General features: G+C 45.3%; 1 protein-coding gene across 1 annotated transcript; it reads right to left on the bottom strand.

The window, feature by feature from the left end:
* Window positions 1-58,779: 58,779 nt before the first annotated feature.
* On the bottom strand, window positions 58,780-215,650 carry COG6 (component of oligomeric golgi complex 6). Its single transcript, XM_073583272.1, has 19 exons — window positions 215,368-215,650; window positions 213,906-214,049; window positions 210,710-210,781; window positions 172,331-172,389; window positions 150,346-150,457; window positions 135,567-135,649; window positions 133,717-133,787; window positions 131,569-131,662; window positions 123,770-123,898; window positions 123,021-123,112; window positions 114,660-114,724; window positions 111,632-111,723; window positions 110,571-110,688; window positions 90,221-90,352; window positions 88,925-89,092; window positions 87,418-87,525; window positions 86,550-86,603; window positions 83,097-83,176; window positions 58,780-58,996 (listed from the first exon to the last, which is right to left on the bottom strand). Exons 1-19 carry the CDS (start codon window positions 215,482-215,484, stop codon window positions 58,849-58,851), a joined length of 1,938 nt encoding a protein of 645 aa, XP_073439373.1. The 5' UTR covers window positions 215,485-215,650; the 3' UTR covers window positions 58,780-58,848.
* Between the last annotated feature and the right edge of the window lie 72,708 nt (window positions 215,651-288,358).

Genomic DNA, 288,358 nt, shown 5'->3' with positions numbered 1-288,358 from the left:
TCCCCGTCCCCCTGGGTTCATTCTCATTCTCCTCCCCATTCCTCTGGGCTCATTTTCATCCTCCCCCCGTCCCCCTGGGCTCAATCTCATCCTCCCCATCCCCCTGGGCTCATTCTCATCCTCCTCCCCGTCCCCCTGGGCTCATTCTCATCCTTCTCCCCGTCCCCCTGGGCTCATTCTCATTCTCCTCCCCATTCCTCTGGGCTCATTTTCATCCTCCTCCCCGTCCCCCTGGGCTCATTCTCATCCTCTTCCCCATCCCCCTGGGCTCATTCTCATCCTCCTCCCCATCCCCCGGGCTCATTCTCATCCTCCTCCCCATCCCCCTGGGCTCATTCTCATCCTCCTCCCTATCCCCCTGGGCTCATTCTCATCCTCCCCCTCTCCCCCTGGGCTCATTGTCATCCTCCTCCCCGTCCCCTTGGGTTCATTCTCATCCTCCTCCCCATCCCTCTGGGCTCATTCTCATCCTCCTCCCCATCCCCCTGGGCTCATTCTCATCCTCCTCCCCGTCCCCCTGGGCTCATTCTCATCCTCCTCCCTGTCCCGCTGGGCTCTTTCTCATCCTCCCCATCCCCTGGGCTCATTCTCATCCTCCTCCCCATCCCCCAGAGCTCATTCTCATCCTCCTCTCCGTCCCCCATAGCTCAATCTCATCCTCCTCCCCGTCCCACTGGGCTTATTCTCATCCTCCTCCCTGTCCCCCGGGCTCATTCTCATCCTCCTCCCCGTCCACCTGGGCTCATTCTCATCCTCCTCCCCGTCCCCCTGGGCTCATTCTCATCCTCCTCACCGTCCCCCTGGGCTCATTCTCATCCTCCTCCCCATCCCCCTGGGCTCATTCTCATCCTCCTCCCCGTCCCCAGAGCTCATTCTCATCCTCCTCGCCGTCCCCCTGGGCTCATTGTCATCCTCCTCCCCATCTCGCTCATTCTCATCCTCCTCCCCATCTCCCTGGGCTCATTCTCATCCTCCTCCCCGTCCCCCTGGGCTCATTCTCATTCTCCTCCCCATTCCTCTGGGCTCATTTTCATCCTCCCCCCGTCCCCCTGGGCTCAATCTCATCCTCCCCATCCCCCTGGGCTCATTCTCATCCTCCTCCCCGTCCCCCTGGGCTCATTCTCATCCTCCTCCCCATCCCCCTGGGCTCATTCTCATCCTCCTCCCCATCCCCCTGGGCTCATTCTCATCCTCCTCCCCATCCCCCTGGGCTCATTCTCATCCTCCTCCCCATCCCCCTGGGCTCATTCTCATCCTCCTCCCCATCCCCCTGGGCTCATTCTCATCCTCCTCCCTATCCCCCTGGGCTCATTCTCATCCTCCCCCTCTCCCTCTGGGCTCATTCTCATCCTCCTCCCCGTCCCCCTGGGTTCATTCTCATCCTCCTCCCCATCCCTCTGGGCTCATTCTCATCCTCCTCCCCATCCCCCTGGGCTCACTCTCATCCTCCTCCCCATCCCCCTGGGCTCACTCTCATCCTCTTCCCCATCCCCCTGGGCTCATTCTCATCCTCCTCCCCATCCCCCTGGGCTCATTCTCACCCTCCTCCCCATCCCCCTGGGCTCATTCTCACCCTCCTCCCCATCCCCCTGGGCTCATTCTCATCCTCCCCCTCTCCCCCTGGGCTCATTCTCATCCTCCTCCCCGTCCCCCTGGGCTCATTCTCATCCTCCTCCCCATCCCCCTGGGCTCATTCTCATCCTCATCCCAGTCCCCCTGGGCTCATTCTCATCCTCCTCACCGTCCCCCTTGGCTCATTCTCATCCTCCTCCCCGTCCCCCTGGGCTCATTCTCATCCTCCTCCCCGTCCCCCAGAGCTCATTCTCATCCTCCTCGCAGTCCCCCTGGGTTCATTGTCATCCTCCTCCCCATCTCCCTGGGCTCATTGTCATCCTCCTCCCCATCTCCCTGGGCTCATTTTCATCCTCCTCCCCATCTCCCTGGGCTCATTCTCATCCTCCTCCCCATCCCCCTGGGCTCATTCTCATCCTCCTCCCCGTCCCCCTGGGCTCATTCTCATTCTCCTCCCCATTCCTCTGGGCTCATTTTCATCCTACCCCCGTCCCCCTGGGCTCAATCTCATCCTCCCCATCCCCCTGGGCTCATTCTCATCCTCCTCCCCGTCCCCCTGGGCTCATTCTCATCCTCCTCCCTGTCCCCCTGGGCTCATTCTCATTCTCCTCCTCATTCCTCTGGGCTCATTTTCATCCTCCTCCCCGTCCCCCTGGGATCATTCTCATCCTCTTCCCCATCCCCCTGGGCTCATTCTCATCCTCCTCCCCATCCCCCTGGGCTCATTCTCATCCTCCTCCCTATCCCCCTGGGCTCATTCTCATCCTCCCCCCGTCCCCCTGGGTTCATTCTCATCCTCCTCCCCATCCCTCTGGGCTCATTCTCATCCTCCTCCCCATCCCCCTGGGCTCATTCTCATCCTCCTCCCCATCCCCCTGGGCTCACTCTCATCCTCTTCCCCATCCCCCTGGGCTCATTCTCATCCTCCTCCCCATCCCCCTGGGCTCATTCTCACCCTCCTCCCCATCCCCCTGGGCTCATTCTCACCCTCCTCCCCATCCCCCTGGACTCATTCTCATCCTCCTCCCCATCCCCCTGGGCTCATTCTCATCCTCCCCCTCTCCCCCTGGGCTCATTCTCATCCTCCTCCCCGTCCCCCTGGGTTCATTCTCATCCTCCTCCCCATCCCTCTGGGTTCATTCTCATCCTCCTCTCCGTCCCCCTGGGCTCATTCTCATCCTCTTCCTCATCCCCCTGGGCTCATTCTCATCCTCCTCCCCATCCCCCTGGGCTCATTCTCATCCTCCTCCCCATCCCCCTGGGCTCATTCTCATCCTCCTCCCCATCCCCCTGGGTTCATTCTCATCCTCCCCCCGTCCCCCTGGGCTCATTCTTATCCTCCTCCCCTTCCCCCTGGCTCATTCTCATCCTCCCTCCATACCCCGGGGCTCATTCTTATCCTCCCCCATACCCCTGGGTTCATTCTCATCCTCCTCCCCCTTGTGTGCATGGCTGGGCTCACCTGAGTACTCCAGCGGTCCATGCATGTAAATCCAGGTGCTTGTATCCTCTTCCTGTATGAGCGGTCACCTGGTACCACTCATTAAGGTCATGAATATGGACACCACGCCTATGGGAGTGGAGTGGCGTCCATATTCATTATTGTAATCAGTGGTACCACGTGCCCGCTCACACAGGAAGAGGATACCAGCATACGGAGCTGCAAGCACCGCTGGAGGAGATGAGTATGATATCTTCAGGAGGGGGAGGAGGGGACTTATATTAAAAAAAAAAAAACTTGCCCCTCTGCCACCCGGCCCAGCCCCCCCCCCTGGTGGCAGTACCGGATCGTGGCTCTGAATCTCACCGGTTCGGGGAACTGGCTGCTTTTTTAACAAGCGGTTCCATTGAACCGGGGAGAACCGTCTGAATCCCACCCCTGACTTCACCCAACCTCTAACCATGCGTGGAGAAAAAGTTTTGGTGTTATCATTCATATTCTCTGAAAAAAAGGCTAAGAAAGCAAAAATTCTGCCTGGGTATGTAAACTTTTGAGCACAACTGTATCTCCTCCCTATCTTTCAGATTTTGAAGCGGTCACTGGACAACATTGAGTTTCAGCTCACTCCAAAGACTTTCTATTTGGTTCAGGTCTGGAGACTGCTAAGGCCACGCCTCTCCATGACCTTGAAATGCTTCTTACGGAGCCACACAGTAACCCTGGCTGTGTGTTTTAGGTCAATGCCATGCTGGGAGACCTAGCCACAAAGTGATTTTCTCAAATTTTTTTTTTTTAAGATTCTGTCTCTCCCAGTTTCAGTGTACCTACAATAAAAATTACAGACCTCTTCATTCTTTGAAGGTGGGAAAACTTGCAAAATCGTCAGTGTATCAAATACTTATTTTCCCCACTGTATATATATTTTTCATGCATTGGAATCAGAGGTGTATATATCATAAGCTAACTGTTAGTTCTCCAATAACCGGCCTAGTAGTGGGAACAGATGCAGCCTCATCCATTATTCGTCAGTCACTTTTGTAATTATCCCGATGATAGGGTACAGCAGAGGGCTGTTCGTGACAAAATACTGAACATGTGAACGTGGCTTTAGGCTTTAATCACACATCAGTATTTTTATGCCAAAACCAGGAGTGTCTCCAAACACACAGAATAGGTGTCAAGATTTCAATTATAGTTTTTCTCGGTAAGTTTGACTTCTGGTTTTGGCATACAAACAATGATGCAAAATACTGACCAAATACGGATGTGCTGTACATAGAAGACGTCACAGCAGTTAGTTTCCATCCACTAGCTCAGAGACAACTGAAAATTAGTGATAGATCCTGCAGTGGTGAAAAATGCAGGTAACCAGTCATAAAATGACTGTAAATAGTCTTATTCCTCAGGTATCAACATTTGAAAGCTTATTCTAGAAAAGTTTTTTAAACTGTGGTATTTTATTCATCCATATAAAATGGATAACTTCCACATATTTAGAAACAGGACATGTTTGGAAAAATAGCAATAGCTATGTATTTCGGACAAGCAAATTTGAACAGTTCTTAATCATAAGCAGCTACAGCTACTAAAAAGTTTCACAATTGCTCCAAGAAAGTAGTCAAGTTCTATTGCGAACATCACCAGCACATTCCACAGGTCGAAGAATACCTTGTCTTAGTAAGAGCAATCTTTTTTTTTTTTTATCTGTTAGAAGGGCTCAGACTGGGATTCTTACCTAAAGTAAAATAAACTATTTTGCTCAGGCATTGTTCACACCGAAGCGAAATTAGTTAGTGATCCCACTACTTATTTGTGGCAAGAATAGTGTCGTTAAAAAGCAGATGCCCTAAGGAAACCTGATAGACTTATAGTTAATAAGACCTGAAGATTTGTAGGACATTTTAAAGCCTTCACGACTTCATCGGGAACTACAACACGATCGTGACCACAGACCTTTGGATGAATATTGTAAAAATGTATTTCTTTCCTTGGGACTGTGGAGGAGAGATGATGTCCAGCGATATATAGCTATTGTGACGACTCCTGAAGAAGAAGTGTTTTCCACTTCGAAACACGTTGGGATAAAATGGGAATAAATGATTGATCTTTTAATATAACTGGATTGTGTATTATGTCAAGCAGCGCATGAATGTCCAAAAAATAAGTTCCATAAGAAGCAATATAGGAGGCACAACTGAGTATGAGACAAGGCACAGGGTCCGTGTGTGTGCCAGGAGGCACAACTGAGTGTAAGACAGAGCACAGGATCAGAGTGTGTGCCAGGAGGCACAACTAAGTACAAGACAGAGTACAGGGTCACAGCGTGTGCCAGGAGGCACAACCGAGTACAAGGCAGAGTGCAGGTTCAGAGCGTGTGCCAAGAGGCACAACAGAGTGCAAGGCAGGGGACCTGAATACAGCGCACAGCCAGGCAGGGACACGGCAGATCAAGCCAGGAAGCACAACAATAATCAGGCACCTCCCCTAGGAAGAGCCTAATAGAACACATGATCAGGAGAGCTTCCGGGTCAAGTCCTCCAGTACCATAGAGAGGACTGACCTAGAGACTGAACTGAGAAAAGCGCGCAAGCGCAGACATAACATGGAGGAGACAGGGACCTAGGTACGAGAGGTGCGCGTGCGCACCCGGCGGGACCCCCGGAGTGACCGCGGCTCCGGAAGAGATAATGTCGGGACCAAGGTCCCACCCCCAGGTGAGCGCGGCATTACAGTTATCAAGTTTATCATGAATATATTGGACGGTTTTACTTGTGACTCGTAGACCCCTTATTCCTAAATATCCAAAGCTCTCTCCATGGTTTCCTTGCTGGTATAATAACTGTCATAATCCAAGTTGGATCTGACAGTTTAAATGCACAAAGTGAACTTTTTTTCCTTTGGCTTGGTGCCAAAGTGGGTTGATTGCCCCCGGTGGCCATTAGAATTATTACACGTGGTGTCGTTCATTCTAAGTTGCCCCGGTGGTGGTGAGTGGTAGTGCACTTTAGTTTCTTTAGTTTAATGTGCATTTAATTGCAAATCAGGTGTTAGGCTCTATAAAAGGGAGCCAGGTGTGTTCAATCACTGTTGGTGATATTGTGTTCGTCATTTGGGAAGCAAGCCTGGGTGATGAAGGAGCTGAACATGAGTCCTGCGCAGCCCAGCCAGAGGGGACGAGTGGCAGCTATGTGGTCTGCAAGAAGGGCTGGCATGGCGTGGTGGAGTCACAGTTTATGGTGTTGGCAGGAAGTGTTTGCATGGCTTGGTGGAGTGACTATGGAGAGAGTTGCACTCAGCATGCGGGACTTGGTTGCTGAGAGCTGGACTCAAGCATGCTTGACTTTTTGGGCAGGAGCTGAACTCATCTTTGAGACTCTGTTTACTGGGCAGCTGCAACTGGTGGTGGACTCTGCTCCAAGGCTGCACTATGGTGAAGGATCCAGTTATGGTGATGGATCTGGGTGGAGGAGAAGATGCACACAGGTGGTGGGCTCTGTTGTGATAGGAACTGAAGGAGTTAAATTGAGTTCTGTCTATGTTGTATTTTCTTGTTTAGACTCATCTTACCTGTTCCCTTGAGAACTAAAACCAGATAACAGATGAATTCCTGTTTTTCAGCCTACGTGGCTTCCTCTGTCTTGTTGAAACCAGTTGTGAAATTGTTTTATACTGCGCATGTCTGTAAATGTTTAACTTCTTTGCTATAAAGAATGGAAACCTAACTGATAAGCCAGAGGCGTCTCAGCAGGCTTCCCGAGTTGTACAATACAGCGTAAGTCTGTGTTATTCTTCTCGACGGAGCAATCAATTAGAGACATATGGTGTCTCACACCCAAGAACATCGGTCCTTCAGGTGAAAGAGGTACTCTGAGGGATCCCGACAGTTTCCTGATGCCCGAAACAGGGACCTGATATAGGCACCTCTCCAAGACTACCCGATCTACAGACCATTCCAGTTACTGATGAAATTGTGAACAGCAGACCTAAACACCTGGCCAGGTAAGAGATCAATTCTTCTCTTCTCTGCTCTTCATAATCTATCATTGTAACTAAGGTCCGTATAAAGGGGAATCTAGTAGAGGAGGGGGCCGTAGGATCAGGTCTATATAAGAACTCTGAGGAAATCGGGTGTGATACGCATATGTAATTTTTGCTCGAATGAGAGGTCAATGCAGATTCTGTCTGTGTACTGCTATCTTCAGGAGAAGAACTGATGCAAATCATAACGGGTATGGTGATTGGACATTTGCAGGAGCAACCCCAGACACCAATATAAGAAAGTTTCATTATGCCAAAAAGGGAGATCAGTGGTGGATACTGTTAGCATTGAATACACATATCCCATTGAGTAATACGTTGAGAAGTCAGACATTACGGAATATAAGGCTAGGTGAACAGTTCATATTACAAAGCCCAGACGGACAAGTTTTCCACAATAGAAGATTCCGTGTTAGGAATCAGGGAGGTTGTTGAGTGGCTGCTCTGAGTTGAAGGATTGTGGAAAGTAGAAAATAAGCTGCACAGCAGGTATTCGTTCAAAGAGTGGTGATATTGCCTAACTGGGTCATGTGACAGCGTCCTTTAGGGGAGGTCACCGCCTAAGCTTAAATCAACACCCTTTACGAATAAACCTTGTGACAGATAAGAGTGTGATTGAATGAGCACAGGATAACAATATAAGCCTGTGACAAGATATGACTGAAGAAACCCAGTGAATGGATGTCCTGTTCACATCCCTGTGTATCGTGGGAGTGCTTCTGTTTGCAGTGTATATAGCGTATAAGTATACGAAACATATAATACAAAGAGGAACAGAAACTCCATTCAGTCTGTTAGCACCTTAGGAAGAAGGTAACGAGGTATAGTAGAGCTGAGTCTTGAGCTTACCCAATACACCACCTAAGGCAGGGGACTAACAGAAGGGATAAGTGATACGGGACAAGAAAATGGGAAACAGTCAGGGGAAAACAGTGGTAGAAGGAAAATTGTTAAGTGAGATAATAAAGGACAGATGTGGAAGTAGTGCAGCAAAGGACCTAAAAGCAGTATTAAGAGAGTTTAAGTTAAAAGGTAAAGAAGCTCTAGATGAAGAAAAGTGGAAGGAGATAAAAGACATAAAATCAGGAAGAATTGCAGACAATGAGTGGGGGGAACAAGTGGAGGCATGCATTAAAGTATCACAGGTTGCTAAGCGAGAGAACTGGGCATATAATGAGAAAACAAAACGATGGATTCGTCCCAAAGAATTTAGCCCTGTGTCAGAGAAGCAGGAACCACCACCATATCCTGCCCCAGCCCGTATAACAACCCCACCTGCAGCACCGGTTATATCACTGCCCACCGGACTGTGCCCTGATGTACAATCACCATTACCTAGCAATGGCAATCTAGGATGGACTTGTAATAATTGTGGTCAACAAAATCCAGACTGGAGAGAGACGTGTCTAGCCTGTGGAGCACCCCGTTACCATCACCCTAGCAGATTAGCCCCCGTTAGGACCCAAACACGCCCTTTCAGGGAAACAGATGAACAGGGTGTTACCCGCACCAGACAGATTCAGACTACCCATTATACTCCATGGTCCGCTCCAGAATGTATGGCATTATTGTCTAATGCTCCAGATCCCACTACCTTTCCTATGGGGTTTGCCCGGTACATAAGACAAGTACTGACTGTACACAGAGGGACCTGGTTGGATGGGGAAGACTTATGCAGATTAAAACTACCAATAACTACCCAAGGGGAGTTTTCACAGATTGTTGGACCAAATAGACCCGCTGATAATGATCAAGAAGGTAATCCTCGAACTCAGGCTTCGAGAGAGCCCTTTTTAACTGCCCTTGACAATTTTATGCAGATGAAGCAGAGACAGAGAGGTAACATGACAGCCATACCGAAGAAACCGGGACAGTCAGTGACCGATTTCTTTCGGATATTGGAAACGGCGTTCCAAGATGAGGCTCTTGATACAAATAATGAGGGGGTATCACGACTATTGGCAAAAGCCTTTATGGAAGGGTTGCTCAAAGAAATACGAGATCCCCTGAAAATAAGCACCCCTGATTGGAGATCAGTACCTGATGTCCATGGATTAAGACAAAAAGCTATGGGCATTGAATTAGATTTGCAGGAAAGGAAGAATGCACCACCGGCCAAAACAAGAGTAGCGGTGACCCAATTTGACAACTAAGGACATCCAATCAATGAGGTTAGGAGGAGAACTTTTACATGTCATTACTGTAAAAAGCCAGGTCATTTCCAGAGAGATTGCCGTAAACGAAAAGCGGATAGAGAATCTCAGCCTAGGAGAGAGGAACCTACTAACTGACTAGGTGCAGTTAGAATGCAACTTGATTCTAGGGAACCAGTAGTTAAAATCAAAGTAAATGGAAAAAAGGTACCCTTTCTAGTAGATACCGGAGCAACCTCTTCAGTGGTTAATGACAAAGTAATAACTCCAGATCTCCTTTCAGAAAACTCGACCTTTGTTTCAGGATTTAGTGGACAATCTAGCTTAATCCCTTTTAGCAAACCTCTGCCAGTTAAAGTAGGACCTAAAATGTTTCTGAATAAATTTTTGTTTGTCAAAAAAGCACCAATTTGCCTATTGGGAGTAGATGTACTAAAGAAACTGCAGGCAGACATCAAATTTACTGAAGATGGTACAGTACACCTTACCATTCCAGATGAGGAAGGGGATGCTATTGAGGCTTGCATGATAATTCAAGCTCTCGAGTCACAAAATCATGATGACACCACATCACAACCATGGGACTCAGCCCTAGACGAATTACCTGATACCTTATGGGCAAAAGGGAATGCGGATATTGGCTTACTTCCCATATCCCCAGTTGTGGTAGAGGTGCCCGCAGACACAAGATTGCCACAGCTGCGGCAGTACCCTATCAGTGCCCAACAAGAGGCTGCTATTGAGGCACAAGTCACTGATCTTGTAAACAATGGAGCATTGGTGTCAATTAAATCACAAGCTAATACGCCATTGTTTCCTGTCAAAAAGAAAGGAGGACCAGGTGATGCCCCGAAATATCGCATGGTACATGATCTGAGAGAGATAAATAAGGTCCTTGTTCCTTTGACACCAGTAGTACCTAACCCACACACGCTATTGGCAAAAATCCCTAGTCAATCGAAATGTTTTTCAGTGATTGATTTGTCAAACGCATTTTTCTCAGTGCCCCTCCACAAAAGCTGTTGGCATCTGTTCGCTTTTACATTTAAGGGCAAACAATATGCCTGGACCAGACTGCCACAGGGCATGCAGCATTCACCCACACTGTACACGCAGGCATTGCAGTCTGTGTTGGCCGGCTGGCCACATCCACCTGATATTGTGCTCTTACAATATGTGGATGACCTGTTGCTTTGTGCACCTGATGAGGCTAACTGTAGAATCCATACACTTTCACTACTGATGTTTTTATCAGACAATGGATGTAAGGTCAACAGAGAAAAGTTACAGTTTTGCCAACCAAAAGTCGTATTCTTAGGACATTGTCTATCACACGGTACCCGACACTTAACCAATGACAGAATCACAATTGTACAACAAATGAAGGAACCGACAACCCACAAGCAGTTGAGAGCATTTTTGGGTTTAGTTTCGTCTTGCCGCCAATGGGTCATACATGCTAGTGAACATATGCAGCCACTGTATGATTGCATCAACACAATACCTTTTCAACTGACTGACATTGCACGAGACTCATTCCAGTATCTGAAGAAGGCCATAGTGTCAGCCCCAGCAATAGGTATACCTAACTATGATATACCCTTTCAACTGATGGCCGCTGAAATCAGAGGGCATGCTACTGGCATTTTGACACAGAAACATGACAAAAAGAATAGACCCCTTGCATACTATTCTGCCAGACTAGACTCTGTAGCACAGGGAACACCATCCTGTGTTAGAGCAGTCTCTGCAATCGCATTGCTACTTGACAAAGTTTCTGATATTGTACTGGATAACCCACTAACTGTCTGTACCACACATGATATATACGGTATCCTGAATCAGGTTTCTGCTAAACATATTTCTATGGCAAGACAACTCAGATTGCAATGTGCCTTGCTTATGCCTCCTAATGTTACATTTACTAAAACTCAGAATCTGAATCTGGCTACATTGTTGCCAATTGCAGATTCTGAAAGGGGGGATATAGATGAGAACACATTATCGCTTTCTTTTGAGCCCCCACACGAGGTTGAACATGATTGCATAGAACTGATGCAGCAAGAAGTTGTTGGCTTGCCCAATGTCACAGACACACCATTGTCAAATCCAGACTTTATATTTTTTGTGGATGGCAGCAGATATGCCGATGAAAGTGGAAAATTCCACACAGGATATGCTGTGGTGTCACCACATGAGACTATTGTAGCAAAGGCACTTCCACCCCACATGTCCGCACAAGAGGCTGAGCTGACAGCTCTGAATGAGGCATTAAAACTTTCCAAAGGACAAACAGCAAATATCTACACTGACTCAAGATATGCCTTTGGGATAGTACATGATTTTGGGGTTTTGTGGCGCACAAGGGGTTTCATGACAGCAGCAGGAACACCCATAAAACATGCCACACTGATCAGAGACATCCTCGAGAATGTGGCCCAGACACAGGGGGTGGCCGTTATGAGGGTGCCAGCACACACCAGAAAAGACAACATGGAAGCAAAAGGCAACGAAAAAGCAGACCAGGCGGCGAAGCAAGCTGCCTTGGGGACTCCAGAAAAAGTAAACATATTGCACAAGGATGCATCAGAATTGTTTACAGACTTACAAAGGTTCCAAGAAGACTCCGCTCAGACGGACAAGGAAACTTGGGAAAAGATGGGAGCTGAGAAGACGAACGGAATGTGGAAGAAAGATCAGAAGTACTGCTTGCCTAGGGTTTTGTACCCAAGGATGGCAGAAGCAGTTCACCTTCCAACTCACATGTCCGCCAATGGAATGACGCGCCTAGTCACGAAGGTTTGGATTGCTCCTGGGTTTGGGAAGGTGGCGCAGCTACACTGTACCTCCTGTCCCATATGCCTAGCACACAATCCCGGACAGGTAGTGAAAACTCCACGGAAACACAGTCCTAGGCCGTTATATCCCTTCCAGAGACTACAGATCGACTACATTCAACTCCCCAGAAGTGGACCATATGAATATGTTCTGGTGTGTGTTGACATGTTCTCTGGATGGCCAGAGGCCTACCCGGTGAAAACGGCTACAGCTCGAGCCACTGCAAAGAAACTAGTGATGGAACTAGTACCACGATTCGGTGTTCCTGAAACAATTGAATCAGACAGAGGCACACATTTCACTGCTGAGGTAATGCAAAATGTAATGCAAATGATAGGTGTAGAACAAACATTTCATACACCCTACCACCCACAGAGTTCAGGGAAGGTAGAAAGAATGAATGGGACACTAAAATTAAAAATACAGAAAACCATGGAACAGACCCATAGACCATGGCCAGAGTGTCTTCCGTTAGCATTATTCTCAGTAAGGTACACACCCACGGGGAAAACTAAACTGTCACCCTTCGAGATATTGTTTGGAAGACCACCAAACACAGGGTTGTACTACCCACAGGTCTTAACACTCAATGTGGATAATTTGACAAGTTATGTAATCCAGTTGCAAAAGCATTTAACTCAAATGCATTCTCTAGTTTTCTCTTCCATTCCAGATCCAGATAGTGTGGAAGGAACTCACTGTCTACAACCCGGTGATTACGTATATGTCAAGAAACACTCCAGAAAGACCCTTGAACCCCGATATCAAGGACCTTACCAAGTACTCCTAACAACGCCTACTTCTGTTAAGTTGGAAGGAAGACCAACCTGGATCCACGCATCGCATTGCAAACTAGCCACAGGAGTTAACAAAGCATAAGAGTGCATAATGTTTTGGTTTGGTTTTGTTGCATTATCTGTAATAATGGTAGCTGCGTGGGACAGTCTAAATTCTCCAATGTCCTTGAATAATAAGTTTATACAACATCATAAAAAATTACTGAATGATTGGTCAAATGACACTCAGTCTCCAGCAGATTGCTGGATCTGCACACATTCACCAGTATCAGCCACTAGTATTCCGTTCCTTGTTATTCCTGTGCCACCCAAGGAATTATTTGCCTGGACCAGTTGTTCTGATACACTTGCTAATAATGCCACAAATAATGTGAAGTTATGGAACACAACGGTTGGTATACCCATTGCGGGATGGGTAGGATATCCCTGGTGGCAAGGTAACCTTTCAGGAAGTAGTACTCACCTTCAATATCTGGCATATAAGGGGGGGGGCTTGGGTACCTAGGAATAGAACCCGGTTAACCTACTTGGGACAAGTTCCAACGTATGGTTTACAAGTTAGCTTTAATGTAACTTCCCATTCTACTGATGCCTTCAAACCAATGTTGCTAGAAAGAAAGTTACATAATATGTCATGGGAGTACTCCAATTTATTTCCCCAGGGCAAAAACGAAACTTGTATTAATATTCCTGGTAATATGCCTTGTAACGAGTCCTCGGAATATAAGAAGGGAACCTCCCCTTGTGGAAACCCTGATGCAGGTTATTGTAGTCCTTTAGGACAATTTTCACCTTGGTGCATGCTCCAGAATGCATCTGCGTTCATAGATTTAGTTCATAGACTGGTACTACAACATTCAGCCCTATGGGACCTACCTAGTGACATGTACTGGGTATGTGGAGACAATGCATATAAATGGTTGCCAGTAGGGGTAAAAGGTGCTTGTACTCTGGGTCGTTTGACTCCAGCTACCTTTGTTATTTCGAATGACCAGTTGAGTACTCAGAGCATACCTAAACACACGTTGTACAAAAGAGCTGCTGATAATACACCTCGCCTCTCTGGAAGACCACACATAGTGCAGATGAGTGTGGCCAATAAAATTGTTAGCTCTATTTTTATCTACCCTATGATCACTCAAATGTGGGATAAATTAGTTAGAGCTACAGATTATTAAGATGACCAAATATGGGATATATTGGATATACTGAACACCACTGTTGCTGTTCAAAATCAGCTTATCATAGTCACTAATCAGCATACCATAGTATTAGATTATTTAACTGCAGCACAAGGAGGTATGTGTCAAGTCATCGGACCCGCTTGCTGTCATTATATAGATCCTGACAAAACTTTAAGATTAAAACTAAAATTAGAGGATGTTCAAAGACTCAGAGATCAGTATGATAAAGACAATGATCGCAATAAAGATAGTTGGTGGTCAGATACCTTCTCCTTTTTGAATCCAGCCAATTGGTTTAAAGGTATAGGGGGTTGGATAGCTGGAATTATATTAAGCCTACTACGTATCTTTGTTTGTCTTTTCGTAATATATGTATTTTTAAAATTCGTTTTTTGGTGTTTAACTGTGTGTAAGAAAAGATATAGAAACAGATGAGAAAGATGAATTAATGACAGAACCCTTACCAAAGTTGATAATTGTTTCCTTTAAGTCTTAGGTTGACATCTCATTTCTGACATGAAGGAGCGTACTCTTGTGATGACAGACGTGGCCTTAGTAACTGGGGGATGGAGAGGGTAAAAGAAGATATCTGTCTCCCTCGGGCAACCCGTCGGCCTAGTATAGTACCTGGTGAATAGGACACTATCAGCTGTCATTACAGGATCCAGTGTTCCAGATTGTGAAGAATGAAGATGTCAAAGGGGGGACTGATAGGAACTGAAGGAGTTAAATTGAGTTCTGTCTATGTTGTATTTTCTTGTTTAGACTCATCTTACCTGTTCCCTTGAGAACTAAAACCAGATAACAGATGAATTCCTGTTTTTCAGCCTACGTGGCTTCCTCTGTCTTGTTGAAACCAGTTGTGAAATTGTTTTATACTGCGCATGTCTGTAAATGTTTAACTTCTTTGCTATAAAGAATGGAAACCTAACTGATAAGCCAGAGGCGTCTCAGCAGGCTTCCCGAGTTGTACAATACAGCGTAAGTCTGTGTTATTCTTCTCGACGGAGCAATCAATTAGAGACATATGGTGTCTCACACCCAAGAACATCGGTCCTTCAGGTGAAAGAGGTACTCTGAGGGATCCCGACAGTTGCTAGGAGCGTACGCAACAGAGCAAAGCTAAGTAGTGCTTCCCCTGTATTGTCATTTTTCCTCATGTGTGTTTACTGCAGTGGTGGGATTAGTTTCCGCACCGACCAATTCCCTAGTGAGGGTTTAGGTTCAGGGCGAGCTAGGGTTTTTAGGTTCCTGTGCGTCGCCCGGTGAGGAACCGGCATAGGGAACGTTAGGAGTGCAGGGACACTGGCTCAGGGGAGTACAGGAGGTCTCCACTTCCCCATTCCCTATTGCAGGGCCCACCATTGTTAATGTTACCCAGGTTCCCCCTTTATTATTTAAATTCGCCTTACTGGAGGCGGGGTTTCCAGATTTACGTGTAATACCTAAATTCACCTGTTGGAGGCGGCGTATCCAGCTGCACGTCTTATTATTTAAATTCGCCCCACTGGAGGCGGTGTATCCAGGGTCAAGTGTGTCATATGGGTTCGCCTTGCGGTACTCGCTGCGTCCAGACACACGTGATCGTGACAATACCCATCAAGGATTTGCCATTCTGTCCCGATTCCCATACATGAAAGAAATAGGCTTTTGATGAAGCAGTCATGCAATGAAAAAAAATGCATTGTAGAAGTAAAAAGAAGCAATAATAACGGTCAACGCTAGAGATCAGCTACTGATAGGTGGGGAGCCCTTATCAGGAAGGTAGTTGTGCTTGATGGCATAGCTAAAGGCCCCGTCACACACAGCGAGATCGCTGATTTTGTGACGCATCAGCGATCTCTCCAGCGATATCGCGGTGTGTGACGAGGATCAGCGACCGGCCCCCCTGCCGGGTATCACTGATCGTGCAGGATCGTCCTGGGCCATTTTTTGAATTTTTTGATTGTTGGTCTCCCGCTGGCCAGCACGCATCGATGCGTGTGGCAGCGAGAGACCAGCGATCAGCGACGCTGGTCGCTGGTTTCCAACGTAAACATCAGTTAACTAAGAGCCGCGCGGCTGTTAGTTACCCGATGTTTATGTTGGATACCAGCGTGCTCACTGGTCCTGATCGCTGGAGGGGCTGTCTATGTGACAGCTCACCAGCGATCAGCCTAACGATCCCAGCGATCCCATCCATGTCGGATCATTGGTGGGATCACTGGAACATCGATATGTGTAACGGGGCCTTAAGAGTAAAAAAAGGCAAAAGATTAAAATCATGAAACTAAACATGATAAATCTGATTATTTCCTGATACTATTATATATATTTTCTGATATTTGGACGCATAATATAGGTCCCAGCCTGCTAGTAATAAATGAAGAATTATAATAAAAAGTTATTTCAGAATTTAAACTACAGATACTGTTAAAAAAGGCTCCTCTGGCCTTTTACAAATGGCAGCAACCGGGGAATGAGAATTCTTTACTAGATGTATAAGAATACATAGTACTTTTTATTTTTAGATATTTTATAAAAGCCTATGACTCCTACAACAGGCATAAAAATAACTCAAGTCTGATGCAATCTGGCATACAGTATTTCTGGCATGCCATTATTATACGGTACATTTATAGCCATTCCCATTAGTCCAGAATTTCTACCATAGTTTAGTAAGAAATGGAAAGATAGGGAGAGTGCATACACCATTGATGGAAAAGGTACTAATCACCCTCTCTATAGTGCAGCTCACCTACTATATGATGCACGTAATATGGAGGACTGGAGGCAAGTGAAGCCGGGAAGTATGATCCTGAGGGGCGTCAAGTGCTCTACAAGAGAGATGTATAGCAGTGCAAGATACTCTAATAGGGGGACTGATCCAACGAAGCAACGAAGCAATTTATTACCTTGGCTTACGCAATCTCTGAGCTGCATAGCACAAGAGACTAGGGAATCTTATTTAACATGTCAAAGAGCTGCAAAAAAGGACAAAATTACATGCCCATTTTACATTAGATCAGGAGCTAAAAGCAAGTGGTATGGGGAAGAGAGGTAGATACTGCGCCGCAGGTGTTTGTGAGGGATGACGTGGGAACAATGAAAATCCTCATTTGCACATCGAAACACAAGAAGCAATGGAATGAAACTGAAAGGGAGAAGATACAAATTAGATATTAGAAAATACTTTTTGACAGTTAGAGTGATCAATGAGTGGAACAGGCTGCCACGAGAGGTGCTGAGTTCTCCTTCAATGGAAGTCTTCAAACAGAGGCTGGACAGACATCTGTCTGAGATGGTTTAGTGAATCCTGCATTGAGCAGGGGGTTGGACACTATGTCCCTGGAGGTCCTTTCCAACTCTAACATTATAGGATTCTTTGAAAAATCACATGGTTTAGAGATGAGGTGTGGTTCCATTTATTGAGTTATAGTAACTAGCAAAACACCCTAATATGGGTCACTGAGAATTGATTTGCCACTCAGAAAGAAACTACTTCATGATCAATACAGCAAAGTCAGGTGTCACAAACGTCTGTGAACTCTGATGGTGTGAGAAGCCAGCTCTTCAGCCATTTTTACACACACACAGAAGTAATTAGTGTAAGGGCTATTGTGTATTGTGCCCCTGGGATTGAGTGGTGCTGGAGATCAAGGAGGCCAGCTTGTGCCATTGCTGTGGTCACTGTTGGGACTCCACCGAAATCTGTGCAGCCGCATGGGATATTGCGTTCTGTGCAGTTCAAGAAGTGCCCAACTACCAGACGTCAGTGAGCTATCAGAGGAGAGATGTCTATCCATGATCCTTAGTAGTCAGCGGTGGGAAATAAGCTGAGATACTTTCCTGTTAAGTCTGAGGTGCAGTAGATGCCAAGGTCCAGGCTGAGTAGAGGTTTTAGTGCAACGTATAGGGCTATGTGGCGCCCCCAGGAGTATGGTTGCCACAATGGCATTGCCTTCCTCCAGGGAGGGTGATGTCATGATTGGAGGCAATGAAGGGTCTCTCTAGCAGTTATCCATGTCATGCAACACAGTTCCCACTCTAGGCCAGCAGAGGGAGCTCTGACCCAGGATTGAGGGAGGAGCGCACTCTGAGGGCCAGGAGGGGAAATTAGTTAGTTAGTGTGAGGAGGGCAACGAGTGTAGATGTGTGGAGAGAAGCTAGAAGTTGAGCTGAGGAAAGAGAGCTCCCTCCCAGTGAAGAGCGCATGATCTGGAGCCTAGTCTCAACGGTTGTATGGATACTGAAGGTCCTGCAACAGAAACCAGAGGAATAGGAAGCTGTAAATGCTCTATTCCCAACTAAGACTCAGAGGAACAACAGCGACGGGTGAGCCAAGAGAGATAGAAGGCTACAGCTGTCTTCCATACGAGGTAGTTTTAAGAGACGATAAGAAGGAGCAACTTCAGTGTAACACTGTACTGCATGTACCTCAAGCCAGCGCTGGGACGGAGACTACACAACCCATCTGATAGAGAGATCCCTGAGTTGCTTCCAGGCTAGCCTGCTCCTGTGCCATCTGTAACCAGGACCCTGGACTGCGTTTGCCAAGTAAAGGTAAAGAAACTGCACCCCGTTGTGTCCTTGCCTCCTTCCTGCAACATCCTCAGCACTGCTACATCTCTGCGCCAAACACTGCACCCTCTTCCTAAACATTCTGCTACACTGCCCTGGGACCAACAGCCCTACCTGTGGAGGGCTACAACATCATTGCTGCACTACACCATCTGTCCCAGAGGTTCTTCTTCCAGCGTCGGCTTACATCTACATTGCCGAACACCACAGGTGGCGTCACGAATCACTTATAAACTTTATTCCCAACTCAACCCTGTCATGATCTCAGTGCGGGTTTGACTCGCACACGTGGGGTTAATGTCTGGAACCAGTGCTGATGACTGGCATTTCTGGGGTTAAAGGTTGTGATCCCGGTGCAGGCTTACCTGCACACCTGGGGCTATGATTGTGGCCTCTCCCTGGTTCTGGGAGAGGCTTCTTATAGCCTCAGGATGCTCCCATCCCTGTCAGTTATACTCTTGCCCTTGGCATAGTGTGGTGACCCCTGAGTGTGTTTTTGCTGTTTTCTGGTTGCTTGATAATCTGTGTATGACTCGGCCTGTTCTCTGGATATTGCTTTGGATTCTGCTTGGTACCTTCTATGTCTGTTTGGTTTTTGACTGCTGCTTGGCCCTGACTATCCGTTCTGTCTCATCCCTGGTACGTTACTGCTATCTCTGTGTATGAACCCCGTTTTGCCTGACTCTGAGTAATTCTGTATAGTGTCTTTCCATCTCACTAAGCAGGACACTAAGCCACGCCCCCTTGCAGTCACATGACTGTGGGTCCCGTGTCTGCTTGCTAAACTTCAGCATCCACAGGTCCTGTGCATCGGTACTTTCTGGCTGTACCTGACCCCGATACCCCTACAGTGCGGGTGAGTCCCTGCTCAGCGGAGGCTGCACGCCGGCGCTGACAGGATCCTGACACTCAGGACACGCGCACTGGCTCAGTGAGCAAGTACAGTGCGGTGTTCCTGATATTATAACTGACCATTAAGTTTGTGGGGTTTTTTTTTTCTCTGCTGAGAAATATGGATCCCATACAATCTCTTGCTGAGCAAATAAAAATCTGAGTCAGATGTTTCAGGGTGTCTCTGGAGCAGCAAGCTCTGGCTCGTTCTCAGACAGTGCGGGGGGCTTTAGCTGCTGGGTCTCTGGGGGCTGGGGCGAGTGATGTTGTTTTGGTGTCCCCAGAACCACCTGTTAAACTGCCCGATTTTTTTTCTGGGAACAAAAAGTTCAGGGTCTTCATGGAGGGGTGCAAACTCTTCTTCTGTTTGAGGCCACGTTCCTCTGGGGACGAAAGTCAGAAGGTGGGGGTCATTATGTCTCTGTTAAGAGGGTCCCCACAAGCTTGGGCTTTCTCCCTTCCTCCCACTGCCCCTGAGAGAGTGTCTGTGAATGCATTTTTTGAGGCCCTCAGGCACATATATGATGAGCCGGACAGAGTGCGATTGGCAGAGGACATGGTGATGAGTGTCTGTCAGGGGAAACACTCGGCTGAGTGGTTTTGCACAGAATTCCACCGCTGGGCCACAGAAGTCTCTTGGGACGACGCCGCACTCCGAGGACTCTTTCGCAGAGGCTTGTCCAAGCGGTTACAGGATGCCTTGGCATTACATCCCCCACCTAACTCTCTCGAGGACGCCATGACCCAGGCCGCCGGATGGACCGCAGGCTGCGGGCCAGGGGGGTGATGCAGGCGGAGACTCCATTTTTCCCTAGTGGAAAAGAGACTGTTTCTGTACCCATGGACGTAGGGGCTCTCTCCCTGAAGGAAAAGGAGAGACAACACCAAAGAGAAAAGCAGTTATGCTTCTACTGTGGTAAAACGGGACATTGGAAAAGGGAGTGTCCGGATTGTCCATCCTCAACCCGGTCGATGGGAAACAACTAGGTCTGGGTAGTCAGCGGGGAGACTACTCAGACGCTCAGGTACCCTTTTCCTCGTTTTCTAAGGTGTTGCTTCATGTGGAACTGTTAGTGGACGATTGTTGTTTTCCCTCTACAGCTTTCGTGGACTGCGGATCATCCATCAATCTCATTGACTCCCAATTGGTCACACGCTGTATGATAGGGACAGTTAGACTTAAGGTTCCGATCAAAGTGGTGGCCATTGACTCCTCCCCCTCACTAAAGAGGGAATTCTCTTTAAGTCTGACTTGTTTTCACTCAAAGTGGGCGCTACCCATGTGGAAAAATTAAGTTGTTTGGTTCTGGACAATCTACCAGCAGGATTGGTGTTGGGCATGCCCTGGTTACAACGCCATAACCCAGTCATTAACTGGAAAACGGGGGAGATTGTTCAGTGGGGGTTTAATGATTCGATGTTATGTGATAAGTCTGCACTATTGGTTGAACCTGTTAAATTTGTATCTGTGTCATCTGTCGAGCTGGAAGGTATTCCGGAGTACCTGAAAGAATTCGAAGATGTGTTCTCTGAAAGCGAGGCCGAGACGTTGCCGCCACAGAGACCCTTTGACTGTGCTATCGAGTTAGTCCCGGGGGCTAAATTGCCTAAAGCCCGTGTTTAATTTATCTGGACGTGAGCGCCTGGCCATGAAAGATTACATTGCTGAGAGTCTTCGCAAAGGACACATACGTCCCTCAGTCTCACTGGTGGTGGCAGGGTTTTTTTTTGTTAAGAAAAAAGATGGTGGTTTACGTCCCAGCCTCGATTTTCGTGAGCTGAACAAGATTCCTGTACGAAATACGTACCCCCTTCCATTGATTCCCGACTTGTGTAACCAACTTTCAGGGGCAAAATGGTTCTCCAAACTCGATCTTCGGGGGGCATATAATTTAATAAGGGTCCGGGAGGGGGATGAATACAAAACCGCGTTCCTCACGACCGAGGGACTGTTTGAAAATGTAGTCATGCCGTTTGGTCTTACCAATGCCCCAGCCATATTTCAGAATTTCATCAACATGATATTCTCGGATCTCATTGGTCGTTTTGTTGTCATTTACTTAGACGATATTCTGATATACTCACACGACAGTCAATCTCATCTGAATCATGTATGAACCGTTCTACAAAGACTGAGGGAAAATCATCTGTATGCCAAATTGGAGAAATGTGTGTTTTTTGTTCAAGAATTGTCTTTTTTGGGATTAATTGTGTCCTGTGAGGATTTTCGCATGGACCCCAAGAAGGTGCAGGCCATTGCGGACTGGGTGCAACCCCCAGACCTTAAGGGTCTTCAGCGCTTCTTGGGGTTCGCCAATTATTACTGCAAATTTATTTGGGGGTTTTCACAGGTGGTCAAACCACTCACAGATCTTACTTGTAAAGGTGCGGATGTCAGAAACTGGTCCTCGCTCGCAAAAGAGGCCTTTGCGACCCTGAAAAGAAGCTTTATGTCTGCTCCTGTGTTAGTACAGCCAGATCCGTCCAAACCATTCGTCGTGGAAGTGGACGCCTCTGAGGTGGGGGTAGGGGCGGTGTTGTCCCAAGGGCCTGCCACTCTAACCAACCTCAGGCCATGTGCTTTCTTTTCCAAGAAGTTCTCTGCTGCGGAAAAAAATTACGACGTAGGCAATAGAGAGCTTCTTGTGGTCAAATTGGCTTTTGAAGAATGGAGGCACTTTTTGGAGGGGGCCAGTCACCCGGTTATGGTGATCACGGATCACAAAAATTTGTCATACATTGAGTCTGCTAAAAGACTAACGCCCAGACAGGCCCGTTGGTAACTTTTTTTTCCCGTTTTCAGTTTACGATTACATTTCGTCCAGGGTCTAAGAATGTCAAGGCTGACGCCTTATCGCGCAGTTTTCAGCCGGTGTCGCCCCCTGAGCAGAGGTCTCATCTGAATTGGAACGGGAGATTCAGGGGGCCCAGTCGCGGGCCCCGGCGGCCAAGCCAGAGGGAAAGTTGTTTGTCCCAGAGCAACTTCGCCTGAAACTCTGGCAGGAGTTCCATGAATCCAAGCTGAGTGCTCACCCTGGTATTTCAGCCACACGTCTGGTGGTGGCTAGGATCTTTTGGTGGCCTACCCTTGGTTCGGACATAAAAAAATTCATTGCTGGTTGTGGGGTCTGCGCTCGTTCTAAAAGCTCTCATAGCCAGCCGGCAGGGGAGCTGATGCCCTTGGCAGTGCCCGAAAGACCATGGACTCACTTATCCATGGATTTTGTTACCAATCTCCCTCCATCTAAGGGTAATACAGTGGTATGGGTAGTGGTGGACAGGTTTTCTAAGCAGGCTCATTTTGTACCCCTGTCCGCATTACCGTCAGCTGAGACGTTGTCCAGGTTGTTTGTGCAGCATGTGATCCGGTTGCATGGGGTACCCCTGAATGTGGTGTCTGATCGTGGTGTGCAGTTTGTGGCTAAGTTTTGGCGTGCTTTCTGCAAAAAATTAGGGATGTCTCTGTCCTCTTCGTCTGCATACCATCCTGAGAGCAATGGTCAGACAGAGCGCACTAACCAGTCCCTGGAACAGATCCTCAGGTGTCTAACCTCTGCTAGACAGAATGACTGGTGCGATGCACTGCCGTTGGCTGAATTTGCCTTCAGTAGTTGGGTGAGTCAATCCACGGGTATGACTCCTTTTTTGATCAATTATGGGTTCAGTCCTCATTTTGGTGCGTTTTCTTGTCTGGACACGGGGTGTCCCGGGGCTGAGGGCTGTTCAGCGATTACAGAATACGTGGGCAGAAGTTCAGCAGAGTATATCTAGGTCTCAGGGCAGGTATAAGTTTTTCGCGGACAGGAAGCGAACACTAGGGCCCACGTTTCAGGTTGGAGACAAGGTTTGGCTCTCCACTCGAAACATTAAGTTGAAGGTTCCTTCAGCCAAGTTGGGGCCCAAATTCATTGGCCCATACAAGATTGTGGAAAAAATCAATCCAGTGGCGTATAGGCTGTGCCTTCCACCCTCTTTCAAGATCCCTAACGTCTTCCACAAATCTCTACTGAAACCTTTTGAAGCAGTCCGGGGAGACTCCGAGTCTGCTGCTTCTCCTGTTTTGGTCGAGGGGCAGGTGGAGTACGAGGTTGGTCATATCGTAGATTCCAGGTTGGTACGGCGGTCGGTACAGTACCTGGTTCATTGGAAGGGGTATGGACCGGAAGACAGGTCCTGCATACCGGCCCGGTTGATGCATGCTGATCGCCTGGTGCGGGCTTTCCATGCTAAGTACCCAGGCAAGCCTGGGGGTCCAGAGGTCCCCCGTTGAGAGGCGGGTACTGTCATGATCTCAGTGCGGATTTGACTCGCACAAGTGGGGTTAATGTCTGGAACCAGTGCTGATGACTGGCATTTCTGGGGTTAAAGGTTGTGATCCTGGTGCAGGCTTATCTGCACACCTGGGGCTATGATTGTGGCCTCTCCCTGGTTCTGGGAGAGGATTCTTATAGCCTCAGGATGCTCCCATCCCTGTCAGTTATACTCTTGCCCTTGGCATAGTGTGGTGACCCCTGAGTGTGTTTTTGCTGTGTTCTGGTTGCTTGATAATCTGTGTATGACTCGGCCTGTTCTCTGGATATTGCTTTGGATTCTGCTTGGTACCTTCTATGTCTGTTTGGTTTTTGACTGCTGCTTGGCCCTGACTATCCGCTCTCTCATCCTTGGTACGTTACGGCTATCTCTGTGTATGAACCCCGTTTTGCCTGACTCTGAGTAATTCTGTATAGTGTCTTTCCATCTCACTAAGCAGGACACTAAGCCCTGCCCCCTTGCAGTCACATGACCGTAGGTGCCGTGTCTGCTTGCTAAACTTCAGCATCCACAGGTCCTGTGCATCGGTACTTTCTGGCTGTACCTGACCCCGGTACCCCTACAGTGCGGGTGAGTCCCTGCTCAGCGGAGGCTGCACGCTGGCGCTGACAGGATCCTGACACTCAGGACACGCGCACTGGCTCAGTGAGCAAGTACAGTGCGGTGTTCCTGACAAACCCCTTTTACATGGGCGTCCAGGGCCACGGACCGGGTCACCGCTGCTGTGACAATCCCCTCTGAGAGACCGGTCCGGTACCGAGTACCCCACCGTCATGGAGCGAGAGCTCCTACACATTGGCGGAAAAGAGCTGGGTTCATCACACCATGAGGGTCTGTTGGCTCAGTGTACTGAGGAACTGTGGAGAGCTGTAATCATCATCATCATCAACTGCTCCGTAAAAGCTAGTTTTTCTTCCTATTGCACCTGAGGTCTGGACATTGCTTATTGAGATGTGCTTATCCTTCATCCCTTACACAACTTCTCCCTTTTCATTCTGCTGAGGACGGCGTGAGTGCCGGCGAAAACACCATGGCCGTTGACTGCCATTACACCCCGGCTCGGTGGAGGACGACCAAGACATATGATCATAATCTCAGTTGTACATCAGAGGCCCCATTTTCTTTGTCAACACCGATATCTACCTAGACATTTTTGAACAATATGTGAATTAACTGGATGATCATGAGCTAATGGAAGGCAAGATAGAGCAATGCGTCACACATTGACTGGGAGCATGGCAGAAATTGAGTCCTTTTTCAGCAATAAGATCATTTCAAAGGGGCTTTGGTCACCACTGTTGCTGGATTTTACACAATCAGACTTCTGTTGGGGCAAGCTCAAAGGAAAAGTATATCCGAACGAGCCTCGCAATGTGGAAGATTTGAAGGAAAACAAACATGTAACGTTAAATCTCTGCTATTTCCTCCAGTAACCTTGCCAATACATTCAGGAACATGGAGCGCTGCATCGAAATATGTCTGGCAGAAAATGGAGATCATTTCCAGCTGCACGTGTAATGAAATTGATTACACATATGTCAAGTTATGTAGCATATTTTTGGGGTTCAGATTGCTTCAACCTAACAGGAAATACAGCAGAATATTCAGGGCCTTTTTCGAGTGAATCTCCCTGTAGGTTATTTTATCATTTAATAAAATGTAAAGTGAATGAACAAAAGAGAAATCAAAATCTAATTTCACACAAAACAGGTTAAACTGTATGGATGACCCCTCACATTTTTGTATATATTTAATTATATCTTTTGTAGGACAACATTGAAGGTATGACACTTAGATACAACGTAAAGTAGTCAGTGAACAGATGGAATAACAGTGTGGCATGGAGGTGATCAGCCTGTGTTACTGCTGAGGTGTTATGGAAGCCCAGGTTGCTTTGATAGCAGCCTTCAGCACATCTGCATTGTTGGGTCTGGAGTCTGTCATCTTCCTTTTGACAATACCCCATAGATTATAGGGTTATGGTCAGGCGAGTTTGCTGGCCAATCAAGCACAGTGATACTGTTGGTTTTAAGCCAGGTATTGGTACTTTTGGCAGTGTGGACCGGTGCCAAGTACTGCTGGAGAATGACATTTCCAACTCCAAAAAGCTTGGCGCATGGAAGCATGAAGTGCTCTAAAGTTTCCTGGTAGACAGCTGCACTGACTGGCGTAGATAAAACACAGTGGACCTACACCAGAAGATGACATGGCTCCCCAAACCATCACGGATAGTGGAAACTTCACACTAGACCTCAAGCAGCTTGGATTGTGGCCTCTCCACTCTTCCTCCAGACTCTAGGACCTTGGTTTCCAATTGAAATGCAAAACAACACCTTGGACCACTGAGCAACAGTCCAGTTCTTTTTCTCCTTGGCCCATGTAAAATGCTTCTGGCATTGTCTATTGGTCATGAGTGGCTTCACACAAGGAATGCGACACTTGTAGCCCATGTCCTGGATACGTCTGTGTGTGGTGGCTCTTGAAGCAATGACTCCAACAGCAGTCCACTCCTTGTGAATCTCGCCCAAGTTTTTGAATGTCCTTTTCTTAACAATCCTATCAAAGCTGCGGTTATCTCGGTTGCTTTTCCCCCTTTTTCTACCATACTTTTTCCTCCCACTCAACTTTCCATTAATATGCTTGGATATAGCACTCTGAACAGCCACCTTCGTTAGCAATGATCTTTTGTGGCTTACCCTCTTTGTGGAGTGTGTCAATGACTGTCTTCTGGACATCAAGTCAGCAGTCTTCCCCATGATTGTGGAGCCTACTGAAACAGACTAAGGGACATTTTTAAATGCTTAGGAAGGCTTTGCGGGAGTTTTTTGCTAATTATTCTAATTTACGGAGAAAATGACTTTTGGGTTTTCATTGGCTGCAAGCCATAATCATCAACATTCACAGAAATAAACACTTTAAATAGATAACTCTGTTCGTAATGACTCTGTATAATATATGAGTTTCACTTTTTGTATTGAAGAACTGAAACAAATTAACTTTTTGATGATATTATAATTTTGTGAGAAGCACTTATAGATACAAAAAATATATACTGTAAATATGCGAGTGAGATATTTAGTCAGTGCTTTGCATGTGTGGTTTGCTGTACATATTACTAAATTAATTCCTTTTGGAAAAAAAAAGGCTTGGAATCCCCGGATATTTTATTAACAAGCAGAGGGAAAGAGGACAGCTAGGCACAGATGTTTATAGCCTGGGAAAGGGGTAATACCTATGGAACTTCCCAGGCTATTAATATCAGCTTACAGCTGTATACTTAGCCTTTCCTGGTTATTAAAGGCTAATAAATGACACAGGCTCCCCTCTATAATTAATTACCAGCAAAGGCCAGGCAGACAGCTGATATTAATAGACTAGGAAGGGGCATGGATATTGGACCCCTTTCAGACCCAAAACATCAGCTCATACAATACAAAATCCCAGTAACAGATAGCATCATATCAGACAATAGTCATAGGTGATATCCATGGCTAGTGCTATCTGATGGTTTGGGTAACTCCCCCCAAGCTTATAAACATGCAAGAAATAATGGAGTGCCAATCCATGGATAAAATCAGATCACTATTTTTATTAGTAGAAATATCACACAAATTTTAACAAACAGAAAGTATTATGGCAGAATGACACCTCACTTGGAGATTGACTATGTCTCTGCTGATCTGATCTCTGGGGCCCTGTGTATTCACTTTTGATCTTTGCACTGGCATGGTATATATAATTGAGAGTATATCTGAGCCCTGCTGCCATACTATTGGTGCTGTATTTGTGTTGCACCGATGTCTCTTGTCATTTATTCTGCCATACTTTCTGTATGTTAAAATTTGTACTATTAAAAACAGTGATCTGATTTTATCAGTGGATTGGCACTCCGTTTTTTCTTGCATGTTTAAAAACATCAGTTCTCAGCCACCCCAGAAAACACTCACCCATTAGATGTGCCAATTCTGGCATTTAGCTTCGCTCTTCCCACTTGCCCTGATGGCAAGTGAGGTAATCATATTGGGGTTGATGTCATGTCACCTTTGTATTGTCATGTGCCATCAAGTCCAGAAGTCAGTAATGGAGATAAGACGCCCCATTACTAACCCCATAGTGATATTGTATAAAAAAAAACACACACGCAGAATAAAGTTGTTGATTTGAAATAATGACAGATTCCTTTAATAAATCTAAATTAAACCATACTCGCGTCATCGTCCGGTCCACAGAAGCCAATATCTCCCGTAACAGAATTAAAATAGTAAACCACAATATTCTTCACCAGTCCGCAGAGAATATAATAATCCATTTGTCCCGTGACGCATCTAGCTTTGCTACATCTAGATGGCAGGCTGCATTGTTGCATGATGCGATTATACAGCCTGTCATTTACATTTACCCAAAACACATATACTCACGTGAACTCCCAATCCACTGAAGCCAATATCTCCTGTAACAGAATTACTCACGTCAATGCCCAATCTACTGAAGCTAATGTCTTTATTCAGGGTGTGTGTTTTTCTATACAATATCGCTATGGGGTTCATAATGAGGGCATCCATTACTAACCTCTGGGCTTGTTGTCAACTGACAATACAAATGTGACATCAACCCCAATACTTTCATCTCACTTGCCACCACACCAGGGCAAGTGGGAAGAGCAAGGTTAAGTGCCAGAATTGGTGCATCTTATGACAGTGCCTTTTCTGGGGTGGCTGAGAGCTAATGTTTATATTCTGGGAGGGGGCCACTATCCATGGCCCTTTCATAGGCAATTAATATCAACCCACAGCTGTCTGCCTAGCCTTTGCTGGTTATTAATTATAGGGGGATCATATGTCATTTTTTGGGGGTCCTCCATATTAATAACCAGGAAAGGCTAAGTATACAGCTGTTTGCTGATATTAATAGCCTGGGAGGTTCTATGGGTATTACCCCCTTCCCAGGCTATAAACATCTTCATCAAGCTGTCTTCTTTCCTTCTGCTGGTTAATAAAATGTCGGGGGATCCCACTTTTTTTTAGAAAACAATTTAGTAAGTAAAAAAATACATGTACAGTAAGCTACAAAAGCAGTGTACTAATTCTATATGTGTGACATCTTTATACCTATCTATTCTATGTGTATATACTGTATGTAATCTATTCTATTTTGTTGGGTCTCGCTGTGTTTTTATTGTACGTGGCAGATTAATTGCTGGCTTTTGAAAGGACATGTGAATTCTATTGGTGAATGCGATCTGATTTCCGACTACAACTGCAGAATGCTGCGATTTTTTTTCCAGTCCGATTGCGATCTAGTCCAAGCTGGAAAAAAAAAATTGCAGATGAACACATAATGATAGAAAAACATTGGTCTGAATGCAATCTGATTTTTAAACGGAATGCATTCGTCCGATTTAATCACAAGTGGGGATGAGCACTAACTCTGAGGATCAGCTGCTGCAGGAGACTGTTCTAATGCATAGTCAGATGGCCGTATAACATGGATGACAATCACATCGTAATGCTCCTAACCCAAGTGGGACAACATGTATTTCTATGCAGCCGTCAATCTCGGATCAGGACAGCCGCCGTTTAATCAGTGCACCATGATGCGCTCTTCATCCATGCTATACAGCCGTCTGACTGCACCTTAATTCTCAGAGGGGAAAACTGTTGCGGATCGAACCCTTTCACTGCCATCACCTGTACTCCAAATACGAACATTCGGATACCAATACAGCTAATAGTAGGAAAACCCTGGAGAAAGTAGGAGTTTAGAAGCCTCTTACATGCAATTTTCTTTTACAGGAATCAAGACAAATCTCCTAATAAAGTGATTTAAAAACTTTCAGAACTTTCCATGCCGAACAAAATTATTAAAAAATGAAAGTCCAGTTACTGTTTAAATGATGTGTTGCAAACATGTTAACTAGAAAAATCACATGAGATCATCAGCTGATTCTGCCAAAATGAACGTCTGTAGATGACTTTTATCTAATGTGCGTGGCCCGCTTTACTCTTGAGGAGTCATTTAGTCATAAATGATAATGAGTTAATCTAATGATGTTCTTGGTTAAGTCACTGCTCGTGATGAGAATGAGTAGGCTGAGGAAACAGACATTGCGGATCATTCATAACCCTTTCATATAGAACTTCTTTACTCTCTCAGAAAAGCTTCTGCCATGTGTAATGTCACTAGTATTCATGATATACTCCGATGATGATATCGCTGTAGAACAACAGAGACCATTGTGGTAAATCACGCACAACTCTGGCACCCAGGTCCTTCAGGATAATTCATGTGGATTGCATTATTAGCGGCTAGTGATGAGCGAGCATGCTCGCCTGAGCATCTCACTCTTCGCGATGCTCGGTGATCGCCGAGCATTTCCGGGGGTTGCTCGGCGGGAGCTCAGGTCCCCGTCCTGCATGTTTGACACTCTTTAGAGCAGTGGTCCCCAACCTTTTTTGCACCAGGGACCGGTTTCAAGCAAGACCATTCTTCCATGGCCCGGCAGGGCGGGGATGGAGGTGTGGCAGGGGCGGGGCTTTGGTCACAAGGGGGCGGGGCTATGGACACGGTTGTAGTGTAGCAGTGCATACTTATAATTAAATAACATTTATAATGTGACTCAACTCACCATAGGTTTTGAATGAGTGCTCCATCACCCCCTTCTCCCCATCATTGCCTTCACCCCATCACTCCCCTCTCCCCATCATTGCCTTCACCCCATCACTCCCCTCTCCCCATCATTGCCTTCACCCCATCATTGCCTTCACCCCATCACTCCCTTCTCCCCATCATTGCCTTCACCCCATCACTCCCTTCTCCCCATCATTGCCTTCACCCCATCACTCCCTTCTCCCCATCATTGCCTTCACCCCATCACTCCCTTCTCCCCATCATTGCCTTCACCCCATCACTGCCGTCTCCCCATCATTGCCTTCACCCCATCACTCCCTTCTCCACATCATTGCCTTCAGCCCATCACTCCCCTCTCCCCATCATTGCCTTCACCCCATCACTCCCCTCTCCCCATCATTACCTTCACCCCATCACTCCCTTCTCCCCATCATTGCCTTCAGCCCATCACTCCCCTCTCCCCATCATTGCCTTCACCCCATCACTGCTGTCTCTCCATCACTTCCCTCATGGCCTTCTCCTCATGTCCCCATCTCCTCCAGGGCCAGGCTACACAAACACAGACCAACACACACATACATACACACACACACACACACACACATACATATTATACGTACACACACACAGACACCACCTCTCTCCTCTCACCTGCCCGCCGCCCGCGCTTCCTTGCTCTGACACAGCAGCGGCCGCGCTCTCCTCTCTGTGTCAGTCAGAGACAGGAAGCGCGGGCGGCGGGCAGGAAGCTGGACGGGTCCTTGCAGCTCCGCTCCTGCTATTCCCTCTTGCAGGCAGCGGAGCTGCTTGGATCGCTCCCTGCCGCCGCTACACACGCCGCCCCAGCCCCCGCTACGCCACTGACCGCCCCTGGCTCCCCTTGTGTCCGCGGACTGGCAAGGGCACTGCAGCGGCCCGGTGCTGGGCCGCGGACCGGCGGTTGGGGACCCCTGCTTTAGAGCGCCAATCAACATGCAGGGATTGTCTGCCATGCACTGCAATGCCGCAGCCATGTTGGTTGTGGCATTACAGTGATAGGCTTGCCGCACAGCGTCATCAGGTCTATATCAGAACTGGTGATGCCCTGCTGTCACAGTCACTTCTGGATTTAGGCAGTGTAGGGAGAGTTGCTGCAGAGATAGGGACATATTTGGTGGTGTATAAGTGTTAGTGTGGGTATAGCATATTGAATACACAAATTCAGCTAAACCAGCAGTCCTTCTGAGGACTAATTACGGTGTATATAGATATTAGGGCTTATTAGGCAGGAGAGTGTATGTGGCTATATAAATATCAGCGCAAGGCATGCAGGCACTGTATATGTGTATATAGATATCATTGTATACATCAAGAGGGTCAATTCCATTACTGTCTGCTGCTGCCTATTACAGATATTTACTGTATATACAGTGGGGCAAAAAAGTATTTAGTCAGTCAGCAATAGTGCAAATTCCACCACTTAAAAAGATGAGAGGCGTCTGTAATTTACATCATAGGTAGACCTCAACTATGGGAGACAAACTGAGAAAAAAAAATCCAGAAAATCACATTGTCTGTTTTTTTTTCATTTTATTTGCATATTATGGTGGAAAATAAGTATTTGGTCAGAAACAAAATTTCATCTCAATAATTTGTGATATATCCTTTGTTGGCAATGACAGAGGTCAAACGTTTTCTGTAAGTCTTCACAAGGTTGCCACACACTGTTGTTGGTATGTTGGCCCATTCCTCCATGCAGATCTCCTCTAGAGCAGTGATGTTTTTGGCTTTTCGCTTGGCAACACGGACTTTCAACTCCCTCCAAAGGTTTTCTATAGGGTTGAGATCTGGAGACTGGCTAGGCCACTCCAGGACCTTGAAATGCTTCTTACGAAGCCACTCCTTCGTTGCCCTGGCGGTGTGCTTTGGATCATTGTCATGTTGAAAGACCCAGCCACGTTTCATCTTCAATGCCCTTGCTGATGGAAGGAGGTTTGCACTCAAAATCTCACGATACATGGCCCCATTCATTCTTTCATGTACCCGGATCAGTCGTCCTGGCCCCTTTGCAGAGAAACAGCCCCAAAGCATGATGTTTCCACCACCATGCTTTACAGTAGGTATGGTGTTTGATGGATGCATCTCAGTATTCTTTTTCCTCCAAACACGACAAGTTGTGTTTCTACCAAACAGTTCCAGTTTGGTTTCATCAGACCATAGGACATTCTCCCAAAACTCCTCTGGATCATCCAAATGCTCTCTAGCAAACTTCAGATGGGCCCGGACATGTACAGGCTTAAGCAGTGGGACACGTCTGGCACTGCATGATCTGAGTCCATGGTGGCGTAGTGTGTTACTTATGGTAGGCCTTGTTACATTGGTCCCAGCTCTCTGCAGTTCATTCACTAGGTCCCCCCGTGTGGTTCTGGGATTTTTGCTCACCGTTCTTGTGATCATTCTGACCCCACGGGGTGGGATTTTGCGTGGAGCACCAGATCGAGGGAGATTATCAGTGGTCTTGTATGTCTTCCATTTTCTAATTATTGCTCCCACAGTTGATTTCTTCACTCCAAGCTGGTTGGCTATTGCAGATTCAGTCTTCCCAGCCTGGTGCAGGGCTACAATTTTGTTTCTGGTGTCCTTTGACAGCTCTTTGGTCTTCACCATAGTGGAGTTTGGAGTCAGACTGTTTGAGGGTGTGCACAGGTGTCTTTTTATACTGATAACAAGTTTAAACAGGTGCCATTACTACAGGTAATGAGTGGAGGAAAGAGGAGACTCTTAAAGAAGAAGTTACAGGTCTGTGAGAGCCAGAAATCTTGATTGCTTGTTTCTGACCAAATACTTATTTTCCACCATAATATGCAAATAAAATGAAAAAAAAACAGACAATGTGATTTTCTGCATTTTTTTTTCTCAGTTTGTCTCCCATAGTTGAGGTCTACCTATGATGTAAATTACAGACGCCTCTCATCTTTTGAAGTGGTGGAACTTGCACTATTGCTGACTGACTAAATACTTTTTTGCCCCACTGTAAATAGCCCCAGGTATCAGTCGTCAGGAATAATTTTTTTTGCATCTTTATCCTGATTATTTTCTTCAAAAGCAATCCACAGCACATGGTTCTTTTTCTCCATTTGTTTGTTGGCACTGCAGAATACAGCTAGATCTTTTCCATGGTACATCTGAAAATCCAGCTATTATAAACAGGGGTTTAGCCGTCATAGCGATCACATCTGAGTGCGCAGAAAATTCTGCCATTTCTGTGCTACTATAAAATTTTGTTGGAGTGTCTTATACAATTTATTGACACCAGTTTGCTGAAAAAAAAATAGTTACCTACAGGGCAGATATTTTACAATGGGTTTTGTCCGCCACACGGGTCTCATATCAGTGCGCTCAAAATTGTGCCATTTCAGGCTTCCATTGCATTTTTTTGCTGTGTCTTAGCCTAGTTATTGACACCCGTTTGATGCAAAAAAAAAAAATACAGGCCAGATATTTGACAGTGGGGTATCTCCATCACAGGCATCACATATCAGTGTGCTCAAAATTGTGCCATTTCAGGCCTGCATTGCATTTTTTTTGCTGTCTTAGCCTAGTTTGCTAGCCATGACACCAGTTTGCTGCAAAATAAAAATTGAATACTTACAAGCCAGATATTTCAAACTGTGGTTTTCCCGCACATGGATCACATGTAAGTTCCCTCCAAATTCAGCCATTTGTAGTGAATGTGGAAAATATAGTACTCCATTTAAGATGGGCAAGGCGCATGGCAAGGGACAGGGAAGTGGCCGTGATGGTACATGCAGAGGCCGAGGCCTTGGGGAAGCTGAAATTGTGCCACAACAAACACCCACATCTTCTCGCTCAACCTTCTTGTACCAATTACTAGGGGACCGCAGCAGCACACCACTATTGAACCCAGAGCAGTGTCAAAAGGTTGTTGGCTGGATAGCGGATAATGCTTCCAGTCACTTTGCTGCCTCCACCACCATGGTCTTCCACACGGTCAAGTCTGAGTAGCCTTGAGTCTGTACCACATATTCCTCACCCTGATCCTCCTTCCTCCCACCATGCCGAGTGCCCGGAGAGAACTGATCCCACACTTGGACACTCCGAAGAGCTGTTCACTTTTCCATTTATAGATTCTGGCCTTTCGCCCGGTCCACTTGAAGCGGGGCAAGAGGAGATTTCATGTAGCGATGCCAAAATATTTGAGCAGCCACAGGCACACAAAGGTGACGGTGGGAAAGTGTTAGAAGAGGTGGACGATGTTGAGACACAATTGCCAAAAAGTCAGGAGGACCAGGGTGTGGAAGGGGAGGACGAGGTGATGGATGATATAGTATCTGACCTAAGCTGGCAGGAGGACATGCAGAGAGAGGACAGCAGCACATGGGGGGGTAGCGTAGCACCCCAACAGGCAGGAAGAAGCAGTTTGGTAGCCATAGACAGAAAGCAGGCAACCGTTCCCCAAAACACCAACACAACGGAAGTTTCCAGGCCAACTATTTGGTCTTCCCGAGTCTGGTTGTTTTTTAAAGACTCTGCCGATAACCCCCAAAAAGCCATTTGCACTACCTGCCATGCCCGCATCAGCAGGAGTAGCAATAATTACCAGCCTCACCACCACCAGCATGATCAGGCACATGGCAGCAAAGCACCCGACTTTGTGGGCCGAACCCCAGGGTCTATGGTGTCTGCGGGTGACACCACTGCTTCTTCCACTGTTGTGCATGAAAGCCAATCGCCTGTCCTTGGTGCATGCAAAGATGCCTCCTGCCCTACACCTGTTATTGCACACACTCAACTACCACCATCATCAAGCATGTCCATGTCCTTGTCCCAGCGCAGCCTTCAGTTGTCCATACCTCAGTCCTTGGAACGCAAGCGCAAATACGCAGCCAACAACCCACAGGCCTCACTACTAAATTCACACATTTCTCATCTGTTTGCGCTTGAAATGTTGCCTTTTAGGCTCGTGGAGATGGAAGCTTTCCACAACCTGATGCCGGCGGCCGTCCCTTGGTACTCGGTCCCCAGCCGCCACTTTCTCCGGGTGTGCCGTCCCCGCATTACACAAGCACGTGTCCCACATTAGCCGTGCCCTCAACAATGCAATTACTGGGAAAGTCCACCTAGCCACGGACACGTGAACAAGTGCTTGTGGGCAGGGAGAGTACATCTCGCTGACAGCACACTGAGTTAACATAGTGGAAGCCGTGACCCAGTCGGATCTTGGGATGAAACACGTCCTCCCAATGCCGAGGACTGTGGGCCCTACGTCAATCAGGGTTGCCCCCACAGTCTGCAACTCCTGCACCTCCTCCTTTTCAGCCTCCATCTCCAAAATGGCCACATCAGCCACAAGCTGGAAGCACTGCAGCACTGCCTCAGCCAAGCGGCAACAGAATGTACTGAAGCTAATATGCTTAGGTGACAAACCATACAATCCTGAAGAGCACCATACAATCCTGGACAGCTTTGAAAGAGCAGGCAGATCTGTGGCTGACACCGCTGAAGCTACAGCCAGGCATGGTCATGTGTGACAATGGCCAGAACCTGGTGGCAGCTTTGAAGCGAGGCGAGCTCACACACGTACCATGCCTGGCCCATGTGCTTAACCTCGTTGTTCAACGGTTTCTCAAAAGCTACCTGGAGCTGCCGGATCTGCTTGTGAAAGTACGCCGCCTGTGTGCCCATTTTAGAAAGTCAGCTACAGCTTCCGCAGCCCTTGTGGTGCTTCGGCAGCGTTTGCAGCTTCCGGATCACTGACTGTTGTGTGATGTCCCCACGCATTGGAACTCTAGACTGCATATTTTGGAAAGGATTTGAGAGCAGAAGAGGGCAGTTCTTGACTAATAGCATCAACAAGGCCGTCAGTATTCAGTTCAGCCTCCACACATAAGACCTCAGGAGTGGACATGGATGTCAGACATATGTACCATCCTCCAAAACTTTGAGGACTTCACCAAGATGGTGAGCGGCGATGAAGCCAAAATTAGCATCACCATCCCGCTTCTCTGTGTTCTGAAATGCTCTCTGCTCACAATCAAAGAGGATGCATTGCAGGCGGAGCATGATGAGACGTAGCAAGGAACCATACAGGGCAATTACACACAGCCCAGCCTCATCTCATCCCAATGTGGATTGGGATTGGAATGAGGAAGAGGAGGAGGAAGAACAGGAACTAGTTTCATGCGCTATAGACGATACTACAAGCACAACGGTCATATCGTCTGTTCAGAGTGGATGGCCTGAGGACAGTGGGGAGGAGGAGAACATGGTCAGTCGTCCTCTTGGTGCGGACATGGAAGTCTTGCCTGTTAGCAGTCTGGCACTCGTGGCTGAGTTTATGTTACGGTGCCTTTCCCATGACCCTCGCATTCTCAAAATTTTGGGTGACAGTCATTACTGGTTGGTGACACTTCTAGAACCACGCTACAAGGAGGGCTTTCTATCTCTTATTCCAGAGGCAGACAGGTGTACTAAAATGGTGCAGTACCAGAGGGCCCTTGTTGCGGAATTATTAAAAAAATTCTTATCTGAAAACGCTAACGGCAGAGTTTACAGTTCGTTGGAAAATCAAGGAGTATAGGCGAGAGAGACACAACTCCAATTCATCAGAGGCAGGGGAACACTGGCAAAGTTCTGGGAGACTTTTCTCAGACTTTACCATCGCACTGGCCCTGAGGTGCGGAGTACTCTCACAAGGAGTGAAAAGTTTTGAAAGATACTGAGGGAGTACATTGCTGACCATACCAACGTCCTCTGTGATTCCTCTGTGCCTTATAATTATTGAGTATCCAAGCTAGACATGTGGCATGAACTGGCTCTCTATACCTTGGAGGTCCTGGCCTGCCTTGCCACTAGCGTTTTGTCAGAGCGGGTTTTTTAGTGCCGCTGGTGGAATTATAACTGATAAGCGCATCCGCCTGTCAACTGAAAATGCTGACAGGCTGACTCTTAGAAGAATGAACAAGGGCTGGATTGGGCCAAATTTCTATCTACACCATCAAATGATAGCAGCGTAACAAACTCAAATCCATTATCTTTTTTTGAGAGGTACATTCCCATGCACCTCTTCACACCCACACATGGGTATACTCTTCCTGATTTTGACTATTTGCTGTTGTCCTCCTTCTCATCATACACCACCCCATTAGATCACCAAGGTGACCGAGGTCTGTGATGCAACACCCACATTATTGCTGTAAAGGGTGTTTATGATGCCCGTAAACACATTTTTTAGACAGTATGCTGATGTACACCTCCCAGGGGGAAATGTTTATCATCCCATATACTTACTGTATGGGCATTACAAGTATAGGAGACCCGCTCCTGTGTAATGGGAACAGATTTTTAGGAGGCCCTCCTCCACGTCACTTCCAAGGAGTTTTGGGGTTCGTCCAAATTTGTGGAAGGCCTTGCATTCACTGCATAGGCAAACACTATGGGAGACCCACTTCCTAATAATGTGAGCTTTGTTATTTGGCCAGCTTCAACAATGCAATTCTCCACTGCCAGTTATTCAGCCTCAACACTGCAATGCTCTACCTATGATGTAATTTACATCATAGGTAGACCTCAACTATGGGAGACAAACTGAGAAAAAAAAATCCAGAAAATCACATTGTCTGTTTTTTTTTCATTTTATTTGCATATTATGGTGGAACATACAGTCATGGCCAAAAGTATTGACACCCCTGCAATTCTGTAAGATAATATTCAGTTTCTTCCTGAAAATGATTGCAAACACAAATTCTTTGGTATTATTATCTTCATTTAATTTGTCTTAAATGAAAAAACACAAAAGAGAATGAAGCAAAAAGCAAAACATTGATCATTTCACACAAAACTCCAAAAATGGGCCGGACAAAAGTATTGGCACCCTCAGCCTAATACTTGGTTGCACAACCTTTAGCCAAAATAACTGCGACCAACCGCTTCCGGTAACCATCAATGAGTTTCTTACAATGCTCTGCTGGAATTTTAGACCATTCTTCTTTGGCAAACTACTCCAGGTCTCTGATATTTTAAGGGTGCCTTCTCCAAACTGCCATTTTTAGATCTCTCCACAGGTGTTCTATGGGATTCAGGTCTGGACTCATAGCTGGCCACCTTAGAAGTCTCCAGTGCTTTCTCTCAAACCATTTTCTAGTGCTTTTTGAAGTGTGTTTTGGGTTATTGTCCTGCTGGAAGACCAATGACCTCTGAGGTAGACCCAGCTTTCTCACACTGGGCCCTAAATTATGCTGCAAAATTTGTTGGTAGTCTTCTGACTTCATAATGCCATGCACACGGTCAAGCAGTCCAGTGCCAGAGGCAGCAAAGTAACCCCAAAACATCAGGGAACCTCCGCCATGTTTGACTGTAGGGACCGTGTACTTTTCTTTGAATGCCTCTTTTTTCTCCTGTAAACTCTATGTTGATGCTTTTGCCCTAAAAGCTCTACTTTTGTCTCATCTGACCAGAAAACATTCTTCCAAAATGTTTTAGGCTTTTTCAGGTAAGTTTTGGCAAACTCCAGCCTGGCTTTTTTATGTCTCGGGGTAAGAAGTGGAGTCTTCCTGGGTCTCCTACCCTACAGTCCCTTTTCATTCAGATGCCGACGGATAGTACGGGTTGACACTGTTGTACCCTCGGACTGCAGGGCAGCTTGAACTTGTTTGGATGTTAGTGGAGGTTCTTTATCCAACATCCGCACAATCTTGCGTTGAAATCTCTTGTCAATTTTTCTTTTCCGGCCACATCTAAGGAGGTTAGCCACAGTGCCATGGGCTTTAAACTTCTTGATGACACTGCGCACGGTAGACACAGGAACATTCAGGTCTTTGGAGATGGAGTTGTAGCCTTGAGATTGCTCATGCTTCCTCACAATTTGGTTTCTCAAGTCCTCAGACAGTTCTTTGGTCTTCTTTCTTTTCTCCATGCTCAATGTGGTACACTCAAGGACACAGGACAGAGGTTGAGTCAACTTTAATCCATGTCAACTGGCTGCAAGTGTGATTTAATTATTGCCAACACCTGTTAGGTGCCACAGGTAAGTTATAGGTGCTGTTAATTACACAAATTAGAGAAGCATCACATGATTTTTCGAACAGTGCCAATACTTTTGTCCACCCTCTTTGTTATGTTTGGTGTGGAATTATATCCAATTTGGCTTTAGGACAATTCTTTTTGTGTTTTTTCATTTAAGACAAATTAAATGAAGATAATAATACCAAAGAATTTGTGTTTGCAATCATTTTCAGGAAGAAACTGAGTATTATCTGACAGAATTTCAGGGGTGTCAATACTTTTGGCCATGACTGTAAGTATTTGGTCAGAAACAAAATTTCATCTCAATACTTTGTGATATATCCTTTGTTGGCAATGACAGAGGTCAAACGTTTTCTGTAAGTCTTCACAAGGTTGCCACACACTGTTGTTGGTATGTTGGCCCATTCCTCCATGCAGATTTCCTCTAGAGCAGTGATGTTTTTGGCTTTTCGCTTGGCAACACGGACTTTCAACTCCCTCCAAAGGTTTTCTATAGGGTTGAGATCTGGAGACTGGCTAGGCCACTCCAGGACCTTGAAATGCTTCTTACGAAGCCACTCCTTCGTTGCCCTGGCGGTGTGCTTTGGATCATTGTCATGTTGAAAGACCCAGCCACGTTTCATATTCAATGCCCTTGATGATGGAAGGAGGTTTGCACTCAAAATCTCACGATACATGGCCCCATTCAATCTTTCATGTACCCGGATCAGTCGTCCTGGCCCGGACATGTACAGGCTTAAGCAGTGGGACACGTCTGGCACTGCAGGATCTGAGTCCATGGTGGCGTAGTGTGTTACTTATGGTAGGCCTTGTTACATTGGTCCCAGCTCTCTGCAGTTCATTCACTAGGTCCCCCCGCGTGGTTCTGGGATTTTTGCTCACCGTTCTTGTGATCATTCTGACCCCACGGGGTGGGATTTTGCGTGGAGCACCAGATCGAGGGAGATTATCAGTGGTCTTGTATGTCTTCCATTTTCTAATTATTGCTCCCACAGTTGATTTCTTCACTCCAAGCTGGTTGGCTATTGCAGATTCAGTCTTCCCAGCCTGGTGCAGGGCTACAATTTTGTTTCTGGTGTCCTTTGACAGCTCTTTGGTCTTCACCATAGTGGAGTTTGGAGTCAGACTGTTTGAGGGTGTGCACAGGTGTCTTTTTATACTGATAACAAGTTTAAACAGGTGCCATTACTACAGGTAATGAGTGGAGGAAAGAGGAGACTCTTAAAGAAGAAGTTACAGGTCTGTGAGAGCCAGAAATCTTGATTGCTTGTTTCTGACCAAATACTTATTTTCCACCATAATATGCAAATAAAATGAAAAAAAAACAGACAATGTGATTTTCTGGATTTTTTTTCCTCAGTTTGTCTCCCATAGTTGAGGTCTACCTATGATGTAAATTACAGACGCCTCTCATCTTTTTAAGTGGTGGAACTTGCACTATTGCTGACTGACTAAATACTTTTTTGCCCCACTGTACGTAAGGTATTGGCTGATATTCTGGCCATAATACGTAAGCTGGAAAACTACGTCAAGGTTCCTTACACTTGCCAGTCTCACTCAAACATTTTATGTTAAGAGTAGGATTGGCAAGTGTAAGGAACCTTGACACGGTTTGCCAGCTTACGTATTATGCAATTCACCAATGCAGGTTCTTGAGCCTCAACACTGCAATTCTCCACTGCTAGTTTTTCAGGCTCAATACTGAAATGCTCCACTGCCAGGTGTTCTTCCTCAACACTGCAATGCTACAATGCAGGTTCTTCGGGCTCAACACTGCAATGCTCCACTGCCGGGTCTTAATCCTCAACACTGCAATTGTCCACTGCTGGGTCTTCAGCCTCATCACTGCAACTGTCCACTGCAGGTTCTTCAGGCTCACCACTGCAATTCACAAATGCAGGTTCTTCAGCCTCAACACTGAAATTCTCCACTGCTGGTTCTTCAGCATCAACACTGCAATTCACCAGTGCAGGTTCTTCATCCTCAACACTGCAATTCTCCACTGCCAGGTCTTCAGCCTCAACACTAAAATCCTCCAATGTAGGTTCTTCAGCCTCAACACTGCAATTGTCCACTGCCGGGTCTTCTGGCTCACCACTGCAATTCACCAATGCAAGTTCTTCAGCCTCAACACTGCAATTCTCCACTGCTGGTTCTTCAGGTTCAACATTAAAATGCTCCACTGCCAGGTGTTCCTCCTCAACACTGCAATGCTACAATACAGGTTCCTCGGGCTCAACACTGCAATGCTCCACTGCCGAGTGTTCAGCATCAACACTGACATTCTCCAATGCAGGTTCTTCAGGCTGAACACTGCAATTCACTGCATAGGCAAACAGTATGGAAGTACCAAATTAATAATAAAGGGAACTTTGGTTTCATGTGGCCATCCAGAACATCTGGATGGATTGTGACAAGCACATTCTCCTGTGTACACGTGTGATGAGAACACTGGTTTTCTATGTGCACAGGACAATCATGTTAATGATCGTTCTGTGCACATGAAAGTGAGGTCACTGTGTCTCTAAACAGGTTATTAAATGGCTGCTGACCTGTGGTTGTTTAAAGGCTTCAAGTGACCAATGTAAATTCATCTTAGATCGAGTGACCTTATAGGTCCTGACTCAATGATTACTTTTCACAACCCCAGCTCATCTCTGCAGACTTCTCTCTTATCTGGTCTTCTGCAACAAATCCCAACAGGGTCCTTAAAAATAACATTGTCATAATGTCACCTGAATAAAAATAACCACCCGTGCCTGTGCCATAAATGAGCCCTACACTGGGCCCCTGAATGAAAACTTGTTCCTCACTGTCCCGCTTAAAGTTGATGGCCTCCACACTATACTATCCTAAAAAATGTGCCCACCACACCATGTCCTCTTTTTACTATGATCATCACATTGCTCATCCTTGTGTACTGTGACAGTTACTCTGCCCCCTTATAAACTAAAACCCCCACACTGTCTTCCCTCATGATTTATAACCACGTTCTTCAGTTATTATTATTATGCATTTATATTTATAAACCAGGAGAAGAGTCTTGAGGAGATCATTTGCATATTCCCAGTGCCTTCTGGGATAAGTGAAGAGTCTCCGCGAGCTCAACGATCACTGGGTTTTGGCCGTTGCAGCTGAAAAGAGGAAATCGGAAAACCAGGGGAAGAGTCTTGAGGTCATTTGCATATTCCCAGTGCCTTCTGGGATAAGTGAAGAGTCTCCGCGAGCTCAACGATCACTGGGTTTTGGCTGTTGCAGCTGAAAAGAGGAAATCGGAAAAACCGCGCGCCGAATTTTGGCTCGTCTTACATCGTTTTTAAGAAATCTCAAGATGGAAGAGGCCAGGAGCCATTTGGTGAGCTGCATTTCTTGCTACATGTTCACAGATTTACCTGTGGAAAAGCCAAACTTCACATGCCACAAATGCAAGCTTGTGTCCCTGTTGGAGGAAAAGTTGCAAAATCTCGAAGAGAGGTTAGCTACGTTGAAGATCATTAAGGAAGGTGAAGAGTTCTTGGACAGAGCAGAATTATCTCTTCATGTTACAGAAAGAGAAGAAATTCAAAGTGCACCTGAAGAAACAGAGGAATGGAGACATGTGACCCAGAGAAGCAGGAGGATCAGGAGGCAGTCAGCACCCATACTGCTCAGAAACCAGTACCAGGCTCTCACGCAGGAAAACGATGAAGAAATACATCAGGATAAGACTTTGCCAACAAACAGCAACCTTGTACGCCTTCAGAGTCCTCCTGGATGGAGAAAGAAAAATGTTGTGAAGAAGAAACGGAGAGTGGTGGTCATGGGGGATTCCCTGTTGAGAGGAACAGAGGCCGCTATCTGCAGACCGGATATAACTTCAAGAGAAATGTGCTGTCTTCCAGGTGCAAAAATTAAAGATGTGTCTGACAGGATATCAGGACTCTTCAGACCTACAGATGACTACCCATTCCTGCTACTACATGTGGGGACAAATGACACCGCAAGAAACGACCTGGAAACCATCTGCAGAGACTTTGAAGACTTAGGCAAGAAAGTGAAAGAACTGGGAGCGCAGGTGGTCTTCTCTTCCATCCTCCCAGTGGATGGCCATGGAACAAGGAGGTGGAATAAGATTCTGCAGGTGAACAATTGGCTACGTCGATGGTGCCGTCAGCAACTATTTGGATTTCTGGATCACGGAATGAACTACTTATACGATGGACTACTTGCTAGAGATGGGGTGCACCTTACGAAGACTGGAAAGCATGTATTTGGAAGTCGCCTTGCTACACTTGTAAGGAGAGCTTTAAACTAGAACAACATGGGAAGGGACGCAAAAGACCAGAAAAAGCCATACACCTGACAAATGCTATTGAGAACTCTGCTATTAGAAGTGGAAAGGAAGAACAAAGACGAAAGAATCTAATTAATAAAAATATTGGAGAAAGAGAAACCAATCACAAACTAAAATGTTTCTATACTAATGCACAAAGCATGGGCAACAAACAAGGAGAATTGGAACTACTAACACAGGAAAAGAAATATGATGTCATTGGAATCACTGAAACTTGGTGGGACAATACACATGATTGGAATACAAGACTAGAAGGCTACAACTTATTTGCAAGAAACAGACTTGATAAACGAGGAGGAGGTGTCGCATTGTATGTTAGAAACGCGTATATCTGCACAGAGATTGAAGCTTCAGAGACTGGGAGTTCTGTGGAAACTGTTTGGGTATGAATACAAGGAAAGAACAATGGAAAGGACACCATTGTAGGCATTTACTACAGGCCGCCTGTGCAAGCTGAAGATATGGATGAACTCTTTATGCATCAAATGGCCAAGTTCTCCAAAAAATATGACATAGTTGTCATGGGAGATTTCAACTATCCAGACATTTGTTGGGAATCTCTCTCAGGCAAAACTAACAGGTCAAGGAAATTCTTATCCTCTCTTGCTGACAACTTTATCTTCCAAAAGGTAAGGGAGAAAACAAGGGGAACTGCTACCTTGGATCTAATCCTTATAAACAGGGAGGAAATGGTTGAGGAGGTAAAAGTGGCTGGGACCCTAGGAGGTAGCGACCATGCTATTTTAGAATTTTGGATAACTAGAGGCGGAAGACCTGTGAAGACTCAGACGTCAAGATTAGATTTCAGAAAGGCAGATTTTAAGGGATTCAGAAAGAGAATTGGAGGGATCCAATGGCTGAATATCCTTAAAGACAAAAATGTCCAGGAAGGATGGGAAATCTTGAAAAATGAAATTCTCAAAGCACAGTTGTTAACAATTCCAAAAAGAGGGAAGAATAGGAAGCATTTAAGGAAACCAGGATGGATGAACACAGAACTTAAGCACATGCTAAAAAGGAAGAAAAAAATGTTTATAAAATGGAAAGAGGGAGGCATATCTAAAGAAGAATATAATGCTGTCTGCAGAACCTGCAGGGCACAAATCAGATTATCTAAAGCTGAAAATGAATTGAGGCTTGCAAGAGATGTCAAAAGCAATAATAAAGGATTTTGGGGATATGTCAAAAGTAAAAGAAATGTCAAAGATGCTATAGGATTTTTACAGGATGAAAATGATGAAATGGTAAGACAGGATGTTGAGAAGGCTGAACTTTTAAATTCCTATTTTGCATCTGTTTTCTCTCAGAAAGGAAATGTAATATCAACTGTTATTCACTGTCCTATTAAGGGAATAGAAGAATCCAGGATATCTATAAACAGAAAGACAGTGAGGAAACACTTAGCTAACCTAAATGAATTCAAGTCTCCAGGTCCAGATGAATTACACCCCAGAGTACTGAAGGAGATAGCAGAAGAAATTTTTGAACCCCTCTCCATAATCTTTGAAAATTCTTGGAGAACAGGAGAAGTGCCAGAAGACTGGAGAAGAGCAAATGTTGTTCCTATCTTCAAAAAGGGGAAGAAGGTGGACCCAGGCAACTATAGGCCGGTGAGTCTGACTTCTATACCAGGAAAGATCTTTGAACAAATTATTAAACAACATGTATGTCAATACCTGGATAAGAATGAAGTGATTAAACAGAGTCAGCATGGGTTTGTAGCTAATAAGTCATGTCATACTAACTTAATTTCCTTCTATGACGGTGTCACTGATTGGGTGGATCAAGGAAATGCTGTAGATATAGTATATCTTGACTTCAGCAAAGCATTTGACAAAGTCTCTCATACAATCCTTATTGAAAAATGACTAAGTATGGAATGGACAAGGCAACTGTTAGGTGGATTCATAACTGGCTTAGTGATCGGATCCAAAGAGTGGTCGTAAATGGCTGCACATCCAGTTGGAAGAATGTCTCAAGTGGGGTACCACAGGGCTCTGTCCTGGGCCCTGTATTGTTCAACATCTTTATCAACGATTTAGATGAAGGAATTGAGGGTAAACTGATTAAATTTGCTGATGACACAAAGCTAGGAGGGATAGCTAATACTAGAGAAGAGAGAGAGAGGATTCAAAAAGATTTAAATAAACTGGAGAAGTGGGCAGCAACTAACAGAATGGTTTTTAACAGGGAGAAATGCAAAGTACTACATCTGGGCAATAAAAATGAAAAAAGCATATATAGAATGGGAGGAATAGGGCTAAGTGACAGCACATGTGAAAAAGACTTGGGTATACTAATAGATCACAGACTGAATATGAGTCAACAGTGTGATGCAGCAGCAAAAAAGGCAAATGCAATTCTAGGATGTATTAACAGAAGCATACAGTCTAGATCACGTGAAGTCATTATTTCCCTCTACTCCTCTTTGGTCAGACCTCATCTGGAATATTGTGTCCAGTTTTGGGCGCCACATTTTTAAAAAGACATCAACAAACTGGAGCAAGTTCAGAAAAGAGCGACCAGAATGGTGACCGGTCTGCAAACCCTGTCTTATGAGGAAAGGTTGCAGGATTTGGGAATGTTTAGTTTGCAAAAGAGAAGACTGAGAGGAGACTTAATAGCTGTCTACAAATATCTAAAGGGCTGTCACATTGTAGAAGGATCAACTTTATTCTCATTTGCACAAGGAAAGACTAGAAGCAATGGGATGAAACTGAATGGGAGGAGACACAGATTAGATATTAGAAAAAACTTTTTGACAGTTAGAGTGATCAATGAGTGGAACAGGCTGCCACGCGAAGTGGTGAGTTCTCCTTCAATGGAAGTCTTCAAACAGAGGCTGGACAGATATCTGACTGGGATGATTTAGCGAATCCTGCTTTGAGCAGGGGGTTGGACCAGATGGCCCAGGAGGTCCCTTCCAACTCTACGATTCTATGATTCTATGATTCTATATAGCACCATATATACCATGGCCCTTTACATGTGAAAAGGGGAAAACAAGTATAATAAACATGTGCAAGACAAGGGACACACAAGTACATAAGGAGAGGAGACCCTGCCCCCAAGGGCTCAGTCTACAGGGATGGGTGAGGATACAGTAGGAGAGGGTAGAGCAGGTTGTGCGGTGGTTCAGTAGAACGAGGATCATTGCAGGCTGCAGGCTTGTCGGAACAGGTGGGTCATCAGGTTCTTCTTGAAGGTTTCCGTTGATGGTGAGAGTCTGATGTGTTGCGGCAGAGAGTTCCAGAGTATGGAGGAAGCACAGGAGTCTTGTATGCGGTTGTGGGAAGAAGAGATAAGGGAAGAGTAGATATCTTGAGATGATCGAAGGTTGCGTGCGGGTAGGTACCTAGAGACCATGTCACAAATGTATGGAGGAGACAGATTGTAGATTCTTTGTATGTCATGGTTAGGGTTTTGATTTGGAGCCTCTGGGCAATAGGAAGCCAGTGAAGGGTCTGGCATAGGGGGGAGGCTGAGGAATAGCGGGGAGACAGGTGGATTAGTCGGGCAGCAGAGTGTGGGAATGACTGGAGTGGTGCCAGAGTGCTAGAGGGGAGGCCAGAGAGTAGGACATTGCAGTAGTCGAGGCGGGAGATGAGCATGCACTAGTGTTTTTGTGGTTTCGTGGTTGAGGAATGAGCAGATCCGGGAAATATTTTTGAGTTTGAGGCAGCAGGAGGAGGCGAGGGCTTGGATATGTGGTTTGAAAGAGAGCGCAGAGTCAAGGATCACCCCAAGGCACCGAGCGTGCAGGACTGGGGAAAGAGAGCAGCCATTGACATTGATGGATAGGTCTTGTGGAGAGGTAGAGTGAGATGGGGGAAAGATGATGAATTCTGTTTTGTCCATGTTCAGTTTGAGAAAGTGAGAAGAAAAGAAGGCTGAGATAGCAGACAGACATTGTGGGATTTCAGTCAGGAAGGAGGCGAGGTCGGGTTCCAGATAGGTAGATCTGCGTGTCATCGGCGTAGAGGTGATACTGCAAACTGTGGGATTCTATGAGCTGTCCCAAGCCGAAGGTGTAGATGGAGAATAGTAGGGGTCCTAGGACAGAGCCTTGAGGAACACCGACAGACAGGGGGCGAGGTGAGGAGGTGGTGTGTGAGGGAGACACTAAATCTTCAGTCTGTTAGTTATGATGAGATCCAGGATAGGGCCAAGTCTGTGATGCCAAGAGATGAGAGAGTCTGTAGCAGGAGGGAATGGCCTACGGCATGGGTCCTCAAACTACGGCCCGCGGGCCACATGCGGCCCGCCAAGGACTTTTATTTGGCCCCCCGCCAGGCCGACAATGAACTCATGAACTGCACTGCAGTTCAATGCCGGCAGGCCCTGTAATCGCGGGCGGGACGAGGCGCTGAGGAAAGGCGTTACGCAGCCCTCCGTATGCAGCAGAGCACAGTGCACACAGATGGCATGATGACTGTCATCACGTCGCCTGCGCCGCCTGTGTGCCTGTGCAGGAAGAAGACTGAGATGAGTGGGCGCCTCTTCAGAGCAGCGGGGGACATAGGTGAGTACTTTTTTTTTTTTTTTTAACGCCGGGTCCTATTGGGGTCATTTACCTGCCTAATGGGGACATTTACCTGCCAATTGGGGACCTGTGCTGCCTAATGGGAACCCGTGCTACCTAATGGGGACATATACCTGCCTATTGGGGACCTGTGCTGCCTAATGGGGACCTGTGCCGCCTAATGGGGACATTTACCTGCCTAATGGGGACATTTACCTGCCTAATGGGGACCTGTGCTGCATAATGGGGACATTTACCTGCCTAATGGGGTCATTTACCTGCCTAATGGAGACATTTACCTGCCTAATGGGGACATTTACCTGCCAATTGAGGACCTGTGCTGCCTAATGGGGACCTGTGCTGCCTAATGGGGACATTTACCTGCCTATTGGGGACCTGTGCTGCCTAATAGGGACCTGTGCCGCCTAATGGGGACATTTACCTGCCTAATGGGGACATTTACCTGCCTAATGGGGACATTTAACTGCCTAATGGGGACATTTACCTGCCTATTGGGGACCTGTGCTCCCTAATGGGGACCTGTGCTGCCTAATGGGGACATTTACCTGCCTATTGGGGACCTGTGCTGCCTAATGGGGACATTTACCTGCCTATTGGGGACATTTACCTGCCTAATGGAGACCTGTGCTGGCTATTGGGGACATTTACCTGCCTAGTGGGGACCTATACCTGTCTATTGGGGACCTGTGGTGCCTATTGGGGACATTTACTTGCCTATTGGAGACGTATGCTGCCTAATGGGGACCTGTGCTGCCTATTGGGGACATTTACCTGCCTAATGGGGACCTGTGCTGCCTATTGGGGACATTTATCTGCCTAATGGGGACATCTACCTGCCTATTGGGGACTTGTGCTGCCTAATGGGGACCTGTGCTGCCTATTGTGTGCACAGGAATTTATTCATAAATTTTTTTTAAACTATATTCCGGCCCTCCAAGGGTCCGAGGGACCGTAATCTGGCCCCGTTTAAAAAGTTTGAGGACCCCTGGTCTACGGTATCGAAGGCAGAGGACAGGTCCAGGAGGAGGACAGAGTAGTGTTGCTTGCTCTTGGCGGTTAGTAAGTCGTTAGTGACTTTAGTTAGGGCAGTTTCAGTTGAGTGATGAGGTCGGAATGCGGTGGTCAGTTAAGAACTATGTTATCTCTACACTGTCCCCACCTCATTCTGCCCTCTTTTCACACTGTATCCTCCAGGATGACTCTTACATACTGACCCCCACATGCTCTATACCGTGCCTCACACGCTGCCGCTTTCTCCAGACTCTGACCCCTCATGCTGCTCTACCCTCCGAACAGAGGCCTCACATGCTGCCTCATTCTCCATACGGAGCCCTGTTGTGAGTTCATTCTCTGGTTCACCAGTTGTGAGTTCTCCTTCCAGACTCCCTCTGGTGGTAACAGGAGGTAGTGAGGCTGATTTGATCGGGGGAGATTTGCCACCTGAGAATGAGGATGACGATTGGATCTCAGGAGTCTCAGATTGGATTTAAGACAGCCGACGCCCTATGCAGTTGCTGGTGATTCCTTCTGCTTGTCAGGTCTTGGTTCTCAGCTCTGTTCCAGACAGCTCAAGCTAAGTTCCTCTGCTAATGTTCACACTTGATTTTGTTGTTCTATTCAGTTTTTTGTGTGGTCAGCCAGCCCCGGCTTGGGCTGTGCTGAATTTCCACTCTTATTTATCTGTATTTGCCAATTTGCTTTTTGTCCCTTATTAGATTGGCCTCTTTTTGCTCTGTCTCAGAATATTTCAGAGTGCTGATATAGTGGGAGAAGTCTAGTGACTTCAGGGTTAATTTTGCTATCAGAAGTGTTGGACATTATTTTTGTAGGGTTTTTGGCAGATTGCAGACAGTGTCTTTCCTTTCCTATCCTATCTAGGTAGTTTGGGCCCCATCGTTTGCTCAGCCTATTTTCCTACCTGTGTTTGTGTTTTCATCTTGTTTCACCGTCAATACATGTGTGGGGGCTGTCTATTCCTTTGGGGTCTGCTCTGGGGCAGTTAGTTTTCGCTTTTCTTGCTTTAGGCTTATTTAGTCCTCCGGCTATGACGAGGCATCTAGGTTCATCGTAGGCACGCTCCACGGCTGCTGCTAGTTGTGGTGGTTGGATCTGGGATCTGCAATCTGCATAGTTACCAACCTCTCTGGTTTTTCTGGGCTTAGCATGTTTAGGTTTTTTCCTCCTCGGTGACCTATTCATAACAGAATCACCAGCCATACCGCAGATTCTAAGGTACTCAAAAGCAGGAAAAAGTTGTTAAAAAAAAGAAAAAAGTGTCAGAATGTTTTTTTTTAATATTTTTTCCTCTTTTTTCTCTGGGGCCGTAGGAGGATTTTTTTTTCCTTTTTCCTAATGGAGATTAAGCAATTGTCTGATCGCGTGGAGCAGCTGGCTGCTGAAGTACAGGGAATTTCCACCTACCTCATTCAGTCACATGCTGCTGAACCTGATGTGTTTTCTGGGGATCGGTCTAAATTTCTGAATTTTAAGAATAATTGTAAATTATTTCTGGCCTTGAAGCTTAACTCATCGGGGACCTCTGTGCAGCAGGTTAAAATTGTCATTTCCTTGCTGCGCGGCGATCTCCAGGATTGGGCTTTTTCTCTGACACCTGAAAATCCTATTCTGACTAATGTGGATGCATTTTTTCAAGTCTTGGGGATGTTGTATGATGAACCTAATGCTGTTGATCAAGCTGAGAGAACCCTGTTGGCATTAAACCAGGGTCCGGATTCTGCAGTTATACTGTCAAAAATTCCAAAAGTGGGCGGTCCTTACTACATGGAATGATAGTGCATTGGCAGCTCTCTTTCGGAAGGGTTTATCAGAGACCGTAAAAGATGTTATGGTGGGATTTCCTGTTCCCTCTGGTCTGGATGATTCTATGTCATTAGCCATTCAAGTTGATCGGGGTTTACGTGAACGTAAAACTACACGGGAGGCGCTGCCATCTTTTGAACAAATGTCTGAACCTATGCAATGTGATGGGGTTTTGTCTAGGGCACAACGTCAGGAGTTTAGAAGGCGCAATAAGCTGTGTTTTTTCTGTGGAGACGTCTCTCATACTATTTCTGTCTGCCCAAAACGAGAGAAACGTTTTGCACACACATTTGCTGTGGGCAGTATACAACCTAAGTTTCTTTTGGCAATTACTCTGATCTGCTCCTTATCCACGTTTTCCACGAAGGCTTTTGTGGATTCATGAGCAGCGTTGAATCTGACGGATTTGGACTTTGCTAAATGTTGTGGTTTTTCCATGATGCCTCTGCGGACACCTATTCCTTTGAGGGGTATTGATTCTCCTTTGGTGGAGAATAAACCTCAGTTTTGGACCCAGGTGACAATGCGAGTTGCCCCAGACCACCAAGAAAATTGTAAATTTTTGGTGCTGCATAATTTGCATGATACTATTGTTCTGGGTTTTCCTTGGTTGCAAACTCATAATCCAGTTTTGGATTGGAAATCTGGGTCTGTGGTGAGTTGGGGTTGTCAGTGTGTTCTTAGGGACGCTCCGGTTTTCTCCACCTCTCCTCAGTCTCATGATATTCCTGATTATCTAGCTGAATTCTCTGATGTATTTAGTGAGAGTATGTCTGCATTTTTGCCTCCTTATAGGAGTTATGACTGTGCAATTGAGTTGATGCCTGGGTGTAAATTTCCCAAGGGTCGGCTTTTCAACTTATCTGTACCTGAACATGATGCTATGCGATCCTATATTAAGGAGTTATTGGAGAAGGGTCATATTAGACCATCCTCGTCACCTTTAGGTGCTGGGGGTTTTTTTGTGGCCAAGAAAGATGGTTCATTAAGACCGTGTATTGATTATCGTTCCCTTAACAAGATTACGGTTAAATATCAGTACCCGTTACCTCTGATGTCTGATTTATTCTCCAGAGTTAAGAGTGCCTGCTGGTTTACTAAGCTTGACCTCAGGGGGGAGTATAATCTTATTCGCATCAAGCACAGGGATGAATGGAAGACGGCGTTTAATACTCCGGAGGGACATTTTGAGTACCTGGTGATGCCTTTTGGGCTCACTAATGCCCCCCTTCTGTCTTCCAGTCCTTTATGAATATTTTCCGTGACTTTGTGGATAAGTTTTTGATCATCTATCTGGATAATATTTTGATCTTTTCTAGTGATTGGGATTCTCATGTGGAACACATCCGGACTGTGTTTCGGATTTTGAGGGAGAATTCCCTGTTTGTTAAGGGATCGAAATGCCTCTTTGGTGTACAGAGGTTTTAATTTTTGGGATTTATCTTATCTCCATCGACTATTGAAATGCACCCAGCCAAAGTACAGGCCATTTATGATTGGGTTCAGCCTACTTCTTTGAAGGCCCTCGAGAAGTTTTTGGGTTTTGCTAATTTCTATCATAAATTTATAGGTAATATTTCTGGTATTGTCAAACCACTGACTGATCTGACCAAGACGGGTGCTGATGTGCTGAATTGGTCTCCTGAGTTTATCTCAGCATTTCAGGAGCTTAAGCAGAGATTTACTTCAGCTCCAGTTTTACGGCAACCTGATGTCTCACTTCCATTTCAGGTGGAGGTAGATGCTTCTGAGATTGGTGCAGGAGCTGTTTTGTCCCAAAAAGACCCTGTGACTTCTAAGATGAATCCCTGTGCCTTCTTTTCTCGAAAGTTCTCCCCATCGGAACGCAACTATGACATGGGGAATCGGGAATTGTTGGCCATGAAGTGGGTATTTGAGGAGTGGAGACATTGGTTGGAGGGAGCTAGACATCAAGTTGTGGTCCTCACCGATCACAAGAATTTGATTTATCTGGAGTCGGCCAAACACTTGAATCCTAGACAGGCTAGATGGGCCTTGCTTTTCACGCGTTTTAATTTTTTGGCCTCTTTTCTTCCGGGCACTAAGAATGTTAAGGCAGATGCCCTTTCTAGGAGTTTATTTGCCAATTCTCTTAATGTGACCGAGCCTACTACTATCCTAGGTGAGGGGGTAGTTCTTTCTGCCATTTCGCCTGATTTGAGACGCCCTGGAGGAATTTCAGGAGGATAAACCTGAGCGTTGCCCTATGGGAAAATTGTATGTTCCTGACCAGTGGAGAAAGAGTGATGTCTGAAATTCATTGCTCCGCATTGGCTGGTCATCCAGGCATTTTTGGTACCAGAGATTTGGTGAGTTAGTCCTTTTGGTGGCCTGCCTTATCTCGTGACGTCAGGAATGTTGTACAGTCCTGTGGGACTTGTTCTCGGTCTAAACCCTGTTCTCGTTCTAGTGGGTTGCTGATGCCATTGCCGGTGCCCAGGAGGCCATGGACCCATATTTCAATGGATTTTATTTCTGATCTTCCTGTCTCTCAGAGAATGACTTATCTGGGTGATTTGTGATAGATTTTCGAAGATGGTCCATCTTGTACCACTCCCAAAGTTGCCATCTTCCGCTGAGTTGGTGCCCTTGTTTTTACAACAGGTGGTTCGGTTACATGGGATTCCTGAGAACATTGTGTCCGACAGAGGAGTCCAGTTTGTTTCCAGATTCAGGAAAGCCTTTTGTTCCAATCTTGGAATTCAGTTATCCTTCTCCTCCACGTTTCATCCCCAGACCAATGGACAGACTGAGAGAACAAACCAGATCTTGGAGTCTTATTTAAGATGGTTTATATCTGCTGATCAGGATGATTGGGTCTCATTTTTGCCCTTGGCCAAATTCGCACTGAACAATAGAGCTAGTTCTGCCACTTTGATGTCACCCTTTTTCTGTAATTTTGGGTTTCATCCTCGATTCTCTTCACGGCAAGTGGAATCTTCGTCCTGCCCAGGTGTGGACACTGTGGTTGAGAATGCAGCAGATATGGGACCAAGTGGTGGATAAGTTGTCACTCTCTCAGGAAAAGGCCCAGCGATTTTCCAACCGGCATAGGACCATTGGTCCCCGGTTTAAAGTGGGTGATATGGTTTGGTTGTTGTCTAAGAATATTCCTATGAAGGCTGCATCTCCTAAATTTAAGCCAAGATTTATTGGTCCTTATAAGATTTTGGAAATTCTTAATCGTTTCGTTTCGATTGGCTCTTCCAGTTACGTTCAAGAACCATAACGTATTTCACAAATCTCTGTTGAAGAGGTTTGTTGAGCCAGTGGTTCCTATGGCAGCACCTCCTGACCCTGTGTTGGTTGAAGGCAATGTGGAATATGAGGTAGAGAAAAAGATTCTCGTTTGACTAGACGGAGACTCCAGTATTTGATCAAATGGAAGGGTTATGGTCAGGAGGATAATTCTTGGGTCTCTGCCTCCGATATTCATGCCAATAGATTGGCTCGTGCTTTTCACTGGGCCCATCCTGATCGGCCTGGTGGCATGGATGAGGGTTCGGTGACCCCTCCTCAAGGGGGGGTACTGTTGTGAGTTCATTCTCTGGTTCACTAGTTGTTAGTTTTCCTTCCAGACTCCCTCTGGTGGTAACAGGAGGTAGTGAGGCTGATTTGATTGGGGGAAATCTGCCACCTGAGAATGAGGATGACAATTGGATCTCAGTAGTCTCAGATTGGATTTAAGACAGCCAACGCCCTATGCAGTTGCTGGTGATTCCTTCTGCTTGTCAGGTCTTGGTTCTCAGCTCTGTTCCAGTCAGCTCAAGCTAAGTTCCTCTGCTAATGTTCACACTTGATTTTGTTGTTCTATTCAGTTTTTTGTGTGGTCAGCCAGCCCCGGCTTGGGCTGTGCTGAATTTCCACTCTTATTTATCTGTATTTGCCAATTTGCTTTTTGTCCCTTATTAGATTGGCCTCTTTTTGCTCTGTCTCAGAGTATTTCAGAGTGCTGATATAGTGGGAGAAGTCTAGTGACTTCAGGGTTAATTTTGCTATCAGAAGTGTTGGACATTATTTTTGTAGGGTTTTTGGCAGATTGCAGTGTCTTTCATTTCCTATCCTATCTAGGTAGTTTGCGCCCCATCATTTGCTCAGCCTATTTTCCTACCTGTTTGTGTTTTCATCTTGTTTCACCATCAATACATGTGTGGGGGCTGTCTATTCCTTTGGGGTCTGCTCTGGGGCAGTTAGTTTAACCTTTTCTTGCTTTAGGCTTATTTAGTCCTCCGGCTGTGACGAGGCATCTAGGTTCATCGTAGGCAAGCTCCACGGCTGCTGCTAGTTGTGGTGGTAGGATCAGGGATCTGCAATCTGCATAGTTACCAACCTCTCTGGTTTTTCTGGGCTTAGCATGTTTAGGTTTTTTCCTCCTCGGTGACCCATTCATAACAGAGCCCCCTATGGTGCCCCAATCTTCATACTGAGACTCCACGCTGCCCAGCTCTTCATCTCTTCATACTGAGCCACCCACACTGCCCAACTTTGCATACTGAGTGCTCAGTGATGCCTCACTCCACGCCATTCTCCATAGTGAGCCCCAATGCTGCCCTACTCCATATACTAAGCCCACTACTGTCCCACACATTGTCAGTCAATATGTTTATACTGAGCCCCATCACACTACTTACTCTGTAAGCACCCTAATACTCATTCTATAGTAATAGCCCCTCTAAACCCATATCTACAGTAATCGCCCCTCTAGTAAGATCTCCCCTCACCCCCTAGTCTACAGAAATAGCCCCCTTGAAACTTCAGCAATATGAGTGCTTGCCTGCTCCCATCTCCAGCATCTCTTCTCCCCTGTGGCAATGTACTCTGACTTCAGTTCCCTGATCTGATGTGCAGCAGAGTTCTAACGCTGCTGCTGTGACTGCAGTGCCATGATGTCTGGGGTCAATTAGCTTCCTGTTTTGGTGGTTCATTCGTATTCCCGTCTTAAAGACGCAAATGCAAATCATTGGAGGCGCTCCCCCTTCTAAAAATAATACTAGTTTTAATACATTGTCATTTTTTACTCCATCTTGGCGCTGCCGTCTGCAACCCGCCACTCTAGGCACCGGACCTCAGCTGCCTAGCAGCAAATATGGTCCTGCTCACCAGTGACCAATGTCAGATTGGTTTGTGATGCCTCCAGTTGTTACAGATGACGATAATGCTTCCAGTAGGATTGCACATATTTCATCTTGTGCTGTTGGATGATCTGTGCATTTCTTCTGACCTCATAGATGTATTTTGGAATTGGGAAGTGCAATAAAATCTTATTTTATGACTCACTGCATGATTTATCCAAGGAGTCAAGATAGTATCAGACATTGTCCACCACTACATGTGACCTCTAGTTACTGATTACAAGCAGCCTGTATGCAGTTACTTCATGTCTGCAGCACTCATCCCATCTTTTCACATACAAAACCTTAGATGAACCAGTAATGGAGCAATGTTCAGGTCCTACGATTCGGCTGCCGGCAATATCACGACTCCTCCACACACAGGACCAGGTGGTGCGGCCCAGCGCTTCCGTACACTGTTAGAGAGCTGCTATCAGACTCCTCCGGCAACATCTTATGTCGTGGAGAGCAAACAGATCGGCAATCTGAAATCTGATGTGCCGGAGCATTCTTTCCCCCAACCTTATTTTTTGGGGGGTTGAAAGGATGGCTCCATAAACATTATGACAAAGGGCAAAGAAACACCAATCAGAAAAATCCTCAATGAAATAAAAACCATGTTGATAATAAAATAAGTATACATGAAACTTACGCGTTTCAGGCTAATGTAAGCAGTCATTCCCACGATTCATCTATGAATAAGGATTAGTAGAGCTCTTGCTCTGCATCTACTGGGGAGGCACAACCTACCATGATCTGCAAGGCAGCTTTTTCTGTGCAGATGATCGGTGCAGCAGCTGTCCAAGGGTCTTCATTAATTATCTGACAAAGTGTGTCACTTTGTAACGTTGAGTGGAATACACCGGATTCCTATACCTCTGCTCTCCTGCTCATCACCGATCCTCTAGGAACAGACACCCTGATTCCAGATATGTGTCACTTACTGTACTGCTCGCTTTAATTTTGTTAAAAAAAAATCACTTAGTGATAATCTCTTGCTACAACAGTGATTTTTTTTTAACAAAATTAAAGCGAGCAGTACAGTAAGTGACACATATCTGGAATCAGGGTCTCTGTTCCTAGAGGATCGGTGATGAGGAGAGCAGAGGTGTAGGAATCCGGTGTATTCCACTCACCGTTTCAAAGTGACACACTTTGCCAGATTATATTAATGAAGACCCTTGGACAGCTGCTCCGATCTGTCTTGAATACTGCAGCCAGGATCATATTCCTCACCAATCGTTACACCGATGCCTCTACCTTGTGCCAGTCATTACACTGGCTACCCATCCACTCCAGAATTCAGTATAAACTTATCACCCCCACCCACAAAGCCCTCCATGGCTCAGCACCACCCTACATCGCCTCCCTTGTTTCAGTATACCACCCTACCCGTGCCCTCCGTTCTGCTGATGACCTGAGGTTAGCATCCTCAATAAGCAGAACCTCCCACTCCCGTCTCCAAGACTTCACACATGATGCGCCAATTCTTTGGAATGCACTTCCCAGGTCAATACGATTAGTCCCCAATCCCCACAATTTTAAGCGTGCCCTGAAAATGCATTTATTCAGACTGGCCTACCGCCTCAACACATTAACCTAATCTATCCCTGTGTGGCACAGCCAAAACTTTTACCATAACCAGGTTCCCCGCATCATGTTCCCGCATGCTTTATGCATCCATTTAGCCCTCTGTGTCTGTACTGTTACACACTTAACATTATGGCTGGTCCATACAATCAGGGCAACTGTTACCACCCACCTTTCGTGTCCACCAGTCTTTCCTCATAGACTGTAAGCTTGCGAGCAGGGTCCGCATTCCTCTTGGTATCTGTTATAATCTATGTGATTATTGTTATGCTGTAATGTCTATTGTCTGTATAAGTCCCCTCTCAAATGTAAAGTGCTGCGGAATATGTCGGCGCTATAGAAATAAATGTATTATTTTTTATTATTATTATTATTAGCTATGCACTCAGCAAACTGCTAGATCCACAAGACAAAAAAAGTGATTTTACCAAAATAACAGTAAGCGGCAGAGTCAGTAACACATTGATGGAATCAGGGTCTCTGCCCCTATATAATGTTGCTTTCACATTGGGTAGAAAATGATGAAACACTGCAGGAGATCACTAGAGGACTAGTAAACCTGCTGCCAGGTAGTCCTCCATATTCGTAAGCTCAGTATAACCCCGCCTCACCACTAATTATACAGAAAGCTGCCACACAGTGCATAGGCAAAAAGCAGCCAATCAGTGGTGTTGTTGGGGCTATACACAACTCAGCATTTGAAGTACTGGTAGATCTGCAGCAGAAAAAAACACAGTGATTTTATCAAAACTACAACAAGCAGCCCAGTAAGTGACACATCGCTGGAATCAGAGTCTCTGTCTCCACATTATACTTCTCTTAGTCGGGGTAGCAAAAACCTGTTGGCAGATTCCCTTTCAGGGTTAGGACATGGTATAAATGTTACCTGCGTATAGTAACTGTATGAAGAGGAATAAGACCCAGCACACATACAAGTTCGTTTATTAAGGTCGGACAATGTACAATGTGAGGTGACGGAGGAAGGGGGTAACGCTCAGGAAAGTAGGGTCTGCACTTGTTGTGGAGATCTATGGAGGATGCTGGCGGGCTCCTTGTAACTGTTAGCAGGATCCATGACCGCGTTGTACAGTTCCATGTAGGCTCTGAACACCAGCTCAGTGGACTGCTTAATTATCTGTTCCCTGTGGAAAAGAAAGCGTTAATATGCATTTTTATCTCCAGCCCAATAGTTGTAGGTGCACTGTGTAGTCACTCTGCAGTTCCAATAATGATGAAAAAACATTTGTATCACAGAGTAAAGGCGAATCACTGATCAGGCTTTATAATTCGGCATGACGCACCGTCATTGCTATGTGTCATGATCTGAAGTGATCTGACAGTTTTAAATCACTGGGTGAACTTTTTTACTTTGGAAAGTTCCAAGGTGTCTTGACTGTCCCCGGTGGTGGTTTTGATATTGCACTTTGGGTTTTTGTGCACTTAATTAGGTATTAGGTGTGACACCCTATAAAGGTGTGCTAGAGGTGTGCAATCACTGCCTGTGAGTTTGTGTTCACTCTGTTTTTGGAGAGCCTGGAGGAAGGATGGAGCTGGTGAGGAGTCCTGCGCAGCTTAGCCAGGGGGGATGTGTTTCAGCTATGGTGTCTGGACGAAGGGCTGGCATGGCGTGGTGGAGTCGCAGTGATGGTGTCAGCGGGAAGTGTCTGCATGGGCTGGTGGAGTGGCAACTATGGAGAGTGGCACTCACCATGTGGGACTTGGCCGCTGAGCTGGACTCAAGCATGCTCGACTTCGTGTCAGCAGCTGAACTCATCCTTGGGACTCTGGTTCTAAGCAGCTGCAACTGGTGTTGGACTCTGCTCCAAGGCTGCACTAAGGTGAAGGATCCTGTTATGGTGATGGATCCGGGTGGAGGAGAAGACGCATGCAGGTGGTGGGCTCTGTTGCTAGGAGCGCACGCAACAGAGCAAAGCTAAGTGGTGTTTCCCCTGTATTGTCTCTTTCCTCATGTGTGTTATTAGTGCAGTGGTGGGATTAGTCTCCGCACCGACCCATTCCCTAGTGAGGGTATAGGGTCAGGGTGAGCAAGGGCGTTGAGGTACGCGTGCGGCGCCCGGTGCGAAACCGGCATAGGGAACGTTAGGAGTGCAGGGACACTGGCTCAGGGGAGCTCAGGAGGTCTCCAATTCCCTTTTCCCTATTGCAGGGCCCACCATTGTTAAAGTTTACCAGGTTTCCCCCTTTATTATTTAAATGCGCCTTACTGGAGGCGGTGTTTCCAGATATTGTATGTATAACGTGTAATACCTAAATTCGCCAGGTGGAGGCGGCGTATCCACCTGCACGTTTTTATTATTTAAATGCGCCCCACTGGAGGCGGTGTATCCAGGGTCACGTGTGTTATGGGTCCGCCTTGCGGTATCATCTGCGTCCCGACACACGTGACCATGACACTATGTACAGCAGATTATGAATGGATGCTCTCATACAGAAAACCAGCAAGAGCAATACTGCCATCTGCAGGTCAGAACAGGTACTACTGGATATATATGTTAATCAGAGCTTGAACTTTTTTCCCTGCTGCAATTGTAAAATGCTATGTTTAGACCTCCATTAAATGAGTGCACATTATAGAGTTATGTAACAGGCAGATGTGGCTAATTCCAAGAAATAGTAAATGTGTAACCTCCAGCTACAACGGGACAGGACGGAGACCTGCAGCATAACACAAGAAACATTCGAGAAAACAACATTTATAGATTGTAGATAAAAAGTAAATAAATGCAACACAGACATCACCTACGCCATAGGTATGTGTGGGACTGACTCATTATTGCACTTGCGCGTTTTTTGCCTATTTTTCGCCTGTTTTCCATTCTTTCTGTAATTTCCATTTTTTTTTAATCTAGGTTCTATATGTTGGTGCGGTTTACTTTTCAGGAAATCACAAACACTGTAGCACCTGTGCGCCAGGTCCACCCAGGAATGATTTCATGTACGGCAGAACTTTTATGACTTTTACAAAACATTTGATTTTTCTTGCACTAAAGTTGCAAAAAGGTTAAAACACAAAAATAAAGATTTTTTTTTCTTTTACTTTATGCAAAATTCATGGACTGTGTGTGCCATTTAAAAAAATGTAATGCAAAACAAAAAATGGACCCACAAGTACTGATTCAGGGGCCGAATGTTTGTTTGCTGCTGACTGCCAGGAGAGGAAGATGTTCGGCAACAGGAGAATGCGCCCGAGCTGTAACACCGCCAAAGGACGACAGTGGTTCCCCTTACCAAAATGATAAACCTACTCTTCCAGCTCTTCGGGCTTTTGCTTTCCTCTGGATCAAAACATAGGATCCCCAGGTTGAACTTTATAAATGTGTGTCTTCTTAAAACTATCAAACAAGGGTGCAGCTCCGCAGCCCTGTCGTGGATGGAGCGGAGGTGTCCGTGCTCGGCCTTTGTTCCATTCACTGTCAATGGGACTGCAGTAAATTGCAGGGCTGTGCACTCGGCTTTCTGCAGCAGTCCCATAGTCAATGAATGGAGTGAAGGTCGAGCACGGGCACCTGTACACAGTCATTCAAGACTTCTCGAGTTTGCTGGAGGTCCATGGATAGGTGAGGACTAGCCATTTTGAGAATAACCCTTTAATGGTGTAATTTCGCTTCGGCGGTTACTGTAGGGTAAATGTACAGCTGACGGCAGCGCCAAAGTGAGCTGCAAATATAAGCTCCAATTCACCAAGCAGTTGAGTAGTAGAAAACGGCTTGAAATGATGCAACATTTTTGCACGACTTGTAGTGGCGGGAACAAATTGAGACAAATTTATGCCAAGAAAGTGGCGTAAACTACAACACAAGTGTACCCCAGTGCTTGAATAGATTGGTGGTGGTAACAAAGGGGCTGAAAGACTGGCCAAGTTCAGAGAGCAGCACTCCTCCTAAAGAATTAGGTGCATCTCACGCCTGTACTACAGGAGCCTTGATGAATGAGTCGGCTCCCAGCCTGATAAAGCCTCAGGACCCTCGGTGACAGGAGACGAACAGAAACCTTATCATTACAGGAGCCAATTTAAGGCCATCACTAACTTTTTCGTGCCTTTATGAACAGCTAATGTGATCCAACACAACCGTGCTTTCACTGCTGTAGAACGCTACATATCATTTTAGGAAGCCCCCGCTGCATTGTATATGTATAATGCGGTCAAATTGCCCCTATTTCACAGCACTTACAATGCGGGAACATTAGCAACTCACAAGCGACTATTTATACCCAACCCAGAAGCCCATTTTCTTACAAATGTTTAACATAAATGCTGGATTTTCACTCCGAGCCCTTGTACTTCCACAGTAAAGAGAAGGGTGAGGGGTTGGGGGGGAAATTTCATATGTGAAAATGGGTATTAGACCTACCGGTAATGATGTTTCCAGGAGTCCATCCTGACAGCACCATGGAGGACATCCTCCTCCTACTTACAGGGACAGGAAAAGCACACGAGAGTTTAAAAGGTTCTGTCCCACCCCATCTCCCTCAGTGATCTGACAAGTACCACAGTGTGGATAATGCACGTAAAATTTTAATGATACAATCATATTACAGCAAATGACATAACATAATATAGTATAGCATAACATAACAGGGAGGGAACTACCCGTGCTGTCAGAATGGACTCCTGGAAACATCATTACCGGTAGGTCTAATACCCATTTTCCAGGACGTCCCCATGACAGCACCATGGAGAGTACCAAAGCACCTCCCCTAGGGTGGGACTACCACCTGGAGAACCTTTCTCCCAAATGCGGTTTGCTGACTAGCCATCACATCAAGCTTGTAGTGCTTGCAGAAAGTATTAAATCTGGCCCAGGTTGCTGCTGTACAGATCTGATCAACCGACACGCCCGCCCGTTCGGCCCATGAGGCTGAAACTGCCCTGGTAGAGCGGGCCGCCCGTTAATCTATCCGGCGGGTTCGCACCTTCCGCCTGGTAGGCGTCTGAGATTAATGAGGTAATCCATCTGGCGATAGTTGCCTTAAATGCTTTTTTTCCCCTTACCCCAAAAGAGGATGAACAGATTTGGGTCAATACGCCAGCTACTTGTGACTTCTAAATAGTTAATAACCACACGTCTCACGTCCAGTGAGTGCAGACGCTGCTCCTTTTCATTACGGGGATTGTCACAGAATGATGGTAACACTATCTCCTGGTTTATATTTTGACAGGAGGCTGCTTTTTGTGTAAATGCCGGGTCTAATCTCAAGATTATACAGTCCTCTCTGATCTGTAGATATGGGTCTCTAATGGATAGGGCCTGGATTTCTCCAATTCTCTTGGCCGTGGTAATGGCTACAAGGAAGGCCGTTCTGCGGGTGAGAGTTGAGATAGGCATCTCCCTACTGGAAATGTAGGGATTCCTACATAGGAATCTGAGTACCAGGCCAAGGTCCCAAGGCGGGGTGAGCTGCCTAATCGTGGGGCGAAGCCGCTGCGTGGCCTTTACAAATCTTGCTACCCATGGATGAGATGCTAACGGGTAATCAAAGTAGGAGCTTAAGGCTGAAATCTGAACCTTTAAAGTGCTGGGCTTAAGACCTTTACTATACCCTGACTGTAGGAAATTTAAAATACTAGGGAGGTCAGGGGTACCCCCCACGAGGTCAGACCTGCCACCGTCCAGACAAAACCTCTTCCAGATCTTCCGGTATATTGCGGATGTAACCGGCTTCCTGCTGGCCTGTAGGGTAGATATGACCTGATCTGATAAGCCCTTCGCCTTTAACATGTTCCTATCAGGATCCAAGCCGAGAGATGAAGTCTTTCTGGATTCTGGTGGCAGATCGGGCCTTGGTGGATGAGGTCTTTCCACGGAGGTAGCTCGACCGGGTTTCCCACTGCCATAGTTCCCAGTAGGGAAAACCAGCTTCTCTTTGGTCAGTATGGAACCACCACTATTACTTTTACGTGGTCCTCGCGGACCTTCCTTAACACTGCCGGTATGAGTGCCAGTGGTGGGAATGCGCACGAGAGGGGTTCTTCACAGGTCTGGCTCAGGGCGTCCACACCTTCCGGGTGGTCTGCCGGGTTCAGGGAATAAAATCTGGAGACCTTTGAGTTTCTTCGATTTGCGAACAGGTCTATACTGGGGGTTCCCCAACGTTGACACAGTTGACGAAAGATTTCTTCGTTCAGCTCCCATTCTGTCGGGTAGACCTGTTGTCTGCTTAGGTAGTCTGCCACCACGTTCTGGGAACCCTCTAGGTGGACTGCTGTTACCGAGAGCACTGTTTTCTCTGCCCAAGAGAATATTCTTCCTGCTAAGGCCTGGAGCGGTTGGTGCGGGGTCCTCCCTGATGTTTCAAGAATGACACTGCTGTTATGTTGTCGGACAGTACCCGGACGTGGTCGGTTTCTTAGGATTGGAAGGATCCGCTGCAGAGCTTCCCAGACCGCGTAGAGCTCCCTGTAGTTGGAGGATCTGTATCCGATTTCAGCCAGCCATCTCCCTTGGAAAATCTTCCCTTCTACGTGGGCTCCCCATCCCCACGCACTGGCGTCTGTGGTGAGAACCATGTATGGAGAGGTTGTCCATAATACGCCCAACTGGAGATTTCGGGCCAGTATCCACCACCGAAGTGACTCCCTCACAGGCCCTGACAGCGTTATGGGTCCATTGAGCGAAGTCTGACTCCTGTTCCATACTGCGAGGATCTGCTTCTGTAACGGTCTCGAGTGGGACTGGGCCCACCTGACACACGGGATGCAGGCCGTCATTAGGCCCAGAACCTCCATTGCTTCTCTTATGGAGGAGCGATGTTTTAGGAGGTCCCTGGCTCTGTCCTGAACGGTCTTCTGCCTGCACTTGGGTAGCATGGATATCCTGTCTTGTGAGTCCAAGATATTTGCCAGTTGATCTTCCAGCCGAGGAACTCCATTAGAGATTATGCTCGGTCCCTGTTTCGGATGAGCGCTTCTTCGGATACTGCCACCAGGAGGAAGTCATCCAAGTACGGGATGACGATACCCTGGCTCCTCAGGAAGGCCACTACCTCTGCTACCAACTTTGTGAAGATTCGGGGGGCCGAGGCCAGGCCGAATGTAAGGCATTGGAACTGGAAGTGGCAGGTCTGGGTTGGAAATTTGACTGCGAATCTTAGTAAATTCTGGGATGAGGGGTGGATAGGGACCTGACAGTACGCACTCTTCAGGTCAAGAGTGCACATGACCGCGTCCCTGTCCATTAATTGTATTGCGGACCGAATAGATTCCATCCGGAATCTCTTGTACCTGACCCAGGTATTTAGAGGCTTTAGATTTATAATAGTCCGGGCCTCGCCGAATGGCTTTGCAATGGAGAACAGGGAGTAGTAGTGTCCCTTTCCCCTTTCTGTCAGAGGAACTGGCACTATAACCTCTGACCTGATCATGTCCTGTATGTCTGCCCACATTGGAGAGTCCACCTGGACTACAGTAGGGGTAACATATCTGTCGGGGGGGGGGGGGGGTTGGGAGTGGAGCTCTATACTGTAGCCCTCTGTAATGGTTCTGAGGACCCACTGATTTTTGGTAACTCGGGACCAATTCGTCGCGAGGTGGCGAAGTCTTCCCCCAATACCTATGGCGTCATCGCCTCCTAGATCTGGAGGTTGACGGAAAAAGGGAGCCCTTGCTTCTCCCACCTTGGCCGTGGGGGCTTCTGTACGAGCCTCTTTTAGACCTAACCTGGGTCCTAGAGTCGGTTTGTCTCCTATAGAAGGGCACTCTCCGAAAGGGCTGGGACCGCTTAGGCTTTTCTTCTGGGAAATCTTTCTTTTTGTCGGACACCAGCTCCAAGATATTATCCAGGGCTGGTCCAAATACTCTTAGACCTGAGAAAGGAAGGGAGCAGAGCTTTGCTTTAGAAGCATTATCTCCTGACCAAGATTTAAGCCAGACCGCTCTTCAGGCCGCATTGGAGAGGGAGCTATTTCTGGCTGCAAATCTTACTGATTCGGCCGATGTATCTAATAGGAAAGCTGTGGCCGACTTCATGAGGGGAAGGGAAGCTAGGATCTCTGACCTAGGGGTCTTGTTGGTAAGGTGATCCTCCAACTGCCCCAACCACAGAAACATAGATCTGGCCACCGAGGTGGCTGCTATGTTAGCCCTGATAAGGGTCCCCGAGGTCTCCCAAGTTCTTTTTAATAGAACGTCCGCCTTCCTGTCCATAGGGTCCCGGAGACTTGATGAATCCTCGAACGGGATGGCGGTTTTCTTGGTGACCTTGGCTACCGGAACATCGATCTTCGGAACCTCCTCCCATAACCGTGTTTCCTCAGGATCAAACGGCAGTCGACCTTTAAGGTCCCGGGATAGCACCAGATGTCTTTCCGCCTCCTTCCACTCCTCGCGAATCATTGTCTTGATGTATTCGCTTACAGTGAACACTATCTGGGTTCAAGACACGAGACCTCCAAACATTAGGTCCTGTCTGGATTGCGGTTTAGGAACCTCCTCCATTTGCATGGTGTTCCTCACCGCCTGGACCAAATCGTCCGTGTCCTCAAGTCTGAACAGGTATTTCCTGCCCTGGTCCTGCTTGTCTGCCGGGATCTCTCCTTCCGCCTCTGGATCTGGGACCCGGAAGTCAGACTTCTCCTCGGAGCTTGGCTCAGACACCTCCGCCTCCCACCTAGGACGCTTTCGGCTTGGCCCGGGGCTGGAGGATCGCCGCTGTGTAAGAGGCCTGGACCTCCTCCAGAATCAGGGATCTCATCTCAGCCTGGAGGGACGGCTGCTCTTCTCCTATTACCCTTGACGTGCAGGGCCCGCAGAGGGTTTTGGTATAGGCAGCTTTACCCTGCATACAGGGCATCTGAGAGATTTGGATGCGGCCTTGGCCACTGTCGAGGGGGCTGCTGGGGTTCCCTTATCCTATTAACAGAGGATAGGGTAATCAGGCTATTGCCCTGGGCCGCAGTGGATGGCATGGGGAGGGAGTTTTGTGCCAAGCGCACTTACCCCTCCGTTCGTCTGCTCTGTGTCCATCCTCCTAGCGCTTCCAGAGAGACGCGATAGGCCGGGAATCTCTCTGGCCACTTCCTCCTACGCGCCACGCCTCCTGATGCTGGCGCCCGCCCGACCAGCTGCCTGCGGGGGACCGGCCCTCGCCACCCACGCGGCCATGCTTGGAGCAGAAAGACCCCCACCAGGAGGAGCAGCTCACTCCAGGAGCGCCATCCTGTTCCTGGCCTTTGGGGCAGAGGGACTCCCCACCGGAGAGTTTTGGCCCTGGGCGTCTTAACAGGGGGAAGGATTGGACCAGCCGCACGATCCCCCTGAGCACTGCTGCACTTCCTCTCTCGTGTCCCTCCATGCAGGGACAAGAAAAACACTGAGGGAGATGGGGGTGGGACGGAACCTTTTAACCTCTCGTGTGCTTTTCCTGTCCCTGTAAGGAGGAGGAGGACCTCCTCCATGGTGCTGTCAGGGGGACGTCCTGGAAACGTAGTATTTAACTACAGAAATACGTTAGTCTGGAGCGTTAGGCTTCCTCCAATTTGTCAGATACGCAATACGTAATGACCCAGCAAAGATATCCAGATTGTGATGAAATATCCGGGTGACTTGTTTTTTTAATCGAATAAGCCCTGTTCTCACCAATTTATGTTCCAAAAGGGAATCTGTCAGTAGGATCAACCCTCCTAAGCCATCCATACGGACGAGCAGGTCGAAAAATGCTGAATATAATGATACCTTAATATCTGTGATCCAATCTATTATTCCAGAGAAATATAGTTTTTCCTCAATATGTAAATGAGCTGTTAAGATCTATCGGCCGGACAGAGATCTCCCGGAGAATCTGCCTCCAGAGCTTCACATGCTTGAAATAAAATCCACATTTTCTCTGGAATTTTTCCCAAACTCCAGTCCTCATGGCCCCCAACATGTCTTGTTTCAGGATTTCCTTTGTATTACACAGGTGATAAAATTATTATTAAGGCATCAGAAACTCTCTAACCTCTGCAATACTAAGGAAATCCTGAAAACAAAGTGTTGGGGCCGTAAGGACTGGAGTTTGGGAATCACTGGTTTATGGGTTACCATACTACCAAATATTCCCGTAAATGTGGGTCATTAATTGCTAACAAGATTTGTTTTATCACATAGCCAAAAAAGTACATTTTCCTAACTTTCCTTGCAAAAATGAGCACACCCTCAAATTAGAGAAGCCGCTTTATTCATTCGGATCATGCTTTAAATGGGTGGCGGCAACTTAATCAATCATGATCTGCTTCCTGTGAAGCGCGCCGTGCTGCATTCCCACTGCCATATTCCTTAAAAGGGAAGAATTCCATAAGTGGAATAAAAACAGCAGGTGGTTGTGGGATATGTAATTACATGGACAAATTATATGCTCTTGATGTAAAAGATGAACCAAACAAATGATGATAAATAAATATATAAATTACCTATAGATAGAAGAAATCTTGAGCTACTGGCGCATTAGAAACATTAACAAGTATAAGAACAATAGACTAATGCAGGTAAAGTGCATCGGTGTAGGTAGATATATCTATGTAAGAAATGGTTCACAGAAGAGAATAGTAGTATAACATAGGCAAATACTTGGTGGATGTATAGTAAATCCAGTAGGATAAAATAGATTGTACATGTATCCAGATGTTATTAATATCCACCGTTAAGATCAAGATTCATATATATCTACTTATGTGGCTGTAACATCAGATACAGTGACCGTGCAATAGTGGATAGTTACAAACAGTATATAGATACACCCACATGTATGGAGATCAATTACCGTAGTTTTTGGACTATAAGATGCACCTAGGTTTTAGAGGCGGAAATTAGGAGAAAAAAATTAAGCAAAAAATGTGGTCAATTCTGGTATATATGGTCCCCTATTCCCCATCCTGACACACATGGCCCCCTCATCCCTATCACTGAATGCATGGATCCCTCATCCCTATCCTGGTAGGAATGGTCCCCCTCATCCCTATCCTAGTATGCATGGCCCCATCCCTATCCTGGTATGCAGGGTCCCAATCTCTTCCTACTTTGCATGGCCCCATCTCTATCCTGGTATGCAGAGCCCCCATCTCGTCCTAGTATGCATGACCCCCCCCCATCCTTATCATGGTATGCAGGGCCCCATCCCTATTCTGGTATAATTGGTTCCCATCTCGGTCCTGGTATGCATGGCCCCATCCTTATAATAGACCCCCATCCTGGTATTCATGGCCCCATCAGAAAACATTAAAAAAAACCATAACACTTGCTTTCCCATCGCTCCCTCGCAGCACCTTGTTCCGCTGCCAGCAGATGCTTTATGCTTGTAAGCAGTGTATGGCAGGGACATCATGCGCTGCTCACACGCAGAGCACAGTTGCCGGAATACCCACTGCTCTGCACGCCGGGACTGTGCTACTTAAGAGAAATGAAAATTCATCTTTCTCCCTGCCCAGAGAGGTAGATATTCATTTCTCTTATGTAGTGGGACACGTGACCACCGGCAGCAGCAGGAAGCCGGCAGCTGACACTATGCTCGCTACTGAAGAGCAATGAATAATCACTGCTCTCTACGCACTCAGCCCCGACGAGCAGTAAGTATTGCGGCAGCTGCCCTTCAGCTTGCAAGCAGCACATGATGTCCCTGCCATGCGCTGCTTACAAGAACAAGATGCTGTGAGGGAGTGCAGGGAAGGTAAATGCAATGTTTTGTTTTTTTTTTTAAATTAAGGATGGGGCCATGCGTACCAGGATCGGGGTTGGGGGCTAATCATACCAAGACGCTTTTAAAGAGAAATGAATATTCATTGCCCTCCACGCCCATGGGCGTGGAATGCAGTGAATAGTCATTTCTCTTTAGCAGCAAACACAGGAGTTAGTTGCAGCCGCCGGCTCCTGCCTCCTGTGACTCGCTGCTCCCCCACCTCCACATCAGGTAAATCCGGACTATAAGATGCACCCTCCATTTTTCTCCACATTTTTGGAGGAAAAAATGCCTCTTATAGTCCGAATAATACGGTAACATCACTGGAGATTTACACTGTGTTCCAAATTATTATGCAAATTGGATTTAAGTGTCATAAAGATGTAATTTTTTGTTTTTCAAATAAACTCAGATGGTATTGTGTATCAGGGCTCTTTGGATCACTGAAATCAATCTCAAATGCCTGTGATAATTAGTTTATAAGTTGAGCTCAATTAAAGGAAAACTACTTAAGAATGATGTTCCACATTATTAAGCAGGGCACAGGTTTCAAGGAATTTAGGAAAGAAAAAGGATCTCTCTGCTGCTGAAAAGCATCAAATAGTGCAATGCCTTGGTCAAGAGATGAAAACATTAGATATTTCCCAAAAATTTAAACGTGATCATTGTACTGTTAAGAGATTTGTGGTTGATTCTGAGCACAGACATGTTTGTGCTGATAAAGGCAGAATGAGGAAGGTTTCTGTCAGGCAAGTTCATCGGATTAAGAGAGTGGCTGCTAAAAAGCCATTACAAACCAGCAAACAGATATTTAAAGCTGCTGGTGCCTCTGGAGTCCCTCGAACCTCAAGGTGTAGGATCCTTCAAAGGCTTGCTATGGTGCATAAACCTACTATTCAGCCACCCCTAAACAGTGTTCACAAGCAGAAATGATAGCAGTGAGCCCAGACATACATGAAGACTAATTTTCAAACAGTCTTGTTTACTGATGAGTGTTGAGCAACCCTGGATGGTCCAGATGGATGGAGTAGTGGATGGTTGGGGGATGGCCACTATGTCCCAACAAGGCTGCGGTCAGTAAGGAGGTGGAGGAGTCATGTTTTGGGCCGGAATCATGGGGAAACAGATGGTAGGGCTCTTTAAGGTTCCTGAAGGTGTGAAAATGACCTCTGCAAAGTATATCGAGTTTCTGACTGACAGCTGTCTTCCATGGTGTAAAAAGCAGAAATGTGCCTTCAGGAGCAAAATCATTTTCATGCATGACAATGCACCATCTCATGCTGCAAAGAATACCTCTGAGTCATTGACTGCTATGGGCATAAAAGGAGATAAAAGCAAATTCCACAAATGAACATTTTCAGTTCTTTAAAACATATCAAATGTTTAGAAATTCTACTGTGCCTAATAATTTGGAACAGTGCAATTTGAGTTTTTATTCATTTTGGAGATTATACTGTTATTATTTGGAGGTTTCTTCAATAAAATTTGATGTATACTCTAACAGGTGATGACTTTTATTAGACTGACTGTCATTTGTACCGACTATTTAGGAAAATCATAGAAAAATATCATTTGCATAATAATTTGGAACACAGTGTATACAGCAACAGTAATTACACAGCAGATCAAACAACATCTGGATAAATTTGTACAATTTTATCCTACTGGATTACACATCCATCAAGCATTTGCCTATATTATACTACTTTTCTCTCCAGATACATTAATGAACCATTTGTTATAGATATATATACCTACACCTATGCACTTTACCTGCATTAGTCAATTGTTCTTGAGTATTTATACTGTTATTCTTTACTATTCTAATGCGCCAGTTGCTCAATATTTATTCTACAGGTAATTTATATTACTATATCATAATTATTTGTTTAGCTCACCTTTTACACCAAGAGTATATAATCCGTCTATGTAATTGCATATCCAACACCCCCACTGAGGTTTTCATTCCGCTTGTGGAATTTTCCCCTTTTAATGTTATGTATTATTGAAATACAATGTACAATATTATGAAACATAATCTGATTGGGGATCACATTTTAGTTCACGTCCTTTGAGTCACAGTAACCTTTCAGCTTCTTCTGGAAGACTCAACAATGACGCTACAAGTCTGCTAACACTACATACCACACAACAAGAGAAAGGAAGAGCCGATGTGTCCGAGAACGCCCCAAAAAGTGTTTACAGCTAAACCACCTTTACCAGCGACACTAATGTTTCAATGCAAAACACCAGACTGCAAATATAGACAATGAGTTGGAGGAGGCATTAGGCGGTATTATGGGGAAAGTTCCAAGAACTAAAACTGCATAAAATAACATAACAGCTCAATTACGGAACAATAATGTGTATCACCTGCGCATTGTGGAGTAAAAAAGACAGAATTTTAGCGGTGGCACAAATGTCTGAAGTCGGCTTGTGGGTTTAAATGCCTAACACGTAGTTCAGTAAATAATCCACAACACCGCAGCACCCAAACTTTGCAGACATTAGAGCTGGCATGTATGGGAGGCAGAGATGTCGGAGAGTGGGGCGCTAGTTCTGTGTAACCGTGTGCTCATTGACCACGCCTATTCTGATCAGTAGGCCCCGCAACGTTTAGTATGTCATCCCGCAAAGTGACGACGACACACGTTGTACTAATCAGAAGAGGCGCAAGGATGCCACAAGTAATAGGAGGTCTGCAAGGCACCAGCATGGCGGCACAGACTACAGATGTGGCCGATGGAGCAGCAATCTGCAAATCTTCCTGTTCAATTCTAAAAGTGAATAAAAGATCACATCCACAACACACACTACCAGACTGGAGAACGAGGTGTACCCTGTATGTACAACCATAGGTGCTTTACTTATAATAATAATAATAAAAAATTTTATTTCTATAGCGCTGACATATTCCGCAGCACTTTACATTTCAGAGGGGACTTGTACAGACAATATACATTACAGCATAACAATAATCACATAGATCATAACAGATACCAAGAGGAATGAGGGCCCTGCTCGCAAGCTTACAGTCTACTTTATATAGCGCCAACATATTCTGGTGTGTTGTAAGGAAAATAATCACTCACATCGGTCTCTGCCGCACACTGGGACTCTCGATCTAACTTCCAATTCACCTATTAGTATGAGTGGGAAGAGAACAGAGTATCATAGAATCATAGAATCGTAGAGTTGGAAGGGACCTCCTGGGCCATCTGGTCCAACCATCTGCTCAAAGCAGGATTCGCTAAATCATCCCAGTCAGATGTCTGTCCAGCATCTGTTTGAAGACTTCTATTGAAGGAGAATTCACCACATCTCGTGGCAGCCTGTTCCACTCATCGATCACTCTGTCAAAAAGTTTTTTGTAATATCTAATCTGTCTCCTCCCATTCAGTTTCATCCCATTGCTTCTAGTCATTCCTTGTGCAAATGAGAATAAAGATGATCCTTCTACAATGTGGCAGCCCTTGAGATATTTGTAGACAGCTATTAAGTCTCCTCTCAGTCTTCTATTCTGCAAGCTAAACATTCCCAAATCCTGCAACCTTTCCTCATAAGACAGGGTTTGCAGACCGGTCACCATTCTGGTCGCTCTTTTCTGAACTTGATCCAGTTTGTTGATGTCTTTTTTAAAATGTGGTGCCCAAAACTGGACACTGTATTCCAGATGAGATCTGACCAAAAAGGAGTAGAGGGCAATAATGACTTCACGTGATCTAGACTGTATGCTTCTGTTAATACATCCTAGAATTGCATTTGCCATTTTTGCTGCTGCATCACACTGTTGACTCATATTCAGTCTGTGATCTATTAATATACCCAAGTCTTTTTCACATGTGCTGTTGCTTAGGCCTATTCCTCCCATTCTGTATATGCTTTTTTCATTTTTACTGCCCAGATGTAGTACTTCGCATTTTTCCCTGTTAAAAACCATTCTGTTAGTTGCTGCCCACTGCTCCAGTTTATTTATATCTTTTTGAATCCTCTCTCTCGCTCTTCTCTAGTATTAACTATCCCTCCAAGCTTTGTGTCATCAGCAAATTTAATCAGTTTGCCCTCAATTCCTTCATCTAAATCGTTGATAAAGATGTTGAACAATACAGGGCCCAGGACAGAGCCCTGTGGTACCCCACTTGAGACATTCCTCCAACTGGATGTGCAGCCATTTACGACCAATCTTTGGGTCCGATCACTAAGCCAGTTATGAATCCACATAACAGTTGCCTTGTCCATTCCATACTTAGCCATTTTTTCAATAAGGATTGTGTGAGATACTTTGTCAAATGCTTTGCTGAAGTCAAGATATACTATATCTACAGCATTTCCCTGATCCACCCAATCAGTGATTCTGTCATAGAAGGAAATTAAGTTAGACTGACATGACTTATTAGTTACAAACCCATGCTGACTCTGTTTAATCACTTCATTCTTATCCAGGTATTTACATACATGTTGTTTAATTATTTGTTCAAAGATCTTTCCTGGTATAGAAGTCAGACTCACCAGCCTATAGTTGCCTGGGTCCACCTTCTTCCCCTTTTTTGAAGATAGGAACAACATTTGCTCTTCTCCAGTCTTCTGGGACTTCTCCTGTTCTCCAAGAATTTTCAAAGATTATGGAGAGGGGTTCAAAAATGTCTTCTGCTATCTCCTTCAGTACTCTGGGGTGTAATTCATCTGGACCTGGAGACTTGAATTCATTTAAGTTAGCTAAGTGTTTCCTCACTATCTTTCTGTTTATAGATATCCTGGATTCTTTTATTCTCTTAATAGGACAGTGAAGAACAGTTGATGTTACATTTCCTTTCTGGGAGAAAACAGATGCAAAATAGGAATTTAAAAGTTCAGCCTTCTCAACATCCTGTCTTACCATTTCATCATTTTCATCCTGTAAAAATCCTATAGCATCTTTGACTTTTTTTTACTTTTGACATATCCCCAAAGTCCTTTATTATTGCTTTTGACATCTCTTGCAAGCCTCAATTCAATGTCAGCTTTATATAATCTGATTAGTGCCCTGCAAGTTCTGCAGACAGCATTATATTCTTTTTTAGATATGCCTCCCTCTTTCCATTTTATAAACATTTCCTTCTTCCTTTTTAGCATGTGCTTAAGTTCTGTGTTCAATTCATCCATCCTGGTTTCCTTAAATGCTTCCTATTCTTCCTTCTTTTCGGAATTGTTAACAATTGTGCTTTGAGAATTTCAATTTTCAAGATTTCCCATCCTTCCTGGACATTTTTGTCCTTAAAGATATCCAGCCATTAGATCCCTTCAATTCTCTTTTTGAGTCCCTTAAAATCTGCCTTTCTGAAATCTAACCTTGACGTCTGAGTCTTCACAGGTCTTCCTCCTCTAGGTATCCAAAATTCTAAAATAGCACGGTAGCTACCCCCTTAAAGTCTCAGCCACTCTTACCTCCTCAAACATTTCCTCCCTGTTTATAAGGATTAGATCCAAGGTAGCAGATCCCCTTGTTTTCTCCCCTACCTTTTGGAAGATAAAGTTGTCAGCAAGAGAGGATAAGAATTTCCTTGACCTGTTAGTTTTGCCTGAGAGAGATTCCCAACAAATGTCAGGTTAGTTGAAATCTCTCATGACAACTGTGTCATATTTTTGGGAGAACTTCGCCATTTGATGCATGAAGAGTTCATCCATATCTTCAGCTTGCACAGGCGGCCTATAGTAAATGCCTACAATGGTGTCCTTTCCATTGTTCTGTCCTTGTATTCTTACCCAAACAGTTTCCACAGAACTCCCAGTCTCTGAAGCTTCAATCTCTGTGTAGATATATGCGTTTCTAACATATAATGCGATACCTCCTCCTTGTTTATCAAGTCTGTTTCTAGCAAATAAGTTGTATCCTTCTAGCCTTGTATTCCAATCATGTGTATCGTCCCACCAAGTTTCAGTGATTCCAATGACATCATATTTCTTTTCCTGCGTTAGTAGTTCCAATTCTCCTTGTTTGTTTCCCATGCTTTGTGCATTAGTATAGAAACATTTTAGTTTGGGATTGGTTTCTCTTTCTCCAATATTTGCATTATTTAGATTTTTTTGTCTTTGTTCTTTCCTCCCACTTCTAATAGCAGAGTTCTCCATAGCATTTGCCAGGTGTATGGCTTTTTCTAGCCTTTTGCTTCCCTTCCCACATTGTTCTAGTTTAAAGCTCTCCTGATGAGTGTAGCAAGACGACTTCCAAATACATGTTTTCCAGTCTTCGTAAGGTGCACCCCATCTCTAGCAAGTAGTCCATCGTATAGGTAATTCACTCTGTGATCCAGAAATCCAAATCCTTGCTGACGGCACCATCAACGTAACCAGTTGTTCACCTGCAGAATCTTATTCCACCTCCTTGTTCCATGGCCATCCATTGGGAGGATGGAAGAGAAGACCACCTGCGTTCCCAGTTCTTTCACTTTCTTATCTAAGTTTTCAAAATCACTGCAGATGGTTTACCGATTTCCTCTTTTCAGCTGCAACGGTCAAAATCCAGTGATCGTTGAGCTCGCGGAGACTCTTCACTTATCCCAGAAGGCACTGGGAATATGCAAATTCTCTCCTCAGGACTCTTCCCCTGGTTTACCGATTTCCTCTTTTCAGCTGCAACGGCCAAAATCCAGTGATGGTTGAGCTCGCGGAGGCTCTTCAATTATCCCAGAAGGCACTGGGAATATGCAAATTCTCCTCTCAGGACTCTTCCCCTGGTAAGCCTGCACCGGGACCACAACCTTTAACCCCAGAAATGCCAGTCATCAGCACTGGTTCCAGACATTAACCCCACGTGTGCGAGTCAAACCCGCACTGAGATCATGACAGGATGAAAGGTCGCACTCATCGGGATAGTGAAATGCTGCTTTATTATAACATGTAATCACATGTCAGGTCGGAATAATTACACGAGTGCAAAAAGGCTGACAATGGCCGTTTCGCGCTATTCAAGCACTTCTACGGGTCAGAAGCGCTTGAATAGCGCGAAACGGCCGTTGTCAGCCTTTTTGCACTCGTGTAATTATTCCGACCTGACATGTAATTACATGTTATAATAAAGCAGCATTTCACTATCCCGATGAGTGCGACCTTTCATCTACACAAGAATCCAGTGATGGTTGAGCTCGCGGAGGCTCTTCACTTATCATAGAAGGCACTGGGAATATGCAAATTCTCTCCTCAGGACTCTTCCCCTGGTTTCCCTTCCCCAGGTATCTGTAGGAAAGCCGAGCCAACAGGAAGAATATATAAACCCCACGAAGATGAGGCTTTTGGTCAGATTCAAAGCTAGGATGGCAGAGTTGCATAGAGACAATGGTAATCCCCGGGTCACTGGTAGGCCATTCTGGGTGCCCCTAGACACCTAAAGAGGATAACCGCTCAGTAATATGTCATCTGATGGGAGGAGAATCTGCCATAAATATCCCACCATGAAATAGGAGGTATAAAGCAGCACAGTATGGCCCCACAGACTTGTCCAAGAGCATGAGGAAAGCAGAAAAACAAAATGTCTGCGCTATTGACAACTTTTAACACTACTTGTACAAATGTATTTACTGGTCAGTAAGGCTGGGGTCATAAATGCGAGAAACTCGCACGAGTCTCGCATCTCAATAGCCGGCACTGCCGCCGGCAATCGTGACCGGAGCGCTCAGCTGCACAGAAATACATGCAGCCGCACGCTCTGCTCCTGAGTGCCGGAGGCAGTGCCAGGTATTGAGATGCAAGACTCGTGCGAGTTTCTCGCAAGTGTGACCCTGGCCTAAGTCTGAGAGTCATAATGAGGTCAAACTAAGGATTAGAACAATTAATTGCAGGGCTACTAGGGCATAACTATACCTGTGGCTACTGTAAAGGGGCCCCGGGTTGGACTTAACCCTTTCACAGATGCCAACTATCTTTTGATGGCAGGCAGTGCATGTCTTTAGTCTACTGTGACAACTTGAGCCGTCATTGCAGTAGGGGAGACAGGTCCCAGAACATATCCTAAGAATGGGCTAGAGCCAAGATCAGAGAAAGCTTTGATTGCTAAAGCCCATGAACACAGGGAACTTCCACCTTCAATCTGGTCGCGGGTTTCCTGGTTAACCAATTGGAGACCGGAGCATCAATCAAAAGTCAGCCCTGATGACCTCCATAGTTCAGTAAGCAAAATTAGAGCACATGGTTTCTGTAACAGCAGCCTGTGTCATGGAGACATAGACTGAAGTAGCTTAAAAGGGCTTTCTTATGCTTCATCTTCAGGATCGCACAGAAAGTTCATTATTTTTGTATTTACCTGTTTGCAGCTTTTTAGTGCAAAAAAAGTCACATGCTAGCTAAAATGCTACAAGATGTGCACCAAATCTCTGGTGTACAAAAAAAAAAATCACTCTAGGGGGGATACTAGTGCACATTTGGGGGGAAATTTGCAACTTTTTGAAGGAAGAATCAGCCAAAGATGTGCGGAAACCTAAAACGTATCTATAAAAGGGTTCTGTCCATTCTAATAAGTTTCTGTTATGTTCTCACAGTTATGAATACTGAGGTTACTATATACAGTTGTGGCCAAAAGTATTGACACCCCTGCAATTCTGTCAGATAATACTCAGTTTCTTCCTGAAAATGATTGCAACCACAAATTCTTTGGTATTATTATCTTCATTTAATTTGTCTTAAATTAAAAAACACAAAAAGAATTGTCCTAAAGCCAAATTGGATATAATTCCACACCAAACATAAAAAAGAGGGTGGACAAAAGTATTGGCACTGTTCGAAAAATCATGTGATGCTTCTCTAATTTGTGTAATTAACAGCACCTGTAACTTACCTGTGGCACCTAACAGGTGTTGGCAACAACTAAATCACACTTGCAGCCAGTTGACATGGATTAAAGTTGACTCAACCTCTGTCCTGTGTCCTTGTGTGTACCACATTGAGCATGGAGAAAAGAAAGAAGACCAAAGAACAGTCTGAGGACTTGAGAAACCAAATTGTGAGGAAGCATGAGCAATCTCAAGGCTACAAGTCCATCTCCAAAGACCTGAATGTTCCTGTGTCTACCGTGCGCAGTGTCATCAAGAAGTTTAAAGCCCATGGCACTGTGGCTAACCTCCCTAGATGTGGACGGAAAAGAAAAATTGACAAGAGATTTCAATGCAAGATTGTGCAGATGTTGGATAAAGAACCTCGACTAACATCCAAACAAGTTCAAGCTACCCTGTAGTCCGAGGGTACAACAGTGTCAACCCGTACTATCCGTCGTAGTCTGAATGAAAAGGGACTGTATGGTAGGAGACCCAGGAAGACCCCACTTCTTACCCCGAAACACAAAAAAGCCTGGCTGGAGTTTGCCAAAACTTACCTGAAAAAGCCTAAAACGTTTTGGAAGAATGTTCTCTGGTCAGATGAGACAAAAGTAGAGCTTTTTGGGCAAAGGCTTCAACATAGAGTTTACAGGAGAAAAAAAAGAGGCATTCAAAGAAAAGAACACGGTCCCTACAGTCAAACATGGTAGAGGTTCCCTGATGTTTTGGGGTTGCTTTGCTGCCTCTGGCACTGGACTGCTTGACCGTGTGCATGGCATTATGAAGTCTGAAGACTACCAACAAATTTTTCAGCATAATGTAGGGCCCAGTGTGAGAAAGCTGGGTCTCCCTCAGAGGTCATGGGTCTTCCAGCAGGGCAATAACCAAAAACACACTTCAAAAATCACTAGAAAATGGTTTGAGAGAAAGCCCTGGAGACTTCTAAGGTGGCCAGCAATGAGTCCAGACCTGAATCCCATAGAACACCTGTGGAGAGATCTAAAAATGGCAGTTTGGAGAAGGCACCCCTCAAATATCAGGGACCTGGAGCAGTTTGCCAAAGAAGAATGGTCTAAAATTCCAGCAGAGCATTGTAAGAAACTCATTGTTGGTTACCGGAAGCGGTTGGTCGCAGTTATTTTGGCTAAAGGTTGTGCAACCAAGTGTTAGGCTAAGTGTGCCAATACTTTTGTCTGGCCCATTTTTGGAGTTTTGTGTGAAATGATCAATGTTTTGCTTATTGCTTCATTCTCTTTTGTGTTTTTTCATTTAAGACAAATTAAATGAAGATAATAATACCAAAGAATTTGTGATTGCAATCATTTTCAGGAAGAAACTGAGTATTATCTGACAGAATTGCAGGGGTGTCAATACTTTTGGCCACAACTGTATATATAGTTATTTAGTCCTTTATATGTAGCACCCGAACTTTGCCGATCTACCATGAGATCAACTGCAAAGAATCACAGAAGTTGCTTTAGAAACGATTTGTGGGACTAGAAGTAGGGTATTTTTTTTGTTCAAAATCATAGTAGAAAAAATGACTAAATGCAAAAATAAAATGACAGTATATTCTAAAATCCATTTAATATATTTATGTTGTCATCACAGCAGTTCCTACCAGCAGCTCTTTCACCCAACTGCACAAAATTCAGGAGAGAAATTTATTTTCTTCAGACGTGAAGCAGCAGCTTTCATACAAGTGTGAGAGTCCTATACGGTAAGGAGGAGTGAAATTACCCAGCTCTAATGCGGAGCACTCTTCCCTCCAGCTCTGCTGTTAAACACGAGCGATTATCCTTTGAACAATGCTTTTATACGGTATATGTCTTTATTTCCCCGTAGATCAACTGGCGATGCCCATTAAGCCACGCCGAGCCATTCAATCCATTAAGCAGCAAGTAACGCTGCCGAGTACATGAGATCCACAGCCTGCAGCCGCAGAGTGGGCTGGATGTTATACTCACAGACGAGTCTAGGTTTTGAAGGGGCAAGAAGACGAAAGAAAATAACTTTATTATTACTATTATTATTAAGGGAAATGTAACCCCTCATTCATGGTGATAAGTCAATGTGTAACCACCTGCTATAACGCACATTTTCCCAAGCACAGAGGATTCATCTTGAGCTTCTGGCCACATAATAGTATAAATAGACCCCCATTATACTGATAGCCCTGCTACATAACAGAAGACTTACTAACGAGACACAAGCCTTAAGACTTCTATAGCGACAAAGCTTTACTCAAAGGAATCTCTGGTCAATACAAGAAGCAACAGCTTATTGTAATTATTCCTCATAGAGGCTTACAGAAACCTGCACGTGTAATAATAGTGAAAGACTGCGCAGAATCTCAACTCTATAAAAATAGAATATCAATTTAGAAAACTGATTGTTTTTTTTCAGTTGTTGTCACTTATTATGTTGCCCCCCCCAGTGGTTCTTCTATTTATGCTGACCATCCACTCCAGCGCTGGTGGTCACACATGCTCAGCAGCTCTGTCCCACCCATTGCCCATTGCGGCTACTTTTACACTTACCGCATTTTTTATGGTCTGCCGCAATAACAGACTGCAAAACAGTTTGCGGATCGCTGTTTTTTTTTTTCCTCCAATACTCAATCTTTTATCACAGCCGCAAAAACGGCCCTCACAGCCGTACGGTACACGGCGCACCGAGGAATTTTTATGGGCCGATTTTGCGGCCCCATAGAAATCGCAAAATTGGCCAGCAAAAACACGGTAAGTGTAAAAGCAGCCTAAGGCTATGTGCACACACTGCAGGTTCACCTGCGGGTTTTTATCTGCAGAACCGCAGGTAAAACCTCAGATAAAATACCTGCGGTTTTACCTGCGGTTTTGCCCTGCGGTTTGCCACCTGGACAATGGAATAGGTGGCAAACCGCAGCAGAATCCGCAGAAATAATTGACATGTCAATTGTTTCTGCGGATTTAAAACCGCAGCTTTTCCGCAGTTAAAAATCTGCAGCGTGTGCACAGCAGAATGTTAATCCCATAGGATAACATGCTACTGTACACTGTCTGCAGAACTGCTGCAGTTCTGCTGTGCCAAAACCGCAGCATAAACAGCAGCGTGTGCACATAGCCTAAGAGTCATTGCAGTGCTGGTGGTCACACATGCTCAGTAGCTCAGTCCCACCCACTGCCCAGTAAGAGTCAGAGCAGTGCTGGTGGTCACACATGCTCAGTAGCTCTGTCCCACCCATTGCCCAGTGTCATTGCAGTGCTGGTGGTCACACATGCTCAGTAGCTCAGTCCCACCCACTGCCCAGTAAGAGTCAGTGCAGTGATGGTGTTCACACATGCTCAGTAGCTCAGTCCCACCCACTGCCCAGTAAGAGTTAGTGCAGTGATGGTGGTCACACATGCTCAGTAGCTCTGTCCCACCCATTGCCCAGTAAGAGTCATTGCAGTGCTGGTGGTCACACATGCTCAGTAGCTCAGTCCCACCCACTGCCCAGTAAGAGTCAGTGCAGTGATGGTGGTCACATATGCTCAGTAGCTCAGTCCCACCCACTGACCAGGAAGTCATTGCACTAGACGTGGCTCCTTCTCATATCACTGATCACAAAATAAAAACCACCAGTGTCTATCGAAACATTGGAGCAACTTTTCTTTTTTTTCCCTAAGTTTTAACTCATGCAGTCACAATCTTCCACATGAAAGGATATACTTAGTATGTGAGAAACCAGAGAATAGCTGTACACATCACAGTGGAATAGTCACAGATTTTGGTGGCACCAGCTAACCATCCCAAGCATGGGGGTGTCCTGACTCTTCCCGAAAACATGGACTCGATGAGAAATGGGTTACCGTTTGTAGTTTGCATTGAAACAACAGATCCTTTTTTGTGTGTCAGATAAACTGCAGGCAGAGAAGTCCGGCAGCAGCTTACTCCTCTCTCCCCATAGAGAATACATGAACGTTCCTTCGCTTAATGATTGCCCACCTGCTGTATACCATTGTTGGGCATACTCACTTTTGATAGCACTTTATCAGGGTCCATTTAGAGGAGTTGATTGAACACGAATCGGCTGTATACAATCCTATGGGTGGTCGTTTAATGATGTGTTTAGACAGGTCGCCCAGAATGCTATGAGCACAGAATGATCCTTCTGTGCCTACATAGTATCACATTGTCGGCAGCACAGCACCAGGTTACACAGGACAATGTGCTGCCGAGAACGCGGATTTTAAAGCCAGCATGAAAGATCCAAGCACCTCATAATTTGTTGGGTGATTGCCGGCCTGTTTATACAAGCCAATACTCAGAGAAAGGGTATTCTAATGAAAGATTGTTCCTGAATATTAATGTTCATTTAAAGGGACCTTAACACAAGACACTTCTATTATGCTACATATGCACTCATTACATCTCACGAGGGTGTGCATGTGGACTCTACAATTTATACATATGGCTTCATCGTCATCACTTACGTTATCATTATTTGCTTTTTTTGGTATTTCTCCCTCTGGTATGGTTACCTACAATGGGCAGGTGTGGAGCGGGGGGTTGATCCTGTTATTAGGCTTGCACCAATGTCATCCACACTTTTTTCCTTCGCTCTCTCCATTTTGTAGTCAATAATTCTACATTTTAGGGTATAAGTTTATTTCATTTTGGCTCAATAAAGAACACTTATTTTTGTTACATGTTGTGGATGATTTTTTTTTCCTTTTTGTTTGGAAGTATATCCATATTCGTCGGCAGCATTTTCATTTTAACCTTATAAATTTGAATAATAATGTATGAAGTGAAATGTCACTTACTTTACGGTGGCACTTAGGAAGAAATTCAGCTGTGGCATTTGCAGATTGTCAGGGCCCGCCAAATACCGATCGAACTGAACCTAAGGACAAGAAATACTGTAAGTGGAAAGCTACCGATTGCTTACACTGCAGCACGTTTCGGCAAAATGTAGAAAATTTTTCTTAAAAAGAACCTGCACGGAATGACTGTTCAAACCAAGCACAGAGCAACCTTGGCGCGGCCGTTCGGTTCAGTGGACCGTTCCAACTGCTTGTTTTCCATCTATCTCCGTCCTTCCATGGCTCTATAAAACCAGGGCTGTCAATCAAAGAACACGAGTGCCGATAAATGGAATACAAGTAGGTGTGATGGTGCACTCAACTGATTGGCCGTGCTATGAAGCATCGAGTGCCTGTGCTTGGTTTGAACAGTCATTCAGTGCTAACAAACTACCTTTAAAGCATATCAACACTTTCACAAAAAGGACTAAATTGCAGGACTCTGGACTCGAGCGGCCAGGCACCAGTGCAGTAGATTTTATAAAAAGCATCGCAAGGAATAAGTCAGCAATGGAATCAAGGTCTTTGCCACCCTGGGAGATTTCTTATAAGACAAGGTGAATGACCCCAAGAAGATCCAGTTCTGGGAAGCGGTGTCTGACTCCAGGAATTTAAGGAGATTAGATAAACCCCTTTACGTGCCCCGGGCAGAACTCCTTCCTAGAAATTGACATAGTTCACAGCCCCAGCTTTCTTCTCGCCTCCCTGTGCTTGATCCTTCATAGGCGGAGGGTGACAATTACAGACGCAGCAGACGAGAGGCTGGCGGTTACCACTACAGAAGCGACATATGGCGCTGGCACCGGCTCCTGCGTCTAGACAGTATGTATATCCTTCTATGTCAGGGAGAGACGGTCACGGTCCAGCCACATCTGCCTCGCCAGAGACAAACTTAGAAACAGAGCCTATAAAAGTCACAGTGTCACATCTGTACACCCCACCCACATCTCCAACTATTACCGAGGACTGAGGGGCATTAATAATAGCTGGCAGGCATCTTGCGAGGAGGTGGCTGCCCATACAATGCCGCCATTTATATCCTGGTATACTAATCATTATGCTGTGGTTATAGAATATGTCCCCTGCTAAATATACCAGGATCCAAAATAGTCACACAAAGGTGAAATAAAGTTCATACAAATTATAACCTCACAAAATGAGCAAATTCAATAACACCAAGCCTACAATGAATGCCAAGCAGGTCGCCATGTCAGTAACTATTCTATATTCGGTGTTATTAAATGGTAAGGCTGTGCTCACACGTAGCATTTTTTCGCGTTTTTTTTCACGGATTTGCCAAAAAATCCGCTCAAAAACCGCTTAAAATAAGCTTCCCATTCATTTCTATGCATTTTGCACTTTTTGTGCATATTGATGCGTTTTTTACCGAGAAAAAATGGCTTCGCGGTAAAAAAAAACTCAGCATGCTCATTAATTTCGCGGAAAATTCCATGTTTCTAGCTATTTTCTACGGGTCTAGAAACCCATAAAACGCGCGTTTTCTGGGAAGGGAGTCCGATTTTTATGCAGAAATTTCTGCATACGTGTGCACACAGCCTTACCCTCTTTTTGACGGTACGTACGGTTGATAGATGGGGGTGGGGTCCCGAGAGCCCCACAATCGCTCCAACCGTCGGACAGAAGCGCTTATAGAGAATCACCCACCAAGTATTTGCTGCCCCACTGGAGACCAGCATGATGTAGGGGCAGAGACCCCAATGGCAGCACTGGGTCCCTAACTGGGCTGCAGTTGTAGTAAACCACCGTTTCATCTGCTGCAGCTCTGCTAGTTCTCTCAATGATGAGCTCCTGATATTCTTGAGCTCTGGCTATTGGGAGGACTACCAAAGCTTCAGAAAATAAAACAGTGATCATCAAGTCTGCAGCAAGGAGCCCAGTAACTGACACAATGTTATAATCAGGGTTTTCTATTCCTATTTTATTTTGCCAATATCTTGGGTAGAATAAATCTGTTTCCAATTAACTTATGCTCAAAAGTGGGCAGTAGGGATGTGGGGGCTAAACTCAAAGTCTGTTCACCGCTCTGCACGCACTACAGAATTCGCTTCTTGGTTTGCAAGATCGGTGGAGGTTACAGAACTAGAGCCGATCGACGGTAAATAACGGGGCCTACAACTTTGTAAATGATTTCAAAGTTTAGGTTCACTTTAACAGCATAGACAGGTCATTTCTTGCTATAATGATCATAAGCAAAGTGACTAGTCATTATTTGGGGACACTGTGGCGGTCACTGTTTTTGGAGGGCATTGTGGTTGTCACAGCTATGGGGACAATGCATCACTGAGCAGGGTGCCAGAAGGGGGTGCATGCCACAGGGATACTCTGTCTGGTGATCTTTGCCACCTTTCAGACTGCACAATTTCCAAGAACTGCAATAAATCTTGAAGGGATTGTCGAGTCATAATAAACTGATGACTCATTTAAAGGAAAGGTCATCAATGTCAGTTTGTTAAGGGGAAGACACCACCTATGATCAGCTTTTACAAGCTCCAGCTGGATGTAAACAGGTGGAACGAAACTGAACAGTGCAGCAACAATCAATGTGTAGTTGCCGCTGCAGAGTACTGAAGAACAGCTCTTGTTTTTGGCAACGGAGCCATTGTCTAAGCAGCTCAGAAGCATCAGGGAGAGGCCACTGTACACTGAATGTTCCTGTGTTTTACATCTCTATTCCATTTATTTACATTCAGCTGCAGCCGGGACTTGTTTCAACTAATCTGTGGGGGTGCCAGAAGTTTGTCCTCGGCAATCCAATATTGATGACCTGTCGTATGGATCCGTCATCAATATATTATGAATGGACAACCCCTTTAAGGCTTTCTGCACCTGTTGGGAAAATGTAAAACCTGATATAAGGACCTGGGACCAAAGATTATTTTGCACCACAGGTCTAGATATGCAAATAGACTCTTCGGGGAAGTCAAGCCAGACTCTGCAACTGCAGACACTGGTTACAGCATGTTTGCCCCTCATCAGTACAAAGAAGGAGGTCTGATTTAACTGCATGACAGGCCTCTAACAGGGGATCTTAGGAGTAACATTTCTTCTTGTGGTGAGGAGCACAGACAAATCAGACATCCTGCTTTGTACTGATGAGGGAAAAACACGTGTCTGGTTCGGCATCTTATCCCAAGGCATGGGCAAGGCTTGTTAAAAGGGTAGATAATGACTTTTAGGATTACCCCCCAATAGGTGGCACTAGAGTTCAAGTTCTCTTCCACGCCAGAGATGCTATTTAAAAATGTAAAATCCCAGAGAAGCATTGCATGGCCTTTAAGTCTCCTCACAGCAACATAGTTTTCTCCACAACAGGAAACACTGCCACAAGACTGGTCACATTTACATTATACATACATATCTGGGTAACAAAACATTAACCGTGCAGTGCTTTACCATTGCTGCCTTCAGTGAGACTGCATCCATACTGGGCAAGTTTGACAGTGGCCCCTGCAAGAGAATAAAATGTAGTAAAAGATGTTAAGACAAGCAGGTCATCAATGCAAATCCTATATTAAAAGGGCTCGTTTCAATCACGTACACACTGTATATGTCAATGGGAGAAAATATCATTAAGGTGTCACCTTACCTTCCAGAACGTATGTTAGTCTAGTTTGGCAAGTTGTAGGGATGCAAGACTTGAAGTTCAGCACTTTAGAATGATGGCTGACAAATGCAATGTTGACTTTTGTCTCTTTTTACAATTGTCAGAATTCTATAAAGAAATCATCTGTGTGCGTCCGGGGCTCAGCCTTCTACACACCTCCTTCTCATCACTTTGCTATGTGTGACTAAGACACTGGATGACTGGATGAAGTAGACACCTCCCTCCAGTGACCAGTCTGCACCATGACTAAGAATGCATGGCTTCATTGGCCATTGGCAGAATATTAGCCCCTTCTTTTCACTGAAGGATTTTTACAAGACTTACTGTTTCAGAACGGTGCAGATGTTGCACGCTAACAAATATGGAGGAGGCACATTATATGGGCTAGTCTTATATATTATATGGGCTAGTCATATTATACGGGCTAGTCTCATATTGTACAATAAAAAGAGTTACAAAACAACAAAAAGAGTTACAAGTTTTGTTTTCTTTCTAAGTGCAGGTTCATAGAAAAAAAAAACACATGTCAACTAGGTGGGTTAGCGCATGGTGATGGTAGAAGTGTGTGGTGTTAAAATCAAACCCGATCTGGTATTTCCACTATGCTCTTCATACAGGAACACTGGATTTTTAGATGTGATAGGATCTATATCTCACCTGCTCGGGCCTGTGCTGCTGCAGGCAACTGTATATTTGGCTTAATCCCGCTCTGGTCAATACATAAGAGGCTTGTTCATTAATTAGAGTGTCCAAATGTGCATCAATCTATAAAAGGGAAAAATAAAACATGATACTACCGTCTCAATACCACTGTATGGGTTAATGGTAAGTCTATGGGTCCGCACAGAGAAAGGAAGGGAAATCCACATTCGAAACCTCAATCAGTAATATTAGAATATAAGCAGACTGCGGAGCAGGAGGTGATATGACTGTGTCTACCATTATTTATTTTTTTAACAGTTATAAATGATTATTCCAATCTCAGTAAGCAATGGCTCATTGATAGGATTTACCATCAGTGGGATCCTTTATAGTTTTATCTTGGAAAGTACCCTTCAGCCATCCAGTTATGCAGATGTCTGCAGCCGATCCCTCTCCCTGGAGTAAAGCTGTGTGTTACACAGCGGATGTATCCGGTGGGTGGGGTAAAGCCGTCCAGGAAAAGACTAAAAGGGCACAGCAGTAAATCAACTGGATGAATGTAGAGGCCCAGAGGTCAGTTTCCCACTAATCATGAAGCGATGGCATAGTCTAGCAATATACTACCACTTTATAAGATGGGAATACCCCTTTAAAAAAGCTTTAAATAGGAGTCACATTCTCAAAAGCATATTATATACATTTAAATCAACATCAAAGTTGAGAGAAACCTGCAGATATTGGTGGCATTGGCCAAAAATGTAATAATGTCTGCAGCTCTCATGATCGCCGACAAATATCAGTGACCAGAAGGATCGAACAGGTTGAAATGTAAAGGGATAAACCAGGACTGCTAGATACTGGATGTATAAACCCAAAAGGGGATTAGGCTTAGCTACTCAAATGAGCAATCAGCCAGCCCCTAACACACAGCACTGAGGAAACTGTACTGTGCCAAGCTTTGACGAAACAGGGAAAAATCGATGGAGATTTGCTACTACAAGTGTATTAGTAAGTCGAATACAATTACAACATGAACACATGTAAAGGGGGATCTACCACTAGAATTTTACCATACAAACTACATACATTATAAAATAGAAGATCACGGACCTGATGAGGCCGTTATGCTTCCTTTGGGTTATAGAGCCCTTCTGATATGGATTTTAAGATAATAAAATGAGCTAAAGAGTGAAAGAGGTCATGAGTCCCTACCCACTCACCCAACCTACCTGACAGCTGCAGGTAGTACTGAGTACTCTAAGATTTCAGCAGGGAGGAGGGACACTGAGGGGCTGTCAATCAGATGGCGGAAATTGAGTTAAATTTTCAAACAGTGTTATGAAGCCAATCTGGCATATGTGGATAAGTCTATAAAGGTCTATGAAGGTGTCTCTTCCATACAAATGACTATGTGAATAGAAACATTTTTCCTTCCTTAAAGCTCTATATTAGAGTGGAGAAGAGAAGCAACAAAACTCAGCTGTAGTAAAAAAAAAAAGGAATATACTGGAGACAGACTTGCCTGGAATTGCAGCATCTCAAGACGCTTGTCAGTGAACTCAAATAGAGCTAATGTCGTCTTCATCACATAAAGACAATTGACCATGTATGTGGCCATGTCAGCTGTGCCCAAATTACTGGCAGAGACCGTACACATCTGTAGCAAGGGATCCAGGACACAGGACAAAACCTAAAGAAATAGATCAGAACACAGGGTACAGAACATCATGTTAACCTCCCTTGAAAATAAAGGAAATTATTTCTAATTACACTGGAGCACATTGTGTTTGCTCCCGTGAACCATGGACAGTCTAAACTAATCACAAGACTTACATATGTATCCTACATTACTATGTAACCCCATGGAAGGGTCACATAAAGCAGAAAATGCCAAGCAAGCAGGCCAAAATAGAAATCTACATGAAGCCTCAACATTACTTATCCAGCAGGCAGAACACACGTCCTAAAAACACCATAACATGGCAATGACATTTCTTATGAAGCTGCCCCAATTGTTATGGGCTCATAATGAGGAAAGGTGTTCCCCACAACAAATACATATCCACATTCTACAAAACTATTGGATAATATTAGATTACTGTAGGTGCTGTGATCACCGATATGGACTTTCCAGTTTATTCTTACCAGCACCCTAATGCTACAACTTTTTGGGAGTAACGTAAACGGCCGTATCTCCTCCCCAGAAGATTGCTAGAGACCTGACCACTGGCCCCCAGTGATCTCAATAATAGAGCTACCACCATATCCTCCGTGTGAATGAAGCAGTAGTTTGCACGGTCTATAGAAGACGAGGTGAAGCATGTAGACTACTGCTGTATTAACAGGGGGATCGATGGGAAACAGTCAGACCCCTACCCATCATACATTTATCACCCATTCTGTGGATTGATAAATATTGATCGTGGGTGACTCCTTTAACTTTTTTTTTTTATTGCGAGGGAATTAAAATCTGTCCTGATCACGTGATGGACAGCATGACTCATTACAGGGCACAGCTGCTCTCTGTGAGTACAATTACACCCCCTATAAATCCCCCAACGTGTGCCAAGCATGGGCGCAGAGAAGATAGCCCTTTCTAGGTGTGAGTCCCGTTGCGTCAAAAGACAAAGCACACAGTCCATGTGTCTCTGAGCTGTCACAAAGAATAGATCACGATTCTTTTCAGAGCTGCTGACTTGCTAAAAGGAAACGTGACTACACAGAACAAGAAAGAACTTTATTTTTATGGTTTGTTCAAGCCCTGTACGCACATTGTGATCCTGATAGTGACAGATGTAATACACAATCGCTCACATACCTGCACAAAGTCAGCTTGTCTGGCATCGAGGGGAACAACTGAGGAGTCATGAGAGACCAGAACTTCACGCAGAAGAGCGAGGGTCTGATTTAATGCAGAACTTGGTCCAAGATCCACAGGAGGCAGCTCCACCTAAATGACAGGATCCTGGTTAGAAATACCTTCATAACGACATGATCTCAATAAACTAATACACAGTTATCACTGCTCCAGTGCCCACACACCTAGATCGGAAATAATATATATGGCATCAAAATCAAAGGTGTTAGAAATGATTTACTGAAGGGTTTTCCTTTCCTCAATTCTGAGATTTTGTGATATTTTATGTTGTCTGTTCAAACCGTTAAATTTTACTTTTTTCGGAAACAATCTACATAGTGATCCAGAATTTGGCTTTCGCCAGCTTGTCCTCCTTTTTTTGTTTTCAGTTTTGATGTGTGTTGCATATTAGCATGTGAGGTTATATCTGAATGGTCAGAAAAGAATTCTTTGAGCCATAATCTGCTAAAGAATTCCTCAACATCACCACAGAGCTGAGCCGTATCAAGTTGTTTCGTACAGCAGAATGTTAGACCCGTCGATGGAACAGTCATTACCACTGTGCAAGGTTCATACTGAGAAAGGTTCACAACAGAGGATGACCCTGTCAAAGGGTTGTGTCAATTGGGTTGATTTTCGGCCACACTGACACCTGCTCTCCTCACGAATCAGGAAGTCCTGTAATCTTTCTTTGATTAGCTTTAATTAGACAAGAATCTGGTTCTTAGGCTGGGATCACACACAGCGACATACGGCCGAGTCTCGCATGTTAAAACCAAGCTCTGGTGCTGGCACTCTGGAGCGGAGCGTGCAGCCACACAGCAATACATGGAGCTGCACGCTCCGCTCCGGAGTGCCGGTGCCAGAGCTTGGTTTTAACATGCGAGACTCGACCGTATCTCGCTGTGTGTGATCCCGGCCTTATAGTCTGTCCTGGAGAGAATGTATCTAATTTTCGATGGTTGACATTTTGCTGTGGAAAAATTCAATGAGGTGATTCCAGAGTCTCTCAGATGATTTGTTCCAAGGTTTCCGTGAAAAAATGAGTTTTGTAGGTATAACGAGCCGGATTCCCTATCATGAGTAGAGATGAGCGAATTTTTCAATATTCGGCTCGGATTATGATCGCCGAATTTGCAATATTCGCCGATGAATTCGTCAAATGTTCGCTGAACATAACCGAACGTCATTCACGTTAATGGGAGGCAAAAACAAACGCATGCACAACACCTTATAAAGGCCCCTAATGCTGCCAAAACACATCAAATGAGGAACAGACACCAGGAAAGTGGTCTCAATTCACCCACAGTACAAATAGCAGCATGGCACTGAAGCAATCAGTCAGGCATGAGGCATCGGGGTCTGGGACAGCATTTACAGCTGTCTATTGAATGTCACAGTAAGATGAGGTGGGGTGAGGGATAGGAGTAGGCCTTCTTTGCTGGGAGCCCTGATACCACATGCAACACGTCTACCTGCTTGCATGCTGAACCACACTCAGGTGGCACAAATATCAAATTCTGTAGACTATCATTGTCAGAAAAACTTAAGGATAGTAACAAGGGTAGTTGAGTCAAAGGAAGTGGAGGCCTGGACAACTAACCAGGAGTGTTCACATTTAAACAAATGAGGGCCATACACCACAGAGGTGGAATCAATTTCATGAGACTAGAAATGGTATAATAGGGACCAATAGGTCTTCCACTACACATAATCCAACAGATGGACACCCAACCAGGAGTGTTCACATTTACAAAAATTAGTGGCAGACACCACAAAAATGGCATCAATTTCACTACAGTATAGATAGCATAATAGGGACCGACAGGTCTTCCACTTCACCCAATCAAGCAGATGAACACCCAACCAGAAGTGTTCACATTTAAATGAATGAGGGCCTTACACCACAGAAGTGGCATTAATTTCACGAGAGTAGAAATAGTATAATAGGGACAGAGACATCTTCCACTACAGCTAACCCAGCAGATGTAGACCAACCATGACTGCTCACATTTCCACAAATTAGTGTCAACATCAGCAACAGCCACAGAAGCGACACTAAAGATATCACAGAGTGCAGTTACGTGACGTTAATGCATCACACTAAAAAAATTCAATATCACCTAGTCTGTACAGTCTGTGATGGGGGTGCAAAAGACCTTGGAGATCCATGACTTGTTCATCTTGATGAAAGTTAGGCAGTCTACACTTTCAGGGGACAGCCGGCTACGCTTATCATTTAGGACACCACCAGCAGCGCTAGGGATACGTGCTGAGAGAACGCTGTCTACCAGGCACGATAAAACTTCCAAGGCGGGTGAGGCGAGCTCAGGCCACTCATCCATTTTGGAAGACCAAAATGTGAAAAGGTCCAAACCCTCCCTGATGGTATGTATATTCGGTTCTAGATATCCCTGCACCATCCTCTCCATTCATTCACCACGTGTAAGACTTGGACTCTGTTGTGCTGGTGTATGAGTTGGTCTAAAAAATTGTCAAAGCACTCACAGAAATTGCTTCTTCCACTTCCACCACCACTGCTGCTAATGTTTTTGCGTTGACAAATTGACGTGCTAGAGGTTGGAAGTCTACAGTTGTGATGCGAACTGTGTGCTTCATTGCTGACTTGGGGAAAAGCTCTCTTAAGGTTGTGTAAAAGTGTGTTTCGATACGCCAGCATTCGCTGGTCCCTTACCAGGGTGGGAAGCATCTGGCAAAATTTGGTTTTATAACTTGGATCTAAGAGTGGCAACCTAGTAGTCAGCAGTATTCTTAATCATAACTATGCAGGTATCTTGTTGTCAGGTAGTGCAGCAAGGAGGCACTCATATGCCAGGCTGTACCATGAGGTCCAAGCCCATAATGTGTTGGTGGCTGGGTAACATTGAGGCTCGTTTCTTCCCTCCCGCCAACCACTAACAGAGAGGGGAGGATTTTCCTCTTCATCTGACAGTTGCTCGCCCATCACCTCTTCCTCCTCCATTTGTTCCTCGGAACTTGCACCTTCGATAACAGTTTTTCTGTTATCACCAGCCCGCCAAGATCGCAGTAATCCACCCTCCCCTGGCACCTGCCGGTGCAATGACAGTCTTGAACTTAGAGACAATGTAAACCCTTCCGCATCCTCCTATGCTTCCTCCTCCTCTTCTGGGACCACCATCTCCGTCTTAAGGCTATTCAAAGTCTGCTCCAGCAAAGCATGTAGATGACTGGAACAGTGATGCTGATGACGGTGTCATCAGCGTTAACCATCTTAGCAGCCATTTCGAAAATGTGCAGAAAAGTGCAGAGGTCCTTAATCTGTGCCCACTCTGTAAACGCGATATGCACCACGTCCGTACTGCATTGGCCCAGGCTATACGACATGACATACTGCGTCAGGGCTTGCTGCCACAGTTGCTGCAACATGTGCAGAGTGGAATTCCACCAGAGGTTCAGATGTAGATGTTACAGTGGATTGAGAAACTTGTGGTGTGCTCGTTCTCGGAGATTGGTCAAAAACAGCAGGCATGTCCGCTTTCATTACAGCTGACGGCAGGCTCTCATTCAGTGTGACTAGAGCGGGTAAAGAACCCGAGGTTCTGCAGTCGAAGACCTGTTTCTCAATAGTTAGCAAGGTGACAAAGGCGGAGGAAGAAGGCGCAGATGCAATTGATGGGGTGGCTAATGGTTGTTGAGGTCCGCTGGTCCGCATTTTTGCACAGTGGGATTCCCACAGTAAAGCATGTTGATTGCGCATGTGAAGGTTCATATATGTAGAAGTCAAATTATTGCACTTTTTTACCTCGACTCAGTTTTTGTTTTTTTTTTGCAAAGTAGGTAGATTACGTGAGTTGGCTCATCCTTTGCAGCATCAAAAAAGGCCCAAGCTAGGCATCCCTTGCCACCCCTGAGAGCTGCAGACCCACAGACGCTGCTGGTCACAGGCACAGTTGTGGCTGAGGATGCATTGCGCGTACAGTCAGGTGAACGGTTGGAGAGTTGGGACATGGGGGGAAGCAAGGGGAATTTGGGTGCCACCTCTGTGGACTGTACTGGGTATGATGTTGAGGTGGAGGAAGAGGAGGAAAGGCCCTTTGAAGCTGCGATTGCCATCCACTCGAGTGCATGCTCTTTCTGGGCATCATCGACAAGGCGTACCGCTGTGCATTGGCCAAACAAAGGTAGTGGTGTAGCCTGACCAGTAACAGAAGTTGTCAGTTGTCTTTGCATTGGACGTGACGTTGCTTCACTAATGCTTCCACAAACATTACCACCTACCCCACGTACACCTTGAACACAAAGTCTAACTCCCCTTCCATCACGGCCTCACTTTTTCCCCCCCCAAGTCATGTTGCTCAGATAGTATGGTAGGAGCACAGTATTAGCAACAAAAAATTATATTTTAAACTCTGCACCACCTCTGCAAACAGCTGAATTTCAGCGATAGTAAATTCCAAGTTGAAATTTGGCATGCTGTATCGTGTTAGTCACAGAAAAAAAAGAATTGAGTGTGGATGAGCCCTGTATGACAAAGAAGTTATGCTTCAAACAATTTGAAAGTCAGGTCCCTTACTGTATGACACTAGGAACAGAAAAAATTTTTGTGGTCTATGGATCAGGCCTCTACAGCTTAATTTCAACCCAACAAAATGACAAAGTGTGATATGGTGGGTTGTCTAACTTTTTGCAACTGAAAAATTATAATTTTTTTTTAATGAGCCTTAGGTCTGCAGACAGGTTCATATCAAAGCCACAAAATGACAACGTGGGATACAGCAGGTTGCTTCACATTTAGCAACAGAAAAAATTATGACAAGGTTGGATACAGGTTTTTTCGTATTTGGCTAGTGAAAAAAATATTAGAATGCTATACTTGTGCATGGAGCATAGTAGAAGCTCTGCACAACACACATTTAGGACATGGGTTTTGCTGGCTTTGTCTGTGGACCTCAGTAACAGCCATAAAAAAAGTGATGGTAGGTAAATTTAACAGCCACACTGGACACTAGCTACCTACATTATCTGACTGATATATAACCGCCCCAGCTAAATCTTGCTGCTAATAGTGCCAGGATCAGGAGCAGCCTCTCTGCGCGCTGTCACAGTGTCAAAATTGCGCTAAAACAAGATGTCCGCTATTTATATGGAGAGGGACATGTGATTTCAGCAGACAATGACACGAGCTGTTGTGTCAGGACATTGTGGGTGTTTCCTGTGCCCTAATTGGCTAGCCGCAATGTGCACATATAAAGTTAGGGGGGGGGGGATAACTTTTAACAAGAACGCCGCGCTTCTGAGCTCTGCAAACCCCCTCCCCTCATCAAACACGTGCCAAACGCTCATGATACACACCATTATTGCTGCTAAAGTGATGAAAATACTTTTGCGGCAACGCAAATATTTTCTCGTGTTTTTGTTGAATGTTACCGAGTTATTCCGATTTTATAAAATTTTGCTCGTGTTTCCTATCACGAATCCGAATGACCATATCCGTGACGAATTTATGTTTGGCGATCGTTTTCTGAACAAATTCGCTCATCACTAATCTTTGGTGATTCAATTTTACTTTTTCCATCGATATAAAAAGAAGAAGATGTCGCTGTTCAGTTGTGCCAGGTTCATCAGAGGATTTTTAGGCTGGTTGCCCACGTTGCGTTTAAGCGTTTTTGCCGTGATTTTCGGCGCGAAAAGGCTTAAAAAACTCATACTGAACGCATCCCATGTATTCCTATGGCATTCTGCACATGCTGTGCTAATTCTGCGTTTTTTTCCACGGCGGAATCGCATCACGGAAAAAAACGCAGCATGCTCATTCTTTGTGCGGAATCGCCACGATTCTGCAAAGAATTGCCGCGATTCCGCACCCATAGGAATGTATGAGATCCGCTTACTTGCCGCATGTGGCTATGCCCACCATGCGCAAAGTGAGCGTCTCATGTGCGGATGGTACCCACGGTCCGGAGGAGAGGAGACTGTCCTTCGGGATGTGGGTACCATATCCCTGTAAAAAAAAAAAAAAAGAATAAAAAAATCGGGTTATATTCACCTTCCTGGGTCCCGCGCAGGCTTCCCGGGCCTAAGCGATGTTCGCGTTCCCAGTAATGCCTTGCGGCAGCGGCATGGGCCTGTGATGACGTGAGTCACGCGAGACCGCTACAGTATCGCGAGACCTCGTCATCAAAGGTCTCGCGATACTTTAGCGGTCTCGCGTGACTTCACGTCATCACAGGCCCATGCCGCTACCGCAAGGCATTACTGGGAACGGAAGCATCGCTGAGGCCCGGGAAGCCTGCGCAGGACGCCGGAAGGTGAATATAACCCGATTTTTTTTATTACTTTTTTTATTATTTTTAACATTATTTTACTACTGATGCTATATAGGCAGCCTCAATAGTAAAAAGTTGGTCACACTCGTCAAACACTATGTTTGACGAGTGTGACCAACCTGTCAATCACTTTCCAAGCGATGCTTCAAATCGCTTGAAAAGTGCTTGAATTCCGCACGCGAAAATCGTGGCAAAAACGCAAATATAACCGCGAAAAAATCACGCGGAAAAAAACGCGCATTTTATGGGAAGGTGTCCGGTTTTAAACGTTACGTGGGCACATAGCCTTAAGATCCATCTGTGGTCGGTACATTGAGTTGTCTTCCATTATTATGATGTACAATAACAAAAAAACGAACAAAATGATATTGTGGTACCGTGTTAGCCAGAAAAACCCATGTAAATGCTTTCATGCCACTTAAAAAAGATAAATGTTTTCTAGGAGTAATATCTTTATTGAATAACCAGACATATTACATTTGCCACTTTCAGAGCCTACAGGCTCCTTCTTCAGGCAAGAATGTAAATCCTTTCTCAAGTTCGCCCTCACAGTCCTCAACAGAAAATATTTTCAAGATTTCCTTAGTATAAACATTAGACTAATGGCGACTGAACACGCCACTATTGATGTTTTGGCCAACAGTCTAATGTGTATGGGAGCTCTGGTCGACTGATGGTCTGGAGAGATGTAGACCGCGAATGTATAATTTCAGGCTGCTGATCACATCGTTCTTATAGAAGTAAAACTATGTCAGCCAGCAGCTTCTCATTGAGAACACAGGAGTAATTGGATGAATTAGCGATCTACTATAAGGGGGAGAAGGCAGAGATAGCTGTCGGCTGAAGCACTGTTTGACAGTCATTTAATGTGTATGACAAGCTTAAGTAAATTCTCCCGCTAACTCTACATTCATTACAAAAAAAACTTAATTTTTATTACCGTGACTTATCTATAGGAAGCATCACCCCCATCCACAAAAGGTCCAATTGTAACATCTCTTAAAAGGGATTCCGTCAGTAGGATCAACCCTCCTATCCCTAAATAGGCATGTAGGTCATAGAAAGCGGATTTCAGTGATACCTTGATATCTGCGATCTGATATATTATATAAAAAAATTGTGGCTTCCTCTGGAATATATAAATGAGCTATGGTATATGGGCCAGACACAGATCTCCCGATACGCTGCAAATCTGAACTTTGTCTTATTACAAACATATTCGGAGAGCAGTTGTCCAAAATTAAGACTAACGGTTTCTACGAGTGACACTTTTATTGGCTGACCAGAAAAAAATATATCTGCACGTTTTCTGAGCACAGAGACAAGTTTCTAAATGAATGCCTGAGACAAGAGCACATTTATATACATTTTTCCGGCTAACACAGTACCACAATATCCATTCCTAGAAGTTTTATTGAACATCATATAGGAGCTCTAGATGAAAGACGCACAAGGAGACCTGCATCTACCTGGCATTTATGGAATATCTTATCAATGTGCCATATTGGTCCTAGATGGTAAACCCATTTAATCAGACTTATTAATAACTGTATTTTTTATATACAGAGCACTGGCTCATTGTGTTGCTGGCTCCTTGGTGTTCTCTGTGCTAATGCAATCTGTAATATAATTTCCTGTCCACTCTTAAAGTGCATCCTAATTGCTTAAGTGAAGCTTGGTCATCTGCCTCCCATCCAAAAATATTTTCGCAGCCAAGTCTAAATGGCACAAACATTCACAGATGCTGCTTCTATCTATCAAGTATTTTATTTCACCACAGTGCTGGATTCACAGTCACACAGCTCAGTACTGCTGTAAAATGCTCTGCATGCTACTGCTGCTTCTGAGAGCTTGCAACATAGAGACAGGAGAGAAGGACGTATATTGCATGTCATAACAGTAGTCTCCACCCACCAGCTCAGAGACAACTGTAAATTAGAGATAAAGCCTAAAGAGGGGACACTGTTGAATAATGCAAGAAAGAAATCATACATGGCTGCCCATTCATTATAGGATCCAATTCAAAGTACTTGTTCTCACCCACAAAGCTCTCCACATTGCAGCACCCCCCTACATCTTCTCCCTCATTTCTGTCTATCGCTGCACTCTGCAAACGACTTTCGACTAACCTCTGCACTAATCCGCACCTCCCACTCCCGACTCCAAAACTTCTCCTGTGCTGCGCCAATCCTCTGGAATGCTCTACCCCTAGAAATTAGGACTATCCACAACTTGCACAGTTTTAGTCGCTCCCTCAAAACACATTTGTTCAGAGCGGCCTATCACGTTCATTAATCAAAGTCATTCTATGTGTAAGTGTGCGTGTGTAGCCCATTCACTATCTCCACCCATCCTTCACTCCCTCAAGATGGCTGGACCATCATTGTACATACATCATTGTAAATACACCCCTGTACTTTGTATCCCCCCCACCTCATTGTAGATTGTAAGCTCTCACGAGCAGGGTCGTCTTATTTCGTCTTATTTTACTATAATTATTGTATTGTTAACGTTGTTACTTATGACTTGTGTTTTGAAACTGTTAAACTGTAAAGCGCTGCGGAATATGTTGGCGCTATATAAATAAAGATTATTATTATTATATAATGACCAGAAATAAAGTTTTCGCTCATGCACACAAACGCATTTTATTCCAAAGAGCCACCTAAAACTACTGGTACACTTTAACCCCTTCATGACCCAGCCTATTTTGACCTTAATGACCTGGCCATTTTTTGCAATTCTGACCAGTGTCCTTTTATGAGGTAATAACTCTGGAACGCTTCAACGCATCCTAGCGATTCTGAGATTGTTTTTTCGTGACATATTGGGCTTCATGTTAGTGGTAAATTTAGATCGATAATTTTTGCGTTTATTTGTGAAAAAAATCAGAAATTTGGCGAAAATTGTGAAAATTTCGCAATTTTCAAATTTTGAATTTTTATTCTGTTAAACTAGAGAGTTATGTGACACAAAATAGTTACTAAATAACATTTCCCACATGTCTACTTTACATCAGCACAATTTTGGAAGCAAAATATTTTTTTGTTAGGAAGTTATAAGGGTTAAAAGTTGACCAGCGATTTCTCATTTTTACAACAAAATTTACAAAACCATTTTTTTTAGGGACCACCTCACATTTGAAGTTACTTTGAGGGGTCTATATGGTAGAAAATACCCAAAAGTGACACCATTCTAAAAACTGCACCCCTCAAGCTACTCAAAACTACATTCAAGAAGATTATTAACCCTTTAGGTGTTTCACAGGAACTAAAGCAACATGGAAGGAAAAAAAGGACATTTTAATTTTTCCAACAAAAATTTTCTTTCAGCATCAATTTTTTCATTTTTCACATGGGCAACAGGATAAAATGGATCCTAAAATTTGTTGGGCAATTTCCCCTGAGTACACCGATACCTCATATGTGGTCAAAAACCACTGTTTGGGCGCACGGCAGGGCTCAGAAGGGAAGGAGCGCCATTTGACTTTTTGAATGGAAAATATGCTGGAATATTTAGCGCTTGCCATGTCGCGTTTGGAGAGTCGCTGTGTGCCTAAACACTGGAGCTCCCCCACAAGTGACCCCATTTTGGAAACTAGACCCCCCAAGGAACTTATCTAGATGCATAGTGATCACTTTGAACCCCCAGGTGCTTCTCAAATTGATCCGTAAAAAAAAAAAAAAGTACTTTTTTTCACAAAAATTATCTTTTAGCCTCAGTTTTTTCATTTTCACATGGGCAACAGGATAAAATGGATCTTAAAATTTGTTGGGCAATTTCTCCTGAGTACACCGATACCTCATATGTGGTCATAAACCACTGTTTGGGTGCACGGCAGGGCCCGGAAGGGAAGGAGCGCCATTTGACTTTTTGAATGGAAAATTAGCTCCAATCGTTATCGGACACCATGTCGCGTTTGGAGAGCCCCTGTGTACCTAAACATTGGAGCTCCCCCACAAGTGACACAATTTTGGAACCTAGACCCCTTAAGGAACTTATCTAGATGTGTAGTGAGCACTTTGAACCCCCAAGTGCTTCACAAAAGTTTATAACATAGAGCAGTGAAAATAAAAAATCATTTTTTTTCCTCAAAAATGATTTTTTAGCACGCTATTTTTTATTTTCACAAGGGTAACAGGAGAAATTGAACCAAAAAAGTTGTTGTCCAGATTGTCCTGAGTACGCTGGTACCCCATATGTGGGGGGGGGGCACTGTTTGGGTGCACGGCAGGGCGCAGAAGGGAATGAGCGCCATTTGACTTTTTGAAATGAAAATTAGCTCCAATCGTTAGCGGACACCATGTCGTGTTTGGAGAGCCCCTGTGTGGCTAAACTTTGGAGCTCCCCCACAAATGACCCCATTTTGGAAACTAGACCCCCTAAGGAACTTATCTAGATGCATAGTGAGCACTTTGAACCCCCAGGTGATTCACAGAAGTTTATAATGCAGAGCAGTGAAAATAAAAAATCTTTTTTTTTCCCTAAAAAAATTTTTTTTAGTTGGCAATTTTTTATTTTCACAAGGGTACTAGGATAAATTGGACCCCAAAAGTTGTTGTCCAGTTTGTCCTGAGTACGCTGGTACCCCATATGTGGGGGGGAACCACTGTTTGGGCACACGTTGGGGCTCAGCAGGGAAGTAGTGACATTTTGAAATGCTGACTTTGATGGAATGGTCTGCGGGCGTCATGTTACATTTGCTGAGCCCCTGTGTGCCTAAACAGTAGAAACCCCCCACAAGTGACCCCATTTTGGAAACTAGACCCCCCCAAGGAACTTATCTAGATGTGTGGTGAGCACCTTGAACCCCGAAGAGCTTCACAGAAGATTGTAACGCAGAGCCATGAAAATAAAAAATCTTTTTTTTTCCTCAAAAAATGAATTTTTAGCTCGCAATTTTTTATTTTCACCAGGGTAAAAGGAGAAATTGGACCCCAAAAGTTGTTGTCCAGTTTGCCCTGAGTATGCCGATACCCCATATGTGGGGAGGGACCATTGTTTGGGCACACGTCGGGGCTCGGAAGGGAAGTAGTGACGTTTTGAAATACCGACTTGATCGAATGGTCTGCGGGCATCATGTTACGTTTGCAGAGCCTCTGATGAGCCTAAACAGTGGAAACCCCCCACAAGTGACCCCATTTTGGAAACTAGACCACCAAGGAACTTATCTAGATGTGTGGTGAGCAGCACTTTGAACCCCCAAGTGCTTCACAGAAGTTTATAATGCAGAACCGTGAAAATAAAAAATCTTTTTTTTACTCAAAAAATGATTTTTTAGCCCGCAATTTTTTATTTTCACAAGGGTAACAGGAGAAATTGGACCCCAAAAGTTGTTGTCCAGTTTGTCCTGAGTACGCTGGTACCCCATATGTGGGGGGGAACCATTGTTTGGGCACACGTCAAGGCTCGGAATGGAAGTAGTGACGTTTTGAAATGCAGACTTTGATGGAATAGTCTGCGGTCGTCATTATGTTTGCAGAGCCCCTGATGTGCCTCAACAGTGGAAACCCCCCACAAGTGACCCCATTTTGGAAACTAGACCTTCCAAGGAACGTATGTAAGATGTGTTGTGAGCACTTTGAACCCCCAAGTGCTTCACAGAAGTTTATAATGCAGAGACGTGAAAATGAAAAAATCATTTTTTTCCACAAAAATAATTTTTTAGCCCCCAATTTTTTATTTTCCCAAGGGTAACACGAGAAATTAGTCCCCAAAAGTTGTTGTGCAATTTTTCCTGAGTACGCTGATACCTCATATGTTGGGGTAAACCACTGTTTGGGCACACGTCAGGGCTTGGAAGGGAGGGAGCACCGTTTGACTTTTTGAACGCAAAATTGGCTGGAATCAATGGTTGCACCATGTCGCGTTTGGCGACCCCCTGATGTGCCTAAACAGTGGAAACCCCTCAATTCTAACTCCAACCCTAACCCCAACACACCCCTAACCACAGCCCTAACCCTAACACATCCCTAACCACAAGCCTAACCCTAATTCCAACGCTAACCCTAATTCCAACCCTAACCCTAACCCTCTTTCCAACCCTAACCCTCTTTCCAACCCTAACCCTCTTTCCAATCCTAACCCTAACCCTCTTTCCAACCCTAACCCTCTTTCCAACCCTAACCCTCTTTCCAACCCTAACCCTCTTTCCAACCCTAACCCTCTTTCCAACCCTAACCCTCTTTCCAACCCTAACCCTCTTTCCAACCCTTACCCTCTTTCCAACCCTAACCCTCTTTCCAACCCTAACCCTAACCCTCTTTCCAACCCTAACCCTCTTTTCAACCCTAACCCTCTTTTCAACCCTAACCCTAACCCTCTTTTCAACCCTAACCCTAACCCTCTTTTCAACCCTAACCCTAATGGAAAAATAAAAATATTTTCTTTATTTTATTAGTGATGCCTACCTATGGGGGTGATAATCGGGGGGTTTATTTACTTTTTCTTTCATTTTGATCACTGTGAGAGTGATCAAAATGAAAGAATTGAATCTGCAGCCGGCAGATTCGGGCGGGCGCACTGCGCATGCGCCCGCCATTTTCTAAGATGGCGGCGCCCATGAACCGGACCCGCCGGACACCGGGAGCGACGGGGGGACTTAGAAGGTGCCGGGGGAGGTGAGATGGGGTGAGGGGGGGATCGGAAGCTGGCGGGGAGCGAAGGGAATGGGAGGGGGGCAGATCATGACAGCGGCGGCAGATCGCCGCTGTGGGGGGGGGTGGAATCGGTGTCTCCAGCCATGTCCGATGCTACAGCAGCATCGGCCATGGCTGGATTGTAATATTTCATCAATTTTCATTGATGAAATATTACTATCGCTCTGATTGGCTGTTTCACTTTTAACAGCCAATCAGAGCGATCGTAGCCACGTGGGGGCGAAGCCACGCCCCCTGTGGCGAAGAACAAAGCCCCCTGTATCTGCGGGTCGGCTGACCTTTCAGTGACCTAGGTCACCCGACCCGCAGGGGGGCTTTAAAGTCATGACGCCACATAGGCGTCATGAGTCGTTCTGGCACGACTTTTCATGACGCCTACGTGGCGTCAAAGGTCGTGAAGGGGTTAAGGCGATGTGCACAAGTTGCGTTTCTGTTGCATTTTCTCCGCTTGAATTTGTTGTGGAAAATACCCAGCATTTTACAGTATCAGCAAAGCGAATGAGATTCCTGAAAGGTCAATGAAATGTTGCTTATTTTATCCTTGCAGATTTACAGGGTTATTCCCATCTCTGAGATCCTAGTAATAGGTGTAACAATAATAACATTAGAAAATACCTCCAATAATTTGTAGGATAGTTTTTCTGATTCTCTATGTCTCTTTTGTCATTTGCAGGTATAGAAGGACCTTAGGCATCCATAGTTACGACCACTGATATAGTGTTAGGTTACTTAGCTAGTTGCTAGTGGTCATAACCATAAATACCCAAGGCCCTGCCATGCCCTGCACATGAGTAAAGAGATATAGCGAATCAGAAAAACTGTACTACATTCCTAATTGAAGGTATTTGCTAATAATAATAAACTACAACTACTACTACTGCTGCCGCCATCACCACCACCACATATAGGGATAGGGTCTTGGAGATGGGATTACCCCTCTAAATCGGCATCATGTAAATTCTTGCACCGTATTTCACCAACACTAATGAATGGGAAGAAAAAAAATAGCATGTCAAAAACTCGAGTATTTCATACAGCTTTTTTCCTGCCAACACATCAGGATTTTCAGCAGAATGTGATGAATGCGTGCACATACTCTAAATATCCTGATCTTTTAGGCTGAGTGCACACGGTGCGGATTCTCCTGCGGATTTTTCTGCGCAGATTTTGCTGAATCCGAAGGTAAAATGACCTGCGGATTTAGTGCAGTTTTAGTGCGGGTTTTAATGCGGATTTAGTGCAGTTTTTGCGCGGTTTTCCACCTGCTGATTTCTAGAATGGAGCAGGTGGAAAACTGCAGGAAATCCGCACAAAAGAAGTGACATGCTGCAGTTTTCAATGCGCAGCAAATCTGCACGGAAAAATCCGCACTATGTGCACAGCGGATTTTGAATTACATTGCCTTTAATGGTACTGTACATCACATGCAGTTCTGCTGCAAATCCGCAGGGCCAGATCCGCAGCAGAATCCGCACCGTGTGCACACAGCCCTAATAATTACTTCTGCATAAGAAAAGGTTGTCCAAAAGAACCTCTCAGAAGAAACACACTATAGACCTTTTTTCCTATTTGGAATATTTCCGTGGTATAGGATTTACTACTAGTGTTCAGAGCGCCTCATATTTGTAAGGTATATAACTACTCTAGCACTGTCTACAAATTAGTGATGGAAGATTTTATGAGATAATTGTACAACTCTGCATGTGATCGATTCACAGCGAGACGACAGGTGCAGAAGGAGGACACACGTGGGATGTGAGGGTGACGAGCTTTCACCGGCTATAGCACATTACACACATCTGCTGCACTGTTCTACCTTCCAACCATTAGCTCTAATAACCAGCTGAACACAAGTACGGCGGACACGTCGCCTTTCATGGATGAGAGGAGGTACAGGACCAAAACAACATGGACAATGCGGTAATGTGCCAAGAGGCCGCTTACACATGCCGCACACAGTATATACCAGCCGTTCAGCCACACTGGCCTGTTTAGAAAAGCAGAAAATCATTCCATGTGCACAGAACAATTGTTAATATGATCGTTCTGTGTATGTAGCACATGATAGGTATTGGCAGCACATTTCCTGTTTACACAAGAAAATGCGCTGCCTAGAACTACGATTTTAATGCCAGCATGAATGATTGAATGATCTAATCACCCAACTAACTAAAAGTTTGCTTGTTCGCGAGGCAATTTCCCCACCTATTTACACAAACCATTATTCAGGAACAAGCATTTATTGGAACAGTGTTCCTCAATTTATCAGGCCTTATTCAAGGTGCCTCCCCCCTCCACCCCAGTGAAAGCGATATTGATGCGAAACGCGCGTTGGGGGAATGTGGTTGCAGTCTAGGCAGGACTCACAAACAGAATGGGTAATTATTCTCCCTATTGATTGCATTTCCCAATATGCACAGCGCACAAAAAAAAAAAAATCCATATACTTTGTAACAGACATTGGATTACTGCTCCCTTATTGGATCATTTTCTTGCCACCAGTTTACTGTACATGGAGTAAAATCTGAATGTAGGGGTACCAGTTTACAAAAATGTCTCTTATAAATCTCCAACATTAGATTAAACTTCTTTGTTGTTCGCAGTTTACCACTATGTCCTGACCTATGCGCCAGACTTTTTTTTTTTCACCCATGGATCAAATAGAATTGTACCTATACAAATGTAATATTATTCATGCATTTTTAATTGTAAGTCTTTGTATTAATAAACCTTTATAATTTTAGTATACTTTGACTCTATTCCTCCTTGTTTAGCTTATTCAAGGTGCACTTACTGGTTCATTTTTATTTTATTTTTTAAAAAACCACAATTTTTAAAACTTTCCATTTGCCATTTTGGAGTGGGGATTTATTTTTCCACTTCTCGATGCAGACAACAACGGCAATGGAGCGTGTACTGTAAGTGACTCAATAACCATTAATGAAGGGTAATAAATGATCACTTACAGCAGTCTTTATATAGCCGAGCAGGAAGGCAAAACAGAAAACTCCAGGCTTTACCAAGCATGAGCATCGTGCAGGGGCCAGGTGAAAACATCATCATTCTTCAGCTTTAAATTAAGGTAAAAATACCCCTGAACACGGCAAATCCGACACCGGGAACAGATTGTTCAACGCACGATCAATACCAGTAATCTGGCGAGAAGCTCACTTTGTGCCATGTACGATCCCGACTAAATATACCTCAGTAAACGGACTGAAGGGGCGGCGCACACGAAAAGCAAAAATAGACCATTTCTTTGGCTTTCTTTACACAGCAAGGTATTAACCCCTTTAGAACCAGGCATCTTACCCTTAAATTTCCAGACATCTTTTTAAGTTTTTTGGCAGTTCAAGGTACCATTATTTTTTTTTCCCGTCGAAGCAGCTGTACGAGTTGTTTTCAGCAGTTCCACATTATTAAATGTGTGTAGTTTAATGTTTTACTACGTTTGCATAATAAATACTGTGTTGGCAAAAAAAATTTAAAAAAATAAAAAACGTGTTTTTTTTTTTGCGTTGCCATATTCAGAGAACCAGAAGTTAAACATCTGTCTGTGAATTGAGCTGTATGGGGGCTTATTGATTTATGGGACAAGCTGGAGCTTGCTAGTCCCATTATTTGGGAACGTGCGACCTTTTCATCACTTCTTATTAGATTTTTACTGAATAAAAAAAGAAAAAAAAAAACACAAATTTTTCGTTGGTTTTTGAATTTTGTTTTCCTTTTGGTGCTCGCTGTGAAGAAGCATTAAATGAAGATTTTTATGGTACAGGCTGTTGCAATCACAGTGATAAATAATTTATAACTTTTTACAAGGTTTACTACTTTTGCATGATAAACTTTATTTTACTCGATATATATTAAGAGACATCATGTTTGCTCATCGAGCCGTGTGATTGGATTATTTATGTGTTTTTCTTTTATATTAGGCGAAACAAATAAAAATGTTTTTTTACATTTTGCTTTTTGTCGCAATCACTGGTCAGAATAAAGAACGCCATCATATATTGCGCTGGATGCTACCGACGTGATATTACTATACGTGTCTTAGTAGTTTTAGATCAAATTACCATATTTTTTATTCTGAAATACTAAAAAGTAGGGTTTTTCTTTTTACATTTTTTAAGTACTAAATTAAAAAAAAAAAAAAAAAAAAAAAAGATGAAACCTGACATTAAGGCTAAGTGCACACACTGCAGATTCTTCTGCGGATTCATATCTGCGGAACCGCAGGTAAAATGACCTGCGGATTGGCCAGCGGTTTTGCCCTGCGGTTTGTCACCTGGACAATGGAATAGGTGGCAAACCGCAGCAGAATCCGCAGAAACAATTGACATGCTGCGGAAAAAAAACCGCAGCTTTTCCGCAGGTAAAAATCAGCAGCATGTGCACAGCAGAATGTTAATCCCATAGGATAACATGCTACTATACACTGGCTGCAGAACTGCTGCAGTTCTGCTGCGGTCAAAACTGCAGCAGAACCGCAGCAAAAACCGCAGTGTGTGCACATGGCCTTACTTGTCCCACAAATGTCATAGACAAAACACTGCATGTTCTATATTAGGGAATGAAGAGGCAGTGCTATTACGGGAAAAGGTTAAAATCTGGAATTAAAAAAATACATACATTTCTAATTTTTTTTTTTTATTATTATTAGCTTGTTCGCTAGTGGGAAAAAAAAGCAAAAAAAAATTAATACCAATAAGAAATTGGTTGTATAATTGTGTTTTTTGGAAGCTCCAAGAGGTATAGGTATTAGTATTATATAGTATAGTTATTTAAGAGAAAAACTGGTAAAACAGCTACTTTTGTGGTCATTCAGGAGGCTGACAAAGCGGAGGGGCAACTCCTATTTAAAAAGTTAGGCTGGAGTAAAGGGATGTTTTTCTGGTTAACTCCTTAACAACCTGTGCTATTTTTGGTTTTGCATCTTCATTTTTTGTTCTCCTTCCCAGAGCCATAACTTTTTTATTTTTTGGTCAAAATGGCCTATGAGGACTTGTTTTTTGCAAGACGAGTTGTACTTTTGAACAACACCATTGGTTTTACCATGTCAGATACTATAAAACGGGGAAAAAAATTCCAAGTGCGGTGAAATTGCAAAAAAAAAGTGCAATCCCACACTGGTTTTTTATTTGGCTTTTTTGCTAGGTTCACTAAATGCAAAAACTGACCTGCCATTATGATTCTCCAGGTCACTACCAGTTCATAGACACCAAACATGTCTAGGTTTTTTTTTTTATCTAAGTGGTGAAAAAAATTCCAAACTGTGTTAAAAAAAAAAATTGCACCATTTTTTGATATCCGGAGCATCTTAATTCTTCGTGATCTCGGGTTGGGTGCGGGCTTATTTTTTTAATGATGTTTTTAATGATACTATTTTGGTGCAGATACGATCTTTTGATCACCCTTTATTGCATTTTAATGCAATGCTGCTGCGACCAAAAAAATGTAATTCTGGCGTTTTGACTTTTTTTCCTCATTACACCATTTAGCGATACCAAATATGTCTATGTTAGACTTTTTTTGTTGTTTTATTTTGAATGGGGCGAAAGGAGGGTGATTTGAATTTATTTTAATTTTTTTTTGTTTTTTTAATTTTATTTTTTATTTTTGGCATGCTTCAATAGCCTCCATGGGAGACTAGAAGCTGTCATAACCCAATCAGCTCTGCTACATACAGGCGATGATCAGATCACCTGTATGTAGCAGAATTGCTGACTTGCTATGAGCGCCGACCACCAGGCGGGCGCTCATAGCAATCTGGCACTGACAACCATAGCGGTTTGTAGGAGACCTCTGGTTGCCATGCCAACTCATCGCTGACCCGCGAACAAGTGAAGGGGGTCACTGATACGTGGATTTCCGGCGTCATTGCCGGAATCGCACTTTAAATGACGCTGTCACGGCATCATTACATCTCCAGCGGCGAGCAATAATCTGGTGACACTTCTGCATCGGAAGAGAGCGGTGAAAAGAAAGTAATGGATCCACACAGCTCCCAACACGCAGGCACGATCGGCACGCACCGTGCACAGGTCTCCTAACTGACAGGATACACAATGCCTTTCTATTATGCATGCATCTCGGTGTCTGTGCATCCAGCTGCACCACTGACCTCGATGTGGATAATATCTCTGATCTCTTGCTGCTGGATGTCCTCACAGAGGATCATTAGGTTTCCCAGCAGCAGGACGTACCCTGTAATGAGCATTGTCAAGGGATGTGTCTAACAAAAAGAGATTGTCTAACGAGGCCATTCCCATTCAGGAATCCTATATCAAGTATCAGAAACATCGGCTATGAAGTGATAGAAATAAAGGAAACTGAATACAACGTAAAAATAACCTAACCAAAGAGGACAACTCAAGAACGTATATGTACTAATTAACTCTACTTATAAGCATAGTCCTACAGTGGGTGCAACACACTGAAGACCACTAGTGTAGGGGAAGAGTTTCATCTGGTCACCAGAAAAGATGCACTTTACATCTCATTTAAAACAAGTCACAGCAAAGCTTTCTGTAGATACAATGACTGTACATGGTTCTGCAGGGCTCCCTACAGGCGCTGCGAGACTGCCTCCCTCCACCACACCTTTGGGCGACACGACTCTGGTCCACCACCTATGGGCGATGCGACTTTGTGCCCACCCCATCCCCTTCCCTACCGGCGACACGACTATGCAGCTCCAGCACCACCCTACGGGCAATGTGACTCTGGGTCACCACCTATGGGCGACGCGACTCTGCGCCCACCCAACCACCCCCACACTATGTGTGACACGACTCTGCAGGCTTCACCACAAGCCTAGGGGCAACGTGACAATGGGGCACCATCTATAGGCGATGCGACTCCTCTGCGCCCACCCACCACTATGGGTAACGCGACTCTGTGGCCACCCTCCTTCCCTAAAGGTGACGCGACTCTGCGGTCCCCTACAGGCAACGCAACTCTGCAGACTCCACCACCCCCATACAGGCGACACAACAGGCAATGCGACTCTGTGGCCCCCCTATAACACAAGTATGGTATACAACCATTAATGAGTCTACATAATGATACTTGGCTATGTCAGTGAAACAATGCTATGATGATCCTGAAAGCTTATGACTCTTTATTATCTTGATATGCGCCACCAGCATCTCCAGTCCAAGCTACCACAGAGGAAGATATTTCTACAGACTGAATCACATATACTTTGGAGAGATCTGGTGCACAGCCACAAAACTATTTTCTTTTCCAAACATTATCAGACATGTAAAAAAAAAAAAAAAAACCTGGATAAGACACGTCAATGCCTCCATTATTGAAGACCGTCTTCGGATATGAGCTACCCACCTTGTCCAGCAGTTTACTTGCATGTAGGGTCAGACTGTTGAAGAATATCTTCTTACTTAATAAGTGCATTTCTTCGATTGTAGTCAGTAATGCGGATCCACTCGTGCCAATGATCGCACTAAAAGGGAATGGCAGAAGTGTAAGTATTTGTCTTATAGTAAATGAAATCCCCTGCAATGCTAATGACTGCAGCAATGCAACCTACAAAAATACTCCCACGGACAACAAGTCATTATAAAACAAATTTTATTAAAGCTGTTGTCAAATATAAAAAGTAAAAAAAAAAAAAAAAAAAAAAAAGGAGAGGTCATACTGAGAAAAGATCATGGGGTAAATACAGTATATCTCTAAATAGTCTCAAACTAATCAGAAAATCAGTTTAAAGTTTGTATGAGCAGCTACATGACATCTCATATGCCCATGTGGAAAAAAGAGGTAATATTAATAAATGGATCCCAAAAAGGTACTCATCCAAATATTAATATGCCAGAGCCCAAAGGTAAAACCTAATTTATCTACAAAAGTTTTAAGAGTACAAAACTTCTAAGTGATTAACTAGATAATAACCATAACTTGAATAGTACAGGCAGGTAAATAAAGTGACAGTGCAACAAAGTAACACCGGTAAAGTGGATATGGCATAGGAGATATCAATAGGTCACTGCAAACACATATCACAAAAAATAAGTGCGTGTGCAAAAAAAGTGGCAGTGCATTCACAGGCCCAGGTCCACAAAGCATATTGAACAGATAGGGGTCTGCAAGTTATTAATCAACCAGCTTCTATAGAAACATACATCACCATATCATATGCAATCACGGAGGTCAGACATACAGGGGTTACAGGATCGCATTTTACCAGATTGATATCAGAGATTGTTATCTCAAGAAGAGAGAAGTCCCACAAGCCGTGCAAAGTGTGAGCTATTAACTGTGCAAAAGCTACAGGAAAATGCATCACACTTCAGTATGTGAGCAAGATCTTTAGTAATACCCAAAATGTGGAATGTGATACATGTAGTGTAATATTGGAGGATGCCTCTGATTTCAGAAGTACTCGCCTTATCGTGTGATGGTAAAACTTCAGCAGATTGGAGATTTTATACAGCAGGACTGCACCAGGCTCGGCAATGATCACTTGCTCAATACGGACCTAAAATAAACATATAAGAAGCAGAATGACTCAGAGCGACAGCGGGCGAAGTTACCCAGCACCTAACAAATATCCTAACAGGGATGGGGGAAGAGATTGCTGTACAAGCAGCCGAGCGCAAAGTCAAGTGAGGACTTTGTTGTGAAAAGCTGCAGCACAATGACACAATGATGAACGCAGTATTACTAGCTACCCTGAAGGAAACTTCCTTCCCTGATCCTTACAGGGAAGCTATCCGTAAAGGACCTACTGTTTAAATCTGGTCTTTAAGTTAAATGTAATTTTTTTAAAACATCACAATCTGTATTAAATTGTGAAAAAAAAAAAAAATAGTAACTTTACAATTTTCAGGTTGCCAATTGAGCTATGTTAGATTCCTCTTGTTTCAGGAAACAACACATGTACAAAGCCGCAATGAACTGCCTCTCACCCTACCCTTAGTGTTGAATGAGCATGTGCAATGGTCATTGTGAAAGGAGGGGTAGCAGGGTCAGCTGCTTTATCACCTATTGTGAATGGTTTATCAGCTGTGTATTGAGGTGTTACCTGTCCTCCTAATCCTGCCTTTACTGATAATAAGCCTGCTAAAAACTTCCTAAAAGGACAAAAAGTTTAAATATAAAAAAAGCCCCAGGGGGCAATATGAAAATGGCAAATTTTCAATTTATTTGTTGTTTTATTTGTTAAATAAAAATTGTAATATAAGACAGAAAACAATGACAAAATAAAAATCCGACACCTCTCATGTTTTCTGGAGAGGAGACTTTTTTTTTTTGTAAAGATGCATTGTTCGTGTCAGTTTCCAGACGGCAGCAGAGGGCATAACCTCATGGTTCCTGTGTCCCCCAATGAAGACTGCAAGAGGGAGATTATATTGCAAGTACCAAAAATTTTCATTTTGTGCAGCATAAAAGAATCGTTCTAGGTGGTGCATCATCCTATGTGAACAAACCTGTCACTGCCAAGAACAATGGCAGACTAGGCACACGTGTCCATCTACTTTAGATTGTTCAGTGCACATTGTTTGCTTTGATTTGTCTGTGTAAGCCAAGGTGTAAAAATAAGATTCCCACTGGTATTGTAAGGATATTTGTATACAATAAGTGTCACATGAAGACACAACCTTGAGTTAATGTTTGTGTTATCCTACTCTCTAGGTTGGACAAGAGCAATTATGAGGGGGAAAAAAAGCGATAACAGCAGAATGTGACCTTCCGATGTCTTCCAGGAACTGGTGCAAAAACATTTCACACCGAAAACCACATTATTTTCACTTTGTAAATATGTGCGGCAAAGATATGGGAATTGTTATTTCTTTATAAGGAATTTTGAAATCAATGCTTTCTGTTCCCATGCCCGATGTCTTCAGATGTGTCCTGCAAAACCAAATGTCCTCAAGTAGAAGGTCTTGTTGTTTTTAATTGGTATTTCTCCACTTCATAAAGTGATGGCATAAGTAGGATTAGGATGGTAGCACTTTATGATGTTGCCATTATTTATTTGTTTGGTGTATGCACAGGAAAGCTTTAGGGATACATCTGGACAGATATCCATAGACCCTCATGTCCCCGGTGTACATGCTGTGTCGTTAAGGTAGGGTAGGACTTATTTTATTAATACAAGTAGGGCTAAGTGCACACGTTGCGGAATTGCCGTGGAAATTTCCGCGGGAATTCCATTCCGCGGGATATATGCGAGAAAACCGCATTTTAATTCCCGCCTATTTCCCAGGGAAAAACTAGTGATTGCAAGCGTAATTAGCTTGCAGAATGCTAGCGTTTTCCAAGCGATCATTAGCATCACTTGGAAAACTGATTGATAGGTTGGTCACACTCGTCAAACATAGTGTTTGACGAGTGTGACCAACTTTTTACTATTGAGGCTGGCTATGCAGCTTCAGTAGTAAAAAAAATCAAATGTTAAAAAATAAAAAAAAAATAAAAAATGGTGTTTATCTCACCTACCGGCATCCCGCGCAGCGTTCCCGATCATCGCAATGCTCCCGGCAGGTCCAGTTCCCAGTGATGCATTGCAACAATGACCTTTGATGATGCCGCGGTCTCGCGAGACCGCTATGGTATCGCAAGACTGCGACGTCATCAAAGGTCATTGTCGCAATGCATCACTAGTAGAGTTGAGCGACTTTGGTCGGATCGGGTTTCATGAAACAAAATTTGTTTCAGATGAAACTGGTCCGACTAGGGCAAAAAAAGTCGGAGTTTCGTCCGAAACCCGACCCCAATGCAAGTCAATGGGGAATAAAAGTCGGCATTGAGTGGATGACATTCATCCACTCAATGCCGACTTTTATTCCCCACTGACTTGCATTGGGGTCAGGTTTTGGACAAAACTCCGACTTTTTTTTGCCCTAGTGGGACCAGTTTCATCTGAAACAAATTTTGTTTCATGAAACCCGATCCGACCAAAGTTTCTTCAACTTTAATCACTAGGAACGGGAGTTGCCGGGAGCATCGTTGAGGCCTGGTGATGCTGCGAGGGGCATCGGAAGGTGAGAATATGACAAATTTTAATTTTAATTTTATCTTTTACAGGGTTTTGGTACCCAGAGCCTGGAGGAGAATCTCCTCTCCTCCGGACCGAGGGTACCATCCGCAAATGTGCTGCTTACTTTTCGCATGGTGGGCACAGCCACATGCGGAAAGTAAGCAGAACAATGCATTCCTATGTGGGCGGATTTTCCCGCGATTCCGCACAAAGAATGAGCATGCTGCGTATTTTTACGCGGTGCAATTTCGCCGCGGAAAGATCCGCAGCATTAGCACAGCATGTGATTAATGCCATAGGATTGCATGGGATGCTTTTTTTTTTGCGTTTTCGCGGCAAAATCGCACGTTTAAAATCGCCGCAAAAACTCAGAAAAAAAAAAAACGCTACGTGTAAACACAGCCTAAAGCAGATGAGTGACACGTAATAACCTTCAGTGGTCGGCAGACTCCTTCAGTGATGTGTCCTACCACCTCCTGGATATGGTCTTCAACTCCTGAAAATAAAAAGATCAAAATTTGGATAAAAGTGAAAAACCTGAAACTAGCAGCAAATACCTCAACTTCCAACATAAGCATCAGGGGAGTTAAAGGGTTGTCTTAGAAAGTGTTAAAAAACGTATTGGTAAATGCAAAAAAACAAAAATCCATCCCTCAGCTAAATACAACATCTTTTACATCTTTCCAGACGGTAATATTACCGGATGAGCCAAGCATGGAAGAACTACCAAAAGCAGAGAGAACAGCAACATACTCATCACTATAGAAGCATGCTTCTAGGTAAGGTCAGGCATAGCGGAGGCAGGGAGATGCAATTTCCCTTTCCTTTTATGCATCCATCACCATTTTAGAAAATATTCTTTTGAGAGTATTCAATTCAATGTTGTATGTAAGTAACAAGCAAGACTAACACCCCCATACACATTATACTGATGTTGCCCCCGAACCCGCCGATATCGACAGGTGCGATCAACAATCTAACGGGTATGGGGGCTCCTGACAGATGATCTAAGGGTCTGTGCACACGCTGCGGATTCTGCTGCGGATCCGCAGCAGTTTTGGCCCTGCGGATCCGCAGCAGTTTTTGCTGCGGTGTACAGTAGCATTTTAACCTATGGAAAATGAAAACCGCAGTGCAGACGGTGCGGATTTTTCCGCAGGGATTTTCTGCGGTTTTCAATCCGCAGAAAGAATTGACATGTTAATTCTTTCTGCGTATTCTGCTGCGGTTTACCATCTCCTCCATTGTAGAGATGATAAACCGCAGGGCAAACCCGCAGGATAATCCGCAGGTCTTCTGACCTGCGGATTTACCTGCTTATTTTACAAAATCCACGAGGACAAATCCGCAAAGCAATCCGCAGCGTGTGCACGTACCCTTAAGGATCCGGCATGTCTGTTTTCGGACTGCATATTGTTTTGTTCCCAGAGATGAGCTGCCGTCAGAGACATCTGGCAGCGGCTCGCTCATAGAGAATACAGAAGCGTTTGTCAGAGTTAGAACTCCTGTGTATGGGAGAGGCGGGCAAGATAGTTCCTAGGTGAATGATCTGCAGAAATCTAAAAAAAGGTGTATGGGGGCTTAGCGGATTTGCAGATTGCTGAACAAGTACTGTATATACTCATGTATAAAAAGACCCGAGTATAAGTCGAGGCACTTAATTTTGCCAAGAAAAACTAGGAAAACGTACTGACTAGAGTATGAGCTGGGAATGCATTGTCCCCTCATCCACATCCTTGCCTGCATGGCTCCTCATCCACATCCTTGCCTGCATGGCTCCTCATCCACATCCTTGCCTGCATGGCTCCTCATCCACATCCTTGCCTGCAAGGCTCCTCATCCACATCCTTGCCTGCACGGCTCCTCATCCACATCCTTGCCTGCACGGCTCCTCATTCCCATCCTTGTCAGCACGGCTCCTCATCCCCATCCTTGTCAGCACGGCTCCTCATCCCCATCCTTGTCAGCACGGCTCCTCATCCCCATCCTTGTCAGCACGGCTCCTCATCCCCATCCTTGTCAGCACGGCTCCTCATCCCCATCCTTGTCAGCACGGCTCCTCATCCCCATCCTTGTCAGCACGGCTCCTCATCCCCATCCTTGTCAGCACGGCTCCTCATCCCCATCCTTGTCAGCACGGCTCCTCATCCCCATCCTTGTCAGCACGGCTCCTCATCCCCATCCTTGTCAGCACGGCTCCTCATCCCCATCCTTGTCAGCACGGCTCCTCATCCCCATCCTTGTCAGCACGGCTCCTCATCCCCATCCTTGTCAGCACGGCTCCTCATCCCCATCCTTGTCTGCACGGCTCCGCATCCCCATCCTTGTCTGCACGGCTCCGCATCCCCATCCTTGTCTGCACGGCTCCGCATCCCCATCCTTGTCTGCACGGCTCCGCATCCCCATCCTTGTCTGCACGGCTCCGCATCCCCATCCTTGTCTGCACGGCTCCGCATCCCCATCCTTGTCTGCACGGCTCCGCATCCCCATCCTTGTCTGCACGGCTCCGCATCCCCATCCTTGTCTGCACGGCTCCGCATCCCCATCCTTGTCTGCACGGCTCCGCATCCCCATCCTTGTCTGCACGGCTCCGCATCCCCATCCTTGTCTGCACGGCTCCGCATCCCCATCCTTGTCTGCACGGCTCCTCATTCCCATCCTTGTCTGCACGGCTCCTCATCCACATCCTTGTCTGCACGGCTCCTCATCCACATCCTTGTCTGCATGGCTTCTCCTCCCCATCCTTGTCAGCATGGCTCCTCATCCCCATCCTTGTTTGCATGGCTCCTCATTCCCATCCTTGCCTGCATGGCTCCTCATCCCCATCCTTGCCTGCATGGCTCCTCATCCCCATTCGCATGGCTCCTCATTCCCATCCTTGTCTGCATGGCTCCTCATTCCCATCCTTGTCTGCATGACTCCTTATTCCCATCTTTGCCTGCATGGTTCCCCATCCCTCGCAGCATCTTGTTCCGATGCCAGCAGCTTCTGCGGCCGAGCGATCACGTTTCCCCGCTCATTAAGGGAATGAATATTCACTCCACACCTATGGGAGAGGAAAGCGGTGAATATTCATTACCTTAATCAGCGGGGACACGTGATCGTTCGGCTGCAGAAGCTGCTGGCACCGGAAAAAGATGCTGCGAGGGCGTGCAGGGAAGGTAAGTAGGAGGTTTTTTTGTTTTGTTTTTTACAGCTGCTGGAAGCCGGCGGAAATGACTGTAACTGTGCGCGCTTGCAAGAGAAATGAACATTCGTTGCTAGTGCAGTGAATATTCATTTCTCTTCAGCAGCAGGCACAGTTACTGCCGCAGCCTCCTGCGACCCACTGCTCCGCCGCTCCCCCTCCTCCGTTATCTTCTGTCACAATGACTCGTGTATAAGCCAAGGGGGGCGTTTTAAGCCAGGGCTGTGGAGTCGGTAAGCCACAGTTGCGACTCCGACTCCTGGATTTTATCAGACTCAGACTCAGACTCCTTCATAAATGGCCAATTCATAACAACAAATTTACTGTTGTAAAATATTAAACATCGTGCTTATTCAGTTTCTCACCATCATATAAGTAATCAGACCACTTAGAGCAAAAACTACATTTATTAGAATACAATTAGAATATAGCAAATAACTTTTATAAACTGTAAGTAAATATGCAATAAACACTTTTATGCAGTTAATAAGAAGAAATCTATAAATTTGTCCTCAGAAAAAGTATTGCCTCTGTCAGATCCTCCTTCATGGATGCCCTCAAATCTGATCTAATTATTTTGAGAGCAGAGAACAACCTCTCTACACTAACTTGTGTTGGTGGCAAAGCAGTAACCACTCGGGCAACATCTCTGACAATGTCAGGATACAGAGGAATCGCTTGTTGCACTGTTATTTTTGATGAACGGTCAAATTTCTCAATTTCTTTTAGTGCACATGAAAAATTCTGCTGAAATGTACTGGCTGTGTTCCTTGATGGGGATGACTCTTCTTCTATGCGGGAACGCTTTGCACGGTCCTTGTGATCCAAATATTTTTCGAAATTAAATTCTTCATCAGTTGATGATGAGGGTGAAGATGCGGCAGGACGACCAAATTCTTCTTGTTCCTCCTGACTGTTCTGCAACCCTTTCATCCTTACTGCTATTTCAAACAGAGCTTCTTTTCCTTTACTTAGCTGTTGATCATCTAGAAGAATCCGATGCATTGGGTCTACATAAACAGCTGCCAAAAGAATGTTGTTATTTTGTAATAGTAGCTCCTCTCTCCGTTTCATTGATGTAGCAATGCCACTTGCAATTAACCCTCCTCTTTGGGACAGGCGAAACATCAGGTTCTTCCACTCCTTTAAGAAAATACCTGGAGTTAAGTCCTCTGCTTGTAATTTTTTAGTCACTGTAAATGGGTGCTCTAGCAATTTTTCCAGCTCAGTCACCTGATTCCACTGACTTTCATTTAGCGTCAGTTGAGGGTTAGCCATGTCTACAAGAAAGGTTTTCAGTTCAACCAAGCGCTGAATCATTAAGTAAGTACTGCCCCATCGTGTGGCTTGATCAATAATTGCCCCTTTTCCAGCACGTCTCTTCAAAATTGAGTCAACTTTAGGGGTTCTGGCAACAGTAGCCAATTTTCTCACCTTGCCAATCAGTGCAGCAGCATGTCCTTCTTGCAGACTGTCTCTTATAGCCAGCTGTAGCGTATGCACAACACAGCGCATGTGATGAATGAAAGAACATATTGACACAGTTTCAACAAGATCATCTAAACTATCATGTTGCTGTTCATCTGAAGCAACTTCAGTTTGCTCCTCAGTTACAATACTGTGTTCCTCTATTTCAAACATTTGTGTCTGTGGACCCAGAATGTTCTTCTAGCTGCTGGTCACCATCATTACTCTCATTCATTAGCTTAATAGTACTTATCATATTTGAAGCATTGTCAGTTACGACAGAAAGAACTTGCTCTTTTTTAAGTTCATAGTCTTGCAGAACCTTTTCCACCAAGACCTGGAGAAACTCACTGGTGTGATGAGCTTTGGTATCTTTTACTGCCAATGTCTTGGTAACTATTTCATTTTTGTCACAAACAAATCGGACATTGATGGCAAAATAGTTCACTCTGTGACGTGTGCAGGCATCCATTTTAAGAAACAGAAAGCGTCCCTTGAGAGTTTTTTTAAGTTCTTCCTTTTGTTTAAAAGCTTCTTCGATTACTAATTTTCTAATACTCTCTCTCTCTCCAGAGAAACACCAAGCTTGCGGGCCATTTCCCCATTCAGACACATAAAAGCTGGTCGTGAAAATAATGAAATAGGCACACTATCCTTTACAACAAGCTCTATGATCTGTTTTTTAAATGTATCTACTGTCATTGTCACAGTAACTTTGTCACTGACAAAATATCTTGCAACTGATGGCTGCAAAGTTCTCTGCTCCTTTGTTTGGCTGGAAGAGCTGGGCACTGGTTCATTGGTTTGGATGCAGTCTTTCTCATCCACTGCTTTCAGTACTTCTGGATGAAAGCGCTGTAAATGTCTCTTTAGATTAGAAGCTCTGGTAGGAGCATTTTTATCTTTGCCTGAATATGCACTCATCTTGGCTTCACAGCATTTGTTTTCGTCTGGATCATTTGTCATACACTGACAGACATAATGTTTTCTATCTTGAGTGATGGTGAAATGTTCAAATACAGCTGATTTAATGTGATGCTTCTTTGACATTCTCAGGTTTTTAATTCTGCATTCACAATCCAAATGACAATTGTTTTTCCTAAAAACAATTGTACAAAATTATTGCCAAGTCGTACAACTGATATAGTGGTCAGTAATACTGTTATTATTCCTCATGTACTCACAGTTAACTGATGCAAAGTTTGTTGAAAGGATAATACTTCTTACAGTCTTCCTCTTCTGAGTAGCAGGCAGCTGTGAGATGCTTGGAAGACGCACACCTAGTATGATCTAGTCTAGAGGAGGAGCTTTACTACTAAGAATTTGCAACACATTTTCACTTTCAGTTTCATACATTGTAAGTAGGGGGGTTGGGGCAGCATGAGGTTAACCAAGTATAAGATTAGATAAGGGCACACAACAGTGACACACAAGAAGTAAGAAATGTCTCTATCTCCAGCAGAACTGCTTATCACTGTTGTTCATAGTTTGATAGAACATATATATTTGAGTAACATTTATAAAATTCATATGAAAGTTCAATTATGAAATATTAATACATTTTTTTTAAAGCTGGAGTCGGAGTCGGTACATTTCTACCGACTCCGACTCCAACCAAAACTAACTCCGACTCCACAGCCCTGTTTTAAGCACAAAAAAAGTGCTGAAAAACTCGGATTATACACGAGTATATACGGTATATAGCGCAGAACTTGCAGATCTGATTAATGAAGATCTTAAAACACCACTCCATTTTTTTTTTTTTTTTACTTCAGCACTGGAATGGTGCCACTAATGCAATTTCTCTGCCTCTAGTATAGTACTTACCAGACGCAGTCTTCTGCTTTTCCCGGCGGCACTCCGGTCTCGCAGCGTCACCTTGTGACCACTTCTGACTGACCAGAAGTCAGAGGTAACGGTCACAAACTCTCAAGGTAAGTATGATGGCTTCGTTCTGGCTCTCAAACACTTACATTGAGTTGTCACTTTCGGCTCCTCCAGCAATAGCTGGAGCGATCCAGCAGGTCAAAGTGCTGGAGACCAACCAGAGCGGTACCAGGAGCAGATGAAGACGGTGGCTGGTAAGTATAATACTAGGGTAGGGAACTTAGATTCGTGACACCACTCCAGTGGTAAAATTAAAGAAAAAAAAAAACCGCTGAAGTGGTGCTTTAATCCAATCGTATTCATTTTTGCATAGAACCAGCCATCATGTAGAGGAAGCAACTAAATTATGTATTTTGGAGGACTGGACAGAGTGGGGGCCTGCAAATCAGAACACGAGGTGGATCGCAAAGGAAACAACAATAATAGGTGAAGTAGAGGTGGCAGTGGACATGGCAGTTTCTATAACAAGCAAGTGTGCCCAGCTTTAACCTCTTGCACCCAGGTTGGAAATGAAAAACAGGGGGTACTTCAAGATTCAGACATCAATAGCTTCTTATATAGAGGAGCCATTAAAGGGAACCTGTCAGCAGGATTGTGCACAGTAACCTACAGACAGTGTCAGGTCGGCGCCGTTATACTGATTAAAATGATACCTGGGTGATTAAATCCGTCTTGTGGTTGTTTAATCTTTATTTTCAGTTTTATGATAATGATATGCTCGTGCTCCATGGCAGCCTGGGGGGGAGAGAGAGAGTCTTCATGTGGTACTCTGATAAGGTATATATAATGCAGACTGCTGACAGGTCACTGATCCCTCAGCAATAGCCGAAAAATGGTACTGCGCAGGTGGCGCTATCCTGGAGCAGGACATTTTTTTTTCCTTCTCTAGCAAGATGACGCCACTGGCACCTGGCAATAGCAGCTAACGGATCACAGCTATGTACTCTGATAGCTACTACTGCGCAGGCGCAATTTTTTATTTTTTTGTTATACACCTCAGGAAAAGCTCAACCACAGGTTTAATGTTTAGTTACTACATGTGATTATGCTGCTGTGAAGGTGCCACGGCTGTCACATGCCTGCAGAAGGGTTTTTTTTTTCTTCACTATGAAGGTAAACTACAAGGATAAGTCAGTGAGGGATCAGTGACTTTTCTGCAGTCTGCATTATGAATACCTAATCAGATCACCGCATGAAGACCCTCCACAGGCCACCCCAGAGCACGAGCATATCATTAACTGAAAATTAACATTAAAGGGAACCTGTCACCCCCCCACAGGGCGTTTTTAAGTTAAAGAACCACCTTCAGCAGCACTAAGGGTGCATTCTGTGAAGGTGGCTCTTCTCTTTCTGACCCCTAGTAACGCTGAAATATCGACTTTTATAAATAGCTCCTCATACCTGTAATGTGTCCCATAGGTATGGTGTGTCCCCCTGTATCAGCCGCCTCCCAGCTGTCCATCATGCCCCTTTGCGCCGCCGCCTCCTCCTGTTTTGTATTCCGGTGCCTGCGCTGTGACAAGAGTTCTCGGGCATGCGCAGTGCGCGCTGCCCGTGAACGACATCAGGCTATTGCGCCTGTGTGTTGTGGAGGCCCGAACCCTGCAGTGTGGATACATCATAACACACTGCGGGGCGGGATCTGGGGCCTCCGCAACATGCAGGCGCAACAGCCTGATGTCGGCTCTCGGGCGGCGCGCACTGTGCATGCCCGAGAACTCTTGTCACAGCGCAGGCACCGGAATACAAAACAGGAGGAGGCAGCGGCGCACAGGGGCATGAGTGACGAATGGTGGCCAGCACCCAGACACAAGACAAGGGTCATGATGGACGGATGGTAGGCGGCTGATACAGGGGGAGACATTACAGGTGTGAGGACCTATTTATAAAGGTCGATATTTCAGCGTTACTAGGGGTCAGACGTAGAAGAGGCACCTTCACAGAATGCAGCTTTAGTACTGCTGAAGGTGGCTCTTTAAATTAAAAACGCCCGGGGGGGTGACAGGTTCCCTTTAAGCAACAGCCACAAGACGGATTTCATCACCCAGGTACTATTTTAATCAGTATAACGGCGGCGACCTGACACTGTCTGTAGGTTACTGAGCACAATCCTGCTGACAGGTTCTCTTTAATGTCTATGGTCAGAATACCTATATATTTCAAGGAGGACCTTTTCATCCTTGATGTGAAACCTCTAAAATGAAAACGGAGAAAGCCCAGTGAAGGTTGCATGTGGCACATCAGGTCTCACCTTGGATATTTACCAGCTTTAGCAGAGACTCCAGATGCTCTTTTTCAGATGCAGTTGCTTGGTGTAGCCAGGCTAGCATATCCCCAACATACCTTATTAATAAATACAACACGGCTGTGATTAAAACACGTCGATATTTTACAAAGTGGGTAACAATCGCTATAGATATTATAAAGGATTCATGATATCATATGGCCCGTCCTGTACATGGGGAAAACGAAGAAACCTCCAGCTCCCACCATCCAAATAAAATAATGGACGGCTGTGCTGAATAATTCACAAGAAATATGAACAAGACACAGCAGATATGCAACGCGTTTCAGATCAACTCTAGCCCTTCTTCATGGGGTTGCATGCATATCGACACTCTGTGTCTTGCTCATATTTGGTGTGGATTATTCAGTACAGCCGCCCATTATTTTATTTGGATGGTGGGAGCTGGAGGTTTCTTCATTTTCCTCCCATTACACACAGTCGGTGCGATCTGTGCACCTGTTTATGAGTGAGCTGGACCCACTGTTATATATGTGAAAGCCATAAGACAGCGAGGGACATACAAGAGGAATATAAGACTGGCATCAGGGAAATGTAGTGCAATAAGAAGCAGCGAAAAGATAAATATTTATTTTTAACATGGGGGTCAAAGTGATTATTGAATGCTAAAAAACTTCTTAACGTTTTCCACCCTTACTGATTCCTATATAATGTTTTTATTCACTTGGCAGTACTAGCATAAACCTATACATTACCTCAGTGGATCATGTGAGTGCATCTCAATGGGACGTGGGGTGCCCCCCGGCCCTCCTCTGGTAAGGGCATCAATGAAGCCGCGGACTACTGCACTCCTTCTTGCAGTTCCAAATTCATCCAGTGTGTACCTATCAGTCAAAAATAAGTAAAAATCCATCAATCTACTAATCGACGATAAAGCTGTAGGGGAAATCAGCGCAAAATAGGGTCTTATCCGATGGACATTTATAGTACGTGCTCAGATTATACTAGCCTGATTAATCCCTGGACAAAGCGAGAAATGTAGCATTAAAGATACCAGCTGCAGCAGATCCACGGGTCAGCAAGTGGCCCTATCAGAACCGGAGTAAAAGAAATCTGTGGATAATATCTGTGCTGCCGAATAAGACGTAAATCCAGACGTGATGAAATGAAAGATGGTGGTTTATTCAACGCGTTTCGAAGTATATAGTTACTGCTTCATCAGGAAATTACCGTATGTGCTACGTGTTTGGATTTACGGTAGGTCTTATTCGGCAGCACGGATAATAACCACAGATTTCTTTCACTCCGGATCAATCTACTAATAATTGCAGACTAATTTATTACAACAAAAGACACCATTTGGCAGAAACCAATATAATATGGGTTCTGAGCCCTCTGCTAGTGCACACACGAGCACCACCCCATTCACTCATAGGGAGGGACTCTGAAGAAGTCTTCATAACTGGCGGACATCCAAGATAACCAGACGCTTATCAAACGTACTGTAGATAACTAAAGGCCCTAATACACATTAGAGTAACAGGAGACAGACCCACCAATATTGACAGATTTGGCTAATAGTCTAATGTGCATGGAGGCCTCCTTACAGTTGACTGTCATGGGAGATAAGGATCCATCGTGTCAGATTTCAGACTGCCAATCTTTTTGCCCTCAGGGAGAGAATATGCAGAATCTGGTAGAAGCTTTCAGTTGCGACTCGGGCCTCCCGGGAATAGGGACTCCTTCCCTGTCCCTAATGCTAGTGGGCGCCCTAGTTCGCCCTGCTCCCTGGATTACTTCTGATGGTGAAGATGCCAGAGCCAAGTACATTGCCTTGGCTCCTGAATCTGCCATCAGTCTGTACCCTTCCTCCACCTACGAAGGAGGGGAGCAGTAGTGTTCCCTAATAAACCAACCATACTAACAAAGTAATACGAACTGGGGTAACGAAAAATATCAAACATACTCACACATACAAAAGACGAATGCACCAGATATTGGAGGATGGGGTTAAACCAAAGTAAAAGAAGAAAGGGAATTAACACACACTCAAAACCTAGCAACAGTCACAGATAAATCCACCAAACACCTTCTTCAATAATAACCAACAACAGCCTCCAGCAATGCAGCATAAGCTTGCTTTGACAATGAGTGCTAGCCAGGACCCAGATTATACCAGAGATGGGAGTGGCTAACAGTGCACAGCTGAGAGACTAAACGCTCCAGGAGCTCTCAACTGAGCAGATTATCCACTGCATTTCCAAAAGAAATTCACACCATTTAATAAGAAGGTGAAGTGCTTCTAATCAGTGCAGGAGTAGGAGAAATCAGACGCTGCGGTCTTCTAGCTCCTCTCTATCACGGTTAACCCGTGATAATTTCTCATAGAAAGGGCTCGGTAGAATGAGCGAGTGCTTGTGTGTATCGGGGAGTCGGGTGAGATAGCTGCCAAATCATCCTACGGCCGACAGCTATGTAGCATTCATGGGGGGGGTTATCTTGGGCAACACATTTAGATAAGATTGGATAGCAGATGACTATAAATGTATTTTTACTAAACCATTTTTATGATTGTGACAGCACAAATGTAACTTATTGGTCGTTACTCTTCCATTAAAAATGGCCTTGAAAGAAAAAGCTATAAAAAAAAAAAAAAAAAAAAAGCTTTTATCAAAATTTCAACAATTTCTATGAACATTGGAGGTCAACCGATATGAAGTTACACCAATTTTGAAAACCCCAGCGTTTCTTTATGTAATGTAAGGTGTAAAATGACAATAAACACATATTTTTTCAATCAACAAAGGAGGAGTGAGAAGCGGCAACAGCAAATCCATTTGTGCCTTTATCACATAACAAGGACAGGCTGAACGACTCGAATCATCTCCCTAGTAATTCCACCACTTAGCCGTCCATTGTACCCCAGCCCTACTTTCTACTCGTTCTCTTAGTATCACGTTCACAAGTGGCCATTGTTGTGGGTGAGAACTTTCAGTAAAGCCGAAATGATGGCTGGCGGTGAAGCAGCTGTAAATAACCAAGCTCTGGAGCAAACCACACATTTCATAATCCATGAATAATTTTAAAACTTGATAAAATTACAGCGAAGACAATGAGGGGAATTTACCGATCGAAGAAATAGCTTGTGGCGGAAGAAAACTGACAACTTTATGACAGTGCATGAATTGGGGAAGAAAAAAAAAATATCTAAAATTTACTATGAAAATTGTTGCTAAAATGTTTCATTCAAATGTTACTTTGCAATTTAGTAAGTGCCCCTTATTGATCGAGTGAAGCACTTACTGGCATGTGGATCTGCACAAGAAATCGGGGTTCTTCATCCAACCTTCTTACTGAACTGGTCTCAAGGTGCAAAGTTGCTATAAACACTCAGCACTAAGTGTCTACATCTTAAAGGGAAGGTGTCATCAGAAAAATCACATTTTCATATAGAAGATTCAAGGCTTTTAACTTCAGGTGGTGAGCGACACTGCTGATGTGACACTGGCCACCACTTGCCGGATATCTGCAGGTCTCCTTCTTTGCACATGTCCGAATTCCCGCCGTCCATGAATGAGACCTGTCAGCAATGAGGAAGGGAGAGGCACCAAATCACCTCTTCAAATATATTTGGGGTATTTTTCCTTTAGTTTCTTGTCATTATAGCTAAAATAATCCTACAATCTCACCGACTTCACTCTGACCGCTAAGCCCCATCATTAAGCGGACAGATCCTCTCTTTAAGATAACACAGGATCCACCATTCACAAAGCCGATGATCACCGCTCATCTCTTCCTCCTCCCTGCACAATGACCTCTGCGCAGATCACTGAGCATGCCTACAAAACGGTCTCGTGTAAAATCGATGAATATCCCCAGTCTATCGCTTCCTATCAGAGTTGGAGAGAATTTATTCACAAGCTCCATTCCATTCAACATGATAATGGTCTGTGGCCGCTAGACAAGAGAGTGAATGCCGCCTCTTACCCGTCAGTGTCCGTGGCTTTTCTTCTGATCAGCTGGCCTGGCACAATGTCATTGTTGTGGCATTATGCACATGTGACATCGCGCCAGGGTGGCTAATTAAAAGAAGAGCCACCTACAGGTGTGCCCGAGTGGTTGTAGTCACCATAACAATGTGTCAACTGACTTTGACGGACATCTCGCTCTACAGTGCATCAGTGCAGAGCCGGCTGTCAATCAGGGTGTCAGGCCGATGCGCTCAGTGCTGTGAACATTAAACTCTGGCTCCTCCTCCCTCCTCCTCCATAGAATTTTAAAAGCACCAGCTGTCATCTCTTCTCTCAGTAATGGGAAAGTCTGTCTTCCTCAAATAATGATTTTATCCATGACTTGAGAAAGAAAAATCAGTCCGGGAGGAGAAAGAAGCAGATTTCTCTGATAAAATACAGCACAAAGTTTCTTATTTTCACGTGTACTGTTGATTCATGACATGAAGAGTAAAATAACGGTGACTATAAATTCACTCAAAGTTTTAACGATCATAAACGAATAACAGAAGTGTTGTCATGGGGACAATGTACTAAAGTATCTGCAGGTTCTTGCCCGTTAACATCAAGTACCAAGAACAAGTAAGTTACTGAATCAGTGTTTTCTCCCATTTTCACATACAGTAAAGCATCTTCTCCATTTCTGGACATTCTCCTTTAATAAGTTAGTGGCGCCCAGCCGATGCTCCCCTTCAGGGTTCACAGTGGATATTCCCATGCCTATTCTTATAGATCAGGTGGCGGTGTATGTGGGGGAAGGAATATTTACAACATGTACTGACAATTAACAAAATGTAAGACACTCAAGGCCAGTCAAACATTTCTGTAGCTGCGTAATACCCGGCATGTGATGGTATCAGTGCGTTCATTTCAATTACAATCTTCTCAAATATTATCCTTGGGCCGATTTTCCAAGACATAATTATGAATATACACAGCTGTCTGCTTAGCAATGGATGAGATTTCCAGGAAATGTTGTGAAAGATGGCTAACGATCCCACCATTGGCTCCATCCATCTAATGCCACCACAATGTTTGTATAATAGAGATGAACTCAAAATGCATGTGAAATATTCCTGCAATTTGAGAATACGGTTAATTACTTTAAGTCAGAAAAGAAAACAAGCTGAAGCGCCCAGATTCCCACTTCTGCAGCAGCAGCAGACTCTAATGTGCCATACACCAAGGTAGAGTGCTACCGCCATCTAGTGGAGAAAAGCATTATACGGCCAGAGAAGAAATGAAATCACAGCGACCTACTGCAAACCATGAAGATGGAACGCAACTTTATTTTTACATTATGCCCCTATGGGAAACTGTCAGCAGGATTTCACACCAAAACTTTTTGAATGTGAATGTAAATCATTCAAAGACAAGTCCAGCAATATTTTTACATGGTCAATCCATTCCTCCGTTACGGAGAAATCAGTGTTTGAATTGATACGCAAATGAGGTTTAAGAGCTATGATAGATCTGAAGCCTCTGTCGCCCCAGCTCTATTCCCTGCCCAGCACCGCCTCCTCCTGCTTGACTGATGGCTCCTTTGCTTGAAGTCACACAGAATAAAGGCTGTTCGTCAAGAAGGAGGAGGTGGTGCTGAATGAGGAATAGAGCTGGAGCGACGGAGGCTTCAGATCTACCATAGCACTTCAGCCTCATTTACATATCAAGTCAAACGCGGATTTCTCCGTAATGGAGGAACGGACTGACCGTGTAAAACGTCTTGTTGGACTTGTCTTTGAAAGAGCTAGAAGAGCATATAAATAGTTTGGAGGCTGAAATCCTTCTGACAAATTATTTCTAAGGACATTTTTTTATTTTCCTGTCACCGTTGTATTGGGGTTTATTTTCCGCAAGACAATTCGGTCCTTTTTTGGGTATCATTTCAACGGCGTACATTGGGCTGTAAACATGACCTAGCCACGGGATTCTTAAGGTCAATACGAATGCGGTTGTACCAAACTTAACAGTTTTTCTATTTTAGGGGCTTCAAGAATTCGGAACTTGTTTAAAAAAAAAAAGCAGCTGTTCACACTTTTCTGGGGGTTCTTTCTTTTTCCCTTTGTGACATTTACTTTGTGTGTTACATACGGTAGTTTTACATGTTGATATCAAATATGTAACCGATGCAGTGATACTTCATGGGGTTTTTTTTTATTTAAGGATGTGGAAATGTGCAGCGATTTGAATTTTGGCTTTATTCTGGTAACATTTTTAAAAAGTTGACATGAATTTGTACCGCAAGCTGTAATACTTCAGCACGGCCGTAAAGAACGGATCACATAGATACACTATACATCAGCACACTGCGACCAATGAAGACAAGAATTCCTCTAAGCAGGTAAAATCCATGAGATGGATACTTAGTTAAAAGGACTTTGTCAGCACAAAATGACTGTTCAAAAAAAGTACAGGCGCTCCGCACACCCCTGGTGCTGCCAAACATGTAACTGTATCTTCCCACCTGCTCGTTTTCCATTTACCTCCATCTTTCGCTGGCTCTATAAAGCCAGAGCTATCAATCAAAAAAAAGAGAGGTGGGTGGAGATAATAATAATAATAATTTTTATTTATATAGCGCCAACATATTCCGCAGCACTTTACAATTAAGCGGGGACATGTACAGACAATAAATTCAATACAAGTTAAGACAATTCAAACAATGACATTAGGAGTGAGGTCCCTGCTCGCAAGCTTACAATCTACAAGGAAATGGGGGGACACAGTAGGTGAGAAATGCTTGTTAATTCAGGTCTGGCAATTATAATAGGGATTTTCATATAAAGCTGCATGATCCGGTCATCAGCCCGTGTGTTTAAGCGCAATAGACAAGTATCAAGTGCAGTTATCATGTGCATGAAGGGTGTGGAGACAGATGAATAGTAGGGTGCAGATTCAGAATAATATTTGGAAGGAGGGATGGAGAGAAAACAAGTAGGCGGGTGCACTTAAAGGGTTTTTCCCATGAACAAGGTTCATTTTAATTAACATTTTAATCAATAGGTCTTTGAATAATAATAATTTCCACAATTGGATGTGTTTAAATAAAATGTTGCTGTGCGGAGATAATCTTATAAATGTGCCCCTGCTGTGTACTGTGTAATGGCTGTGTCTTACCGTACAGGTACATGGTCTGATCATACCACAGCTCAGGGGCAGGGGAGGACGCAAAACAGAATATATAGACAATACAGCATGGCATCTATTAATTAAAATGTACTTTACTCGTGGGAACACCCCTTTAAATGACAAAGAGCCTGTACATGCTTTGTACAGTCATTCTGTGCTGACAGATGCCCTTTAACATTTTTATCAAAAAGTGCATAAACCACCCACCAGCGACAAGGTGGCCTCAATAAAGATACCCTAAATCTTTTGGTTTGCCTTTCTGTGTGTCCAACCAGGCCTCAACCAGTAAATAGAGAAAATCTCCTAAAAGCACCAAACAAGACATTATGAAGACCCTTGTTTTGCCATCTCATTATCACCCCGAGAGAATGGAAGCGCTGGACAAACGCCACGCATCGATTGTGCCATTACATGCCGCTTTTAGAGATTGACAGTGGCATTTAAGTGGTTAGCTCCCATTGCTGCTACTTGAGGTGGGTCCTGGCTGTATAGCACAGCCAGCACCTGTTGAATGGTGACCGATTTCAGTGATACATCCACAACCACTCCATGACAAATATATATGTCAAAGACCAAGAATGGTTTATAAGAGGTAGGTCCACACTACCAGTATATAAAGATATGCAGCCTACTGGCAAAGGATAATACCAAAACGCGCGTCGGGGTGTGCGCCAATCTCGCTCCTTTGGACCATCAAGGTATTATTTACCAACATCTCTCAACATCCTTCTGGATTATTTGAACTCAATGAGAACTAATCTTTGATCTACACAGATATTTCTATTACAATTATCAGCTGACGGGCATTTGCTTAGGCTTTCTACTCAACTATAGCTTGTTGCACATATTAGTGAAGGGTTAATTGTTTTAGAATATTTCTGGCTTTTTTGGCTTATATTTTTGTAGGGTGAAGTGACTGACAATTTTTTTTGCCATTTGGCTTCCATTTGTGATGATATCGTCCTACATCAACAGCGCACCAGTGCCCACTGTTTGTTGTCACTTTTTTGGTCTATTTTTCTAATGCTGCAGATATATTTAGTTATATACATAATTATACCCTATGTCCCACTGTATTCCCCTCTTTCCAGAGGACTTTTTTTTTTAGCTCAGAGTGTTTTAATCATTCACACTAATGTCTAATGGAATGTGTATTTATTAATTTAGCTTTTAAATGATGTGTGGGCACCCACTTTCTCCAGTGGCACCATACAAACAATTGTTTGAGAAATACTTTTTTTACTTTCATGATCTACTCTTGTGCTGACCTCTTTTATGCCAATTCATTTTCTAGCAAGTATATGTCAATGGCATCCTTTATTTTATATGGGCCACATATTTATGATTTAACGCATATTTTCTGCAGTCCAAAATATGCCTTGCTATACGAGGTTACGGATCAGACATTTACTCACTTGTACAGGACGGGTCTATCTTGTAAAGCATCCATGGCCTGGGACAGAATAGGGGAAATATCGCACGATTCCTGGGTCAACGTTCTGCATTCATCTATCCAAAGCAATAGAGTAAAATGTTAGAAGAGCAGACATCCACCCGAGATGGACAAAACTAAGACATCATAATTTATGGGTCTGTACCGTTTTACAACCAACTACCCAAAGGCGAAAAAATAAATAAACTGCAAAAAGAAGACGTCGTTATAAAAGGATACCTACCACTAAAACCTTCCGTCGCGCCAGTAATCCATGCTGGAACAGGAAGAGATGACAACCGGCCCAGTCACCTGAGCCTGCAGCCGATATGTGGCCTCAGCAGACACGTGGCCTCATCACATCTAGACCCATGATATTGCAGTGAGATGTTGGCTGCAATGCACAGCCGACATCTTTTATCGGCACTGACCAGAGCTCACTCCGATCGCTGCTGTATAAAGATGGAAATGCCGCTGTCAACTCACTGACTGTGGGGTCGAAATGGTGCACTTGCAGAAGGGAGAACCTGATGGATTGTCATGCCAGCTAGGAGACTACTGGAGGCCCTCACGGCTGCCATCTTTGTCCTGCTGTGAAATCTGCAGTTTGGCGTCATAGGAGAACATAATTTTGTCTATAAAATGACTGCAGGTTCAAGCCCCTTAAGGTAACTTTAAAAAAAAAAAAAAAAGCCTTTACAAATACTAACAATAAAAAAAATATATAAAAATTCACATCACTGCTCTTTTCTCCGATTAATTAAGAAATCAAGATATATGTGATATTACAATGTCTGTAAAAGTCCAATCAAAATGAAAAAAAATTAAATGAACCTAAACGCTAAAAGTCATGAGAAAAAAAAAATTGAAATGCCAAAATTGTGGCTTTTCAGTTCCTGTACCTCTGTAACAAAAACGTAATAAAATGCTATCAAAGTGTCACCTCTACCCTAAAATCGCATCAATATAGGCATCAGTTTGATACACAAAAAAAAACAACTCTTGGTGCCATTCCAGCAATGGAAAATTTAAATAGTTAAGTGTCAGAAGATGGGGACATGAAAAAAAGAATTGTTCCAACTATATAGGAAAAATAAGAATTTTTGGCTCTTGGAGAAAGAAAAGGAAAAAACGGAAGTGCAAAAATGAAAAATCGCACGGTTTTCCCCTAACGTTCAAAGAGGCTATATTAGCTGTCACTTACTGGGACGCCCCAAGTCAGAAACCAACCTATTATTCTAAAGGGTAGGTCCTCAATATCTTCTGTTTGGAAACTCCGTTAAAAAAAAAAAAATTACTAATTTTCCAAAATGTTTGAAAAATATCAAGGGGTAAGGTTTCTCCTTGTGGAGAGTGACATACCAGCTCTGGCTTATCAAGGTAAGGAGGCTTATTCGCCGTGCAATGCTCCTCTGGGAAATTTAATATGCAAATTGCCTCTTCAGAGAGAAAGAGGACTTGAACTCTATAATGCCACCTATTGGTAGTAGCAATCCTACAAGTCACAATCAACCCTTTAACGAGTCTTGTAATATGACTTAGGATAAAAGCGAATCAGAATCTCAATTTGCAGACACGGTGTTTCGGGCTATTGGCCCTCGTCAGTGCAAAGTATGAGAACTGATTTGGCTAGGTGAGAGGCTCCGGACTGAGGTCTAAGGGGTAAGGTTTCTCCTGGTGGAGAGTGACATGCCAGCTCTGGCTTGTCAAGGTAAGGAGGCTTATTCGCTGTGCAATGCTCCTCTGGAAAATTTAATATGCAAATTGCCTCTTCAGCCAAATCAGTTCTCATACTTTGCACTGACGAGGGCCAATAGCCCGAAACACCGTGTACAGAGTGTGAAACTCAGGGCAAGCCCAAGACAAAGCACCTGCCCCATGTGAACTAAGCCTTTGACACAGGGCCTAATGCAGACACAACAGATAAGCGCTGTCCTCCCATACAGATGTATGGAGCCCTCATCCTCCCTCTCCCCTTTCTACCTTACCAACCTGTACCCCAACTAGAGATTTCTTAAGAAAATCAATCATGGGTGCACTCTCCCAGTACGGGATATTCCACCACATTACATACTCACAATCAAAATAAACTACTGGTTTACTACAGGGGGAAAAAAAAAGGCTAACTTACTTTGTGCCCAGCGATACAATCGCTCATATGAGGTTTCCTGGAGTAAAGCCATCTGCTCCATGATTTCCAACCTGACATGTCAATAACAGAACAGCATTACCTCTATTATACACAATTATCCCGCCCATACCTCCTGAGGAAAAGGAGAAAATGAAAGTCTCAACCCTCCATGATCCCTTACTCTGTAGAAATTATTCTCTGCTGGCGGTATAGCAGAAAAACGCTCCTGTGATGATGGAATTAAAGGTTTCCTGCAAATGATCAGGCACCCACTGTTCAAATTAATAGCGCTTAAGTTTTAAAACCCAGCAATTAACCTCATTACACGCTTAGCACACCTGTAGTAAAGTAAGCCGTTTTACACGGCTTCTTATGCCCGATGTCATATTCATGGGATGAGAGTTTTGTATTTTACAATTAAAGGGCACTTCAACAAAATTCATATTTAAAGGGGTTGTCCACTTACAGAGCAGAACAAAGTGTGTGGAGTTTTTTGTTGTCATTATTATGTCTCTCCTTTGCTGAGAAATTAGCAATCAAAGTATTTGGAACCTAGACAGTTAATTTTTTTTTGTCCAAATGGGCATTACCAGTGAGATTTCATTGGGGGTGTGTACTTTCTACACGTGATGCTGACCAATCACAGCCACTGACTGCAGTGAGGAGAGCAGACAGTTTTCCCATGCTATTGTGGAGGTGTGTTCTTCCTTTCGCAGCGTGTTGCTGCTTACTTGTAACTGAACAGAGTCAGGGTCAGCAAGAAGTTCACGCCCCTACTGAAATCTCTCTGATAATGCCCACTTTGACTTAAAAAAATTAATTGCTCAAGTGCCAAATACTTTGATAGCTAATATCACCACAATTGAGGCGAAATATAAAAAAAAAAAAAAAAAAGTTTTAACCTGCTCCTCATCACTTACTATATGGTGTGTCCAGTTCAACATGAAAAATTAGGTGACAGGCCATCTTTAAAAGGCGAACCTGACAGGGTGTGTATATACTGCTGTACCACGGGCAGCATATATCAGACACTGTTTTAGCCATGTGTGTTTGACTCTGCAGTGTTTCAGTGATAAATATAGTTTAAAGAGGTTGTCCACTACGTATTCATTGATGACCTACCCATAGGACAGGTAATCAATGTCTGGTCGGACAACCTCTTTAAAAGCCATCCAGGGACTAAGTAACATTGCAGACTAGTTGAACAGGTGGTTTTCACCACCAGGTCCCGTTGAGTGACTGGTCTCTATCGGCATGCGTGTATAGGGAGAGACCAGTGAGTCACTGGCAGTGAGAATCTGCTGGGGTCCCATCCTTTCGGCTAGGTGGTCTCCGCAAGCCCCGGTGAAGGGCCCAGAATTTCACATTCTTACACACATGGCTGAAACCAGCTCAGCTCTGCATACAAAAGGACACCTAAAACAATAAATCATTATAATGGGTCTGCAGACATTTATTTTTACATGAGCGCACTGGAAAACGAGAATGGGAATGGAGGGTATAAGCTTGTTCTTCAATGAGCTGTCCCTTAGGGCAGGGTTTCCCAACTCCAGTCCTCAAGGCACACCAACAGATCATGTTTTCAGGATTTCCTTTGTATTGCACAGGTGAAGCAATTATCACCTGAGCAATACTAAGGAAATCCTGAAAACATGATCTGTTGGTGTGCCTTGAGGACTGGAGTTGGGAAACCTTGCCTTAGGGAACAGTCAAAAGCTGTGAAAGGCCAACATTTTTAGTACAGTGCCCACTACAGGAGAAATGTGGTATTACAAGAAGCCAATCCATTCTTGGACTATCGATACGCAAGACGAGAAAAGGAGGACATTAGTTGTATATCCCCCACTTACCCTGCAGTTTGCTGGTTGGTTCGGAGAAGTAGCTTGACATCATTGTGAATTTGTTTAACTTTTGTAAGTACCTTGAAAAAATCCTTGAAGCCAAGGAAGAAAAAAAAAGGAAGATGTAGGTTTAGAAACCAAAATAAATCTAAAAAAGGGATATTCTATGCTGAGAAGTGAAAACTTATCACTTTTGACCAGGATAGGAGACAAATATTGAATCAGTAAGTGGATTGGAGCACGGGTGAAAAATGCATGCAGCTGCCCCACACAGATACTTAAAGGGAATCTGCCTTAAGCAAGAATAGGTACTGCAGGTTAGGGCAGAGCAAAACTTTCCCACGGATCCATTCATAACGGGCAGTGGAGAGAAGAGGTCACGATATGAAGCAGAGCCTCTTTCTCCATTGTCAATAATGAAGCTGGAACGACTCCAGCGAGAAGCGAAGATGAGATGAAGACTACAAGGGCACAGATAGGCCCACCCATGCACCCAAGAACCCAACTTGCATCCCTTAGAAAGGCTTTACATGGCTCTAGCCTGCAGTGCCTCAGTTTGCCTAAGGCAAATGTAGCTGCCACATTCCTCTTAGGCTGGTTTCACATTAGCGCTTTTGTGCGCAGCGCATCGTGCGCACCCGTGCGCATGCGCACTGCGCACCTATACTTAACATGACGTGCGCATGGTCTTGCGCATACTTGCGTTTTCGTGCGCATGCGTTTTTTTGTCTTTTGCGCCAGGCGCAACATGTTGCATTTTTGGTTCCGCCCTGTCTCGTCAAAAAAACGCATGCGCACGCTTGCGCACGGAATGCGCAAAAACACTACATTGGAGCCTATGGGAACGCATGCGTGCGCATGGTCTTGCGCACGCTGGCGTTTTTTTGCGCATGCGTTTTTGAGTTAAACAAGTCTAGAATGTTCTCTAGACAATGGAAAAAACGTCACACTTAAAAACGCATGCGCATAAAAAACGCATGTAAAACGCAAACAACGCTGCGTTTTTTTTACACATCAGCGTGCGCATGACGTTAAAAAAACGCGCGTTTGTTTTGCGTTTTTCTTTGCGTTTTTTATGCGCCCGATGCGCTGCGCAAAAAAACGCTAATGTGAAACTAGCCTTAAAGAAGCATTCCTCCTCCCATCAAAGTATTTATCCTCTGACCCTCTCTGAAGAAGCAACTACGCGAAACGCGTGTTAAAGGAGACAAGCCCTAGTAAATATTATATGCATGCTTGACATGGTTTGTGCAGTGATGGATATGTATTTATCACTTGGGATAACTGTTCCTAAATAATTGTTTTTAAAGCATTTTGCACTTTATCTGCTTATACCTACTTTTTGTTGATGGAACGATTTCCCTTGATAAATATAACATGCAACTGATGTGATATATGCACTTATGTCCAGTGTGAAGGTAATATTTATAGATATTGGTTCCTAACAAGTTATATATAATGCACTATATTTATATATACAGTATATACAGCGCTGGCAAAAATTAAGAGACCACTGCACAGTTTTATAAAAATCAGCTTCTCTATATATCTAACAGCCATTTCATTCCAGTGTCATTCCAAACAGAGGACACCTCATTCTACTTAATGTGCTTCTCATTAGGTGATCACCTGAACCAAATCTTATTTAACAAAGGAAAGTATAAAAAACGCTGCTGTGGTGTTCATAATCCTCTTGCAATAGGACAAGCTGGATGGTAAAACAAGTGCTAGTAATATCCCAAAAGTAATAGGAATGAAAAAATAACTTGTAACCATGCCAAAGGAGTTGAAACATGGATTTTTGCGATAACTCACCGTAAAATCCTTTTCTCCAAGACGCTCATTGGGGGACACAGATACTGTGGGTGTATGCTTCTGCCGCTTGGAGGCTGACACTAAGTGAAAAAAAAGAGGTTAGCTCCTCCTCCGTCGTATACACCATCGCCCCTATTGCGGGCGGAACTCAGTTTGGTGCCAAAGCAGTAGGAGGACAACAAAATCAGCCTTAATACAGGTTCAACATGTCAAGAAAAGGACCACCCTTATATCACATAAATAAATGCGTATTAACTAAACAGAAACAGAGCCAACTGGCTAATAGGGTGGGTGTTGTGTCCCCCAATGAGCGTTTCGGAGAAAAGGATTTTATGGTGAATTATCACAAAAATCCATGTATGTCCTTTGCCTCATTGGGGGACACAGATACTGTGGGATGTCCTAAAGCAGTCCTTGGGTGGGAGATTGACTCACCGATCCAAGCTACATGCACCTCTTGTTTAACAGGTACGCCACCGCTGCTTGGAGAATCCTTCTACCCAGGATCGGATCCGCCGAGGCCTGAGCATGGATATTATAATGTTTGGCAAATGTGTGCAGGCTGGACCAGGTTGCTGCCTTGCAAACCTGTTCCGTTGAAGACTGGTGCCGAAGCGCCCAAAAGGCGCCCCCCTGCCCGGGTAGAGTGCGCTCCGATCCCTGCTGGAATCGGTGTGCCTCTAATGCAGTAGGACTCCTGAATCGTCCAACGAATCCATCTGGCTATGGTCGATTCTGAGGCAGCAAGTCCCTTCCTGCGCCATTCGGGGAGCACAAACAGCGTGTCCGTCTGACGAAAGGGTGCCGTCCGCGACACGTACCTCCGGAGGGCTTTTACCAGGTCTAACATGTGAAGAGCCTTTTCCACATGGCGCACCGGTGCTGGACAAAATGAAGGCAAAACAACATCTTCATTAATGTGAAAAGAGGACATGACTTTCGGCCGAAAAGGAGGGGCTGGTCTGAGGACCACCTTATCCCTATGGAAAGGGAGGAACGGAGCTCGGCAGGATAGGGCCGCCAGCTCTGAAACCCGCCTGATGGAAGTGATGGCCACTAGGAACACCACTTCCCAGGTAAGGTACCTCAAAGAGATATTCTGAAGCGGTTCAAATGGAGCTTCCTGCAGAACACTTAGGACCATGTTAAGGTCCCAGGTGTCCATAGGCGTCTTCTAGGGAGGTACCAAGTGGGAGACTCCCTGAATGAAAAGTCTTCACCTGCAAATTACTAGAAATTCTGCGCTGGAACAGGACGGATAAGGCCGATATTTGTCTCCTGAGGGAACCTGGGGCAAAGCCCGAGTCTAATGCTCTACCGACTGAGCTATCCGGGCTCTCTAAGCCTGACTGGAGAAAAGCCAAGATGTTGGGGATCGAGAATCCCAGCGGGGAAACACCGCGGTGTCAACACCAAGCAAAGAACCCCTTCCAGGTGTGGTGGTAAATTCGTGCTGAAGCAGGCTTCTGGGCGCCAATCATTGTAGCGACCACCTCGCTCCCGAACCCTGCCTGGGTTAGAATCCAAGATTCAACGGCCATGCCGTCAAACAAAGGGTCCCTGAGTTCGGGTGGACAAATCGGCCCTTGAGACAGTAGATCTGGGCGCTCTGGCAGGCGCCAAGGAACGTCGGCGAGCAGCTGCATTAGATCTGCGTCCCACGCTTGACGGGGCCAGCAGGATCGCCGGCACCCTTTCCGTCTTGATCTTCTTGATGACTCTCGGAAGTAGTGGCAGTGGGGGAAATAGATATGGGAGGTAAAACTGGTTCCATGGCAGAACCCACGCGTCCACCGCGAATGCCTGCGGGTCCCTGGCCTGAGCGACATATGTGGGCACCTTGGCGTTCACTCTGGAAGCCATCAGGTCCACATCCGGAGCTTCCCACAGTTGACAAATCTGCTGAAAAACTTCGAGATGTAGAGACCACTCTCCGGATGCAAGACCATGCCGGCTGAGGTGGTCTGCCGCCCAATTTTCCACGCCCCGGGATGTGGACCGCCAAAATCACCGAGTGGTTTGCTTCGGCCCCTGGCGTTGTCCGATTGAATCCAGACAGGGCGGCCTGCTAGAAAGTGAAGAAACTTCTGCAGAGCCAGCCGAATTGCTCGTATCTCCAATAAGTTGATCGGGAGGCGTGCCTCCTGTGGCGACCACCATCCCTGGGCAGTGTGGTGGCGAAACATCGCTCCCTCACCGAGGAGACTGGCGTCGGTTGTCATTACCAGCCAATGATCTGGGGGAAAGGTTTCCCCTGGGCCAGAGAGGAACTGGTTATCCACCATCTGAGCGACTGCCTGACTTGAGAGGACAGTCGGCACCGCCGATTGAGTGTGAAAGGATTCTTGTCCCAGGCTGACAAGAGGGCGTGCTGCAGGGGGCGAAGGTGGAACTGGGCGACAGGTATCGCTTCCATTGCTGACACCATTTTCCCTAGAATCCTCATCCCGGATCGGATGGTATGAGGGACTGGTTGGCGAATTGTCCGGACTCCCTGCCGGAGAGCTAGCGCCTCTTTCTGAGGGAGAATTACCAACCCTCGGCAAGTGTCAAAGATCATTCCTAGGAAGGAGATCCTCTGAGCTGGCACAAGGGATGACTTCTTTGCATTGCCAACCATCCTAAGCGGGCAAGAGTATCTAGCGTGATGTTGACCTTTTCCTCGCATGCCCGTATTGACGGGCCCTTGACCAAGAGGTCGTCCAGATAAGGCAAAACCACAATGCCTCGCGAATGCAGTGTGGCCATAACAACTGCCATAACCTTTGTGAACACTCTGGGAGCCGTGGCTAGCCCAAAGGGTAGCGCTACGAACTGAAAATGTTGATCGCCGATGGTGAAGCGTAGAAACCTCTGATGAGGAGGAAAAATGGGAATATGCAGATATGCGTCCTGGATGTCTATTGACGCCAAGTATCCTCACTGCTCCATGGCCAATATGACTGAACGGAGAGACTCCATCCGGAAATGTCTGATCCTGATGAATTTGTTCAGAAGCTTCAGGTCCAAAACAGGCCTGACAGACCTGTCCTTTTCGGGAACCGCAAAAAGGTTGGACTAGAACCCCTGAGCTCTTTCGTGTTCCGGCACTGGAACAATGACTCCGTTGTGCTGGAGCGATTTGATGGCTCCCAATAGAGCCCTTGCCTGGGTATCCACCCTGGGAAGCCGGGAAGAAAAAAACGTCTTGGAGGATAGCTGACAAATTCTATTCTGTAACCCGAGGCCACCGATTCCTTTCCCCATGCGTCGTGAGCGACATTGACCCAGACGTAATGAAACCAGAGTAGGCGGCCGCCCACCTTGCCAGTGTCGTCTGGTAAAGGCCTCGAGTCATTCGGCCGACGATCTTTGGGATCTGGATCCCCTCGATCTGGGCTGCTGAGTGTGCATTCTCTCCAATGGGTTGGCTATATATGAGACCTGCCGCTCCCTATCCTGGTTGGGGCGGCCTGAGGCGGCGGAATTGGCCGCTGTAGTCCACCCGGGGTTGCGATAGGCCCGAAAACGTGCCTGAAAACGGGTGACGAAAAAGCGTTTTGCCCTTTTGTTGAGGCAGAAACCCGTTCTTTCCTCCTGTGGAGTCGGAGATAAGTTGATCCAACTTCTCCCCAAATAGGTGGCCGCACTGGTAAGGCAGGGAAGTCAAGGACTTCTTAGAAGTAGGATCGGCTCGCCATGTCCTTAACCATAGGGCTCTTCTGACAGAAATTGCATTAGCGGCAGCAAGTGCCGAGCAATTGACCGCATCCCAAAACGCATTGATTACATAGTCTCCGGTCATCGCCATCTGACCTGCGGCCTCCAAAATCTCTGAAAATAGATCCTACTCCTGCGCGACCTTGTTTAATGTTTCTGACCATGATATCATGGCCTTGGCTACCCAAGTTGCTGCGAATGAGGGAGCGAACGCTGACCTTAACGCCTCATATACTGAGCGAGCTAAGCTCTCTATAAGGCGATCCGTGGGATCCTTAGTTGAGGAAACCCTAGGGACGGATAGCAGGGTCTTATTGGCTAGGCACGAAACCAGAGGATACCCAACGAGGATTCCATCCATTTTTTACGGAGGTCCGGAGCAAACAAATACCTTGTTTCGAGTGCCTTTTGACCCGAGAAACGCCTGTCTGGACGTTCTCTGTGCCGCTGCACTATGTCCTCAAACTCCAGGTGAGAGGAAAAAATTCTGTGCGGGCGCTTCACTCGCTTAAATGCCACTTTATGCCCCGTAGCCGCTGCGGGATCATCCTCAATCCCCAGGGTCTGATTGACAGCTTCTATGAGGCTGTCCACTGTTCCACGTGACCCTGGAGTCGCAATCTGAGGTCTGCTCGCTATCAACCATTGGTGACGGGGAGCGAGAAGCAGAGCTTACGGATGCCAAGGCACAGGATGGACTGGGCGACACCGTGTGGATTCGTTTCCTCTGGGTCTGCCTGGAGTGAGAGCAGCCCCGCAGGCCGGAGGCTTTTGTGGGGTGGAGGCTCCTCTGAGGCCGGTGAGCCATTGTCCCTGCCCCTATCTGGGGCAAGAAGGGACTCTATTGTTGTCGTAAGCGACACCATGGACTTTGACAGAGATAGGGCCCACTCCGGGGACATCTTGGCTACAGTCACAGGGGAGGGTTCCTGGGCGCGTTCGGAGTCACAGGCTTCTGGCTCTGTGCTCGTGGAAACCTAACCCCACAAGAAATGCATGCGGCATATAGGAACGTGTGCGATTTACCCTTTTCGGTCATATTGCTGCCAGGCCTAATTTATATGAGGGTTGAGGGGAAGGGAGGAGGAGGAGGAAAAAACACCTTTAATCGCCCGTAGCGCGCCCCTAGGGTCGGGGGGGTCACACTTACCCCGTCCTGTGTCCCCACATGTTCCTGCCGCTGCCTCTGCGCTCCGCCACCCAGCGTTCCTTTCCTCTGGGTAGGCCAGGATGTTCCTCTCCCGGTCGCGGCCGGGCGCGCTGGTGGCCTCTGCCTTTTCCCCCTGCGATCCCTGCCGCCGGAACCTGGCGTCCCTGCCTGGCGGAAGGAGGCAGGAGGGAGGAGAGGGAAGGAGGATTGCCTTACACTCCCTAAGATGCCTGGAGCTTCCCCGGAACGCTGCCGCAGGGCCCCCCCAGCCCTCCATACCTGACTCCGGATCTAGCACACCAGGTAGAGGGGATGGGGTTAAATTCTGGACGGTGCAGGCACCCTAGTGCCTTCTAACCCCTTCAGGGGGTGAGGAGAGGGACCGTCCGCCGCCTTGCAGCACCGCCGTCTAGCGTTGGTGGAGCAGTGGGGGCCGCACAGACTAGTCTTGTGCCTCTGTGCAAGCCCATGGTTTCTATACCTAGGGGTGGACAGGACTAAGTCCGGCATCATGTCCCACGTCGCGGGAGAGGATACATGGAGGGACACTCGCACGTGCTCGCCCGTTGTTGGTTTGGGGAAATCAGACCCTTTCAATAGGATCCGTTGCCCCTGTCTTATCTTCATAAAATAACAAACAAAAATAGAAGTCTGGGGAAAAAGGCCCAGATATGTCCCTCGGTGCGGGAAAGGATACGTGGAGACGATACTCAACACGTGCTCGCCCGTTGATGGTTTGGGGAGATCGGACCCTTTCAATAGGATCCGTCGCCCCTGTCTTATCTTCATGGAAAAAAGAAGTCTGGAGAAACCCAGACACGTGTGCCTCCAAAGACACTAAGCAAAAAACTGAGTTCCGCCCGCAATAGGGGCGAGGGTGTATACGACGGAGGAGGAGCTAACCTCTTTTTTTCACTTAGTGTCAGCCTCCAAGCGGCAGAAGCATACACCCACAGTATCTGTGTCCCCCAATGAGGCGAAGGAGAAAAGTCTTGAGTGAGGAAAAGAAGTGCTCAATTCTGACTTTACTAGCAGAGGGATACAGTGAGCGTCATGTTGCCTCCATCCTTACAATTTCTAAGACGGTAGTCTATTAAAACAAGGTCAAGCAGCAAACATTGGGGACAACAAATCAACAGACCGGCATAGGGCGAAAACGACTTCACTGACAGGAATGACCGTCATCTTATTCGAATGTCATTCAGCAACCACAGGATGACATCAAGTGACCTACAAAAGGAATAGCAAATGGCAGCTGGGGTGAAGTGCACGGCAAGAACAGCTCGTAACAGGCTCCTAGAGGCAGGGCTCAAGTCATGTAAAGCTAGAAAAAAGCCTTTCATCAATGAGAAGCAAAGGAGAGCCAGGTTGAAGTTTGCCAAAGACTATAAGGATTGGACCATAGAGGACTGGAGTAAGGTAATCTTCTCTGAGTCTAAATTTCAGCTTTGCGCAACACCTGGTCGTCTAATGGTTAGACGGAGACCTGGAGAAGCGTACAAGGCACAGTGTCTTGCACCCACTGAGAAATTTGGTGGAGGATCGGTGATGATCTGGGGATGCTTCAGCAAGGCTAAAATTAAGCAGGTTAATCTTTGCGAAGGGCGTATCAATCAAGCAGCATACAAAGTTATCCTGGAAAAACAGTTCCTTCTGCTCAGGCAATGTTCCCCAACTCTGAGGACTGGTTTTTCCAGCAGGACAATGCGCCATGCCACACAGCTAGGTCAATCAGTGTGTGGATGAAGGACCACCACATCAAATCCCTGTCATGGCCAGCCTAATCTCCAGACCTGAACCCCATTGAAAACCTCTGCAATGTAATCAAGAGGAAGATGGATAGTCAAAAGCCATCAAACAAAGAAGAACTGCTTACATTTTTGTACTAGGAGTGGCATAAGGTCACCCAAAAGCAGTGTGAAAGAGATTGGTGGAAAGCATGCCAAGACACATGAAAGCTGCGATTAAAAATCATGGTTATTCCACAAAATATTGATTTCTGAACTCTTCCTGAGTTAAAACATTAGTATTATTGTTTCTAAATGATTATGAACTGGTTTTCTTAGCATTATTTGAGGTCTGCAAGCACTGCATTTTTTTGTTATTTTGACCAATTCTCATTTTCTGAAAATAAATACAAAATTTATTGCTTGGAAATTCAAAGATATGTAGTCAGTAGTTTATAGAATAAAAGAGCAATTTATATTTTACTCAAAAACATACATATAAAGAGGAAAATCAGACAAACTGAATATTTTGCAGTGGTCTCTTAATTTTTGCCAGAGCTGTATATACCCCTATTCTTGTAGGTGGAATAAATTTGCTGTGATACCCGATTCAACTCCTCTTTTGTTTTCAGTCGGACTGTCATTCCAAAAAGCCCCACTAGGTGGGGATTTTGTATAACAGCTTTATTAACTTGTATTCTACTTCAGGTGTATTTGTACAGTATTTGGCTGTGATATCGTATGCAAACTGCACAATTTCTCCATAAGGCTTTACATCGCCCTAGCCCGCAGTACCTCATAACGCCTAAGGCAATTGTAGCTGCCAGTTTCCCTTTAAAGGAAACCGGTCACCAGGTTTGGCTGATACGAGTTACGTCACGGCCTTTCAGGGCTTATCTACAGCATTCTATAATGCTGTAGATCAGCCCCCGATCCAACCTGTTAGGCCGGGGTCACACTGGCGAGGAATACGGCCGAGTGAGAGGCGCTAAAAGCACGCATTAGACACGGACCAATGATTCTCTATGGGGTCCCTCGCACCAGCCGTATATTTCTCATCCGTATTCTACGCTCCGTGCCAATCGCAGCATGCTGCGATTGTCAGCGTACTACGCCCGTAGTACGCCAATGCAAGTCTATGGGTGCGCAAAAAATACGGATTACACACGGACCACACATGTGACTTGCGAGAAATACGCACCCGGTGTCTTTTAGCAAAGCCGGCAATTCAGTGCGCTATACAGTAAACTCACACTGACAGGTTTAATAAAGAAACGAATGGATATATACACATATAATATTATATATATATATATATATATATATATATATATATATATACATACACACACACACACACACATTCTACTGTATGTGTCTATATCTATTCTTTGGTTTCTATTAGAAACCCTGTCATAGGGCTCCATTATATGTCCATTTTGCAAGCCTGCGAGAATACCTCGCCATACGGATGCTTACATGCGCAGAATACGCGACCACACCTTGATTACGGATGACATACGGAGCACTGTTTAGGGGCCATTCATCCGTATTACGCATGTAAAATACTGACTGTATTTTGCGTCGGTTAGTGTGACCCCGGCCTAAGAGAAGAAAAGTAACTTTTATTATACTCACCAGCAGGTCAATCCGGTCCAATGGGTGTCGCAGGTCCGGGGCATCCCATCTTATGATCGCCACCCTCCTGTTGATTCATAGTCCCCGGCATCACGCTCCTGAGCAGGCGTACTTATCTGCCCTGTTGAGGGCAGAGGAAATTCCTGCAGTGTGCGGGGCGCGGGGCCTCTCTGACCTTTATGTACAGATATGTACGCTTGCGCAGGAGCGCGATGCCGGGGAGTCATGAAGCAAGCAAGAAGGCGGCAAGAAAACAGGAGGCGCCGGACCAAGACCTGTGTCACCCATTGGACCGGACCGCGCCACATGTGACTATAATAAAAGTTATTCTTCTCTTGCAGGTTACATCGGGGGGCTTATCTACAGTATTATAGAATGCTGTAGATAAGCCCTGAAAGGCAGTGGCTGTAACTGGTATCGGCCAAACATGGTGACAGGTTCTCTTTAAAGAAGCCCTCCTCCTCCTCCCATCAAAGATTTTATCCTCTTAATATATTGCAGTCATCATATTATATAGCACTGTGTACTTACAATTACTCATTTTGCCTTTTTACCCAGATAATTCTCTTTTCCATTAGGTCTATGATATCACGTCATTAAAAACTGACTAGCTGAATCGTTCTGAGCTCTATTTAGTAACATGAAGTCTCTTTTCCCTAAAGGAGTCATCATTAGAACTGCAATTCTACCTCACTGCAATGAAGTGGTGATTGGTGTGCTTCTTTAAAAGGTATGAAAACAGCAGAGTAACTAGTTATTACAACTGCTGAGCACCAATAACGCTGTACTGCTCTCATGTTAATATGATAGCTTTGTACAGAACAGATAGAATACAGCTACCTTGCATTACTTTGCTTTCTTTATCTGGACCTTGTCCTAACTTCCCTCCCATATTATAGCCCAGAGGCACATTCTGATTGCTGCTTGCTGCTGTCGCAGCATCAACAACTAACAGAATCAAGCTGATAAAGTCACCAGATTTCACAATAAAAACTACATACGTTATTATTATTATTATACATTTATATAGCGCCATTTATTCCATGGTGCTTTACATGTGAAAAGGGCAAATATAGACAAGTATAATAAACATGTGTAAGACAAGGGACACACAAGTACATAAGGAGAGGGGACCCTGCCCGCGAGGGCTCACAGTCTACAGGGATGGGTGAGGATAAGTAGGAGAGGGTAGAGCAGATCGTGCCGTGGTTCAGTAGACCGAGGATCACTGCAGGCTGTAGGCTTGTCGGAACTGGTGGGTCTTCAGGTTCTTCTTGAAGGTTTTCATTGATGGTGAGAGTCTGATGTGTTGCGGCAGAGAGTTCCAAAGTATGGGGAAGGCACGGGAGAAGTCTTGCATGCGGTTGTGGGAAGAAGAGATGAGGGGGGAGCAGAGAAGTAGATCCTGAGATGATCGAAGGTTGGGTTGCGTGCAGGTAGGTACCTAGAGACCATGTCACAGATGTATGGAGGGGACAGGTTGTGGATGGCTTTGTATGTCATGGTTAGGGTTTTGAATTGGAGCCTCTGGGCAATAGGAAGCCAGTGAAGGGCCTGGCATAGGGGGGAGGCTGGGGAATAGCTGGGAGACAGGTGGATTACTTGGGCAGCAGAGTGTAGGATAGACTGGAGCAGAGCCAGAGTGCTAGAGGGGAGGCCAGAGAGTAGGAGGTTGCAGTAGTCGAGGCGGGAGATAAGAGCATGCACTAGTGTTTTTGTGGTTGAGGAATGAGCGGATCCGGGAAATACTTTTGAGTTTGAGGCGGCAGGAGGAGGCGAGGGCTTGGATATGTGGTTTGAAAGAGAGGGCAGAGTCGAGGATCACCCCAAGGCACCGAGCATGCTGGACTGGGGAAAGAAAGCAGCCATTGACATTGATGGATAGGTCTGGTGGAGGGGTAGAGTGAGATGGGGGAAAGATGATGAATTCTGTTTTGTCCATGTTCAGTTTGAGAAAGCGAGCAGACAAGAAGGGTGAGATAGCAGACAGACATTGTGGGATTTCAGTCAGTAAGGAGGCGAGGTTGGGTCCAGATTGGTAGATCTACGTGTCATCGGCATAGAGGTGATACTGCAAACCGTAGGACTCTATGAGCTGTCCCAAGCCAAAGGTGTAGATGGAGAATAGTAGGGGTCCTAGGACAGAGCCTTGAAGAACACCAACAGACAGGGGGCGAGGTGAGGAGGTGGTGTGTGAGAGGGAGACACTAAATGTTCGGTCTGTTAGGTATGATGAGATCCAGGAAAAGGCCAAGTCTGTGACGCCAAGAGATGAGAGAGTCTGTAGCAGGAGGGAAAGGTCTTCGGTGTCGAAGGCAGAGGACAGGTCCAGGAGGAGGACAGAGTAGTGTAGCTTGCTCTTGGCGGTTAGTAAATCGTTAGTGACTTTAGTTAGGGCAGTTTCAGTTGAGTGATGAGGTCGGAAGCCAGATTGTAACCGGTCAAAGAGGGAACAGGAGGAGAGGTGGGAGGACAGTTCAAGATATAGATGCTGTTTTAGTAGTTTTGAGGCGTAAGGGAGAAGAGATATTGGGCGATAGTTAGACACAGAGGATTGGTCAAGGGAGGGCTTTTTGAGGATGGGTGTGATTGAGGCATGTTTGAAGGATGAGGGAAAGACACCATTTGTAAGTGAAAGGTTGAATAGGTGTGTTAGAGATGGGATGAAGACTGTGGCCAAGTTAGGGATGAGGTGAGACGGGAGTGGGTCGAGGGGACAAGTGGTGAGGTGTGATCTTGACAGAAGGGTGGAGAGCTGATCTTCTGTCATGGTGGAGAAGCTGGCTTTTGCAGAACAGGGCTGAGCGGCTAAGAGGGGCATTGGGGGCTGCAGGCCAAGGTTTTGTCTGATCTTGTCGGTCTTCTGCTTAAAGAAGGAGGCAAAGTCTTCAGCAGAAATGAGAGGAGGGGGAGGAGGTGCTGTGGGACGGAGTAGAGAATTGAAAGTGTTGAAGAGTTGTTTAGGGTTGTGAGACAGGGAGGATATGAGAGATGCGAAGTAAGTTTGTTTAGCAGCAGAGAGCTGCATCTTAGACCTGATGAGGCTGGTGTACTTCAAAACTCAAGTCAGAATGGCTGAATAATTAATGTTCTGTGAAAGCTGCAGCCAATCAGCGGTCACTGGTCAGCAGCAACCTTATGGTACTCCTTCATGATGGATGTCCACTCTGACGGTATGGTGAAGGCTGCAGCCGATACAATGCTCCATAGTCAGGGGGAAATAAAGGCAGGATGTTGCTTCATGTATGTATCACTAGTGAACACAGAGCCACCATGGCCCACTTATGAAAAGTGCCTAGCAGAAAAACTGGCTTGTTTCCCAAAACAGACAGCGATCAGTTTCCATTTTATAAGCTGCACTGTGATTGGTTATTAGCCATATTTCATATATATTCTGTTCACCTTCAGCTATTTTTGCTCAGTAAGATTATCTTTATTTTTGAGCTTTTAAGGTCTCTGTTGATCAGCTGAAGTGGAGATGGCATGTCAACAGAACTGCAACCAATCACTGAGCACAGCAGATCGTGTAATCTATATCAATCGCTCAAGCATTGGCTGCAGCGCTGTCGACTTCATGCCACCACTGCAGCCTATCAACAGAGACTCGGGCTGCAGCAGAGAGGCAGCGCTGGACTCTGGGACGGTGAGTAAATCGCAGATTCTTATTTTACATGTGACTGAGCCTGGGGTGCAAATCCTTTAATAATTAGAGTTTCCATTGTAGGATATTTAGGCTACCATATTTTTTGGACTATAAGACGCACTATGGGGTGTGAGTCTTAGGCTATGTGCCCACGTAAGCAGATTTTTCCTGAGAAAAACCGGACTCCTTCTCAGGAAATCCGCATTTTTTTTTTCGCTTTTTTTTTTTGCGGATTTTTCACGTTTTTTTCCGGAGCATCCTAATACAATGAACATAGTGGCAAATCCGCAGATTTTCTACAAAATTAATGAACATGCTGCGTTATTTCCGCGATCCGTTTTTTTTGCGGAGAAAAACGCATCATGGGCACAAAAATTGCGGAATGCATTCTAATAATAGGATGCTTAATGTATGCATTTTTTAAGTGTTTTTGCAGGGGAAAAACGCAAAAAATACGTGAAAAAAATGCGAAAAAACCTGAACATGTGCACACAGCCTTACAGTCCAAATGCAGGCTTAGCGGGGGGGTTGCCCCACTTCTGCCACCGTAAGTTTCCTGAGGAAGGGACCCTGCTCCACTCAACGTACTGTGCTCTGCCTCACCGCCAACACCGGCCCATATGATCACACCGCTGGGATACCGGGGCCTGCAGCATTGCCCCACTTCTGAGGAAGAGACCATGCCTCCTGTGACCTCGCTACACCGCTGCAGGCCCTCAACCTACTAAAAATCTTTTTTTCCTATTTTTCACCCCAAAAATTTGGGGTGTGTCTTATGGTCCAGTGCGACTTATAGTCCGAAAAATACGTATATGGTGACGTGTCACACAACAGCGATTCTTTGAAAAGTCATGTGACAAAAACTTGTGAAACTTGTCCGCAGTGACACTATTTTAAGCATGTAAATATAACAGTCACGTTGTAGGCAAGTGTCATGACGTGTACAAGTCACACTGAAGTCTATGGCGTGTGATTTGCGTCCTACGACAAAATATAAGACTCTGTGATGCTGCATATCACACGCTGCAATGCGACGACACCATAGGAAATTGAGCCACCCAATGTTTTCATGTGTCACACGACACGTCGCCAGGTAGCCGTGACATTACTCTTTACCTCGGTTAGGGGCCCTTCATGTGTTCCTCGAAGTATATTCATTTCATCAGACGCAAGCTGAAACTTGTCTAAGAAAGCGTCTGCAACCTGGGCTCGAATTTCTAATCGCTGACTGCAAAAAAATAAATGAATACAAATTATTATTAATAATAATGATAATAAACATACACATTATAGAAAATAATAATCTTTAATAAAATCTGCAGATGGGTTTTGCTTTCTGTTATGAAATCTGCCAGAACATAGAACAATTATGTGAAATCTTAGCCATACACTCAATCCTGACACAGCCGTAAGGATAAGGATGGAGGAACACAACGTGCCTGGACGTTGCAGATCCTGGGAGCAGCTAGAAGGGACCAAATCTTAAACTATGACAGAAACTAGCACTTAGAATCCCGAGTAATAAGGAGCCACTAGGTGGCGGTAAACCATCACTTAATATCATGACCAAACGCACCGGGCCGCACAGCAACGCGCGCCCCGGGCCGCACAGCAACGCGCGCCCCGGGCCGCACAGCAACGCGCCGGGCCGCACAGCAACGCACGCACCGGGCCGCACAGTAACGCACGCCCCTGGCCGCACAGTGACACACGCCCCTGGCCGCACAGTAACACACGCCCCTGGCCGCACAGTAACACACGCCCCTGGCCGCACAGTAACACACGCACCGGGCCGCACAGTAACGCACGCCCCAGGCCGCACAGTAACGCACGCCCCGGGCCGCACAGTAACGCACGCACCGGGCCGCACAGTAACGCACGCACCGGGCCGCACAGTAACGCACGCACCGGGCCGCACAGTAACGCACGCACCGGGCCGCACAGTAACGCACGCCCCGGGCCGCACAGTAACGCACGCCCCGGGCCGCACAGTAACGCACGCCCCGGGCCCCACAGTAACGCACGCCCCGGGCCCCACAGTAACACACGCACCGGGCCCCACAGTAACACACGCACCGGGCCCCACAGTAACACACGCCCCGGGCCCCACAGTAACACACGCACCGGGCCCCACAGTAACACACGCACCGGGCCCCACAGTAACACACGCACCGGGGCCGCACAGTAACACACGCCCCGGGCCGCACAGTAACACACGCACCGGGCCGCACAGTAACACACGCACCGGGCCGCACAGTAACACACGCCCCGGGCCGCACAGTAACACACGCACCGGGCCGCACAGTAACACACGCCCCGGGCCGCACAGTAACACACGCCCCGGGCCGCACAGTAACACACGCCCCGGGCCGCACAGTAACACACGCACCGGGCCGCACAGTAACACACGCACCGGGCCGCACAGTAACACACGCACCGGGCCGCACAGTAACACACGCACCGGGCCGCACAGTAACACACGCACCGGGCCGCACAGTAACACACGCACCGGGCCGCACAGTAACGCACGCACCGGGCCACACAGTAACAGAATCTGCAATAAACAACAAATTCACTAAAACACTAAACACACATTCAGCAAAGACTTAAGGTGTTTAAAAAAAAAAGAAAAAGTTTAAGACACGGTAAGTCCTTGTGTCATCATATTCTGTCAAGCCATTACAGTTTGTTGGGTATCTTTTTCTTGGTTTTCATTAACAACTTCACAAGTGGGTAAAATCCCAGGGGAGGTTTACACTTTTTTGTTTTTAACTCCCTTTCTTCTGGGAGCCATAACTTTTTTGTATTATTCAGTTGACATTGATGTTTTGGCGGCTTGTTTGTTGCAAGGTGAGATGTAATTTTGGATGACACCGTTCAATTTATCATGCGATGTACTGGAAAAATTCCAAGTCCGGCAAAATTGTGAGGGGAAAAAACCCGCAATTCCGCCATTATTGTTTTGGAGTGTTGTTTGTGCAGAATTCAATATACCGTACATTACCGGCAATGTGATTCTCCGGGTCACTACAACTACAGTGATACTAAAACATGCAAAAATATTCAAGCTTGAGAGTCCTCAGTGGTTGATACCCTTAATGGCTAATTGAAAAGATGGTGACAAACAGCATTTTGAGACTACTCCGATCTCATCAGGCATAGAATAACACAAAATCTAAGAGTCACATATTTATACACAACATGACAGAATAATGCAGTAATAAGACAAATGACTTGAACCAGAACTATCAGTATGGGAGACAGGGAGAAAGTTGTTGAAGTAAATATTGGGGCAGTTCATAGATAAGGAGTGTGAAAGTTTTATTGTCTTCTGGTCAGGTCCAGCGTTGTGATGCCCCTACAAGGACGGAGGTCTAGAGGCCAGAGTATTTCTGTGTATAGTAAACATGACGGTCTCTTATAAAATGGCAACAGGCTAGCTTTCATAGGAGGCACCAGCATGATAGCCAGGGGTCCGATGAAGACCCCTGTACCTATCATGTCAACCCATTGCCACTCCGCGATGGCGTCAATGGGAGTTTACAGCAGTCAGGCCCCCTGACCACGTGCTGAAAATGTCACTGTCAAAGATTGATAGCAGCATTCAACATCATATCTATTAGAGGCAGATGATGGCTGAATCACACAGCCATCATCTGCAGGAAAAGATGAGAGCTCAGTTCCTGAGTCCACATCAGAATCAGGGAGGTGACATATCACCATCCCATTACGTCATATGTTGGTAAAGGGTTAAATAGTAACTACACGTTTTTCCGAAATCGGTAGAACAGGAGAAGATAAGAAACTTTAATATATCTTAATATAATGTCTTTATCTCACTTCTCAATAACTTTGTTTATTGCAATGATCATTAACTCTCAAAAACTGCTCAAATATGTCTACAAATCTTTTTACACTGAGATCAAATTATTGTACACTTGTCCTTGTCTAAGGAAATGGGAATGAGGTGGTGGGGCGATGGGGGAAGATGCTGCATCACATCCATTTAAGTGGCACTATTAGATCACAGCTGGCTATTAGAAACGGGTGCTGGCAGTGCAATGCACCTGGCACCCGCTTTGGACAGAGCAGGCTCAGCTCCTGAGCCCGCGCCATATCACTCACAAGAGACGTCAGGGTTTACTACTACTACTGACCGTTCCCTCCTTCACATGTATATAGGGAGACACCTGTCAATCACCTGTAGAGGCACTGGGAAGAGCCAGCCTGGGGCAGTGCCAGACTAGTCTTGACTCGGGCTATGGTTCCTGGCCGGATACTTTGAAGACAAGTGATTGACAGAGACCTGCCAATCACCTGCAGCGGTGCTAGGAAGAGGTGAACGGGGGTAGCACTTGACTAGTCTGGTATCCATCCAGATCTTCAAAGTATACCTGGCTGCTGTGATTCATGCTGCCTGTTTTTGGGGTTCCCTAAGTATTTCATTCATCAAATCTAAGAGTTTTACTAAGAATGTAGGTAGTTTGTATTGTGAAATCTGGTGACATAAAAATACTAATAAAACTAATGAAAATAATACTAATAATAAAATAACCCATGCAAGACGTTGCCTTCTCTTCCAGCGCTGCGGTGGCCTGCAGAGATGCGTAATCTCCAGCTTATAATTATGCATATAGAAAGAGTGGGAACAAAAGTTTCATTGAAAACTTAAGACATGTCCCAGGAAGACAAAGGTAACAGATCATGGGAATGTTCATGGCTCCATCCTGCTTTCTGATCTCTGGAGGGTCCTAATGAAGCCCCCTTCCCTGCCTCTCCTGTTTCCGTGGTAACCAGATTCCGCTAGAAGTGCTCTCATGCTGTTCTGAAAACGACCATCCACTTTCCGTTGCTGGGAATACAACAGGGGCCTGTTCTGTGACAAAACAACGCAGCCCCGAGCGACTTTAATTCATGACTGTAGCTTACATTTGCTGCCGCTGCACGCCTTCCTCGCCCCTCACAATTATGTCATAACCCTGTAAGTAATCAGAATAGAAAAGACCAGGAGAACTAAACTAAACAAGATCATTAAGAAAAGCTGGTGTAAGCGCGCTAATAATTTCACAATGTAAAATATATTTCCTACCAGTGGGGCCCGTCATACAAGTCTGTCTGCTGCACTGTAAATCGATAGGACAATAAGGGATTGAGGCATTTTCTTACATTTACCAAATTAAGTCAGCCGCAGAGGAAACTAAACGCCTCTCTATAGGCAGAATTCTATACAGCTTCACAACGTGCGAGACAAAAGCTACTTGGGTATTGGAATAGAACCTACTCCAAGCTCACTCTAAAATTAAGATTCTGGAGCTTAACCAGGAAAACCCCTTTAATAAATAACACACATATATACATATATTGTCCCATCAATGAGCCTCAAACTCTTAGGGTAAGTGCACACTGTCTTTCAGATGCTGGTGCAGCCACTTTGTTTTCCCTTAGTTTCCCACTACGGTGAAGCTGCATCAGGAAAATGCCATCTGTTTTCCGCATGCAGCGTTGCCATTGTTCCCACACTATACTGTGAAGTAAAAATAGTGGGAGGCTTTCCAGGCAACTCCGTCCCCCCCACAAAAAATAAATGAGAATGCCACTTCTTTTAACTGTTTTCCAAACCCTTAAGTGATTAACAGAAGTGACATAAGACGGATCATGTGCAGAGCAATGTCGATCTGACATTTATGGGGCGCTTTTGTGAAGGTCATACAGCCAGAATCCACTTGAAAAAACACAGAATGGACAGAGCTTTAAAGGGTTGGTCCGCTGTTAGTGTGTGATGTGACTGCAGACATGTATGTAGACTATCAGAATTCTCCGATGCCAGGAGCAGGCGGTCATGCAACTGCAAGTATGGAATTTGCATACTTCCGACTGTCAGGTGCCACACGTCTAGTCAGCACATGACCACATGTATGCAAATCGCATACATGCACTCACACACCTATCCACTGCCGGTTACAGGCACCAGAGAATCCTCAAAGCGAGCAGTGAGAACGATGTGAGGATTCACAAGTGTGCAATCACATAGGGTATAAGTCTGCTGTCACTCTAAGGCCAGATAACACCTTTAAAGAGGTCATCCAGGACTATATAAGTACTTAGGCCCTCAGTAGAAAATTAGCAGGCAGGTTGTTGCTATCTACCTGCCTGTTCTTCACAGCACAGAGAGGTCACAGACCACTCCGGCTGGCAATTTTGTGGCTTACGCTGACGTCACATCTCTTTGGCTTTGCTCTGTTGCCTGAGTGTGACTGCATAACTTCAGGAAGCCAGCTGTCAATCATCCTGACTTCGGCAGTCACACCCTGTCAACAGACCAACTGGTTCAGAAGAGCTGCTGCGGTGACATGGAGCAGCTGAATCGCTGGCAGGAGAGGTCAGTGATCGCTCTGATCTGGCACCGGGTAGGACAGGCAGGTAGTACTTGCTAGTCTTTTGGCTCATAGTAAAAAAAAAAATAATAATAATTTTGTCCTCGATAACCCTTTAGGCTGCATTTACACTGGCTGATAATCCATCAGATTGTAGTGCCAACGACAAATCATTTATGATAACTGTGTAAAGTGAATGGGTTGTGTGACCGCATGAGGTCTCCAATAACACTCACTCATGATGCATGAGACAGATTTACTTTTTTTCGCTCAAACAACTTTCGATAATTGTGAAATGTAAATGCAAATTGTTTGAAGGGGTGGAAATTCAAGTCCTAAATAGGGTTGATCGTGATACAAGGCAAAAGAATAGTTCAGTTACAGCTGTAGCACATATTTGTGATTATTGAAAAAACGTTTGCTAAACTAACGGAAGTGTTTGTACAATGACTTGGAATTCATGTATTCAAAGCAAATAGTATCACTCATCACCCACCTAGAATTCAGATCAGCTGTGTGTGAACACAGTGCATGATGTAACAACAGACATTCAACCATTTCATCCATGATTCTCGTCCCATATGAACACTTGTCTGACATTATCTGCTCGTCACATCGTTCAAACGATTGTCTTAACGAACCTTATGCCCTCCAACCAAATCGGCTGTTTGAAGGGGTCTGCAGAGATCCATTAACGTCGATGTAGTAATGCTGGAAAAAAAACAAAGCCGCTAATAAGTTGAAAGTGTGCATGCAAAGCGGAAAAGTGTGAAGACCTCACTGAAAACCCCTTGAAACAGCTGATGGAAGGGGGTGCCATGAGTCAGACACCCACTGATAGGATATTCAGAGCCTATCCTAAAGATGGGACATTAATGTCCTCAATCCTTTAAAAGTCTTTTTACGATTCAGCACTTGGGTAAATCTTCTGGAGCTTCACTCCTTCACCAGTGTGACCTTTCAGGGCAGACATACAAGTACCCGGTGAACGGGTGTGAAACACATAGGCCACTGTGAACCAAGCTCCTACTGTAGGAATAATAGCTGCAGAAGTTTCCTGAAAATTTCTATGAACATTATCTGTCTCCTGCAAGTTGGCAGCTTCCCTTGCACTCGGATAAATGAGTAGCAATTATGAGGATTACAGAGGCATCGTCCTCCATTCATCATAATGATCGGGCTCTGTTCACACACATGACAAGTTCCGATGCCACCCGACGACACACCACTGCACTATACATGGATCTGAAGTTCTAGTAGCAGAAATTCCAACAATCAATTCTAAAATTGGAAAAAAGCTTAAAATGGAACGGGTAAAATAAAAGTGATGTTGGCATTAAGAAGACACCAGCCTTGCTCCCTCGCAGCCTAATGGTAACAGGACCAAGTGCAACATATTTTCCGCTTTTTTTTTTAGTGTGAAAGGAAAACCACACACTTGCTGATGGCCGGGGGTGGTCCCATCACACCCTAGAAAATTCTTCAGAGCCCTGTCTGAATGGAGTGGAGGTCAAGCATGCACCTCATTGCTCCAATCATTTTCCAAAGGAGTGTTGGAGGTAGCTGAAACCCTTAACTATCGCTTCCTATAGGTAAGCAATGGAGTGACGGTGTGCATGCTCTCCATCCAGACACAGCTCTGCTGACGCTTCTAGGCTGTGGTGGGACCCCCAGCAATCAGTAAGTTATGCCCTGTCTCAAGTTGTCTCTTGAGCAGTTTATAGCAATGTAATCTCCTAAAAGTCTCCATACTTCTTGGCTTCTGGCAGTGAGACTCTCCTCCCCGACTGACAGTGCTGGCAAAAAGAACTGTAGTATTAGTAGAACTATAAAGCTCAGTACAACTTCGGCTTTAACACACTCAGCCATTAGTGTTTGTTCTGAGTCTGCACTCTTATTCTTGTATTTTACACAGAGATTTCAAAACATATAAGCAAGCACACCACTCAGGACAGTGCGAGCCGTGATTAGGAGACCTGAGGTGAAAGCTGCTGGGCTGGTGATCTATAACTGCATCTCTTTAGAAGACAAGAGGGAGGAGGGAGGTGAGCAACTCGCTGCTGTATAGAAATCAATGGACTTGGGAAAACGGACTGGGATTAGCTTAGTTACTCACCAATAACAGTGTTTCTCGGAACCCATGACAGCACCACGGAGAGAGGGGGTCCGCCCATCAAGGAAAGGAACCTACAGATAAAAAGGCGGCACCTCTCCTCCGCCCCCAGTTGGTTACAGAGCATCAGAGGGTCTCCAGGTTAATTAACAACAAAAGTATATACATAACATTATAATATCGCATATTATAGAGAAGCACCGTGTCTAACAAACAACTCTATACATATTAACTCGACCGCACACGTGAAGGGGGGGAATAAGCGGGTGCTGTCATGGGTTCCGAGAAACACCGTTATCGGTGAGTAATTAAGCTATTCTCTCTCACCCATGACAGCACCACGGAGAGAATTTCAGAGATTGGTAGCTTAGGGAGGGACCACCACCTGAAGGACCCTTCTCCCGAAGGTCAGGTCAGACGTAGAGGCTAGATCTAAGCGATAGTGCCTGAAAAAGGTAGAAGGTGTTGACCAGGTGGCCGCCTTACAGATCTGCTCTATTGATACCTCTGATCTTTCTGCCCATGAGATCGCCATTGCTCTTGTAGAGTGAGCTTTTAAACCCTCCGGGATGGTATTCCCACTGGATGAGTACGCCAGGGCAATCGCATCCCTTATCCACCTTGCTAAGGTACACTTGGATGCCTTGAGCACCTTCCGAGGTCCCTGGAAACACACAAAGAAAGACCCTTCCTTTCTACATCCCTTGGTGGCCTCTAAGTACTGAACTAGGCACCTCTTCACATCTAGGGTGTGAAATATTTCCTCTACCCTATTCCTTGGGTTTGGGCAGAAGGAAGGACTACTTCTTGTGACCTATGGAAGTGTGTTGACACCTTAGGTGGGTAATGCTGGGTCAGGTTTTAATATGACTATCGTCCAGGATTTTAGTGAACGGGGGTATCGCTGACAAGGCCTGAATATCGCTCACTCTGAGAGCAGATGTTAGGGCCACTAAGAATATAGTCTTTAATGATAAGGTTTTCAGGGGTGCTGACTGGATGGGCTCGAATGAGGGCCCTGTTAGGGCAGACAACACTAGGTTTAGATCCCATGATGGTATCTTCTGGGTGGTTATTGGTCTAGATCTGGCTGCGGCCCTCATAAACCGTGCTACCAAAGGGTTACCCGCCACATCCTGGTTATAAAGGGCGCCTAGAGCCGCTACCTGTACCTTCAACATATTAGTCGCCAGCCCCTGTTCTAACCCCTTTTGCAAGAATTTGAAAATGTTGTCAATTTGTACTCCATCCTGAACCCTTACCCCAGAGCTGGATAGAAATTTCCTCCAAGTTCTACCATAGGCCCTGGTTGTGATCGGTTTCCTACTCTTTTGTAGCGTGGAAACCAGGTTTTCTGAGAACTCCTTCCCCCTCAGCAGTGTCCTTTCAAATTCCATGCTGTTAAATGGAGGTTCACTGCCCGAGGGTGTAACACGGGACCTTGGGACAGAAGGTAGGGGAGATCTGGTAGAACCCAGGGGTCGGTTATTGACAGTATTCTCAGCCAGGACAACCAAGTTCTTTTTGGCCAAAACAGGGCTATCAATATCATTCGTGCCCTGTCTTCTCTGACTTTCCTTATTACTGCCGGGATGAGAATGGGCGGCGGGAAGGCATACATTAGGCCCTGTGTCCACGGAAGCATAAACGCATCAAGGGTCCGGGGATTCCCCCCGGGGTCTAGGGTACAAAATGCTTCCACTTTTTGTTTTTATGGTCGGCAAACAAATCTATGTCCGGGGTCACCCACATTTTTACGATGTTCCGAAAAATGGACTGTTTTAGAACCCACTCCCCTTGATGTAGCTGGGTTCGACTTAGAAAGTCTGCTGTCTGGTTCTCTGCTCCCCGTATGTGTAGTGCCAATAGGAATAGTAGGTTTTTCTCGGCTAGCATGAATATTTCGGAGGATGTGTTCATTAGTGTTCGGGACCTGGTTCCCCCCTGATGATTTATGTAGGCCACCGTCACTCGATTGTTCGAAAATATGTGGATATGATGGCCCCTTAATATCAGTAGAAAGTGTGTTAGGGCGTAGCCTACTGCCAACAGTTCCTTTTGGTTCGAGGAGGCTTTTATTTCCTGACCTCCCCATTCCCCCTGAGCCACCCTGTTGCTCATGTGTGCTCCCCACCCCTTGGGACTGGCGTCCGTGGTGATTATGTGTGTGATATTTATCACCCAGGGAATCCCTTTGGACAGGTTGTCTCTGTTCCCCCACCAAGCTAGGGAACGAATAGTTTTGGAGTCTAGTGTAACGTAACCTTCCAAGTGACCTCCTAATACCGACTGGTTGGCTAAAACATCCCATTGGAGATCTCTCGTATGTAGCTGCGCCCACTGGACCCCTGGCAGGCAGGCAGAGAGGGACCCTAGTAGTGACATTGCTTTTCTTAGCATCATGGAAGGGTTCTGTGTCGCTCTTGCTACCATCTGAGCGATCCTCTCTTTTTTGTGGTCTGGTAGGTAACACTCCTGGGTGTTTGAGTCCAGAGTCAGGCCTAGGAACTCCTGGACTTTTCTGGGCTCCAGCCTTGATTTTTTCAGGTTCAGGAGCCAGCCGAGGTTTTGTAGAGTGGTCATCACTCTGTCCCTCTGTTCCCTGCATCTTTGGGCCGAGTTACTCGCTATTAAAAAGTCGTCCAGATATGGAACTATTAGAACATCTTGTTCTCTTAGGTGAGCCATCATCTCTGCCACCAATTTCGTGAAGATTCACGGAGATATCGAAATCCCAAATGGCAAGGCCCTGTACTGAAACTCCCTTACTTTGCCTCCTATGGAGACCGCCAGTCTGAGGTATTCTCGGGAGTCTTTGTGGATGGGGACGTGATAGTACGCGTCGCTGAGATCTAATACTTCCATGAAGCAATGTGGATAGAGAATTTTGATGGTCGACTTGATCGACTCCACTTTGAATTTCTCGTTTCTGACAATCGTTTAGCCTCTTTAGATTTATAATTGTCCGGAAGGTACCGTCCGGTTTGGTTGCTAGAAAGAGAGGCGAGTAGAACCCTCTGCCTTTCTCCCGTGGGGGAACCTCCTGGAGGACTATTTTGTTCAATAGGCTTAGGACCTCTTTTTCGAGAGCTTCCTGTTATGACGCTGCTGATCTTAGTGCGGTCACTATATATTTTTGAGGTGGGAGAGAGAGAAAGTCTATTCTTAACCCTGATCCTATCAGATTTAGTAACCACGGGTTGTTCGATATTTTCCTCCAGGCTGGGAGAAAAAAAGCATAGCCTCCCTCCCACCCTGGGCAAATAGTCACTTGGAGGGCTTTTTGTCCCGGGACAAGTTACCAAAGAAGAAGCCCCTGTCTCTCCTTCTGTCGTCCCATTTGTGTTCTCTCGGGGGTCTCCTTTGAAAAAACTTTTTGTTCCGAAAGGACCTTTTAAAACCTGTAGGACCTATATTTGGGAATCCCTTCTTTTTATCCCCCGCCTTTTGGAGGATATCATCCAATGTCTCTCCGAATAGAAATTTCCCTTCACAAGGGATGGCACACAGTTTCATCTTAGTTTGTAGGTCCCCAGGCCAACATTTAAGCCACAGTGTTCTTCGGGCTGCGTTTGACAGGGCTGCCGCTTTAGATGACAGCCTTACTGAATCAGCCGATGAGTTGGCTAAGAAGGCCGCCGCTCCCCTTATCACTGGAATGGATCCCAGGATCTTCTTCCTGGGTGTACCTTCCCTTAGCTGTTTCTCTAATCGGTCCACCCACACCATGAGGGCTCTGGAGGTACAAGTTGCCGCTATTGCTGGCCTAAGATTTCCTCCTGCTGATTCCCAAGTGCCCTTGAGGAAAGTATCAGCTTTTTTTATCTAATGGGTCCCTTAAAGTACCCATATCCTCGAAGGGGAGTGCAAATTTTTTGAAGGCTTTGGCAACTGCCACGTTTAACTTCGGGGCTTTGTCCTAAGACGTGGACGCCTCCTCATCGAATGGGTATTTTCTTTTAAGAGAGGGAACCGTGGAGTTCTTCCAATCTGGCCTCTCCCATTCTTTTTTTATCATGCCCTGTACATTCTCGTTCAGCGGAAACACTCTGCGTCTCTTTTGGCCTAGTCCCCCAAACATTATGTCCTGGACTGATCTATCTGGCCGAGGGTCTGCTACCTCATGGTAGACCTTACCGCCTTTACTAGCATGTCTACCTTGTCCAGGGGAAAAGCAATGATGACCATCTGTTTCCTCATCTGAGGATGACGCGTCGGTGCCTGAGGTATGTGATGTGTGAGGTATGTGATGTAACTTCCCCTGACGTCGAGGCCTCTGACTGGGAGGCTACTATTGTGTCCCTTTTCCTTCGCCTTCCTTTGTGTTTTAGGGATGAAAGGGCACTTTGAAACTCCGAACGGATTACCGCTCTTAGATCCGAGGCGTATTCCGGGGTTTCATCACAAAGAACTTCGTGTATGCAGGAATCGCACAGCTTTTTATCCTAAGCTGGTGGTAGCGGTCTGTTACAGGTGGGGCATTCCCTGTTCTTTGTTTTTTCTTTCTTCTTTCCCGGTTCGGGAGGTGGATTCGGATCCCTCACGGGCTGATCCACGGAAGGTGACTTGCTCCTCGCAGTCAACTTGCTCCGCTGCGTGGAGTGGCTACTGGACCGATCCTCGCCCCTTTTCTTTTTGCCGGCGATGGTGGTGTTGCCTGTGCTGCTGCTGCTTCATTGGTTGCTCCTCGTGCTGGTCGCTGTCCTCCATGTTTACAGGACGCTTCCAGCAAGGAGCAGCTCCTGCGTTCTTCTTTTAAATCTCCCGCCATGACGTCCCCTTCCTTATCCCAGCCTGCACCGCTGAGCCCCGGGGAGCACACACTGCGCATGCGCCGACCGCGGGGACCCGGAAGACGTTTCATTTCCGGGGCAGCGCCATCTTGGTACACCTCTGAACCGCTGCGCTGCCCCCGCGTGTGCCGGCGTCCCCAGCCCCATTCTCCTTTCCGGAGCGGTGGCTCGGTCCTCCCCCGCCCGCTCACCCTGTACAGCCCCTCGGCTACAGCGGTGGTAGCTTGAGGCACCGACCCCGCCGCTGCAGGGGCCTCCCCGCTGCCAGAACCACGAACGGAACGGCCCAGGTCCTTTCCTCAGGTAAGTTGCTGCCGCTGCTGCTGCAGGATCCACGGGTCACCCGTTAAGGACAGGAACCCAACTGGGGGCAGAGGAGAGGTGCCGCCTTTTTATCTGTAGGTTCCTGTCCTTGATGGGCGGACCCCCTCTCTCCGTGGTGCTGTCATGGGTGAGAGAAAATTAGAGTTAATCGCTCCCCTGAAATGTAGCTACTGCAGGCCCTCCATGGTAATCAGCTGTACACTACAAAAAGATAAAATCTATTGTTACAGGAGCGTGAAAGCAGATTAAAAAAAGCAAGATCATTGGAAACTTGCTTACTTTAACGCTGTCTTTTTGAAGCAATTTAAGAAATTGAGAACACCCCTTTAACTACATGAACGCAATTCACATTTATTTTATTTTGCACATGAAAGACGTTTACAATTAATATTTTATTGCAACAGTAACAGCGACATACACTGAACATACAGAACTGCTGAGAGCTATTTTTTAAAAGTTGTTATACTGCTTTCTCACCTCTGCCTCATTTTACTTTCTAATAAGTCTCAAGCAATCAAATAAATTAAAGATTAAACAGGAAAAAGCTGTTTTCCCCAAAGGTTTTCCTCACATTGATGTCAACTTAAAAAAAATATATATTTTTATCTGAAGTCAATCTACAAACACAGAAATTTACTGGTTTTCTACAAGTAATATTATTCTGGCAAGTGTGATGCCAGCGGACAATGTAATAATCATGAGGGGTTGGAGATCATGAGCTTACCGCTTCAAGAGGGTCATATTTTATGAAAAAAGGGGCATTTTGGGTTCTTAAATTATTTTGCGGTGGCTGATGCTTTTATAACCTTTCCACAAGGCTAGTAGGATGCATTCTCTCACTCCTCCTAGGTCAAGTTCTATGGAAATGCAGGATACCACTCATATAATGGCCACAAAGAATGTTATTCCTAATTTATACACAACAAATGTGAAAAGTGACCTTGAGTGAAAAGGGACCCTTTGAACACAAACCCCTTGAACTCCCACTGTAAAATCTGTATATAGTGTCTTTTGAGGGTTTTTTCTTGGAACTTTTTTTTGTATTAAACAGTGTATTTGTCTATTATATCCTGCGCAAATACCCAACTTAATGTTATGTTAATGGGATATGAACAAAGCCATCAGCTATGTTGCCGCACAACGTTCAGCAGTGTGCTCTGTATTGAGGGTTTTTGGGGGGATATACAACTCTGCTGACGAAGATGTATAGTAAAATGAAGAATGTCTAAAAAACACAAGTCCACACTTAAACATTTTTAGAACAGTTTCTGGAGTAAACGGAGCCACAAAGAGACAATTTTTGCAGTTTTGCACAACATAAAAAGATCAAAAGTGCACATTTATTTTTACTTTTCTTTTTTCTGAGAAGTCTGCTTCTTTCTCCTCCTGGACTGATCTTTCTCTCTCAATGTATTGGTAAAATCTGTGTTCACTGAAGGAAGACAGAATGACATTTTGACAGTTGGTGTTTTCAAATTCTATGGAGAGGGGAGGAGCTGGAGGCAGCAACTGATTTTCCAATACTATTAGTTCCATAAAACTTCATGTGAACCAACTGTGATTTTCTCTCTCAGGAAAGTGAATAGAAAATGGTTGATCATTCCAGGAGAAGAAAGAAGATTTCACCAATAAGATATTTTACAAAGTTTACAATTTTCATGTGCACTATGGATTTAAAAAAAAAAAAAAGGCAGTTAATCTTCAAAGGGGTTGTCCACTACTACCTTCTTGATCTAAATGTTTGTCGCCGCCTCTCCTCCCATACCAGTATTGTTCCAGGCAGCGGTGTCGGCACTTGCGTTTCCGAGGGTCCTGTTATGACACGCAGGCCCGGTGACCAGCGCCCTGGCGTCACTGTCGCCACCATCGGACAAATCAAACATCAAGAGAAAAATGAGAGAGCAGCCGTAGCCCTGACTTCCTCTTGATCTACGATACGTCCGGGCGCCGGGCTCACGTGTCATAACAAATGCATGAGTGTCTCGGGGTTTGCAAGTGCCGACACGACTGGAACAATGCCGGCACAGGCGGTGAGTATAGGCTTTCTTATTTTATCGGCGTCAAACATTTATATCAAGAAAGGCTTGTCCTAGTAATGGACAACGCCTTTAAGCAAAAAAAAAAAAAAATAGAACAAATTGTGTCGCAAATCCATGCCTCTTCATGGTGCATGGTGCAGATTTTGTTTCCAGATGCAAGTACCTTTTTTAAAATTTTGCTAAATTATTAACAGCCATGGACTTTTTAACACATTTTCCCACTGGTCTTGATGAGGCTGGCATGGTTGAGTCAGATGCTCAGGATTCAAAAAACAGCTACAAATTTATGTGCCGTGCCAAAAAAACTTCCTTCAGCCATCCACTGCTTGCAGTCTATGAAATTAAAGGAAAGTATTTTTTTTTTTAACTCTGTGTCATTGATTATCCATCCCTCCAAATTTAGGCTTCTTCTCAGATGAAAAGAAAAACAGCCCATTCCCTGTGGGGAAAACAACTAAATATTCATCATAGTGCAAAACTTAAAATATTTCAAAATTAGCTGCTAATTAGCAAAACCATAAAAAAATGCATGCAAGCAGTAAGAAACGTGGTAGAAGAAAAAGCTTAGAAACAAAAGCATATTTTTTTATTTTTAGCCAAATGTAAAATATCCTTAAATAATGATTTAATAAATTCAAATTGAAAACTGTTTGTTTTTAGAAAATATTAAAAAAATACATAAAAAATGTAACTTTATAAATCTAATAGAGGTTAAAAAGCATAAAAAAAAAAATGTACCGTAATTACCGTGTATATACCCATGTATAAGCCGACCCCCCTAATTGTGCCACAAAAAACTGGGAAAACTTATTGACTCATGTATAAGCCTAGGGTGGAAAATGCAGCAGCTACTGATAAATTTCAAAAATAAAAAGATACCAATAAAAGTAAAATTAATTGAGACATCAGTAGGTTAAATGTTTTTGAATATCCATATTGAATCAGGAGCCCCATATAATGCTCCATACAGTTCATGATGGGCCCCATAAGATGCTCCATATAAAATACACCACATATAATGCTGCACAAAGGTTAATAATGCCCCCATAGAATAATGAGCCCCATATAATGATCCATAAAGGTTATGGCCCCATAAGATGCTCCATAGATTATGCCCCAAAAAATGCTCCATAGATTATTCCCCCATAAGATGCTCCATAGATTATGCCCCCATAAGATGCTCCATAGATTATGCCCCCATATGCTAACCCATACAATATGCCCCCATATGCTAACCCATACAATATGCCCCCATATGCTACTCCATAGAATATGCCCCCATATACTGCTCCATAGAATATGCCCCCATATGCTGCTCCATAGAATATGCCCCCATATGCTGCTCCATACATCATGCCCCCATATGCTGCTGCAAAAAAAAAATGCCATACTCACCTCTCCTGCTCAGGACCCGGCACCTGAGATATTCACCTGTCCGGGGTCCATCGCTGCTCACCGCTGTCTGCTGCTTCCTGTGTCAGTGACTGTTCAGCCAGCAGAGGGCGCAGCACGCACTAACCACGTCACCGCGCCCCCTGCTGCCTAAACATCACTGACACAGAATGCAGCAGGCAGCGGTGAGCAGCGATGGACCCCGGACAGGTGAATATCGCTATACTTACCCCCCTGGTGCGGTCTCTGCAGCCCCCCCGCTTCTCCATGGTCTCCCTTCCTGCCTTCAGTGGTCACACGATACCGCTCATTACACTCATGAATGTGTGCATATTCATGAGTTTAATGAGCGGTACCACGTGACCGCTGAAGGCAGGAAGGAAGACCGTGGAGAAGCGAGGGGGCTGCAGAGACCGTGCCAGGGGGGTAAGTATGATCTCTGACACCCCCGCTCCCCCTCCACCGCCGACCCCCAGGTATATGACTCGTGTATAAGCCGAGAGGGGGACTTTCAGCTTAAAAAAAAAAATGGGCTGAAAATCTCATCTTATACACGAGTATATACGGTAGAAGTAAAAGATTAAATGGTTCCTGTACTTTCAGGCAACTTGATCTCATTTGATAGATGGTAGACAATCCACACATTTTCCTTCACACACTTAAATATGTTGGTTTAAATTAAAAAAAAATAAAAGATTTGAAAGCGCCACCAGGTGTCTCCCATCAAGAGAGCTTGCTTTCCACTGCCTGATGTCGAGAGTAATCTGTCACTAGCAGCTGAGAAGTCGAGACGAATCACAGGAAGTGTGAGCAAGCAATTCTCTCTCTACTCTTGCCTGTCAGACTGTATACAGGTATAACAGCAAGGCAGGCTTTAGTCTGAGGCAGATAAGCCATTGTTTACTGGCAGGAGCAATAGGCGCTGTGAGAAAGGAAGTTCCAGCTCCTATAGTACTTGCAGAATAATGGCTAATCCACCCAGTCAAGCTATTAAAAAAAAAAAAAAAAGAATGATGTCAAGAGTATGAGAATGGGGACAGTTACTGGACTGTAGAGCTGCTCAATTAAAGAATTAAAACAGCACTTAAAGGGTTTTACCACACACAAAAGTTCACTTTAATCAATAGATCTTGGAATAATAATAATTTCCACAATTGGATGTGATTAAATAAAATGTTCCTGTGCTGAGATAATCTTATAAATGTGCCCCTGGTCTGCTTGCAGCGGTATAGATCACATCACGCCTCCACGCCCGCACGTTTTAGCACAGAGTTGGAGGCATGGTGTGATGTATACTGCTGCAAGCAGACGCCATCAACGGCATCTACGCAGCCCTCTCTCAGACCACGCCCCCCTCCAGCCTCGACCAGTCAGCGCCGTAGGTCTGGAGTGTGGGCGGTGCACTAGAGGCAATGTTTCTGTGCCGCTCTGAGGAGGTCGGGGTCCGCTCCGCTCACCGCCGCGTCTGCCGAGACTCCTCTGCTTCCTGCTTTCCTCATGAATGATCACAGGCAGTGGGTGGGCCGGATGCGGCCCGGGGGCCGCCCCTTGCACAGGTCTGCACTAGTGCTTTATTACACACAAAGAATAGAACGCCACTATTATGGACGGTCAGGAAGGAAATCTTTACTTCGCACAATCTACAATGTAGTTAAGATGACTACTAAAAGGAAAGCTCCATCACAGTGCACATTGCAGCCGGCCGCCTGGTATTAAATCTCAATTATGGATATGATGTCGTATATCCAGGATGTACGGGCACACTACATAAGAGGCGATTTACACAAACTGCAATGTCCAGTGAAGCATGAAACAGAAAGACTGCACAAAGAAAAAAAAAAAAAATTAAATGGACAGTGTGAGAACGAGTGGCAGCAACAAGGCAGGCCCCACTACGGGGAACAGCGGTAACAAAGCGGGCCTCACCCACGGGGACCAGCTACGACGAGGAGGGCCCCTCTATGGGGACTAGCGGCAACAAGGCGAGCCCCATCCACGAGGACCAGCAACAACAAGGTGGGCCCCACCCACGGGGACCAGCAACAACAAGGCGGGCCAAACCCACAGGAACCTGCATTGTCAAGGCGAGAGGTGGGCCCCACCCATGGGGCAAAGCGGAAGGTGGGCCTCACCCACTGGGACCAGCAGCGACTGAGCGGGAGGTGGGCCCCACCCAGCAACGACTCTTGCCTCACCCTCGGGGACAAGCGTCAAGGAAGCGGGCCCCACCCTCGGGGACAAGCGTCAAGGAGGCGGGCCTCTCCCACGGGGAAAAGCGGCAACAAGGCTAGCCCCCCAGCAAGGAAGCGGGCCCCACCCACGGAGACAAGCAGCAACGAGGCGGGCACCATCTACAGGAATAAGCAGTAGGCTTTGCATACAAGAATGTGCAGCACAGAATACAACACACAAGCAAATAAGAAGCAAGGAGGACATCATACAACAGATGATCTACTAAATAATTGTCTAATTCTGTCTGTCTGTCTGTCTGTAAAGGAAATCCCGCCTTGCTGATTGGACGCGGCAGTTAGGCCACGACCAATCAGCGACAGTTGCTTAGTCGTCGCGGCAACACGGCTGCATTGCTTATTGTACAGGCACATTACAGCCGTTAAAGGCATCAGTGCTGCGTCGCTCATTACACAGGCACAGTCCTGTACATATTCTGGAGTACAATACATTAGGTAACAGCAGAACAGTGACTGCAGCTCTGGGTGTAACTGGAGTACAATACATTAGGTAAGATCTGAACAGTGACTGCAGCTCTGGCTGTAACAGGAGTATAATACATTAGGTAACAGCAGAACGGTGACTGCAGCTCTGGGTGTAACTGGACTACAATAAATTAGGTAAAAGCAGAACAGTGACTGCAGCTCTGGGAGTAACTGGAGTACAATACATTAGATAACAGCAGAACAGTGACAGCAGCTCTGGGTGTAACTGGAGTACAATACATTAGGTAACAGCAGAACAGTGACTGCAGATCTGGGTATAACTGGAGTACACTACATTAGGTAGCAGCAGAACAGTGACGGCACCTCTGGGTGTAACAGGAGTACATTAGGTAAGAGCAGAACAGTGACTGCAGCTCTGGGTGTAACTTGAGTACAATACATTTGGTAAGATCTGAGCGGTGACTGCAGCTCTGGCTGGAACAGGAGTATAATACATTAGGTAAGAGCAGAACGGTGACTGCAGCTCTGGGTGTAACTGGACTACAATACATTAGGTAAAAGCAGAACAGTGACTGCAGCTCTGGGTGTAACTGGAGTACAATACATTAGGTAACAGCAGAACAGTGACAGCAGTAACATGAGTATAATACACTAGATGGTGGTCCGATTCTATCACATCGGGTAGTTTAGAGTCTCTGTTAAAATAAAAAATCGTTATATGCTCGCCTTCCGACAGCCCCCGGACTCTGTCCCGCCTCTCACCACGCTCCCGGCATCTTCCGGTCCCAGTAATGATTAGCGAGAAGGGCCGGAGATGACGTCACTCTTGCAAGAGCGTGACGTCATCAGCAGTGTTTCGCACAAAGCATTAACAGAGACTCTAGAATATCCGATGCGATAGAATCGGGCCACCATCTAGTACAGTATAAGGCTAAGTGCACACGTACCGGAACTCTCGCGGAAATAACCGCGAGAATTCCGGAATTCCAGTCCGCGGGAAAATCGCATTTTAAATTCCCGCGATTTTCCCGCGGAAAAACTAGCATTTTGCAAGCGTATTTAGCTTGCAAAATGCTAGCGTTTTCCAAGCGATCTGTAGCATCGCTTGGAGAACTGATTGACAGGTTGGTCACACTCGTCAAACATAGTGTTTGACAAGTGTGACCAACTTTCTACTACTGAGGCCGCCTATGCGGCATCAGTAGTAAAAGATAGAATGTAAAAAAAAAAAAAAAAAAATACTGTTTATTCTTACCTTCCGACGTCACGCGCATCCGTTCCCAGTAGTCCTTTGCGAAAATGCCCGCGATGACTTCAGTTCTCGTGGGATCGCGACGTCTCGCGGTCATTCGCGATGACGTCGCGCGAATGACCGCGAGACTTCGCGATCCCGCGAGATCGGACGCCATCGCGGGCATTTTCGCAAAGGATTACTGGGACCGGAGCGTGGAGGGAAGAGAGAAGGCTGCGCGGAACGTCGGAGGGTGAGAATAACAATATTTTTTATTTTTAATTCTATTTTTTACAGGGATATGGTACCCAAAGCCCGGAGGACAGTCTCCTCTCCTCCGGACCATGGGTACCATCCGCAATTGTTCTGCTTACTTTCCGCATGGTGTGCACAGCCACATGCGGGAAATAAGCGGAACAATGCATTCCTATGGGTGCGGGATCGCCGCGATTCCGCAAAATAATGAGCATGCTGCGTTTTTTACCGCGAAGCGATTCCGCCGCGGTAAAAACCGCAGCATTAGCACAGCATTGCGGAATCCCATAGGAATGCATGGGATGCTTATTTTTCGCGGCAAAATCGCGCGGTTAAAACCGCCGCGGAAACGCGAAAAAAACGCCACGTGTGAACTCAGCCTAAAAGAGCTTGGACCCAACGCTGCAAGTATGTTTTTAACACCTTAATGTCCAATGACGGACACAGTCCGTCATCAGACATTTCCCCTGCTTTGATGAGGGCTCCGGCGCTGACAGCGGGCATTTAAATAGCATTTCCGGCCGCCGGGCCGGAAATGACGTCATCGCCGACCCCGTCACGTGATCGGGGGTCGGCGTCATGTTGACTGGACAACCAGAGGTCTCTATGAGACCTCTATGGTTGTTCCAGGCATATGGCTTTCAGCGCCACCCGGTGGTCGGCACTGAAAACACAGCAGCAAATCTGCTACATATGGGCGATCTGCTCATCGCCCATATGTAGCAGAGCCGATCGGGTTGCGCAATTGAAGCATGCCAATTGAAGCATGCCAAAAGTAAAAAAAAAAAAAAATGTTTAAAAATAAAAAAAAATTAAAAAAACCTAAAAGTTCAAATAACCCCCCTTTCGCCCCAATCAAAATAAAACAGTAAAACAAAAATCCCACATACACATATTAGGTATCGCCGCGTTCAGAATCGCCCGATCAATAAAAAAAAGCATTAACCCGATCGCTAAACGGCGTAGCGAGAAAAAAATTCAAAACGCCAGAATTACGTTTTATTGGTCACCAAGACATTGCATTAAAATGCAATAACGGGCGATCAAAAGAATGTATCTGCACAAATGTGGTATCATTAAAAACGTCAGTCCGGCGCGGAGAAAATAAGCCCTCACCCGACCCCAGATCATGAAAAATGGAGACGCTACGGGTCTCGGAAAATTGCGCAAATTTTTTTTTTTTTTTTTTTTTTTTTTAGCAAACTTTGGAATTTTTTTTCACCACTTAGATAAAAGAGGACATAGACATGTTTGGTGTCTATGAACTCGTAATGACCTGGAGAATCATAATGGAGGTCAGATTTAGCATCTAGTGAACCTAACAAAAAAGCCAAGCAAAAAACAAGTGTGGGATTGCACTTTTTTTGCAATTTCACCGCACTAGTAATTTTTTTCCCGTTTTCGAGTACACGATATGGTAAAACCAATGATGTCATTTAAAAGTACAACTCGTCCCGCAAAAAATAAGCCCTCACATGGCCATATAAACGGAAAAATAAAAAAGTTATGGCTCTGGAAAGAAGGGGAGGGAAAAATGAAAATGTAAAACCAAAAATACCCCTGGTCGTTAAGGGGTTAAATACGGAATTAGCAGTCTGTATAGATGAATAAACAAAGGCCTTTTGCAAATGAGGCTGCAAGGGCACTGGGAGGCGTGTCCATGCACTTGGGAGGAGGAGTCAGTGCATGAACACCCCCACAGTGCGCTTACTGATTATGGCTTTTACGCTAGATTTCTCATGACCGTCACATCAGATAATTTTTACAGTGGTGCAAATACAATTGGGGGCAGGATAGAGGAACAATGTTACAATACACAATCTGACACATAATATCGATATTGGAGGGATGTGTGAGCAGTGCTCCACAGTGCACAGACGACAGGCAGACCCGAGTGCCACTTACTTTTCTGCTTGTAGTTTTGTCGTCTTCACAATCAGATCCTGGGTTTGTTCTTTTGCTGCCTAAGAAACAAAAGAAAAAAAACCTAAGAAATCCGATTGACAGACACTAAAGTGCAGAGGTAATAACCGATAATAATAGCTGCAATAACCATTATACACGAGTATAGGAAGGTTTCCGGGGGTATCAGACAGATAATCATCGTAATAATGCAATGAAGGACACCAGTGACCCCCAAAAGCTGAAGAGGCTGCTTACAGAGAACAGTAGAGTACAAAGACGCTCAGATAGAAGACAACTGCAGGCTTAGAGCAGCATAAAACAAGTCACCTATTATACTGGGTATTAAACATTACAGTCACATCAGCAGGGGCCATATTACTCCGCTAGAATAATTCAGCTATAAACATGAATTTCCTTTTTTCTCATTATTATTGCCCATCTATAGTAATCATCAGCTGCACAAAGGGAATGATGAATGGTAATCCCCGGTGCTGCCATAGGTAATCTATCAATACAGAACACATGAGCTACTCACTGCAGGAAAATCATATTAGTTACCGTATATCAGTTACAGGCCTGGTGAGCCAGCAGTGGGGCATCTGAAATAAAGGTGTGAAGCTGTTCACACTGCCATCATGTCTTCTATTTACATGAGATCAGAGACTACTATGATTGGTCTTAGGACTCATTCAGATGTCTGTGCAATTCAGTCCAAGCATGGACTGCCCACGTACAGGCTGACCATGGGTCTCCCGAACCTGCCATGTCTCAGAAATACACAAAGTTGTCATTTTCCAGTTAGAGTTACGGGAAGTCCATGCACTAGTGGTCCAAAAAGATATTGATGGAGCTCACTGCATTTTAAAAGGAATCTTTAGCAGAGCTGTGTGTTATTACAACTAATGCAGTACAGCAGAGGTGAACTTTGTTGCATTACAAACACATCTAAGCGGCAACTCTCCTCTTTTGCCATCAGTTCAGCATAGCTAAGAGTGGCTAAAAATAACACTTCTTTACCTTTAATCTCACACACTCAAGTGGTGGGGGGGACAGTACAGTAGGGCTAATAGCACAGTGAGTGGAGAGCTGAAGCTGTGAATAAGTTTGTAATGAGACAAACATCAGTTTTGCCGAGTACAGTTATAGTTGCTAGTCCATACATGTCTCACACTGGTAATGCTTCCTTTCATTAAAATAAGTTCTGGAGACAGATTCTCAAGGACATCAGTGTCAATCGCATGAATCTTAACAGCACACTTAGGCTATGTTCACACGCTGCATTTTTGCTGTGTTTTTTTTTGTTCTGTAGGCAAAACCTGCTCTCTTGGCAGTAAAGAAGCTGCTTTAAAAAAAAAAAAAAAAAAAGAAAAGACGGCTTTTCTGTGTTTTTAAAGGTACATTTGCCCCTTGTGCATGCTGATACAATTTAGTACCTGTTCCTGAGTTTTCTGCACCAAAATAGCCTGAGTATTTTGCAATCACTCGTTGCTTTAACGCTGCAAAAATGCTGAAAGAAGAAGTCAGACATGCTGCAGTTTTCAAAAACGCAGCAATTTTCCAATTCAGTCAAGTGCACATGAGATTTCTCAGCTCTCATAGCTTTTTCTGGTACAGTAAAACACAGCTTTTAATTTACATTAAAAAAGCAGCAAAAAAAAAAAAAAAAAAAAGGGAGCAAAAATCCTAAAAGCGTGAACATAGTCTTACATATTAGAAGAAAAACATGGATTTCTCTGGACTAAGACATCAGATCACAGATATCAAGGTCTCATTTTATTCAGCTTCCTATGACCTATGTGACTTATAGATGGCTTAGGAGGGTTGATCCTACTGAGGTTCCTATTTTTGGTATTCAGCTTTTTCAGACTGGGGGTTCAGCCTGTCATTAAAATAAACCAGTACTGAATCTATGAGCGCTCCGTGTGCTCACCATCATCACGGACAAATGCAGGATATGACTGCTGTTGTGATGGCAGCGAGGACATACAGCTCTAGTAAAAATAAAGAGACCACTGCAACATTTTCAGTTTGTCTGATTTTTCTCTTTATAGATATATTTTTGAGTAAAATGTAAATTGCTCTTTTATTCTATAAACTACTGACAACATGTCTCCAAATTTCCAAGCAATAAATTTTGTATTTATTTTCAGAAAATGAGAAATGGTCAAAATAACAAAAACATGCATTGCTTGCAGACCTCAAATAACGCTAAGAAAACAAGTTCATAATCACTTAGAAACAACAATACTAATGTTTTAACTCAGGAAGAGTTCAGAAATCAATATTTTGTGGAATAACCATGATTTTTAATCACAGCTTTCATGTTTTCCATCAGTCTTTCACACTGCTTTTGGGTGACCTTATGCCACTCCTGGTACAAAAATGTAACCCCTTTACCCCCAAGGGTGGTTTGCACGTTCATGACCGGGCCAATTTTTACAATTCTGACCACTGTTCCTTTATGAGGTCATAACTCTGGAACGCTTCCATAGATCCTGGTGATTCTGACATTGTTTTCTCGTGACATATTGTACTTCATGCTAGTAGTAAAATTTAACTCATATAACTTGCGTTTATTTGTGGAAAAAAAACGGAAATTTGGTGAAAAATCTGAAAATTTTGCGATTTTTCAACTTTGAATTTTCATGCCCTGAAATCACAGAGATACGGCACACAAAAAACTTAATAAGTAACATTTCCCACATGTTTACTTTACATCAGCACAATTTTGGAACCAAAATTTTTTTGTTAGGAAGTTATAAGGGTTCAAAGTTAACCAGCGATTTCTCATTTTTACACCACCATTTTTTGGGGGGTACCACATCACATTTGAAATCACTTTGAGGGGTCTATATGATAGAAAATACCCAAAAGTGACACCATTCTAAATACTTCACCCCTCAACGTGCTCAAAACCACATTCAAGAAGTTTATTAACCAAGTAACAATAAACACACTGGCGCTAGTCCACTTGAAAATGTGTAAAAGATCCCAGAAGCGGCTGGTGAAAGACAGGCTCTGTGCCGGTGCCTGTTAAAAAGAGCTGAATCAGAAATTGAAAAGGATTCACCACGCTGAGAAAAAAAAAAAAAAACTGATTACACGTATACTCACTTAATGGTGTGAGAAGGAACCCAAGGTCAGAGGTGATTCTTGATGTCAGGGATACTGCACTCTGTTTGGTGATCCGTATATAGGAAAAACTGCTGGATAAAGTAGTAAGAATTTTTAGGATTGTACTGACCAATAGAAAAGGTAGCAAGCTGCTGCCTGGACAGATGGTACTCACTTGGGTATGTCCTGGTCCAATGGTGAATGATACCGATGTCAGATTTACAGTTAGGTCCATATATATTTGGACAGAGACAACATTTTTCTAATTTTGGTTCTAGACATTACCACAATGAATTTTAAACAAAACAATTCAGATGCAGTTGAAGTTCAGACTTTCAGCTTTCATTTGAGGGTATCCACATTAAAATTGGATGAAGGGTTTAGGAGTTTCAGCTCCTTACCATGGGCCACCCTGTTTTTAAAGGGACCAAAAGTAATTGGACAATTGACTCCAAGGCTATTTCATGGACAGGTGTGGGCAATCCCTTCGTTATGTCATTCTCAATTAAGCAGATAAAAGGCCTGGAGTTGATTTGAGGTGTGGTGCTTGTATTTGGAAGGTTTTGCTGTGAAGGAAACATGCGGTAAAAGGAGCTCTCCATGCAGGTGAAACAAGCCATCCTTAAGCTGCAAAAACAGAAAAAACCCATCCGAGAAATTGCTACAACATTAGGAGTGGCAAAATCTACAGTTTGGTACATCCTGAGAAAGAAAGAAAGCACTGGTGAACTCATCAAAGCAAAAAGACCTGGGCGCCCACGGAAGACAACAGTGGTGGATGATCGCAGAATAATCTCCATGGTGAAGAGAAACCCCTTCACAACAGCCAACCAAGTGAACAACACTCTCCAGGAGGTAGGCGTATCAATATCCAAATCTACCATAAAGAGAAGACTGCATGAAAGTAAATACAGAGGGTTCACTGCACGGTGCAAGCCACTCATAAGCATCAAGAATAAAAAGGCTAGACTGGACTTTGCTAAAAAACATCTAAAAAAGCCAGCACAGTTCTGGAAGAACATTCTTTGGACAGATGAAAACAAGATCAACCTCTACCAGAATGATGGAAAGAGAAAAGTATGGCGAAGGCGTGGTACAGCTCATGATCCAAAGAAAACCACATCATCTGTAAAAAACGGCAGAGGCAGTGTGATGGCTTGGGCATGCATGGCTGCCAGTGGCACTGGGTCACTAGTGTTTATTGATGATGTGACACAGGACAGAAGCAGCCGAATGAATTCTGAGGTATTCAGAGCCATACTGTGTGCTCAGATCCAGCCAAATGCAGCCAAACTGATTGGTCGTTTCATACTACAGTTGGACAATGACCCAAAACATAAAGCCAAAGCAACCCAGGAGTTTATTAAAGCAAAGAAGTGGAATATTCTTGAATGGCCAAGTCAGTCACCTGATCTCAACCCAATTGAGCATGCATTTCACTTGTTAATGACTAAACTTCAGACAGGCCCACAAACAAACAACAACTGAAAACCACCGCAGTGAAGACCTGGCAGAGCATCAAAAAGGAGGAAACACAGCGTCTGGTGATGTCCATGAGTTCAAGACTTCAGGCAGTCATTGCCAACAAAGGGTTTTCAACCAAGAACTAGAAATGAACATTTTCTTTACAATTATTTAATCTGTCCAATTACTTTTGGTCCCTTTAAAAACAGGGTAGCACATGTTAAGGAGCAGAAACTCCTAAACCCTTCATCCAATTTTAATGTGGATACCCTCAAATGAAAGCTGAAAGTCTGAACTTCAACTGCATCTGAATTGTTTTGTTTAAAATTCATTGTGGTAATGTCTAGAACCAAAATTAGAAAAATGTTGTCTCTGTCCAAATATATATGGACCTAACTGTAGGTGATTTTTAGATCCAGAATAATCTGATTCTTAACTGGGGACATAGCAGTGACAGTAAGAAGTAACAATGACAAGTTTGGCCTGAGGTAGAGATAATAGTTAAGTAACTGGAAGCTGCACTTACTGTGCAATGGTATAAATTGCAGTATTAAATGATTGATTCCTTAGTAGCGCTGCTGGAAGTGAAGCGCTGAATTAAGGTTATAGATGGGTAGCTGAGAAGCAGTCTGTGTCCGTTGATGGAACGAGGTGCTGGGCTAGGTGAACCTGCTGGTGACCGTTAGTTGATCCAGATGGAGAGCGGTTGGAGCTCAGGCCCTGTAGGGTAGATATGGGTGAATGACAGGCTAGGCCAGCTGTGGAAAAGTAGTACTGGGTTGGTGCACTTACTTGGGGTGGCTGGTGCTCGGTGAGGTAGGCTGGGTGATTGTGCTTGGCTGGAGCGCTGATCCTGCGGCTGCACGTGGAAAACGCCGACACCTCGCGCGCTCTGGCCGGAAGCTACGAAGAGGGGCACGCAGAGTGGTGGGGGCGGAGCTTGCGTGACGCCACACTGGAAGCAAGGACGGGGGCGCAGAAGAGGCACAAAATCAACGCGTTTCAAGGGAATACTTCCCTCTTCATCAGGGTTTTCCTATATACGGATCACCAAACAGAGTGAAGCATCCCTGACATCAAGAATCACCTCTGACCTTGGGTTCCTTCTCACACCATTGAGTATCCGTGTAATCAGTTTTTTCTCTCTCAGTTAGCGCGGTGAATCCTTTTCAATTTCTGATTCAAGTTTATTAACCCTTCAGTTGCTTCACAGGAATTTTTGGAATGCTTAAAAAAAAAAAAAAATGAAAATTTAACTTTTTTTTTTTTTCACAAAAAAATTAGTTCAGATCCAAATTTATTTATTTTCCCAGGGGTAAAAGGAGAAATTGGACCCCAAAAGTTGTTGTGCAATTTGTCCCGAGTACGCGGATACCCCATATGTGCAGGTAAACCACTCTTTGGGCGCACGGCACAGCTCGGAAGGGAACGAGCGCCGTTTGACTTTTACAACGCAAAATTGGCTGGAATTGAGATCGGAGGCCATGTTGCGTTTGGAGAGCCCCTGATGTGCCTAAACAGTGGAAACCCCCCACATGTGACACCATTTTGGAAACTAGACCCCTTAAGGAACTTATCTAGATGTGTGGTGAGCACTTTGAACCCCCAAGTGCTTTACAGAAGTTTATAAACGCAGAGCCGTGAAAATAAAAAATCATTTATTCCACAAAAATGATTTTTTTTTCTCCCCCAATCATTTATTTTACCATGGGTAACACCAGAAATTGGACTTCAAAAAATCGTTGTGCAATTTCTCCTGAGTACGCTGATACCCCAATATGTAGGGGAATACTTCTTTTGATGCACAGTGCAAAGCTCAGAAGGGAAGAGGCGCCATATTGGAGTTCTGATTTTGCTGGAATGGTTTTAGGGTGCCATCTTACATTGGCAGAGCCCCTGAGGTGTCAGAACAACAGAAAACCCCTATATGTGAACTCATTTTACAAACTACACTCCCCAATGACTTCATCTAGGGGTGCAATGATCATATTGACACCACATGTACCTCACAGAATTTTATACCACTGAGCGGTGAAGAAAGAATAAATTACATTTTTACCACTAAAATGTTGTTTTAGCTCCAAGTATTTAATTTTTCTAATGGCAGAATAGGAAATTTTTTTACAACAAACTGAGGTCCATTTTTTCCTGAGTGCGCCAATACCCTACATGTAATCGGGAAATATTTTTCAGGCACAGTGCAAAGCTCAGAAGACAAGGAGCGACAGATTTTACAGTTATGGTTTGCAGGTGCCATGACCCTCTGGGAGAGCCCATGAGGTGCCAGAACAGCAGAACCCCCCATAAGTGACCCCATTTTATGAACTACACCTCTCAATGAATTCATCTAGGGGTGCAGTGATCATATTGACATCATGGGTGTGTCACAGAATTTTATATCATTGGGCAGTAAAGACAAAATAACTACATTTTTACCACGAAAATTTTATTTTAGCCAAAGATTTTACATTTTCACGCAAGAAGTGGGTAAAAATGGCACCAAAATTTGTCCCACGATTTCTACTGAACGTGGCAATACCCCATATGTGGCTGTGCAGTACTACTTAGCCATGCGGAGAGACTCGGGAGGAACGGAGAGCTATTTGCCTATTCAAGTGAATGGGTCTGTGCACGTCAGTGTGTTACCACAGACCTTGTGTCTGTGGACAAGACACGCTGACATGACCGTTTTTTAATGTCGACATGGGCCACAAAACGTCCCGCACACGTATAACACAAATGGATGTCATCTGTGTCACATGCATATGCTGAACATGGCTCTCATTATCCTTCCCTGCTCTGCCAGCGATCGGCAGGAGCAGGGGAGAATGATGAGAGTTATATTTAAGTGATAAAAGAGACAGAAGGTGGCGGCTGATGGGGTTATTCATCAGTCGCCACCGGAGCTATAAATAAATACCATATTTTTCGCTTTATAAGACACACCTGATTATAAGACGCACCTAGGTTTTAGAGGAGGAAAATAAGAAAAAAAATATTTTGAGTCAAATAATGTACAAAAACCTTTAATTAAATAACAAAATATTATTTTAACATAGTAGAGTCAACAGCAGCATTGTAGGTAATATGTAAGAACAGTCCCATGTATCGTAAGTAACAGCAAAAGCCATGTTCTGGCTAACAATTGGGGAGAAACGTTAATCGTCAGACACCACAATCTTCTAGTCAGAGAAATCCAGGAATTCCTCATCACTGCTGTCAGAGTCTAGGAAGCTCAGGTCCTCACAATCATTGGTGTCACTTTCTTCACTGTCCTCATATAGCGTACCATCTTCGGTGCCATCTAAGGCTACTTTCACACATCAGGTTTTCGGCGTCAGGCGCGATCCGGCGTCGTGCCGGAACGCCGGATCCGGCAAATGTTTTGTAAAACCTGATGTGCCGGATCCGGTTTTCTGCCGGATCCGTCTTGTTCTTGACAGACAAAACCGGATCGTCTCATCCGGTTCATCCGTTTTTCTATCCGTTTTTCGACGGATTACGCCGGATCCGGTTTTTAAAATTGACCCTTGTGGCCTTCCGAACGGGATTGGCTACTGGAAAACTATATATAGCGTGTTCCTACAGCCCTTCTTTGACAGGTTGTAGAGGAGAAAGTGCAGGTTGGAGAGAAGAGCAAGTTACTGGCGAAGATGGATGTTGTCATTGGAAATATTTTGAAGAATTTGGCGGATTTTATAGCGGAGGCGAATCGTTTGAGGGTGATTGTTCTGGAGGAGAGAGCGAGACAGCAGCGCATCAGGCATCGTAGACGACGTTTGTGGATCCACCCCATCACAGCCAAGAGAATTACGCGTGGGGTCTATTCTACACTCTGCATGGACCTTCGACGAAACCTGGATAAATTTTTTGGATATGTTCGGATGAAAATGGAGAATTTTGATTACTTGGTGGAGCGCATTGCACACCTCATAAGAAAAGCGGACACCTATTGCCGCTTCTCTGTTTCACCCGCAGAGCGTCTGATGGTGACTTTAAGGTAAGCCACATTTATTGGATGTGCTCGCATCAGAGCACACTTTCACTGCAATCTTGTTGGTGGTAGTTTGTATCTCCAAGTGTTATAGCTGAGTTTTGGTATGTAATGCTGTGATTTAAAACTAATTGATTGTTTTTTAATTCCCCACAGATTTCTTGCAACTGGAGAATCCCTTTCGTCACTGCATTTCCAGTACAGACTCGGGATTTCCACCATATCTGGAATAGTGAAGTACACATGCCGTGCACTGTGGGACTCCTTAGCTGAAGAGTTTTTACCAGAGCCCACAACAGAGAGGTGGATTGAAATTGCTGACAAGTTTCAACAGATATGTCAGTTTCCCAACTGCTTGGGCGCTGTGGACGGGAAACATATCCGCATTGTAAAGCCAGCCGGATCGGGATCGGAATATTTCAATTACAAGAAATATTTTTCAATTGTCCTCATGGCCATCGCTGACGCGGAATACAAATTTATTGCTGTTGATATTGGGGCCTATGGCCGCTCCAATGACTCTCAAGTTTTCAAACTGTCTGCCATGGGGCGTAAACTGTATGGAAACACCTTCCAGTTCCCACCACCTAGACCGCTGCCGCAAACATCTGGTCCACCTATGCCATTTGTCTGTGTAGGGGATGAAGCCTTCCAGCTGTCGGAACACCTTTTGAAACCGTACTCTAGCAGAGGATTGACAAGACCAAAACGCATTTTTAATTACCGCCTCACAAGAGCAAGAAGAATGGTTGAATGTACCTTTGGTATTCTGACAGCCAAATGGCGGGTCCTATTGACTGCGATCAACCTCAAGACAGAAACTGTTGACGAGGTGATCAAAGCTTGCGTGGTACTCCACAATTTTGTTATCTGCAAGGAACCCATTTCCATTGAGGACACCTCTGAAGAAACCACCTTGCAAGATTACCATGACATTACCACTAGAAGTTCTGTGACGGTTTCAGTAATGAGGGACAATTTTGCACTATACTTTGTCACCTCAAGGCAGAGTACACTGGCAGGATGACAGTGTGAAAGATTTGTGCCCTAACCAAACTTGTGTACCTTCTGTACCAACAGTATATACCTTTGCCAACCAAAGTTGGCTATCTTGTCATGGTCTTACTATTTTTAGCTTTAGGCCACAGGTGTGTACCTGGTTGTGTTTTATGCAAAGTATTTCACCTTTTAACAAAAGTTGTGTACATTGTTAGGAAATCACCAACAATAAACACAACTTTTTAGGTGAAATACTTTGCTTCAAACACAACCAGGAACACAACTGTGGCAAAAAGCTAAAATTTACCCACAGTTATATACCTGGTTTTGAATACCTTTTTACCTTTTAAATACCCTGTATTTAACCTTTTTTTGAAACATATTTCGCCGCAGAAAGAAATGACAGACAACCAGTGTAAACAATAATTTAACTTTTATTTAAAATATTTTTTTTTGTAAACTGTTTTTAAAGTTAAAAAAAACTTTTTTAATAAAGGTTTGAAACCAACACATCATAAATCTGTGTAGTGTGGGGTGGAAATACTGCTGGAGGGGCTGCGGGACACTTCGACAATGGGAGTGTGGAGAGAGGACTGGGATCGTGGTGGGGAAGGAACAGTTAGAGGTGATGGTGTGGAAAAAGCTACAGAATGGGTGGACATGTGGGAGGCAGAAGAGGTGGTGGGCGGTGGAGTGGAGGGTTGGGCAGGGACTGTAGGATCAGATGATGTTGATGGAAAGTTGTATGGGGAAGGAGTTTGGTACGGGGAAGGAGTTTGGTACGGGGAAGGAGTTTGGTACGGGGAAGGAGTTTGGTACGGGGAAGGAGTTTGGTACGGGGAAGGAGTTTGGTACGGGGAAGGAGTTTGGTACGGGGAAGGAGTTTGGTACGGGGAAGGAGTTTGGTACGGGGAAGGAGTTTGGTACGGGGAAGGAGTTTGGTACGGGGCAGGTTGCTGGAAGTGGGGAGATGTCTGGTACTGGGGAGGTTGCTGGTACTGGGGAGGTTGCTGGTACTGGGGAGGTTGCTGGTACTGGGGAGGTTGCTGGTACTGGGGAGGTTGCTGGTATGTAATAGGAGGGGGAGGATGGAAAGTGGCTGGAGGGGGTGCAGATGTAATAGGAGGGGGAGGATGGAAAGTGGCTGGAGGGGGTGCAGGTGGAGGAACTACAGTGGTGGGAGGTGGAGGTTGGGAGGTAACCTGCTGTAGAGCACCGTGGCACGAATGCATTACATGCATCTGCTGGGTAGGAGATAGCGTTTCCATGCGCTCCACAACAGACCTGAAAAAGGTGTGGTTTGGCGAAGATCTTGCTTCTGAATGCATGGTTTGCAGAAGTGTCTTCACCTCCAGAATGCTGGAGTTGATCTGCTGAAAGCCTGCGGAGATTTGCTCTGACAAGACTTTTAGACAGTTCTGGAAAGATGCATTCAGATGCAAGAACTCTGGCGCATAAGTCTTTTCCTGACCCCTCTGCCGCTGCCGCCCAGTACCCGCAGGTGTACTAGAGGTGGCAGGGGCAGAAGGGTGGGGTAAAGGGAAATCGATCTCCTCACCAGCAGCTTCATGTAATGTAGGCGGCCACGATGCTCCTGTGCTGGTGGATGGGACAGATGGGTCGAATGTGTGGGAAGGCTGGGAAGGTGCAGATGTACCGGGGCGGTCGAAGTGTCCCTCGGTGCCGGTCTCCTCAGGGATCGCCTCAGAAGGGTCCAATCGTGCAGGCTCCCGAGTGCTGCTCACCGTGCTGTGGAATAAAGAGAAAAAAAAACAATTAAAATAGTGACATGGTATGGCCCTGGCTGAAAAAAAAAAAGTTACATCTAAACATTTTTTGTCACATGTGGTGTGTAATATTTACCTTCTGGTGAGCATTGTTTCCCGGAGGAACGACAGGGCTCGTGCGTACTTGTACTTGCTCCTGCGTCCTCCAGATCCACTCGGGGCCCGCATCTTTTTATTGAACTCCTTCTTGAAACGATCCCTCACAGACCGCCACCGCTTCACAATTCTCTCCCCTGAAACGAGAAAGGACAAAGTGGTTAGTATACAACATCAGTGTTTCCCAAACTCCAGTCCTCATGGTCCCCAGGGGTCATGTTTTCAGGATTTCCAAAGTAAATAGAAATCCGGAATACATGATCCGTGGGGACCACGAGGACTGGAGTTCGGGAAACACTGGTTTAAATCACGCAACCGGTACTGTATATACTTACGCTCTTTAATCTGGGCCCGAGCTTCGAGGTCCTCCCAGCGGTCCACAAGGAGCGAACAGATTTCCTCCCAGAGTCGTCGGGTAACGATAAGGTCAGCGTGGCGGCGGTCAGCCATATTCCAGAGCGGCTCCCTTTCTCTGACGAGATCGATGAGGTGGTCCACGTCAATCCCTCCATCCTCACCGTCAGAGTCGGGAGCACGCTGTGAAGGCTGTTAAAGAAAAAGACAAAAATAACATAATTAGCCTCCACAAAAGAAATGAAATAAAAAGTGCAAAAAAACAAAGCAAAAATATTTATACTTACACGCTGGTGACCGCCGCGTTGCTGTCGCCGACGACCCTGGGAGGCACTGCGAGGACCTCTTGGCCGAGCACCAGATTGGGAAGACTAGAGAAGAAAACAAAAAATGTTATGTCTTTGGATGTAGGCATTTGTTTGCTGTGTGTGGTCTGCAGAACATTGTTTTCTATGTGTTGTGTGTAGTGTGATGTTGTGTTTCTGCGTTTGATGCAAAAAACTTACCAATTGTGAGCCCACTCCAAGTGTCTGTCCACCCCTTCCTTCTTCTTCTGGGAGCTCCTCTTCATCTTGTGATTCCTGTTTTGAAATAAAAGGCAATGAATAGACATATATTACAGAGATGATGGATTTTGGAAATAAAAACTTACCGTCAAACGCTGACGATGCGAGGGAGGGCTCCCAGAAGAAGATGTGCTGTCTTCCTGATGGCCAGACTCCATGGCTGTGGGTGGTGTTCCTGCTGCTGCCATTGCTGCTGCTGCTGCATCTATTGGGCGGCTGTTGAATAAAGAGAAACAAAGGGCCAATGAATATCTTGATATTCCATAGCCCTAGTTTGGAGGAATGGGGGATTTGATAATTACCGTCTCTCATCTGCTGCTGGACTCCCCCTCCCGTTGTTCAGCATGCTGCTCCATTTGGGGTGGTGCTGATGGTGCTGCTGCAGATGTCAGCTGCCTTCTCCTGCTCCTGGTTCTTGGCTTGGGTGGCATGTTGGGTGTGGCTGAGGGTCCCACTGTCTTGCTTTTATATATGTCTTGTGGGCAGAGCTACTGAGCATGCTCAGACCAAAAAAACTGGATCCGGCCACCGGATCCGGCTGTCGCCGGATCAGGCGCATTGCGGCGCTCATAGGCTTTCATTGTATGAAAAAGCCGGACACGCCGGATCCGGCGTGTCCGGCTTTTTCGCCGGAGACAAAAAACGTTACAGTAGCCGTTTTTTCCAGACGCCGGATCGCGTCACATTGCCGGATCCGGCGAAAATCCGGCTCTAATGCAAGTTAATGGGGGGGAAACCGGATCCGGCATTGCATTTCGCCGGATCCGGTTTCTGTCAAAAGCGCCAGATCGCGCCTGACGGCGAAAACCTGATGTGTGAAAGAGACCTAAGGCATTGCTAATCCCACATTTTTTGAATGAACATATAACCGTTTCACCCTTCACTGATTGCCATGATGTTTTCACCCACTCACAAACTTGAGTGATAGTGGGCCTCTTCATGCGTCCAGTTGGTGTCAGGTCATGATTGCCAGCGGCTATCCATTTATTCCACTCTTCTCGCATGTAGACTTTAAACGGCTTGTTTATAGAAGCATCGAGAGGTTGCAGCTGGCTAGTAAGTCCCCCTGGAATTACCGCGAGATGGGTCTTCACTTCTTTAAACACTTTTTTTTGTGTTTTCACTAATATGTGCTCTGAACTGATCTAGTACTAACAGGGATGCTTTTTTTAGAAGCCCTCCAGGACGTTTGGACCACACTTTGTCAACCCACAATCTCATTCCATTCTCATCCATCCATCCTTTCTCGTGAACGTGCACAACTCCTCCTCATGGGATAGCTTCTTTGGGCATGTTCTTTCTTTTAAAAATTAACACTGGTGGCAGTTTCGTGCCCAGGACAACACAACTGTGTAGTGGTTTTTTTTCGTGTCCTGCAGTTTTTACCGTGACGGTTTTGGCACCCTTTGCATCAACAGTCCTGTTGGATGGCACGTCAAAGGTTAGAGGGACTTCATCCATATTCCCAATCTGGCCTAGTTCATATCCATTTTTCTTTCTGCTGTCAATTACAAACTTGTGGAAAGAAAGAATCTTTGCTTCATATTCTTGTGGCATTTTTTGGGCAATTCTAGTTTTGGTGCGCATAGCAAGGCCACATCTCTTCATGAATCTGAAGCACCACGCTGGTGATCCAGTGAAGTCATTGATGCCTTTCTCAGCAGCAATCCGCTTGGCTTCGAATAGGATCATTTTTGTTGAGACCGAAAGGCCATTATTTCTGTGGCGTATGATCCACTCTTTTACGTCCACGTCTAACTCTGGCCACTTTGCACCACGCCTACGAAGACCAGATCTGCTTTTTCCTGCTTTGTGCAGCTCATCATCGTGTTTCCTCCACTCTCTCATCATTTTTTCAGTTGGAGGCGGTCCAAAATGTCTCTCCACTGCTCTGTTCCCATGCTCTTTAGCGTATTTTACAACCTCAAGTTTAAAGGGAATTTTGTATGCAAGCCTTTTCTGCTTTGACATGCTTGAAACATGCACAATATGCAGCAGCCAACCGTACGTTTTTTTTCTGCAACAAAATACAGTATTGAAACAACTGTCAGCTCTGTCATTCATAGTTATGGGGCAACTGAGAGCATGAATCAATACGGTACTCTTGCTGTAGAAAAGACATGGGCCGCACATCCAAAAATACGGTAACAAGTTGATCTAGTGGTGTTAAGCAAAAATGTACTGTTTTCAACTGAACAAGAAGTTTTTAGTTTAACATTATGATCAGACTTATGAAGCCTACTGCCAAGTGACGGAGAATGTGTCCATAACTTTAAATACTGTAGCCATAAAGGTGTGGAGTAATGTACCGACCACAACGACAACGAGCAGGTGGGTACCTGGTGCCCCACAGTACCCATGCTGCAAGGCTGGAGACTGTAAGAGGGGGTCCGCCTATTTTTGCTCATTAAGAGGTTCGCCGTCATGTGCTAGCGGCTTCATACAGTCTAAGCAGAATGTTAAACTAAGAACTTCATGTTTAGTTTCATTTTGCCTAGTGGCATTAGATCAACTTAAGATTTTAGATGTGTGGCCCATGTCTTTTTCTACACCTATGATGAATGAAATACAGTAAATTGTTATAGGGGATCTGTGGTGACGCACTGTTATGAGAGATCTGCGGGTGACGCACTGATATGGGGATCTGCGGATGACGCACTGTTATGGGGATCTGCGGATGACGCACTGTTATGGGGATCTGCGGATGACGCACTGTTATGGGGATCTGCGGATGACGCACTGTTATGGGGATCTGCGAATGACGCACTGTTATGGGGATCTGCGGATGACGCACTGTTATGGGGATCTGCGGATGACGCACTGTTATGGGGATCTGCGGATGACGCACTGTTATGGGGATCTGCGGATGACGCACTGTTATGGGGATCTGCGGATGACGCACTGTTATGGGGATCTGCGGATGACGCACTGTTATGGGGATCTGCGGATGACGCACTGTTATGGGGATCTGCGGATGACGCACTGTTATGGGGATCTGCGGATGACGCACTGTTATGGGGATCTGCGGATGACGCACTGTTATGGGGATCTGCGAATGACGCACTGTTATGGGGATCTGCGGATGACGCACTGTTATGGGGATCTGCGGATGACGCACTGTTATGAGAGATCTGTGGTGACGCACTGTTATGAGAGATCTGCGGATGACGCACTGTTATGGGGATCTGCGGGTGACGCACTGTTATGGGGATCTGCGGATGACGCACTGTTATGGGGATCTGCGGATGACGCACTGTTATGGGGATCTGCGGATGACGCACTGTTATGGGGATCTGCGGATGACGCACTGTTATGGGGATCTGCGGATGACGCACTGTTATGGGGATCTGCGGATGACGCACTGTTATGGGGATCTGCGGATGACGCACTGTTATGGGGATCTGCGGATGACGCACTGTTATGGGGATCTGCGGATGACGCACTGTTATGGGGATCTGCGGATGACGCACTGTTATGGGGATCTGCGGATGACGCACTGTTATGGGGATCTGCGAATGACGCACTGTTATGGGGATCTGCGGATGACGCACTGTTATGGGGATCTGCGGATGACGCACTGTTATGGGGATCTGCGGATGACGCACTGTTATGGGGATCTGCGGATGACGCACTGTTATGGGGATCTGCGGATGACGCACTGTTATGGGGATCTGCGGATGACGCACTGTTATGGGGATCTGCGGATGACGCACTGTTATGGGGATCTGCGGATGACGCACTGTTATGGGGATCTGCGGATCACGCACTGTTATGGGGATCTGCGGATGACGCACTGTTACGGGGATCTGCGGATGACGCACTGTTATGGGGATCTGCGGATCACGCACTGTTATGGGGATCTGCGGATCACGCACTGTTATGGGGATCTGCGGATGACGCACTGTTAGGCTACTTTCACACATCAGGTTTTCGGCGTCAGGCGCGATCCGGCGTCGTGCCAGAACGCCGGATCCGGCAAATGTTTAGTAAAACCGGATGTGACGGATCCGGTTTTCTGCCGGATCCGTCTTTTTCTTGACAGACAAAACCGGATCCGTCTCATCCGGTTCATCCGTTTTTCTATCCGTTTTTCGACGGATTACGCCAGATCCGGTTTTTAAAATTGACCCTTGTGGCCTTCCGAACGGGATTGGCTACTGGAAAACTAGATATAGCATGTTCCTACAGCCCTTCTTTGACAGGTTGTAGAGAAGAAAGTGCAGGTTGGAGAGAAGAGCAAGTTACTGGCGAAGATGGATGTTGTCATTGGAAATATTACCACTAGAAGTTCTGTGACGGTTTCAGGGACAATTTTCCACTATACTTTATGTCACCTCAAGGCAGAGTACACTGGGATGACAGAGTGTGAGAGATTTTTGCCCTAAACTTGTGTACCTTCTGGACCAACAGTATATACCTTTGCCAACCAAAGTTGGCTATCTTGTCATGGTCTTACTATTTTTAGCTTTAGGCCACAGGTGTGTACCTGGTTGTGTTTTATGCAAAGTATTTCACCTTTTAACAAAAGTTGTGTACATTGGTAGGAAATCACCAACAATAAACACAACTTTTTAAGTGAAATACTTTGCTTCAAACACAACCAGGAACACAACTGTGGCAAAAAGCTAAAATTTACCCACAGTTATACCTGGTTTTGAATACCTTTTTACCTTTGAAATACCCTGTATTTAACCTTTTTTTAAAACATAGTTCGCCGCAGAAAGAAATGACAGACAACCATTGTGAAACGATAATTTAACTTTTATTTAAATTTTTTTTTTTTTGTAAAATGTTTTTAAAGTGCAAAAAAACTTTTTTAGAAAGGTTTTAAACCCAATGGGCATTTTTATTACAAAAAACACACATTACAATTCTGTGTACTGTGGGGTGGAAATACTGCTGGAGGGGCTGCGGGACACTTCGACACTGGGTGTGTGGAGAGAGGACTGGGATCTTGGTGGGGAAGGAACAGTTAGAGGTGAAGGTGTGGAAAAAACTACAGAATGGGTGGACATGTGGGAAGCAGAAGAGGTGGTGGGTGGTGGAGTGGAGGGTTGGGCAGGGACTGTAGGAGCAGATGATGTTGATGGAAAGTTGTATGGGGAAGGAGTTTGGTACGGGGAAGGAGTTTGGTACGGGGAAGGAGTTTGGTACGGGGAAGGAGTTTGGTACGGGGAAGGCGTTTGGTACGGGGAAGGAGTTTGGTACGGGGAAGGAGTTTGGTACGGGGAAGGAGTTTGGTACGGGGAAGGAGTTTGGTACGGGGAAGGAGTTTGGTACGGGGAAGGAGTTTGGTACGGGGAAGGAGTTTGGTACGGGGCAGGTTGCTGGAAGTGGGGAGATGACTGGTACTGGGGAGGTTGCTGGTACTGGGGAGGTTGCTGGTACTGGGGAGGTTGCTGGTACTGGGCAGGTTGCTGGTATGTAGTAGGAGGGGGAGGATGAAAAGTGGCTGGAGGGTGTGCAGATGTAATAGGAGGGGGAGGATGGAAAGTGGCTGGAGGGGGTGCAGGTGGAGGAACTACAGTGGTGGGAGGTGGAGGTTGGGAGGTAACCTGCTGTAGAGCACCGTGGCACGAATGCATTACATGCATCTGCTGGGCAGGAGAGAGCGTTTCCATGCGCTCCACAACAGACCTGAAAAAGGTGTGGTTTGGCGAAGATCTTGCTTCTGAATGCATGGTTTGCAGAAGTGTCTTCACCTCCAGAATGCTGGAGTTGATCTGCTGAAAGCCTGCGGAGATTTGCTCTGAAAAGACTTTTAGACAGTTCTGGAAAGATGCATTCAGATGCAATAACTCTTGCGCATAACTCTTTTCCTGACCCCTCTGCCGCTGTCGCCCAGTACCCGCAGGTGTACTAGAGGCGGCAGGGGCAGAAGGGTGGGGTAAAGGGAAAGCGATCTCCTCACCAGCAGCTTCATGTAATGTAGGCGGCCACGATGCTCCTGTGCTGGTGGATGGGACAGATGGGTCGAATGTGTGGGAAGGCTGGGAAGGTGCAGATGTACCGGGGCGGTCGAAGTGTCCCTCGGTGCCGGTCTCCTCAGGGATCGCCTCAGAAGGGTCCAATCGTGCAGGCTCCCGAGTGCTGCTCACCGTGCTGTGGAATAAAGAGAAAAAAAAACAATTAAAATACTGACATGGTATGGCCCTGGCTGAAAAAAAAAAGTTACATCTAACATTTTTTTCACATGTGGTGTGTAATATTTACCTTCTGGTGAGCATTGTTTCCCGGAGGAACGACAGGGCTTGTGCGTACTTGTACTTGCTCCTGCGTCCTCCAGATCCACTCGGGGCCCGCATCTCTTTATTGAACTCCTTCTTGAAACGATCCCTCACAGACCGCCACCGATTCACAATTCTGTTCCCTGAAACGAGAAAGGAGTGGTTAGTATACAACATCAGTGTTTCACAAACTCCAGTCCTCATGGTCCCCAGGGGTCATGTTTTCAGGATTTCAATAGTAAATAGAAATCCTGAACACATGATCCGTGGGGACCACGAGGACTGGAGTTCGGGAAACACTGGTTTACATCAAGCAACCGTTACTGTATATACTTACGCTCTTTAATCTGGTCCCGAGCTTCGAGGTCCTCCCAGCGGCCCACAAGGAGAGAACAGATTTCCTCCCAGAGTCGTCGGGTAATGATCAGGTCAGCGTGGCGGCGGTCAGCCATATTCCAGAGCGGCTCCCTTTCTCTGACGAGATCGATGAGGCGGTCCACATCAATCCCTCCATCCTCACCGTCAGAGTCGGGAGCACGCTGTGAAGGCTGTTAAAGAAAAAGACAAAAATAACATAATTAGCCTCCACAAAAGAAATGAAATAAAAAGTGCAAAAAAACAAAGCAAAAATATTTATACTTACACGCTGGTGACCGCCGCGTTGCTGTCGCCGACGACCCTGGGAGGCACTGCGAGGACCTCTTGGCCGAGCACCAGATTGGGAAGACTAGAGAAGAAAACAAAAAATGTTATGTCTTTGGATGTAGGCATTTGTTTGCTGTGTGTGGTCTGCAGAACATTGTTTTCTATGTGTTGTGTGTAGTGTGATGTTGTGTTTCTGCGTTTGATGCAAAAAACTTACGAATTGTGAGCCCACTCCAGGTGTCTGTCCACCCCTTCCTTCTTCTTCTGGGAGCTCCTCTTCATCTTGTGATTCCTGTTTTGAAATAAAAGGCAATGAATAGACATATATTACAGAGATGATGGATTTTGGAAATAAAAACTTACCGTCAAACGCTGACGATGCGAGGGAGGGCTCCCAGAAGAAGATGTGCTGTCCTGTTGATGGCCAGACTCCATGGCTGTGGGTATTGCTGCTGCCAGTGATGCCATTTCTGCTGCTGCTGCATCTCTTTGGCGGCTGTTGAATAAAGAGAAACAAAGGGCCAATGAATATCTTGATATTCCATGGCCCTAGTTTGGAGGAATGGGGGATTTGATAATTACCGTCTCTCATCTGCTTCTGGACTCCCCTCCCGTTCAGCATGCTGCTCCATTTGGGGTGGTGCTGATGGTGCTGCTGCTGCATCTCTTTGGCGGCTGTTGAATAAAGAGAAACAAAGGGCCAATGAATATCTTGATATTCCATGGCCCTAGTTTGGAGGAATGGGGGATTTGATAATTACCGTCTCTCATCTGCTGCTGGCCTCCCCTCCTCAGCATGTTCTATTTGCTGCTCCATTTGGGGTGGTGGTGGTGCTGATGGTGCTGCAGTGGTCTCCTGCCTTCTCCTGCTTCGCTTGGTTGCTTTCTTGGGTGGCATGTTGGGTGTGGCTGTGGGTCCCACTGTCTTGCTTTTATATATGTCTTGTGGGCAGAGCTACTGAGCATGCTCAGACCAAAAAACCGGATCCGGCGCACTGCGGCGCTCATAGGCTTTCATTGTGTGAAAAAGCCGGACGCGCCGGATCCGACGTGTCCGGCTTTTTCGCCGGAGACAAAAAACGTTACAGTAGACGTTTTTTCCAGACGCCGGATCGCGACACATTGCGACACATTGCCGGATGAATGAAAACCGGATGAAACGCATGGCCATCCGGCGCAATCCGGCGCAAATGCAAGTCAATGGGGGTGAAACCGGATCCGGCATTGCATTTCGCCGGATCCGGTTTCTGTCAAAAGCGCCGGATCGCGCCTGACGGCGAAAACCTGATGTGTGAAAGAGGCCTTATGGGGATCTGCGGTTGACGCACTGTTATGGGGATCTGTGGATGACGCACTATTATAGGGATCTGTGAATCACGCACTATTATAGGGATCTGTGAATAACGCACTATTCTAGGGATCTGTCAATCACAGTACAGTGTGTTGTGTGTGTAGTACCATATATTGTGACTACCACCCCCCTCATCAATAGGAATACACCTATGTACTGTATACATGGGTGTATTCTGAAAGATGAGGGAGGTGGTAGTCACAGTTGCAATAAACACTTTGGGCACTATCCCTATTTACACCAAAATATGGCTACAACCCCCATCATCCATCAGAATACACCCATTGATAGAGTATACGGTATTCTGAAGGATGATGGGGGTTGTACTTCCCTTCAATGTGTGCACTGCCTCAACTCTCCCAAGGATCTCGGAATAATGTGTGCACTGTGGTAAAGGAAATTGCTACTATACATTTTGCAGGGATAGATACCTGATTGGTGGAGGCAGCTCAGCAACAGTTCCCTCCACCAATCAATATCCATCCCTGCAAACGAGGAGGAGGAGGAGAAACATGCTTCTCTCCCTCCTCTGCTTTAGGTCTCCGTGTGCAGCGGAGCCTCCTGTTCCTGCTGCCAGCTTTTTTTCACAACTGCAGTGACAGAGCTCCATCTGCGCATGTGCCGGTTCGGCGGCCATTTTCTTGTAGTCCAGCAGACACAGGCTGTGATACCGGTATTCCATCGGAAACCGGAAACTCACAGCCTGTTCCCGGAAGTGTCATGGCGCCGCCCTGCACTATGCCGCACGCGCACCGCCGGTTAACCGCAGCTATACCCCCAGCTCCAGGCCTGATGCATTGCCCCACCGGAGACCCTGCCTTGTACCAGCCTGCTCAGTAGCCGCCGCCATCGCTACCGCCATCGCTACCGCAGCCGCCACTGCCACCACAACAGTAAGTCTTTTTTCCCCCAATTTTTTGCACTATACGATTGTAAGACGTACCCCCATTTCCCCCACAATTTGGGGGAAACAAAAGTGCGTCTTACAATCCGCAAGATGCTATAGGATTTTTACAGGATGAAATGGTAAGACAGGATGTTGAGAAGGCTGAACTTTTAAATTCCTATTTTGCATCTGTTTTCTCTCAGAAAGGAAATGTAACATCAACTGTTCTTCACTGTCCTATTAAGGGAATAGAAGAATCCAGGATATCTATAAACAGAAAGATAGTGAGGAAACACTTAGCTAACCTAAATTAATTCAAGTCTCCAGGTCCAGATGAATTACACCCCAGAGTACTGAAGGAGATAGCAGAGGAAATTTTTGAACCCCTCTCCATAATCTTTGAAAAATCTTGGAGAACAGGAGAAGTCCCAGAAGACTGGAGAAGAGCAAATGTTGTTCCTATCTTCAAAAAGGGGAAGAACGTGGACCCAGGCAACTATAGGCCGGTGAGTCTGACTTCTATACCAGGAAAGATCTTTGAACAAATTATTAAACAACATGTATGTCAGTACCTGGATAAGAATGAAGCGATTAAACAGAGTCAGCATGGGTTTGTAACTAATAAGTCATGTCAGACTAACTTAATTTCCTTCTATGACGGAATCACTGATTAGGTGGATCAAGGAAATGCTGTAGATATAGTATATCTTGACTTCAGCAAAGCATTTGACAAAGTATCTCATACAATCCTTATTGAAAAAATGACTAAGTATGGAATGGACAAGGCAACTGTTAGGTGGATTCATAACTGGCTTAGTGATCGGACCCAAAGAGTGGTCGTAAATGGCTGCACATCCAGTTGGAAGAATGTCTCAAGTGGGGTACCACAGGGTTCTGTCCTGGGCCCTGTATTGTTCAACATCTTTATCCATGATTTAGATGAAGGAATTGAGGGTAAACTGATTAAATTTGCTGATGACACAAAGCTAGGAGGGATAGCTAATACTAGATAAGAGAGAGGATTCAAAAAGATATAAATAAACTGGAGCAGTGGGCAGCAACTAACAGAATGGTTTTTAACAGGGAAATATGCGAAGTACTACATCTGGGCAAAAAAAATGAAAAAAGCATATACAGAATGGGAGGAATAGGGCTAAGCCACAGCACATGTGAAAAGACTTGGGTATACTAATAGATCACAGACTGAATATGAGTCAACAGTGTGATGCAGCAGCAAAAAAGGCAAATGCAATTCTAGGATGTATTAACAGAAGCATACAGTCTAGATCACATGAAGTCATTATTGCCCTCTACTCCTCTTTGGTCAGACCTCATCTGGAATATTGTGTCCAGTTTTGGGCACCACATTTTAAAAAAGACATCAACAAACTGAAGCAAGTTCAGAAAAGAGTGACCAGAATGGTGACCGGTCTGCAAACCCTGTCTTATGAGGAAAGGTTGCAGGATTTGGGAATGTTTAGTTTGCAAAAGAGAAGACTGAGAGGAGACTTAATAGCTGTCTACAAATATCTAAAGGGCTGTCACATTGTAGAAGGATCATCTTTATTCTCATTTGCACAAGGATAGACTAGAGGCAATGGGATGAAACTGAATGGGAGGAGACACAGATTATATATTAGAAAAAACTTTTTGACAGTTAGAGTGATCAATGAGTGGAACAGGCTGCCACGAGAAGTGGTGAGTTCTCCTTCAATGGAAGTCTTCACACAGAGGCTAGACAGACATCTAACTGGGATGATTTAGCGAATCCTGCTTTGAGCAGGGTCTGGACCAGATGGCCCAGGAGGTCCCTTCCAACTCTACGATTCTATGAAATACGGTAAATGAAAAAAAAACTACATGCGTTGCCCTGTATTTTCTATAACCAGCCAGGTAAAACTCACAGCTGGTGGCTGCAACTCTAAGCAAGGCTGGTTATCAAGAAGAATAGAGGGGTCCCCACACTTTTTTTTAAATAATTTAAAAAAACGGTGTGGGGTCCCCATTTTTGACAACCAGCCTTGCTAAAGCTCACAGCTCACAGCTGGTGGCTGGGATTCTCAGGCTGGTAAGGGGCCATGGATATTGACCCCCCCAGCCTAAAAATAGCCCGCAAATGCCCAGAAAAGGCACATCTATTGGATGTGTCAATTATGACGCTTTGCCCAGCTCTTCCCACTTGCCTTGTAGCGGTGGCAAGTGGGGTTCATATTTGTGTAGTTGGTGTCACCTTTGTATTGTCAGGTGACATCAAGCCCACGGCTTAGTAATGGAGAAGCATCTATAAGACACCTATCCATTACTAATCCTATAGTTATATGGTAAATAAAGACACAGCCAGAATAAAGTCTTTTATTAGAAACTAGCTGAAGAGCCCGGCTCTGCCCGGGCATAGTAACTAACTGTGGTTAAGTTATAGCAAATTATCCTCCATCCCATAGTCCCGTGCCCATATACCCATCATACATATCCTCCATCCCATAGTCCAGTGCCCATATACCCATCACACATCCTCCATCCCATAGTCAACCATTATGACATCATAATGAGCGGCGGGGCTTGCAACCTATGATGACATCAGCGTGGCCATGGCAACCATTATGTCATCATAATGAGGGGCGGGGCTTGATATACACACACACTTTTTGTAGATAGGGGCAAAATTGTTTGGTGAATTGGAACACGCGGGGTTAAAATTTCGCCTCACAACATAGCTTAGGACGCTCTCGGGGTCCAGACGTGTGACTGTGCCAAATTTTGTGGCTGTAGCTGCGACGGTGCGGATGCCAATCCCGGACATACACACATACATACACACACTTGAGCTTTATATATTAGATAAAACAAAATGGAGTTTTACTTTATTTAAAAATAACAAAACACAGTTATACTCAAACGCTTATTCCACCGAAGCACTCATTCTCCTGTAATAAAACTAAAATAAAAAAAATAAACCATACCTGTCTGTTGTTCTGGCCCACGCTGTAATCCATGTCTGGGGGATAATTAGTTTTCAACCTGGACGGTGCCAAGACGCGACACTGGTGCATAAGCTTCTGGGAACGCAGCGTCAGTGACCGGGGGTGACATCGTAGAGGTTGCTACCGGTCAGTGAGGCTCCGTTCAAACCCGGGCAGAGCTGAAGTGAGATCCCAGCTAGCAACGTGAGCGCTCACGAGAATCTTCGGCTCTCGATTGCACATAAATTATTGTACATCCTTAGGACAGACATGGAGGAATTGATCCTTAACCATAAGATCCTCAAGTTCCTCAAATTGGCAACAGGAAGTTCTCAGATCCATTGATGGAACATGGTTCTCGCGACATCTGCATAGCAGTCATTTGATCCCCGCTGTAGATTCCAGAACTTTCTCCGTTACACTTCAAGGTTGAGATTGTATCTCCTGACCAAGGCCTCGTATATAGAGTCATCTAGCTCTGATGAAAGGTACACAAAAACTTCCAAGGCCTTGCCTTTCAGTCCTGGAGTTAAATACTGTGCCCAGTGATAATGGGACAGATGGTACTGCCTGCAGGTTTTTTCAAACACTCAAAGAAAGGTATCTAAGTTTCCATCTTTCTCCATCAAAGAGAAGTTTTCCAAGCACGGTCTTTTGGATTTATATCCTGGAATAGGGTAGCTGAGAACTGTTACCCCTTGGTAGTTGGGCCATCCGAAGATGTAAATCTCTCCCTGTCTGACGCTCTGCCGCAGCAGCCCCTCTCTCAACCTGGTACTGTAGAATAAGCTGCAGGCGCAAACTGGCATTACATTTTCTCAGCTGCTGTAAAGCCATTTGCAAAGAAAAGTCACTACTCGTCCCAGAACTGGCATTGTTGGTACCCCCACATGTTGTTTCTGGGACAACGTCCATTACTGGGCTCATCTGGGTCAGGCTCTTTTTTTAGGTGCCATGGTACGCTGCTCTGAGTCCTGTTCCATTAAGGCACCAATCAGCAGATCTTTGGATTTGTCTGCTGTCTCTAATCCGCTCTACTCACAGAGGTTAGTCAGAGCCTCATTAGGGACCTGTTACACATAGCGATATCGCTAGCAATATCGCTGTAACGTCACTAGTTTTGTGACGCAGCAGCAATATTGCTAGCGATATCGCTACATGTGATAATTACCTCCGACCGGCTCTCCCGCTGGTTATCGCTGGTCGCGCGAGAATTTCCTGGACCATTTCTCGTCGGCCACTTCCTGCTGGGCTTCCTGCTGTGGCGACGAGTGGACGCGGGCGGGAGGACGTCAGGATCGCCTCGTCTGACAGGTAAGTAGCGACCCCCGACCACTGCTATGTCGCTGGTGAGATCTGCCTGTTTGGCAGCTCACTAGCGATGCACCAGCGATCCTGACCGGGTCATATCATGGTCGGGATCGCTGGTGCATCGCTAAATGTAACGGTACCCTAACTCTGTTTCTTGCATACGGCTGCCGTATCAGTAAAGAGCCTTTCACCAAATAAAAGATAGAAAATTAAAAAAAAAAGGAAGGGGAAATAGTTTGTAAATATGTCTACGTAAACACCAAATTGAACCTTGTAGAACTGGTGCAATCTTCGCAAGGATACAAGTTCTTTAGTACAGGGAATAATTGCTTTAATATTACTATGCATAGGACGTACTTGGACGTTCCAACATGACAACGATTCAAAACACAAGACCAAGTCGACCTGTCATTGGCTACAGCAGAACAAAGTGAAGGTTCTGGAGTGGCCATCTCAGTCTCCTGACCTCAATATCATTAAGCAACTCTGGGGAGATCACAAGCGCGCAGTTCATGCTAGACAGCCCAGGAATTTACAAGAACTGGAGGCTTTTTGCCAAGAAGAGTGGACAGCTTTACCATTTGAGAAAATAAAGAACCTCATCCACAAATACCACAAAAGACTTCAAGCTGTCATTGATGTTAAAGGGGGCAATACACGGTATTAAGAAAAGGGGTATGTAAACTTTTGATCAGGGTTATTTGGATGTTTTGGGTTGTCATTATGATTTAAAAAAAGAAAACACAGTAGTTTGACAATAAATGGCTTCACCCAACCACTAACCATGAGTGGAGAAAAAGTTTTGGTGCCATCATTCATATTCTGTGAAAAAAAGGCAAAGCAGTATGCACACTTAAGCACAACTGTATATAATATAATAAATGTATTTTTTATTTATTTCCACAGAGGAAAATGTGCATGGCACCACGCTAAAAATGTACTATAACATACGAGAGAAAGTTGGATTACAATGTAGCTCGCAAGGATTTCATCTTTTGGCACAGGATAGCCCAAAGATGTGCTAAATTAATAAGTTTGGGGTACTGCACGCCAGTGGGCTATAAGTTCTGCTGTACAAAACCCCATCCTATATAAACTCTCTCCTTTATCTCTCCGAGTCCAGGTTGTTAGCCAGTTCTGTTCTGCGAGATGAAAAATGACCATTGAAGGTAAAGGTTGTAAAACCAGGTGACATCTCACCTGCAATAAAGCCACCAGAAAATGCTGAACACATAAGATTGATTTCCTGTGCAGAGATGCAGTCACCATATGTTTCCATTACATCTGCTGCTGCCCATTAGCTTAGATGTTATTCTCACCTGCTCCGAAATTCCAATCATAAGCAATGTTATCAGAGAAACAGGCTCCCCAGAGACTTGTAAGACGCAGCGCACAGCTGGAGCTCACTGATCAGGCTTCACTCATAGAACATTACTCCGGTCCCTTGTAACACACATTACAGAGCACAACAATTCTTTAGGGGAATTTCTACGTTAATAAAGCTAAATCACTACATAATTGGGTTACATATAGCAGCGTATCTACTGGGGGGGGAGGGGGTGGAGGTGTCGTCCCAGGCCCCGCACTAAGAACAGCCCACCAGGAGCTATGCTACACTTAACTGTAAAAATTAAAAAGGAGCTCACCAGCATTGCTGATGGTAATATCCGCTACAACAGTCCCAAACGGCAGGTGCGGTATTCAGCTGGCTGACTCCGCAATAACAAACACATGGGAAGAAATCCAGCATATCCATCAGTTGGTAGTATAAAAAATTAATTTTATTATTGGTCCATTAAAAGTTAAAAAAAATAAAAAACGCGATGGGGACATTAAAAAATTATGCGTTTCAGGCGGTTAAGGGCGGTCTGAGTGCCAGCTGAATGCTGCACTCGCCGTTTGGGAGTATTGCAGTGGATATTACCATTGGCCATGCTGGTGAGCTCCCGTTTTCTTTCCCAGGTTATTCATGCAGCTTTGGAAGCTCCACATTGCAAAGACCCCGGATGTCATTAGGTCTTTCAAATTGATTTTTTCCAATATATATTGGGGGAAGGACTATCCGCTTAACTTACAATTTACTAACATATCCAACCTTAAGTGACCTCCTTTTTTCTGTTTCTATAATTCCATCCAGCACAAGTACTTTCTATGACTGGTGTAAGACAGCGCTTACTGAGTGTGTTGGGGGACACTCGCTTGGCAACAGGATTAAAGCACACCGGCACGTTTTTCTGACACAGTCTATCCGGTTTTGTTTCCAGAACATAAACCACACCACGAACAGTTCATTATATGTAGAACATACAACACTGCCCTTCACCTCTCCAAACAAACCTATTTCAACACCCTCATCACCTCACTGTCCAATAACCCAAAACGTCTCTTTGACACTTTTCATTCTCTACTCAATCCAAGAGTACAGGCCCCAACCACGGAGCTCCGAGCTGACGATCTGGCCAATTAATTCAAAGAAAAAATTGACCAGATTCGACAGGAAATTATCTCCCAATCACCTCATACCATGCACGGTCCTCCTCCTCCTCCCACTGCATCTAGCTCACTCTCTGATTTCGAACCAGTCACAGAAGAAGTAAGCAGGCTCCTTGCATCTTCTCGCCCAACTACTTGCACCAGTGACCCATTTCCGTCACATCTCCTCCAGTCCCTTTCCCCTGCTGTCACCCCTCACCTAACTAAAATATTTAACCTCTCTCTCTCTTCTGGTATTTTTCCCTCCTCATTTAAGCATGCCATCATACATCCACTACTTAAAAAACCATCCCTCGACCAAAACTGTGCCGCTAACTATAGACCTGTCTCTAATCTTCCCTTCATCTCTAAACTCCTGGAACGCCTGGTCCACTCCCGTCTTATCCGCTATCTCTCAGAAAACTCTGTTCTCGACCCGCTCCAATCCGGTTTCCGCTCTTTACACTCCACTGAAACTGCCCTCACTAAAGTCTCTAATGATCTGCTAACAGCTAAATCAAATGGTCATTACTCCATGCTAATTCTCTTGGATCTCTCTGCAGCATTCGACACTGTGGATCATCAGCTCCTCCTCACTATGCTCCGTTCCATTGGCCTCAAGGACACCGTTCTCTCCTGGTTCTCCTCCTATCTCTCCGACCGCTCCTTTACTGTATCTTTTGCCGGTTCCTCCTCCTCTCACCTTCCCCTTACTGTTGGGGTCCCCCAAGGATCGGTTCTAGGCCCCCTCCTCTTCTCCTTGTACACTGCCCCTATTGGTCAAACAATCAGTAGATTTGGTTTCCAGTACCATCTCTATGCTGATGACACCCAATTATACGCTTCTTCTCCTGACATCACGCCAGCCTTTCTAGAAAACACCGGCGATTGTCTAAACGCTGTGTCTAATATCATGTCCTCACTATATCTGAAACTGAACCTGTCAAAGACTGAACTCCTGGTGTTTCCTCCCTCTACTAATGTACCTATACCCGACATTGCTATTTCTGTGTGTGGCTCCACTATTACTCCCCAGCAACAGGCCCGCTGTCTTGGGGTCATACTTGATTCTGAGCTTTCCTTTGCCCCCCACATTCAATCACTGGCTCGCTCTTGTCATCTGCACCTCAAAAACATTTCTAGAATTCGACCTTTTCTTACTTTTGACTCTGCAAAAACTCTTACTGTTTCTCTTATTCATTCTCGTCTCGACTATTGTAACTCTCTTCTAATCGGTCTCCCTCTTACCAAACTCTCCCCTCTCCAATCTGTCTTGAATGCTGCAGCCAGGATCATATTCCTCACCAATTGTTACACCGATGCCTCTACCTTGTGCCAGTCATTACACTGGCTACCCATCCACTCCAGAATTCAGTATAAACTTATTACCCTCACCCACAAAGCCCTCCATGGCTCAGCACCACCCTACATCTCCTCCCTTGTTTCAGTATACCACCCTACCCGCGCCCTCCGTTCTGCTGATGACCTGAGGTTAGCATCCTCAATAATCAGAACCTCCCACTCCCGTCTCCAAGACTTTACACGTGCCGCGCCAATTCTTTGGAATGCACTTCCCAGGTCAATACGATTAGTCCCCAATCCCCACAATTTTAAGCGTGCCCTGAAAACACATTTATTCAGACTGGCCTATCGCCTCAACACATTAACCTAATCTATCCCTGTGTGGCACAGCCATAAGTTTTACCATAACCAGATTTCCCGCATCATGTTCCCACATGCTTTATGCATCCATTAGCCCTCTGTGTCTGTACTGATACACACTTAACATTATGGCTGGTCCATACAATCAGGGCAACTGTTACCACCCACCTTTCGTGTCTACCTCTTTCCTCATAGACTGTAAGCTTGCGAGCAGGGCCCTCTTTCCTCTTGGTATTTGTTATAATCTACTGTATGTGATTATTGTTATGCTGTAATGTCTATTGTCTGTACAAATCCCCTCTGAAATGTAAAGTGCTGCGGAATATGTCGGCGCTATAAAAAATAAAATTTATTATTATTATTATTATTATATACATCAACGGAACATAATAACCACCAACAGTTTTTTTAAGGGCAGAAGCTTCTCTGCCGTTATGATAACCCCCTGTCTGGAGTTACCTTCCTGGAGCTCCTGCTCCACACACTAACCTCCTGTCAGTCCTCTCTCATGGAGATGCTGTCTTACTGGGATCACCATCCTTGTGACCAGGACATTCTCAATAGCCAAGACCCTCAGAAGAACGGTAGTTTCCCAACGCAGTGCCGTCACAGACGATGCACATACGGCATCTCCTCGTGCTCTTCAGGAAGTCCACTCCTTGGACCTTTCAACACAGGCCTTCCTGTCTCAAAGGACCTTAGAACACAGACCATGTAACCCAAACCCTGGTCACATTATGTAGCTGTAACCATCCCCATAGGAGGGCGGTGTATGTGTGGTTAGTCAGTCCCGCCCAGCTCTCCAACTAACCTTGTAAGCCCCACTAGTAAGTAAAACAAAAACAAGACTCGTAGGACTACAGGTCCCAGAGCAACATTACTGGCTTACAGCGCAGAGGATCTCCTCTGCAACACATACCTGCCATTCACAATGACGCCGGTCACTGTCTCAACATCACCTTTATGCCTCCATGCGTATCCTGAGGAGCACATACAGCGCCTCCTAGCTGTAACAGGGGTCACTGCCTCACAATGGTTATCTATAAAAGACCTGTGAACAGGTTCCTCTCTTCATGGTCTGCATTGTCACTAAGAAATGGAGCAATGCCCAGCGAAATTGCCACAGGTATTCAATGAATTAAGTGGTGCTACACCTGAATCTTGTGACCTGAAGGAACAGATCCATCGATATGAAACACTTTTGAGCCAAGAAGTTCGCACTTAGTGGGACCATAAGACACTAACGTCAAGGTCTGCATTTCAAAAAGGTACCTATTTACATTTTCTGTGACGATTTTTTGAGCTGCTGGAATGATATCCTTACAAAATGTTCCCTTGAATTAATGGATTTAACCATAAACATCATAATGTCTGTAAACCGTAATAAGATAGTGCTACATGTTCAGTATTGCCACATAATCTTCTTTTCTCATGATGCCATCTATTTTGTTAAGTGCTCCAGTCCCTCCTGCAGCAAACAACCCCACAACATGATGCTGCTACCCGTGTTTCACAGTTGGCATGGTGTTCTTAAGATTCTAAGCTTCTCCCTTTTTCCTCCAAATGTATTGATGGTCATTATGCCCAAAAAGTTCAATTTTAGTTTCATCAGACCACAGGACATGTTAACAAAAATTAAGGTCTTTGTTCCTGTGTGCATTTGCAAACATTAATCTGCCTTTTCATGTTTCTTTTGGAGTAATGGCTTCTTTCTGATAGAGTGGCCTTTCAGCCCATGCTGATACAGTACTCATTTCACTGTGGATATTGACACAATCTTACCAGATTCAGCCATCATCTTCACAAAGTCTTTTTTTTGTCCATGGGTTGATATGCACATGTCAGACCAAAGCAGTGGGCAGCAACTAACAGAATGGTTTTTAACAGGGAAAAATGCAAAGTACTACATCTGGGCAATAAAAATGAAAAAAGCATATACAGAATGGGAGGAATAGGGCTAAGCCACAGCACATGTGAAAAAGACTTGGGTATACTAATAGATCACAGACTGAATATGAATCAACAGTGTGATGCAGCAGCAAAAAAGGCAAATGCAATTCTAGGATGTATTAACAGACGAATACAGTCTAGATCACGTGAAGTCATTATTGCCCTCTACTCCTCTTTGGTCAGACCTCATCTGGAATATTGTGTCCAGTTTTGGGCACCACATTTTAAAAAAGACATCAACAAACTGAAGCAAGTTCAGAAAAGAGTGACCAGAATGGTGACCGGTCTGCAAACCCTGTCTTATGAGGAAAGGTTGCAGGATTTGAGAATGTTTAGTTTGCAAAAGAGAAGACTGAGAGGAGACTTAATAGCTGTCTACAAATATCTAAAGGGCTGTCACATTGTAGAAGGATCATCTTTATTCTCATTTGCACAAGGAAAGACTAGAAGCAATGGGATGAAACTGAATGTGAGGAGACACAGATTAGATATTAGAAAAAACTTTTTGACAGTTAGAGTGATCAATGAGTGGAACAGGCTGCCACGACAAGTGGCGAGTTCTCCTTCAATGGAAGTCTTCAAACAGAGACTGGACAGACATCCGACTGGGATGATTTAGCGAATCCTGCTTTGAGCAGGGGGTTGGACCAGATGGCCCAGGAGGTCCCTTCCAACTCTACGATTCTATGATTCTATGATCTCTGGGACACAGAACCCGTCTCCTTCCTGAGCGGTATGATGGCTGGACATTCCCATCTTGTTTGTACTTGAGTATAATTTTTTGTACAGATGAACGAGGCACCTTCAGGTATCTTGGTATTGTATCCAAGGATTAGCCAGACTTGTGAATGTCTACAATTCTCTTCTTGAGATCTTGGCTGATTTCTTTAGCCTTTCCCATGATGCTACACAAATAAGCAGTGTGTGTCAGGTGGGCATTAAAATACACCCACAGGTGTGTCTGTAACTCAAATGTTGCCAAAAAACATATCAGAAGCTTCCAAACACATGACATCGTCATATGGGCAGTCCAGAATTATTTACAGGCATAGTAATCTTAGTGTATGTAAACTTTTGAATATGCAGTAATAAAAATGCCTTAGGCCGGTTTCACATTAGCGCTTTTTAAGCGCACGCACGGCCAGGGGTAGCTCCGCCCCCGAGCCGGCTCTCTGCCCGGCGTGCCCGCCCCTTGCTTGTAGCGCCGCCTACTAGCGGACAGCGGCGCCTGCGATCGGCGCACCCTATCTTTAGCATAGGGTGCGCAGATCGTGCGCAGGCCGTGCGCTAGTTGCGCTTTGACCTGCGCTGCGCACTTCTGACGGTGCGCCGTGCGCGCCAAAATCAAACTTTTCGGATTTTGGCGCGCACGGCGCACCGTCAAAAGTGCGCAGCGCAGGTCAAAGCGCAACTAGCGCACGGCCTGCGCACGATCTGCGCACCCTATGCTAAAGATAGGGTGCGCCGATCGCAGGCGCCGCTGTCCGCTAGTAGGCGGCGCTACAAGCAAGGGGCGGGCACGCCAGGCAGAGAGCCGGCTCGGGGGCGGAGCTACCCCCGGCCGTGCGTGCGCTTAAAAAGCGCTAATGTGAAACCGGCCTTACAATATTCTCTCTCTCATTATTCTGGCATTTGCAAATATTAATAACTATGGTAATCCTAACTGACCCAAAACGGGAAATGTTTATTCTGATTTCATGTAAGATATTGAGAAAAACCATGCATACATAATAACCTGTATAAACATAACATATTTTTTTGTTAATGGTAGGTTGTTTTGTCAGGATGTTTCTCTCTTGCCGCAATCAACATTGCCGTATCCATTTTGATTAATTTTATTGCGGGGATTTCTGGGGGAATATCTTTGTACATTTTGTTATATGTACGGTAGATGTGAAATTGATAATTTTACCAACTTACAGGACATTTTACTATGGAAGGTGCACAGTGGTGGGCATTATTATGTGGAGCACTAAGAGAAGCCATTATTGTACCACACAGGATGTGCAATAATAAGGACACACAGCAGCAGCGGCTCAACATTGGGGTATAAGTACGATGCAGAGTTTTTTGCAGGTTGGGGATACATGGGGACGGTGCAGGAAATGTGGCGAGTCAGAAGTGTGTGTTGTAATCTCTACAGCAGAGTCCTGGCTGGAGAAGTGGTCATATCAGTCTGGGCCAGAAGGAATAAACAGGAAAAATGAAGAACTTCACCGGAAAGACCGTCAACTGTAAGGCTGAGTTCACACGTGGCGTTTTTTTTCGCGTTTCCGCGGCGGTTTTAACCGCGCGATATTGCCGCGAAAAATAAGCATCCCATGCATTCCTATGGGATTCCGCAATGCTGTGCTAATGCTGCGGTTTTTACCGCGGCGGAATCGCTTCGAGGTATAAAACGCAGCATGCTCATTAATTTGAGGAATCGCAGCGATCCCGCACCCATAGGAATGCATTGTTCCGCTTACTTCCCGCATGTGGCTGTGCACACCATGCAGAAATTAAGCAGAACAATTGCGGATGGTACCCACGGTCCGGAGGAGAGGAGACTGTCCTCCGGGCTTTGGGTACCATATCCCTGTAAAAAATAGAATTTAAAATAAAAAATATTGTTATTCTTACCTTCCGGCGTCCCGCGCAGCATTCCCGCCTCTCTCCACGCTCCCGGTCCCAGTAAGCCTTTGCGAAAATGCCCGCGATGGCGTCCGTTCTCGCGAAGTCTCGCGGTCATCGCGAATTACCGTAAGACATCACGATCCCGCGAGAACGGACGTCATCGCGGGCATTTTCGCAAAGGATTACTGGGAACGGATGCGCGGGATGTCGGAAGGTGAGAATAACACTATTTTTTATTTTTTTTTTACATTCTTTTACTACTGATGCTGCATAGGCGGCCTCAGTAGTAAAAAGTTGGTCACACTCGTCAAACACTATGTTTGACGAGTGTGACCAACCTGTCAATCAGTTCTCCAAGCGATGCTACAGATCGCTTGGAAAACGCTAGCATTTTGCAAGCTAAATACGCTTGCAAAATGCTAGTTTTTCCGCGGGAATTTAAAATGCGATTTTCCCGTGGAACGGAATTCCGGAATTCTCGCGGTAATTTCCGCGAGAGTTCCGGTACGTATGCACTAAGCCTAAGTCACCATCTATAATTGATTTGCAGCACTGGTATCTACCACTACATGGTCACTATATGGCGGTAATATCAGTGTTAGGCTTCGTAAAGTGATTTATTTTTTAGTAACAGCGCGGTCATCTGCTGAGGTTCCCCTATACCCAACTATTAGGGTGCAACACTGTAGCTGGTCAGTGACCCACTCATATCTTTCTGTAATTAGGGTCACAATTGCTATATGATGTCAATAACCAGATATTGGATGCCTTAAATGTGGCAGGCTGCCACCAGTAGACCTTTTCACCCACGGCGGTACCTCTTTAATTTCTATGCCTATCTCCATTCTCAGATTTTTCTCAGCTTTAATTGAAAAAGTATTCAAAGTTGAGACAGTAGAAATCAAAATCTCCGGTCTGTTTTCACCAGCCGGAAACAGATGGGATCCCCTTCATTGAACACTACAAATTAATGAAAAATCCTGCGTCCCACGTCACCCGGAGATTTAAAGCAGAGGTAGTTTATTCCTTTAGCTGTTAATAAAGGACACTTTAGCAGAGCTAAGCGAGCTTGTCAGTGTACGGAGAGCAGGAGAACACAATGGTAAATGAGATTCCAGAGAATTATGGATTAATTGCCTGTGAAATTAAGAGCACTTGGAGAACTTGCCAAAACAGAAAGCACCAAGCAGCTACCGTATGTTTTCCTCCAAGTCCCACTAGGCTCGTCTACAGCGAGGACTTTCAGAAAGCTGGTGTTCAGCACAAGCATACAATGGTACATTGGCCCATGAATGCTAGTGTCATACTGCATCATATGAGCCCAGCACATCACCACACATAATATGATAGCACCGCGGCTGCCAAGTCCAGCACAAAAAGGGGTCTGTTTGGACGTCTCCACGAGACACTCCTGATCCCCACATCATGGCCCACTTTGTGTTTTATTGTCAGGGCAGATCGCCATCCTTGGCCCGATGCCTTGACAGCAAAAAATAATTACTGAGTAATAAATTCAGAGCATGTGATGACAATATAGATATCAGCCCGTTCAGCAGCACAATGATAAATGCATTTCTTCCTAATTATCTCAAAGCCGTCCAACGTTTCTCTTAGACATTAATCTCAGCAATCACCAGGTACATGATATGCGAGCTGCTTAAAGGGACTGTATCTGGATGATATTACTACTGAAACTAATGGTACAGCTGTAAAGTTCTTATTACAACAAGAAGAACATTATGTTTTTTTGCGGTAATCCGAGAAATCGAGCTTCGAAGCCACATGCAAATTTTCCAGGAAGTTTATGGGAGGTGTGTCATTGCACAATCAACACACCCCCAATGGATTCCAGACTAATATGCATATGGCTTCAAAGCTCGGTTTCTCAGCGATAACACATCTGATTACTATAAAACAGGTATCATTTTTATTGTTGCAATTGGATCGATACAGCCACATACCTAGTTTCAAAGGTAAAATGGCCCTGACAGGTTCCCTTTAAAAATTGCAAATCTTATTTAATTCTCCACACTGTGACCACCATTAAAATTAAGGGACATGGGTGTGAGATATATATCCCTATATATAAACACACACCTTTGCCTCATGTTCTCCAGCAATATCAAGACTTGCTAACATGTCGCTCCCTCTTCTATCCTCCAAAACAGAGAGCTGCTCTCAGGGACCTGGAGCATCTATGAAGTACATGGGTGGTCATGTATGTGAATAGAGGCTTTGTGAGCCTCCATTTCTCTTGCAGCAGCTGTACTCTTAGATACAACATTCTCCAGTTGATTGCGCAGTATGAAAAAAAAAAAAAAAATACATTAGTCATTACCACCTGATGGCCATACTGGTTATTTTTCAAAGAATCCCTTTTAAAAAGGGAATCTGTCAAAATGATCCACCCTGTATCTGATGTTACTTCTCACTTCGCCTTCTGTGTGTCTGCAAAACGGTGAGGCTAAAGCTTAGGATTGCAGTGCAGCGCCATTTTGTCGAGGGGACAGTAAAACTGCAGTGCGCATGCGTCGGCACTCTGTGGCCTATTCCTGCGCATGCGCACTGCAGTACTTTGCTCTGCCATCGGCAGGTCTTTTTCTTGTGTTGCAGGCATACATACAGCATATCAGAATGCTGTGTAGGAGGGCTTACAGGTACCAGCCTTATCTCATATGAGAAAAACCTGGTGACAGGATCCCTTTATTTTTAAAATAAAAATCAAATTTAAAAGTTTAAAGCCACAATAGCTCCCAGGGGTAGGTTGTGTCGCTGGTGCAATTTCTAGATTTTATCAACTACTCCTTGCCCAGGTTATAGATAAACATCCGTTGAAGCTTAAAGAGAAATGGGAGCAGGATGTTGGGAGAATTGACAACGAGCAGTGGGATGACATATTATCCTCGATTTCCCAGCTGTCCACTAGTGAGGCTCAATGGCTGTCACAGATGTACCTGCTGCATCGGGTATACAGGACTCCCAAATTCCGGCATAAAATTGGGGTAAGAGAGGATGACTTGTGTCCGAGATGCGGTTGGGCCCTGCCGATTTGCTACATATGTTTTGGTCACGTGGTTCCATCCGGAATTTCTGGACCCAAGTCATAGACCACATAAACACGGTGTTTAATGTTGTGATTCCTATGCATCCTCTGGTTTGTGTCTTGGGTTTTGTGGACGGGGTTGCTGAAGATGCAAACAAATGGTTGGCACTAAAAGAACGCTATATCAAGCCAGGAAAACTATAGAAGCGCACTGGTTGGACAGGGCGCCACCTATGTTTAGGGAATTTATGGAAAAAATGAATCTACTCATATGTCTGGAAGAAAGAGTATAACTAAGGAGGAGAGCCCTGCATAAATTCTGTAAAATATGGGAGGACTGGAAAATTCACCAAGGCTTGGATATTGCGTCCTTACTTGGGGGTGCTGGGTAATATTATTACTTGTGTCGCGTGAGATATTTCTTTCTTTTTTTTTTTCGTAGAGTTGGAAGGGACCTCCTGGGCCATCTGGTCCAACCCCCTGCTTCTGATTACGGTCCTTAGAATGATGCATATAAAATCTGTTTGTCTTTCCTGGTTCAGGTGAAAACTGGAGACTTGGGACTTATCTTTCATAATGTTTATTTGCACATGAGCATACAGATTGTCGTATTCAGCTTAGATATGTTGTTTAATATAAGGAGATACTTGCTAATTGCTATGTGGTCCGGAACAAGGAGGGGCAGAGCGGGTTTGGTTGAGTGTTGCCTTTTGTTGTATGTTGAAAATTTCAATAAAAATTCATATGATTTAAAAAAAAAAAAATTAAAAGTTTATATAATTAATTTAAAAAATGTGATTCATTCATTTTAAGTCTTTGTGAAAATTAAAAACACATCTATAAAGAGAACACAGAAAGCCCCACAGTCGCACAAGGAGATACCTTCAGACGGCTGGTCATGTCCTCACAGCAGTTGCTCATCGCCTGGACATCTTCATTTATACTTTCAAGCTCCTTATTAAACAAAAATAAATAAATAAAATAAAATTATATTATTATAGTCACAAAAAGTACAATATTACATACTCCTGCTGCTGACCTCGTCTTCAGAAGTTATTCGGTTTTGAAGATGCTGAAGGACACATGCACCGATTAGGTGGGCCTACAGATTTGTCTTTCTTCTCTGAATACATGGGGGGGCAAATGTATCATTTGTGAATTAAATGCTGTAAGTCAGGTGCATGTACTATATGAATAAGCGGACACAGATGGGTCCTAACTACCTACAATGGGGGGCAGCAAGCGTTCTGACAAGGTGTCCAATAAAATATACCGTCACAGATTCTAACAGTGCATTTGGCGTTTTGATACCCCGTTGAAACTTTTAGTCATTGGAGATACCTGGCTTGAAAAAGTTGAGAAACATGCAGCTATAAAATCTGTTCTAGAAGGACACATTGCAGCACACAACCAATGAGATCTGTGCAGCCCTCCATTCCCATGCCGACTTTGCAAGTTTGTTCACTGACAAAGACATGAACAGCCTATAATTTTAAGGGTAGGTTAATCTTAACATTGAGAGATAGAATATCCAAAATAAAATCCAGAAAATCACATTATACAAATGTATTTGCATTTGTGAGAAATAAGTATTTGATCCCCTACCAACCATTAGGAGTTCTGGCTCCTACAGACCAGTTAGACGCTCCTAATCAACTCGTTACCTGCATTAAAGACAGCTGTCTTAGGATACTTTCACACTAGTGTTTCCTGTAGCTCTGGAGGGATCCGCACGGCCGCCGTGAAGCTCCGCCCAAGGCCGCACCTCCTCCGGTCAGCTCCGCCTATGGGCGCATGACGCTGCATGCGACCTGCGTACCCTATCTTTAGCATTGGGTACGCAGGCCGTGCGCAGGTATGCGCACGCCTCCTTTTGACGATGCGCCGACCTGCACCAAACGCACCGTGTTGCATTTTGGTGAGCTCGGCGCACCGTCAAAAGGACGCATGCCTCTCTACATGAGTGAGGGTTCATCAGGGGTCAAAAAGTGGGTACTCAGTACCCCTGGCCGAAGTGACAATGCAGTGTGCGGCACTGATGATTGACCCCTGATGAACTCTCACTCATGTAGAGGGGGAAACGCGTCGGGTTCCTGTCTGCATCTATGGCTGATAAGTATACGCTACACACTATGTTTTTGACAGATTTCATGTGGCATGTTTTTCAATGAACAATGTTAACCCTTTGAGACGGAGATGTCTCTGATTTGTGAAATGCTGAGTACTGCAATGTCATTTTATATATGAATTTTCATGGTCTTTCGCATTATTATGGGGAGTATATTCAGCACAGTCCGTCTATATAATATGCTGGCATTTTGAAAAGGGTTATTGCATTGAGCTTTTTATTTTTTCTTGCCACATGAGGAATTTAAGGCTTATTGAGGTGATGTGATTATAAACCTCATGAAGGATTGCCTTATATGCATACTGCTGCTAGATCACTGTTTACATTGTTACCATATGCAGGTTTGATGAGGTGGACTGAGCCTCAGGAATATATTAGGCTGATTACAGCTTTGTGCATGTGCAAACAGTTGTTTGATAGACAGCACTTTGCTGTCATTTCAATGTGCAGTGTTTACATCATCTTTTGTGCTGGTCCTTAATTTTGGACAAATATTTGTGTATTTTTGTATACTGTTGACCATAGACATTGATCTCTCTGTAGACGTTTTTTTTTTTTTATATGGGTTTGGTTTATTATTGTAGCAGGCTAGCATTTTTGATTATGAGATAAGTCTTATTTGACCTGTGAAAAAACCCATATCTTTTGAAATAAGCACTTGACTGTAAAGGGGTTTTTACACATAGCGATATCGCTATAACGTCACCGATTTTGTGACGTTATAGCGATATCGCTATGTGTGATACTTACCTCCGACCGGCTCCCCCGCTGCTCACGCGAGAACGTCCAGGTCCATTTCTTGTCGTCAGCTTCCTGCTGGCGCCGACGAGCGACGCGTGGAGGTGGGCGGGAGGACGTCAGGATCGCTGTGTGTGTGAAAGGTGAGTATCGTGCGCTGCGTCGCTGCGACATCTGCCTGTGTGACAGCTCACTAGCGATCATTTAGCGATGCACCGATCCTGACCGGGTCGGATCGCTGGTGCATCGCTAAATGTAAAGGGGCCTTAAGAGGCTTTTTAGACTACGAGATAAGGTTACAGTGTGCATACTACGAGATACATTTACAGCACTTAGCACTTTTTTGCACGAGACAATAGTTGTCTCCTAATTTTTTTCAATTTTCGGTATTATGGGTGAAAGTGTGGTTATTTTTTGTGTCCCCTATTTTTGTATACGTAGGGTGGTCTAGGGCGTTATTAGGGACGCCGACGTTGAGCGGGGGCGCCACATCGTCAACAACTAGGGTGCCAACCTCCGCGGTCAGGAAGGGCCTTATTAGGGCGTACCAGGGCAAAGTAGCTTTTTTTTTGCCCTTTATCTTATGAATTATTCAACTGTTTGGATTTGACTTGTATCCCTGACCCCCTGTGTATCTGGGTAATTTTACCATTATATGTTTTTTAGTGATTGAATTAAAAGTTAATTTTTAGGCTGGTGATTTTGCAAGATTTGTAACAGCAGTTTGTTAGGAGAGCAACTAAGTGCTGAATAGAAATCAATGAGATGGAGAGAGTTAACTCCTCTCCTGAAATGTAATTAATATGCTCTCTCGGCCAGGGTCTGAATAGGCTCTAGTGGAAAAACTCCAAGGAAACCAGCTCTACATTATGTAAGATAAAAACTCTCATTACAGGAGGATAGCTGAAAAAAAGCAAGTCAGTTGCAAATTTAATTATAATGATACTGTCTAACTACAATAGGTTAATAACATGAGGATACCTCTTTAAGGAGTCATTTAGAGCATAGTACATGAAAGGGTGGAGATGTGCTATAAACCGTGGCTCCTACCCATGATAACCCAGCTTACCCTCCATTAAAGATCATCACAATTATTTGATTATGATCTGTATCCTGATGTATACTGTTAAGTATCGACGCTAACAGATAAGGTGTTTCAAGAGAAAACCAACTAGTATTTGACACTGTAATAGTATAATACCCATCACCAACCTCTTTAACATTCTTAAATATAGTCACAAATTCTTCATTTATGGACAGGCTCCGTCGCTCTATATCACCTCGCAGGTTTCTTCGGCTTCTCAAACTGTTTTCAGTAAAGAACGAGGAGAGAGAGTTCAGGGCTTCCAGCATTTCCTACAAAGAAGAGGCATATAAAGTCTATAAAAGAACTTTAAATAGGTGACTAAAACCTTTCATACTGATGGCCAATCATTAGGATACACCACAAATAATAGATCAGCAAGGGTACGACTGAAAAAAAACTGAAAATATATTAATTGATTCTGGATTTTGCTGCAGATGCTGTGATAAACCTCCGCTGACTGTATTTGTGGATTCGATTTCTTTAGTTCTTGCTGAAGTTCATGGCAAAACCAACAACAAGCAAGTAAGTGATCTGCAAAGGACCTGGCAATGGTAGGTGAGATCTGGGGGATTTCTGCCACGTGTAAATGTTACCAGTGATACCAACTAGACTCAGTCTCCACTCCAGGCTCCTGGGTACACTATCATGCTCTCCGGGAGGCAAAGAGGCTCATAGTCATCCCCTGGGGGCACAGAGTGGCACACAGGCTCTCCCCTCTGGAGGCACAGAGTGGCAAACATGCTCTCCCCTCTGGGGGGCACATAATGGCACACAGGCTCTCCCCTCTGGGGGGCATAGAGTGGCACACAGACTCTCCCCTCTGGGGGGCAAAGAGTGGCACACAGACTCTCCCCTCTGGGGGGCATAGAGTGGCACACAGACTCTCCCCTCTGGGGGGCAAAGAGTGGCACACAGGCTCTCCCCTCTGGGGGGCAAAGAGTGGCACACAGGCTCTCCCCTCTGGGAGCACATAATGGCACACAGGCTCTCCCCTCTGGGGGGCACACAGGCTCTCCCCTCTGGGGGGCACAGAGGGGCACACAGGCTCTCCCCTCTGGGGGGCACAGAGGGGCACACAGGCTCTCCCCTCTGGGGGGCACAGAGGGGCACACAGGCTCTCCCCTCTGGGGGGCACACAGGCTCTCCCCTCTGGGGGGCACAGAGGGGCACACAGGCTCTCCCCTCTGGGGGGCACAGAGGGGCACACAGGCTCTCCAAGGCTCCACTCTCTGTAGCCTGGCACATGGGTACACTGGCATGCTCTCCGGGGTGGCACAGCGTGAAACACAGGCTCTCCCCTCTGGGGGCACAGAGGGGCACACAGGCTCTCCAAGGCTCCACTCTCTGTAGCCTGGCACATGGGTACACTGGCATGCTCTCTGGGGGGCACACTGGGGTATCGGGGAGCACACAATTCATCTATTTTATGATAGAGGCCCCTGCCCACAGGTATCTGTGTCCAACAACACGTAGGGAACTACAAGTCCCAGCACACCCGAGCAGCCACGCCGAGGATTACACGCAGCACAGATGTTGGGGCCCCAGCTGAGATGTAAACACCGGATTTCACCCCTTTCTCCTCCTCACCTTGTCATTATCCAGCCGGGTCTCCAGGATTTTGTTGAGTTTCCTAGACAAGGGGTTGGAGGTCTGAGGGGACGCGGACAGGGAGCCGGTGCCGCCATTCATCTCCACCTCAGTCATGGTCCTCTTCAATACGGCAAACTGATGATATCTTGTGGAGAAGACGTGGAACGCACCTGGAACGCAGAACGAACAAGGATTTCCGGGTTCTGCGACACGTCACCAAGCGGAGCGTCTGGCAGGGAAATACAATGCGCATGCTCAGAGCAAACAGCGTCAGTGTGGAGGAGAGACGTCTGGACCTGGCTGGTTGTGTGACTGTGGTTATTGTGGACAGGGGGACAGACATTACTGTTCACTGTTAATAAAACAGATTGTTATTGGGAAAAGGAGAAAAACTTGAACTTTCCATGAAGAACCATGTATTACATATAAAATTTTAAGGCGTTCAATAGTGAAATAAAAGTCAATAAAATTGTACCTTTTTGTCTGGTTGCAATGGTTGCTGTTAGAACATTGAAGTCCAATTTTTTATTTTTTATACCAGATCCACGTCTCTGGAAGACCTTCCTGACTGTGGAGTCGGCAGCAACGTTTTCGTCATCGCTGCACCCCATTTTTTCAGCCACCCAAACCTCCTGAATCTACATTGGGACAGCAGCTATTTAATGACCGGGCGTCCTGGGGTTTGGCGCAAGAGACCTCGAACCGTTGCCTTCCATGAAGTGCGCCCAGTGTGCGCCCCGGAGATTTGCCAAGGTTCCCTGATTTGTGGGGGCAGGGGATCTTCACTTTTCTTAATGGAGCCTCCGAGATGTTTTGAAAGATTTGTGAAGTATGATGATATTGGAGACGCAAACCTCCTGGCGACAACAAAGAGGACTGGTGTTTGTATGATGGAGACCCTGACTAGCTCCAGTTCATATGAATAGGACTTATAGGAATCCCCTGAGAACGGGGCTTTGCAGGGTCCCATCTGAATGGACCAGAGGCCCAACACGTGTATCTATACCTTCCAATTCTCCAAAATTTGGGAAGCTTTCCTGGGAGGTCGGGGGAATGTCCCGCACGAAAAAGATACAGTTGAATGCAACAGTGGAGCATGGCATCATTAGATCTCTACTCCATCCTTCACTTTGGGGGGAGATTGAAGGACCTATAAGGCACATGATATTTTCAGGACACAAGCCTAGCAGCCGAGAAGCAGGACAAATACAGTAGGCAAATGGGATGCTTGTATCAGGGCATCACACTGTGTATGAGCATCAAACTGAAGGACTGTGAGGCATTATCCTGTATGTGGGTTGGCATCATACTGCATGTGGGGGACATTAGGGACATAATATTGTGTGTGAACCGTACTAAGGGAGACTGTGGGGCATGATACTGTGTGTAGGAGGACTGTGGGGCATCTTAGTGTATGTGGAGGAACTGTCAAGGCATCATACTGTGTGTAGTGGAATGTACTAAATTGCATAATATTGTTTGTGGGGGCATCATACGATGTGTTGGGATATTATTCTGTATGGTGGGAGCAGTGAAATGGTATCATTCTGTGTGGGAACACTAATGGGCTTCACTAGCAGAAATGCTTCTCTATGGGCACAAATAAAGGACAGAGGGAGGTATCTTAACGGAAAATGAAAATTGCCTTCTTTCTTGTCTTTAAGGTTGGGAGCTCTGTTCACTAACCCTCCGTGCATTATTTATGACTGTGACTGCCAGAAAAAGCCAAGCACTGTACTCGGCTACTTCTGGTACTCCCATAGAGAATGGTGCGCGTGTTCAGCCATCACTGCATGCCAAACGGCCTTTGCTTTGCCTTGTTCTCTGCGTCGGTAAGAAACCCAGTGGTGGATTCCCACTGATCAGCAAAATGTCACCTATCCTTTATCCTTTAGATAAGTGATAACTTCTGAAGATGGGAATAATTCTTTAAATAAATACACCTACCTCAGCCTGATGCAGAGGTCCAAAGACTCCTCACAAAAAAAACAATGGTATGTAGAAAACGTCATTTTCTCCTATTACCAGCAATATCTTGGTTACTTCATTATTAGGATTCAAAATAAGGCCAAAAAAATGTAATAGGTCTAATAGATCTCTGGGACACGTATCTCCACTAAGGAGAGCTCCCAACCCCCATGCTGCGAACAGAGAGGTGGCCGCTAGTGATGAGCGAGCGTTATAAGGTGTTAACCGAGCAAGCTCACTCATCACTAGGGCTACACATGTAAGTATGCTCAGCTATTTTTGGGACTCCCATGCAAGTAAAAGAGAGCCCATATGACCAGGTCCAATGAGTCAGGGAACCCTAGTTCTAAAGATAAGTGTGGATAGCATATATGGTGTAACATCTGTGCTGGTTTTAGTATCTCCTGGATCTGAACCGGCTATCTGACGATCCTTCTTGTCAGCTTTCTCCACCAAAGAGCAGCTTACTCCATAGTCCCAGCCCAGGAACCCCTGTAAAAGTCCAGAACTCTTTACAGGGGTTAAAGGGGAAGGTCAGGAAATGGAGTAGCTAGCGCCAAGCCTGTTTGTGGTTGCCATTTTGGAGCTGTCCGATGGCTACAAACAGAGTCCGTGTGACAGGTGGTCTGTGAATATTGCAATAAATGTCTAAAATGGGAATTCCTCTTTAGTATAAAAGCCTGTCAGTCAGCCGAGCTCCAACAGAAGCTGTTCATTTCCTTTGCCGCGGCCACTACAGACAGGGAAATTTTTAAGTGACTCATGCCCACCAAAGTGAACCTGTCACCATGATGATGCAGTCCAGACTGCAGGAATCATGTTTCAGAATCAATTGAAATATAGCATTGTGAGAAAAGATTCAGTATAACCTGTGATTTCATCATTTCAATCTCTGATTTTTATGGGATTTTTGTCCACTTTTGTACAAGTGTACATAGAGAGCGAACTGTCAATCACTGATAGGACCGCCCACTGGACGAAGAATCCCAGGAAGAGCAGAGGTTCCAATGATAAAAACACAAGCTATACTGAATCCATTGTAACAAAACTATCAATCTGCTCAGGTCCTCCTGCTCTATAACATGGTGCTGCAGATTGGACGGCATTGACAGGTTCCCTTTAAGGCTCTGCTCACATGTCCGTTCAGGCGTTCCTATTGTCTGTTCCGTTTTAGGAACAAAGTAATCAACTACATCAGTTTTGGAAACAGAAGCAGAGGGGCCTCATTGATTACTAGGAGGTCTTTATAGAGTCAGTATTTTAGATGTCAAAACTGCAGACCCTGTATCCCCCCCTTCTATAAAATATGTAACCCAGCCGGATCCCGTAATAATTAATGGGGCACCTATGCTTCCATTTGGATAAATGATGTCACAGATATAAGTGATGCAATGGATATAAAAGAAATGCTGATTTATTTAGTGTCATGACTTGGATGTCAGGTGATCTGGGACCAGGGCCTCCTTCCCTGTCCATAAGGCTAGGGGGCACCCTAGCTCACCCTCTTCCCCGGGTTATGTCTGAAGGTAAAGATGCCGGGGCCACATACCTCACCTTATCTTCTGAAGCAGCCCTCCGTCTGTTCCCACCCAGGGAAGAGGGGAGCTGCCGTGCATCGCAGTACACCAATCTGACAAACAAGGCAACATGAACAGGGTCAGCGGAAAAATACCAGACATACAAATATTTTCTCACATATAGCATAGGTATGCACCAGGGAGTGGAGGACGGGGAAAAACCAAAGTAAGAGGAGGAAAGGGATTTATCACACTTACTAACCCAAGCAACAGTTACTGATAAACCCACCAAATAGCTTCTCATATAACCACCCAACACCTCTCCTCCCAGCCATTCAGCATAAGCTACCTCTGACAATGTGTGTCAGTCAGGACCCAGATTATATAGGAGTGGATAACCATGCTCAGCTGAGAGTCCAGACTCCCAGAGCTTCCAACATGGCCGATTAACCCCTGTACTGCCAAAATAAATTTACACTGTTTAAAATGAAGGTGAAGTGCTTCTTTTCAGCGGAGGAGTAGGAGCTATCAGACGCTGCGGTCTTCCGGCTCCTCTCTGTCGCGGTAACCCTGTGACATTTAGATTTTGATCCCCAATGGGGACAGTGATGATGATGTCTACAAAGCTGGAAATTAATGGCCCTATATAAGTGAGCAAAAGAAATAAAACAGCAAATAAAATGCTGGAACAACGTGTGAGCTGAGCCTACAATGAAGTTTTGGCGTATAGAGGAGGATCTAGAAGACACAACCCCCACGTAAGAGTTTCCATAGTGAAGTTCCATAAAAATATAGTAAATGTCTTCCATGGGCAGAAAAATGCTGAGATAAAGTCTGTAAATGTAAATATACTAAATACTATATAGAAGAAGCAGGTTATCCACTGCATGAAAAAAGAGATGAATTGCTATGGCAGACAAAAGTGTGGAAAATCAGAGGTGAGATTTATACTTGGCATAAGATAGCCCTGGAGCCTGACTGCATCTATAGACTTTAACCAATGATCAGCCTTGTGTTAATCTGCTGCGTATAATGACATGAAACAGACGTCTTCTAACTGTAAAATAAAGTCACCAAATTGTAAAGCCAATGTCCATATTTATAGTCTCGCCACATTGTGTGTAATGGAAAAACAGAAGTGCCGTAATACGGCGTGGCTCTCCATCATCGGACTGACACTATTACTATGCAGGGGCCCTGCAGTGTCAGGGTGAAGACCACTCTTTCTCCTCTTACTTAGAGTAATTGGTAATGTAATGAGAAGACCATTTGTACTCGCACAGAACATGATCTGCACAATTACAAATACATTTCATTACTGGATACTGGAAACATTTGCACAGAAGACAATAAATGTCCTACAATGGTATATAAAAGCCCGGTTAGCATGCATTATAAGTACGGAGAAATGTTTGTTGTGCTAGTGATTGACGTTACAAGCCGATTGCCAGCAGCGTGTCTGTTCCAATCTCTCTGTAAGGGCAGAGTCACACGGCCGTATTTCTCGTGCGAGAATCAGATTGTAAGACTCGCACTGGCTGTCGGCTCTCCTGACCTGAGCTTGACAGCTGCATAGTAATCCATCATGCTGTCATGCTCAGGTCAGGAGAGGTGCCGGCCTGTCCATGCAGTGCGATACGATTATCGGACGAGTTATAAGGCAGTGTGACTCCAGCCTAAGGGCGGTTTCACACGTCCAGATATTTCCGGTACCAGAAAAACCGGTACCGGAGATATCCTTGTCTGTGTGGCACATCCGTGTAGAACATGTGTGCTGCCTGTGTGCCGCATCAGTACCACACGGAAGGCCGCAGGGGAAGTAGCGCTACAGTAAGCGCTGTTCCCCTGCATGTGGTGCTGAACTCAGCTGTCATTCTTCCCTGCTCTGCCGGCAACAGCCTGAGCAGGGAAGAATGAATGAAAATAACTACGTGTTATCCCCCTTATTTTTTTAACCCACCCGTCAAAACTATACAGGTGCGGGCTGCTATTTCTCAGGCTGGTAAGGGGCCATGAATATGGGCCCACCCCCAGCCTAAAAACAGCAGCCCGCAGCTGCCCAGAAAAGGCGCAACTATTAAATGCGCCTATTCTGGAGCTTTAGTGGGTTCTTCCCAATTGCTCTGTAGCGGTGGCAAGTGGGGTCATAAGGGGTTAATGTCACCTTGCTATTGTAAGGTGACATAATCCTATAGTAAGTAAAGGGTCAATTAAAAACACACATTAAGAATAAAGTCTTTTAATGAAATAATACACCACACATTTTTCCCATCTTTTTTAAACTGCTAATCCCATCTGGAAGCCATGGATCACCTGTAAAAAAAAATTAAAAAGCAAACCAACAATATACAATACCTGTCTGGCGCTCAGTCAAGTCCCAAGGCGCAATCCGTATCTGGGGGTTAATCAGTCGGAGCAGTGCTAATGTGACCGCTCGGGCTGTAAACTACTGGGGAATGAATGGGAAGACTTCACTGAGTCTGTGCTCGCTGACGGCATGAACTCCTGTGACCTCAGCAACATAAAGAGAAAGCAATGATGGAGGTGGTGGAATGGGCAAAGATGGGGGTGGTAGAGGAAAGGACAATGATGGTGGAAAGTGCAATGATGGGGGTGGTGGGAGAGGAGGAAATGATGGAGGTGGTGGATTGGGCAATGATGGGGGAGGTGGGGGAGAAGGCAATGATGGAGGTGGTGGAATGGGCAATGATGGGGTGGTGGGGAAGAAAGCAATGATGAGGAGAGCACAATTATGGGATGCAGGGGAGGAGGACAATGAGTGGTGTGGGGATTGGGATGGGAGGAAGGGGGATTTATAATGGATTTAGGAACAGGGGGAGGTGGAGGAAGACATTATTATCGCTTATTATGTCTAACACAGTCTCTTAGTATATAGTGCACTCACTTATTATGTATACCACAGTCCCTTAGTATTTAGTGTATTCACTTATTATGTATAGAGCCAGCCCTCAGTATATAATGTAGTCACTTTTTATGATACCGTCCCTTATTATATAGCTTTCTCTTCAGCACATTCCTTGCTTACATAATGCAATATGCTGCCGAGAATGATGAGTTTTGTTCATTTATGAACAATGCAATCAATCAATAAATGAATGGTCTACTCATTCATTAGGTAATTGCCAACATAGTTCCACCTATGAACGCTTGTCTGTAGCGGCGGTATTTTTTAAAATGGACGCTACTCTTGTATGTTACACAACACTCCATGCTACACACACTGTATGTTACACACACACACCCCATGCTACACACACTGTACATTACACACACTCCATGCTACACACACTGTACATTCCACACACTCCATGCTTCACACACTGTACGTTACACAAACACCCATGCTACACACACTGTACATTACACACACTCCATGATGCACACACTGTACATTGCACTCACACTCCATGCTGCACACACTGTATGTTACACTCATACTCCATGCTACACACACTGTACGTTACACACATACTCCATGCTGCAAATGGTGTGGGCTCAGCTCTTAAATGCACACCATGTGGACAGTGTTCAAGCATTTATGTATGATCGTTCATATTAAAGCCAACCAAGTAGGTGTAAGGTGTCTAGAGCTATAGCTGTGGGCGAGCTGCTGCTTCTCCACACCCTGGCACCCCACAAATAAGTAGTGTGGGAGTGGTGTCCCAGTCCATCAGTGTTGCGCTGTGTACAATACAGTGTACTCATTTTCAGGCAGGAGGCCTTCGCTGCATTCCCATCCTTTGGTCCAGGATCAGCCGCACACACATCAGGGGACACCCGGTTGATTATAACAAATTCAACTTTACTGTACAGTTCAGATACATCAGTATTTAACATGCAGTACCTTCTAGTTTCAGCTTCCTCAATATGGTACATTTCAAGCCTCTGCTTCCGTTCATCTCGGACTATCCCTATGCTTGATCCTCCTGTCAGCCCCAGGGAATTCCCATCCTGACCCACAGTACGCCCAAATTCCATTACATTTCCCTCCCACATTTCCCCATCCATGTTCCTCTGTATGTAAAGAAATGAGGCACACTTCCCAGTGCCAATTTTAGGCCATAGGCCCCGGACGTTACCGGAATGTCCACTGGAAATTCTTTGCAACTTCATGCTGCCAGAAAGCTATGTGCTCCACATTCCTCCAGCCCACTGCACCTTGAACTTCCACTTGACACAAACCTCACACACTAACTCAGACTGACCAAACCAGGAAGTGATTTCCCTTTTTGCTTTACCTTTGCACTCCCATACTAGGTTGGTCCCAAATATTTAACTATATCTTATACATTAATAGGCCCACCACTGCCTATCTGCCCTAATGTTCCTATCTATAAGTAAATAAAAACACTAAACTATGTTCTCTACTGTCACTACCCCTGAGCTGAGTGTGCCAGGTTACCTTAGGCATTATCAATACAGTACCCACACAGTAGCATCAGCACTTATAACACTCTATGCATTTTAAATTATACCATAAAACACAATACAACTGCATATTAGTATCACACTACAATTGTCTTCAGGGGAAGTCCCTGTCACACCCTTACACAAGAATGTACATAGACATCTCACCCACTAAGATGCTTCTCTCAGGGCCCCCAAAGTGTATGATGCCACCAAAAATGCATCCAACACACTGAATAATACTCTTACAGTAAATTCTTCCACAGTGTCCTCCACTTAACATGATGTCTTCACTGTGCCCAAAAATATCTTCTGTCGATCTCAGTTCCCACACCTTCATGTTACTCCATTCTGTAATGAGGAACCATCGAAAAAAGGCCCACTTCTCTTTCACCTTTTTAATATATAAGGTGTCATTTATGTTATTGCAGCAAGTCATTCCTGAGGCTAAGTCCCGGTGCCGCTCCACTGAGCATGCTCATGAGACGATCTCCCATTGGAGCTCGGGAGTCATGTGCTCAGGTCCTTCCCCTGATCTGATTGGTCCATCTCAGAGATCTGGAAGGTCCCGGCAGCGCACGGCTATAAAAGGACCGAATGGCCGTTCCGCCATGCGCTAGTATAGACATTACTTGTGAGATGTGTGAATGGTGACGGATGAATGATTCTGGTGACTGACTCATTTTAAACCCCTTCCCTCTGATATTATGCATGTGGCTAGGGAATTAGTTGAGCAGTCCGCGCCTCTACACTAGCGTCCGATTGTGCTACTCTACACGGCACTATCGTCTCGCGGCAGTGTCCTACGCTGTGCTGCAGTTGCAGCTCTGTTTGGCGCCCGCAGTAGCGACGCCGCACACACAGTAGGTCTAGACGGACGCAGTTCCTTCTGCCTTTGGTCCTGCACCTGTGACCTGATACCGTGTGTGCATGTATCTGAGACCTGTGAGGCTAAGGCTATGTGCACATGGTGCGGATTCTGCTGTGGAATTTTCCACGCAGATTTTGCTAAATCTGCAGGTAAAATGACCTGCGATTTACCAGCAGTTTTAGTGCAGATTTATCGCAGATTTGGTGCAGTTTTTGTGCGGATTTCCCCTGCAGATTCCGCCTGCAGATTTCTATAATAGAGCAGGTGGAGAGCTGCAGCAGAGCCGCACAGGAGAGGCGATATGCTGCTTCTTTTATTCCGCACCAAATCTGGGAGGAAAAATCTGCAGCATGTGCATAGCGTTTTTTTGTTTTACATAGCCTTAAATGGTACTGTACATCACGTGCAGTTCTGCAGGGCCAAATCTGCTGCAGAACTGCACAAAATCTGCACCATGTGCACAGGGCCTAACAGGCTCAACCTTTTTTTGTTTACCCCTACTGGCATCTCTGTGATTAAACAGTGATTGCTCTGCACCTGGGTAACGTTTAACCCCGTGCTCATTATACCGCCATAGGCTATGTGCACACGTAGGAAAAGTGGTGCAGAATTTTCTGCACAAAATCCGCATCTCCTGGCAGAATCCGCAGCCGCGGATTTGCCACTGTTTTTATGCGGATTAGGCCTGTTTCACACTTCAGTTTTTAGTGTCAGTTAAAATCCGCCAAAAAGGCGGAAAAGCGGATCCGTTCCTAACTGATGTGAACGGATGCCACTGGATTTGTTTTCTTACGGATCCGCCTAATGAAGAATCTTAAAGGAACCGTTGCCCGAGAGAGAGAGAATTTTTTTTTTCTTTTGTTGTCTGGTCGCCAGAAATGATTTCAGGGTTAAATTTTCTCCTGACTTCATTCCTCCGGGCATGCGCTGTATTTTCTGCAGCTTTTGCCACTGGGGATTTCTATCATGGAGGGGTCCAGAAACGCTGCAGATCCGCACAAAAGAAGAGACATGCACTTCTTTTAAATCCGCAACAATTCCGCACTGATTTTTCTGCACAGCTTTTTTTTTTCCATTGTACTGTAAATCACAGTGCGGATCTGCAGCGTTCCTGCGCGGAAAAATCCGCTGCGGATCCGCAGCAAATCTGCATCATGTGCAAATAGCCTTATAGCACGTCTGCCATTACTCAGCAGCAGTTATTACACCCTCTGCACAGTGGACCCCGAGCGGCGAACGCACTTTATTATTTATTTATTTAGTGCATTCCGCCGTTCCTAACATTAGGGTATGTGTACCCTTTATGAATGTTTGTATAAATAATGTACAGAGCCTTGCGAAAGTATTCGGCCCCCTGGAACTTTTCAACCTTTTCCCACATATCATGCTTCAAACATAAAGATACCAAATGTAAATTTTTGGAGAAGAATCAACAATAAGTGGGACACAATTGTGAAGTTGAACGAAATTTATTGGTTATTTTAAATTTTTGTGGAAATGCAAAAACTGAAAAGTGGGGCGTGCAATATTATTCGACCCCTTTCAGTGCAGCAAACTCACTCCAGAAGTTCATTGTGGATCTCTGAATGATCCAATGATGTCGTAAATGAATAATGATGATAAATATAATCCACCTGTGTGTAATCAAGTCTCCGTATAAATGTACCTGCTCTGTGACAGTCTCAGGGTTCTGTTTGAAGCACAGATAGCATCATGAAGACCAAGGAACACAACAGGCAGGTCCGTGATACTGTTGTGGAGAAGTTTAAAGCCGGATTTGGATACAAAATGATTTCCAAAACTTTAAAAATCTCAAGGAGCACTGTGCAAGCGATCATATTGAAATGGAAGGAGAATCATACCACTGCAAATCTACCAAGACCTGGCCATCCCTCTAAACTTTCATCTCAAACAAGGAGAAGACTGATCAGAGATGCAGCCAAGAGGCCCTTGATCACTCTGGATGAACTGCAGAGGTCTACAGTTGAGGTGGGACAGTCTGTCCATAGGACAACAATCACTTGTACACTGCACAAATCAGGCCTTTATAGAAGAGTTGCAAGAAGAAAGCCATTTCTCAAAGATATCCATAAAAAGTGTTATTTAAAGTTTGCAACAAGTCACCTGGGAGACACACCAAACATGTAGAAAAAGGTGCTCTGGTCAGATGAAACCAAAATCGAACTTTTTGGCAACAATGCCAAATGATATGTTTGGCGTAAAGGCAACGCAGCTCATCACCCTGAACACACCATCCCCACTGTCAAACATGGTGGTGGCAGCATCATGGTTTGGGCCTGCTTTTCTTCAGCATTGACAGGGAAGATGGTTAAAATTGATGGGAAGATGGATGGAGCGAAATACAGGACCATTTTTGAAGAAAACCTGTTGGAGTCTGCAAAAGACCTGAGACTGAGACGGAGATTTGTCTTCCAACAAGACAATGATCCCAAACATAAAGCAAAATCTACAATGGAATGATTCACAAATAAACGTATCCAGGTGTTAGAATGGCCAAGTCAAAGTCCAGACCTGAATCCAATCGAGAATCTGTGGAAAGAGCTGAAAACTGTTGTTCACAAACGATCTTCATCAAACCTCACTGAGCTCGAGCTGTTTGCCAAGAAAGAATGGGCAAGAATTTCAGTTTATCGATGTGCAAAACTGATAGACATATCCCAAGCGACTTGCAGCTGTAATCACAGCAAAAGATGGCGCAACAAAGTATTAAGTTAAAGGGGCCGAACAATATTGCACACCCCACTATTCAGTTTTTGAATTTCCACAAAAATTTAAAATAACTAATAAATTTCAATCAATTTTACAATTGTGTCCCACTTGTTGATTCTTCACCAAACATTTTAATTTGGTATCCTTATGTTTGAAGCATGATACGTGGGAAAAGGTTGAAAAGTTCCAGGGGGCCGAATACTTTCGCAAGACACTGTATCTAATATGAGTGGGATTGGCTTTTGTGGTGATTGGTGCAGACTTGGTCTCCACACTATATAAGCCAGCCCTTTGTGACTTTTTTATGCTTGATAAAGACCTGTTATAGGTCAAAACGTTGTATTTTTATGGCAGAATCAAAATCGTTTGTTTGAAATTCATACCCTGGGACGGGACGCTGTTCTCCTTCTATTTGATGTCATTGATTTTCAAAATAGGTTTTTTGGAGCTTGAACGGGCGTCCACACTTACCAATTACTGCCTTTCTCTTGTGTGCACAAAGGGGTTAAATATCCAATTTTTAATCTCTGTTGGAAAAAAAGAATCTTCCCCTTATCAAAGTATGAGAGAACAAGTGACCTCCAAACACAACACAATCCACTATACCAAGATCATTTAATACCACATACAAGGTACAAATAGCGCCACACCATGACTAAATCACATATTACCACCACATACGGACCAAATAATACCACATACAGGGAACAAATACCGTCACACCATGACCAGATCAAATATTGCCACTACATAATGACTGAATAAAACCACATACAAGGGACAAATGCCGCCACACCATAGCCAAACCACATATTACCATTACATAGTGACCAGATAATACAACATACAAGGGACAAATACCACCACACCATCAACCTACCACATATTACCATTACATAGTGACCAGATAATACACCATACAAGGGACAAATGCCGCCACACCATGACCAGACCACATATTACCATTACATAGTGACTGGATAATACAACATACAAGGGACAAATACCGCCACACCATGACCTGACCACATATTACCACCACGCAGCGACCGAATAATACCACATACAAGGGAAAAATACCACCACACCATAACCAGACCACATTGTGACTGAATAATACCATATATGTGGCGCCCCTGAGGGTTCAGTTGCCACAGAGGTACTGCACCTCCTCCTGAGGTGTGGTACCCTACCATCCAGGTGAGTTGGAGGCTCCTAACCACGCTCCAATACTCGCATCCCACACAACACGGTAGTTCAGCAAAGCCACATTGCGGCTCCTTGCTTGGAGTGTAGCAGAGCACCTTTGGTGGCTCCCTGCTTGGAACACGAAACGTGCTGTGTTATGAATGAGTCACCGAAGGAGGAAAAAACAAAAATACAAGCTAAGTTCAGAAAACCGGAGAGGTTGGTAGCTATCGGATTGCAGACCCCTGATCCTATCCACAACAACTAACAGTAGCCGTGGGGGGTTCCTACGATGCCCTAGACCCCTCGATCACAGCCAGAGAACTAAATAGGCCTAAAGAAAGAAAGGGGAAATCTAAACTGCCCCAGAGCAGACCCCAACATATAATGATGGTGAAGCAAGATGAAAACTAACACAGATAGAAAGATAGGTTGAGCAAACGATGGGGCCCAAGCTAACTAAAAAGGACAGGATATAAAAGCTGCTGTCTGCAATCCGTAAAAAACCCTACCAAAAAATGTCCCAACCGTCTGATAGGAAAAACAGGCCCTGAAGTCGCTAGGACTTCAAAATGACTATATCAGCACTCAAGTAAATTCTGAAGACAGAGCAAAGAGAAAAACTGATCAGAGACAAAAATGGAACTCAGCACACCCCCGACCGGGGATGGCTGAACTCCAAAAAGCAAGGTAAACGAAACAAAACTAATAAGTTCAATAGCAGAGCAAAAACTTATCTTTGGGAAGCAGGAATCAGACTGGTCTCCAAGAATCCAGCAGAGAAATCACCGGCGACTCAGAAGGGCGTCGGCTGCCTTATATCCAGTCAGAATTTCCTGTTACCCAGTCATCATCTACCAGATCAGGTGTTTGGTAATCAGCCTCACTACCTTCCTTCACTAGAAGAGGGAGTTCATCAGACATCGGCGGTGAAGGGGAAAGTGAACTCACAACAGTACCTCCCCCTTGAGGAGGGGTCACCGAACCCTCATCCACGCCACCAGGGCGATCAGGATGGGCCCGATGAAAGGCACGAACCAATCTTTCGGCATGGATATCGGATGCAGGGACCCAAGAATTATCCTCCTGGCCATAACCCTTCCATTTAACCAAATACTGGAGTCTCTGTCTAGCCAGGCGAGAATCCAATATCTTCTCAACCTCATATTCCACATTACCTTCAACCAATACCGGGTCAGGAGGTACCACCACAGGAACTACTGGCTCAACAAACCTCTTTAACAGAGACTTATTAAACACGTTATGGATCTTAAATGTAACAGGAAGAGCCAATCGAAAAGAGACTGGATTAAGAATCTCCAAAATCTTGTAAGGTCCAATAAATCTAGGTTTAAACTTTGGAGAAGCCACCTTCATAGCGATATTCTTTGATGACAACCAAACCATATCACCCATCTTAAACTGGGGACCAATGGTCCTATGCCGGTTGGAAAACCGCTGGGCCTTTTCCTGGGAGAGAGACAACTTATCCACCACTTGGTCCCAGATCTGGTGCATTCTCTCCACCACAGTGTTAACACCTGGGCAAGCAGAAGGCTCCACCTGCCCTGAAGAGAATCGAGGATGAAACCCAAAGTTACAAAAAAAAGGTGACATCAAAGTGGCAGAACTAGCTCTATTATTTAAAGCAAATTCGGCCAAGGGCAAAAATGAAACCCAATCATCCTGATCAGCAGAAATAAAACATCTCAAATACGACTCCAAAGTCTGGTTTGTTCTCTCCGTCTGCCCATTGGTCTGAGGGTGAAACGCAGAGGAGAAGGACAACTGAATTCCCAGCTTGGAACAGAAAGTTCTCCAAAATCTAGACACAAACTGAACTCCTCTGTCAGATACAATGTTCTCAGGAATCCCGTGCAAGCAAACTACCTGTTGCAAAAACAAGGGCACCAACTCTGAGGAAGATGGCAACTTAGGGAGTGGTACAAGATGGACCATCTTAGAGAATCTATCACAAATCACCCAAATAACAGTCATTCTCTGAGAGACAGGCATATCAGAGATAAAATCCATTGAAATATGGGTCCATGGCCTCCTGGGCACCGGCAAAGGCATCAACAACCCACTAGAGCGAGAACAAGGTTTAGACCGAAAGCAAGTCCCACAGGACTGCACAAAATTCCTGACATCACGAGACAAGGCGGGCCACCAAAAAGACCGACTCACCAAATCTCTAGTACCAAAAATACCTGGATGACCAGCCAATGCAGAGCAATGAACTTCAGACATCACTCTCTTCCTCCACTGGTCAGGAACATACAATTTTCCAATGGGACAACGCTCAGGTTTGTCTCCTTAAACTCTTCCAGAACACGTCTCAAATCGGGCGAGATGGCAGAAAGAACTACCCCCTCACCTAAGATGGTAGCAGGCTTGGTCACAACAGGAGAATCAGCAAAGAAACTCCTAGAGAGTGTCGCGTCCGTCTGCAAGTCTGGGCTGCAGACAGGCAGCGCCCCGAGTAGCACCGACACCCTTTACCCCTATACAGGGATCTGGATTTACTGCAGAGCCCAGGAAGCGCTGTCTGAACAGGAGCAGAGTGCCAGAGCAGAACGGTCGCAATAGAAAAGCAGGAAGGGAGCCAAAAATGGAGTCGGAAACCAGGCGAGCAGTGGAGGTACAGAAACGGCAGGCAGAGGCAGAGTCGAGAGTCCAGGCAGAGGTCAAAAACCGGGAGAGCAGTGGAGGTACAAAATCGTCAGGCAGTAGAGGGGGTCAGGAATCCAGGCCAAGGTCAGCGTCAGTAATTGGGAGAAATGCAAGGTACAAAAACGGCAGGCAACAGAGTAGTCAGAAGTTCAGGCTGAGGTCGGAGTTAACGATAGGCAATCACAAGTAACATGTAGGGGAACCAAGAATATATCCGGCGGCTTGCAAGCCCAGTCCCAAGGTATTTGAGGGATCAGGTCGTCCCTCACAGGCTCCCGGGCTGGTGATGTCATCAGGACCGCCCCCAGGACCAGACCTGATGATGATGCACCAGCCCCTTCATGACTGACAGAGGAGCGGAGTCTGCGTCCAGTAGACGCCTGCGCAGAAGCCCTTTCATTGTTGCCGCCCTCACTCGGGCACGAGCCACGGCGCCTCCTAGTGGTTGAGGGCAGAACAGCAGGCCCCGAGATCGACGACATGTCAGTCCGGCGTCTCCTGGTGACCTCAAAACCCGGTTTGTCAGGGTGAAGGAGATGAAATCTTCTAATTAATGCCTTGGCATGGATGTTCCTTGCAGGGACCCAGGACCTCTCCTCCGGGCCGTAGCCCTTCCAGTGTACAAGATACTGTATGGAGTCTCTCACAAGGCGGGAGTCAAGGATACCCTGGACTTCATACTCCAAGGACCCTCCAACCGAAACAGGAGGAGGAGGAGACTGGACAGGGTGAATTGGGGAGCGATACAGTTTGAGGAGAGACTTGTGGAACACGTTAGGTAACTTAAATGACTGCGGAAGTTTCAAACGGAAGGCTACCGGGTTAACCACTTCTATAATTTCATATGGGCCGATAAATCTGGGACCCAGTTTGGCAGACGGTACTTTCAGTTTGATGTTTTTAGTAGAAAGCCAAACCTTGTCCCCAACCCCCAAGTGTGGCCCCTTGGACTGTCGTTTGTTTGCAGCTGAAGCCTGCCTAACCTGAGCCCCTTTCAAATTCGTATTTACTTCAGACCATATTGTTTTCAAGCGATGTATTTTTTTCTCTACCCCATGGAGCTCCGACATCCTAGCCGAGAACGACCCAAAGCGCGGATGCAATCCAAGGTTACAAAAAAAAGGGGTAGTTTTAATGGAGTCCTGGTAGCGATTATTTAAGGCAAACTCAGCCAATGGCAGATGTTCTACCCAATCGGACTGGTGTCCTGACACGTAACAACGGAGGTATTGCTCCAGAGCTTGATTAGCACGTTCAGTTTGCCCATTGGTTTCGGGGTGGTAGGCCGAGGAGAAGGATAACTCAACACCGATGCGTTTACAGAACGCCCTCCAGAATTTTGAGACGAACTGGGTACCTCTGTCGGACACAATATTTGACGGAACACCATGAAGACGTACAATGTGCACAAGGAACAATTTGCTCAAGGTTTCGGAGTTAGGTAAGCCAGACAGGGGAATAAAATGGCACTGTTTGCTGAACCGGTCTACCACCACCCAGATACATGTTTTCCCATCTGAGGTCAGCAGGTCTGTAATGAAGTCCATGGAGATGTGGGTCCATGGACTCTCAGGGGTGGGCAAGGACTGAAGCCAGCCAGCAGGGCGATTATGGGGGGATTTGGCGTGGGCACAGACTTCACATGCTGAAACATAGTTCTTACAGTCCTTGACCACCGTCGGCCACCACTAGAAAGATACAACTTATTTGCAAGAAACAGACTTGATAAACGAGGAGGGGGTGTCGCATTGTATGTTAGCAACGCGTATATCTGCACAGAGATTGAAGCTTCAGAGACTGGGAGTTCTGTGGAAACTGTTTGGGTAAGAGTACAAGGACAGAACAATGGAAAGGACACCATTGTAGGCATTTACTACAGGCCACCTGTGCATTATTTCCCTCTACTCCTCTTTGGTCAGACCTCATCTGGAATATTGTGTCCAGTTTTGGGCACCACATTTTAAAAAAGACATCAACAAACTGGAGCAAGTTCAGAAAAGAGCGACCAGAATGGTGACCGGTCTGCAAACCCTGTCTTATGAGGAAAGGTTGCAGGATTTGGGAATGTTTAGTTTGCAAAAGAGAAGACTGAGAGGAGACTTAATAGCTGTCTACAAATATCTAAAGGGCTGTCACATTGTAGAAGGATCAACTTTATTCTCATTTGCACAAGGAAAGACTAGAAGCAATGGGATGAAACTGAATGGGAGGAGACACAGATTAGATATTAGAAAAAACTTTTTGACAGTTAGAGTGATCAATGAGTGGAACAGGCTGCCACGAGAAGTGGTGAGTTCTCCTTCAATGGAAGTCTTCAAACAGAGGCTGGACAGACATCTGACTGGGATGATTTAGCGAATCCTGCTTTGAGCAGGGGGTTGGACCAGATGGCCCAGGAGGTCCCTTCCAACTCTACGATTCTATGATTCTATAAGGTGAAGATATGGATGAACTCTTTATGCATCAAATGGCCAAGTTCTCCAAAAAATATGACATAGTTGTCATGGGAGATTTCAACTATCCAGACATTTGTTGGGAATCTCTCTCAGGCAAAACTAACAGGTCAAGGAAATTCTTATCCTCTCTTGCTGACAACTTTATCTTCCAAAAGGTAGGGGAGAAAACAAGGGGAACTGCTACCTTGGATCTAATCCTTATAAACAGGGAGGAAATGGTTGAGGAGGTAAAAGTGGCTGGAACCCTAGGAGGTAGCGACCATGCTATTTTAGAATTTTGGATAACTAGAGGCGGAAGACCTGTGAAGACTCAGACGTCAAGGTTAGATTTCAGAAAGGCAGATTTTAAGGGATTCAGAAAGATAATTGGAGGGATCCAATGGCTGGATATCCTTAAAGACAAAAATGTCCAGGAAGGATGGGAAATCTTGAAAAATGAAATTCTCAAAGCACAGTTGTTAACAATTCCGAAAAGAGGGAAGAATAGGAAGCATTTAAGGAAACCAGGATGGATGAACACAGAACTTAAGCACATGCTAAAAAGGAAGAAAAAAATGTTTATAAAATGGAAAGAGGGAGGCATATTTAAAGAAGAATATAATGCTGTCTGCAGAACCTGCAGGGCACAAATCAGATTAACTAAAGCTGAAAATGAATTGAGGCTTGCAAGAGATGTCAAAAGCAATAATAAAGGATTTTGGGGATATGTCAAAAGTAAAAGAAAAGTCAAATATGCTATAGGATTTTTACAGGATGAAAATGATGAAATGGTAAGACAGGATGTTGAGAAGGCTGAACTTTTAAATTCCTATTTTGCATCTGTTTTCTCTCAGAAAGGAAATGTAACATCAACTGTTATTCACTGTCCTATTAAGGGAATAGAAGAATCCAGGATATCTATAAACAGAAAGATAGTGAGGAAACACTTAGCTAACCTAAATGAATTCAAGTCTCCAGGTCCAGATGAATTACACCCCAGAGTACTGAAGGAGATAGCAGAAGAAATTTTTGAACCCCTCTCCATAATCTTTGAAAATTCTTGGAGAACAGGAGAAGTGCCAGAAGACTGGAGAAGAGCAAATGTTGTTCCTATCTTCAAAAAGGGGAAGAAGGTGGACCCAGGCAACTATAGGCCGGTGAGTCTGACTTCTATACCAGGAAAGATCTTTGAACAAATTATTAAACAACATGTATGTCAATACCTGGATAAGAATGAAGTGATCAAACAGAGTCAGCATGGGTTTGTAACTAATAAGTCATGTCAGACTAACTTAATTTCCTTCTATGACGGTATCACTGATTAGGTGGATCAAGGAAATGCTGTAGATATAGTATATCTTGACTTCAGCAAAGCATTTGACAAAGTCTCTCATACAATCCTTATTGAAAAAATGACTAAGTATGGAATGGACAAGGCAACTGTTAGGTGGATTCATAACTGGCTTAGTGATCGGACCCAAAGAGTGGTCGTAAATGGCTGCACATCCAGTTGGAAGAATGTCTCAAGTGGGGTACCACAGGGCTCTGTCCTGGGCCCTGTATTGTTCAACATCTTTATCAACGATTTAGATGAAGGAATTGAGGGTAAACTGATTAAATTTGCTGATGACACAAAGCTAGGAGGGATAGCTAATACTAGAGAAGAGAGAGAGAGGATTCAAAAAGATTTAAATAAACTGGAGAAGTGGGAAGCAACTAACAGAATGGTTTTTAACAGGGAGAAATGCAAAGTACTACATCTGGGCAATAAAAATGAAAAAAGCATATATAGAATGGGAGGAATAGGGCTAAGTGACAGCACATGTGAAAAAGACTTGGGTATACTAATAGATCACAGACTGAATATGAGTCAACAGTGTGATGCAGCAGCAAAAAAGGCAAATGCAATTCTAGGATGTATTAACAGAAGCATACAGTCTAGATCACGTGAAGTCATTATTTCCCTCTACTCCTCTTTGGTCAGACCTCATCTGGAATATTGTGTCCAGTTTTGGGCACCACATTTTAAAAAAGACATCAACAAACTGGAGCAAGTTCAGAAAAGAGCGACCTGAATGGTGACCGGTCTGCAAACCCTGTCTTATGAGGAAAGGTTGCAGGATTTGGGAATGTTTAGTTTGCAAAAGAGAAGACTGAGAGGAGACTTAATAGCTGTCTACAAATATCTAAAGGGCTGTCACATTGTAGAAGGATCAACTTTATTCTCATTTGCACAAGGAAAGACTAGAAGCAATGGGATGAAACTGAATGGGAGGAGACACAGATTAGATATTAGAAAAAACTTTTTGACAGTTAGAGTGATCAATGAGTGGAACAGGCTGCCACGAGAAGTGGTGAGTTCTCCTTCAATGGAAGTCTTCAAACAGAGGCTGGACAGACATCTGACTGGGATGATTTAGCGAATCCTGCTTTGAGCAGGGGGTTGGACCAGATGGCCCAGGAGGTCCCTTCCAACTCTACGATTCTATGATTCTATAAGTTCCTAGTTACCAACCTGGTGGTATTATTGAGCCCAGGATGGCCTGCCAGAACAGAGTCTTTAAGAACTTGAAGGCGAAAGGTATTCGGAACAAACAATTTTTTGGGGGGTGTAGTGTCAGGAGCTCGTTCCGGAGACCTACGGATCTCCTCCAGAAGGTCCAAGGAAACTGCTGACACGATGATCCCATTGGCTAATATCGGAACGGGTTCACAGTCTTCGGCTTGTGTGGGGCAAAAACTGCGAGAGAGGGCATCGGCCCTCACATTTTTCGTACCAGGGCGAAAGGTGATTAAAAAAAATCGAACCTTGAAAAGAACAAGGCCCAACTGGCCTGCCTGGAATTCAGTCTTTTAGCTGACTCCAGGTAGGTCAGGTTTTTGTGGTCTGTAATGACGGTGACCTTGTGTTTGACGCCTTCGAGAAAGTGACGCCATTCCTCGAAGGCCCATTTGATTGTTCGTAATTCCCGATTACCAATATCATAGTTCTTCTCTGTGGCAGAGAACTTTCGGGAAAAAAAAGCACATGGGCGCAGCTGAGTGAGGGCTGCAGTGCCATAGCACTGCTCCCACTCCGACTTCGGAGGCATCCACCTCCACAATAAATGGGCGGTCTAAGTCAGGTTGTACTAAAACCGGGTTGGCCACAAAGCACTCTTTTAACGTAGAAAATGCTTGAATGGCCTCGGGATTCCAGTTGGCCACGTCCGCCCCCTTCCGGGTTAGATCCGTGAGTGGCTTGGCAATCTCAGAGAAACTCCTGATAAACTTACGGTAGTAATTGGCAAATCCCAAAAATCGCTGCAGTGCTTTCAGCGATTTGGGTTGCACCCATGACTTAATAGGTTGGATCTTGGCAGGATCCATGCGGAACCCCCTGCCTGAGACCATGTACCCCAAAAATTGTACCTCCTCAGTGAAAAAGACATTTCTCCAACTTAGCAAACAAGGAGTTCTCCCGCAGTATCTGCAGTACTGAACGGACGTGTTGAGCATGTGTCACAGGGTCAGTGGAGTAAATCAAAATGTCATCCAAGTACACAACGACATACACACCACAGATGTCCCTGAAAATATCGTTAACAAGGTGCTGAAACACTGCAGGAGTATTACTGAGTCCGAAAGGCATTACTAGGTACTCAAAGTGACCAAGAGGTGTATTAAACGCTGTCTTCCACTCATCGCCGTCTCTTATGCGGATTAGATTGTATGCCCCCTGGAGGTCAAGTTTAGTAAACCAATGGGTTCCAATTAGCTGATTAAAAAGATCAGGGATGAGTGGAAGCAGGTACTGGTTCTTTATAGTGATTGCGTTTAATTCCCGGTAGTCAATGCAGGGTCTGAGACCACCATCTTTCTTCTCTACAAAGAAGAACCCAGCTCCAACTGGTGAAATAGATGGTCTAATGAACCCCTTTCTTAAGCTATCCGCTATGTACTCATTCATGGCCTGACGCTCTGGACCAGAGAGATTAAATATTCTCCCTTTTGGAAGACGGGCATCTTGAATTAGGTTTATAGGACAATCATACTCTCTGTGGGGTTGGTAGTTTCTCAGACTCTATAACGGAAAAGACATCTCCATAATCCCTGAGAGCAAACGGTATGAAGGGGTGTTTTTTTAGCTTGGTTTGATTAAGGCTATGTGCACACGTAGCGTTTTAAAACGCTTACTAAAAACCGGACTCCTTCCCAGAAATCGCGCGTTTTTTTCCGTGCGATTTCACCGCGATTTTACCGCAATTATGATCGCGATTTTGCCGCGATTTTCGCGTGCGATATTCAAGCACTTTACAAGCGATTTGAAGCATCGCTTGGAAAGTGATTGACAGGTTGGTCACACTCGTCAAACATAGTGTTTGACAAGTGTGACCAGGTTTTTACTATTGAGGCCGCCTATGCGGCATCAATAGTAAAAGATAGGATGCTAAAATGCTAAAAAAAATAAAAAAAATCGGTGTATATTTACCTTCCGGCGTCCCGCGCTGCATTCCCGGGCCTCAGCGTTCCCAGTAATGCCTTGCGAGACCTGTGATGAGGTAGTCTCGCGTTGCTATAGCGATCTCGCGAGACCGCTAGAGTCACGCGAGACTACGTCATCACAGGACCTTGCCGCAAGGCATTACCGGGAACACTTAGGCCGGGAATGCATCGCGGGACGCCGGAAGGTAAATATACCCCGATTTTTTATTTTTTATTCTTTTTTTTACAGGGGTATGGTACCCAGGGCCTGGAGGACAGTCTCCTCTCCTCCACACCGTGGGTACCAACCGCACATGAGACGCTTAACTTCCCGCATGGTGGGCATAGCCACATGCGGGAAGTAAGCGATTCTCATGCATTCCTATGGGTGCGGAATCGCGGCAATTCTTTGCGACTCCGCACAAAGAATGAGCATGCTGCGATTTTTTCCGCGATGCGATTCCGCCGCGGAAAAAAGCGCAGCATTAGCACAGCATGTGCGGAATGCCATAGGAATGCATGGGGGGCGTTCTGTACACGATTTTTAAGTGTTTTCGCGCCGAAAATCGCGGCAAAAACGCTTAAAAATCGCTACGTGTGCACACAGCCTTACTGCTACAGACATGCTATTATCCTGGCATTGCGAACTCCAGCGCACCACATCACCCAGGTGCCAGTCAATGACAGGGCTATGTTGACGTAGCCACGGCATCCCCAAAATGACTGCAGAAGATAAATTGTCCAACACAAAAAAGGAAATAAGCTCAGTATGTAGTGCTCCTACTGACATAGTTATCTTAGCAGTAACAAACTTAACCCCCTCCTGAATAATGGATGTGCCATTAATAGCCGTGGTTTTAATTGGAATACTAAGTTTCAGTAGTGGAAGTTTTTTAGCAGCAAAAGAGTCCATAAAATTCCCTTCAGACCCGCTATCGACATAGGCTTTTAACCCCTTCACCCCCAAGGGTGGTTTGCACGTTCATGACCGGGCCAATTTTTACAATTCTGACCACTGTACCTTTATGAGGTCATAACTCTCGAACGCTTCCATGGATCCCGGTGATTCTGACATTGTTTTCTCGTGACATATTGTACTTCATGTTAGTGGTAAAATTTCATTCAAATAACTTGCGTTTATTTGTGAGAAAAACGGAAATTTGGCGAAAATTTTGAAAATTTCGCAATTTTCCAACTTTGAATTTTTATGCCCTTAAATCACAGAGATACGGCACACAAAAAACTTGATAACTAACATTTCCCACATGTTTACTTTACATCAGCACAATTTTGGAACCAAAATTTTTTTTTGTTAGGAAGTTATAAGGGTTAAAAGTTGACCAGCGATTTCTCATTTTTACAACACCATTTTATTTTTAGGACCACATCACATTTGAAGCCACTTTGAGGGGTCTATATGATAGAAAATACACAAAAGTGACACCATTCTAAAAACTGCACCCCTTAAGGTGCTCAAAACCACATTCAAGAAGTTTATTAACCCTTTAGGTGCATCACAGGAATTTTTTTGAATATTTAAAAAAAAATGAACATCTAACTTTTTTTCATAAAAAAAATACCTCAGGTTCAATTTTTTTTATTTTACCAAGGGTAACAGGAGAAATTGAACTGCAAAAGTTATTGTGCAATTTGTCCTGAGTACGCAGATACCTGATATGTGGGGGGGAACGACTGTTTCGGCGCATGGCAGAGCTCAGAATGGAAGGAGCGCCGTTTGACTTTTTCAATGCAAAATTGGCTGGAATTCAGATTGGACGCCATGTCACGTTTGGAGAGTCCCTGATGTACCTAAACAGTGGAAACCCCCTACAAGTGACCCCATTTTGGAAACTAGACCCCCCAAGGAACTTATCTAGATATGTGGTGAGAACTTTGAACCCACAAGGGCTTTACAGAAGTTTATAACGTACAGCGGTACAATTAAAAAATCATATTTTTTCCACAAAAATGATCTTTTCACCCCAATTTTTATTTTCCCAAGGGTAACAGGACCCTAAAAGTTATTGTGCAATTTGTCCTGAGTACGCTGATACCCCACATGTGGGGGTAAACCACTATTTGGGCGCATGGCAGAGCTCGGAAGGGAAGCAGCGCCATTTGACGTTTTTGGCTGGAATTGAGATCGGACACCATGTCGCGTTTGGAAAACCCCTGATGTACCAAAACAGTGGAAACCCCCCACAAATGACACCATTTTGGAAACTAGACCCCCTAAGGAACTTATCTAGATGTGTGGTGAGAACTTTGAACCCCCATGGGCTTCACAGAAGTTTATAACATAAAGCCATACAATTAAAAAATCATATTTTTTCAACCAAAATGATCTTTTCACCCTCAATTCTTATTTTTCCAAGGGTAACAGGACCCTAAAAGTTATTGTGCAATTTGTTCTGAGTACGCTGATACCCCACATGTGGGGGTAAACCACTATTTGGGCGCATGGCAGAGCTCGGAAGGGAAGCAGCGCCATTTGACGTTTTTGGCTGGAATTGAGATCGGACACCATGTCGCGTTTGGAAAACCCCTGATGTACCAAAACAGTGGAAACCCCCCACAAATGACACCATTTTGGAAACTAGACACCCTAAGGAACTTATCTAGATGTGTGGTGAGATCTTTGAACCCCCATGGGCTTCACAGAAGTTTATAACATAAAGCCATACAATTAAAAAATCATATTTTTTCCACAAAAATGATCTTTTCACCCTCAATTCTTATTTTTCCAAGGGTAACAGGACCCTAAAAGTTATTGTGCAATTTGTCCTGAGTACGCTGATACCCCACATGTGGGGGTAAACCACTATTTGGGGGCATGGCAGAGCTCGGAAGGGAAGCAGCGCCATTTGACGTTTTTGGCTGGAATTGAGATCGGACACCATGTCGCGTTTGGAAAACTCCTGATGTACCAAAACAGTGGAACCCCCCACAAATGACACCATTTTGGAAACTAGACCCCCTAAGGAACTTATCTAGATGTGTGGTGAGCACTTTGACCCCCCCAGTGCTTCACAGAAGTTTACAACGTCCGGGCGTGAAAATAAAAAATTCGTATTTTTTCCACAAACATGATCTTTTAGTCACCATTTTTTTATTTTTCCAAGGGTACCAGGAGAAATTGGACCCCAAAAGTTGTTGTCCAATTTGTCCTGAGTATGCTGATACCCCATATGTGGGAGAAAACTACTGTATGGGCACACGTCGGGGCTCGGAAGGGAAGTAGTGACGTTTTGGAATGCAGACTTTGATGGAATGGTCTGCGGGTGTCATATTGCCTTTGGAGAGCCCCTAATGTACCTAAACAGTGGAAACCCCCCACAAATGACACCATTTTGTAAACTAGACCCCCCAAGGAACTTATCTAGATGTGTGGTGAGCACTTTGACCCCCCCAGTGCTTCACAGAAGTTTACAACGCCCGGGCGTGAAAATAAAAAATTTGTATTTTTTCCACAAACATGATCTTTTAGTCACCATTTTTTTATTTTCCCAAGGGTACCAGGATAAATTGGACCCCAAAAGTTGTTTTCCAATTTGTCCTGAGTACGCTGCTACCCCATATGTGGGAGAAAACTACTGTATGGGCACACGTCAGGGCTCGGAAGGGAAGTAGTGACGTTTTGGAATGCAGACTTTGATGGAATGGTCTGCGGGTGTCATGTTGCCTTTGGAGAGCCCCTAATGTACCTAAACAGTGGAAACCCCCCACAAATGACACCATTTTGTAAACTAGACCCCCCAAGGAACTTATCTAGATGTGTGGTGAGCACTTTGACCCCCCCAGTGCTTCACAGAAGTTTACAACGCCCGGGCGTGAAAATAAAAAATTCGTATTTTTTCCACAAACATGATCTTTTAGTCACCATTTTTTTATTTTCCCAAGGGTACCAGGATAAATTGGACCCCAAAAGTTGTTTTCCAATTTGTCCTGAGTACGCTGCTACCCCATATGTGGGAGAAAACTACTGTATGGGCACACGTCAGGGCTCGGAAGGGAAGTAGTGACGTTTTGGAATGCAGACTTTGATGGAATGGTCTGCGGGTGTCATGTTGCCTTTGGAGAGCCCCTAATGTACCTAAACAGTGGAAACCCCCCACAAATGACACCATTTTGTAAACTAGACCCCCCAAGGAACTTATCTAGATGTGTGGTGAGCACTTTGACCCCCCCAGTGCTTCACAGAAGTTTACAACGCCCGGGCGTGAAAATAAAAAATTCGTATTTTTTCCACAAACATGATCTTTTAGTCACCATTTTTTTATTTTCCCAAGGGTACCAGGATAAATTGGACCCCAAAAGTTGTTTTCCAATTTGTCCTGAGTACGCTGCTACCCCATATGTGGGAGAAAACTACTGTATGGGCACACGTCAGGGCTCGGAAGGGAAGTAGTGACGTTTTGGAATGCAGACTTTGATGGAATGGTCTGCGGGTGTCATGTTGCCTTTGGAGAGCCCCTAATGTACCTAAACAGTGGAAACCCCCCACAAATGACACCATTTTGTAAACTAGACCCCCCAAGGAACTTATCTAGATGTGTGGTGAGCACTTTGACCCCCCCAGTGCTTCACAGAAGTTTACAACGCCCGGGCGTGAAAATAAAAAATTCGTATTTTTTCCACAAACATGATCTTTTAGTCACCATTTTTTTTATTTTCCCAAGGGTACCAGGAGAAATTGGACCCCAAAAGTTGTTGTCCAATTTGTCCTGAGTACGCTGACACCCCATATGTGGGAGAAAACTACTGTATGGACACACGTCGGGGCTCGGAAGGGAAGCAGTGACGTTTTGGAATGCAGACTTTGATGGAATGGTCTGCGGGTGTCATGTGCGTTTGGAGAGCCCCTGATGTACCTCAGCTATTGAAACTCCCCACAAGTGACCCCATTTTGGACACTAGACCCCCCACGGAACTTATCTAGATGTGTGGTGAGCACTTTGATCCCCCAAGTGCTTCACAGAAGTTTATAACGCTCGGACGTGAAAATAAAAAAATCATTTTTTTCCACAAAAATGATATTTTTGCCCCCAATTTTTTATTTTCCTAAGGGTAACAGGAGAAATTGGACCCCAAAAATTGTTTTGCAATTTGTCCTGAGTAGGCTGATACCCTACATGTGGGGGTAAAACACTGTTTGGGCGCATAGCAGAGCTTGGAAGGGAAGGAGCACCATTTGACTGTTTCAACTCAGAATTGGCTGGAATTGAGATCAGACGCCATGTTGCATTTGGAGAGCCCCTGATGTGCCCAAACAGTGGAAACCCCCAATTCTAACTCCAACCCGAACCCCAACACGCCCCTAACCCTAGCCCTAACCCTAGCCCTAACCCTAGCCCTAACCCTAGCCCTAACCCTAACCCTAGCCCTAACCCTAGCCCTAACCCTAACCCTAACCTAACCCTACCCCAACACACCCCTAGCCCTAACCCTAGCCCTAACCCTAATGGAAAAATGGAAATAAATACATTTTTTTTATTTTATTATTTTTCCCTAACTAAAGGGGTGATAACGGGGGGTTTGATTTACTATTTATGGCGGTTTTTATGTTTGGCGGCTGTCGCACGCTAAAAGACGCTTTTTATTGTAAAAATAGTTTTTGCATCACCACATATTGAGAGCTATAATTTTTCCGGATTTTGACCCACCGAGTCATGTGAGGTCTTATTTTTTGCGGGACGAGTTGACGTTTTTATTGGTACCATTTTCGGGCACGTGAAATTTTTTGATCGCTTTTTATTCCGATTTTTGGGACGCAGAATGAACAAAAACCAGCGTTTCATGAATTTCTTTTGGGGGGGGTGCGTTTACACCGTTCCGCGTGCGGTAAAATTGATAAAGCGGTTTTATTCTTCGGGTCAGTACGGTTACAGCGATACCTCATTTAGGTCGTTTTTTTATGTTTTTGTCGGTTTTATGCAATGAAAACTATTTTATATAAAAAATAATTATTTTTGCATCGCTTTATTCTGCGAGTTATAACTTTTTTATTTTTTTGCTGATGATGCTGTGTGGCAGCTTGTTTTTTGCGGGACAAGATGACGTTTTCAGCGGTACCATGGATATTTATATGCGTCTTTTTGATCGTGCGTTATTGCACTTTTTGTTTGGCGGTATGATAATAAATCATTATTTTTTGCTTCGTTTTTTATTTTTATTTTTTAAGGGGTTTGCTAAAGGGGTTAACTAATGGGACAGTTTTATAGGGCAGGTCGTTACGGACGCGGCGATACCTAATATGTGTACATTTATTGTTTTTTTTTTTAATTATTTTAAAAAAATGAATTTATTGGGGAATATTTTTTTTTTTTTTTACTAATTTATTTGGCGATTTTTTTAAATTTATTTTTACACTTTTTTTTTAATTTTTTTTTACTTTATTACATAGTCCCAGGTAGGACATCACTGTCCTGTGACAGATCGCTGATCTGTCACATCACAGATCACTGTGACAGATCAGCAATCTGTCACAGGCAGTGCACAAGGCTTCCTCATGCCTGCGCTTTGCAGGCACTGAGGAAGCCAGCTTCCCCAGGCCCCCGAAGGCCCCCGTCGCCATCTTGGATTCGGGGGCCTGGAGGATAGGAGCCCCCCGCAGCAGCGCTGCACATTGCGCTGCCGTGGGGGGCTCAGGGAAGCACGGAGGGAGCCCCCTCCCTGCCGATGCTTCCCTTTAACTCCCGGTACACCGCGATCGCGTTTGATCGCGGTGTGCAAGGGGTTAACGTGTCGGGGGCGGTCCGTGACCGCCCCTGACACATTGTGCCGGGTGTCAGCTGTGATAATCAGCTGACACCCGGCCGCGATCAGCGGCGCTCACCACGTGGGCGCCGCTGATCGCGGTAGACGTACTATCCCGTCCCCGGTCATACGGGCCCGGGTACCGTGGACGGGATAGTACGTCTCATGTCAGGAAGGGGTTAAACACAGAGAATCCTGACCAAAATACAACGAAATAGGTAGTAAAACTTTGGCTGCACCTGCGGGCAATACCTGAGCCTCTGCGCAACCATAGCCAGAGCTGCTCAGAGGCTGATGTTCCCGGGGTACGGATCTCTGACGTTCAGCTTTGTCCCTGGAGTCTCCTAACTGCAGCATGCTCGAGCAGGAAGGTGAGACTGATCCTCCAGGCTGTATACTGAGGCTTAGTAACAGGTGTTTTAGGCCAACAATCAGCTCAGGCAAGAGAGGAAAGAAAAAAAAATTCAGAGAAACTGTTTTTATATAGGTGTGATATATATATATATATACACACAAGAGACAGTTTTATTTGGGCCGGATATAATGTCGCGTCCGTCTGCAAGTCTGGGCTGCAGACAGGCAGCGCCCTGAGTAGCACCGACACCCTTTACCCCTATACAGGGATCTGGATTTACTGCAGAGCCCAGGAAGCGCTGTCTGAACAGGAGCAGAGTGCCAGAGTAGAACGGTCGCAATAGAAAAGCAGGAAGGGAGCCAAAAATGGAGTCGGAAACCAGGCGAGCAGTGGAGGTACAGAAACGGCAGGCAGAGGCAAAGTCGAGAGTCCAGGCAGAGGTCAAAAACCGGGAGAGTAGTGGAGGTACAAAATCGTCAGGCAGTAGAGGGGGTCAGGAATCCAGGCCAAGGTCAGCGTCAGTAATCTGGAGAAATGCAAGGTACAAAAACGGCAGGCAACAGAGTAGTCAGAAGTTCAGGCTGAGGTCGGAGTTAACGATAGGCAATCACAAGTAACACGTAGGGGAACCAAGAATATATCCGGCGGCTTGCAAGCCCAGTCCCAAGGTATTTGAGGGATCAGGTCGTCCCTCACAGGCTCCCGGGCTGGTGATGTCATCAGGACCGCCCCCAGGACCAGACCTGATGATGATGCACCAGCCCCTTCATGACTGACAGAGGAGCGGAGTCTGCGTCCAGTAGACGCCTGCGCAGAAGCCATTTCATTGTTGCCGCCCTCACTCGGGCGCGAGCCACGGCGCCTCCTGGTGGTTGAGGGTGGAACAGCAGGCCCCGAGATCGACGACGACATGTCAGTCCGGCGTCTCCTGGTGGCCGAGGCCTGGGCAGCAGGCCCCGAGCCCGAGGGCGGCGTGACAGTCCGTCGCCTCCTAGTGGCTGAGGGTGGAACAGCCGGCCCCGAGTCTGACGGCGACGTGACAGAGAGGGCGTCTGCCTTGACATTCTTAGTGCCTGGAAGAAAAGAGACCACAAAATTAAAACGTGTGAAAAACAAGGCCCACCTAGCCTGTCTAGGATTCAAGCGTTTGGCCGACTCCAGGTAAATCAAATTCTTGTGGTCAGTAAGGACCACAACTTGATGTTTAGCTCCCTCCAACCAATGTCTCCACTCCTCAAATGCCCATTTCATGGGCAACAGTTCCCGATTCCCCACATCATAGTTACGTTCGGATGGGGAGAACTTTCGGGAAAAGAAAGCACAGGGATTCATTTTAGATGTCACAGGATCTTTTTGGGACAAAACAGCTCCTGCACCAATCTCAGAAGCGTCCACCTCTACCTGAAACGGGAGTGAGTCATCAGGTTGCCGCAAAACCGGAGCAGAAGTGAACCTTCGCTTCAGCTCCTGAAAGGAAGAAACAGCCTCCGGAGACCAATTCAGCACATCAGCACCCTTCTTAGTCAAATCAGTCAATGGTTTGGCAATACCAGAAAAATTAGCTATAAATTTAAGATAAAAATTAGCTAAACCCAAACATTTCTGGAGGGCCTTCAAAGAAGTGGGCTGAACCCAATCATAAATGGCCTGTACCTTGGCCGGGTCCATTTCAATAGTTGACGGAGACAAAATAAATCCCAAAAATGAAATCCTCTGTACACCAAAAAGGCATTTCGATCCCTTGACATACAGGGAATTCTCCCTCAAAATCCGGAACACAGTCCGAACATGTTCCACATGAGAGTCCCAATCCTTGGAAAAGATCAAAATATCATCCAGATAGATGATCAAAAATTTATCCACCAAGTCTCGGAAAATATCATTCATGAAGCTCTGGAAAACAGAAGGGGCATTAGTGAGCCCAAAAGGCGTCACCGGGTATTCAAAATGTCCCTCCGGAGTATTAAACGCCTTCTTCCATTCATCCCCATGCTTAATGCGAATAAGATTATACACCCCCCAGAGGTCAAGCTTTGTAAACCAGCAAGCACCTTTAACTCTGGAGAATAGATCAGAAATCAGGGGTAACGGATACTGATATTTAACAGTAATTTTGTTGAGGGAACGATAGTCAATACAAGGCCTTAATGACCCATCTTTCTTAGCCACGAAAAAAAAACCAGCACCTAAGGGTGAAGAGGATGGTCTAATATGACCCTTCTCCAACGACTCCTTAATATAGGATCGCATAGCCTCGTGTTCGAGTACAGATAAATTGAACAGTCGACCCTTGGGAAATTTACACCCAGGGCTCAGCTCAATTGCACAGTCATAACTCCTATGAGGAGGCAAAGACGCAGACTCATTCTCACTAAATACATCATAATAATCAGCCAAATAGTCAGGAACATCATGCGACTGGGGAGAGGAGGAGAAAACAGGAGCATCACTAAGGGCACACCGACAACCCCAACTCACCACAGACAGAGATTTCCAATCCAAAACTGGATTATGGATTTGCAACCAGGGAAACCCCAGAACAATGGTATCATGCAAATTATGCAACACCAAAAATCTGCAATTCTCTTGATGGTCTGGGGCGACCCGCATTACCAGCTGGGTCCAGAACTGAGGTTTATTCTTCGCCAAAGGAGTAGCATCAATATCCCTCAAAGGGATAGGCGTCCGCAGAGGTGTCATAGGAAATCCGCAACGTTTAGCAAAATCCAAGTCCATCAGGTTCAGAGCTGCTCCCGAATCCACAAAAGCCTTAGCGGAAAATGTGAACAGGGAGCAGATCAGAGTAATTGCCAGAAGAAACTTAGGTTGAACACCACCCACAGCAAATGTGTGTGCAAAATGCTTCTCTCGTTTAGGGCAGACAGAAATAATATGTGAGGCATCACCACAGAAGAAACACAGCTTATTACGCCTTCTGAACTCCTGACGTTGCGCCCTAGACAAAACTCTATCACATTGCATAGGTTCAGACATTTGTTCAACAGGTGGCAACACCTCTCGTGTGGTTTTGCGTTCACGCAAACGCCGATCAACCTGAATGGCTAATGACATAGAATCGTCAAGACCAGAGGGAACAGGAACTCCCACCATAGTATCTTTTACGGTTTCTGACAAACCCTTCCGAAAGAGAGCTGCCAAGGCACCATCATTCCAGGTAGTAAGGACCGCCCACTTTCGGAATTTTTGACAGTACAACTCTGCAGAATCCCAACCCTGGCTCAATGCCAACAGGGCCTTTTCAGCTGATCAATAGCATTAGGTTTATCATACAACAACCCCAAGGCTTGAAAAAATGCGTTCACATTAGTAAGAATAGGATCATCAGGTTTCAAAGAAAACGCCCAATCCTGGGGATCGCCGCGCAGCAAAGAGATGACAATTTTAACCTGCTGTGCGGAGCTCCCCGACGAGTTAGGCTTCAAGGCAAAAAATAATTTACAATTATTCTTAAAATTCAAAATTTTAGACCAATCCCCAAAAAACACATCAGGAGTAGGAATCTTTGGTTCAGCAGCATGTGAATGAGCAAGGTAGGCGGAAATTCCCCGCACTTCAGCAGTGAGCTGCTCCACACGATCAGACAATTGCTTCATCTCCATTGAGAAGGAAAAAAAAAATACCCCTTACGGCCTCAGAGACATAGAGGAAAAAATATACACAACAGAAAGAAAATAAAAAAATTCTGACAAACTCTTTTTTTTTTTTTTTTTACAATTCTTTCCTGCTATTGAGTACCCTAGGATCTGCGGTATGGCTGGTGATTCTGTTATGAATGAGTCACCGAAGGAGGAAAAAACAAAAATACAAGCTAAGTCCAGAAAACCGGAGAGGTTGGTAGCTATCGGATTGCAGACCCCTGATCCTATCCACAACAACTAACAGTAGCCGTGGGGGGTTCCTACGATGCCCTAGACCCCTCGATCACAGCCGGAGAACTAAATAGGCCTAAAGAAAGAAAGGGGAAATCTAAACTGCCCCAGAGCAGACCCCAAAGCAATAGTCAGCCCCCAACATATAATGATGGTGAAGCAAGATGAAAACACTAACACAGATAGAAAGATAGGTTGAGCAAACGATGGGGCCCAAGCTAACTAAAAAGGACAGGATAGAAAAGCTGCTGTCTGCAATCCGTAAAAAACCCTACCAAAAAATGTCCCAACCGTCTGATAGGAAAAACAGGCCCTGAAGTCGATAGGACTTCAAAATGACTATATCAGCACTCAGATAAATTCTGAAGACAGAGCAAAGAGAAAAACTGATCAGAGACAAAAATGGAACTCAGCACCCCCCCGACCGGGGATGGCTGAACTCCAAAAAACAAGGTAAACGAAACAAAACTAATAAGTTCAATAGCAGAGCAAAAACTTATCTTTGGGAAGCAGGAATCAGACTGGTCTCCAAGAATCCAGCAGAGAAATCATCAGCGACTCAGAAGGGCGTCGGCTTCCTTATATCCAGTCAGAATTTCCTGTTACCCAGTCATCATCTACCAGATCAGGTGTTTGGTAATCAGCCTCACTACCTTCCTTCACCAGAAGAGGGAGTTCATCAGACATCAATGGTGAAGGGGAAAATGAACTCACAACAGTGCTGGGTGGCGGGTGGAGTTTAGAATACATAAAAGAGCGGGAAGGTGTAGGATTTCAGGTCAGTCAGTCTGAGAGAGTCACTCCGAGAGGAGTGAGGAAAGAAGATCCCGGAGAGAGGGATGGGGGAAGGAGTGCTGCAGCTGCCTCAGTGATGTGAGCCAGCTGGCACAGGAAAGGAAAGAAGGAGAAAGACGTTAAACAGAAACCTGATCTTCCATAAGAAGGAAAGACTAGTACGGAACGTAGGAGTAAAAGGGAACAGAGGACGTGGGTTAGAGGAAGAACCCTGCCTAGAAGTTCTAAGTGCAAGGCCGGGGCCCGGTCCCCGAGGTTGTATGGACACTAATGGTTCTGCAGCAGACACCGGTGGAGTAGTGGGCTGTAAATTCACTACTCCCATCTAAGACTTGGGGGCACAACAGCAATATTGATAGTGAGCCGGGATTCAGGAGTAAGGAGTCCCCGAAGCAGGCTACAGCTGTCTGCCGTACAAGTAGAGTTCTTGGGAACATCTGTCAGGAGGAACTCCATTGTAACTCAGTACTAGGAGATCTTCACACTTAAAGGCGCTATAATAGGAGACGTTCAGAAAGGTACATGTTGGCGGAGCGTTGGAAGGGAGCATTCCATCTGGCCTGGAGGTTGATTGAGCCTCTGACCCGGAGGACACGGCACGGAGGCAGGCACCGGTGTGTACAACAGACTGAGTAAAGCTTTGGAACTACAAGCCCTGGTGTCCTCCATTCATTCCTGCGCCAACACACCTGGTACCGCTACATCTGGGTACCAGCTTCTACACTGCCCGCGTCTCTCAGCTACCCCTACATCCACTCTGCCCTGGGACTACAGCTCCACCTGTGGAGAGCTTCACCATCTTGGCTGCAGCACACCACCTGTCCCAGAGGATCTGAATGCAGCGTCGGCTTAACATCTCCCTTGCCGAGCACCACAGGTGGCGTCACGAACTATTCATCAATTCTACTTCATTGTTCTTGCACCCCCTTTTGCCATGGAGCCCCAGGGCCACGGACCGGGTCACAGCTTCCGTGACAACTCCCATTGAGATCAACGGGCCCAGTGGCGAGTACCCCGATAGCCTTGGCCGGGGCGCTCCATATACATGGGACAAATTCTGCAGGCCACAAACAGCTGTAGATGGACTGGAGCAGCGGTGATAATACATGAAGATGCCAGCAGGTGAGTATCAGACAGGGGACTCAGATTTAAAGCACCACTCCAAGAGTGACATAAAAAAATGGAGTGGTTCTTTAAGTATTTCCTGTGTTTTGTGCAGCAAAAACTGCAGCATTTCCTAGTACCAACTAAGTGAATGAGATTCCTGATGTCTCATGCACACTTTGATTAGTTTTGCCTTGTAGATGTGAAGCAGTTTCATATCTGCAGCATGTCAATTCTTTCAGTGTTTTTCACCCTATCCAATGCAATGGGAGAAAGAAAAGCAAGTAAAAAATGCATAAAAAATGCAAGTAGAAAATGGGGTAAAACTGTGTGTATTTTATATTGCATTTTTCCTGCCACAAGACACGTTTTTGGTGCAAAAACGTCTGCAGCGTATACTTAATGTGTGCACATACCCATACACCCGCTATATGCCTTATAGATACACAAATGCACAAATATAGGAATTGCAGTGCACAAGGATGCGTTGTTTTGACACTGCGGCGACCAGCGTCAAACTCAACAAGTTGCAATTTTGATGCGGTCGCCGCATTGTCAAAACAACGCATGAGGAGGCATCCGCATACATCCGTATGGCCAGCGTACCCAATGTTAAAGATAGGGTACGCAGGCCGCATGTGGACGCAGGCGGAGCTGACCGGAGGAGGTGCGGCAGTGGGCGGAGCTTCACGGAGGAAGTCCGCAGCCCTCCGCTGCTCGGCCAGCCGCAAATGTGAACCTAGCCTAAGTTCTCCATGTACAGCTCTGTGCACAGCAGACTGCTCCCCTCCCCCTCCTGTTTGCCAACTACTAGATATGCTGGAAAGGAAGGAGGGAGAGTTGTAATAATTGCTGTGTGGTTGATTAGAAGCAATAGTGCTGAATAGGGGGCAGGATGATTAGTATCCCTCATCCTGTTGTAAGAACAAACCTGTGGGTAGCAGAGAGGAGGCTTCTTCATTCTAGAGGCAGCAGTCTGCTCTGCAGGAGGTTTGGGGAGTGGGCGGAGTCTTCGCTGTCTGAAGATTGCAGCAGCCAGAGAAGAGAGCAGTGAGTGCAGCAGGAGCAGAGAAGTGTGTGCAGCAGTGCTGTGTCCTGGCTCTTGTGTAGCTGCTCTCCTGCATAGATCAGACACTTACAGGAGCAGTCACTTCTATGTGTTGTGCTTCCAGATGAAGGATAGGATTCAGGAAAGGCAGCTCTGCTGTGTCAGGCTGCTCTGGAAGAACGTGCCCTCAGGAGGTTCGGAGCTTTTGATTCAGGCCCCAAATGTAACTGACTAGTGACGTCCCTGCCCTAGGGCCCGGTAAGCAGAAGCAAAGTGGGTCCGGAGTGATTAAGACATATCGCACCCAGTCCGGGCCCCTCCTCCTTGCTTCTTCTCACCGTGCTCTGTACACCTGTAAGGGTAGTAATGCCCTGATGGCAGCCATGGTATTGAACAACTGTGGAGAGATATTAAAATTGCTGTTGGGAGACGACACCCTTCAAATATTAGAGACCTGGAGCAGTTTGAAAAGAAGAGTGGTCCAAAACTCCAGTTAAGAGGTGTAAAAACATTGTTGATGGTTATAGGAAGCGATTAATTGCAGTTATTTATTCCAGAGGGTGTGGAACTAAATATTAAGCTGAGGTTGCCAACAATTTTGTCTGACTCATTTTTGGGGCTTTGTGTGAATTAATGTTTAATTTGCCTTTTTTTTCCTCATTTTTTGTGTTGTTCCAATATGTAGAAAGGAAACAAACGTGTAATTTAAATAATTTTCTGAGAGAAAAACTGGAGCAAGTTCAACTGTGCCAACACTTTTGACCATGATTGTACATCTGTTTCTGGTTTAAGGTTTGTTTTAGGGGTTCTGGAGTATTTGTTTATGTGGGTGGTCTGTATCTTTTTAGACTGTCTCATCTAAGATCTGATTTTATTTAGGTGTTCTGGTCATTGTTCTGTATCTTGGGGAATTTAGCCTTTAACATTAATAATGGAAACATAAGTCTATATTTACATTTTCCACAGAATAAAATATAATTTCTGTGAAATTTTTGTTGAAATAATGACTTTTGTTTTATTGTTTATTTTTTTTAAATTGTATTATTTTTCTACTGTTTTAACCCCTTAGTGACAGAGCCATTTTGCAGCTTAATGACAGGCCAATGTTTACAATTCTGACCACTGTCATTTTATGAGGTTATAACTCTGGAATGCTTTAACGGATCCGCTGATTCTGAGATTCTTTTTTCGTGACATATTTTACTTCATGATGGTAAAATTTCTTCTATATGACTTGTGTCTAGTTATTAAAAAAATGGAAATATGGAGAAAATTTTGAAAATTTAGCAATTTCAAACTTTTAATTTTTATGCCCTTAAATCAGAGAGAGATGTCACACAAATTTCTGAATAAATAATATTTCCCACATGTCTACATTACATCAGCACCATTTTGGAAACAACGTTTTTCTTCTCTTAGGAAGTTATAAGGGTTAAAAGTTGACCAGCGATTTCTCATTTTTACAACAAAATTTACAAAACCACTTTTTTTAGGGACCACATCATATTTAACGTTACTTTCAGGGGTGTACATGACAGAAAATACCCAAAAGTGACACCATTCTAAGAACTGGACCCCTCAAGGTGCTCAAAACCACATTCAAGAAGTTTATTAACCCTTTACGTGCTTCACAGGAACTGAAGCAATGTGGAAGGAAAAAATGAACATTTACCTTTTTTTAAAAAAATTTTACTTTAGAACCAATTTTTTTTATTTTCGCAAGTGTTAAAAGAGAAAATGAACCACAAAATTTGTTGTGCAATTTCTCCTGAATACGCCAATACCCCTATATGTTGGGGTAAACCACTTTTTGGGCACACGGCAGAGAAGGAGCACCGTTTGACTTTTTCAATGCAGAATTGGCTGGAATTGAGATTGGACGCCATGTTGCGTTTGCAGAGCCTCTGATATTCCTAAACAGTGGAAACCCCCAAGAAGTGACCCCATTTTGGAAACTAGACCCCTTAAGGAACTTATCTAGATGTGTGGTGAGCACTTTGAACCTCCAAGTGCTTCCCAGAAGATTATAACGTAGAGCCGTGAAAATAAAAAATAATTTTTTTCCACAAATATGATTTTTTTCGCCCCAAAATTTTTATTTTTACAAGGGTATCGGGAGAAATTAGACCCTCAATTTGTCCTGTGTATGCCCATACCCCATATGTGGGGGGCAACCACTGTTTGGGCGCACGGCAGAGCTCAGAAGGAAAGGAGCACCGTTTGACTTTTTCAATGCGGAATTGGCTGGAATTGAGATTGGACGCCATATCACGTTTGGAGAGCCCCTGATGTGCCTAAACAGTGAAAAAACCCCACAAGTGACACCATTTTGGAAACTAGACCCCTTAAGGAACTTATCTAGATGTGTGGTGAAGTTTATAATCCAGAGCAGTGTAAATAAAAATCATTTTTTTTCCTCAATGATTTTTTAGCCTGCTATTTTTTAATTTAATTAACGGCGCTGTGGTTTAAGTACCCTTAGCTACTGCCGTTAAAAGGTATATCGGCGGTCGTTAAGGGTTAATTAACACCTAGTACTGATGCACATTTTTTTTGATGCACAACAGTACATGTATACAAGTGCTTGTCACAAAATTAGAATATCAATAAAAAGTTAATTTATTTCAGTTTTTCAATACAAAAAGTGAAACTCATATATTATATAGCGTCATTACAAACAGAGTGATCTATTTCACGTGTTTATTTCTGTTAATGTTGGTGATTATGGCTTACAGCCAATGAAAACCCAAAAGTCATTATCTCAGTAAATTAGATTACTTTATAACACCAGCTTGAAAAATTATTTTAAAATCCGAAATGTTGGCCTACTGAAATGTATGTTCAGCAAATGCACTCAATACTTGGTCGGGGCTCCTTTTGCTTCAATTTCTGTGTCAATGCAGCGTGACATGGAGGTGATCAGCCTGTGGCACTACTGAGGTGTTATGGAAGCCCAGGTTGCTTTGGTAGTAGCCTTCAGCTAGTCTGCATTGTTGGGTCTGGTGTCTCATCTTCCTCTTGATAATATCCCATAGATTCTCTGTGGGGTTAAGGTCAGGCCAGTTTCCTGGTTATATAAGCACAGTAGTAATACTGTTGTTTTTAAACCAGGTATTGGTACTTTTGGCAGTGTGGACAGATGCCAAGTCCTGCTGGAGAATGAAATTTCCATCTCCAAAAAGCTTGTTGGCAGAGGGAAGCATAAAGTGGTCTAATATTTCCTGGTAAATGGCTGCGCTGACTTTGGTCTTGATAAAACACAGGGGACCTACACCAGCAGATGACATGGCTCCCCAAACCATCACTGATTGTGGAAACTTCCCACTAGACCTCAAGCAGCTTGGATTGTGGCCTCTCCACTCTTCCTCCAGACTCTGGGACCTTGATTTCCAAATGAAATGTAAGATTTACTTTCATCTAAAAACAACACCTTGGATCAACTGAGCAACAGTCCCAGTTCTTTTTCTCCTTGGCCCAGGTTAGACGCTTCTGGCGTCTATTGGTCATGAGTGCCTTGACACAAGGAATGCGACACTTGTAGCCCATGTCCTGGATTCCTGGATATGTCTGAGTGTGGTGGCTCTTGAAGCAGTGACTCCAGCAGCAGTCCACGCCTTGTGAATTTCCTCCAAATTTTTGAATGGCCTTTTCTTAACAATCCTTTCAAGGCTGCAGTTATCCCGGTTAATTGTGCCCCTTTTTCTACCCCACTTTTTCCTTCCACTCAACTTTCCATTAATATGTTGGATACAGCACTCTGTGAACAGCCAGCTTCTTTACCAATGACCTTTTGTGGCTTACCCTCCTTGTGGAGTGTGCAAATGACTGCTTTCTGGACATCTGTCAAGTCAGCAGTCTTCCCCATGATTGTGGAGCCTACAGAAACAGACTAAGGAACCTTTTTAAATACTTAGGAAGCCTTTGCAGGTGGCTTTTGTTAATTATTCTAATTTACTGAGATAATGACTTTTGGGTTTTCATTGGCTGTAAGCCATAATCATCAACACTAACAGAAATAAACACTTAAAATAGATCACTCTGTTTGTAATGACTCTACATAATGAATTTCACTTTTTATATTAACCCCTTAACCCCCAAGGGTGGTTTGCACGTTCATGACCTGGCCAATTTTTTACAATTCTGACCACTGTCCCTTTATGTGGTAACTCTGGAAGGCTTCCATGGATCCCAGTGATTCTGACTCTGTTTTCTTGTGACATATTGTACTTCATGTTACTGGTAAAATTTCATTGATATAACTTGCGTTTATATGTGAAAAAACGGAAATTTGGCGAAAATTTCGCAATTTTCCAACTTTGAATTTTTATGCTCTTAAATCACAGAGATATGGCACATAAAAAACTTAATAAGTAACATTTTCCACATGTTTACTTTACATCAGCACAATTTGGGAACCAAAACTTTTTTTGTTAGGAAGTTATAAGGGTTAAAAGTTGACCAGTGATTTCTCATTTTTACAACACCATTTTATTTTTAGGGACCACAACACATTTGAAGCCACTTTGAGGGGTCTATATGATAGAAAATACCCAAAAGTGACACCATTCTAAAAACTGCACCCCTCAAGGTACTCAAAACCAGATCTAAGAAGTTTATTAACCCTTCAGGTGCTTCACAGGAATTTTTTGAATGTTTAAAAAAAAATGAACATTTAACTTTTTTTCACAAAAAAATTACTTCAGGTTCAATTTTTTTATTTTACCAAGGGTAACAGGAGAAATTAGACTGCAAAATTTGGTTGTACAATTTGTCCTGAGTACTCTGATAACTGATATGTGGGGGGAACCACTGTTTTGGCGCACAGCAGAGCTTAGAAGGGAAGGAGCGCCGTTTGACTTTTTCACTGCAAAATTGGCTGGAATTCAGATCAGATGCCTTGTCACGTTTGGAGAGCTCCTGATGTGCCTAAACAGTGGAAACCCCCCACAAATGACCCCATTTTGGAAACTAGACCCCCCAAGGAACTTATCTAGATATGTGGTGAGCACTTTGAACCCCCCAGTGCCTCACAGAAGTTTATAATGTACAGCCGTACAATTAAAAAATCATATTTTTTCCACAAAAATGATCTTTTCACCCCCAATTTTTATTTTCCCAAGGGTAACAGGACCCCAAAAGTTATTGTGCAATTTTTCCTGAGTATGCTGATACCCCACATGTGGGGGTAAACCACTTTTTGGGCGCATGGCAGAGCTCAGACGGGAAGCAGTGCCATTTCACTTTTTGGCTGGAATTGAGATCGGACGCCATGTCGCGTTTGGAAAGCCCCTGATGTGCCAAAACAGTGGAAACCCCCCAATTCTAACTCCAACCCTAACCCCAACACACCCCTAACCCTAAACTCAGCCCTAACCCTAGCCCTAACCCTAATGGGAAAATGGAAATAAACACATTTTTTTATTTTACTATTTTTCCATAACTAACGGGGTGATAACGGGGGATTTTATTGACTATTTATGGCCGGATTTTATATTTGGCAGCTGTCGCACGCTAAAAGACACTTTTTATTGTAAAAATAGTTTTTGCATCACCACATTTTGAGAGCTATAATTTTTCAATATTTTGACCCACCGAGTCATGTAAGATCTTATTTTTTGCGGGACGAGTTGACCATTTGTTGGTACCATTTTCGGGCATGTGACATTTTTTAATCGCTTTTTATTCCCATTTTTGGGACACAGAATGAACAAAAACCAGCATTTCATGAATTTTTTTTGGGGGGTGCGTTTACACCGTTCTGCGTGTAAAATTGAAAAAGTGCTTTTATTCTTCGGGTCAGTACGGTTACAGCGATACCTCATTTGTCTTTTTTTATGTTTTGGCGCTTTTATGCAATGAAACCAATTTTATATAAAATTAATTATTTTTGCATCACTTTATTCTGCGAGCTATAACTTTTTTATTTTTTCGCTGATGACGCTGTGTGGTGGCTCATTTTTTTCGGGACAAGATGATGTTTTCAGCGGTACCATGGTTATTTATATCTGTCTATTTGATCGCGCGTTATTGCACTTTTTGTTCGGAGGTATGATGATAAAGCATTATTTTTTGCTTCATTTTTTATTTTTAATTTTTAAGGGGTTCAATAAAGGGGTTAAATAGTGTAACAGGGTTATAGGGTGGGTCGTTATGGATGCGGCGATACCAAACGTGTACTTTTATTCTTTTCTTTATTTTCAAAAAATGAATTTATTAGGGATTTTTTTTTAATTTATTTAGCGATTTTTTTATAAATTATTTTTACACTTTTTTTCTTACTTTATTACATTGTCCCAGAGGGACAGCAGTGTGTCAGATCGGCGATCTGCAGGCACTGCTGGAGGCTTTCTGATGCCTGCGCTCTGCAGGCAGTGAGAAAGACGCCTCCCTGCAGGCCCCTGAAGGTTCTGGAGTGGCCATCTCAGTCTCCTGACCTCAATATCATTGGGCCACTCTGGGGAGATCTCAAGCGCGCAGTCCATGCTAGACAACTCAGGAATTTACAGGAACTTTTTGCCAAGAGCGGCAGTCTTACCATATGAGAAAATAAAGAACCTCATCCACAACTACCACAAAAGACTTCAAGCTGTCATTGATGCTAGAGGGGGCAATACACGGTATTAAGAAATGGGGTATGTGAACTTTTGATCAGGGTAATTTGGATGTTTTGGATTGTCATTATGATTTAAAAAGAGAAAACACCGTAGTCTGACATTAAATGGCTTCACCCAACCACTAACCCTGAGTGGAGAAAATGTTTTGGTGTTATCATTCATATTCTCTGTAAAAAGGTCAAGAAAGCAAAAATTCTGCCTGGGTATGTAAACTTTTGAGCACAACTGTATATGCTGTACATATACACGCACACACAAATACATATACACACATGTATACACATTCAATATGCTAATATACATTTTTTCTTATTTTGCCATCATAGGTTTTCTTGTAATAAATCGTTATTCAAAAGTAATAAAAGAAAACCTTGTTTAAATAATTCAAGCATATTATTACTGATAAATCCTTTTCCTTTCCGTCTGACAACTCATTGGTTTGATAGGAAGTTATCTGAAGAGGCAAAATGATGGAGGAGATTATTAACTATGCAGGGGATTGAATAACATGATTAGGATCTCATTCTCTTATGCGATCTGGAGAATGATAGTCACACAGAGATGAATTTTAATAATCCACATGACACTTTTTTGAAGCATAAAACAGGTTAGGAATTGATGGAACACATGTTGAGGTTGTCTACCCCTGATATGGCTTGTCATCAACATGTGCACCAACAAAAGGAATGGTTCAATGAGCACATCGGAAAATAAAAGATCTGGGACGCTGGATGAATATATCGCTGAATTGCCTTTGGATTTCTAAAGGTTTAAAATTAGAAATCCAAAGGTTCAAGGCAATAAAAAAGCACCCAATGCTAAATAAGCAGTATAAGCGTACGCTCAGATATGCGTCTATAAAGTAGCTGAGATTCTCAGCTAGAAAAGTATCAGGCGAATGTCATTCATTTGTTTCTCACTTATCATCCTTATGACATCCATATGCAATGCAGTAATTCTCTGTAATTTTAAGCTAGTTTCCTAACTAATAGGCAATCTTATATACAGATATAGATAGATGAGATATATAATCAGAGCTTTGCATGTGAAGTTTTCTGTACTTGTAGTTAGCTATTAAATCAAAGAAAATAATGTGGGGTCCCTCTTATTTTTATTTACCAGCTGAGGGAAATCAGACAGCGGAGAGATAGTTTTAATAATCTGGGAAGGGGGCAATAAACATTGGCTTCCCAGGTTATTACCATTAGCTCACAGCTGTCTATTTATTCTTTACTGGTAATTAAAAAGGGGAACCCCCCCAAAAAAATTATGTGGGATCACCTATTTTTCATAATCAGCAAAGGCTAAACAGAAAGCTGCGGGCTGATATTAACAGACTGAGAAGAGGCCATGAATATTGGCCCCCCTCCCAGACTAATAACACCAGCCCTCAGCCACCCTATAAATGGTGCATCCAGTTGATGCCCCAGTTCTGGCGCTTAGCCTTGTCTCTTCCCACTTGACAGGTGCATTGGTAAGCTGGGTAATGGTTTTGGGGTTGGTCTATAAGATCCCCCCATTACAAACCCCATAAATTTAAAGATAAAAAACACACAGAGCAAAGTCCTTTATTGGAACAAAACACTCCCCAACCCCTTTTCTTTACTAATTTTTTACCTTTAAAACATCAAATATTCCAAAGGGATCAGCTGTAATTCCAACCCATGCTCCATGACAAACCCTAACTCTGTCACATCCAGATGGTGTGTTGAGTGGTGACATGAGTCATGCGACCACTCAACATATCAGCCTGAACACATTGACAGTAGCATGAGAACACGCCTGCAGTGATGAGCGCTGACGTCACTAAGGTGGCCGCAGTTTATAGCCAATGAGCTCCGCTCACCCAACTGATGTCAGCACTTGCAGCGTGAGATATTTCTCAAGCTACGAGCACTGAAGTCAGTAAGGTGACTGGATTCATCGGCTATGAACTTCGGTCATCTTGTCATTGCAGGTGTGTTCTCACTCTATAGTCAATGAGATCCAGCTGGTGTGCTGAGACATCTTTCTATCTATTCTGATGGTTCATGTTGTGAATTTACTGTATTCGGCTGATGAAATGTCGGGTTCCCTAGGAGATGAGTCCATAAAAATCGGTCAGCACCCGCGTGGTATATTTTATCAGAATAGGTCCAAAATGCTGAATGTGATTAATATAGCTTGCTCTGTCAGCAGGTTTTTTATGTAATCAGGCAGCAGCATTATGGAGGGGCAGAGGAATTGATTTGAGCGATATATCACTTAGGATAACAGCTTTCTTTGCTGCAGATCTTGTAGAGCAGAGATGTTGATCTGTGTATAACCGCAACCACACCACTGATTGGCAGCTTTCAGTGTATATTGTATACCGTATTTTTCCGACCATAAGACGCACTTTTTTCCCCAAAAATTTTTGGGGAAAGTGGGGGGTGCGTCTTATGGTCGCAATACACGGTACTAACCAGGTGGCTGGTGGCAGCGGACGGGGCTCTGCGGTGCGGTGGTGGCAGCGGGCCGTGCTCCGGTGCAGGGGCGGCGGCTCCGCTGGCATTTCTTCGCAGCCCGGAGGCCCCCGCAGTTCCCTTGCTGGCCGCCGCCATGTTGCGGTGGCCTCCGGGAGCATGGACGCCGGGAAGATGGCCGCCGGTCCGGGGACGGCGCATGCGCAGCTTCAGATCTCGTCCCGAGATCTCGGGGGATGAGATCTCGTTGCCGAGATTTGAATCTCGTCCCCCGAGATCTCGGGACGAGATCTGATCCCGCGCATGCGCCGTCCCCGGACCGGCGGCCATCTTTCCGGCGTCCATGCTCCCGGAGGCCACCACAACATGGCGGCGGCCAGCCAGGGAACTGCGGGGCCTCCGGGCTGCGAAGAAATGCCGGCGGAGCTGCGGCCCCTGCACCGAAGCACAGCCCGCTGCCACCACCGCAGAGCCCACCTGCCCCAGCCCCAGCACAGCTGCCCCTGCCTCAGCACAGCTGCCCCAGCCCTGCTTCCCCTGTCCCAGCACAGCTGCCCCAGCCCCAGCACTGCTGCCCCTGCCCCAGCGCAGCTGCCCCTGCCCCAGCACAGCTGCCCCTGCCTCAGCACAGCTGCCACCACCGCAAAGCCCACCTGCCCCAGCACAGCTGCCCCTGCCTCAGCACTGCTGCCCCTGCCCCAGCACAGCTGCCCCTGCCCCAGCACAGCTGCCCCTGCCCCAGCACTGCTGCCCCTGCCCCAGCACAGCTGCCACCACCGCAGAGCCCACCTGCCCCAGCACAGCTGCCCCTGCCCCAGCACTGCTGCCCCTGCCCCAGCACAGCTGCCCCTGCCTCAGCACTGCTGCCCAGGCCCCAGCACAGCTGCCCCTGCCCCAGCACAGCTGCCCCTGCCTCAGCACAGCTGCCCCTGCCCCAGCACAGCTGCCCCTACCCCAGCACAGCTGCCCCTGCCTCAGCACTGCTGCCCAGGCCCCAGCACAGCTGCCCCTGCCCCAGCACAGCTGCCCCTGCCCCAGCACAGCTGCCCCTGCCTCAGCACAGCTGCCCCAGCCCCAGCACAGCTGCCCCTACCCCAGCGCAGCTGCCCCAGCACAACCAACCTGCCCCAGCACAGAGCCGCCACCGCACGAGCCTGGACCACTGAATGACCCCTGTGACTACTTCTCCACCTGTGCCGGATCCCTTCCCAGGTAAGCTGAATTCGGACTGTAAGACGGACCCCCATTTTACACATTATTTTTTTTCTCCCTATTTTCCTACTGAAAATTGGGGTGCGTCTTATAGTCCGAAAAATACGGTACTTGCAGTAAGCTACTAATGAATGCTGGGGAATGGTTAGACTGGAGGTACGAGGCTACTTATCCTATAGTGATTATCTCCTGCTGATAAAACCCTGATTATATTGAAACAGCAAAACACAGCCCAGTATGTGACACATCACTGGAGTCAGGCTGTATTCTCCTACATTATGAAACTCTCAGATTACACAGCGAAAACCTGCTGATGGATTCCTCGTCACTAATCTGCTTCCAAATCTTCTCAGATATTTACAGGATAAATGAGATAGCTACAGAGACCCTGATTCCAGTGCTGAATCACTTACTGGACTTCTTGCTGTAGTTTTTATCTAATGCGGCTCAACAAAGCACACAGTGCTAACCCCACCTGTTCCACTGATTGACAGCTTTCTGCCTACACTATAGAAGGAAAACTGCCTATCAATTGTGGGGTGGGTGTATAGCCATAGATCAGGAATATCAAAGACTATATAGCATGAGCTCATCATTAAGAGGAGTAAGAAATCTACAGCAGATAAAATAATGATTTATCAAAACTACACCAAGAAGCTCATTAACTGATCCAGTATTGCAATGAATATGCCCTTCATACTGTGGTATTTATGTCACTCATCCAGGTATATATCCCTCAACTTGGCCCCATCCTGGTATATACCCCCACGTTTTGCCACTGTTCTTTAATGTATTGTAAAGCAGCGGTGTCCACACTGTGCAGTTATGAGGCAGTGACCCAAGCTAGTTCAAAAACAAAAAGGTTTTTAATGTCCAACAAAACTCACTCAGTGTACGGCACGCTGTATCTCCGGATCGCAGCCGGGAAGCAACAAAACAGTCGGTGGCCAGTTGCCATGAGCTACCGCGTTGCCCGGGTATAAAAGGGGTGCCAGACCTTGGCGCAGCTTGGCCCTGTGTTGCCTCACACAGGGAGCTCTGCAGACCACTGCTCTGTCTCTGTGCAAGCCAGTACTGACATACCCAAACCCTTTCTGCAGGGTTTTTTTTCCCCTTCTCCAATCTGTGGCCATAGGCCACTTATAAGACCTGGGTTGGAGGAAACGGACCGGACCCCACTACCTTCCTGCAGTCCGTTTCAAAAATAAAAGCCCATACCGGGTTTTCCTGAATAAACTCCTTGGTCCAAATAACTTGACCAGGCTCAAACTCACTTTTATTCTGCCCTGTGAGTCACAGGCACACTGCTGTGACGACAGGGCACTCCAGCCGATCTAATATGCTTCTGAGCGCATTCTGGGGGACACATAGCGACCCTCACATATGACTCCGGTCGCTGCCTCACAGTATAGAAAAAAATAAACCATTATACTCACCAGAGGCGTACATAGAAGTTATGAGGCTCCATAGCAGAAGTATAATGCACTCCTCATAGTCCTCCATATAGTATAATGCCCTCTTCATGGTCCTCTATATAGTATAATGCATCCCATAGTCCTTAAAATAGTATAATGCCCTCCCCATAGTCCTCTATATAGTATAATGCACTCCCCATAGTCCTCCATATAGTATAATGCAACCTCATAGTCCTCCATACAGTATAATACCCCCATATACTTTCATATAGTGTAATGCACCCCTCATAGTTCTTAATTTAGCATAATGAAACCCTCATAGTCCTCCAAATAGTATAATGCGCCCTTCATAGTCCTCCATACAGTATAATGCGCCTCCTATAGTCCTCCATATAGTATAATGCATCCCATAATCCTCCATATAGTATAATGCACCCCATAGTTCTCCATATGGCATAATGCACCCTATAGTTCTCCATATAGTATAATGCAAAGCCCAGTCATCCATATAGTATAATGCACAGCCCATAGTCATCCATGTAGTATAGTGCACAGCCCATAGTCATCTGTATAATATAATGCAACAGTGCATAGTCATACATGTGGTATAATGCACAGCCAATAGTCATCCATGTAGTAGTATTCATCCACTCAATGCCGACTTTTATTCCCCATTGACTTGCATTGGGGTCGGGTTTCGGACGAAACTCCGACTATTTTTGCCCTAGTTGGACCAGTTTCATCCGACTCAAATTTTGTTTCATTCGGGTTTCATGAAACCCGATCCGACCAAAGTCGCTCAACTCTACTCAGCAGTAATTTCTATTCCAGCCAATTTTGCACTCCAAGAGTCAAATGGTGCTCCTTTCCCTTCTGAGCCCTGCTGTGTAGTTTTCCCACACATATTGGTCCATTTTCTCCTGTTACACTTATGAAAATGCAAAATTTGAGACTAAGGCTAGTTTCACACTAGCGTATCTTCACGCAGCGCACGGCGCCGCTAAGCCCAGCCCCCTACCGTGCCCCTTCCGGTCATCTCCTCCCTACTATCGCACAGCGCTGCATGCGATCTGCACACCCTATGTTTAGCATAGGGTGCGCTGGCCGTGCGCTAGTAGGATTTTTACGTGCGCTGGGCACTTTTGAAGGTGCGCCGAGCGCACCAAAATGCAACATGGTGTGTTCAGCGCACATCGGCGCACCTTCAAAAGTGCGCAGCGCACGCAAAAATCCTACTAGCGCACGGCCAGTGCACCCTATGCTAAACATAGGGTGCGCAGATCGCATGCAGCGCTGTGCGATAGTAGGGAGATGACCAGAGGGGGCGCGGCGGGGGGTGGGGCTTAGCGGTGCCATGCGCTGCGTGAAGATACGCTAGTGTGAAACTAGCCTAAGTCTACTTTTTTATGGGAAAACGTACATTTTTCATTTTTTTCCTTCCACGTTTCATTAATTATGAAGCACTTTAAGGGTTAATAAACTTCTTGAATGAGGTTTTGCAGTTTATAAAATGCTGTCACTTTTTGGAATTTTCTGTCATATAGGCCCCTGAAAGTCACTTCAAACTTGATGTGATCTGGTCCCCAAAAAAAATGGTTTTGTAAATTTTGTCAGAAAATTGAGAAACTGCTGATCACGTTTTAACCCTTTTAACTTCCTAACAAAAAAAAAATGCTGATGTAAAGGAGACATATGGGAAATGTTATTTATTAACTATTTTGTGTGATATAACTCTCTGCTTTAAGGGCATAAAAATAAAAAAATTGCAAATTGTAAAATTTTCACCCAATTTCCGATATTTTTATAAATAAATGCAAAAAATATCGACCTAAATTTATCACTAACATGAAGTACAATGTGTTGCAAAAAAATAGTCTCAGAAATCACTGGGATATGTTGAAGTGTTCCAGAGTTATGACCACATACCAAGTGACACTGGTCAGAATTACAAAATTTGGCCTGGTCGTGAAGGTGAAAACCGGCTCTGGGGAGAAGGATTGTTATAATGATCACCATGTGGAGGCATATCATAGTAATTTGTCATCACTGAGATGGGAATACCTCTTTAAGGAACCTGACTTAGGCCAGTTTCACACGTCAGTGTCTCCGGTACGTGTAGTGACAGTTTTCTCACGTACCGGAGACACTGACCCACGTAGACACATTCTAATGAATGTGTCTATGCAGATGTCAGCGTGTTTTCACGGACCGTGTGTCCGTGTGCAAAATACGCTGACATGTCCGTTTTTTTGCAACAGCACGGATCACACGGACCCATACAAGTCAATGGGTCCGTGTAAACACGTACCGCACACGGACGGCGTCTGTGTGCTGTCCGTGTGCCGTCCGTGTGCGTTTTCCAAGATATAGGGTTAACGTTGAAACCAATTGTATCAATACCAGCCAGGTGTCTAGACATTGCCTGCAAAAAAGTTGGCTCACAGTCTGGACAGTTTTTGGAGTGAGGTGAAGTTGGACTCTTCTCACAGTGGTTGCAAGTTTGTGGTTTGGTCATTTTTCACAAAATTATGGCCCCACGTGTGGACACAGAACAGCTTATACGTCTGGTGGAGCAACATCCCGAACTTTGGGACACTCGATCTGACGGATACAATGACAGGCTGGCCATAGAACGTGCTTGGTTTGCTGTAGCTGAACAGCTCTACCCCAGACCTGGTTGGGCCACATATTCACCAGCCAAGCAGGCAAAGTTTGGTAAGTTACCCCATAGATGTTCCTTTTTATCAATCAAATTCGAAAATGTTTTCATATGACCAGATTTTACATGGTTAGATTTGCAAGGTGACATGTGTAGCAAAAACACACATTAGCTTAATATTTTGTGCATTTGTCTCTTGAATCACATCATATATATTACATTTAGTCCTAGGTTTATAGTCTGATCCCTCTATTTAATATACAAATTCATCATTAACCATGCTTGGTGAAAACTTTAAAAACATGCAGTGTGTGTCTGTGGCAGTATTTTTGTGTTGCTCACTAGCTTCATGTCTGTCACACTTTTGTTGTAGGGATACTACATTTTTAAAAAAAAGCATTTACCTTGCTAAATCAATGGCTACTTGTCAGACGTGTTAACAATGTGAAGTTTTGCACTGTTCCATGGGCTAACAATTGTGTTATATCATATTTAACAGTCTGTACTGTATAAAACCATATCTGTACAGATGTCTCACATTTTTGGGGCTTTGGCCTAACTAGGCTGCCATATTTAGCCATGTGTGAATTTCCGGAGCAAATTGAAAAAAAAAAAATAGCCTTGCAAGTGTAAATTACGTTGTTTAAATGAGAAGGTGATCGCCTATAACTTAGGGTGGTTTCACATTAGCGCTTTTTAAGCGCACGCACGGCCGGGGGTAGCTCCGCCCCCGAGCCGGCTCTCTGCCCGGCGTGCCCGCCCCTTGCTTGTAGCGCCGCCTCCTAGCGCACAGCTGCGCCTGCGATCGGCGCACCCTATCTTTAGCATAGGGTGCGCAGATCGTGCGCAGGCCGTGCGCTAGTTGCGCTTTGACCTGCGCTGCGCACTTTTGACGGTGCACCGTGCGCGCCAAAATCAAACTTTTCGGATTTTGGCATGCACGGCGCACCGTCAAAAGTGCGCAGCGCAGGTCAAAGCGCAACTAGCGCACGGCCTGCGCACGATGTGCGCACCCTATGCTAAAGATAGGGTGCGCCGATCGCAGGCGCCGCTGTGCGCTAGGAGGCGGCGCTACAAGCAAGGGGCGGGCACGCCGGGCAGAGAGCCGGCTCGGGGGCGGAGCTACCCCCGGCCGTGCGTGCGCTTAAAAAGCGCTAATGTGAAACCACCCTTAGTTTACATGTAAGGATCATCATGTGCTTCATACTATTATTAACCGGCCATACACAACATATTGCCAAAAATTAAAACGCACTTGGACTGTTTGTATGTCACATTTGTTGGTTGACCCACCACTGACTCTGTCTGAGTGTGCTAAATTGAAGATTTAGACTTAATTCTGGACACCACACAAAATATTTTACACATTGCAAGCCCCCTCGTATGTCTGCTGGTAATTTTTGTGTGAAGGTTTGTGCTGTTCTACACCACAAGTCTGGCAGGCTATGTAGTTTCTAAGCGGATTTTATACATGGGCATGGTGACAAAACATCACATTTTGGGTCACAGCATGGATGAAAATGGTCACACACTTCTTAGTCTTAGTGTCCAGGCCAAAAGTGTTTGGACATTTTTGTGAAAATAATGTACCGCGCTCCCCAACTGCATACAAATTGGGCAACAAAGGCACAATGTGTTTAGAAGTGGAACTGAAAGTAAATTCACTTCAAATGTCTCACAAAAAGTCTACACTTCTCTTCATCCTGGCCTGCTCTGCACCCATTGGTACCCATTGTGGCCTACTTCCTGCGATCAGGACAGGACGCCGCCTGCTCTTCAGCCAGAGTCAGGGTAAGCCTCTATGTGTTGCAGCAGTAGCCTGTTACAGTGCACCAGTATTATTGCAGGCGTGTTTGATTCTTATCTCCTTCACTCTCCTGAGAAGTGTAGGCTTTTTGTGAGACATTTGAATTGAATTTACTTTCAGTTTCACTTCTAAACACATTGTGCCCAATTTGTATGCAGTTTGGGAGCGCGGTACATTATTTTCTCATTTATCTATGTTTTATTTTGACAGTTTGAGCACAGATTATGTCTAGGTACCACCAGGCCGTCTCTTGTAGCGGTCAGCGCCAGTGGATTTTTTGTTGTTTTGATATTTTTGTTAAGCCATCATGATCCAGAAACCAAACATTAGGAAATACAGCATAGCTGAAAATCTTATGTTGGTATTGAAATAATATTTTAATGTTGTGCTTTCTGTAATTTTTGCATTTTTAACACTTTACCAACAGTTGATTTGGTCAAACGGCGTTGGCACTCAGCGAGGGACCAGTTCAGGCGGGAATTTAATCCCCTCCACTACCGGTGCTTCCAAGAAGAGGCCATATGTGTACCACAATTTAGCTTTCCTAAGGCCAATCTTGGAGCTAAATCCGTAAGTGACTCTGTGTGTTTGCCAAAACATAATAACCTTACAACAACACTGTTTTTAGTACAAAAATTTCTTTACAGAAATGTTTTAAACGGCCCCCAAAATTGTGGACCCATAGTTCCATAATATTAAGAATGTTCAAATTTTAAACATACACATGCGGATACTGTATGTGAAAATTTGAAGAGTTTCCATAGTCAACACCTACCTTCATGTTTTCCAAAATTACCACTGGAACGGGGTCTACCCTAGCTGGGGTACCTCTTTCATTACCACCCCGTGTTTTTGGAGGTCCGCTCTGCGTTGGCTGGAGTCTGAATGAATGACGCTGTCTGGAATTCCTTGGTTACATGGGCGCATATAAAAGATCACTGCTTCTCCACGTATTTCCAGTCTGACAACACTTTACTCACAGAACACAGAATATATCACAAAGATACAGAGGGCAGGCCAATAGAAAAGCGGCAGGCCAGACATGCATTACAAAAGCCGCAGGTGGCCGGAGCCTGCCGATGTTTACTGTGGGAATTACAAAGGTGGGGGGAGGGCGGACAAAAGGAGAATATCGTATCCCATCTGCCCAGGGGCGCAGCCTGTGGGCTGATGCATTAGGGACATGCATCTCACATAGAACCTATTATACATACATATAACTGCACAACATATTCTGGGTGCTGAGTGGTTCTGTAACACGTAACACGGCTCCCTTTTTCAGCGACACGATCGGCATACACAGTCTGATCCTCAACGGATCGGTTTGGGGATGACCGAAGTTTATGGGGTTGGTACAAGTTCCGTTTGTCGACCTAGTCCATAGGCGTTACCATTTTGTTTGCCGGGTCTGTGGTGGATGGTGAAGTCCAGAGGTTGTAGGGCTAAACTCCACCGCAGCAATCTGGCGTTGTCTCCGGAGACCCGATTAAGCCAGACTAGGGGATTATGGTCCGTTAGGAGGGAAAACTGTCATCCATACAAATATGGTTGCAACTTCTTGAGTGCCCATACTACCACCAGGCACTCCTTCTCGATGGCCGTATAGCTTACTTCACGGGGCAGTAGTTTCCGACTCAGGTAAGCTACCAGGTGTTCTTGGCCGTCCGGCCCGACTTGGCTCAGTACTGCCCCCAATCCAAACATAGAAGCGTCTGTGTGAACAAGGAAACGTTTAGTTGGATCGGGTGCGGCCAATACAGGGGTATTGGTGAGGGCGTCCTTTAGTTGGCGGAAGGCTTCCTCACACTCTGAGGTCCAGGTTACCTGGCGGGGTTGGTTCTTACGGGTCAAATCAGTGAGGGGCTTGGCTAAGCTGCTGTAATTGGGAACGAATTTCCTGCAATACCCCACTGTCCCTAGAAACGCCATGACCTGGGTTTTAGTGCGTGGGATGGGCCATCTGGCTATGGCCTCAATCTTGGCTGGTTTTGGTCGCTGTTTCCCACTTCCCACCCAATGCCCTAAATACTGAACCTCTGCTTTGCCCACGTGACACTTGTTTGGGTTCAGGGTGATTCCGGCCAGGTGGATCCTGTCCAATACTGTCTCTAGGTGATTTAGATGCTCTTCCCATGTCGCACTATAGATGGCGATGTCGTCCAGGTAGGCACAAGCATAGTCCTGGAGACCATCCAGAAGCCGGTCAGCCAGCCTTTGGAAGGTCGCCAGGGCATTCTTCATCTCGAATGGCATAACTCGAAACTGGAATAAGCCGAACGGGGTGACAAATGCCGACTTGGGAATAGCGTCAAGACTAAGGGGAATCTGCCAGTAGCCTTTGCATAGATCGATGGTGGTCAAATACTTTGCCCCCGCCAGCCGGTCTAACAACTCATCCACACGTGGCATGGGGTATGCATCCGTCACTGTTTTCTCATTGAGCTTACGATAGTCTACACAAAACCGTGTAGTCCCATCCTTCTTGGGCACTAACACTATGGGGGATGCCCAGGGACTATCTGACTCTTCAATGACCCCTAAACGCAACATCTCTTGTATTTCTTGTCGCATCCCCTCTCGTACAGACTCAGGGACGTGGAAGGGGTTTTGTCGCAGGGGGGTCTGATCCTGGGTCTCAACCTTGTGTTGTGCCAGGCGAGTGTACCCCAGTCTCTCTGAAAACATCCTCTGTCGCAGCCTCAACAATGCCTTCGCCTTCTGTCTCTCCCGGGGGCCTAGGTCTTCACCCAAGTGTACCTGGTCCCATGTTTTAGACTGAGTCCTTTCCCCTAAGACATCCGGCAAGGGAAGTCCGGCTAAATCCTCTGCTTCAGGTGCACAGATGGCCAATACCTCTTCAGGGCGCTCCCGGTAGGGCTTCAGCATATTCACGTGGAACATGCGGATAACCCTGGGGTCGTCACAATCGGCGACATTATAGGTTGTGTCGGCTATTTTCCCCACTACCTGGTAGGGCCCCTGCCATGCAGCTTGAAACTTAATTCTGCTTAGTGGGCTCTAACACCAGGACCTTCTGTCCTATTTCCAAAGTGCGCTGTCTGGCCCTCTGATCGTACCATACGCGCTGGCGCCGCTGTGTCGCCTGCAGGTTCTCATGTACAACCTGGGTCAGCTCCTGTAGGCGGTCCCGGAATTCCACCACATAGGGTACAATAGGTACCCCTTCTATGAGGCCCTCCACTTCCCAGTGTTCCAGCACTAAGTCTAGGGGTCCCTTTACCCGTCTCCCGTATACCAGCTCGAACAGGGAGAACCCCGTGGATTCTTGGGGCACCTCCCGATAGGCAAACAGGAGGTGTGTCAAGAATTTCTCCCAGTCCCTGTAGGTCCTGGTAAAAGTCCCAATGAGCTGTTTTAATGTCCCGTTAAAGCATTCACACAACCCATTGGTTTGCGGGTGGTACGGGGCGCTTCTGATGGACTTTACGCCGCACAGCTTCCACAGTTGGTTGGTCACCTCTGCTGTAAACTTGGTACCCTGGTCTGAGATAATCTCCCGGGGAAATCCAACCCGTGAGAAAACTTGGAGCAGGGCGGCCGCCACCGTCTCTGCCAGTATGTTAGGTAATGCAACCACCTCTGGATACCGTGTGGCATAATCTACCACTGTCAATATATACTTTTTCCCGGACGGACTGGGTTAGGCTAACGGCCCCATCAGATCGACCGCTACTCGGCTAAATGGTTCCTCCACAATGGGGAATGGGCGTAATTTGGCCTTGCATTGATCCCCCCTCTTGTCAATGCGCTGACAACTGTCACAGGTCTGGCAGTACTGACGAACATCATAGGTTACCCCCGACCAAAAGAAGTTTTGTGTCAGACGATGCCTGGTGCGACTGACGCCGAAGTTCCCGGCCAAGGGTATATCATGAGAGATTCGCAGTAACTCCTGCCTATACTTCTAGGGAACTACCAGCTGTTGTTTTATAGTGGTGCTCATCCCTGTGTGGTGCTGCTCTGTGATCCGGTAGAGGAGTACCTGCTTCCTTACAAACTGTTCCCCTTCCAGTACTCCTCTCCCCTCCTGTGCCTTCCCACAATATCCCTCTAATGAAGGATCCTCAAGTAACTCCCTCTTAAATTCATCTGGGGTGGCCCAAGAAATGTGTCTGGCTATGGGAATACGTGCAGGGCTGGGATGTCTTGCCTGGGCCTCCTCTGAGTGTGATTCTGCCTCCGCAGCTCGAGCTTGTCTCCGGGTGGTCACAGTATAGGTCTCAGCCAGAGGCGCCACCGAGAATGCAGACAACATGGGCCCCAAGTCATTTCCCAGCAAGACGTCTGCAGGCAAATCCTCCATCAAGCCGACCTCAACAAGGCCATCCCCGACTCCCCAGTTCAGGTGAATCCTGGCAGTGGGTAGTCGATGTATAGCTCCCCCTGCTACATGGACTGCCACTGTCCGGTCCATCTTCTCTTGGTCCCGGACGAGATGAGGCTTCACAAGGGTCAAAGTTGCCCCAGAATCTCTTAGTCCCTGCATACGTTTCCCATTAACCCACACGACCTGTCGATGCTGTTGTCGATTATCTGCCCGGGCTGCCTGCACGTGGTCTACTTCATGCAGCACTTCCTCCATCTCTTCCACCCCTTGGTTAATCGTAGCCCCCAATGCCGGGTCAGCTTCGCCTTGGTAGCAGTGTACAGCAGCCCGGCTGAAGGTAGCTGTTCCCGCCTTTGGCCACTGGGTATGCTGAGTCCGGTTGGGGCATTGTCTTTGCAGGTGGCCCAGCTGACGACAGGTGTGGCATCGCGCCCCAGGGGGACTGTGGTAGGCCGGGTTTCTAGCTGGTCCCCCTACAATCTTCGGTGGTTTGGGGCCCTCCAGGTCCATGGCCGGGCCCCTAGTGACCACCTTTGATCCGGAGAACTGCGGCCTCCTGGCATCATGATGTTCATCGGCCAGACGAGCGGCTTCCTCAAGAGTCGTTGGCCGCCTGTCCCGAAGCCATTCCTGTGTCTCGGGGTTTAGTCCATTAAAGAATCGTTCTAACAGGAAGAGCTGGAGGACGTCCTCCTTAGTGGTTGCTTGGCTCCCTTGTACCCACTGTAGCAGTGACCGCCGTAATTTACAGGCCCATTCAGCGTGGGTATCGGTTACGCGTTTTATAAGTCCGCTGAACTTTTGGCGGTAGGCCTCTGGTGTCAGCGCATACCGGGCCAAGATCACTTCTTTGATCCGCTCATAGTCCATACAGTCTTCATCAGGTACCGTGCGATAGGCGTCCGCTGCCCGGCCCATCAGCTTGCTGGCCAGAATCTGAACCCGTTCTTCCGGCTTCACTTGATGAGGGGCACACTGCCGCTCAAAGTCCTGCAGGAAGCCATCAATGTCTTCCTCTGCCTCCCCCATCTGTCGGAAGGCATTATACTGGATCTTTTTGTGGCTTATTGTTGAAGGTACCTGGTCGAAGGCCAGAGCTCCCCCTGCTCGCTGACTCTCCTCTCTCCGCTCTGCCACCTCCATCTTGGCCAGCTCCACTTTGGTCCGCTCTGCCATCTCCATCTTGGCTAGCTCTATCCTGGTCCGCTCGGCCATCTTTTCCTTCAGATCAGTACGCACATCAGCCATCACCTCTTGTATGATCTCTACTGCAGGGTTTAGGCCATAGAACGCCAGTCTGTTCTTTACCTCCCTCTGGAATTCGGTCTCCTCCACATTCACATTGGGGGGCGCTGCACTGTCGTGTTCCATGATAGCTGCTATCAAATCCGCTTTTATTTTGTTGCTGGCGATCAACCCTCGGGCTTCCATCAGTTCTTTTAATGTAGTCCTCTTTAACTTCTGGTAGTTATTTTCCATTCATTCCTTTCCTCCTGTAGAAGGGGTATCAAATCCCGCTGTCTGCCACCAATGTAACGGGGTCTACCCAAGCTGGGGTACCTCTTTCAGTACCACCCCGTGTTTTCGGAGGTCCGCTATGCGTTGGCTGGAGTCTGAATGAATGACGCTGTCTGGAATTCCTTGGTTACATGGGCGCATATAAAAGATCACTGCTTCTCCACGTATTTCCAGTCTGACAACACTTTACTCACAGAACACAGAATATATCACACAGATACAGAGGGCAGACCAATAAAAAAGCGGCAGGCCAGACATGCATTACAAAAGCCGCAGGTGGCCGGAGCCTGCCGATGTTTACTGTGGGAATTACAAAGGTGGGGGGAGGGCGGACAAAAGGAGAATATCATGTCCCCTCTGCCCAGGGGCGCAGCCTGTGGGTTGATGCATTAGGGACATCCATCTCACATAGAACCTATTATACATACATATAACTGCACAACATATTCTGGGTGCTGAGTGGTTCTGTAACACGTAACAACCACAATGTAACTAGTTAGTTGATTTAGTGTTTGGTGTCAATAATTTATATTTATGCCACAATGTCTTTTCTCCTAGGACGTATGACAACCTGGATGACTCAGATGATTCGCCTACCCCAGACAGATCATTGGCATGTACCTCAGCCTCGGAGACCGAACCCCCAGCGGACCCCACTCCACCAACACAGCCTGAACAGGTGTCTGATGCCGGTGAATCCTCCACTGATGCTGCTTAGGGATGCACACAACAATCTGGTGAAGCAAGATCACAAGCAGCAGCCCCAGCGCCACAGGTAGCATCAACATCATCAGCCCCAGCAACACAGGCAGGATCAACAGTCAATGTCCCTCGCTATCTTGCCCACACTCTCAGAGATCGACGAAACAGGCGACATGAAGACACACAAATGTTGCCTGAGCTGATTGATGCGCGAGTTTTAAGCATGCTGAATTCCCTGACACCCGAAAATTCAGTAGAGCGGTTTTGTAGGTCCCTCTCTCACTGCCTAGAAAAAGTTCCTGAAGTACGGGCTGCTATATTGACACTCATTGCTGCATGTCAGGGAGCGCAGGAACCCAACTATGTTCTAGGGCCCATAGAACAATGGTGAGCTGGCCAGCTTCCCATACAAATGGCATCTGATACCAACATCAGAGATGTGCCAAACATTGGAACACTATCCTCACGGGCCGAACCTATCACAGCAACACAACAAGCTGAGAGCATGGCTGCATCCATTCCTTTGCCTCCAGCTCCTTCCTCTAGACAACATTATGGCCCAATGTCCGGCCCTTATTCTGGCCCTCCTGCTCCTTCCTCAAGCCAACATTATGGCCCAATGTCCGGCCCTTATTCTGGCCCTCCTGCTCCTTCCTCAATCCAACATTATGGCCCGATGTCCGGCCCTTATTCTGGCCCTCATGCTCCTTCCTCAAGCCAACATTATGGCCAAATGTCCGGCCCTTATTCTGGCCCCCCTGTTTTTGCCTCTAGCCAATGTTATGGCCAAATGGCCGGCCATGCTTCTGGGTCTTTAGCTCCTGCCTCAAGACATTCTTCACAAAAAAGGTCTCGCAGTTTTTTGGTTCCTCCTTCCCGTGCCTCCAGACATCATTATGTCCAAGGGTCTGCCCCCACCAGCACCTACAGCCAACAATCTCAAAACGTGCCTTCCAACATCTCTGTGGGTGATAGTAGTGCTGTTAGTTTTGCCCATCCACAGCCCTATACTCTACCAGCAAGGCAGCAGACACCTGTGTCTGAGCATTTTGTTACACAGCCATTTGACAAGAGGTGAGAATACTACATCACAATCCTATGCCAGCCAGATATCGGAGTCAGAAAGTAATTCAGTTCACCCACAACATGTCCAGTCATCCTTTTTGGGAGTGTCTTTGGAACCACAACCTTATCCACCATCTCCATCTGTTTCCCCTACAATGTTCACATCCACACCTCATCAAACACCAACACTCCAGGGCCAATTGTCTCAAGGTCAAATGGGCACACACTCTGCCAGCCCAGAACATGAAAGCACACTCAATCCCAGTGATGAGTCTTTCTCTAGTCAGAGTGATTTAGTTGATTTGTAACTAATCTTGCTAAATATGTTGAGGACACCAAAAATGCAGCCAGAACAACATTCCCAAAAATTATAAAGGTGCTTTGTTTTAATAGGCCATCACATTGAGTGTTTGGCTCCTGTATAGCCTTTCATTATCTGGAATAGCTTTGATATTGGCCTAAATGTTTGGTATATGTCTGGGTGTGTGTGGGCTTGCACCCTTTTTTTTTTTTTGGGGGGGGAGGTTGGAGGTGAGACTCTTGTTGTATTGTGAGCTAAATACATAGCTTTCTATTTTTTCAGTTTGGAATGGAAAACACATTTTGAAGCCATATGTTGGAACCAAAAATAAACAATTTGTTTAATTGTTCCTATGTGTTTTGTTTTATTTTTACAAATGAATCTGTTACATCAAACAGGCATGAAAACATTCACATTTAGTACATAGTTTATTGTGTAAAAACTAAAATGTAATGGCACACAGCAATTGCTAACAATGTAGATATAGCCGATCATCTTTATTAAATGTGTGTTCGTTTTGTTCACATGGCCAACAATATACATTACTGGAAATATACTATAATTAAAGAAGGTACAATCATGGGCATACAGTTTGTTCACACTTTGTCAGACTGTTACAGCTCATTCACACTAGTGTCAACTTGTGAAAGGCTACACAAATCCTAATGTATTGGCATTTACACCTATATTGAGCAATGATAGTGTGTGAATTTATTATTTAGCTAGCTCGCATTGGCTTAGGGTACTAATGAAAACAAGTTTCAGCATGCTGCTAGAGTAATTTTTCAGAAGATGACAATACACAATAGAAGTCCCTGGCTTAAACAAGTTCAGCAATCCAACATTTACATTAGGTGAGTGCTGTTGGTGTTGGACACACCAATTGCATTGTCAAAGGTGGCAAATCAGGTGTCGCAGATAATAAGCACAATGACAGCTTGCAATATCAATGAGATATATGTATGTATTGCATATATACATATATTTCTGATATAAAAACATATGTTGACACTATACATTCATAGATGTATATATTTTCTACACTCACAAGGCAACCATTACTCTGGCGGGTTGGGTGCTAGAACATCAGGAGATGACAGGCTAGAAGACATGCTTTGCACACAGTTCAAATATTTTTAATGTGCAGATATATATATATATACTAGATTATGGCCCGATTCTATCGCATCGGGAGGATGCGATAGCATCACACCTCTTGCCATGTTAACCCTCAACACACACACTCCTCTCACCTTTCACCATCTCCACTCACTCTTTCACTCCACATACGACCCCTTCTCTCACTCCGTCTCTCATACTCACGCCATCATCGCCGCTGCTCCACGATCCCCGACATCTTCTTCCTCCGGCGCCATCCTGGATCCAGACGTTGTCCACGCCGGCGACATGTTCTTGCGGCGACGCCATCTTGAGTATCGTGAAATCCCGCGATACTCAAGATGGCGTCGCCGCAGGAACATGTCGCCGGCGTGGATGCCGTCAGGATCGAAAATGGCGTCAGCGAGATTTCGCCGACGCCATTTTGGATCCCGACGTCCTCCACGCCGGCAACATGTTCTTGCGGCGACGCCATCTTGACCGATCCAAAATGGCTTCGCCGCAAGAACATGTCGCCGGCGTGGAGGACGTCTGGATCCAGGATGGCGCCGGCGGAAGAAGATGTCGGGGATCGTGGATCAGCGGCGATGACGGCGTGAGTATGAGAGACGGAGTGAGAGAAAGGGTCGTATGTGGAGTGAAAGAGTGAGTGGATGTGAGTGGAGATTGTGAAAGGTGAGAGGAGTGTGTGTGTTGAGGAGGAGTGGTGTGTTGAGGGTTAACATGGAAAAAGGTGTGCGGTGACGTCACCGGTTACAACTGGACGGAAGTTGTTACAACCGGAAGCTGCTTAGGGCATTTATTATTATAGATATATGTCACAGACTCAAGTATGCAAAACTATTGAGCTTGGGAAAAGGCAATTTCTATAGAAATTAGCAATGTCAGTATGTATGTTCAAGCTGATCGTCATGTGTCACAATAACATTCCAAACCACACACAATGCTTCAGGGTGGTCTTTATTTTTGCAGATACATTCTTTCTTGCTGCCAAAACATACTTTCCTACAAGTAAGCATTAGCCTAACCCAAGACATTAATTAACCAAAATGAGGTATTAGTTATTTGGTATAGTTAACCATAAGACTTTGTGAAGGCCAGGTATCTGTTACTAACATAAAATTTAAGGCCACAACCAACATCAAGGGTCCTCATTGTCTTGTGAGTCCATAACAAAATTATTAGCCAAATGGCACAAAAATTGCATAAAGACACTTAGAAAATTAAGACATAGGTAAAGCTAACATTAGTTGTTCATCTCAGTTTGCCGTGGCACACTACCCTCTGGTGTTAGAAAATAATCAGCAAAAAGATTCCTGACTTGAAGGCAAGACTGAGCAACTTGGGTAGCACGCTGACCTTCCTCTGGTAATGTCACATTTACCACTCTATCCTCATCCAAATCATCCAAGGATGGTTCTTGCTTTCTTGAAAAATTATGCAGAATCACTGCTGCCTTTATGACTGGCTGGACATTGTCTGGATGCATCTGGATTTGTGTTTCAAAGATACGCCATTTACTAGTAAAGATCCCAAAAGCACACTCAACCAATCGACATGCTCTCATGAGTCGCATGTTAAAAATGCGCCTACGGGTGTCCAAACGTCGACGTGGAAATGGGCGAAGAACATGCCTGGACAGTGCAAAACCCTCATCAGCAACCATAATAAATGGTGCAGGTGGGGATGAGGCTCCAGGAAGCACACATGGTTGGGGAATATTAAAATTTTGCTCAGCAAGTCGCCTAGCTAATTTGGAATTTTGAAAGATGCGACCATCAGAGGCACTCCCATATGCCCCAATGTCAGCAATTACAAAGCAGTAGTTGCTGTCTGCTACTGCCAGCAGCACTACGGAAAAATATTTTTTGTAATTAAAGTAACGAGACCCTGATTTTGGGGGCTTCTTCACACGAATGTGTTTACCATCAAGGGCACCTATGCAATTAGGGAACTCTATGGCTTCCATGAACCCCTGGGCAATCCTCACCCTGTCTTGTGTGGTTGGCTGAGGCATGAATCTCCTCTTCAGCTTGTCCCATATGAGATCACAGGTTGAGCGCACAATCCCGGATATGGTTGACGTTCCCAGAAGGAACTCAAAATGGAGGGAAGAAAATGAATTGCCAGTAGCCAGGAATCTGTTCACAAAACAATAGTTTAGGTGTCTAACAATACTAAAAAGGTGCAAAATAAGATGGAAAGGAAAACAATACTAACAAAGTGAAGCTCAGACAGCACATATAATTATAACAGATATGTTGAATAAAATCTAAAGAACAACCATGAAGGAAGCACATAGGTGTAAGTTAGAATAGCCAGGTCTGAAATTTGGCATGTTACTAGTTTGGTTGAGGGTAATAGGATTAAGTTAATAATAATACGTCATAGACAAATTGTTTTTTTGGCCTGTAGTTGTAGGAGAATGTTAAGCAAGACATGTATGGCTATTTAAATAATGTTTAGTGCGTAACCTAGGGAAATCAAACATTACACAATATAATGTGAAAGCCTGAGTCAAATGTGTGATTTACAAAAGTTACCTCAAGGTTACTAGTAGAGTTGAGCGAAACGGGTCGAAAAATTTCAAAAGTCTCCGACTTTTGGCAAAGTCTGGTTTCATGAAACGAAACCCGACCCTAGGATGAGGTCGGCCACGAGGTCGGCGACTTACGCGCCAAAGTCGCGTTTCAAAAGTTTGTTTTGCGCTCTTTTTCAGCCAATCAGGATCCACGGACACTGTGGGCAACGTGATGACATAGGCAGGGGTCACCACCATCTTTCAGAAGGGCATGCAAGTGATTGGCTTGCTTTGGTGGGCGTCACAGGGGGTATAAAAGGGCGTGCATGCCGACCGCCATCTTACTTCTGCCGATCTCAGTATAGGGAGAGGTTGCTGCTGATTCTGTAGGGAGAGCGTTAGGCAGGGAAGAAGACAAAAAAACTGCTTCTGCTGCTAGCGATTTGGCCTACACAACACACCAGTCACTGTGTGTGCAGCGCAAGGGGAGGCTATATAGTGGTGTATCAGTGGTGTTGGTTGTTGGGCTGCCTTCTAAGGCTTCCTGACATTCCTGCATTGCTGTTTACCCACTGCTCCGCAAACTGCTTTTTTAAAAGCAATCCCAATTTTTTTTTTTTGTCCTGCTGAGAAGAAAAAAACTGCTTCTGCTGCTAGCGATTTGGCCTGTACAACACACCAGTCACTGTGTGTGCAGTGCAAGGGGAGGCTATATAGTGGTGTATCAGTGGTGTTGGTTGTTGGGCTGCCTTCTAAGGCTTCCTGACATTCCTGCATTGCTGTTTACCCACTGCTCCGCAAACTGCTTTTTTAAAAGCAATCCCAATTTTTTTTTTTTGTCCTGCTGAGAAGAAAAAAAAACTGCTTCTGCTGCTAGCGATTTGGCCTGCACAACACATCAGTCACTGTGTGTGCAGTGCAAGGGGAGGCTATATTGTGGTGTATCAGTGGTGTTGGTTGTTGGGCTGCCTTTTAAGGCTTCCTGACAGGCTGGCATTGCTGTTTACCCACTGCTCTGCAAACTGCTTTTTTAAAAGCAATCCAATCTCCCTTATCCTCTAGTCACTTTTGTCACAGCTGTGCCATCGAGCCTGTGACATAGCGCTCAGATATCAGTGGGCCTCACACAATCCAAAAGTGTCCAGTGTCCACAAGTGTCTGCAGAATTTCAAAATCTCCCTTATCCTCTCGTCACTTTTGTCACAGCTGTGCCATCGAGCCTGTGACATAGCGCTCAGATATCAGTGGCCCTCACACAATCCAAAAGTGTCCAGTGTCCACAAGTGTGTGCAGAAATTCAAAATCTCCCTTATCCTCTAGTCACTTTGGTCACAGCTGTGCCATCGAGCCTGTCACATAGCGCTCAGATATTCATTGGGCCTCACACAATCCAAAAGTGTCCAGTGTCCACAAGTGTGTGCAGAAATTCAAAATCTCCCTTATCCTCTAGTCACTTTGGTCACAGCTGTGCCATCGAGCCTGTCACATAGCGCTCAGATATTCATTGGGCCTCACACAATCCAAAAGTGTCCAGTGTCCACAAGTGTGTGCAGAAATTCAAAATCTCCCTTATCCTCTAGTCACTTTGGTCACAGCTGTGCCATCGAGCCTGTCACATAGCGCTCAGATATTCATTGGGCCTCACACAGTCCAAAAGTGTCCAGTGTCCACAAGTGTGTGCAGAAATTCAAAATCTCCCTTATCCTCTAGTCACTTTGGTCACAGCTGTGCCATCGAGCCTGTCACATAGCGCTCAGATATTCATTGGGCCTCACACAATCCAAAAGTGTCCAGTGTCCACAAGTGTGTGCAGAAATTCAAAATCTCCCTTATCCTCTAGTCACTTTGGTCACAGCTGTGCCATCGAGCCTGTCACATAGCGCTCAGATATTCATTGGGCCTCACACAATCCAAAAGTGTCCAGTGTCCACAAGTGTGTGCAGAAATTCAAAATCTCCCTTATCCTCTAGTCACTTTGGTCACAGCTGTGCCATCGAGCCTGTCACATAGCGCTCAGATATTCATTGGGCCTCACACAATCCAAAAGTGTCCAGTGTCCACAAGTGTGTGCAGAAATTCAAAATCTCCCTTATCCTCTAGTCACTTTGGTCACAGCTGTGCCATCGAGCCTGTCACATAGCGCTCAGATATTCATTGGGCCTCACACAATCCAAAAGTGTCCAGTGTCTACAAGTGTGTGCAGAAAGTCAAAATCTCCCTTATCCTCTAGTCACTTTGGTCACAGCTGTGCCATCGAGCCTGTCACATAGCGCTCAGAGATTCATTGGGCCTCACACAATCCAAAAGTGTCCAGTGTCCACAAGTGTGTGCAGAAATTCAAAATCTCCCTTATCCTCTAGTCACTTTGGTCACAGCTGTGCCATCGAGCCTGTCACATAGCGCTCAGATATTCATTGGGCCTCACACAATCCAAAAGTGTCCAGTGTCCACAAGTGTGTGCAGAAATTCAAAATCTCCCTTATCCTCTAGTCACTTTGGTCACAGCTGTGCCATCGAGCCTGTCACATAGCGCTCAGATATTCATTGGGCCTCACACAATCCAAAAGTGTCCAGTGTCCACAAGTGTGTGCAGAAATTCAAAATCTCCCTTATCCTCTAGTCACTTTGGTCACAGCTGTGCCATCGAGCCTGTCACATAGCGCTCAGATATTCATTGGGCCTCACACAATCCAAAAGTGTCCAGTGTCCACAAGTGTGTGCAGAAATTCAAAATCTCCCTTATCCTCTAGTCACTTTGGTCACAGCTGTGCCATCGAGCCTGTCACATAGCGCTCAGATATTCATTGGGCCTCACACAATCCAAAAGTGTCCAGTGTCCACAAGTGTGTGCAGAAATTCAAAATCTCCCCTGTCCTATAGACACCTTGTACCTTGTTTTACATTACTATATAGTTTGTTGGATTTTGTCTACATTTCTACCAAAAATGAGGAAGGCTGGTGGAAGAGGCCGTGGAATTGGGTGGGGGTTGGCAGCTGGTAATGATGGTGTTGGTGGTGGATCTGATGGTAGTGGCAAGAGCAAAATAGGACCGAATGCAGGAGGTGTTGAGCCTGCGTCATCGTCTGGCTACATAAGGCCTTGAACGCTTAGTTTTCTAGGAGTTGGCAAACCGCTTTTAAAGCCAGAGCATCAGGAAAAAGTTTTGTCTTACATTGCTGACTCAGCCTCCAGCTCTATCGCCTCCTCTTCTTCAGTTGTAAAAAGTAAAAGCACTGAGTCGTCATTGGAGGCTCATGTTCATGAACCACACCTTTCCTTGTGTCCTTCACCCCAACCAAGATTGAAGGATGACGCAGGCCATACTACTGATTACTCCATGGAGCTGTTTTCACATACCATGCCTACCATGATTATCAAGTCAAATGGTGAATTACCCAGGCCAAGATGAATCTGACATGGAGTGCACTGATGCACAGCCGCTGATGGATGATTCTGCTGGTACATTCACTCAGAGCACTACATTGTCCTCGCAGTGTACAGAGCCAGATTCTGACCCTGATGAGACTCAGGTGCCCCTTCCCGCACACTATACCACCATACACGGTGACACAGAGGAAGGTGCACATGACATAGAAGAGGAGGTGATGGATGACCCAGTTGTTGACCCAGATTGGCATCCATTGGGGGAAGAGGGTGCTGCTTCCAATAGCTCAGATGAGGAGCATCCACAGCAGACATCGACATCGCAACAGCTGTTATCTGGCAGGCCCGGAGCACTCCAAAGACAGGTTCCAAACATCAAAAGAGTTGCTGGACAGCTTGTCCAGAGGGTCAAAAGATCACAGCGTGCTAGGCCGCAAAATGTCTGCCAAAGTAGGAAGAGTGCAGTGTGGCACTTTTTTGACCAAAATCCTCATGGTCAGGCCAAGGTTATCTGTAAGAAGTGCGCAAAGACCTTTAGCCGAGGGAAAAATCTGAAAAATTTGAATACCAGTTGCATGCTTAGACATTTAACCAGCATGCACTTGCAAGCGTGGACACAACACCAAACCTCAAGTGCCACATGTGCAACTGATCACAACGAAGGTAGTCAGCAACGCTACATTGTTTCCCCCACTGTAAGCCCACCGGTTAGCACAGCAGCAAATGTTGAGTTGTCGTTGCAAGGCCACAGCAGTCAGGGAATCCCACTGTTATATCAACGAAAGACTGATTCTAGGCCATCAGAAAGAACACCAACTCCATCACCATCATCAACCCTCTCTCAGTCCGCCCTGTCCACCTCTACTTCCACCATATGCAGCTCTCAAGTCCAGCTCACCCTCCCAGACACTATGAGTAGGTCAAGAAAGTACTCAGTCTCTCATCCGCGTACACTGGGTTTGAACGCCCACATTGCCAAACTAATCTCGTTTGAGATGATGCCCTTTCAGGTGGTGGAAAGCACAGCTTTCCGCGAACTCATGGCCTATGCAGTACCACGCTATGACCTACCCAGTCGCCACTTCTTCTCTCGCAAAGCCATCCCAGCCCTCTACCATCATGTGAAAGACCGCATTGTCCATGCACTCAAGCAGTCAGTGAGCGGAAAGGTGCACCTCACAACTGATGCATGGTCCAGTTGGCATGGCCAGGGCCGTTACGTGTCCATCACTGCGCACTGGGTTAATGTGGTGGATGCAGGGTCCACAGGGGACAGCGGTGGTGGGACAGTGCTGCCTAGCCCACGGTATAGGAAACAGTTGGCTGTAGGCGTTCGACCCTCCTCCTCCTCCAGAAGCGAAAGCTCGTCCACAGAGCGCAGTCGTACGAGCACTCCATCTGCAGCTGCCACTGTTGTACACGATGTGTCCCCCTATCGAGCAGCTAGTGGAAAGCGTCAGCAGGCTGTGTTGCAGATGATGTGTTTGGGCAACAGACACACCGCCGAGGTGCTGGCCGAGTACTTGAAGCGACAAACTGAGTCATGGCTGGGCAGTGTACATCTTGAGGCATGCAAGGTAGTTAGTGATAACGGCCGTAATTATGTGGCAGCCATAGCCCTTTCAAAACTCAGCCATATACCTTGCTTGGCTCACACCTTGAACCTGGTGGTGCAGTGCTTCCTCAAAAATTATCCGGAGTTAACAGCCCTGCTCCAGAAGGTGCGAAGACTGTGCGCGCACATCCGCCGGTCGCCTGTACACTCCGTTCGTATGCAGAAGCTGCAGTGATTGCTCCACCTTCCCAACCACCACCTCATTATCGACATTGCAACAAGGTGGAACTCCACCCTGCACATGGTGGAGCGGCTGTGCGAGCAGAGGCAGGCCATAATGCATTTGTGGGAGGATACACGGCCAGGCACTTTGAGAGCAGACATGGAGTTGACAGGTGTGCAGTGGTCGAAGCTGAAAGACCTCTGTAAAGTCCTTCAGTGTTTTGAGGAATGCACACGGCTGGTAAGCGCAGACGACGCCATCCTAAGCATGAGCATCCCACTTATGCGTCTGCTCATGCAAACTTTGACGCACCTTAAGGAGCAGGCGTCTGCAGCCAATGTTGATGAGGAGGAAGAGGAGGAGGGAATCCTTGATGACATTCAGCCATTGTCTGCTCAGGGACCTCTCCTGGACGAGGTGGAGGAAGAAGAGGAGGAGGAGGAGGATGATGGGGATGATTACTTAGGGGAGGAGGATGCATCTCGTGAGGCAAGTGAAAATGTTGGTGTGGCAAGGTCTGGTACAGGGTTTGTGCGTGACTGGAGGGATGTGGATTTGCCAGAAAGTGCTCCTCCAACCAGCACTCGCAGTGCATCATTGACACCGGGAACATTGGCCCACATGTCAGATTATGCCTTGCAGATCCTAAAAAGGGAACCACGCATTGCCAAAATGATGAACGATGACGACTACTGGTTGGCCAGCATCCTGGATCTGCGCTATAAAGGCAAATTACAAAACATCATGCCACAGGCGAACCTTGACCTAATATTGGCTAATAAACAAGCAACTCTGGTAAATAGGTTGCTTGAGGCATTCCCAGCACACAGCAGCGGTGATGGTTCTCACACGAGCCGTACGGGCCGGGGGCAGCTTGGCAGAGGTGTTCGTGGTGCACACAGCAGAAGTGGCGTTGGAGACAGGGGTTTCATGACAATGTTGTGGACTGATTTTTCAAGTACCGCTCACACAACTGGTAATACTGCATCGATGGAAAGTGACAGGAGACAGCAGTTGTCAACTATGGTTACAAACTACTTTTCCTCCCATATCGATGTTCTCCCACACAGGTCATTCCCCTTTGACTATTGGGCCGCTAAACTGGACGCCTGGCCTGAATTGGCACAATATGCCTTACAGGAGCTCGCTTGCCCAGCTGCAAGTGTGCTATCGGAAAGAGTCTTCAGTGCAGCTGGATCAATCCTGACAGAAAAAAGGACCCGTCTGTCAACCCAAAATGTGGATGATCTAACCTTCATTAAAATGAACCACGCATGGGTTTCCAAGGATTTTGTCCCACCTTCCTCTGATGACACATAGGGTGACAGAAAAATGGCTTGCTTTGGTCCACCTCTTCCTGGGACTTGACCTATTTCACCTTTTGCATCAGCTGAATGTCCAACATCAACATATGCCACTTTCTAAAACTCCCTAACTGTGCTGCCTCCCCCCCCATGGCCGGGGTCACCACCTAGCGCACGACACCGTGCGAGTGCCGTTGCCCTGGACAGGTGGGTAGGCCAACTCTTGGGCGCGGGCACTGGTACAGGGTCCTTCATAGTTCAATCAAGTGTCTCTGACGGTGGTGGTGCACACCCGCCGTCAGACACACCGCCGTACTATGAGGGGCCCAGTGCCAGTACCGACGCCCACGAGTGGGCCCCCCTTGCTTGGGCAGGGCCCCAGCATTTGCAATCTTTACCTCTCCCTGCTCCTCCGCTGTGTAGTCTGGGCCGTCAAATCCATACTGTGCCTGACACCGTCTGAGCCTGCCTCCTGATGTATAGACATATATTTTGAATGTGTACGCTATCCATACATGTTATCTGGGGATACGGTACCCTTTCTAACCTTTGTGCAATCACGTGCAATCCATATTGGGCCTAACACCGTCTGAGCCTGCCTCCTGATGTATAGACATATATTTTGAATGTGTATGCTATCCATACATGTTATCTGGGGATACAGTACCCTTTCTAACTTTTGTGCAATCACGTGCAATCCATACTGGGCCTAACACCGTCTGAGCCTGCCTCCTGATGTATAGACATAAATTTTGAATGTGTACGCTATCCATACATGTTATCCGGTGAAACGGTACCCTTTCTAACCTTTGTGCAATCACGTGCAATCCATACTGGGCCTAACACCGTCTGAGACTGCCTCCTGATGTATAGACATATATTTTGAATGTGTACGCTATCCATACATGTTATCCGGGGAAACGGTACCCTTTCTAACCTTTGTGCAATCACGTGCAATCCATACTGGGCCTAACACCGTCTGAGCCTGCCTCCTGATGTATAGACATATATTTTGAATGTGTACGCTATCCATACATGTTATCTGGGGAAACGGTACCCTTTCTTACCTTTGTGCAATCACGTGCAATCCATACTGGGCCTAACACCGTCTGAGCCTGCCTCCTGATGTATAGACATATATTTTGAATGTGTACGCTATCCATACATGTTATCCGGGGAAACGGTACCCTTTCTAACCTTTGTGCAATCACGTGCAATCCATACTGGGCCTAACACCGTCTGAGCCTGCCTCCTGATGTATAGACATATATTTTGAATGTGTACGCTATCCATACATGTTATCCAGGGAAATGGTACCATTTCTAACCTTTGTGCAATCACGTGCAATCCATACTGGGCCTAACACCGTCTGAGCCTGCCTCCTGATGTATGGACATATATTTTGAATGTGTACGCTATCCACACATGTTATCCGGGGAAACGGTACCCTTTCTAACCTTTGTGCAATCACGTGCAATCCATACTGGGCCTAACACCGTCTGAGCCTGCCTCCTGATGTATAGACATATATTTTGAATGTGTACGCTATCCATACATGTTATCTGGGGATACGGTACCCTCTCTAACCTTTGTGCAATCACGTGCAATCCATACTGGGCCTAACACCGTCTGAGCCTGCCTCCTGATGTATAGACATATATTTTGAATGTGTACGCTATCCATACATGTTATCTGGGGATACGGTACCCTTTCTCACCTTTGTGCAATCACGTGTAATCCATACTGGGCGTGAGAACGACTGGCGAGCTGTTAAGCAAGCTACAGCACCTGTGGTTTGCACACGTAAGTTTTTCATTTTTTCAGGATTGACGGTTAGGCCTAATTCCGGAACTGCGGTTGACCTGCACTTACTGGGATATCATTGTTCGCGGGTAATAATTGTAATCAGTGATCCCCATCACTAACGTTGTTCAGCGGGTTATCTGCACCTGTAAGCGACAAACGCTGGCCTTTTCAGTGTAGCGCACATGCAGCCACGGACATGTAAGGGCATGACACACCAGTTATTGGCCAATCTCATGTGCCAGAGCCTCACGTGTCCCTCTGGTAAGCCGGACTCGGACCGTGGGGCATGACGGAGTCTCGTTCGTTAACGGAATTAAGCTTGCAATGTGTGCATCTGTTCTGTAGCTGGCATGGTTGAGGTTTCCCAGGTGGAGTCGAATTTAACCGTAGGCTCCACTCCTGGTGGTGCCCTTCTGGACATTCCTTTAAGGTTCAGCTTTGCAACCATACTGCCCACGTAAAACAAACACTTTGCCTTCATGAACGCTGTTTGGAGGGTCATGACTCGTGGGAATAACGCCGCCCAATCAGTTAACCTGCTAGAGAGATCGTTCGTTGCTCCCAAGCATGACATCACACTCCCTAGGAAGAAGGTAATGCCACTGTGGCGACCGTACTCCTGGGGGCGACACAAGTGCACTGATGCCCAGCCACTGCTCGATGAATCTGCTGGTACATTGACCCAGACCACTACATTCCCCTCGCACGCTACACGACCTGAATCTGACCCTGATGAAACTCAGGTTACCCTTCCCATATACAGTTCCA

Source organism: Dendrobates tinctorius, unplaced genomic scaffold, assembly GCF_039654945.1.
Source record: "Dendrobates tinctorius isolate UK_male_01 unplaced genomic scaffold, ASM3965494v1 ptg000075l, whole genome shotgun sequence".
Lineage (NCBI taxonomy): Eukaryota > Metazoa > Chordata > Amphibia > Anura > Dendrobatidae > Dendrobates > Dendrobates tinctorius.
Note: the sequence above shows the minus strand (reverse complement) of the source record. Positions and strands in the feature narration are given on the sequence as shown.

What these genes read in the sequence shown, in the direction of transcription:
- COG6 (XM_073583272.1), bottom strand. Translation starts at nt 215,484, where the DNA reads ATGACTGAGGTGGAGATGAATGGCGGCACCGGCTCCCTGTCCGCGTCC. An exon ending in ACATGACCAGCCGTCTGAAG is followed by an intron (nt 172,390 to 210,709) that starts GTATCTCCTTGT and finishes TTTGTTTCTTAG; the next exon opens with GCAGCAAAAGAACAAACCCA. An exon ending in CACTCACATGATCCACTGAG is followed by an intron (nt 123,113 to 123,769) that starts GTAATGTATAGG and finishes TTTATTAATAAG; the next exon opens with GTATGTTGGGGATATGCTAG.